This window comes from Hermetia illucens, chromosome 3, assembly GCF_905115235.1.
Source record: "Hermetia illucens chromosome 3, iHerIll2.2.curated.20191125, whole genome shotgun sequence".
NCBI lineage: Eukaryota > Metazoa > Arthropoda > Insecta > Diptera > Stratiomyidae > Hermetia > Hermetia illucens.
Genome location: NC_051851.1, coordinates 152233546 through 152521903, shown reverse-complemented (window position 1 = coordinate 152521903; position 288358 = coordinate 152233546). Strand labels below are relative to the sequence as shown.

General features: G+C 43.5%; 8 protein-coding genes across 18 annotated transcripts; 3 read left to right on the top strand and 5 right to left on the bottom strand.

Annotated features, from left to right (window-relative positions):
- Positions 1–2285: 2285 nt before the first annotated feature.
- LOC119651906 lies at positions 2286–3216 on the bottom strand. Its single transcript, XM_038055733.1, has 3 exons — positions 2985–3216; positions 2913–2929; positions 2286–2838 (listed from the first exon to the last, which is right to left on the bottom strand). Exons 2-3 carry the CDS (start codon positions 2919–2921, stop codon positions 2473–2475), a joined length of 375 nt encoding a protein of 124 aa, XP_037911661.1. The 5' UTR covers positions 2922–2929; positions 2985–3216; the 3' UTR covers positions 2286–2472.
- An 11164-nt stretch (positions 3217–14380) lies between these two features.
- On the bottom strand, positions 14381–40856 carry LOC119652903 (facilitated trehalose transporter Tret1-like). Its single transcript, XM_038057279.1, has 9 exons — positions 40436–40856; positions 30797–30991; positions 30559–30733; positions 30304–30491; positions 30015–30247; positions 29745–29962; positions 29350–29682; positions 23824–23957; positions 14381–23750 (listed from the first exon to the last, which is right to left on the bottom strand). The coding sequence occupies exons 1-9, from the start codon at positions 40484–40486 to the stop codon at positions 23601–23603; spliced, it is 1677 nt and encodes a 558-aa protein (XP_037913207.1). The 5' UTR covers positions 40487–40856; the 3' UTR covers positions 14381–23600.
- An 8246-nt stretch (positions 40857–49102) lies between these two features.
- LOC119652593 (drosulfakinins) lies at positions 49103–49706 on the top strand. The gene is made up of 2 exons (XM_038056818.1): positions 49103–49125; positions 49186–49706. The coding sequence occupies exon 2, from the start codon at positions 49204–49206 to the stop codon at positions 49555–49557; it is 354 nt and encodes a 117-aa protein (XP_037912746.1). The 5' UTR covers positions 49103–49125; positions 49186–49203; the 3' UTR covers positions 49558–49706.
- A 10776-nt stretch (positions 49707–60482) lies between these two features.
- LOC119653264 (piezo-type mechanosensitive ion channel component) lies at positions 60483–172147 on the bottom strand. 9 transcript variants are annotated; one of them, XM_038057876.1, is made up of 44 exons: positions 171454–172146; positions 154310–154389; positions 146024–146119; positions 145785–145959; positions 145494–145717; positions 145303–145429; positions 145117–145236; positions 135746–135914; positions 129049–129099; positions 128662–128850; positions 128402–128599; positions 120092–120296; positions 119675–120020; positions 119200–119605; positions 118963–119139; positions 118605–118901; positions 118351–118552; positions 118015–118291; positions 117707–117892; positions 117312–117641; positions 113357–113514; positions 112485–112672; positions 112276–112419; positions 112027–112218; positions 106862–107108; positions 87850–87986; positions 83655–83733; positions 83458–83588; positions 83302–83387; positions 83054–83188; positions 82528–82569; positions 76563–76701; positions 76219–76490; positions 63581–63709; positions 63061–63213; positions 62854–62998; positions 62413–62786; positions 61982–62356; positions 61741–61922; positions 61485–61684; positions 61372–61426; positions 61102–61303; positions 60902–61043; positions 60483–60829 (listed from the first exon to the last, which is right to left on the bottom strand). In XM_038057876.1, exons 2-44 carry the CDS (start codon positions 154371–154373, stop codon positions 60671–60673), a joined length of 7905 nt encoding a protein of 2634 aa, XP_037913804.1. In that variant the 5' UTR covers positions 154374–154389; positions 171454–172146; the 3' UTR covers positions 60483–60670. The 9 variants fall into 9 exon arrangements, with proteins under 9 accessions (XP_037913804.1, XP_037913806.1, XP_037913805.1 ...); XM_038057878.1 differs by having other exon boundaries at positions 106862–107099; XM_038057877.1 differs by lacking the exon at positions 171454–172146 and adding an exon at positions 161139–161253.
- On the top strand, positions 69598–70588 carry LOC119653266 (23 kDa integral membrane protein-like). Its single transcript, XM_038057885.1, has one exon. The coding sequence runs from the start codon at positions 69763–69765 to the stop codon at positions 70501–70503; it is 741 nt and encodes a 246-aa protein (XP_037913813.1). The 5' UTR covers positions 69598–69762; the 3' UTR covers positions 70504–70588.
- A 5646-nt stretch (positions 172148–177793) lies between the features above and the next one.
- LOC119650584 (NPC intracellular cholesterol transporter 1) lies at positions 177794–246038 on the top strand. 3 transcript variants are annotated; one of them, XM_038053416.1, is made up of 15 exons: positions 177795–178190; positions 204823–204996; positions 205069–205225; positions 205296–205372; positions 205476–205694; positions 205759–205951; positions 214064–214189; positions 214452–214631; positions 214698–214849; positions 219807–219933; positions 219996–220162; positions 220222–221617; positions 221707–222576; positions 230449–230525; positions 244452–244592. In XM_038053416.1, exons 1-15 carry the CDS (start codon positions 178101–178103, stop codon positions 244455–244457), a joined length of 4011 nt encoding a protein of 1336 aa, XP_037909344.1. In that variant the 5' UTR covers positions 177795–178100; the 3' UTR covers positions 244458–244592. The 3 variants fall into 3 exon arrangements, with proteins under 3 accessions (XP_037909345.1, XP_037909344.1, XP_037909343.1); XM_038053415.1 differs by lacking the exon at positions 230449–230525 and having other exon boundaries at positions 244452–246038; XM_038053417.1 differs by lacking the exons at positions 214064–214189; positions 230449–230525 and having other exon boundaries at positions 177794–178190; positions 244452–246038.
- A 12795-nt stretch (positions 246039–258833) lies between these two features.
- LOC119651690 lies at positions 258834–259622 on the bottom strand. The gene is made up of 2 exons (XM_038055398.1): positions 259534–259622; positions 258834–259466 (listed from the first exon to the last, which is right to left on the bottom strand). The coding sequence occupies exons 1-2, from the start codon at positions 259583–259585 to the stop codon at positions 258880–258882; spliced, it is 639 nt and encodes a 212-aa protein (XP_037911326.1). The 5' UTR covers positions 259586–259622; the 3' UTR covers positions 258834–258879.
- A 5642-nt stretch (positions 259623–265264) lies between these two features.
- LOC119652180 lies at positions 265265–265970 on the bottom strand. The gene is made up of 2 exons (XM_038056124.1): positions 265919–265970; positions 265265–265851 (listed from the first exon to the last, which is right to left on the bottom strand). The coding sequence occupies exons 1-2, from the start codon at positions 265968–265970 to the stop codon at positions 265265–265267; spliced, it is 639 nt and encodes a 212-aa protein (XP_037912052.1).
- Between the last annotated feature and the right edge of the window lie 22388 nt (positions 265971–288358).

Below are 288358 nucleotides of genomic sequence, written 5' to 3'. Positions count from 1 at the left end.
AAGTATTCAGAGTTCGCATACTAAAAATCAAGCTCCCCATTGGCCACGCAGCCGTCGGTGTATGCTGTTCCACCTTGGCTTATGGTCCCATTAGCACCTTCTCCAATGCAGGGAGGACGATTCCCGGGCTGTTGCTTCGGTCCATCCCCCCGCCAGATCTACTTGCCCCTAACACATGACCAGCAGACAAGCAGATCCTCATCAGTTAAATGAACCTACACCCTGCACCCAGCACGACTTTACACACTCTTGGTGCGTCTGAAGATGGTGAGGACTTGCAGAATTATGCAACTTTAACATGAAGCGTAATCGGTCCAGACCGCCTCTACCCAAACTCTCTTCTTTAAGCATTCTCATATTACTTGTTTCATAGCTTGCCTCTTCCCTTTCCAATCGATCCTGCCGCCCCTTTCCCCATTCTGTTGCATCCCGCAGGGCTCTCTTCTGGGCTGTTTCTTGTTTTTATTCTTGATCAACGACCTTCACCCCCTCCTTATTTTAAGTGGTTTCCCTCTATATCTTCGCCTATGACTGTGCCTCACTTCAATCTGACCTAGACACATTGTTTCACTGGTGCTCTTCAAGTGGTTTAACGCTAAACGTGAGAACGTGTCACTCTATCACTACTCGCTCAAATCCTCAGCCATTTCCTTTTCCTACTCTATTGGCGGATATTCATTCATATCAGAACTACACTCGAGACCTCGGAGTCACTTTCGACAATAGGCTCCGCTTTAAAACGCATTGCCTCGAATTCACCAATCGGGGTGTAAAATTATCTATCGTTATACTTCGTTCCTACTCTGCTTTTGACTCCACTCATCGCTCCTTAACTCTTTTCAACTCCCTCGCGATAAGTACCCTCAAGTAGTGCTCCTTGATCTAGTCACCCTTCTATAACTGTGATTGTTTTGCCCTTAAAAATGTACAACGTAAATTCACCCGTTTCCTCTTCTTCTGTCCTCGTGTGGACTAACCCTCCCTCCCGACACCACTTTCTGAATCTCCCCGTCTTACAACAATGTAGAACCTATCTAAACTTTTGCTTTTTTTTCAAACTTTCCTCGGTGCTGAAAGACTACTCCTCCTCTAACGACATCACCTCCCGTATTACGCCTTATAACACCCACAACGCAAAATTGCACTTCGCAAAGCTCGGAATCTATTTGCATCCCCTGATTCCAAGACTTCGTCGCAGTCCCTTACACTTCCCTCCTTTCAATACTTTTAAGCATCGGTTAATGTTCTTGCTTTCCCCTTCTTTTGACGGTAATAAGTAACTCGATTTTATTCAGTTTATTTTTCGTTAATAAATAAATAAATAAAACACTGAGCTCATCGATGGAGAACCTGAGTCTAAACTCAGATTCTCGACTTATTCAACAGCGGACAATTTCAAATGGGACCTAGTCCGAGAGATCCCATGCCACTTCTGTCAGCTCTCCTATTCCCGACTTCCAGTCGGTGCACCTGCTGAAGGCAAAGTCTTACTCAAGAGGTAAGCACCTGCTCCCGTGCAGAAAAGCAGCCCTGGGCAAACAACCTTCTGGCAAAACAATGCCTTCACCAAACCGACTCCGAGTAAATTACCCTCGAACCGCCTCCGGGTGGTCAAAGGGTAGTATAGGTCGCAAGGCGAAACGTGGATTGGTACCCACGATGGAGCATAAAACCTGGGAAATGCCTGCTGAACCAACACCAACAGCTCTACTACCAAACCCTATCTCCACCTCCACGTGGTGACCGCTGGGAGCTCTTTCTTAACGAAAAGCTGCAGACGGAGAAGGATTAAGGCGAGTCTCCCGCGCATAAAAAGAGGCAAATTGTACCAACTGGTCCTCCAGGTTGAGTGTTGGGGGTGGACAGCCTTACATGGAAAGTGCGGTCCCTGTGAAGAAGGATATCTTCTACGAGGCAGTAGAACCAACCCTCGAAGCCTGTTCCAGATATGATATCAAAATCATACTTGGGGACTTGAACAGCCAAGTAGGTAAGACGAGGCAGACCCTGCCTAAGATGGAGCGATGGCGTAGGCCAGGACGCCAAACAGCTTTTAGGGATATCGAATTGGTGGACCTCGACACAAAACCGGGATGTCTGGAGTTCCTTATTAAGGCAGGCGTGGACCGGATACCGGTTGTTGCGCCGTTGATGATGATATCAGCAACCAGTTTCGAAGTGACCCATGAGCACACACCTGGGACCTCTTGAGACTATTCAACCTCCTAAGTTGGGCTGACCAAAACATGCGAAGAGAAATGAGAGAACCTAATTGAAAAGCAATCATTCCTAAAAACCTTTATTTGTAACGGATTTCCATTCTAACTTTAGAGAATAAAACCAAATTGTTGCAGTAAATTAGCCAAAGATCCTTTGCATAACTTATTTACCCAGAAGTTTACCAACGGCGATGCAAATGCATGGAGTAGTTAAGATTCCTGCAATACCTAATAAGTCCTTGTCACGGTCTACCTATGCACATTCAGTTATAGGAACATAGGGACAAAGTTCGATCCGAGGTCCAAAGGGTCCAGCAGGATAATAGGTAGTTCGATATGGAATAGTAAAGGGTTCGCTGTCCGTATACTCATTATCATTATCTCCTTTCCTATCCCTTCGAGTTGAACCTCTGCCACTACGTCTTCCACTTCTATCAGTTGGGCCTTCGCATCGTTCTCTCAGTGATCTGTCACGGCCACTGCAAACGCTTCTACTTGAGTAGACGTTGAAGCTCGTCGGGCATGAACCCGGACGACGGTCATATGAATATGACATCTGTCTTAGCCTATTTCCACATTCGTCCTGAAGTCCATTTCTCATGCAGGGATTGCAATATTGCTACAAAAGAAGCGTATTGAATTGGTATCACTTAAACTAGTTTTGGACGAAAACTTTCGAATTAGTCTGCTTACCTGATACATCCTTAAGCCTGCAAAAAAAATATTTTCAATCAGTATTTGCCATAAAAAAAACCTTTTCCTTACCGTATAGTCGCCAAGAACAGTTTACTTAACTAGGGGTATTTTTTTGGATTTTTTTTATTTCTTATTTTTTTTCAGGATTTTTACGGGCTTGGGTTATTTTTCAGATTTAGAAATTTAAAACAGAAGATTTCATTGTTTTTGGATGACCGAAACGGAATTTCTATGGGAGGGGAATTTTCTTAAAACTTACTGAACTAATTAAAACTTTAGAATGAGCCTTGAATGCCAAATTTCACAAAAAGGAAACTTCTGTTCATAAATAGATACATCCCAAGCCTACTGCGAAGCAATGCAACGTTTCAAAGTGGAATAGGAAAGTGTTCCAAAATCGATTTTGACAGTTAAGAAAATAAAAATAATCGAACCCTGAATTGTCATCTCGTAACAAGGATCTCAAGGACTTTTGGATCATCCTATCGAACCAGATGACACGACTTCATGACTGCAAATCCTTTAATGCGAATAATTTCCTTTCCGTCTGCCATTATCCTGGGGGGTACCAGTGCTTGCTTCGCAATAAGGATCCCCAGATCTCAATACAAAAGCTTCCATAAAGATATGACCTTCCTTCCTTCCCTTTTCCTACACCGTTGTTCAGCGTTAAGACATTTCAGAAAGGCTGTTTCTACTTCAGATGAGCCAAGCAAATAACTTCGACTCGCTCTACATATTTCTACAAGCAAGCATCATTGGCCTGCCTGTCCTACCTGTTGGGTAATTTTAGTCATAATCACATAAAAAACGGCAGCCGAAATCCCAAAATGCGGACCCTTTTTCTTAAACCGAACAATGATACCCCGATCGAGGACTGTCAAGAAGATCGCATTCTGTAAAGTAGCGCGGACCATTGTACGGACGAAAGCAGTCGTGTTCTGCCTCAAAGTAACCTCTACCCTTAAACTAAGGCTGCCCTGTAAACGAGGAACCAGTAGAAAAAGCGATCAAATGAAGCTACCCAGATATTACCAATATCAAGAAAAGAGGCACATCGGTCAAGTCCAAGGGACAGAATCTAGCCTTAACCAGCTTTATCAAGAAAGCGCCGAGATTTCTCAATCTGTAGGATACGGAAAGGGGCGGGTTCTGACTCGGTGATTCAATAGCAAGGATATTGCAAAAGTATGCAAAAGGCTTAACAGGAGCAGTATATATATATTACATACGTGGATCTAAAACGAAAACGAAGGAAGAATGTTACGTGATCTACAAAGACCATAGTATCTGGAAAGAAGACGTAGCTCACATTCTTGATTCGAAGTAATACCAGGTATTTTAAGGACCGCTGAAACAATTTCAATGCATAGTAGCATGATCCACGTCCTGGAAGCAAATATTCATAGGAGTGACATTGCAAACGAAACGCTGATTTGCTGCTTCTCAGTGAAAGTACCAAGTATCTACCCATTACGGTATCCCACTACGTTTGGCACTGCTGCTACCTGGTATTCAGATACCCTAAATTTGGACCACAGGCTCTGGGCTGGAAAATAATTTCCTCAAGGATCATTGTGGAATAACCTTTTCTAGCTTTCACCTCATATGGAATAGGCTTATGCTGGCATTTTGGAAAAAGCTTCCCACTTTACGGAATGAGATCCAAAATACGAAACGGAGAGCCTCAGTTTTTTTTTTGTGCATACAGGGAGGGTTGAAAATCTTAAAAAGACACATCTGTTCCAACTTAGCCGCGCAAGAGTCTGAGATAGAGCGGGCAACTGTGAGATTCACATCCAATAAAAACATTCCGCGATCCCTCTAGTCCAAGGCTCGCCGGAACCCCATGTAGGTTTTCCTTTATAAGGTGAGTTTATCTTTAAGCACTCGTGCTTCTTGTTCTTTAAGCTTTCCTCCTCCTTGCTTTTTAAAATAACTTGTTGTGTATTTTTACAACCGTAAGCCAGAATCTCCTAAACTATACTCAACCGGCTTGCGCTTGATTCAAGTTCCTTTTCTCCTGGACAGTGACAGTGAAATATTACATGCTCTGCATCCTCTGGTTCGGACATTTCGGCAATCCATCCAGCCCAAAGCGGTGGAAATGAACACTATATCAACCACCATGTCCCTAGAGGAACTGAGCAATGTGGTAGTTGGTTTCTTCGGGGGAAGGAGGAAATGAGCCTGTGCGTCCGCCAGCCCTTCGAAGCCTCGTCTCATCTGCGTTGCTAGAGATCATGCAACTTTGGCTTTGCCGCATTTCTCTGTTCTGTGTGCCCCTCCATACGTCTTGTATGATATTCCACATTTGTTTAATTCATCAGAATATCGACAAGAGTCATGCCCGCCTTGTTTCATCTAAAGTATTTCCAAAAGCGCTGCAAACCCTCAGAAACCTCAGCCGGAAAACTTAATTTTCCTGTTTCCTTCTCTGAGAGTTTCCTAGCACGCCACTCACATAGGCAATGCATACAGCAGAATGGACCGCCCCATTCCGTCTAAAAGCAATCTCTTACAGTGTTTCCGCTCACCGATATTTGCCACTAGAAGCCTCTTGAGATGCGTACCCTAAGTGCTCCTTAAAACTCAATTTACCCATCAATCATCACCCGCAAGTACCTAATAGCTGGCTTAGAGACGACCATATATCCACCGAATACCACCATAACCGTGTTTTTCTTTCAGCCACCAAGGTCAACTGTCTTCGTCGCGTGAATCCCCACATTCTCTACAACAACTACAGCAAAGTTATTGGTAGAACCGATAATCGGAATCTCCTCTAAAGCGGGAAACACAAGCATTTCATTATACAGCAGGGGACCCAGCACTGAGCCCTGCTGTGGCGATGTACTCTTTCCTTTATCAGGGAGTTCGCTTCAAGAGGTAATTCTTGACCACACTCGCCAAATACCCAGGGATACCGATGCATCTAATACGGAATTGAATACCTTTTCAGCATCCAGCGCCAACACAGTACAACCGCCACCAAATTTCATTGCACCATTTGCAAGGCTGACCACCGTACTCAATGCATCCACCGTAAGGTGGTGAGTCGAAACCCATATTGGCGCTCCGACAGGCCATTGCCGCTTTCAACGATGAGAATCAATCTGTGGTAGCTGACTCTTTCCATCATCTCAGCCCCCCCCCCCTCCCTCTCCACTGCTTATTGGGTTTTGCAAACAAGTTCTTTTTCTACTGAACAAGGAACCTTTCCTCTGCTAGGCACGCCTAGGTATTGCCGATATGGTCTAACCTAATCTTCACTGACAACTTCAAAGCTCTACTTACGATGCTATTCAAACTCGGGACCTTGTAGTCGCCGATCCTACCACATATTTCCCAGAGCTCGTGCTTGGTAATTGTAGGTATAACGCACTCATTAGCCTAGACGACCCTTTTCCTCCGCTATTTTCGTGATGAGAAAACAAATTGGTAACATTTTCTTTAAGAAGGCGCTGACAGCGCAGCGTTTTCATTACCATTCTCTCAACCCCATCCCAAGGCTTTATATCGGTATCTTTGCACAATCATTTGAACTAGTTCCTTTTGCTGTTACGAGTCGGAGTTTTCTGTGCGTTTCCCCCTGATCGTCGCCAATGGGTTTTCCCATAGGTCTGCGGTAAAGTCTAGTTGCCTGAAACGATGCAGCGCCCTAATTTTCAATTTCTTTATTCCGCCAGTAGTTGAGTTGCTTATTGGAGAGCAATCGGCGTCTGGGCACAGCAGCATCGCATGCTGTCGAAACCCATTGAGTGATCTTGGTGATTTTTCTATAGTTGCACCATTTATACCAGACGCGAGCACCATAGAAAACGCGTCCCTGTCGAAAACCGCGGTAACCCATGCGGGAGTCTATGTAAACTCTTTGCGGAGCTCGCCATTGATCTCCATGCAGATCACTTAGTGGCCACTGTGAGAATAGTACTCACTATCTTACCAAACAACACTACTAGCTAAAGCGGAACTCACTTATGTCATGCCCACTATAAACCTCAGACCCCTACTCCGAAAAGTATATGAGTTTCAGCCAAAAGACTTCCTCTCACATTTGTTGTCTGGCAGGTACATTCAAGAGCCCACGCAATAAAATCCAATGTTATGATTTTCGGCTAACATCCTCTTGCTCCCAAAACCACACCCCTCATCATTTGCTCATACTCGTCAAGTTTTGAACTGATTAGAGCACAACAGTCGTGCCCCACGATTTCTTGGAAGGCTTGTTCTCCGAAAGGCCAAAGCGATGCTTAGCTCATTCCCCTCCCCCTCGTGTTCTTATGTGGCTCACTAATTATGGCCACATGGACACCTTTCACACGGATGATTTTTGAGAGTAGGTCCTTCGGCGATTAGCAGTAGTTGAGGTTGCTTTGTAGCAACCTTGTCAGCGATTTGCGTTAAGGGTTCTCCTATATTCCAATACTGAGACAACGTGCTGAAGGCCCACACCCTTCTTCCCTTTGCATTGCTTGGTACATGCATTGCTTGATACATGCCTACGTAAATTTGCCGTAGCGTTTTTGTCGCTGACCTTTCAAGTTATATAAGGTTAAACTTCTTTTCCAAAGCCTCGAAAATCGCTCGCTGGACTTCATCTTGCAAACTATAAAAATATCTGGCTTACTAGCCCTTATTTCGTTTTCTTGGCCTTAAGGTTTTCCATGTTTTGCTCAAGAACTTATTTTGCGTTATATTCTTGGATCTCTTCAGCTACGACATACGATCTCCTCTCTGGGACCGTCTAAGTGGCTAACATTACCTCCCAAATTGGTGAGTTCTGAGTCTGCCTTTATTTTCCTGACAATGTCAGCGTATGACCCTTCGCTTCGTTTGAAGATGATAACAATTTCCGCTTACTTTGATGGACGAATTCATTGACTTGGGAGAACTCTTTAAGCTGTTGAGGATACACTGACTTCCTTATCATCGTAAAAACCGATCGGCATCCTAGGCAACCAAGGAATCCTTGCGTAGGTGATTTGGTGTGCGACTCGATAGTTTGTTGTCCAGACATCCATATCCTCCTTGTGGGATCCACTCAATCACTTCGGAATTGCGGTTGTGTGAGTTTGAACGGCAGCTCCAGCCGACCTCCTCATCTAGTCCACCTTCTTGGAAGTTGAGCCCGTTTTCTTTGTTTGTTCCTTCAACCGATCATTTAACCTTTTCCGGGATTTCTTCTCTTACGAGTGAGCGCCACTTGTGTTGCCTGGCTCATTTCTCTTTGACTTTTATCTTCTGATGTATACTCCGGCATTCCTTGATAAATTCGTAGAGCTCCAAGATGTAATTACCCAGTGCCATAAAGGCAGCTCCCGATTGATCGCTTCGTCTTACGTTACTCGGGTAGTTACCATCATAGTTTCCTCCTTTCCGTGCTCTGCTATAGTCTCTCAATTAGCAGTTGCTTCTTGAATCGCGAGGATTTATGCCCATAAAGGTGGGAATCTACAAAAGATCGACCTTCATCAGAACGAGTCTCTCAATGGAATAATTACTACCCCCTCCTGTATAATTGTAGCATTTGATGTCACACTAGCCAAGGTTACCACTACTGAACCCCCGCGGTTATTCGATATCGATGACAGGACTCGCCTTGCACAAACAAATAACAGTCGGTACTGGGAGTCCGAAGTTCCACACCATGAATTTATCCCTCCTCTTCTTCTCTATGTTCGGTTTTAGTTCTCTACGCCCATAATACATCCACCGAGCGTTCCCTTATCCACACGATGAGAGATTTGGCAAGAACGCAGAAAGGGAGAGAGAGCTTACACCTCAGAGTCCTTGAGTGGATCCTTGAGCCGATCTTCGAAGTGTCTGGAACATGGCCACCAGGCCAGAGGTACTGCAAAAATTGGACGCTATTGTTGAACGTGATTTTTGACGCCAAGTTTTTAATCCCAGCATGCCCTGAAAGTTACTGCAGGATTACACAGCCCATAATCACCGGTAAGGGTAAAGAAATTGAAAGAAGCGTTTTGATCAAAAATGTCCAACCGGATAGTGTCCCCAACAAGGTACTGAAGGCATACACCTGACTTGCTACTGAACGTGTTCGCAACGCATTTTGGGCAGCGGATATCAGGTTAACATGCTTTAGACATTTGAAAATCGTTTTCACGTCCCCAACTTTTGTGGATAATAAATGAGTACTCTACAGGCTTTGAAGGGGGGAGGCAACCATGCGCAGCGCGGTCGATCAAATGAGCACAGCATACAACGGAAAGAAGACGAGGCAGACCCTGCCTGAGATGGAGCGATGGCGTAGGTCAGGACGCAAGACAGCTTTTAGGGATATCGCATAGATGAACCTCGGCGCAAAACCGGGATGTCTGGAGTTCCTTATTAAGGCAGGCCTAGACCGGATACCGGTTGTTGCGCTGTTGATGATGATACACCGGAAATATTAGTGCATCGGGTCAATAGATGGATGACTCAGCAAAGTTTGCTACCAACTCTTGAGAAAACTGGAAGTATTTGTCCTGATTAAAAAGAGATTATGGCCGAGTCGAAGCCGACGTTGAAACACCTCTGCACCTTCCACCATATTGTGAACAATGCGAAAAACGAAGCCGCTTGAATGTTCGCCATTAACCGACTAATAGCTGATGTTAGAAGTCTCGTGTCCAGTAATCACGATCTTTACCGCAAAGGGACGCTTGACGATGGTTGCCATATTCTCCTCTTCACCGACGTTTCCTTCCTGGAAAGGATCGGGTACTTCAGGACATTTTAGTTGAGGCCACGCTGCAATGCGAAAGCATGTGGTCCCAGATAATATATTTCGCTGAAGGCATTCAGAACACAAATATCATAAAATGATGTTGAATAGAAAAGCTGACAGAGCAACTGAAGCTTACTGAACCAGGCTTACTGTACCCCAAATTATGTAGATTCACCTCCAGGTTAGTATCCTAAGAAAAACAGAGAAGGCAAAATCTGTAGTCGGCTTCTTTCAAAAAGTTGAATGCTTATCCCAGAAAGGGGTGTTTGTTTCCGATTCGTCATCAAGTGAATACGGATCCAGGATCCTTTTTTATCTTGAAATTAGAACAAAGAAGTGTGTTAGACCGTCGCTTGACACCAGGAGTGCTATTTTGATGATCGGACGGTAGATACACTAAGTAACCCGACTAAAAAGATCGATGAGCACTGAGCTGCTATCCAAAATGTTCTTTTTCGGGTGCTCCAACGGGGCGACATAAAATGTAGCTGACCACGGAATCGCAGAAGGATTGATGAACCCAAGGAATTTAAGCTTGACCACTGCGAATGATGGTCTCCCCGTATAGTTATTCAGCATTGCACCTGCAGTTACCACAGATTTCCTGATTCCACTCGTACGGAAATCTTGAGGATCCGAAACCTTTTCAATGAGGGAAAGATTCCAACGAAGGGTCCGTCACCGATAGTATTCCCTCCTATTATCGATGGCATTCTGCATACTGTCCTGTCCATAAGACGTTGAGGAGTCTAAGGGACCATGGCATCTTTCATAAAACACTCGCTGATCTCATCTGTTTGCCATGGACATTGATCAAATGAACCTGAATTTGGAAAGGATGCAAGTAGGGTCAGACTGAAGATGAACACCAACAAAGCCAAACTCCTCAGTTTGACGGGTCATCTCCTTCTGCCAATCTGCATTAATGGACAAAGCAACGAAGGCGTCGATCAATTTGTATATCTAGGAAGCGTGGTTTCCGCTGACGGTAGCACCAAACTGGATGGTGCCTATCTGAACTAGATCCGCTTTCACCGCTATTTGAAAAATCTGCAAATGCAGTTATCTCAAAATCAAATTGGGACTGTTCCGTACTAGTGTTCTTTCAGTGTTGCTATATGCGAGTAGGACGTGTTACTCAAAACCTCCAAGTCTTAGTCAACACTTGTCTACGTTGTTCTCATTGAAGTGCTTTGGCCTAATGTTACTTCAAATAAAGAACTTGGTAGTCGCGCAGGCCTTTCACCTATGGACGGTGTGATCGGATGTGGTAGTGGATTGGCGGGCGGAGGGGCGACAATTCCATTTCTGCGGTGCAGTGGAGCCCATTCTCCGAAGAGAGAGGGAGGGGGGAGGAATGGGTCGCCACAAGAGCATTTGGCGCTGAACAGTTGAAAACAAGTGCGGCCTCCTCGGGAAATCTCGGCGGGAGTTAAAAGGCATTTGGCGAACCAAATTGACGAGTGACATTCTTTTGCCGAATGTAATCATGTTAGATATCAAATGAAAGGTTCCGATTAGTACTTTCCAAAGCAGCTCTTAGCTCTTGCATAAGTAGCAAAGGGGGGAGTGCAGGAGATAAAAAGTTGCCACTTTTTTTCAAGGATAGATATGACACAATGCAGGAGATGCGGAGTGGAAGGTCATATCAGCAAGGACTGCGGAGCTGACCCAAATTGTCTACTGTGCAAAGGAAAGGAGGGTGTGGACCATCGGTACATTGCGGGCAGCAGCAGGTGCCCGGACTACAAGAGAGCCCTTAGCACAAATCGCAGATGAGGTTGATACAAATCAACCTCAACCACTGCGAGGCGGCGCAAGATTTACTCGCGCAAACCATCCGCGAGAAAAACAACATAAGTGAACCATACCGAAACCGCGGTGGTAGCGTTTGGGTGAAAGACCAAACGGGCCAAGCAGCGTTGTGGACTTGTGGAGAACAAGACTTCCAGGAAATAATGGAGCACCCGGAGGAGGGCTTCATCAGAGCGAAGGTGACGGTCATCCACATCTACAGCTGCTATGCTCCACCCAGCGCTACACCCGTCGAGTATGAGCGGATGCTTGCTGCTCTTATTTTGGATGCAAGAGGGCGTTGGCCGATCATAATAGGAGGCGATTTCAATGCGTGGGCTCTTGAATGGGGCAGATAACTAATGTCAGGAGACGTGTTCTCCTCGAAGCATTCGCAGAGCTGGACGTGGTACTGCGAATGTTGGGTCTTCGTACACTTTCCAGGGAAGGGGCCTGGGGTCTATAGTGGACCTGACATACGTGAGTGCCACTTTAGCCAGTAGAATCGCTTGGCATGTCAGTGAGGACTATACTCACAGCGACCACCAGGCAATCTGCATAGAGATCAAGGGCGGATCGAGCTCGAAAAAGAGTTTTCGCAGAATGCCGGGTGGTATGCTTGGGACACGTTTTCCGCGGTGCTCAAATTCGACATATCCCTGAATGGTACGGCTGGAGAGAAACCCGGTGGCAGCGGTCGAGACGAGGCACACAAGCAATTGCATGGCCGCCTAAAGGAAGCCATTCGGAGGAGCAAAAAGAACAGCTTCAAACAGCTGTGCGACCATGCCGACATAAACCCTTGGGGCGAGGCTTACAGAGTGGTGATGAAAAGGCTGCGGAAATCACCTCAGATGACCTGTCCGCGCCTCCTGAAACAGATTGTTCCCACTCTGTTCCCTCACCACGAAAATAGGGGAAGGCAAATTTTTGTCCAACTAAATGACGCCATAATACCGCCTGTAACTGTGGAGGAGCTGCGGGAAATATGTGGTAGGTTCGGTGACAACAAGGCCCCAGGTTTGGATGGCATCCCCAACGGAGCTTTGAAACTGGCAGTGAAGACTAGGCCCGACCTTTTCGCCAACACCTTCGAGGCGTGCCTAAAAGAAGGAATATTCCTAGTGGGAAAAGCAAAAGTTGATGTTGCTTCCGAAGCCTGGCAAGCCACCTGGAAACCCAGCGTCGTATCGTCCTATCTGCCTGTTGGATACAATGGGCAAGATGATGGAGAGAGTCATCTACAACAGACTCCTGCCCATCGTCGAAGCTAGCAATGGTTTGTCAGAACGCCAGTTTGGTTTCCGACGCGCCCACTCCACGGTGGACGCAATTGGCATGGTGGTAAACCTGGCACAAGGTGCACTGATTTCTGGCGGCTACTGTGCCGTGGTGGCGTTGGATGTCAAAAACGCATTCAACTCGGTCAACTGGAATAGAATTAAAGGGGCGTTGACTGACATAGGTGTCCCCGAATACTTAGCGAATTTGGTGGAAAACTACCTCTCAGAGAGGACTCTCTGGTATGGGACGGATGAGGGCCCCAAAGAGTACATTGTCACAGCCGGGCTACCACAGGGATCGGTACTTGGTCCCCTGTTGTGGAATATCACGTATAATGGGGTGCTTGCTCTTCCCGTCCCAGAGGGGACTACGATTGTCGGCTTTGCTGATGACCTAGCTTTGGTTGTTGCAGCAAAACACCCAGAAGATGTGGTGGTTTACGCAACGGAAACAGTGAGAGCGGTAAAGTCCTGGCTAGAAAAGGCCGGGCTGACCTTGGCGTACGCAAAAACGGAAGCGGTCTTAAAAACGAAACCCAGGAAAAATAACACTGTAAAAGTGGAGGTCGGTGGACATACGGTCGTACCAAAGCCGGCTATCAAATACCTGGGGGTATAATTGACACCAAATTAAGTTTTAGGCAACACATAGAGTATGCATGCCAAAAAGCAGCCAGTGCCATCACGGCACTTGCAAAAATGTTGCCAAATATTGGTGGATCGAAACATTCCCGGAGATTGGTGCTAGCCGAAGTGGTGCGCTCCATCCTGCTCTACTCGTCGCCTGTGTGGACAGAGGCGCTTGCAAACTCTCAGAGACGGAAGCAGATGAACTCGGTTTACCGGCGGATGGCTTTGAGGGTTTGCAGTGCTTTTAGAACCACATCAGATGAGGCAGTATTGGTGATGGCAGGCATGATCCCGGTTGACATTCTGGCCAAAGAAATGAGTGTCCTGTACAATGCAAGACATATGGAGGGGCATGCCCAGCGTAGAAATGCAGCAAGGTCAGAGTCGCTTGATCTCTGGCAACGCAGATGGGACGAGTCTACGAAAGGTCGGTGGACGCACAGTCTCATTCCCAACATTAGGGTGTGGCTTGAGCGAAAACATGGGGAGACCAACTACCACATTACCCAGTTCCTCACGGGACAGGGTGGTTGCTACAGGCAGCATCTGCACCGCTTTGGGTTGGATGATTTTCCGAACTGTCCCAGATGCGATGGCATACCGGAGGATCCAGAGCATATGATGTTTCACTGCCCACGATTTGCGATGGAGACAAGGAGCTTAAACCAGGTGCTGGGCAGGAGCGGGACCCCCATCTGCGTCTCCCCTTTCGATTTCTCCTTTGAGGTAGGGGAGGATATTACTATCTAAGTGACTATCTTTCCATTTGGACTGCTTTCATTAAAGTCGTTTCTTTATTTAGCTTTCAACTATTGTTTACCTGTCTGTCTGTCTTTCCGCAGTAGGCAGGTCACATCATCCGAATGGGCAAGGGGAAATAATTATGGTGACAAAAAAGGACCTGGTAGATCCTATTTCAGATGGAGCGACCAAGGACACCAGATAGGATGTTTTGCTCATAAATAGAGGACTTTAATCGACTTTCCTGTGTACAAACAACTAAATAAAGAAGACAATGATTACACAATGGTCAAAGCATATACATATGTATATATATTTTCTATTTGATGAGGAACACTATGGAATAGTTCGAAAATTAGTTATAATAATCTGATTACAAATATTATTGTCTGTTATTGTCGTTATTTGCATGTTTGTTCGTTACAATATATAATTTCCTATTTGTTTTTCCTCTTTTCAATTTAAAATTACATTTTAGTTTGATTTTCCTTTTTTTTGCAAAAATAGAATCATTTACTCATCTTCGATATTGATTTTTCTATCTTTTATCTTTTTTTTTTTTAATTTGTTCAATCAAACGATTATTGTCATAAAGGAAAGGCCTTTTTTAATCGATTTAGATTCTGACTATATAAAGTCGGCTTACTAAAATTCTAATAAACTCTACTTGGCGTGGAAATTGCGAAGCATTTTACAAATTTTCTTAAGTTATTTTTATAATAGATATCATAAGATTTAATTCTGTTTATTTTCATTTATCATTGATTCCATTATTTTAGTTTTAACGCTCTAGATTTTAACCAATCTATATTTTATTGTTCGGTTTATTTTGAGTAAAATGTGCACTATAAAAGGAATTTCTGATTTATAAACGTTCTTTTATTAGAAAAAAATGTTTACTTTAAAATTTTCAAACCTTTTTTCACATGTGGTGATATTTTATCGTGATATGAGACTCATGGAGCATTGTGATGTGTTAGAATTTTTTTACCATAAATTTAATCATTTGTTTACCCCTTAGTTTGATGGTCGGATAAAGTGAAATGAAGAAATTCAAATATTCAAGATAATCTAATTATTTGCACCAACAAAAATAGCCTAGAAAATGCGAAGGAAAGCGGATTCTTTTGAAACATAATCTTCGCTTTTCATAGAGAACGATAAGGTACCTAAAAATTACGCGTCGAAACAGCCTCTCTATGTCAAAAGAACTTACATAGAAGACGGGAGGTCTTACCCAAATTTAACTTAGATACCATAGCGGTACAAAATTATCTTTTCCACAATTGGCTCGTCGACCCGACTAGCCTGTATCTATAAATCAAATTCCTTTCATAAAATCCTACTCCTGGTCTATAGATCTCTAATTAAAGTCACGATTGACCAAACATACCTAAAGCTCTTCTGGAAGACAAAAAGGGAATTTCAAAGCAACTGGAGGTCCTTGAGAGGAGCTATAGGAAAGAACCTCTTGGAAATCTAAGGAATACCTGGGCAAGAAGCTGTAAAAATTGGAAGCTCTGAAGGCCATATTCAGGCCGAATCGGAAGCTATCCGGTCTTCTCAAAGCAGGGGGGCCATACTTTAGACTGGAAGTGGAAACCAAGTTTGGTGCGAGTAATGCAACGATAAAGGACGATCAAGCAAACTCTCGACACAAAATGGAAGTGGAGAATGTAAGAGGTATTTCTACCGATATTCCTCTAGGCAATGCCAATAATAATGGAAAAATATAAGAGAATCGTTAGAATTCACAAACGGAACCTTCAAGATTTCTGGTGATTCCGGATTCCAGGTTTCTTCGACACCTGCAGGTCACTTGATGGTCCTAATGAATGATTCAAAGCCTGGGACGATCAGTCCTGAATCTGCACAGGGGCCCATCTGAAATGGCTTCGGCCATGAAGCCTCACCAGCGGTTATCTGGTACCATAAGAACCGGGATAGTCATCTGTTGTGGTTACGTCCACATGGCGTGCAGAGGTTTTCAAGCTTCGAAGTTGCGCTTACAATTCAATTGCCGTACTCCTTAGTTCGGTAGAGGGCGTAGATAAGTTGGCATCCGTACACAGCGACACTCTGATGGTGGTTTCAAAAATCAATCCATATCTTAAGAAGACGGCGGAATTAAGCCTAAACAGCGGGAACTCACGTTAGGCTATGCGGATCTTCTGCGATAGGCCGATGCCATATCGTTCGGAATGTTCAGATAGAAGGCAAAGATCATCAGTCGCCCAATACGGTTCATTTCTGAGGTAGTCTGTAATATTGGCATACCTACGGTAATTGATAAGCCGAAGTTTATTGAAAAAGAGTACGTGAAATGGTTTAGCTTCAAGATCAGCTCACTTGATCTGCTCTTTCAATGCTTCAGATGTCTGGGTTTTCACCATTGGATGGTTGATTAAGATGCCAAAGATAATGTCTGCGCCCGTTGCTCGCAGAGTGGTCATATGGTGTTCTTCTGCAGCAATGAGATGTACTGCTGGACGTTTGTATTTCGATAGCCCCAGGTCAGTCATATGTTCTGGTCGATGTTGTGCCCTATTTACGCCCCGAGGATGGTTAATGGATTAATACCCACCACTAAATGCCATGTCGCTCAGACTGGGGTAGTTGAATTCCGCTTGAATAACTGCGTGATGGATGCACACCTAGATTCCACCAGTGTTTCGAGTCGCAGTTATAATCGAGGCGTATATGTCTCAATCGCAGAGCCATTCGCAGGTTTTAAGTAAAAATGTCCTGTCCGCCAACAGACCACTTAAAAAAGTATATCTTGTATCTGAATGTGGTACACTATTCATCGACACAGCAAGATTGACCAGTGCACATCTTGCCACCGTGCTATACGGAAGGGAATAGTATTGTCTGAAACGCTAGTGAAGCAAGATTTATTCCTCTTTAATGTCCCATCAAATGTTTACACGTACATTTGAGAACTCCAGGGGTGTCAGTGATGTCATCTTATAAGAAGCTGTTGAGGCAGGCGAAAGAAAAAGTCTCAAGGCCTTTCGTCAGTGATGACCCTTCGGAAAGGGTCTGCCAGATATACAAAGTAGAACAAAGTGGCAACATTGCCGCTATTAAGGTGAGTGAAGAGCCTATGCCTTGCTGGGTGAACTGTTTTCAAGATCCAACTCTGTAGTGTCTCTAGGCAATCGCATTCCTCTACAGTGTTGTAAGATCGAGAAGAGCATAACGAGGTTCAGGTCTCGGAAGTCATCTGATTGGAATAGGATGGCTGACAAGATATACAAAAGCATCTGGTGGGCCATCGCATCTTACTTTCAGTGTCTGTATAAGTGTTAACTACGGAAGGATTATTTCCTGACAAGTTGTTGTACTCCTGGAGTCACGAGTGAAGGACAAAATTAATCCTTGATCTCTCTTCACTCGTCCTTTGGTAGGATCCTGGAAAGGATTATGATTACATGAAAACACCCTACCATCGGAAAGGCAGTACGGCTTCCGAACTGGCTGTGTTGTCAAAACTTTATCGCAGTTCCATTTATATGGAACATAATGATGGACGAACTGTTACGTGAGCTACTTCAGTGGTTAAATGTGCAACACACATGCGAATAATCTCTTCAGTCTTGTTGAGAAGAACAGCCGAGTTGAGCTGGAGCAGCAGATTGTCAAAATTGCTGTCAGGATCTGTGTGGCGTACTTAGGAGTCGCAATCGCGGGATATGCACACTTGTACGTGCACTTTATCGAGTTCAGGACGCATTTAACTAAATTCGGGTCTGTGTCGTACGTACTCGAGGAGGGCGATCAGACTTGAATCTGCAAGTGGCTCATCTGAAATGACCCTTGCCACGGAGCCGCTTGGATCCTTATGGAAGTTTCATTGTGGTTGTGGTTGTCCCCATTATCTCCTTAATAGCAGCAAAACTGTTAAATATTTCTCGCATCAACTGGTATGAACATTGATCCTGTACTCAGTATAGGTGAGTACCATTGCGCCAGTCACTGCGGGGCTCTGATTTTGGTCTCCAAATCGATCCACATCCGAAGAGGACCGTGCCATTATGCCCACTTGCGAGGCACTCACGTTAAACCCCCATGATCTTTATGTCAGCCCTAATAAAGTGAAGGAAGCAATCAAATGAATGAAATCGGAGAAAGCAACAGGACCTAACAACATCACATCTGAGGTCTCCAAAGCGAAGAGCTGGCACCCATCAGTGTGACCCGGTGGGTTCTTTAATCAAGTTATTAAGGAGTGTAGAACACCTAATTAGCTAGAAAGCAACATCATCTCAATATAGAAAAAGAACGATCCGGTTACTGTCCCATTCCATGAAGATATTTTAACGAACTCTTGACAACATCCTTGAAACAACAGCGATTCGAACTGGGTTTCTCAAGAACTACGGAACTACTAATGTGATATGCGCTGCGCGGTTACACATACAGAAACACCGTGAGAAGCGTCGTCCTCTTTCCATTGCATTTCTGGATCAAAGTAAGGCAATCGGCCGTGTGCCTCAAAAATTCATCTGGTGTTTTCTGCGCAACACAAAGTTCCAGAGAAACTTCCACAACAGGCATTGTTTGTACGGCATTAACGATTATCTCTATTTGTTCCTCTCTGGTGCGTAGGCCAAAATAGTTATGGGAAGGATACTCAGAAAATGAAACCAACATGGAAAAAAAGGGAAAGAGGAAACTTACGACGCAGGAGCTGGGAACCCCAGAACGGGCGGCTTCTGGGAGTGACCAAGCGGAAATATCGATGGCCGAATATCCCTCGACCGCATTGTCTTGTTGTGTATAACCTAGCCCCCTTGACATCTGATGCTACTGGTGATTTACAGTTGGACGCAGACGTGTTCAAACGAAGCAAGAGCTTACTAAGGACACCAGCCAGAGGGGGTTCTCAAAAATCGAGAAATCGACCCGTCAAAGAAAATCACCTCAATTCTTTGCCCCCTACCTAAGATGGCAAAAAATAAAAAGCGTAGTAAAAGCTACGCGTGAAGGTGTGTTCAAAAGGAGTAATCCGAACGACACCTATAGAAAGCGAAGCCCTGACCCGCAGCAATTTCCTTTCATGCAGCTTGGAAGAAAAATCGTTTAGACAGGTCCAAAAACATTAGATCTGTATTCACTTAAAGGATCTCGACGAAGTAACATCCAGAGGAGAAATTTGTACTGCATTGAAGAGCAATTTAAGCTAGAGGAACTGGGTAAAGAATACATTGTGCGTCTGAGAAAAGCCTTTGGTAGTACTTGGACGGCCACAACGCGACTACCAGTATACGCAGCGCAGAAACTGCTTTTGCCGGAAAAGTTCAGATCGGATGGGTTGTCTGACGGCTGGGAGAGCAGATTTCACTAAAGAGGTGCTTCAAGTCCCTTATGTTTGGACACGGCCCGAAGGCGGCCGTAATCGGTCCGGTCAATGCAGAAGATGCGGGGAGAAAATCCATTACCAAAGAGTGGAATAGGAACCTCTATGACTATTCTGCAAAGGAGCAGAGAAATCAGGATTTACTTGAGCAGAATGTCAATGATTCTCACATGGAAATTCTTCATAAGTGGACCAGACTAAAACCATCACATAGGCTTATGGCTTACAGATTCGACTGATGGGGCGGGGATGTAAGCTTGCGGTCACCAAGCCTTGTGTAGGCAAAAATGAGCGTCTTACACTATCTGAGACATGCTAGACAACCTTATTTACGACGCGTGACAAGTGATTGCCGGTGATTTTAATGCATTGCGAATGGGAAAGTAGATAGAATGATGCAAAAAAACGAAGTCCATTAGAAACCTTTTGCCTAGTTAAATATAACTTTAGTCAACGAAGGTAAAAACCCCCTTTGAAAAGGAGGATGTGGCTCAATCGTATACGCTTGTCAGTCCTGCACTGGTGCGTGGTATGTCGTGGGCGTCAACAGAATTGTGATGGGATGATTCAGAGCCCGCAGGTAACATGTCCTACCCTCTTACTTAAATTCAAAATCAACAAGGGGCTTTTGCCCAGTAAGGGAGGGGTCCTAACACCTTTGAGAGATTTCTGAATATGACGCCAATTTCTGAACTAACCACAGACGAGTTATGGGAGATATGCAATAGAATAGGAAACGACAAAGCTCCGGGGAAAAGGAGTAAGGCCCTTGAGCTCGCCGTGAACTCCAGAGCGGATATGCTCGCTGAGTTGTTCGAAATGAGCATATTTGAAGGGATATTTCCTGTACCATGGAAACCGCAGAAACTGGTATTGCTACCTAAGGCTGGTAAACCTCCTAGTGAGCCATTCTACCGTTAATCCATATGTCTTCTAGACACTGTGGGCAAAATTCTGGAGCGGGTAATCTGCAATAGATTGCTCCTGGTTGGTGAGAGACAAGGAAGCCCGTCAGATTGGGAGTATGGGTTCATTAAAAGCCATCAGAAAGCCATCGATGCCATCAAGTTGGTTACTGGATTGGACGAACATGCGATTCACCGAAAGGGTAGTATCAGCAAATATTGCGTAGTATTGCCGATAGCTATTTACGAAAACGGACGCTCTAGTATGAAACCGATGACGAACTGCAGGAGTACGTTGTCCCTACGGGTGTCCCATAGGGTCCCGTACTGGACCCACTACTGTAGAAAGTCATGTACAACGATGTACTTTTCTTTCGGTTCCGGAGGAATTGATGGTGGTGGGTTACTGCGACGCCATGGCAGTGGCACTGGTTGGTGGGATTACCAGTGCTGCGGATGTGGGACCAGAAGAACTTGAAATTTTTGTAAGCCAATGCCGTCTCGACCCTGGCCATATGCTTCTTCCTGTACACCATTGTCAGTGTCTTTACTGAAGTTCGTAAAGCTTTAAAGTGACCGAAATGAGCATGGCTTCCTGAAGACTTATATTTTACCCTTGCTTAGGGTTTAGCGTGCCAAACGGAGCTTTCTCAGTTGCCAACCAGAATAGGTAAGAGCGCAGGGACCTTAGGATAAATGGACATAACGAGAAACTATATTAGCATTGGTAAAAAATCAGTCAAGTACTTGATCGTATATCAAACGAATGAGGATGAGATCTTAGTTGATTGTCACCAGGTTGAACTTAGCAAGATTGTGCATAATATGGGAATTGATACCAGTGATTTATAAAGGAACGTAGATGAAAGAAGGGTGTAAGGATATATTGGAGAGTGGTGGAAAGCCGAGCGCGTTAGGCCAGGTGGAAATAGACAGATTAAACTCACCAGAAAGAATGAAGGAAAGAGAATGGGAAACCACAGCTAGAATTTCCGATGACCTGCTGAAAAATTCCTCAGGCAGGTTAGAGGTATGCATAGGAAGTAACAAATGGACTTAATTGTGTGAAGTATATAGGGCAATGCAATCTTAAAGTGACAGGAGGTAGGGAAAGTACCCAAATCCAAAGGGAGTGTAGCCTTCTCAATACTCTTAATTTTATTGTCTTAGCCAGGTGACAGAAGTGGAAATGATGCGGGACGGGTATGCCAGGGTAGTTAGATTGAAACACAAAAGCCTCCTTCAAACACCTCACACATTTTGATATAAAAATGTTCAGCTAATAAATGACCCAGGACGGGACCATAGAAATTTCCTCCAGGGCTGTTGCAAGAGAGTGCAGTTCCCAACAAGGGTAAAAGCGTAGAGACCCGTAGGAGGAAGGGAAGTAACAAAGGAAGTAAGTTAGCTGGGATAGTACGAAGGCAATCGAGGCGTATCTTCTTTCTGATATCTGATATACTATTTCAGATGTACTGTTGCTCGTCACTAGAAGTTGATTTGATGAAACCTCCAGGCAACAATGGGTAGATTGGGTGTAATCGTCGAGATCGTAGAAAAACAGGAAACTAATAGGTGCCCTCTTTGGTGAGCTTCATCTATGAGAGAGGTTGCGGAGGTGTGGAGGTTTTGATCCTGGTGTAGTCGGAAATGTCATCGTGGCTTTGGTGGTGAAGCGAGGTTCCCTTTAAGTGTGAATTAGAGTGTTTTCTTTCAAAATTTTGACAGCTATTCAGACAAACTCTAGTTAGAATATTCTATCAACAGTTTTGCTGTTTTACTCAAAGACAATCCCAGGAAAGGTTACTGCAAAGAAAGAAGTTCACTCAATTAAGGCTTAGAAGAGAGTTCCTAGAGCACATTGGAAAGGTTACGTAGATTGAAGTAGGCATTGGTTGCTGATACTCCAGCACAAAATCTGACCCTATGGTCACTTTGTCAAACCATGCCTCTGCAATTGATCGTCATACAATAAACGAATCTGTGATGGTGCAAATAAGTTCGTTAGTTACATGTTTATAGATACATCTAATTTAAGCTTCAAGCTTCTACAAAAACAGAATCATAAGCCAAATTTACAAACTTTCAATCCCGGCCATGATATAAGCCAGGCTCTAACTGAGATATATGAGATAAATACTCGCATCTAAGTTTTTCTTATTTTCAAAATTATATTCGCATATGTTTTTTCTGTCCTAGACATAAGATAAATTCATCAGTAAATTGTGACTTCTTGACAAACCGAATCGTGACACATCACAGTAGTTTTGATATTTGCGTAATCTACCGAAAACTGCTAAGCTAGCGACTACGGCAACTTTCAAAATTTTCAAATAACCCAAAGGAAAGGAACACGCATTAAAACTTACAGCAACTTCCATAACGCGAAAAATACCTTCGAAGTTAGAACCTCCGTAATTGACTTCATAGAACGTGAAAAGGAAAAGCACTACTTCCTTGAATTCCTAAAAGACATTCCACACGGATATAATATTATTATCTTTTTACTCGCGGAAAATAAGCTACAGCACTTGCTTTATCTAAAACGTTATATCCAAAAAATTGTTTGTTCTGCTATCAACCCTCTACCTAAAAAAGGATCCTACCTTAAACTTTCTAGAGTTTCTAAGTTGAAGCTTTAGTTACGCGCTTGAGACAAATTTGCTTGTGGAAATCCAGGTTGGCTGGAGCTATTTTCAGTAGTTTCGGTTATTATGCCTACAGGACATGTTATTGTCATATTGGAGTTTCATTTGCATACATAAATGGATATGAAATTGCATTCTAAAAACTATTCGTTTACATATTGTTCAGCGATTCCTTATGGTTTCGCCAAAGCCAGTCGCCACCGAGCGAAGACTCTATTTAAAACCTTTGATTTTTGAATGGTTTGTCCTTTTGTAAATGTTGGTCGTTTGGGAACAAATAACAAAAAAGTTACTCACGATATGTATATAATACACAGGCATAAAAACGGGGAAATAACTACGAAATGATCTGTAAGGATCGACATGTTCTACCAACACTTCTGGAACTTCCTATTGAGCCCCAGTTCCCATAACCATCCCTTGAAGCACAAAATGAACCAATTTGATTTTATTAATTTCCATACCCTCCTAGATATGTGGTATGTATGCTTCCTAACTGCGCCTTAGGCAACTACTCCTTCCCAAAAATTTGTTATAATTTAAAAATAAGGATTCGCTACACCAAATATTCTACATAGTTACTTGTGCCTCAGCGTTTTATATGATACGGAAACGATGTGGAATCCATCTCGTCCAAATGTCGGCCCTTCGTCTCTGGGACGACAATTACAATGAAGAGTAGGCCAGTACATGAGATGCTAGCATACAACCAGAAGGCACCATGCAATCCAAGCAATTCCTGAAAGGGAAACGAGCATTAATAATAAAGGACACTATGGCAACTGGATAGAGTGCAGGGAATGCATACTTACCTGAAAATCAACGAATGTCTTCACGCCTAAGAAAGCACAGAAATATCCAAAAGTTGCAGTTATTGCGCTCCCTAGTCCTCGGTATTCGAGAGGAAAAATTTCTCCAATTAGTAAGGATGATATTGGCGAGATCCCTTTAATATAGACAAAAAAGAAATTTATTCATATTTCAACTAGCAAATTCCTAGAAAGCAAATATGACCAATAATAATGACTATTTCTAATCTGAATTGACGATCATGAATCACAACACCAAAGCTACCCCAAAAATCACCGCACAGGTCCACCAGTACTTATGATAAATGTAGCTCCATTGGGGTGTGCCGTTGACATCCGCTTTATACCTTTGTCCTAGCCCGGCAAGGAAATATGGGATGGGCCACCAGTTCTCCCCATACTTGATGGGTTGGGATCGCACCACGTTCTTAATCGGCGAAAAGATCAAGTGGAAAAAATGGAAGCTCGACCGGAAATTTGAAACAAGTATGCTGGAATCAAAGAGGAAAAATTCACGAGGGATCACATTTTGGCGACACGTAATTTAAACCCTTCTTTTACTAATCACTGCCACCATAATATATTCTATCAAATTAAATCCGTTAGTACTACATTTCGTCCCCCCTTCGGACACCAGCTGAGGCACAGATTTTGGAGACCTCATCTAATTTATGTTCCTCCACGGAGAAATCTGTGGAAGACAGGCTCTCCACTTCAGTGGAAAACCTACACCCGGTGTCTACGGCGCGGTCAGACAAAGAGGGTAGTTCAGCAACTCTCTTAATGAGAGGAACTGGAAATTTGACCACGGCGGTCAGTCGGTGACACTGTTACCTAACTCTTCTAAAATACGGAGGAGGAAGGCTCGGCAGAAGCCTTCAGCCTCAAAAGAGATGGAACTACAGTCTTGCCTGTCAAAACCTTCTTTTCCGCCTATACCCGGAAAAACGGAAGAAAGGGAAGCTGATAATGTCGACGCAACTGGTAATGCCGGTGTGTAAATATAGATCCATGCAGCCCGGACTCCGTGAACCTGGGAGGGCTTCTAGCCGACGACAATGGCACTGCGAAAAAAGGCGAAGTTTCTTGGGAATGAGGACATGGTCGTTGCTACACCACCAAGTGTGTCGATATCCAGAGAAATCGGACGCAAGAATGCGGAACTTTCGGTGGAAAGTCAGGACAAGCTGGTAACCCCAGTGAGATCCATACTGAACCCAGCAGACTCTTCAGTTAGCGGCGATTTTCATATTAGACTGCACTTATATTATAGCTACAAACATAAGAGTTAGCCAAATCAACCTGCAGCATGCCAAAGCTTCTTCCTATATACTGGCGGCAAAACTGGCAAAGTTGCAGGGCTGTCCTTAGGTATTTCTGGTTCAAGAGCCGTGGGTTCGTTTTAACAGAATCTGTGATACTGGATCAGTCAAGGGGACCGGGATCTTCTACGATGAAAGATCCTCGAGACCGAGGGCCTGCGTTCTGATGTCAAAATTGTTAGAAGCAACCATGCTGAGATAACTCTGTTCCCAGGACCTTGTTGCAGATATCTTACAATACCACGTCAATGGTAAGAGGGGAAACATTATAGTAGCCTCTGCCTACTTACCCTACTAAGGGATCTGGTAGTGTATGCACAATTAAGTGGCCTTGAACTTTTAATAGGTTGTGATGCGAATGCTCAACATATTTGTTGGTGTTGTTGTTGATGACTCCTACGTTCGTGGGGCCAAGAAGAAGTGAAGTAATTGACCTAACAATCTGCACTTCAAAGTTGGTAGAGTTGATTACACACTGGCGAGTGCTAGACGAGGTCTCACTGTCAGATCACCGATGCCTAGAATTCAATCTGACTGTTGCAGGCGAACAGTCTGCAGTACAAAAACGGAACTCTTGGAAAACGGATTGGGTAAAGTTCAATGAACTTCTTGGCAATGAAGTACAATTCCCTAGGCGGCTAAGGACTCCTTTGGCACTAGAAGATGAATCGAAAACTCTGAACTGCACACTTTTAGAGTTTTATGAAGAGGCTTGTCCTATTTCCCGAGGCCAAAGCGGAAAAACGTTTCCTTGGTGGAACTGGGAACTGCAAAAACTCAGGAAATCAACCAGGCGACTTCTGAACCGTGCTTGCAAAGGTAATAAGAACGAAGAATGGTTAAATTTCAGGAACTCACAGCGTGAATATAAGAGGCTCGTTAGGTATTCCTTTAGATCGTACTGTGAGGAACTGGAAGACGAAAGAGAGACTTCAAGGCTGTGCAGAGTCCTCAAAAGGGATGAGTCGGCCAAGTTACACTCTTTTAGGGTTCAGTACAGACCCTCCTGGAAGTACACCACCCGGGAGAATGGGTGAGAGAAGTGGCAGGGGCAGAGTTGGCGGGAGAGCAAGGAGAAATGGGACACTGTGAAAGTGGTTGTCACCCATGAAAAGGTGGGAGCTGCCATGCTGTCCTTTGAAGATTTCAAAGAACCTGGCATGGATGGCATTTATCCGGCAATGCTAAAGGAGGGTATAGAACACGTAGAACGACCTCTAAGAATTATGTTTCGAAGATGTCTTGCTCTGGGCTACGTGCCTTCCTCTAGGCAAAAGGTTAAGGTAGTCTTCATACTGAAACTTGGGAAAGATGACTATTCTAATCCAAAGAACTTCAGGCAGAGCAGCTTGACTTCATTCTTGCTGAAAGGTTTGGAGAGACTGGTGGAGCATCACATTCGTGGAAATGCACTTAGATCGCACCCACTTAATGAAAACCAATATGCCTACCAGCGTGGAAAGTCCTGTGAGTCTGCTCTTCATTCTTTGGTCACAAAGATAGAGGATGCAACCTTGAATGGTGAGTACGCGATGGGAGTGTTCATGGACATTGAAGGGGCTTTTGACTGTGCGTCTTTTCAAAAACTTTGTGATGCCGCCAGAGGGCAGCATGGTGTTGATGATGCTTTAATTAAGTGGATCCATGCTATGTTGACGCAGAGATTGCTGTGCGCTGAGGTGGGTGTCGATCGCTATCTGACTGCAGAAGCAACGAAGGGCTGCCCCCAAAGAGGTGTGCTTTCGCCACTTCTGTGGAGTATGCTGATCGACTCACTACTATTCAAACTGCAAAATTTGCCAATACACATTCAAGCTTATGCTAATGACGTGGCTGATTGTTTGCAGCTGATCGGGATCTTGGAACGGTGTGAGGAATATACAACGTGCCGTTGATTTGATAGACAGTTGGTGCCTCAAACATGGTCTTTCAGTTAATCCAAATAAAACCACAATGATATTATTCACAAAAAGGAGAAAACTGGATCGACTTTGCCTCCCTGAGATGAGGGGAGGAGATATCTGAGAGTCACTCTAGATCTGAGAGTCACTCTAGATAAAAAAAACTTCTTTGGAACAAACATGTAGAGGTAAAGATGAAACAAACTCTCACAGCTTATGGGTTGTGAAGACGGACTTTTGTCTCGACTTAGGGACTCAGGCCCCATGTGGTAATATGGATAAACGTTGCCATCATTAGGCCGATGTTCGTATATGCATCCGTAGTGTGATGGGTTAAGGTGAGACAAAAAGGTTTTTACCGTAAACCAGCCGCACTGCAAAGAACTGTATGTCTGGGTATCACTGGTGCCATGAGCACGACATCCGGCGCAGCTCTTAATGCATTACTCAATTTGTAGCCCCTGGATATATTTATTTAAAGCACTACAATAAAAGCAGCTCATAGACTAATTCGATTAGATCTATAGGGAAACAACGGATGTGGGGGGCACAGAGCATTGGAAGATTCTCGTGTCCCCATACATCTGCTAGGTAGCAGATATGAAGTTACCCTGAAGCGTAGGGAGAACTGGGAAGACCCAGAGGAATGTGTGGCGGGATATACCGATTTTTTCTACACCGATGGCTCAAAAACAGAAGATGGTTCTGGAGCCGGAGTCTACCTCTCGAATAAAGACGAAAAGTGGGCTTTCCCTTTGGGACAATATGGAACGGTTTTTCAAGCTGAAGTTTATGCGATCCAAGGGCGGCAAACTGGGTGATTGACGAACGGTTGAAGAGCAGGCGCATCGCAATCTGCAGGGATACCCAAACTGCATTGAGGGCGTTGAGTAGTTCTTTGATCACCTCGCTCAGGAATGCAAAAACCGTTTGAACTCTATCTCTAGATTTAATACGGAGGAACTACTCTGGGTACGTGGTCACTGTGGCGTAGAGGGAAATGAAATCACGGATGCTTTAGCGAAAGAGAGGTCCATCTCCCCTATGCCGGGACCGGAACCAGCAATTGGAGTATCAGTAGCATTGACTAAGTCTGTTTTCAAAAACTGGGAACAAGCTTCCACAATGACCAATGACAGAGCCTAAATGCTGCTCGACACACCAAACTTTCCTGCCAGAACCGAACATGCACACAACAGTTTATCCTGTCGAAAAACAGGAGGACTTGCAGGTGTGTTGTGGGCATTCTAACAGGCCATAATTCACTAGTTGGGCATATGTTCAGAATAGGAATTACTCAAGATGATACGTGTCCCTCCTGTAATGAGGAAGCGGAATGCACGGAGCAATCCCAATGTGAATGCCCCGCCTAAGGACGCATCAGGCATTAGATCTTTGGTGCCGATGTTCTTCAGTTGCGACGGGTAGCGTCACATCCACTAAGGGAAATCCTGCGAAACGTTAACGAATCCGGAATATTCCGTTAGACGGTACCCACCCCCACACACACACTACATGTCTTTCTTCCTTAAGTTCAGATATGTTCTTCATGTTAACGTTACATTTTTTACTCTCTCTGGTCGGCGGACGTGACTCGACTCTGTTGTTGACACAAACTCATTCCTGACATTTTTTTCGCCCCAGTCTCATGTGAGTCCGTCAACTGTTTCTGCGGCCATTGAATGCTTTCAGCCTCGACAAGGACACCCACTTGAGTCCGTCTCGGGCGTCTAGTTTGAACGAATGCTCACTTCGTTCCAGAACTTTAAAGGGGCCCTCTTATGCTGGTTGGTTCGGCTTCCGAGGGGCATCCACCCTGATGAGGACCTGGTCACACGTCTTGAGATTTTCTGGACGGTGGAATCGGCCGGATCTTCGAAATCGCGTCCTTAAGCAGACGCAGCATTCCCGAGTCGTTTAATCCTTCTCTGATGTCCAGAACAAAATCGGCGAGGATAAGTAAGTTCACAGAATTATACTAAGATACATAACACATTACCATTTTGACGATAAGGTGACAAAACTGATCTAACATCTCATTTAATGGAATAACCGATTTATTACGGATATTTACGTTCTCCCGTCCCTTCTTCTTAGCCAGGAGCCTATAGTCCTTCAGTGTACCACTGTTACCACTTAACAACAGGTTCATGTACATATACCCTAAACAAAAGGCAGAATGCATGAAAACGATGCCCGCACTTTCAGCGCATGATTGGGGTCTGACAGAATCGGCTCAAGAAACGAAGTTGCTAAATTTCTTTTAATGGGAAAACAACTTAATCATAACTTACTTAATTACTTACCTAAAGAAAAAGCTATGGTGAACACAAGGACACATAACAATGGTATCCAATCAGCATTCCCCACTAATAATTCCGGTTCGTAGCCACTAAAAGTCGATGGCCTAGAGGTTTGCTCATAGTAAATGTATGAACCGAAACTTGCTAGTGCCAATGACATAAAGACGCTACTAGTTATCAACAACGGAATACGACCAACAATGTCAATCAAGAGTCCTGATAGCATTGAGGCTAACAGTTGGACGACAGCTACAGCGATGGCTCCTCCATGAGGATTCATTCCGTCGAATGTTTGACGGAATATTTTTACAGCATAAAATCCAAATGAATTTGCTCCTGAAAAAGAGGCACAAGAAAACTTTTTAGAAAGGATACCCTCGTAATATTGGCTTCCTTACCTGTAAATCTTTGAAAAATCATAAGACCGCAAGTTACCATTAATGCTTTAGTAAGGCGAACATTTTTGAATGGGTCCTGAATATATTTGAGCACTGAATCCACAGTAGTTGATGAATCCAAGTAGAGCTGGTTCCCTCTGAACGTGGATATATTCGATTTCATAATTGCTAGATCACGTCCTAAATTGACGTTAGGTCCTCGCAGCCAATAAAGTGAACTGAAAAAGGATAATCATAACCCAAGATTCTATCTAACATCAGTCAACTCACCGGAATGCTTCTTCATCCTTCATCTTGAGTAGTAGAAAACTTGGTGTTTCTGGTATATGCATTATTGTAAAAAATAATAGAATTGGTGCTACGGCTACTAGTAAAGCTAATTGTCTCCAGTTTAGATATACTCCTAGCGAGAAGGAAATCAAAATTCCAAGGTGTCCAGCTATTTTTTGTATAGCACTTAGAAACCCTCTAACGTCAGGTGAGGAAATCTCACTAACATAAACCTGAAACGGAAATAATTTAGGACGAAAAGATTGACTTAGAGTTAAAATTGACAAACCTGCGTAACCATCGATATAATTGAGCAGCAAAATCCAGCTAAGAAAGCGGTTATAAACATGGTCTCAACTGATTTCGCAAAAACTGTTAGCATCCATGATAAGGAAAATGGTAACGAGGTCAACGTTAAAACCCGCTTGCGTCCGTACCTCATGGCTATACCACCTACTAGTCCACCGAAAAGTGCTCCTAAATCATGAAATGAGATGAAAACATAAAATGCCACCCTCCCTCGACCTGTATAATTTAAGCTTACCTAACAAGGATAAACTCGCAATCCAGCTAGCCTGCTGATCAGAAACTGTGAAATTTGTAAGGTTTCCTTTATGCCTATTTTGTAGATCCTGAAGATTTGCAATGGCTGGACTAGCATAACCTTTCCCTAAACCAGCAGCAAGGGGCCCTAGCGAGACAGCGATTGCTGCAAGGACCTTCAATGGAAAGTTATTTCCGATGAAAGGGAGGTTTTCTACATTCGTTGAATGGTGACTTACCTGTGCACCTCGTCCTGGCTTTATTGGCAAACTGTTATTGTTGTGCTCAATTATGTCGGTGCTAATAAGGGGCTGAGTCGTGGTACGCTTGTCAAGCTTTATATCCTTAAATACGCTTAAATTTTTCTTAGGCAAATATTCACAGTTGTGATGAATGCAGGCCGTAGTAGGTTCCGTTCCAAAAATATCATTGACCTGAAATTGAAGAAAGGCTCGGTTATTGATCGGTAAAGGATAAAGATAGTATTAGGAGTATGGGCCTAGATTTTAAATCATATTGCTCCATAAGGAATAGTACCCTATTTCCTTCATTACTGAAGAGGACAGAACCTTATTTATAGTGCTCATACTTTTCTCCATCCGAGAGCCAGGAAGAGGAGGGGAAACTAAACGAAGAAGACGGGAAAACCGCAAAAGTTCTCTTCTGAATTCCTGAAACTTTAAAGTTTTGTCATTTGACCGACCCACTCAGATTCGTGTAATTTTGGACCCTATAGTGCGACGACCCAGGATGTTGTATATAAGTTTCCCTATTGAAACACTCGAGCTTCGAAAACTAAAGAGTTCGAAACTGAGAGGCTTGAAAAATTGTAAGTTCCGGCTTATTTATTGCATCACCAAAAATTCTCAGCACGCGTGAATAGATATTTTCCCAGCAGTCCTTCCTTATAAATTCAAACAATTTAACAATCTTCACCAATCAATTCGGTAAAACAAGCCTGACCTTTCGGAGTCCGGCGATAATATTGGTATAGAAAGCTTATCCGCAGCTCCGTGACTAAATACCAAAGAGCCCAAACCACGACATCACATCAGCGAGGAGCTGTTACTCCAAAAGAACGCCCTGAATATAAACGTGGGAGTTGAACAGTACCGCGCGCCCAATCAAGTTCGTATCCATTGTGTGCCCATAGAATAGTTTGCGGAATCAAAACGGAGTATCCCTGATACCTGGCCATCTCAATATGCAAACTCGATCATACGATGCTAACGAGAAGTATATTGACCCCTTACTAGAGCAAATGAAGTAGATACCAGTTAACATAAATGGAACTAAGGAACTCAATCCCGCTCGCAAACAGGGACTTTAATTGAAGCCTCGCTTACGATACGGGGAGTGACGCTCCGAGGTGCCCAAGTAGGTAGTTTTGATCCCGTAACTGGCAGTATACCTGCCTCGTAGGTAATAGCCTTGAGAAAGCTTCTCGGTGAAGAGCGAACCGCGAATGATCAGTACACGTCAGGACACACTTCGAGTCCCCGGAGTCGTCGATGGGGTAATGTGAACCTAGCTCTACCAAGGTGGCCAGATAGTGTGCATTGAACCGGTATTAGTAGACCGCGTTGCCCCGAGCGAGCGCTGATTCGTCCGTGAGTTCCGAAATCAGCTAAGCGTGGGTCAGGCCTCAGGGAACTGGGATAGGAACTGTGTCCCGAAAGGTACACCCGCTCCTGACTATTACAGCCCTTGCACACGATGCGTTGGTAAACCATCAGCGCCATTAAAGTGTGGCTGGAGATGGTTCAGCTTGACCTTGCGGAACAAAAGACGGAGACGGTCTTCATTATCAACCATTAGAAAAGGAATACTCTACCCTATTATATGCGGCACCGATCCGGGAGGAAGTACTAGTGTGTGAGAACAATCCGAGGAGGGTAAACATGACTTACTAGTTAGTGTCATTAAAGGTGTGCAGCGCCTTCAGGACAGTCTCAAACGAGGCAGCGTGTCTTTTTCCGGAAGTGATTGCGATGGGCATTTTGTCATAAGAAAAGCAGGATGAATCTACCTGAGAGTGATCCAGACTTCGGTATTCTGGATGGACGGCAAGGCGAGAGTCACTGAAAAAGTGGCCCTGTATTCAGGAGTGGATTTTGCGACGAAAAGGCGCCTCTAACTACCACATGACGCAATTCCTGTCAGGGCATGGTGGCTACAGGAAGTATCTGTACCGAGCCACCCTTTTGCCCTGAATGTGGTTGCACAACCTATGATCCGGAGCATGTCAAGAATACTGTTCACAATTTTGCTCCAAGAGGAGGAGACTGAAAGAGTTTCTCAACATCAGCATTGGCCCACAGTAAACCGTCGGGAAAATACTGAAGTCGGAGAAAAACTGGTGCACGGCGAATTCCGCAATCAACAGGATATAGTAGTAGGGCGCGAAAGCGGAAGGTTTGGTCGCTGAAAAATTCCGCGGGGAAGGATGAAGGAGAAAGTGAGGATGGTCTTAGTGGGTGAACCTGCAACCTGGCGCGTCGGGAGGTGTCTTTGTAAGATTTCCAAATTCATCCATAAACAAAAAAATTCGAACGGACAGTAAAGTCTTAAAAATTGATAGCTATCCCGAAGTCGAACAAGCCACCAGACGAGTCTTCGTCGTATAGGTCAATATACCTCTTAAATGCTGTCCTCAAACTTTTCGAGCGAGTAATCTATAATAGATGGTGGCAAGGGAAGGCGGTCTATCAGGGAGGCAGTTTGGATTCCGGAAAGCGAAATCAACGATCGCTTCGGCAAATTTGGTGAGAAATCTGGCTGAATTGACTATTGACTTCGACGTAAAAAACGTCTTCAACTCGGCGACTTTGTAGAAAATCATTGAGGCACTTGCCAGTCTGGGTACCCAGATATATCTTATAATTATTGCTCTCAAGTTTCTGACTAAAAGGCGGCTCTGTTGCGACTCAAATGAGAGGCTCTGGTGCAACTCAATTGAGAGGTTAGTTTCTGAAATGTGCACAACGCTCCTTCACAACGATAGCAAGGGTTCCCAGAAAGCTAGCTTTCTCCAACTTGAGCGGGAATTCTAACCATATAAGCTGGGCATTCTGGGTCTAAGCGAAGTAAGATGGTGGAACTCTGGAGAGTACCCCTCTCCCTCTTACAGCAATGAGCTTTTGGGTGTCGGGTTGCTTCAGACGGTTACCGGAAGGGAGGCGGTTTCTGACAGACTTCTAACTAAATCTGAATGCCAAGGCGGAATCTGACAACACCGTGTCCGGACATGCGATGGTTCCCAGATTTCTGCAACTTCCAACGGGCTCGTCATTGGTGGCACATTGTGCGAGCATAGAACCTGCCATAACGTCGGTTGGATATCAACTGACTGACGCCGATCAGCAATAGATCTAGAAGTTGTCTCATGGATCTGCGTAACAAAAGAGGCGGTAACATCGGCCTCAAAAGAGATTACCATCTGATCATCGTTTACTATGTTTGGATGTTGCGCACGCCACTTCTCGCGGGGTTGGGAAGCTGCAACCCCCACAACTTTACCATCGACTGCTTATATGGCCCAGCTGTCGCTCGACAGTGGGAAAGCTACCTTGCTGATTGGACGGCAGATATACTGAGTAACTCGCTGAGACTATCGATGAACGGCTTCAAAAATGTTTTTTTCTCGAGTGCTACACAGGTCGTCGGTCGAATCGACGAATAGAAGAAGTTGATTTCTCTACTGATCAGTACGGGTGATAGCGGGCGTTAAGCGCTCGAACTCTGATAACGAGCGAAATCTCGAAAAGTTCAGCGTAGCGAACGACGCGATAAGAAATAATTTGCTATTGCGCTGGGCAGGGAACCGGAGGATGCCGCACATCGCAACAATTTCAGAAATGTATACCCCATCACGAAAGAGTTTGTATGTCACAAATCTTTTGATGGTCCTGTGAAGGACGTCAACAGTCGATTCCAAAGAGGGGGACACGTTTCGAGTGTGACAGTTGCAGGGGCATCTGGGTGCTGCCTGCCGTCGCAAAAAAAAATATGTAGTTAAAATAATCCTAGAAAGCATCAAAGAATATCTCGAAAGTTTGGTCGACAGAGGGCAGGCTGGTTTCCGTTGCTGATCATCTTCCATTCACCAAATTAACGCCCCACGGATCATTTTGGAGCTTTACACGGAGTTTAGATTTTCGCTGGACTTGCTCTTCATCGAATTTGAGAAAGCTTTTGACAGCATTAACAAGGAGTGTATCTGGAGTGCTCTACATAGAAGGAACGTTCCGGAAAAAACTACTAGCTATTGTCAGAGCAACATATGATGGAAAAGTTACGTCCTACACCGAGGTAAAATCTCGGAGGATTTTGAGATACAAAGCGGAGTCCGCCAGAATTGCATCCTGACACCGATTTTTTTTTCTTCTTGTTATCGGTGACGTTCGTCCTGCTGTCCAGAGGAGGTGGAGGAATTCAGTGGTCCGTGACATCTTTCCTCGAGCACCTCGACTACATTGGTGACATCTGTTCGCTCTCTCATCGGGTCCTCGCCCTTGGACAAATTGCTCTGGATTTGGAAAGAGGCAAATAAAGTTGGACTGAAGATAAACACTGAGAAAACCAAAGTTCTTAGTCTGAAGGATCATCACACTCTTCTGGTATGCATTAATGGACAGAGCATCGAAGGCGTCGATCAATTTATTAAGCGGTTTCTACCGACAATGGCACCAAATTGGATGTTGCCCGACACATTAAGAGCGCTAGATCCGCTTTCGCTGCCGCGGTAACGTTCTTTCTGTGTTGCTATATGGGAGTAGCACATGGAAAGTGTCCACTATTACCCGAAAGCTTCAAACTTTCCTAAATACTTGTCTACGACGTCTCATCGGGGTACGCTGGCCTAACACTATCTCAAACGAAGAACACACGTACGCACTGTGATCGGAAGACGGAAGTGAATATGTCACAACATGCAATGGAATCCACTCTCCCAGGATGGTCGACGAGTGAGTCGCCCCAAGGGCACTTGACGCAGAACACTTTGAGCATCTCAGCAAGTCGAGCGGGGTCGAGGCATCATCGTAAGTTTGGTTGACGTGCTACACCACTCCAAGGGGTGAATTCATTTCTAGAGTAGTTATTACAGCGTTATTGTACGCAGTGCATGTATGGGCAATCGTGCTAGGTAAAATCAACAATAGAAGAAAAATAACAATGGCGTATCAAGTTAGTGTCCTTAAAAGTCCCTCATCAAACGACATCTGACAACGATTCTTACATAATAACAGGGATAAAGCCTATCGATATCTTGGCGACTGAAACCCTACGGATTCACGAACCAACTTATAGAACTAGTCAACCTAACGCGGTTCGACAACAGTTGGCAAGGAACCTATCACTGTTAGAATGACAGAAGCGATGAGACTAGAGCAATAAAGGACGCTGGACTCATTGGTTGATACCGAACGTCGAGACCTGGATTAAACGAAGACATTGTAATGTAGGCTATGACTTGACCGAACTTTTAGCGGGCATGGCATGGTGGCTATCGAGGATCACCGATTTAGTCTTGATGATCTACGGAACTGACCGAGATGTGAGTACGTAACGGAGGATGTGGAGCATGTACTCTTCCATTGCCAAAAGTGGTCGGTAGTCAATATCTACTTATCAGCGGAAAGCATCGAGAAAAATATGTTGAGTTCGATCGAGGTGTGGAGAACAGTGGAAGAAGCAATGAAGAATGTTCACGAAATACCAAGGCAGGAGGGGTTTAGAAGGAAGAAAGACAGGGAGATAATCATCAAATACTGATGAAGCCTCCCGACGTAATACCATAAGGTAGTCCCACGGGGAGACTGGAAGAAGGAAGTGGTTTTAGAGGTTAAAAATTCACATAGCCGTCTGAAAGAACTACCATATATAACAACGGAATACCGGAAGCAGGCCACTTCGGATATAAATGTTTTGTGTTCATATTGTGTGTGAAATTTCCTATGAACGTTTTTCCATTCGTACATAGCTAAAAATTCTAAATATTCCTGGATATATCCAACTCCACCATTAATATGAGTCCACTTTACATGACGATAACGTTATACGCATCTTAGATTCCGGTAAATTTACGTGAAATACATTTTGAGGCCTAGATTTTGGATAGATGCACTATTGGGAAATTTTTAAGTTATTGGATAGGTTCTGAGAGCGAGACCTAATACATCGCCTGAATACAACACTGCATGTAATCCATAGTTGATGCCCCCATAGAGGACCATTGGGAGGTGAACCGAAAATAGCTAACAACACACATAGGGTAGATACCATTTGGCGCATGGGGAGACGGCCAATCATACGGTCATGAGTGCATCTGAAAATTCCTTGGCAAACATCAGGTGGCTCGAAAAAACATATTTCGCCGTAATCACCAAAAGAAAAGAATGGTCGATAAATGGCCAGGAGCCTTTTGGAATTTCAGACTTAATAATCTTCACTGCCGGGTCAGTCATGGAAAATGGATCGAGCGCAGGGCTGTTTTCGGGAAAGCCGATTATAGAACTGGCCCGACCATATTCCAGGCGGATATATATGCCATTTTATTGGCAACAGAAGAAAGTTTGGCGCAAAAATGGAGGGACACCATTCTGTTCCGACAGTCGGGCAGAATTATGAGCCTAAAAAGCAACGACATATTAAGGCAGTTGGTGTGGAGTTGTCATCAGGTGCTGCTGAAACTTGGCCGACTGAACGAAACATTCCAGATGTGGATCCCAGGGCACTCAAACATCGCTAATAATGAAGAAACTGACTGACTAGTTCGCCAAGGTTCTAGAAAAAATCAGAGTACCCGTCGAGCTTGGCGCCTATGTGCCTCCCCTTGACGAACGGTATCCACGACTTGCATGACAGCATCAACTGGGGATCTCCCTGCTCTAAAACCGAACTGCCGGGGGAATAATTTTCTAACAACGCATATCACTTAAACCAAGTTACTTCAAATGCGCTTTTCCAGCAGTGTGAAGCATCCAAACTGGGCGATATGAAGAGCGCAACTCAGGGTCGCCTTTCCTTTTGCTGATCAGTGCAAGCCTCGCCTCTTTCCAACGAGAAAGGACAATGCCCTGTTTCAGACAAGCGTTAAATGCGGCGAGCAGTAGGTCTGGCCGATATTGGAACACTAGTTTGTATACCTATCCTGGCGCCTTCCTGTTTTTGATAGAGAGAACTGCCTGCTCCAACTCTTTTATAGAGAAAAGTGGGCAGCCCTCAGCGCTCTCCGCACCGATGTTGTCATTCAGGCGGGTACGCAGCGAATAGTGTCCATACAATGCGGCCCATCTGACTCTGACGCGAAGATTACGTCTGAAATGCTTCCTTCGCAACCTGGACACCGGAACTTTGGGGTGGGTCCAGTGTTTAAACTACAAGCCCTATTCTGGTCGCTATTTCGAGAATTCATTCCTCCCTGGAGTTTGGGTGAGGCATGCCCCATTCAAGTGCTCTAATATTGAAGTCACCCCCGACCAGGATTCGTCTCTCTGTAGCTAAGATAGCGTCCTCCAGAACATCAAGCGTCCCTCGAAAGTCGGCATCGTTTCATTCGGTATTAGATAGATACTGAGGAAACTTATCCCAAAACACCGAGTCCCGACAAAGCCGGTCCCTCGGCCTTAGGCAAGAACCCTAAGGTGCGAATCATGTTGGCCGCGTCCTTGCTCTTTCCAGTTCTGACCTGGAGACTGGACACCGCCCTGAGCTCGCAGTGTGGGCAAAGTTCTCATCGGACTTGCCAGGGTCCCTGCATAGGACGCAACACTCCATTTCGTGATGCAGGTGTTCGCTTCCGGACATTGCTTACCTCCGGAAATTCCTGTTTGATGGTCTCTTCTACCTCGTTATTTTCCGTAAGGCGGTCAAGGTTTCGGGTTTCCAGATAGCATGTTGGTTTTAGACTAGAAACCAAAGCTTTATCTCAGAAGCCCTTTGACTACTCCACAGAGCGTACCTTTATTTGTTGTTCTCAGGCCTAATTAGATTGAAACACTTCTGCTCCGCAACGAGCAACGCATTTTCGTGCTGCATATAAACGCAGCCAGCTCACTCTACCTTTCCACTATCACCTCGTTTGTTTTGTTTTTGTTCGCCATTTAAGTGTCAGGAATGCGTATACCCTCGGGGAAAAAGCCCCTACCCCAATTCCCTGAGGCCTGACCTACCATTAGGGGATCCCGACAACTTTTTCGAGGCTACTACCTAGGAGCTAGGTATTATGCCAGCTGGGAGGTCAGAACTAGGAAAAGGAGGTGGTTTTACTGAGTAAGAGTCTCACATAACTGCATGGCAGGAGCCAGCAGTAGATTTCGAACCTTCCACTTTCCAACGCTGAAAAAAAAAACAGGCAGACAGATGGACAGAGACACATTGAATCGATTCTAATAAGGTTTTGTTTCACACAAACCCTCAAAAGGTGTCACCTTTTACTCTCTTTATTTATGCCAATACTCTACTACTGAAGGAACTTTTCAGTTCATATCCTTTTAACTTTCTTTTATTTGATATTCGATTAATCACTTCCTTCATAACCACTCATGATGGCCCTTCGAAGCCCACCGGAAATTAGGAAAGTAATGGCACCAATCAGATGCAAATGCGGCCCAAGTTCAGGGAACAATCAGATTTTAACTCCATCATGAACGAACGACAATGATTCATTGCTTTTGATGTATCAAACATCCCTAAGCACTCCCTAAAGGGTTACAAATCAAACCCCCAATCTCAGTTAAAACACAACCATTTATATCTTTGAATCTTTGTTCAAAAAAGTTCAAAAACTTTTTTATCTAAAATTCTAAATGTGTCCTGTTTCGTGCCACAGGACTCATTGGCCTAATTCCATTTATCCAAACTTTTGCCATTAAAACATTTTCTAAAAGGCCTCGGTCACCCCTTCTGCATGTCCATGGTGGTTTCCGAATTATTTGACACACACTTTAACAATAATTCATCGAACTTTCGTCCTGTTCAATTGTAAATCGAAGCGTTAGATATATGTAGGTAACCCAAGCATGGTGGCATACCATTTTTCAAACGTGACATGCGGGACAATGAAGCTTAAAATGTTTGAGAGAATTTCCTGCTCAATTTTGTTTAATAGGCAGTTTTTGTTCATCAAATTTTAGGACAATTTATATTGGAACCTTCCAAAGGATACGCGTTTTATGCGGGCTCTTGGGTCTTACTCGGATTTAACAGGGAAAAGATTGCTCGGCGCTCATTTAAAGGAGCAAAATATGATGGCAATTTATGTTCTGACGGAAGAGGAGATGAGATGGTTGAAAGTTCCTGTAACTTCGCTGGAATTTTAATTCTAAGCCGCTAAGTTGTTTGAAAGGTTTACCCCATTCAGATGCTCATCACGCCCGCTAGGGAGCTGTATTGTGAACCCCAGGTGCCACATTAACCGCAAACGCGGAAATGAGTTTGTGCTCAGAACGAAACATCCTGGACTCCATAAATAAGCCCAATTATCTCCGGGTCAACCTCAACTATGTTGCCCTAGGTGCTCTAATCCTTGAACTGAAAGGGATATCTGCAGTAGTTTGAACTTTTTCCAGCGAGACTGGATTCTCTTCACTTATCACTTAGACCATGTGCTTAGAGGAGAAAAGGTCAATTAAGGATCTCATATTTGAATGGGAGTTTAAGCCACTTTTTCCAGCTTTATTCAGAAAAGAAGGAAACAATAATAAAAGTGAAAACGTAAACTTGCTCGTAATTTACGCCAACTCCTTACCCACCACATACACCCAAAAAATCACTGTCAACATGCGAGTAATATATCCAACCGAGAGACGATTTTGTTTACAAACTTCTCCTCAGGACTTTTAAGGATATGTGGGTCTAGGTCTAGGTCTACTCACCATGATTTGGCTCTTGTAGGATTCCTTCTCAAAGCTCTCCTTAAAATGCATCGTCAATATTTGTACAATTAAAACATCCTTTTTCGAAAAAAGACCACAACCAACGGAATCACTTAACTCTGCACTAATCGATATCGCTCCCGTCTCAGGACTCTCGGAACCGACCGATACGGGAAGAACCAAATTTCAAATTATCCAATTATTAATTTTATTCTGTTGCTATTTTCATATTCTGCCAGTTGATGTGTTGAACTCAACAAAAAAAACCAAAACACCCGGTTTACACGGCAAGAGTGGTGTGCATGTGATGTGAGTGGAAGAGAACGATTTTTTGAACCTTCAGAAAAAAACAAATAAAACCGGAGAAGCAAGGACGATTACTTCCTTCCGACACCCATTGCAACTGGAAAGTTTATATAAATTTTGCCTCGAGTTGCCTGACAGCTCTCCGCAATGAAGCAGGGAAATGCCATTGGTAACGGGTGACAGGGCGCATGACTCGTTCGTCCTGGTACGGGTGCCAGGCTCCTTTTCCTTACATGTCCTCTGCATCCAACATACATAGAAGTGGCGTGAAATGGAGAGGAATCTATGCATGTACGTGCTCACGGGTGAAGGTAGTATCTGTAGTGGGTCAAATTCATTTGGCAATAGGAATTATTGCTACTTGAACTGTACCGTTCGGATGGAGTTTAGGAAATTGGTCCGGTAATTATGTTTAGGCTCGACGTCACGTTCAGGGGGCACTATTAAACTTGAGATGCTTCCTCGTATCGACCAGCACTTGGATGGTTTTCAAAGATGAAAAAAGGAAGTTGAACATTCAGAGGAAGATTGTGATTATTTCAAAACAATTTTCGAAATGGTTTATCCTGGAAAAAGGTTTCAGCACTATCGGATGATTGATTGATATGTAGTAGGAAAGCCCCTAGATGGAAAACGCTTGTACAGTCCCTATTGTTATGACCCTACGAAAAATCAGGAGCAGACCTAATAGTAGCGAGCTATGTTGAAGGCGAAAACCACACAGTAAGCACCTTTATTATCACTTTCTGGTAAACCCCATCAACAAGAGCAAACTAAAAGAAAACCTGCGAACAGATTAGCAACCTAACAAAAATTTTCCCAGTCAGAAGCAATTGAATTAATCACAAGTGAATTGTAGTTGCCCCTTGGGGGTGTAACGCCTCAACCACACCTATAAGCCATCGTTTGCGGTTACCTCAAATGCCCCAACGGCATCCCTCTTTCTCCACGGTTCTGCGCCAAATGTCCTTGGGACGACCCACCCGTCGGCCATATCACGAGAGTAAATGACGATGCATGGCGTATTCCGCAATGCAGTGGCCACCCCTTCTTAATGTGTGATCTATCCATTAGCACCTCCGCCTTCCGATCAGGGTACATACGAGTATCAGGCCTATGCGCACACTAAGTTCTTCGTTTGTCAGATTCAAGCCAGCGTAGGGTAGGTAGGTATTAGTGGCCGTTCCGACAAGCCCAATTAGCGCTGTGGTACGGCGTTTTGATGCCACAAACTCCTAAGACCGTCACTACTGTTAAGAGGGCGGGGAGGCAGAGTCTAGCCGGGTCAGATCTTCAGAGCTAGCCTGTAGCATTCACGAAGGAAAGCAGCTCTCCCACCATGCAGCTAGAAACCTCTCTGAGGTCTCCAAAGAATGGTTTACGCAGTGTCCGCAGCCTGATTCTAGCCAGAGCTGGGCAATCGCTGAGAAAGTGCATGAGGGTTTTCTTTCCTTCTCCGCAGCTTCGCCAATGCGAATTGTAGGGTATGCCAAGCCTGGTGGCGTGAAGACCGCCGTAATCTTCAATGCATTCAAGGAGCTGTCTGTCACAGGAGCTCTCGTGATCGGGCTATGTTATTAGCGGGCCAAATTCTCCTTGACTTGGCACAGCTCGTAAACCTCGCCATGACTCCACACCTGACAGCCGCCCAGGCGGTTCGGCGTGTCTCTACACTGCTCCACCAGCATGGAAGATGTCGTCGCTGAGTATAACGCCTTGATGGTCGCTTGGCTATCGGTCAAAATGGCTGTGTTACGCTTGACAGACTTCCAATATCGCAAGTACTTCCGCTTGGAATACACTGGCGTAACCTGGGCGATCATACGACTTCTATACACTGTGTGTATTCAAGAAAACCCCCGCGCCGACTGCACAGACCATTTTTAATCCATTGGTAAAAAATACTGAGTCATAACCTTACAACATGCCACCCGTCTTCCGTTTTGGTTGGGTTTTTGCTGAGTTTGCATCTTCCGGCCCACAGGCACACCTTTTGCAACGTTCCTTCCATAATGTCGCTCATAATGGACGGAAACATCCCTGATGTTAATATCACCAAGTCGTCGGCATACACCACCGCGTTCACCCCGCTGTTGTCCAATGTTCGTAAAGTTTCGTCCATTACTATTAACCAGAGCACCGGAGAGATGGCGCCACCCCAGACGTGCCTCTGTTTACAGCTCTGGTCAACTGGTTGGTTCTCATACATATTGTTGAAAGCTCCCTCTATATCCAAGAAGGCAGCTAGGGTATACTGCTAGTACTACAATGACCGCTCAACCGTGCCAATTACCTCGTAGTCGGCTGTTTCTGCGGATTTTTCTTTGAGGTACGCATGCTGGGACTTAGGGAAAGCCGTTCTCTCCATTATCGTCGTTAAGTGGATATCCAGGAGGGGTTCTAGGGTCTTCAGCACGAAGAGATCAGGCTGATTGTTTAAAAGTCTTTCGCGGACTCAAGACCGCGCCTGTCCGCTTTCGGTATGAAAACCACTCGTGCGCGTTCCAGGGCTCTGGTACGTATCCTAAAAAGATGCAGCTCCGGTAAATCTTAACAAGCCACGGCACAACCCTTCCCTACTGCTTCTGCAGCATAACCGGCATTATGCCATCTGTGCCTGGAGATTTATATGCGGAGAAGCTTGTATGGGGGGGGGGGAGGGGGTTTGTTCTTAATGGCTTGACCAAACTTTCTCCAGTCGATCCTCCTGGCGTCTCTGAAAGGTTTGGAGACCTCTGCGGCGAGATCTAGGCTGGAAAATATCCAACTGTGATTAGAGAAGGATCTCTAGCCAGACACTCTCCAGTCCTCCACCCTAGGAATCACATTGCCGGTTATTGGGGCGATATCAAGGGCCTCCTTACAACCGTTACGGTTCTCCGAGCTGGGGAAACAGAAGGTTGGTGCACTACTACTGTTACACACTGATAGGTTTGAAGTAATAATAAAAGCAAAGAATGACTCACCTTTCTCGTTGATTTCCGAGTTGCCCCAAAGCGTATGCCCTGCATTGGTATCACAGTCTATCAACAGGTTGGTCTTCTTTGTGGGTGGTTGTTGTAGTTCTTCTGACGGAGCCGATCGATCGTGAGTCATGTACCAAGAAATTATATACATTCTCTGCCCTTGCTTGCTCCACGACTAGGCCACTGGAACTCATGTCCGGGCACAGACAACCGTGCAAAATCTTCTTCGCGAGGATATATGCTCTAGGTCTGTCCTGATTAGCGTCTCCAGTGCTACGGAATAAATTAAAATATTTGCTTTGGAGCCCTTTGATGCTTCAGTCATCTTCGACATAGACCTCCAGTATTAGTGTCTTCCTCTAGGAGGAAGACAGATTAGTCGAGACGCACTTCGAGTGCTACAGATTTATCTACATTACCCTCAGCACGATCTGCTTGCGTGCGGGGTTCGTTAGTTCCCGTCGGACCGTCGATCCTCGTCTTCTCCAACAGCTCATTGACGGCGTCGATTGGATCTAGGTCGTCGTCCGGTTTTGCAGAACGGAACAGTTTTTCCTTTGGATTCCTGACTCCGAACCGCGCTTGATAGTCGATCTTTTCCAGTGTCTCCAGGCACTCTTTGTTTATAGGGAGTAGAAAACGTTGGCTGTTTGTCTGGTTGGATGCCAACAGCTCGTCTTCCGATGATTCGCCTGGCATCATCCCCTCTTCTTCTATCGTCACCAGTACAGGAAGAACGATCCTCGGGTTATTACTTCGGTCCATTCCGCCGACAGATCTACTTGCCCCTAACACATGACCAGCAGACAAGCAGATCCTCGTCAGTTAGATGAGCCTACTACCAGCCCGGACCTACACACCCTTGGCCCGTCCGAAGACAATTTCCAGCGGCGACGACGAGGAGGTCGTGTAAAGACTTGCCGAATTATCCAACTTTAACCTGAAGCATAATCAGACCAGGCCACCAAGCCAGCATACTCCTGTGATTAACGCAAACAGGTCTTCACGAAGGCTTCGAACCATAGCACCACTGTGTTGAAAACAACAACAGGGTCCTCCGGAAACGAGGCGGCAGACGGACTAGCGATTCTCAGCTTGGAAATGACTGCCGTCGAGCTGGACATAAGGAGTACCAACCATAGTACCCCTACTCCAAAACCGTCGACGATGGAAGTCTACAAGGAACGAAGGAAGCGAACAATGGCTTTCACGGAAAACCAGTGAAGAAGGTTTGCTAGAATCCTGCTCAAGAACCAGTACCAGAAGACCATTTATATTCTGAACAAAATTGCGAAGAATAGGGAGGCTGATATTGTCGACTAGTGGGATGAAAAAGACCTCGTACTAGGCGATTAAATAGGAATACAAAAATAAACCCCTAGAAAACCAGCAAAAGGCGAAAATCAATCCCAAGATTAGGTCAAACAAAAAAGCAAATGAAACAGAATGTGCTAGAGCTCGGACGCCAAGCAACCTCTGTAAGCAGCGAGACAGCAGCGGCCGGCCGACGAGGTACGCAATACAAGACCCTTTAGCGACGTGACCAGCAGCCACACCGGTGGAGCTGACGGTAATTCCGCTGACAACAAACTTCTCAGTTTGTTTCATGGCTAAGTTCCATTGCATCTGGTTACTACGAATCCGCATGGTTAAGGGCTAGTTCGTCCAATCCTTTCGTCTTTAAAACCCAAGGATACCTAGGTGGTAACCAAGGAGAGGGCAGAGGGGGAGGTGAATAGCCAAGCTCTCTTACCCCGAATAAATGGAGAGTGTGTTCTGTTCCGGAGCGTTCCGGGCGGCGACCTAGATCCGATCTATGAGCTGTTGGAAGAGATGACAATCGTCGGTCTGGTAAATAAAAATCGTCGGTCCGATAAATCTGCAGCAATTAAGGCGGTACTTAGCAAACCTGCCGATCTTCCTCCTAAAAAAAAGCATTAACGTCACAGTAATACAGGAGCCCTAGATCGGAGGAGACCGAAGTATCTAGCACCTCCATAGTAAATGTTCCAATTTGTTACACAGCACAAGGGAGAGACCTAGAGCATGTACCCTTTTCTCCGCCGGGATCTGAGTTCTAGCGACCTGACCGTGATCAAACTGGAAAAGGCAGGAAAGGGGAGCGTTTACATCTTCTTGGCCTATATGGCTCACAACCGATTAGCTCCCCTAAAAGGACTACAACATTTAACAACCACCATCACAGCAAAAAAGGCTAACCTGTCGATAGGCTGCTACGCCAGTCCAAGGTATACCTTGGTGGAAATGGACTCACTAGGGGGATAGTGGAGCTAGAGCTAACCTTTGTTGTGGTGTATGTGTGTGTGTGTGTGTATGGTGGGGGAGAAGCTACAGCTTCTGAGCACTCAGGCCGTGTTGGCCCATTGTACTCGCATCCCCCGTCTAACGGAATATTCCGGATTCGTTAACGTATCGCAGGATTTCCGTTAGTGGATGTGATGCTACTCGTCGCAATTGGAGGACATCGGCACCAAAGATCTGATGCCTGATGCGTCCATAGGCGGGGCATTCACATAGGAAATGCTCCGTGGATTCCGCTTCCTCATTACAGGAGGGACACGTATCATCTTCGGTAATTCCTATTCTGAACATATAGCTAGTGAATTATGGCCTGTCAGAATGCCCACAATACACCTGCAAATCCGTCTGTTTTTCGACAGGATAAACTTTGCGGTACGTATGTTCGGTTCTGGCAGGAAAAGTTTGGTGTGTCGAGCAGCATTTAGGCTCTGCCACCTGTCATTATGAGAAACTTGTTCCCAGTTTTTGAAAACAGATTTAGCCAATGCTACTGATACTACAATTGCTGGCTCCGGTCCCGGTATAGGGAAGATTGACCCCTCTTTCGCTAAAGCGTCCGAGATTTCATTTCCCTCTATGCCACAGTAACCAGGTACCCAGAGTAGTTCCACTGTATTGAATCTAGACATAGAGTTCAAACGGTTTCTGCATTCCTGAACGATTTTCGAGGTGATCAAAGGACTGCTCAACGCCCTCAGCGCAGCTTGACTGTCACTGCAGATTGCGATGCGCCTGCCCTTCAATCGCTCGTCAATCACCCAGTTTGCCACCCTTAGGATCGCATAAACTTCGGCTTGAAAAACCGTTGCATATTGTCCCAAAGGAAAAGTCCACTTTTCGTTTTTATTCGAGAGGTAGACTCCGGCTCCAGAACCCTCTTCTGTTTTTGAGCCATCGGTGTAGAAGACTTCCGTATATCCCGCCACGCATTCCTCTGGGTCTTCCCAGTCCTCTCTACGCTTCAGAGTAACTTTATATCTGCTACCAAACTGATGTATGGGGACACGAGAATCGAAAGGCATTGTAAGAACTGGATTCAGTCCTCCAAGTAACTCTTCCAATGCTCTGTGCCCCCCACATCCGTTGTTTTCCCATAGATCTAATCGAATTAGCCTATGAGCTGCTTTCATTGCAGCGCTTTGAACAAATATATCCAGCGGCTGCAAATTGAGTAGTGCATTCAGAGCTGCGCCGGATGTCGTGCTCATGGCACCAGTGATACCCAGACAAACAGTTCTTTGCAGTGCGGCTAGTTTACGGTGAAAACCTTTTTGTCTCACCTTAACCCACCACACTACGGATGCATATACAAACATCGGCCTAATGATGGCAACGTATATCCACATTACCACATGAGGCCTGAATCCCCATGTCGAGGCAAAGGTCCGTCTGCACAGCCCATAAGCTGTGAGAGCTCGTTTCATCTTTACCTCTACATGTTTGTTCCAAAGAAGTTTTTTATCTAGAGTGACTCCCAGATATTTCACTTCTTCGGAGAGTTGAAGGGTAGCACCCCTCATCTCAGGGAGACAAAGTCCATCCAGTTTTCTCCTTTTTGTGTTTTTATTTGGATTAACTGAAGAGACCATGTCTAAGGCACAGCTGTCTATCAAATCAACGGCACGTTGCATATTCCTACACACCGTTCCAAGATCCCGTACAACAGCAAGTACAGCCACGTCATCAGCACAAGCTTGAGCGTGTATTGGCAAATTTTGCAGTTCACATAGCAGTGAGTCGGTCAGCATACTCCACAGAAGTGACGAAAGCACACCTCCTTGGGGGCAGCCCTTCGTTGCTTCCGTAGTCAGGTAGCGATGGACCCCTACCTCAGCGCACAGCATTCTTTGCGTTAGCATAGCATGGATCCACTTAATTAAAGCATCATCAACACCATCGCTCTGGCGGCATCACAAAGTTTTTGAAAAGGCGCACAGTCAAAAGCCCCTTCAATGTCCACGAACACCCCCATCGCGTACTCACCATTCAAAGTTGCATCCTCTATCTTTGTGACCAAAGAATGAAGAGCAGACTCACAGGACTTTCCACGTTGGTAAGCATGTTGGTTTTCACTAAGTGGGTGTGACCTAAGTGCGTTTCCACGAATGTGACGCTCCACCAGTCTCTCCAAACCTTTCAGCAAGAATGAAGTCAAGCTGATCTGTCTGAAGTTCTTTGGATTAAAATAGTCATCTTTCCCAGGTTTCGGTATGAAGACTACCTTAACCTGTTGCCAAGAAGAAGGCACGTAGCCCAGAGCAAGACATCCTCGAAAAATATTTCTTAGAGGTCGTTCTAAATGCTCCATACCCTCCTTTAGCATTGCCGGATAGATGCCATCCATGCCAGGTGCTTTGAAATGTTCAAAGGACAGTATGGCAGCTTTGTTGTGGTACTTTCAATTATCAAACTACCTTTTACATAGGCTCCAGAAGTATTGAATATCGTAAATATTGGCATCTTTCGGAAGTGTAAATGTTCAAGAACAAATAGCAGAGGTATTGGGAGAGGGGTTGAGATATTCTAATCACTAAAAGAATGGGAATCGTTGATGCTATTTCTTTGGATTTTATTTCAAACTTCCTATTTCAAAGCAACTTCAAGTAAATTCCATTTATTACATTAAAACACAGGAACAGTTCGAGCTAAAATTTGTAGAGAAACAACAATCAACAAAGGATACCCAACAGGATTCTCTCTGATTATGATAATAACAATTACCACAAAAAGATGCGAAGATTGCGATTCAAAAGGTGAATCCGGTTAATAATTTCAAATCAAAAGATTAAAAATTGAATTGTCTTGTTCAATATTTTTCAGGCACGCACAGCGCTTCCTACTCCTCCATCATCGACAAATCCGTGGAGCTTCCTTTGAAAATATTTTCATCTTTACGTGCCAATCAATTATAATATTCCTTATTACGTCCTACCGTAGGTAGTGCGCTCCTAATTGAATATTGTCTGACGGGCAAACATCGGATGAATACATAATCCTGTCTAGGAAGAAACTAGTGGAATCCTGCCCGTATATAAAAAGGGATATGAAGACGGACTCTTCCATTGTGTTCACGAATTTCCTCCGAGGCTTGTGATAGTAAGTATCCTTTTCCAAGTCCATTGCTAATAGTTTCTTTACTAACCCTTAAATTTTAAGTTCCAGAAACCTGCAGACATGAATAACTTGGCTATCTCCCTCACCGTTCTCTTCTGCCTGATCTGTGCTTCGCTATGCGTTCTAGTCGCTTCCGAAAAGTCCGAGACAAATGGCAAAATGTTCCAGCAACCCCACAGAGCTAATGGCGCAAAACGGAATGTTCGCTTCATCTACGGATTCGACCCCAAAGCGATCCAGCTGGCTCGCTTCAGAGCAGACCCCATATTCGAAGAAGATGATTCCTTTGAGCGACTGAAGGGACTCGAAAGGACAGCTGAGTACAGGTTGCAGGACAAAAGAGCCGGCGAGGATCAATTCGACGACTACGGTCACATGCGGTTTGGGAGAAGCTTCAGTGGAAGTTCTGTGTAATTGACTTTGGTACGATGATGAGACGTGCTCGATGGGTAAAACTGAACTTATGCTGATAATCCAATTAATAAAATCAAATTTTATTGTAAAGTTTCTGTGTTTTGTGATAAGTACCCTTATGTGACAGTAACTTATTAAAAGATGCAATGGCGACGTAATACGATTGCAATACGAGTTTCATTTTTCATATTAGTTTTTTAGGAAAATTAGGATCCAATGTTAATGGTAATTCCTAAGAACTATCAGGTCGGAGAGCAGGCAGCTCATCGATCTCTTGATGGTTTAATTCTAACGTACAAAATTCAAAAAAGGATATAATCTCTCCCTGAAAACCAGGACAATATTTTCCACTATCGATCTAAGACCGTCGCCCCCTTTTGTGTTTCCTCGTTCCTTTCAATTTTTCCACTTTTGGGAACCAAACTCAGTAGTTCCTAGGATCAAACGACTCCCCAAGATCCATAAACCAGGCAAGGAAATGGGGGAATTCGTTTCAATAGAAATGCCTCCGCGCATCAAATTGCCAAACGGTTAGTGAAGGAATTCCAGAAAGTGGAAAAAGTTATAGACTGGATCGGTCTAGAGTTCGGGTTAGTTCTCCAAGGCTCTTCACTTGATTGGGAAAACCGAAGAAAACGAAGTCTTAGTGTTTTTCGGTCTGCAAGGAGGAAGCATGCAGGTAATTTGGGAATGGGATGAAATGGGATGGACTGGGAAATTTGTGTTCACCAGGATACACTTTCAACCAGGTCATATACTGCATGACGGAAGACACTGTAGAGTGGCCTAGGACCATAGTTCCTAAATTGCCAGGCTGGGAAGGAACACAACTGTCAGTATGTGGATGATGGGGGATGATATACCAGGAGCACACATGGTGACAGTTTTTCTCCCGGAAGCCGCAACAATAGAGACGCAAGCTCTCATGGACCTCCTAATCGTTCAGAATGAGGATCTCCGTACGCGGTAATTGAGAGTCTCCAGAAACAAGTTGGAGGGCAAGAAGAAACTCCTCACAAACGGGGTAGAATATGCCATATCAACTATCGATGTGGCAACATACTTCTGCACGTGCACAGAAAAACGCCGAAGAAAGGCAGCTCGGGTAAAAAGCTACCGAGATCCTCGAAGAAGTCTCACAAGCCATAGAGAGGGAAAGAACTGGATCACTCAGTGAAGTAGACCTACTACCCAGTGAAAAACAGGAGCTAGACGACCTAGACCCAGATCTTCTAGGGCTCAGGGTGGACAGCGATGCGCAGGAAAGCGCCATGTTGGAGGAGGACGGCGTTACTCCGACAGTGGAGAAGAGCCCCAAAGAATAACGAAGCCAATGGCCAGCACTAAGATAACCCAGATAAACCTTCACAATGAGAAAGGTGCATCCGCGGTAGTTTCCAGGGCAAGTTCCAAGGAGAATATTGAAATAGTGCTGGTTCAGGAGCCCTGGGTGTACCGGGGGCAGATTCACGGTTTACAAGGAGGAAGCATACAGGTAATTTGGGAGTCCTCCTGTGTTTGCATAGTTCTTAAACGTAATTTAAAATATATATGTTTCTTTCAGAGTTCCTGACCGGGAACCTTGTGGCTATCCAAGTTTCATTGGAAGCCGGGAGGAACACTCGAGAGGCAGTTGTGGCATCGGGATACATCCCAGGAGACGAAATCCGGGCTCCACCGGAGCAAGTCGCTAAAGTAGTGAAGTACTGTGAGAAGAGGGGGTACCACTTCTCCTCGGCTGCGATGTCAAAGCCCATCACGAAGTCTTGGGAAGCAGAGACACCAATCGAAGAGGTGAGTACCTTCTTGAATTTATTCTTAGCAATAAGTTAGAAATATCTAACTTAGGGAACACTCCAACATTTGTGACTAGCACTAGACAGGAGGTACTAGACATAACTCTAGGAAATACTATAGTGAGCGGAATGGTCAGGAATTGGATGATCCCTCAATGTCGGATGATCCCTCAATGTCTGATAACAGAATAATCAGATTCAACATTAAGTGTAACTTCGAAATAAAAAGAATAATAAGAAATCCCAGGAGAATGGGTTGGAAATCGTACGCAACGCACTTGAGCAACAACATTGCCCATTTTGAAGGGGGCAGTGACATCAGGAGCGAACTGGAACAGTGGTGGACAACCTCAATGCAGTCGTCATTGAAGCTTATGAGGCCAGCTGTCCGACTAACACAGTTATCAAGGGATGTACCATGGTGGAACAGAAACCTGCCCAGAATGAGAACAGAGGCACCAAAAGTCTTCAACCGGGCAAAACAAACTGGGGACTGGCAGAGGTACAAAAATGCACTGACTGCGTATAGCAACGCGATCAGGGAAACAAAACGGAACAGCTTCAGGGAATTCTGTGAAGGGATGGAACAAATCACAGAAGCAACCAGGCTATACAAGGCTGTAGCCAAAAACGGGGAAATATCCTCTGTCTGTTTGAAGAAGGAAGATGGGACATTTACCGAGAATGAGGAGGACAGGGTATACCTGCTTTCAGAAATCATACCCCACAGTGGCAGGCGACAATACTCTGCCTGACACCCCAACAACGAATAAAAGAAGAAGAAAGGAGAAGTGGAAACAGCAAAAGGAGTTTGCTCAGAAGCTAGGCTAAGGTGGGCAGTGGGAACTTTTAAACCACTGAAATCACCTAAAGGAGATGATATTTTCCCAGCACTAATCCAGAGAGGCCTAGGAATCATCTTAGAGTCTCTTCTGAGGGTGGTAAGGGAGAGCATAGTACTGGGATTTATAACAAGGGCATGGAGATGAGCAAAAGTGGTCTTTATTCCGAAAGCAGAGGATCCTTTTCACCCAAAATCTTTCCAACCAATTTGCCTAACATCCTTCGTACTCAAAACGGAGAAGAAGGTCATAGACAACTATATTAGAACTAACGTTCCAAAGCGTAAGCCCCTACATCACTGTCAAAAAGCTTACCGAGCAAGATGCAACCTTGATCACCTGAGAGCCATAAGGTTACATGACATGAAGGTGAAACGAGAAACAGAGGTCAAATATTAGGGAATTACGCTAGACCAAAAATTACTCAGGAAGGCACATGTCGGAAACACTTGTCTGAAAGCCACGAGGGCTCTGATGCCTTGTAGGTTCATAGCAGGAAAAAAATGGGGTTGTAGTCCAAAGATACTACTTTGGATATATACTGCAATAGTAAGGCCAATGATTACCTATGGAGCGGAAAGAACTGAGCTCAGCACACAAGCCAGGGAATTACACAAACTCCAAAGACTGGCTTGCGTGTGTATCACTGGGGCAATGAGGACATGCCCAACGGCATCCCTGGAGGTCCTTCTAGGATTAATCCCTCTCCATCTGCACATGAAAATGCAGGCAAGGAGGGCAATATTCAGGAGGCCTAAACCAAAGGAAGATTGATATTGTTTCTAGGCGGTATCCCAAATTATTGATTCCAAGGGATAACATGGCAACGGGGTTTCACTTTGATAAGAAGTTTGAAACACGCTGAAGTAACAAGGTAAATTGGCAGAGCGTGGCTGGGACATAACTGATTCATGACTGGCGGATCCCTCACAACAGAGGGAGCGGGTGTCGGTGTCATTGGTCCAATGAAAATGTATCTGGAGCCAATGGGCCACTAGCATATTCTAGGCGGAAATATACGCCATAGACAGATGTGTCTCTTTCAATTTCCATAGGAGCTACAGGGGGCAGAACATTGCTATTCTCACTCTAAACTGGTTTGGGGATGCCTTGAGAGACTGAATACGCTCGGCTCGTCCAACAAGGTCTGGATAGTCTGGGTTCCAGGCCATGCTGGGTTGGAAAGCAAAGACACAGCGGACAAACTAACCAAGTAGCGAGCAGGGACGCCTTTACACGGGCCAGAACCCTTCTGTGGAATCAGAAACAATTTCATGACTATGGCATTAAAAAATGAAGAGGAACGGTTGAGGGAATTATACTGGGCGGGTGTACCAGGAATGGAGCAGTCCAGGGTGCTTAATGGGGGGATACGAACCCAAGCACGCAGAGGTCTGTTTAAACTTTACAAAGAAGAACCTCCGAATCCTAGGGGGAATACTCAGTAGTCACTACCAACTAAATTATCACCTAGGGAAGCTAGGAATATCTATCGACACTGCCTGCAGATTTTATGCGGAGTGTGATGAAACCTCTATACACGTCCTGGGACAGAGTCTGGCACTTGCACAAAGTACGTCGAGGCGTCTGGGAGAACAATTAATATCAGATGCAAAGTTGAAAGATCTATAAGTAGGGAATATATTAAAGTTCCTGACGGTTATTGGCTTGCTTGAGATACTATGATTAATAAATACACTATAACCAGCAAAAGGGGCACAATAGTTCTTTAAGGACGCAGTGCGACTTTCCCTTAACAGAATAATAATAGTGTCTTTCGACGTCAATTGTTTTTTTCCCGAGTATCCCGGTTAAAGAAGCAACCCTTCTGGAGGAAGATAGGCTTCATCAACAACATTACGACCCACAACGGAAAGGTAAGGTAAAGCAATGTATGAAGCTAGTCAAAATCTAAGTGGAGGAAAAGAACTTTACTTTTATGGGAAAATAGCTCCGATAGGAAAACCCCTTTCTCCGTTCATTAGCAAAATCTTCATGACCAACCTAGAAACGAAGTTAGCTTCGGCCTTTCTGGTGCCAAAGTATTGTAAGAGTTATGTAAGTGATATCTGCGCTATCATCAAAGTCGCCTCTTTCAACCACGTGCTCCACCGGATGCTAACTCTTGCCATTTCCTCGAATAACGTGGTAAAAAAGACGAAGCAGATCGGAACATCAGCAGATTGATCAGCAACCGAAGGGATGCTTCAACGGCAAATGCTTACCAAGCTGAATCCAAATCAACAGTCCAAATCTAGAATAGCTTTGGAATTCAACGAAATTCCCCTTTTCGTTGAAGTGAAAACTGGGGAAACATGGTTGGACGTTGTCGTCAGCAGCAGGAATAACCAGATGAAAACCCTTCTAGGATCGACCAAAAATCCAATAGATCAAATGGCCAAGTTCGAGATATCATCGGGCAAACCAAAAGGAATGTGAAAACACGACTTGGAGAACACCTGAAGAAGACAGAGTTAAAAGAAAAAAGATTGGAGGCAACAAAACATATCGTCGTAAATAACCACATGGTTTCCAGGGAGAGGCCTATGAGTTGGGGCTTAAGAATACACTTAAAGTCTTCCCCATTTACCGTAACAGGTGATTAAAAGGGATAGAAATTTTTGTGCTGCAAATTTTGAAAGTTTATTGCTATCGAAACGTCAACAACGCCTCGGATAGGGACTGACGCCATGGTTATCGACCTGGTCCCCAGAATGCTTGCTTTTTCCAACTTGAATGGGAATTCCAGCGATATAAGCTGGACATTTTGAGTCTAAGCGAAGTAATATGATTGGACTCGGCAGAGTACTCCTCTCCCTTTCGCCGCGCTTACGACAATGTGCTCTTACACTCTGGAAAGCCAAGTGGGAGCACACGCGAATCTGGTGTCGGGTTGCTTCTGACGGCTACCACAACACGGTTTCTGACAGACTTCTAACTGCAAGATTCCGGTGTACAATGTCACACAACGGAGACTTCCAATATATTGGAGAAGGATGCTTTCTATAAGCAATGAAACGCAGTTCAGGGGAGCCTTCCTAAAGGTGACATTGCGATCGTGATGGGTGATCTGAATGCTCAGGAGAACTCGACCACAGAGCATCCATAAGGTCAGTTGGGTTTCAACTGACCAACACCGTACATCAGATCGACCACTTCGCGATCTGTAGTAGATTTAGGAGTTGTCTCCTGGATGTGTTTAACAAAAGAGGCACTGACATCGGCCTCTTAAGGGATCACTTACATTCGCTGCGTGTTTCGTCCGCCACTTCGCGCAGGGTTGGAGAACAAGGACCCCCTAAGTTCAACATCGACGACTTGTATGACCCAGTTGTCGCGCGACAGTAAAGAGAATTACCTTGCTGATCGAACGACAGATATACTGAGTAACCCGCCTGAAAATATCGATGCTCTTTTTTCGGCGTGATAAGATCAGGCTAACTACGGAATCCCGGAAGCCGATCGATGAACGGAAAGGGTTAAAGTCTCTACTGACCGCTGCGAGTGATAACGGGCGTGACGTACTCGAACTCAGATACCGACTGAAATCCCGAGAAGTTCAGCACAGGCTATGCCATTACAAGAGAGAATTTGCAAATGCGCTGGTCGGAAGAACACTTGACCATGGCTCTTCACCACACCACATCCGGTGAGGTTCCGCCTCTTATGGATGAAATGGCTAGTCACCGTAATATGCAGATACGGACTATTCCTCGAAGCAGAAGAGAAGCACACGGTGTAAAACCGCTGGACTTGATGGTCTTCCCACCGAGTTGTTTATCACTGCACCTGCAGTTTCTCCAGATCTACTACTGGAAATCTTGAGAATCCGAGATCTTCCCCAGAAAGTAAAAGAGGGAGATAATCGTCAAATCACAAAAGACCCGTTTTGAGTGTAACAATTGGAGGGAACGCATAAAAAAAAACAATCGGCAGACTGCAGTTTGGTTTCCGCTCTGGATCCTCCTGCATTGACCACATTAACACCCTGTGAATCATTTTGGAATAATGCGCTTTCGATAGGGTGAACAGGCAAGTGAAGTGCTCTACCAAGGAAAGGCATGATGGCGCAAAATGCTACGTACTGCACCGAGGTAAAATCTCGGAGAATGTTGAGGTCCATACTGTAGTCAGCTAGAGATGCATCCTGTCACTAATATTATTTGTTCTTGTTATTGATTCATGCTGACTTGTACGGAGGGCGCGGAGGAATTCAATGGACGATGACATCTTCCCTCAAACACCTCGACTACGCTGATGTCATCTGTTTGCTCTCTCACCGATAAGCAAAGTTGGACTGAAAATAAAGGTTCTTAGTCTGACGGGTCATCGCACTCTTCCTATCTGCATTAATGGGCACAGGCATCGAAGGCGTCGATCATCACTGAACCGCCTCTAGATCCGCTTTCGCTGCCCTGTCTAAAATCTGGAAATGCAGTTATCTCAACAAAAAGATCAAATTGATACTGTTCTGTGTTAGTGCCCTTTCTGTGTTACTATATGAGAGCAGCATATGACAAGTGAATTCCACTGTTACCGTGGCGCAGCGGGAATGCTGCGTCTGCTTAAGGACGCGGTTTCGAAGATGCGGCCGACTTCACCGTCCCGACACCCGACATCGGAGGTCAACACCCCTAGGGATCTCGAAACATGTAACCAGGTCCTCATCAAGGTGGACGCCCCTCGGAGGCCGCTGCAACCAGCATACGAGGGCCCCTTTAGAGTGCTTAATCGAAACGTGCACTCATTCAAGCTCGTATGCTGCAACCAGCATACGAGGGCCCCTTTAGAGTGCTTAATCGAAACGTGCACTCATTCAAGCTTGACGTTCGGGGCGGGCGAACAGTAGAGAAGGTAGAATGAGGTGAAGGACATTTCAGGTAACGGCGGACGATTGCACGCAGGTGCACTAATCGCGCTATACCCCACCGAGGGATGAATGGCAACCATATATATTCCAGGGAGAATGCAAAGTTGGTGAAACAGGCAGAAATACAAAGAAGTTAAACTTGGCTGAAAATCTGGACATTTATAGAACACCGAAAGATAAAATTCTCAATAGGGAACAAGGCAAGGGTTACTCTTAGCTCTTCAAATTCATCAGAAGGCGCAATAGGGACCCCAATACCAGGTTGAATATCATATGCCGAGGGGTGCGTGTCCAGCCTCAGGAAACTTACGGTTCTGTTTGAACTATTCTCAAAACAAAAGCACCAGCAAATCTGCGAGGCTCAATAAAATTCGGTCCAAGAATCATAGAAGCCCAGCCTTTTTTAAAATGTCGAAAGGCTCCCGGTTAAAATCTTCTGGTGAAACCCTCTAGCTATTGATTCAGACGCACTTTCCCACCAGGGAGGACTGTGTGTCGAAGCTTTACTTGAAGGGTATGCAGCTTCAGTCGTGTGAGACTATTAAATCGTTAATTAGTAGCTTGTGGAGATTTGCCGGAACTATATCTCTTTGGGATGCGAACCATATTCTTGGGGACGTGCGCGCGTGGTTTTCATACTAAAAGAGAGCAGACGTGGCCACGAACCACGAAAGAGTTTCGGCCAATCAAACTCACTTCTTTCGGGTGGAAGATCCTGAAGCGACTACCTTAAAAGTAAATGCACAGAGAAGACTCTCCACAAGATAATTGGCAGGGTTGTACTGAACAGCCTGGGCAGCACGCTCAAAGTCGTTAGTGAAATCCGCTACAGGGTGAAACCTAAAGACAGCGGAGCAGAAGTGTCTTCCATACGGAAAAGAAAGGGTGGCGGTGTCCTCGTCGAACTGGTCCCGAAGACGACTACCAAGAAGCGGTAAAGGAGTTATTGGGGGAGAAGGCACTTGTTTCTAGTCTAGAACCTATGTGCTTTCTACAAATCCAAGATCTTAGCTAACTCACAGAAAAGGTCGAAGTAGAGAAGGTCATAAAACGTAAATGTCCAGAGGTAACCAATCCCCGGATAGGTATCACCTCTGTAAATGCTCGAATCGAAAAACTCGCCGTGGTGAAAGTCCCCGAACAATCTGCGAGGAAACTCCTTAACAGCGGGAAAATAAAAAATGGGTGGGTAGTATGCAGGATACGAATGCGAATAGTCCCCATCATGTACTATAGATGCCTGAACTATAGACACACGTCAGCAACTTGCAAGAGAGCCGACAGGAGGACAGCATGCCAGAGATGCGGTCACGTAGGTCACCAAGCGAAGACCTGCAATGAAAGCGAAAGTTGCGTTCCCTGCAAGGATCGTGACGCATTTGGTGACAGCGTCGCACACCCTGCGAGCTCGGGACGGTGTCCAAATTTTAGGGCGGAACTAGAAAGGGCAAGGGCACGAATCGCATGATCCACATTATACAAATTAACATGCACCGAAGTGCAACCGCTCACCAGTTACTAGCACAATTCACTGCAGAGGTAAAGCTGATCTAGCAATACCGAAACAGGGACCCGGCTTCATGGCAGATCGACTTATCAGGTGCCACTGCTATCTGGGTTCAAGACGACATTCTACTTCGTGTATTTGAGTAAGGTCGAGAAAATGTATAGGGATAAAATTTTTTAGCGTTTACGCCGAATGAAAAGATGCCGGACTTCCGGCGTCAGCTTAATGCTGTGGAGGACGCCGTTTGAGGCACGGAGGGGCGGTGATTTTAATGCTAGGGCCCTTGTATGGGGCATGCTTCGACCAGACACCAGAGGGAAACGGATTATGGCAATGGCGGCAAGAACCGGACTCGTAGTTTTAAACACCGGATCCACGCCAACGTGTCGGTACCCATACTGTGAAGGAAGCGTCGGAATTCTTAGCATCATCGGCGAACGGGTCGCGACTCTTGGAAGGCTTCTTGGCAAGTGATCAGCAGTACATCGCATTCGTTGGGTTGGTTGACACTACTTGCCGGTGTGCACCAACCGGCGTTCCCACTGAACATCGGGAAATTCGTCGAAGCTCTTGGAACAGGCAGAGTCGCGCTGAAGTGCGACTGGGAGTGGTAGCGTTACAACTGACACTGTCGTAAATTCAGTGCTGAACTTGATAACGGCAGTATGTGAGGATTCCATGCCCTGGAGGGGACCCAGTTGTGACAAGCTTTCTATGTACTGGTGGACGGCAGAAATTGTCGACCTACGAAGGGAGTGTCATAAGCTCCGCCGTTTGGCACAACGTTTACACGCCAACGAGGAGATATACGCCATAAAGGCAGAGTATAGATCAGCAAAAAGGAAACTCCGCAGCGCTATAAATAAAAGCAAAGCTCACGGCTAGCAGAACCTAGTCAACGAAATGAATGAGGACCCGTGGGGACTTGGCTATAAGTTTGGCCCACGGAAAATAGAGGCTCTGCGGAAGCCCTGCATACTAAGATAAGGTACCAGATGAACCGCATTGTACGGGCATTATTCCCCAGACATCCTGCACGGGTTGATATCAATAGCTCGAAGAAGCTGGTCTCACTATGAAAAATAAGAAAGCGCCCGGTCCTGAAGGTATCCCAGCGGAAATTTACAAATTGGTGTTCCGCCAACGGCCAAACTTATTGCTTGAGGCGTTCAACGCTTGCTTGAATGAGCACATTTTTCCTTGTCGCTGGAAGGTGGCCAGACTCACGCTTCAGCAAGGGAAAAGGAGACCCGGAGCTGCCGTTTGCATACCGTCCGCTGTGTATATGCTTGGCACGTCCGGGAAAGTGCTCGAAAAATTCATCAAGATTAGAGTCGCTGAAGCGATCCGCGCTGCCGAGGACTTACCCCCAAGGCAGTTCGGATTCAGAACAGGGAGATCCATAGTGGATGCTGTTATGGAGCTCGTAGTTGCGGTTCATCGAGCCGAGACACATAGCCGCCGATCTCAACGAATAGTACTCCTCATAATGCTTGATGTCAGAAATGCCTTCAATTCCGTAAGATGGAGAGGAAATCAAAACAGCAGCGGACAGAGCTGCAGCTGGAGTATCGGCCTTGAGTTGCCTTCCCTGGTTTGAAGACTCCCAAAGCCGGTAGGGCTAGCCCCAAGTAATGTGTCAAGCGATTCCAGGCTAGTCCTCCGATGAGAGAGGCATTTAGTCGCTAGCCCGACAGCGTACTGTTGCGGGAGTCCAGCACTCTGTCCGTAAACGCACATTTGAGATCACGAATCGGACTGCAATATCGTCGGGCTTTATACTACTCTCCTCCTCTGACTCCTTCCAAACCAAACTCTCTTCAATAGTCCCCACAACCTTGCAAGAGGTCCTTAGCAGTTGTCCAGCAAGAACATGAACTTCTCAGATCTTTTGAATGAAAACCGTCAGAATTAAGTTATTTTTTTTCATATCTTTATTTTACGACGTTTAAAAATATAAAAAATTCTTTTTATGACAACATTAAAAATGTATACATACATTTAATGACATGTTATTAAATTACGATTGTAAATCATATTTTTCTATTATATTTTTTTTTTCGCTGAGATTCATTTCATTTTTGGAAGTAATCAATAATTAGTCTGATTTTCGCTTGGCACTACCGCTTGCCGTATCATCTGTTTCATTGTCCTCTTTGGGTCTGGTCCACTTTATCATAGTCTCAGGCGAACGATATAGGAATAGTAACTTCGCATAAAGATCTTCTTCCAGAGCGAATTCCCTTGCTTCCCGGACCTGTGAAATAATTGCAAACATAGTCATTGGGATAAGTATGAGTTTTACCCTAAAAACGCTTGAAGTACTGACCAGATAGACATCCAAGCAAAGCTGTAGCACACGATCGACGTAAGGCAATTCCTCGAATATGACGCGGCGACTGGAGCCCGCGAAGAACGAACGCAGGATACGAGAGCCTACTAAAACCACTGTAGTGTACATACCGATTATTCTGGAAAGATGGTTGTTGATTAGTTTAATTAAACGGGGCTCGAAATTTGGGTACCTACCCTCCCGCTGTGAGCATTGTTAGGATTGAGGGGAACATTTTATCGCTAAATGTGTAGATAACGATTTTTGTGTCACAATTAGCTAAAGGAAGTTTCGATAGAACGTTTTCGTAGAACGGATCCTGGCAGAATTCATTAACCTGCCACCATGACTGATCCGATGCGGCATCTTTATAAAAACGAATGGTCAGGTCACGGTACTCTGCAGAAGAAAAAAAAGCAGAATTTGTGTTTCAGCACTTTGTTATCTTCAACAGGAAAATAATGTACCCAAATTGACTGGTAGGAGCTGTGTCACAGGCTTAATCTTTCCACCGCTTTTGACCTAGAAAAAATATTATTGGAACCTGAACCTTCCAAATATTAATAAAAAAAAAAAAAACCTTCAAAAACTTGGGTAACAATGCCGCCAACTTCACTTCAACATCTGTACTTTTCCCTTGTAACATTTCCACAAGACCAGCTCGACCCGGATGCTCGGCAGTTAATTCAAAGACGGTTTCCTCGGAAATCGTCGCTGGGCTATCTTTGTTGAACAACTTCCGAGAAAGTGTATATCGGAATCGACACGTCAGTGTTCGATCTGGAAATAAAGAAATCATTGAAACCATAGACCAATGGGTTTCTAATTGTTCATACTTTTCTCTAAATCTTCAAGGAATCTCTCCTTGTCGGGAGGTGATATGCTCCAGAGAGAGGCAGAGCTTGTTCCTAACACCAAAGCGGCTACATCGTTGTAATCGTAGTCCGACAAAAACGTTGTAGCCTCTTTGCTTCTAACATAGGCCGCCTGGAAGTTCTCCTTCATTGATTGATCAAAACTGTTGAATAAAGGCAAGAAATATATTTTTGGACCAAATATTGATATAGCAAGCCCTACATGTGAATACTACTGTCCTGTGCGCCCATCTCATAAACTGGCTCGTACGGTCCGATTCGCAGTGACAAGGAAACGTCATAAGGCACATTCGAAATACCTACAGCGCTATTTAATGCAAAGATCACAAAAGGTCCCCAAATGAGAAATGATACGACGAATATAAGAGTACCGCCCATCATAGCTTTAGTGAGTATTGGCTTCTTAATTCCTCGCTCCACCGGCAGGTCAGATTCCATTTGTCGTGCGCACTTCATGAGATATATTTCCGTGAAAATATCTTCCATTTTCAACCAATCAAAGAGGGTCATTGTCGTATCAGTACAGACCCAATCCAGGAGCGTTCTCAATTCATAGAGAAGCGGAATCAACATGTAACTGAAATTAGAATGAACATAAATCACTCGTCCCTTAAATAAAAATTATTCTATTACATCCTGAATGCAAGCATATTCATAATGGAGTATCCTTTGGTGAAGAAATTGCCAGATAAGCGAGTCGGGTAGCCACAGCGAAGCTGGTACGACGACAAAATGAAATACACGCATTTCACCAGATAGAAAATAACTGTCGGGACTTGCGAATTAAATACGCGTCCTTGCAAGCTGGGAATGATGAAAAACATCCACGCATGAACTCCTAAAACTAAGAACAAATGGAACCCAAGTCGATTCTTTATCGCTTTCCGTAAATATAGGGCTCGATCGACGATAATTAGAACGAATTGCATAATCAGCATAATTAAGAATGATATAGGCACACGATTTTCATCTAGATATGTTGAAAGTCCTCCGTCGGCTCGTTGATTCTAAATAGAAATAATTCAGCTCCATTATCATCTAACTAAAAGGAAGATCCCCAGCAATTCTACTTACATCAAACGCGGAGAATCCAAAAAGCAAAACGAAAAAGTTGATAAAGTCGCAGAAGAACATGTACGCATACACGTCCGTCGGGAGCCTGGCTTTGTACAACAAATCTTGCAAGAATGTGACGATCGGAGAACAGTACTTAGCGCTCCTGCAATAAAAACAAAAATTTCGACTCCAAACTGAACAACATTCCCTTCCAAATCAACATACGTGACTTTGATGATTTCCGGCAGATAATTTCCAGGCTCCTCAATGAAGTTTGAAACGTGGACGCATACCTCTCCCTCGGCAATCTGCTCTCCTGGATTTTGGCGAGCAATTATCAGAGTATTTTCGTCCTTTGTGATGACAGCAATATCTTTCCTATAATTAGAACAATAACCGGTATTATTTGAAAGTCCTTTGACGGTGGATCCTGATGGTACGGAGAAGATATTAGTTACCCTCCCGAACGTATAAAAATCGTTCGCCCAATACTCAAATTTGGTTCTCTTTCGAAAGTTTGTAAAATTATTTCTTGAGTTGTGAAATATTTTGGTCTTGCTTTTGTTCGCCATTTATTGAATACCAGTTTCTCTGCATATTTAATAATATTTTAGCAAGGTTTCACTTTTAGCAAAAATTGGAGGTCATACCAGTGATCATGTTCTTAAATCTTGACAATCTCTTCTTCCTTGATGGTGAGTTATTAATTTTAGAAGGACCGAAACTTAAACGTAGAAATACTTACACTTCTTGAGATGATACTCCGTCCAATTCATCAGTCTTTGGTGGTTCGTCGAGTAGGATGTAGGCGCCATCATCAACAGTATCAGACTTATACTCTGATTTCCATAGTCCTTGTGACTTCAGAAGGAACCTGTGTGGACAAACAAATGATAAGTTCTCAACAGTATGGAATGCTGAAGCAAATTCTCCATTTAACAAATAAAAACAATTGAAAGCTCTCAAATACTTTGTCCTGGCGAATGTTGATTAATCCTCAGAGGTAGGACTATTGTACAGTGAGCCAATTGAGGAATGGAACAGGAAGTCAAGGAATAGTAAAATCTCAAGCTATGATGTGCCTATTGTGCCGAGCGATAAGTGGTCACAGACGTCAAGAGGCAGCCTCTATGAAGGATCTGCGCCCAATGGTGGACAAAAGCGGTAACAATTCGAACCCTTTAGCCCCCCAGCTCGACCGGCAACGTCTAATTCCTTGTATCAGGACATTACGAACCGCTTAAGAGAGCAATCACTATCACTCTCCTCTTAAACGTAGAAAGGTGTATAGCTCATTTTCGTGGTCCCTTAAAAAGCTCTCTTTCTTTCTCTCTAAGAATCTAATAGGACTCTTAACGAGGCGCCATCTGCTTAACAACCGTGATGGTGGTCTCGGCTATATGGAGCTAACGCGGAATGGGAAGGAGGCCCTGCATTTCATATTCTGCTGCCAAACCTGATCAGGCCTACGATGAAAAGATTCTTCAATCAAGAATGTGCATACTCTCCTACTTTAGAAAGCGTTCTTAGATTCTCAAAAGTCAACGAACGCCACAGGAGGCAGTTGGGTAGGCGATTTCAGGGGAAATGCGATGAGAACTTCCGAACAAACTGGGGCTCCTCCCAATCTCTGAATCTCACCTATCCTAAGAGCTGATAGTCCCGAAGTTTTCCTAAAACATATGCTTTGATTTACGATTTGGCAAACGATTCCGAATAGGCTGCTCATCAGTTGACAGTGGTTTAATGGACCACGACATTTTTCCTCAAAAACTATGCTTAGGCTTAAACATTTACTTTCTTTCTGATTGAGTCGTGGACCTGGGTCAAATGGCTTTGGATCTGGAAAAGTGGCAAGCAGAGTAGAAATGAAAATAAACATCAACGAAACCAAAGTTCTCTCTCAAATTAATGGGAAGAAAATCGAGGACATTGGCTAAGTTGTATGTATATCTAGCAAGCCTTATTCGACGGTAATGACTTTGATATTGCTCGGCGTATTAACAGCGCTAAATTCGTCTTTACTGACAATGCCACTATCTCAACGCTAAGCGTCAAACAGTGGAGTGGAGGATACGGAGTTTAGTTAACTGAAAGCCAATCTGCCTCGCTCTGTTGGTTAATATGTGGCTCTCCATTTCTTTCTGTTGGTTGATATGCGGCTCTCCAGCAGCCAAGCCTTTCTTCTTTTTTTTCGGATGCGAAAATCATCAAAGGACACTGGTACAGATCTTCCAGCGTTTGAGATTTTTACACACTAAAACCACCCCCTAACTCCTGCCCTCTTCCCCCCGGGACCACCGCAAAGTATTATGTCGCGAGGTGGACATGGCTCTAGCCTCTCCACTCTTCACCCATCACCCTCCTCCTCTGCCTCTCTCAACTTACACTGGGTCCTTCCCACATGGTGGATATTTACGATATCCGCGTGAGATCATAGTTTATCTCACCAAGCGTTCTCTGCTTCCACATGTTTATAAAATTAAAAGGAGGACGAAGACGGTTGCAATTTCTTGCCGGCTTTAGTTGTGAGCAGGATACAGGTGTATTGTATATTTAGTATCGCCCTTGCTAGGACCATGATACCATTGGACGACTTAATGCAAATATGTTGTAAATACTGCTTGAAATTTAGCCTCTGCATCTATCATCACTCCAAGGTATTTTATGCCTAGTTTTGAAGTGATGATATGCTTCACCATTCTGATACTAGCAACGGTTTCCTTACGCTGCCTCGTTATAAGCTTTTTCCACGAGTGCGAGGCTTGCATTTTTCACCCACTTCTTTATAACCGTATCAAAGCTTTCCACCTGTTAAGTAGCTGTTGATAAGCGCAGTTAAGCAACTGAATACACAAATTGCCACCAAAGACCCTCTTATAAGGTTCTAACTAGCCGAGTTGAATGCATTTTGCACCTCAAGGGTAATCACTACGCAATACTTGCTAGTGCCACACTTTCCTTACATCGCTTTTCAGCTAAGCCAGCGATCATTTTGATTGCATCGATGGTTGATCTGGCCGTACGGAAGCAAAATCGTCGGTCTGATAAGCCTCCCAGATCCTCTACAGTCGGAAGCAATCTGTTGTAGATTATTCCCTCCAGGATTTTCGTCATAGTGTCCAATAGACATATAGGTCTGTAGGAAGATGGTTCACCAGGAGGCTTACCAGATTTAGACAAGAATACTTACCCTTTGTCTCTTCCGTATCTCAGGAAAGATCCCATTTATCAAGCATGCTTCAAACGACTCTACAAATATGTCTGGTCTCGACTTTTAATCTCCCCATTACAACTGTGGATGTAGGGTTTACTGACGTTCCAGGACAAACCGCGACCTAGTGAATTGATTAACAAAGGAACCCCCAAAACCGAACCGGACCCTCCTTCCTAGTAAGTATTAACTTGACTATCGTTAGCCGATATGATATCTAATTACGCGAAAGCCTTCAAAAGACAACGCTCTCTTGCATTCGTCATTGATCTTTCCGTTCTGTGCGAGGTGATCTTACTATTAACAAAACCCTACGACTCTTCCCTAATCCAGGGCGTTATACCAACTATGGTCATTGGATAGTTTATAGTCAGAGATAACTGACCGTAACAAAAAGCGCCTCGCTGATACCTAGTACCCCCAGTGAGAAGTTTGACCCTACTGTGCTGCGAAGTTTTACGACGTGAAGGATCTCCGAACTCCCATACTCGGGGGGTCAAATGAGTACGCCTATTGAAAAAATTAAAAAAAAAAACTAATAAGCATGCGAGACCCAGCACCGCACACAAATTGGTACATCCCCACAATACTGAGAACCAGGTAACTACGCCCAAGAACGAAAAAGTTAGGAAGTCAAGCAGTGGAGGCCCGGCCAACATTGGCCTACAACGAAAACCGCAAACATAAAGGTCCTTGCTCAAAAGGCAGGAACCAGCAAAAGTGCGTCTGAGCTTAGTATATCAAACGTCGAGAAGGAGAAAGGCCTCGGTGGCGCAGGTATCAGCGCTATCTGAAACTAGAAGAGGCCCTTAAAAAAGCTCATAACAGACCTGTACCTTCAGCAAGGGTGCCAAGGAAGAGAGTAGCAGCGGAAATCTGCCCACGAGGGGGAATGCTCCCGAGAAACCCAAATACGAACCCAAGAGGGATGGAATAACGAATACGCCAGGGGTGAATTTAGAAGTCAGGAGACCCACTGTTAACTATGATGATCCGGCAAGGGGATTCGACTGGCCATACTGCCAAAATGCTCATTCATGAAGAGCAGGAAATCATCGAAAACCTCGTTGTTATACAAGTGACGGAGAAGCTTCTGCGCCTCCGCATTACTCAGAGCATAGATATGCGATTAAACTGTTCACGATCGGAGTAGACCCTAGAGGTTAGTAAATGCCGTAACTGCCTCAAGAATTACAGATTAGTAGCATACCTGTGCATGTACATAGGGAAGAGCCAAGGAAAAATACTTCCGAGGACACATCGGATGGAAAGCCTGACAGGATCCCCCAAGGGATTGCAGAAGCCATAGGAGTTGAAAAAACAGAAGGAGGGACGTGAAGCTACTCCTCACACAACAGGAGAAGTTTGACGATTTAGACCTAGACCTGGACCTCCTACGGGGTAAGGTGGAAAACGATACACAAGGAAATACCATGTGGAAGAAAAAGGATGACACTCCGATATTAGAGAAGAGCTCCAAGCAACCAACACTAAGATAGCCCAAGGTAAACCTCCACCTTGCAAAAGCTGTATCTGCATTAATTGAAAAGGGAATTTACAAGAATAACATTGCAAGGAGAAAGCATGCAAGTAACTTGGCATTCATCTTGAGAAATACCAAGAGCTCGAATTATTCTTAAACGGAATTTAAAATACAATATATACGTCTTTTCTAGAATTTCTGACTGGATGGAATCCACACACGGTTGTTGGCAGCCAACAGAGCCTATTTCAGCTTACAACTGTCCCGCTCGAAACGTCCCACCATAGGGTCAAAGCTCTTACTGTACAAGACTATGGGCTTGCCAGTCCTGGGTTGGGTTCTTAGCAAAAAAACTGCAAACTCTTAGCCGCGTTCGAGAGAAGAATACTCCAAAGAAGTTTTGGCTCCTTATATGATGCTAGACGATCCTGTAGCCTACATAACGACGAAATCTTAGTAGCGATACCATGACGGTCAAATTGTGGATAAAATCCGGCTCAACAGGTTGCGGTGTACGGGTTACCTAATCCGTATGGATGAGGATGATCCAGCCCGAAAAGTCTATAAGGGCAATATCTATGGTAGGAGGAATACGAGGCAAACCGTCGTGATCGTGATCGCTACTGTTATTTAAAAGCTCCAAACGTTCATTAATTTATGTCTATGTCGTTTCATTCGTATATTTTGGGCTAAGATAATAACCCGGGGACCCGGGGACGTGTTGATCAGAAATGTGTTATGTCCACAACTTCGTAGCATCTGCATCATTTCATTAACATTGTCCTGTCTCGAGCTAACGAATGCAGCATATTTCTTTTTTTCCTACTTAGTTTCCTTCAATACTTCAATTACCGTCCCCTCAATTTCCTATTTTTCATCCCAACATTCCCTTATTATAAAATATGAATTTCAAAATTATCATTTTTACTTTCTCTTTGGCAATTTTACCAACAAACCCTCTCACCCTTTAACGACCCCAAGACCCTTACATAAACCTGATCATCCTACATTTTATTAACTGAATTTCTCATAAGCTCGTCACAGGAAAGCGAATGAGGTGATACGAATGTTGGGAAGAGGACACTACAAGTGACAGTGGATAGATTACACATTGAAGAAAGAGAAGCAGCTCCATTGCGAATTAGATCACGCAATGAGATCCACTATCCAAGAATTGCAAAAGTTAGCCCAGCAGGAAAGGAGTGACAAAATGAAGATAAGACCGGAGGTGATCATCACCTTCAAATGAAGAAAGGTGAAAGCAAATTCATAACTCACCAATTTGGGAGAAGGTCAAGAACTCTAAGGACATAACAGATTCTTGAAGCAGATTGAAGGCAGAAGTACCTGCGAACTTGCTCCAACGGTGAGCGGTAGGAACAAGAAGGCTACACACAAGAGATTCGTCTCCCGGTACATTGCTTCAATTTGTATGATGAAAGAGAAGTATTGCACATGTTGGCAAATACACAAAATAAAACCATCTCGGACAGACTAATACATGAACCACAAGGGCCAGGGACCAATAATGGTTCCTACCACGCGAAGACACAATCACATTCCGTGCCCCTAAAAACTTCATTTGCTCCTCCTGTGTGAAGTCATTTTGGCATTCATGCTACACATCTTTTGGATGCTCTGTAAGTCAGAATTTGACGAAACTAAGCACTGAATCGAGTCCTCGAAGTGCTATACAAGTGAAGACCATTCAACTCAGATCTTTCAAGAAGAAATTGGGATATCAAATAATGCGAGCCGAAAAAAAATCAGAAGGGAGAGCCCCAGACTACTCACTGAAATGAGAAGCAGAACACAATGTGTGAGAACAAAAGACTGGATGAAAAAATGCCTTTGCTAGAATCAGTTGAATGCATGGAGCCGAATTAGTTTCCTATATTTTAAATATTGAAAAAAAAATACAAAAAACATTAACTTATCCTCTCAATATATCTTTTTCCTATCCGAAAAATTATAAACAATATGTCCCCACTACTAGCCCCTTTCCACCCCTATTCCTGCTCGAATTGTGACAACATTGTCATAGTCTCCTCAAAGTTCGCCATGTTTCACCACGAAAAAATCAATTTGTCAAACGACATATCAACTATAGAATGTAATTTTTTAAAACTTGTGACTCAAAGTATTTTTTAATTAAATTCCTTTTCGTGTTTATAACACTCGTTTGATTTTATTCGGAATAAATTTTTAGTATTAATCCGCACTGAAGAGCATGGCGTCACCAAGCAGAGTAATCTACCGGATATTTCTAATATACAACGTCCTATGGGGATTGATAGGAATAATGCTGATAGCCTACGGAGGGGATAATATCTTCCGCATGAACTATTATTTCGATGCCTCCTATTTTCGGATAACATCCATTACTTCTATCATTCTAGGCATATCTGTTCTCACTTTATCGGTTATAGGATACGTGTCCTGCTTCAACGAGCAAGCTGGACTAACCATAGCGTACATAATAATCATCTCGACTAAAATAATAATTCAAATTGTATCCGCTATATTGATCTATGTCCGAGTAGACTTTTATGGCGGACAAGCTCGCGACTTCATTTCCAAAGTCTGGGAGAGTTCGCAATTTTCGTCCAAATATGCAGCGTATCTAAATTCAATTCAGTTAAATTTAAAATGCTGCGGATTCACAGGACCTGATGATTGGGGTATAAATCTACCGCCAAGTTGCTGCGACAGAGAGTACTTTGCTTGCCTTATGGAGAATTCCTACAGGATAGGATGCGGCCAGAAATTTATAGATTTTAAAAAAGAGTTAACTTTTGCCGCAATCGCAATTTTCGTAACAGTGTCGGCAATAGAAATTGTTGGTTTAGTAATTGCGGTCGTGTATCTGTGGGTGATTAGGCATAGGCCAGTGGAGGAGCAAACAAGAAATCAAGTGACTGTGATAGACCATGTTTTTGAAAAAGCAGACTTCGATATGACGGGAAACTAATAGAGGACTGAAATTGGTTGACTTAAATTTAAAGGCAATATCGGTAAAGTGGAATGAGTGTTTGTAATCTTAAAACTACTGTTTCGACTATCCAAATATACGAAGTAGAAAAGTCTGAACTAACTTTTCATTTGAAGAAATCTTTTAACAAATATTTTTTTTAGCCTTCTTGAGCTAGCTTAAAGTCGTAGTGAGAGTATCAAACTCTACTCGATTTTTCATATACAAACCCATCAATTTTATTTTCGGTGAGAGCCAATAGATAATGGAAAGTTTAAAACGTAACGTAATGATTAAAAGAAGCCCCAAATATTCAAGAAAAGACGTCATTGCGATTGTGCTAGTTAAGAGTAAAGTGAAGTGTGCGGCACATAACCGACGTACATTTAAAAATAAATTTCAATGCCAATAAATTATCCCTCTTGGTCCCAAATATACTTGTTAAATATCCTCCTCCCGCCTGATCCTGCCACCACAGACCACATCTCACCTGACCCCAGAAACTTTCGACCCTTATCCTCAACCTTCAACACTAACAAAAATAGCGCAAATCCTCCACAAGACTAGTCTCCAAAAGACAGAACAACGGCGCAACAACCGATTTTCAGTCTAGGCCTGCCTTAGTATAGAACTCCTAACAACCCGAGTTCGCACCGAGATCCATCAATTTGATATTCAATTATTGCAAACAGCAAATAGAGCTGTGCTCCCACTCAAGCACCTACTCCCCAAAAGCTAATACAACGAAGTACATTCGAATTTGAAACACGTGGTCATAGTTTGAAACAAAAACGGCAATTTCCTGAACGATGTACACATCCTCCGGAAATTGAAATTGAATAAGAGAGGGAGTGAAAATTTCCTTCAAAAGCACTCATGAAACGAGCAATTTCTTCACGTATCGTCCAACTCCTAGCGCGGAAGTCTTGAAGTCTTCATTCCCCTTGATTCCTACATGATCTAAACGGTCCGGAACTAAGTGAAAGGATTGTGACTGATCTTCCGATTCTCACAGCTAAGAGAATTTCGTGATATAAACCGGAAAAAACTTCAGCGCCATCCTAACGAGGACTGTAAAAAAAACCTTTTTACGAGAAACCATCCCCTCCAAAGTCAAATTAGAATAATGTGTCAACTATGCACAGACTGTGCCAAATTAGAGCACACGAAGAAACGGTCCAAATCCCCCCAACGATGCCTTCAATGCGGCTCAACTCCACCCTGTAACCAAAAACGCTATGCAACCCTGTGCGTCCTCTGCAATAACAATGACCACGCCGGTTTCCGCGGCGATTACGCTAAAAAACAGCCGAAAAAGACATTATTAAAATAATGACCCGCACCAGCACAACCAGAAAAGAGTCGAGTTCTACTTTCCCACAACAGTTAGTTCGTTAATGACGAAATCCACTTTCCAGAGATCGAACAAAAAAGTAAAATTTCACAACCCAACCATCTTAGCTAACGATGTCTTAACTAAAAACTTCACCTATTCACAAGTCACAAAAATTAACGTGGCCTCATCCAAAACCTCTGGACTCACCGAACAAAAATAACCAAAGTGCCGCTACCAAAGCTGGTCCATCCTTCGTTACCATAAAAACAAGAGACAACAAAGCGGTACAGACGAAAACATCCTGAAAAAACTATTTAGTATTCCCAATTGTGCAGCCTATGATGTCGTCTTCGCAGTGGACACCGTCAAGGAAAATCACTTTAGAAGGATCAGGAACACCAACAAAGAGACGAAGATAATTAAAGAGCTCAGAGAAAGGCCCATTTTCTACATTAGATAAAGGGGACGCACTAGTTATTTTCGATAAAAAGGACTACGAAAACCTGATGAAGGGAGAGATGGAGAATGGACCGTACAAAAGACTCAGGACCAACCCTCGTAAAACAGGTGGACCGAATTGTTAGGAAATGAAAGCCTCAAACCCAGTGCTTCCTAGAATTAAAAGGACTCCTTAAGACCCATGAAACAAACAAGGAGATGACGGAAATCGATTCAACTGAAGTGTCTCTCACGTATCAGATTGCCAAATGGTTAGTGAAGGATTTCCAGAATATGGAGGTGAGTTCTCCAAAGCTCTTCAATTGATTGAGGAAATCGAAGAAGACGAACCCTTACTGTCTTTCGGCGCCAAGGCTTTTTTCCGAGTAGCCGGATCAAAGAGCCGACCGTTCTAGTAGGGGACTGGCTTTTTCAACATAAGTGTGAAGGTGTGAGTATTATAACCAGTTAACAGAAGCCCCAATGCCCGTTCATCAACGAAATCTTCATGGCCAACCTAGGAACGAAATTAGCTTCGGCCGATCGGATTCCAAAATTTTGAAAGCGGTATGTGGACGATATCTACGCTATTATAAAGAAAAACAACTTCCTTAATAAACCGTACCCTACTATCGAGTTCACCCTAGAGATGGAAAAGGAAGGTCAATCACCTTGCTGGAAACTGTTTTCCTGGAGGAAGCAAAAGAAATTAGACCTGCAAATCTACGGGAAACCGACAAACATCAACAAGTTATCTCCAAAACTTCGAACCATGTTCATCAGCACAAAGTCGCCTCTTTCAACCACATGATTCACCGGATGCTAGCGCTTCCGATTTCCTCGGAGGAAGTGATGAAAGGACGAACCATATTTTTGAGGGCGCTAGACTAAATTGGTACCCCGACCACACCATCAGCAGCTTGATCAACAAACGAAAGACGACGATCCAACGGCAAGCGATCACCAAGCTCACTCCGGATCAATAGTCCAGAGGAAAAATAGCTTCCGAATTCACAGGAATTTCCTTTTCGTTGAAATGAAAACTGAGGAGATATGTTTTAGACGTCGTCTTTAGCAGCAGGAACAACCAACTGAAAACTCTTTTAGGATCGACCAAAGATCCAATGGATCAAATGGCCAAATCCGCTAATTATAATATTAGATATGAAGGTTTAATTAGCACCGCAATACCTAAGAGAGCAAGTATAAATAGAAGGATTCTGGATTTCTTTCCTCATTAAAACTGAAGGTCTGAGGAAAAATAAATTAATAAACGGAAACGATTTGAATATTTTATTTACAGTTACATAACTTTACTTACACGCTATAAATACAGGTTGAAGAAAATGGCCTAACTTAATGTTCAAAGTTTCAGTAGGAATTTCGGAATCTACCTTCCACAACACAATTTTTTCAGGAAACTTTCACCCTTGTAACCAATACCCTCTCAGCTTCAAATTACCATATAATTTTTAAAAATCAAGATGGCACCTTTTATGCTCTGTCTAATAATGCGATGACCGGTCAGACTGAGAATCTTGATTTTGTTGGGGTTTACCTTCAGTCCAAATCAAAGCCGTTTGGCCAAGGTTCATGAGCCGAAGAGAAAGCAAGCAGATATTATCAGCGTAGTCAACGGGGGTGGCGAATACAATGGGCCAACACGGCCTGACTGCTCAGAAGCTGTAGCTTCTCCCCCATCATACACACGCACATACATCAGCGTAGTCAAGATGTTTGAGGAGAAATGTCATGGCCCTTTGAACTCCTCCCCGTTCTTTGGACAAGACAGCAGCACGAGGAGCTTCATTGATAACAAGAAGAAATTACTCCCTAATCCTAGTAAACATCTACAGTCCGTTACGGACTAAAAATGATCAACTCAGGCGACTTTACATATTTTGCACCGCCATACTCGGGTAATTATCGCTGACGATTTGTTGGGACAACCCAAACACCACCCAAAAATACGTGTGCCGACATACACGGCAATAGGATATGAAATCCGCATTTAATTCCGCTCTCAAAAAAGCTTCATTCAAACGAACTTTCAACAACTACAAAGCCAAATATTGTTGGAATGGCCCGCTAGTTGCCCTTTACAATCAAAAAATCATTGCCCTTAGACAATACCGACAACTCCGATCCTACCCAAACTTCCTTGCCGTAGAATCCATGTGGAAAGCCCTGGCCATGAGCTGGCCAGTAACCACCGAAATACTAAATAAAACCTAAGTCAAAGATTTATGGGACCTGGCCCACGTCATTAAGAAGAAAATTCAACCTCTAACATCCATAAAAACTGGAATTCTCAACTTTCTTAACTACCTAAAAACAAAATAAACGTATCTACCTTTTCTCTACTACTTATCTCTCACCTGCCAACCCAACCCCATAAACATGAATGCGCGGACCACCACACTAAAGAAACAGCAAAAAAAATCCGCTCTTAGCACGAACAAAATAACCTACAAAATGATCTCCTACACTGATCTTCTTCTTCTTCAACATTTGTCCTATTCTGAAGCGGGATCGACTCGTCTCGATCGATTGTGCGGTCATGTACCTAATCTGGATGAGCTCGAGAGGGTCTCAAATTACTATCTAGCACCAACGTTGTTTTGGGGGGCCTATTGGTGGTTCTCCATTGACTGTGATGTTCAGACCAATCTTGATTAGTGAGTTTTGATCAGTATGAACTATATGTCCATACCATCGAAGACACCTCTCTCGCGATTTCTCTACGATTGGTGCAACTATATATTGATCGCGGAAATCCCCTTTTCTGAGGTGGTCATGGCGTATTATGCCCCTAGTCCAACGCAACATAATTCTCTTCACTACTGGGAGACACCATTCATTGTCTTTTATAGTCATCCAACATTTAGAACCATAGAGCGCGACAGGGCGAACGACAGTCTAGTAAATTTTAGATTTGAAACGTTCGTTGATACGTCCGTCACAAAGGACGTCTGAGGAGGAACGCCACTTTATCTAAGTTGAACGGATGCGTGAAGCAATTACTTAACGTTGATGACCCAAATCGCTCATATCTGGGCAGGTCAATGCCACTTTGGTAGTGCCGGTTATCAAGGTTTTATTTAGTTTTAGACTCATACATTGATCCCATACAAAAACCAAACTGCTAGGTATGCTAAACTCTTGTTGAACTCAAAACTGCATTCCAGATGAATGGAAGAAAACCGAAATTTTTTCAATTTTAAAACAAGGGAAACCCAGAAAAGACGCTCCAACTTCAGACCCGTCGCACTGCTAAACACCTTCCATCAATATAAGACTCACTACTAATATTATATCAGCCACCTTCTTAGACAATAAATCCCACACACTTTTTCAACAACTTACATAGTAAGCACTACAGAGCAGTTTGAATCTACCAACAATATTTCTATCGTCATTTGTCACAGACGTCTCCAGAGCTTTTAATCTTAGTACGAAATTGGGCCTTAATGAAGTCTCCTCTAGTTTCTAAAAACTATACAACGACCGTAACCTTGACCAGCAAAAAGGCGTCACCATTTCCGCATACTTAGTAGATCAAAAATATCCTCTGAATTTCAAAACCCATTCTTAATCTTCCCCCACGTCGTCCAGCGCTAGCTGTCGAATTCGCTCTACAACAACGTCAGTGCTTTACTTTTTAAATCACTTATCAAATCTAAGATATATCACAGCGAAAGAAACTGATTCCCCCATCTCCGGAAAATGTCTTTATTCACAGTAAAGTCCAACTTAGATTTAGAGATCTCATTGACCAAGTACAAATGCCCTCTCATCCCACAAAACCTAAAAGCCTAACAGTCAGCACGCCTCCCCCCTTCCTAGTACAGAAACCCCATACTTAAGAAATTCTACACTTGTAATATGAGTTATCTGATGAGGATATCATCATTTAAGATTAAAAAAACTAAAATACTTACCGATGGAAGAACAGCATCAACAGCAAAATCAAATCATATCCAGAAGTCCCATCAACAAACTGAATACCAATTATTTTAGCTGTCGTTAGAGAATCTGTCGCTTGATTGAACCAAATCATTTTGAATCGGAACACGCACTTGATAAGTACAACGGTTTGAGTATATGCAATCAGTGTAATCCAAAAAGTTTTTGTTGGGCGTGGAATTGACAAGGTTCCCCATAGGAAAATCATCAATGGAATCGTTAACGACAACAAGCTCGCTGCAGCCACCTGGGAGAAAATTGGAGGAAAAAGAAATATTTATTATTGAATATGACTTGAAGCGAAGATATAACTACTCACTTGGTTAATTAACGCCGCCATGTAGCACAATAGGTCGGTATTTGATAGAATTGCATACCAGATTGCTATCAGAAGTTCGATAAATATGTTGTGATCTCGCGACGTGAAGTCCTCATCGTAGTCGCTAATATCTTCGACCCTGTAATGAAATGAAATATGATTCGTTAAAGTGTACTTGTAAGCAAAAAGATGTTGGATTATTTCTTTTAGATTAAGGCTCACGGCATTGCACTCTGCCGTTAATTTATAAATAGAAGAGATGGATGGAAAGGCAAAACGACAGGACATCATACTTAGTACCACAATTCTCAACGGCTGAGCGCCCCACCAAATGGAGGACGCAATAATCTGGATAAAATGGAGAACATTGTCCGTTCGTAAGGAGTAACCATTGTAACTTGAATGCGCACCGAAAATTTAATTTTCCAAGATTACGCGATTAATCAAGCAAGTTTGAATTTGATTGGTACGAAGGCATTTCTGACATGAAACGTTACGAGAAGCGAGTTCAAGATCAATGCTAAGTGCTTCTGCTCGACGAATAGTATCCACTATGGATCTCCTTGCTCTAAAACTGGACTCTCTTGGAGTTTGTATATTTTCGCGCATTTGCACGAGCCCTACCACCTTCAAAATACAAATAAAAATCCCCCCTTCAGGTAAGCATTAAATGCGCCGAGCAGTAGATCCTACCGATGGTGAAACACCAGTTAAAATATCTCTGCCTCTAAACCTCCTCTTCCTTATTTTTCATAGAGATCTTTCATAGTGAAAAGTCGACAATCCCTGCGCCTTAGACGCTTTTGTCATCAACCTAAATAGGATCACTACGGTATAATGTCTATATAATCCGGTCCATCTGTTCGGCATTAAGGGAACAGAGTTTCCGCATAGCCTTGATTTTTCGGGTTTATAACCGAGTCCCCACGGATCCCCATTAACCTCGTTGGCTTGCCCCAGCTAGCAGCAAGCTTTGCCTTTTGTTTATCGCACAGCAGAGTTGCCTTTTAGCTGATCTATACCCTGCACGCTGTGCTAGACGGTACAAGTTATGACACTTCCACCGCCGGCCGACAATTTCGCAGTCCACCAAGGCTTGCTATCGTCGGGTGTCTTCCAGGACATGAAAACTCCGCAGGCTGCGATTGCCAGATTCATAACAGAATCTACGAGAGTACTAGCTTCAGCGCCATCACGTTCGGAAGTATCCTCCTGTGCGTCTTACTCTGATCGAAGAACTTCAGCAAATCTCCTAATGTTCACTTTCGCGACATTTCAGATATAGGGAGAGGCCAATGCACGCCACGAGAAAGCGTCGATCATTTCGGACGCCGGGAAGTCTTCCGTCACCTATAACCGACAACATCTCTAATTCCAACGCGAAAGTTCAGCTTCGCAAGACATATTTTATGGCTGAAACATCAACGACTATTACTTAACACAAAAGCGTTTCGTGCACCTTATCAACAAACAGAATCAAGGTACCACAACTATTTTCTAGCTGATGAGATAACGCTACTCAACGCCCTCAGGGCAGCCTGGCTATCGCTACAGATTGCGATACCCCTGCCCTTCAACTGCTCCCCAATTACCCAGGTTGCTGTCCTTAGGATCGCATACACTTCAGACTGAAAGACCGTTGCATATTGTCCGGTGTTGTTTTTGAAACATCAATGTAGACCTCAGTATATTCTGCCACACATTCTTCTGGTTCATCTCAGTTTTTTTTTACGTTTCAGGATAATTTCATATCTTCTACCAAACAGATGTATTGGGATTCAAGAATGAGAAGACTTTGTGAAAACGTAATTGGGTTCTCCCAATCACTCTTCCAATGATCTGTGCCTCTTACGTCCATTGTTTCCCCATAGATCTCATCGAATTAGTCTATGAGCTGCTCTTATTGCAGTGTTTTGAATAAATAAATCTAATGGCTACCAATTGAGTAATGCACTCAAAGTTACCCGGGATTTCGAGCTCATGGCATTGATAATACTCAGGCACACTGTTTCAGTTTCCTCCTTTTTGTAAATAATAATATTTGTGGGTTGTCAATCAAATCAACGGCGCGTAGTGTTTTTCTACACACCGTTCCGAGATTTCGACCAGAAGCTAGCACAGCCACGTCATCCGCATAAGCTTGAGCGTATATCCGCAGATTTTGTAATTCGTATAGTAGTGGGTCCATCAACATACTCTACAGAAATGGCAATAACACACCTCCTTGGAGGCAGCCTTCCGTCGCTTCCATTGTCAGGTAGCAATCAATATCCACTTCAGCAGATAGCAATTTCTGCGTTAGTATAGCATAGATCCACTTAATTAAAATTTCATCAACACCATGCTCTCTGGTGGTATCACAGCGTTTTTCATGTCCCAGTTCCCTCCGGAACACTTTCGTTTTGAAATATTTGCAAAAACCGCCAATTCCCTCCTTCCCACTTGTTTTTCCGGGAGATATACTTGTAAGGTGTGTACAGATTCCTGTCTGCAGTCTCCAACTTGGCCGACTCATCTCACTCTACTTTGCCTTCCAGTTCCTCACACTATGTTATAAAGGATTCTCGCTCCGAACGTTGTACGATCCTCTTATATTTACACTCTGAGTTCCGCAAGTTTACTCAGGTTGAATTTTTATTGCTTTTACAAGCACGATTTGTTTGATTGATTTCCTGAGCCTTTATAGTTCCCAGTTCCATCAGAGAACCGTTTTACCGCGTTTGCTTCGGGTAATAGGACAAGCTTCTTCAAAGCAAAATAAAAGTGTGCGATTCAGAGTTTCCATTCGATCTTCTATCGCGAAAGAAGTCCCTAGTAGCCCACGGAACTGCACGTTGTTACCAAGAAGTTCATTGAAATTTGTCCAATCCGTTTGCCTGGGATTCCGTATTTATATTACAATCTGTTCACCTGCGATATTCAGACTATATTCTAAGTAACGATGACTTGACAGTGAGGCCTCGTACCCGCCAGTTTGTAATCAACTCTAACAACTTTGAAGTGAAGATTGTTAAGCCAATTACTTCACTTCTTTTTTCCCCCTGAGCGTAGAGGCGCACCTAACGTTCGCGATCATCACACCAGCTGAAGCGATAAAACCAAATATAATAGCTTCTCTCCTCTAGGATTGCATTTGATACTCCCCTAATAAATATGCCGACGGCTCCCATCACATCCTATTAGTGGTTCAAGGCCACTTGATTCTTGTGTCGGTAATCATAGGGTAAGTAAACAGAGCCAACTATGACGTTTCTTCTCTTGCCATTAACCGGGTATTGTCAAATGACCGCAACTAGTTCCTGGGAACAGAATTGTCTCAACATGGTTGCCTCTAACAATTTTGACATCAGGATGCAAGCCCTCGTTCTCGAGGATGTCCCATCAAACAAGACCATATTCCCCTTTACTGATCCAATAGCATAACTGTTAAGACGAACCTATGGTTCTTGCACCAGAAATATAAAGGACAATCCTGCAACTTTACCTGCCTTGCTGCCAGTAAATAGGAGGGGTGCAAGTTATTTTGACTAACCTTCATATTTGTAGACATAAATGTAGTCTATTGTGAAAATCGCCCCTAACTGAAGAGCCTGCTGGGAGGTGAAGGGGTAAGCACAACATCTTACCGCCCCTTGTTGCACCATAGATTCATCGAGTGTTTCCCGCAATACTCACACGTGACTGCTCAGTGAATCACAGACTAGTACCACTCCACTTGTAGCGACACAATCCCAGCTATCATCATGGAACGTTTTCGACTTGAGGTCATCGCGCAAACTGATGACCATGAGTCGATAGGGACAGAGGCAACAACATCACGCCACACTGCTGGCAATAGTTTCAGTACTCGCTGAAGTAGTCTCCTCCACCATCCGGCTGAAATTTCCGTTGCGATTCCAGACGAATTTTAAATAGCACGTATAACATTTTTGGAGATAGATGCTTCGCATAGACCAGATATTCCCAGGCCCTATGCATCTCCAGCAACTCCGAAAATCCAACCTCAAATCAATGATCAAATTGCATCTTGACTGTGTGCTAAAATGCCGCTACTGCAACTACAATCGCTTGTACATTGAGGTGTAGTTGTGGCTGCCAGGTTGCACGATCAGAAGATCCTTTGGCAGCTGTTGATTTGATTGACCTAAGAAATCCACCATGGAAAACTCGAGAGGGTTTACAGGAATTATGGCATCCTCAGTGAGTAGAAATTCTGGACACACTAAAACAGAAACTTTCTGTGGTATAGAGTCGACGATATGGCGAAAGTCACTCCAGACGTGGTCAGAATGCAACGTATGGGAGCAACGAGCGGAGTTTTTTTTTAAATCACTCAACGAATCCGAAAAGAGCGACCAGACGGTGCAATTTTTGATGACAGAAGCAAAATGGTATTAGGGATAAATTTGGGAATTTCCCAGCAAGTTTGCTTTGTGGATTACCACCGAAAACACCCGCCATGCGAGGTCACCGAAGAGAAGTTCGACGAGCCAGAAACAGCTCGAAAAACTTGAGAGGGCTTAGTCTGGATCGCGTGCAGAATGTCTGATGTAAAAGGTCTAACAGTATACATGGTTGGGTGGCATAAGGCATAAATCAGGCCGTTAGTCGCCCTGAAGAACCATCTTTATTCATTGCGAAAATATCCCAAAGTGCTCCTAAAAAGGACACGGTGCAGGACGCCGCGGACACAAGACCGATTACTTGCTTACTCAAACTTTACAAATTCATAACGTCTATTATTAATGGAATGCGCACCTCGAGACCAACAACATTGTATCCCAGGAGTCAAAGGCCTACCAATTTGGATGAAGGGGCTGCAAAGAGAAATTCATGATCGACTCAATAGTTGTACGACAGGCAACCAGAGGCCAAGACTTTTGACAGCGTCCCGCATACCTGACTGTCGTAAGCCCAACGATTAGCCAGATGTGTGAGCATACCACTTTGTCAGTGCATTCATCTGAGGGTAATAATATCTCAAAGTCTATCCACATACGGAGATGCATTTTCCAGGGGGATTCGTTGAGTCCCTTTTGGTCTGTTCGGCATTGAGCACTTTTTCATGGCTACCGAATGATGCTTTAGGGCATGGTTTTGCAATCAACTATGCCCTAGGTGCTAAATGCGAGCTACACACTTGATGTACTTAGATAATATCAAGTTGTATGTTGGTACTGATAACTACCTTAGAACTAAGTTGCGAATAGTAGACATGTTTAGCGGTGATATTTTCATGGAATTTCGTTTAGATAAAAGTCGAATCCAAGTCATCACAAAGATCATCACGAGCCGCATGCTAGACATAGCATTGGTGACCTCCACGCGCAAGCTATGACCGAGACAGACTACTACAAATACCTAGGGATCCTGCAAGGAACCCATGCTCGAAGTGATGATGTGAGCGATGATCTGCAGTCCGAATTACTGCGAAGTGTGAAGCTATTACTGGAGAAGAATAAAATAATGACTGACTTATGCATCTACAATATTGCCGTAGATGAAGACCAATCACAGGGGTGTGATTCCCATTGCAGCGCAATATCACCACAAGTCGACTCGGTACCTACTTATTTTTACAGCAAAGAGCAGGCGAGTTCCTTGCATGCAGCAAACTGTGGGTTGAGTCCACTTAACTTGAAGGATCGATCTTTCAATCCCCTGAGTAGGATAAGGTCAGACCAAGAGATTTTACGTGTGCTATTCAAGACGGCACAGTTACCCCCCGGGCGTATAAATAGCTAATAACGAGCGGATGGAGAACGATTAGTAGAAAATCTGTGATTCGCCGTTAGAGACGTTAGACCATCTCATTTCTGGCTGCACTGTTATGACGCCGGTGCGATACACGAACAGTAAGTGGTTTACACTCCATATGAAAGTGCATACACTGGGCTTTCGAATTTCTTTTTCATTTTTTTCGAAATTCAAGTTTTGAAATTAAAGATTGAAATTCATTACTCACCGTCTACCAGTGGGAAGATCATCTTCCGAGCCTTTCTCTTTCCTGAAAATAGAACAGACAAGAACGTAAGAGAGTCGTCAACAGCAGGATCGCCTACACAATTTCAGATCGGACTACGTAATTTTACAAACGAGATCATTTTCTAACATCGAATACATAACTCACATATAAAGTTGTTACGCTATTTCAATTAATATTATTTACATTTGATCACTTTGTAAGCATTCATAGTAAACTTTACTATGCGATCTAATTTGTTAGTAAATTACACGTTTCTAAACGCAATTGTTAATAAAACAACATAAAAAATTGGATGCCAAAGTCGGTATCCTGGTGGTCCTTAAAGCAGGCTATACAAATCTGTAAACCGTCTAGATCTTCAATAGAATAATTAACTATTTTACGTTATTTTTTAAATTCGTAAAACTTCGATACACACATCATTTAATTTCTGAATTCATCATAAATAAAAACTAAATATAAAATAATATTTGCGTAATTTAGTTCCAATATTTTGCCAATTTACCTAGGTGTAATCGCCGAAAGATCAACCTGACTACCTAAGCTGTCATCTGAATCATTATCATGTTCTACAGTTTTGGATGGGTCATGTAAGTGTGGTTGTGATGTGGAAGGTGCTTGTGTAGAAGGCTCTCCATCGCTAAAGAATGCAAATGAATATAATATAAAGAAAGAAAAAAACAAGCAAATTCCAAAAAAGTAAATTACACAAAAATATACAACAACTAAACTAAATTGTCTAACACAACTCACTTGCCCTCCATCTTTTTTACGTATTTGAATGGTGTCCATATATTACCCGTTCCTGTTCGTGCTCCGAGACCAAAACCTTTCGATTCCTGAAAATTGTTGGCATTGAATCACATCTCTCTCTCGCATCTGAACCTAAATTGTCAAAAGAATGTTTACCTTCAAAACTTTCTTTTCCTTTTCTAGGATTCTCATGACGTAGCGATAATTCCTGGATGTTCGATTCAACTTGATTACTATTGCGACGAGTATGCTATCAATGACTTTTCGCACTAGACCTTTCTCTTGGGCTGCAATTGAAAGTATTTTGTAAATTATAGTCAAATCTCAAAATATAAATAACGAATGAGTTTTACATTTCTCTTCCTCTTGTTCAGATACGTCCTTAGCGCTCGATTCTATTGGTGCTTCCTCCGGGGGAGTGCTTTCCTCTCCCTATGAAATGCGAACAAACATATTAGTGTTGTATTAGTTATTTTAATTCAATTTATTTTATATTTTCCGATTTCTGCTTCTCTTTCCATTTATTTTTTCAGCTTTGAGGATTCAATATTTAATTTTAAAATTCATTCGTGAAGTGGAATGATGTCCTATCAAGCAAGTGCCCTTCACAAAGCAAATATCTAATCCGAACACTCACTAATCGCGTTTGCCTTGGTGACGGTACTCCTAAGCTTGTTAGTTTCTTTAATTCTTCTAGTTTTCTTGCTTTATCGTTAAGTCGCTTTTGATCTTTCATTCGTTTCAATTCGTATTCTTTAAAAACCTAATCGAATTGAAAATTAGGTTTTATCTCAATCAATTTAGGAAGAATATATTCAAATATTGAATAAAACCTTGCTACTGGATGGCCATGTTAAATAGTTATAATGAAGCTAATGCTCCTAAACCAAGGAAACTGTATACAGGAGAAGAATATTCAATGGCAAAGGGTCACGAAGTGAAATTGTGTATCTTTGGCATAAGGACGAGTTAGCTAACTGGCCCGTGACTCATGTACAAAACTACATAATTTAATAATAAATCTACAATGTTTTTATCTTCCCTCGCATCCCGGAGGCAAACAGCGAGGAGAGGAACTTCAACTTCAATATCTGGAGCATTTTGAACCGACTTCGGTCGGCAGTCAGCCCGGACGGACAAGCAGAGCAAAAAAAAATTCTTTTTCAAGATTTATTTTGAAAACCGACATTAGTCGCACAAATAGCATATATTCCTATATTTTCTCCTTTTCTCCAGAGGTGAAAATCACATCCCCAGGACAAGAAAATTGCAGACAGCAGCAGCAGCAGAAGCCGAAAAACAAGATGTCCGCCAAGAGGGCAAAGACCGGCGGCTCCTCTGACGAAGAGGGGTGCCCGAGCCCCAGAGACAAGACTCGAGCAGACTTGCTCGAAATCATCAGTATACTGAAAGGGCAGATTGCTAAACTCCGAGCAGTGCTCAGGGCGGAAAGAGAAAAACAGCAAGAAAAGGAAAACCTGCAACAGCAAATGGAGCGAACCGGACAACCGATTGAACTGGACGACATCGCGGGATGTACATCTGCTTTCGCCGAAGCCGTAATAGTAGAAGCCAGCAACAACGAAGCCGCAACATCGGAGGAATAGGATCAGTTTAACTTCGTCACAAGGCGAAAGCCGAGAAAAATTAAAGTTAATGCAAAAAATGTAAAGATTACTGCAAGCACTCCGCAGGCATTATTTGAGTAGTAATATCACCCCAACCCCGCCCAGAAACCCAAAAAAGCTTAAAATACCGGTAATTACCGGATACTCGGATACCCTTAAGGCAAAAGGGATAAAAACAACATTTAAGAATACGAGGACGGATAAGAGAAAGCATCCGGAACTAAAAATCAGATCAGTAGCCAACTTCCTGACCAAACAGGATAAAGCTTCCAATTAAGTCTCAATCGGAACTTTTCATAGTGACCTTCGAGCCCTTCCAAGAGCTCAACGATGCCTTCAAAGTGAAATACATACTACACCAGAAGGTTAGGTTAGAAAAAATAAGGCCGTTGGAGCAGATCCAATGTTTCAACTGTCAAAATTTTGGGCATATAGCTCAAACCCACGCCCCACAATGGAGGTGCCGCTTTGCTGTAACTGCGGCAAAGTCGGACATCCCGCCAGCTACCGCGGTTGCCCGGCATACAAAGATATGCTGACACGAAAAGAGGCTGCCAAAACCCGCAGAACTAAAGAGGCACAGCAGACCAAACAGGCAGTAGCACAACTGACGCAAAGTTTGGTCAAACCAGGCATATCTTACGCCCAAGCCACGAAAAACTCGCTGCCCCGGGTGTCTCCTGCACCTCCACCTCCAACAATACCGTCTCTCCCAAACCAATCTGCTGCGTTCTGTCAATTGGTTGGAGCTCATGCTTCAGTCACCACAAACGAGCAACGGCAATTCTCCTCCATCAAACTCATCCTTAGTCTATCGAGTTAAATATTGTTACTTTTAACTGTGTTTTTCAACTCTCTGAAAGCAGACATTTATTGCGTTTCGCAAACTTATCTTAAAAGCATGCATAACGTGAACTTCACCGGATATAATACCATCCGGGACGACGGCGCCGACCTTTTAATCAAAAAAGATTACGAATTCGCGGAAGTTGCATATTGTCTAAAATTATGACGAACGCAAAGTAATATCTCTTGCAACAAAATCGTCGACAAGTGTCGTTTTCAAAATACCACACAGGAACTCTTTTAGAAGAATACTTCGCATCACAGACTACCTTTTACGTTATATAACACAATATAGAAGACAACGTCAGCAACAATTTACACCAAACTTAGTACTAAACCAAGAAGAGAGATAGCATGCCTTCATCATCATCAACGACGCAACAACCGGTATCCGATCTAGGCTTGCCTTAATAAGGAACTCCAAACACCTGGTTTTGCGTCGAGGTCCACCAATTCAACAGCATGCCTTACGATGTATTATCAAGGCCACACAATGGGAGGACTTCAACGAGGAGATTTATCACTTACGTACGCACCCGCACCTTCATTCTTCCAATGCGTTAAATCATCTTACTTCATTTCTGGATGCACACGGCGTTTTAAAATTTGGAGGCCGGCTGAAAACAGCAGCATTATCCTTTGATGCAAACACCCTACGGTGCTCCCATCTTCAGATGGTATAACCAAATTGATATTGGAAGACAATCACAAAAGTCATGCGCACATAGGCCCCCAAGGTCTCCTCGCAATAACAAGGCAAACCTTTTGGCACATTGAAAAGATGTATCGTCAGATTGAAAGACAAGACCCTGCCAAAATCAGTTGTGCATAAATGTATTAAATGCGCAAGAGTCAATCCCAGACTGCTTACTTAATAAATGGGTAATCTACCTGCACCAAGAATGCAATCAACACAGTCATTCATAAATACTGAAGTCGACTCTGGCGGTCCAGTTTATTACCACTTCGACATCGGGGAAAACAACCTCAAAAAACGTACATTGCAATGTTCTGTTGTTTTGCATCAAAGACAATGCACTTGGAGCTTGCCTCCAATTTGACAACCGTTGGCGCAAAATAACATCATTGCACAATGCAGCGGAAAAAGTAATGACTTCCAGTTCATACCACCAAGAACACCGCATTTCGGAGGGCTCTGGGGAGCTGCAGTTAAAAATGCTAAAGGTATGCTGAAACTACAAAACCACCTTGATTCATAAAATGCTAGAAACGGTTCTAGTTGCAATTTAAGCGATTCTTAATTCGAGACCTTTGACGTCACTACCCTCAAATCCAAACGATCTAGAAATTTTAACACCAGGTCATTTCCTCATTGAAGAATCGCTAGTGGTGCAAGTAGATTCGGACGGACAACCAAGGAAGACGGGTTTAACAACAGATTGGCGTAAATGAAACAATTGGCGTCAATTAAACAAAATCAAACAAGAATTCTGGCAGCGCTGGTCCAATGAGTTTTTGCACCTTCTAGAACACCGCTATGGCTGGAAAAAAGCAATGCTAAAAATTCCGATCGACACAATTGCCATCATTAAGGATGGTGTTTGGCTCCACTCCCCATAGAAGTTGCATCGCCCACAAGTACTGACTCGAACATGGAACGCGAACATCAGAAGGACATGCCACCCATCAAGAAGGCAAGGCTCCTGAATTTGACTCCAGCATACATCGAAGGATCCTGGGCAATGCCACATACCCGCAGCCAAATGTTCGCAACCACGTGGGTACACATCAATGCACTGCATTACTTACATGGAACTAATACCAGCCATGCGCAGAATTTTGTTTCCGCAATTACCGTCGCGGTTGAAGATGCGCAATGATTTTTCTCTATAATAAAATTTCGAACAATGCGCTGTGAGTTTAATCTCCTGTATACAGTCTTCTTATCCTAAAGACTACATAAGCCTTAAAACACTTTTGTCCCCTAAGCAGGTGAACGTAGACTAACTCGAAAATATCAACCAAAAATCAACATTTAACAAAAGAACTGTATAACAAATAAACAGAAGTTTGGAACTTATAAGAGATAAATATGTCAGTTCAATAACATTACCTCCATGAAAGTCTTACGCTTGGGCTTCTTTTCAGCAACCTCCTGTGTTGCCAAATAATCGTCATCTTCATCATCGATTTCCAATTCGATCTGCTCGTCCAAATCATCGAACATGTAATAATCTCCGGCACGAGTAGCTGGAAAAATTCATAATTAATTCATATTTCACACTTCATTGGAACCATTGACCCAGCAGTTACGCTTAAAACCAACAGATAAAAGTACAAATACACACACAAATAACATAAAAGGTGCAACACATACATTGTTAGACACAAAAATATTACATACATTTTGTGCTAAAACTAATTCTTTAGACTGTTTCGTAACATCTGTCTTAACTCTTCCCATGCTACAATAAGGACAAGGACAAATTACCCAGACATATACATACTGTAGGACATTTACCACCAACGTTAGAAAAGATATTTTATTATTTAGACCACATTTATGGAATCTACATATGAGGATAAGATTATAGAGTGGTTTGTTAATACATTCATTTTTAAAGGGATTCTCATGATATTCCATGTCCATACCCATGAACCTTGAAGCGATGACAAACAGCGCACCATCCATTACCATCGTTTTTAGGACTTTCTTTAACATAAACTTAACGTCATTAGTAAAGCGGTAGGAAATATTTCGAGCTCCCAAAGTAACATGTTAGTGAGATAGGATTGCAACGCATCCCACTTACATTTTCCCTGGAGATTACGACGACCTTTGGAGGATTCTAGAGAAGCTTCACTTCCTAAATGAGAAAATTTTGCATATATCATGTCGATTAGTAAATAGTTACAAGCGCATTATTATTTACCCTTGCACCCTTACATCAAAGCAATATATGATATTTCAATAGCACCTTAAATCTGAACCTTAAAACTTAACCTATCTCGCATTAAAGGACAAACTGGAAAGGTCCTGAGGGGATTCAAAATTGATTGGCAAGCACATCCAGTGCGCGTTGAATATTTTCAGGAAAGCTTTATAGAAATGAAAATCTTCCCCGCCAAAAGGTGGCAGATACTGGCCCTTGTAAAACGTAAAAACTGCAGCAACTCCACCACGTATCAAAAACTGTTCGCACCTCCTTATTTTGGCAGTTGTTCAAAACTTCAGTAGCAAATGAGGAAAGAGGATACTGCTCGCCACAAATAAAACATCACAACACCTCCTCAAATGATACCTCTTGTATAGTTTGCAATCGGGGAACACTATCTGTTTTCAAAAGAACCCCGGTAATACCTGATCCTCTCAAAGAATAAACCTGACCTATCGCTATCGCATGACAAAACAACAAAAATAACAGCAAAGAAGCGGGATCCTATGCCGCGTCAGCTGTAGAAACATCTTTACAATAGTGACAACCAGGTTAAAACACCTAAGAAGGGAAAATCGCGAAGACCGCAATCAGCAAAAATCCATAACCAGAAGATAGGTACCAGGAAGAGAGAAGAAAGAAAACAGGCCTCAGTCGCGTAGGTACCAATTGACATCTCCACTATCAGAACGAAGGCCTGGCACGGGAACAGGCCTTCAAGAATTTCCATGATAGACCTAACCGTTTAACGATTGAACCAGAGAAGGATGAAGAGACAGCAATGAACAGTCCATAAGTCCGAACCCAAGAAGGATGCGACCTCAACCCTTCATTCGTCATTCTACTCAAATCATTTTTGGAGAAATGCTCATGAAGAGCAGGAAACAATCGAGAATTCCGTCTTCGGACAAATGAATAAGGTATTGAGCACCCAGCTCGTGTTCAGTGGCATACACTTTCGTGCAGGTTTGATATTAGCAAACTTAGCAAAAGAGGACGCAGCAGAATAGCTACGGACCGCAGTTCCTGAATTACCAAGCTAGAAGCGAATAAAGCGTCGGCATGTGGCGCACACATTTTGATAGTCTACCTTACCAAAACCACAACGAAGGAGACAGACTAGCTCCTGAACCCCATAGTCGCCAGAGCAGAGGCAAGCTTCTCATGAATGGGGTTAACAACTTTCTTTGGACGCTATTTAAAGCAAGTGCCGAATCGATTATAAATTGGATAATATCCCGGTGAACGTCCACTAGGAGAAATCATTATGTGAAAAATCGAACGAGATACCTGAAAGAATCATGGATGCCGAAAGAACAGGAGCGAATAAGATAGCTAAGGAGAAGAGGTTACACAATCTGGAGCTGTACCTCCTAAGGCTCAGAACAGACAGCGTGTCATGATAGTCTGACACAGAAAAGAGCCCAGGTATACGTCTATCATTCAAAAGGTGTATGTGCAGTAATTGCAAGGACAATTTCCAGTGGATCACGATAGAAATATTGCTGCCTCAAAAGCCCTAAGTGTACCCAAAACAGATTCGTGATCTGCCAGATACAATTATATAAGTAATTTGGGAACACTCTTGTGGACAACTAACAGCTTGTATCATTCGTAGATTCAAAGATATATACGTTTTTCAGGGTTTCTGACCATGGACTGCCATCCAAGTTCGATTGGATGTCGACAAAAACTCTCGTGAGACAGTTGTGAAATTGGGCTATTACCCCGAGGACGATGCCCGGATCCCAACGGAAGGTACTGCAAAAGGAAGGCGCTACCACCTCGTCTCAGTGGCGATGCCACGATACTCAGTGAAATCTGGGGAAGCAGCAACAGCAGCAACCAAAGAGGTAAATTTATCCTTATCATTAGGTTAGAAATATACAATGCAGAAAACGCGCCAACATTTGTGACTAGCAGTAAATAAGAGGTTCTACGCATAACTCTAGGGAATACTCCTCTAAATAGGCTAGTCAACGACTGAAGAGTTGAATTGAATAATAAGATTTCATAGATAGATAGATAGAATGGTAAAGATGTAAACGGACTGCCCAGACAGTCTGCGTCCCGCTGGCGACTGTCAGGAGCGGAATCTACTCGTACTACTTCACAGCCGGAAACTTCAGATGGCGAAGTCGAAGGCACGGATTTAGTGCGGATATAACAAGACCCGATCGCAGAGCTCTTGTGCCAGACGGGTGCAAACACAAACAGGATTACAACGGGGCAACGACCTATAAAGGACCAGGCCCCCAGAATCGGCATACCCTACAATTTGCATTTCCGGATCTGCGGAGAGAAAAGAAAAAACCCTCAGGCAGTTCCTTTACGATTACCCCGCCCCAGGCTGGGGACACTAGGTAGGCAGTTTGGATAGATGGGGAGGGGCCCCCGGGCCCGGATTTTCTTCGGAGGCCCAGAATAGAAATTCGAATAAAAAAAGGATAATATGGGGCCTGGCATAATTTTCACTACAGACCCGTGTCATTTTCACCCTTGGGCCTATCTTTTCGCATAAGTTTCAGACGAATTACCTCTGTACGGCCCTGTGCGGGAGTGAACAACATCCAGTGCTAAAGGGAAGCAGGACCTCTTGTTTCTACGGTACACAGAATGCTGATTTGTAATATATGCCCTCCGGAAGATATATATTTTTAAGAATGGCAATTTGATTCTGTCACTTTGGTGTACTAACCATCTAATAGAAGTGGCTTTCAGGCTAATACGAGATTAGACAATTAAGTAATGAGACTGATTTTATTGCAGTGCTTGTGATAAACCTGCAACCTTCATATTCCTTTCCCCTTCCCCGGCATCCTTCCCCTCTCTATTGATATATTCACCATCGCTCTAGCTTGTTTAGTTCGCCTGCTGTGTCGTGTTGAGTAGATGTCTGTTGGTAGTGCTCGTCACGAAAGTGGAGAAACGAAATCTAGATCGTCGCGATAAAATTTTACGGCAGATTGGGCAAAACAGCTTCGGAAACGTACGCTAAAATTGTAAAAGTGCATAGTGATACTGCTCTTAGTCGTGCCCAGGTGTTTCGATGGCATAAAGAGTCTAAGGAGGGGCGTGAAAGAGGAGGCGCGGAGTGGGAGACCAGTCGAGCTGCGGATTGACACGAATGCGCAGCGTGTGCGCGCCCTAATCCGTGAATATCGGCGTTTAGTAGTTCGAATGTTGGTCTAAGTTTAAGATACGATTAACTTGCAAACGTCGAACCATGCTCCGGAAGATGGCTTCGTCTGAGCTCGTTACGCTGGATTAATATTAACGTTCACATCACATAGGGTGAGCCTATGAGTGTTTTTCGGGATAGACTTAGAAGCATGGAAAACTTCATCAATAACGGGAAGTATCGGTGACAAGATATAATCCTATCAAACTCCGCTTTCCACTTCAATTTCCCTTCAGATTTTACTTTGCTGGAGCACGCGATAGTGTAGATCCCAGGGCGAAACGTGGATTGGTACACATGATGGAGCATAAAACTTAAGAAACCAATATAAACAGCTCTACTACCAAATCTATCTACACCTCGACGTGGTGATCGCTGAGATTTCATTCTTAATGAAAAAGTACAGACAGAGACGGATGCGCCTTAAAAACGAGGCAAATTGTATCAGCTAGTCCTGGTTGATTATTGCTGACAACCCTACACGAAAAAAAAGTTACGGAGCTACAAAAGGACTGGATTTGGGTATTTTCTCATGGAACCTCCAATCCGTGTATAGAAAAGGAGCTGCTAATCAGCTAGCCGATACCCTATCTCGGTAAAATGCAAATGTCACATCATTATAAAAGATTCGCTGGGTAGAGGCCGGTTTCCTGAAGAAGAGCCACCACACTACATATTATAGTCGCCATCCGATAAATCATGTGCTCGGAGTGGGTTTCCTAGTCAACCAAAAAATGAAACCTTCTATTATCGGCTTTGAAAAGATAAGCGAACAACTATGCACTCTGCGTTTACGGGGAAAATTAAAAACCTTATTAACGTTCACGCTGCTACAATGGCGACTTGAAAGTCGGAGAAGGATACCTTATACGAGGCATCAAAACGGACCCTCAAAGCCTGCCTCAGGTAGCATATCAAAATCATACTTGGGGGATTTCAATAGCCAAGTAGGGGCGGGATCCGTCATATTCAAGCGATACCTTGACTCCCCATAGCTGACATAACATCAATGATAATGGGCTGCGGATTATGCAATTAGCATTGTCACACAAAATAGTTGTTGGAAGTACCTAGTTTACGCGGAAAGCGGTCTACAAATACACGTTCATCTCTCTAGACGGAACCACTTTTAACCTAAGTGTGCTAATCGACCGCCACAACCTCACGAGCCTTGATTAATGTCAGAACATATAGCGATGTCAATACAGACTCAGATCACTATCTCGTTGGCATGGTGCTCCTAGCTTGAATAACAATACCCCCTCGAATTCCCTCTGACGATCAGATGCTAGTGAGTTATCCATAAGAGAGTCATCTGTAACACTTATAGGGGGAAATGGATAACCGCAATCAATAGAGGTCTTGGAAATGAATCATCGATAATCTTCACAACCACTTGAAGAAAGTTATCATGTGTATTGCCACAAAGATCCTTGGTCCCAGTCGTAAAAATAGTCGGAGCGACTGATTCGACGATGAATGTACGCTAGCAACGGAACGGAAAAATACTGCATAGCGGGCAATCCTGCACTCTCCAAGAACGCACGACTTCGTCGAATGGAAAAGTGACTTAACAGACAGAAAGCAAGCCTGGAGAATCGACAAGTCTGGGAGCTCGCGAAGTACAGGAAGCAATCGCACTAAGCGCGGAAGTATTATCAACAAGTCAACAAGGTGAAGCCTTATACACCGCGATGCTTGTCCTGTCGAGATACAGTGCAAAATCTTATTTCCGACTGTATGGATATATTGAAGCGATGGAGGAGGATGGGAACCGATGGAATTACAGCCAAACTGGTTAAATATGTAGGGGACCAACTACACAAAGGGGTTCATCAACTGATGGTTAAGGTGTGGGAAAGCGAATTGATAATACTTACTGGGCTCACCCTGACCAATGTGCGAAGCCAAATAAAATTAGAAGGATCCCTCTCGAGACCATTTGACATCAACAACAGTCTAAGACAAAGGGATGCCCCATTATGTATCCAATTTAACCTGGCCCTGGGAAAAGTCTTCCGCGATGCTAATGTAAATGCTAGAGGCATCATCCTCTTCAAGACCACACAATTATTAATAGCTGCCAACGAAGCCTATTTCAACTTCAACTGTTCCGCTTGAACCGTGTCACCATAGGGTCAAAGTTCTTACTGTACAAGCCAAAGATCTTGTCACCCTGCATCTATTTCTTGAAAGCTTGGATTTTCAGTAAGAAAAATTGCCAACTCTTAGCCGAATTCGAGGGAAAAATCTTTGGAAGAATTTTTCGCCCCCTACAGGAGGATGGACGATTTCGTAGTGTATCTAACAACGGAAATTATGAGCGATACCACAGCCGGCTGGTCAGCTTTTAGGGATATCGAATTAATAGGACTCGGTGTAAAACCGGTATGTCTGGAGTTCCTTACTAAGGCAGATCTAGAACGAATACGGGTTATTACGCTGTTCATGAGTAGTCCGTATCCGCAAGATACAATGTAGTTTACTGGATGTAAAATGATTTAAAATCCCACTTCAACTGCCCATAATCATAATTGGAAATTCTATTATTAACGTCCCTCACAGGATAATCGAAAGGATTAGGACCAGCTGCAAGTTCTTTCGTGCCATGCGGTAATTTCTGCTTCCTTCAGCACTATGCCGCGGTAACCGTCACCCCCACAGGAAGCCATCATTACAGCTTTCAGCTCCTTAAGTTCATCGATCCGTCTACACTTTTCCACTGTCAACCGTATCCCATCCGCACAAATAAAGACACTTTTGATGTGTTATTATGTCACTTTCGTAGTAAGAAAATCTTCCCGCTACTAATTGACAATCGGAGCGTACAGATCAGAATATAACTAATAAATCTACCACTGGTCGTAACATAGTCAATCTAATTGTCGATCATTCGAAACCCAACTGACCTTGTCGCAGGTCCTGTGCTCGAACAGTGTGTCTTGGATGACGAGGCTGCAAAAGTTGCAGAAATCCATAAATCTTTGACGGTTGTTGCTGCAGTTACCAGGTGCGTGCCTTCTCATCACACATCTGAGTAAAATGTTGTCAGAGCCAATCTTAGCATTCAGATCACCCAACACGACCGCAACTTCGAAAAGCATGTCCTGAACTCCGTGTAATTCTTGAGTGAAAAGATACTACTATACTACTTGGTGCATAGTACTGCACAACGGTGGTGCTCCTTAACTTGGACCGGAATCTGGCAGTTGAGGTCCTGTCAAAAACCAGCTCTCAGGTCTTGAAAGCCCCTAACACCGAATTCGTGTTGGTTTCTATAATGGTAGAAAGCATAGCAAGAGGGAGAGAAGTACTCCCTAGAATCCCATCACCTCACTACACACAGACCCAGAATGCTCAGCATATTTCGTCGGACTTCTCGCTCAAGTTGGAGGAAGCGAAGAAAAAAGACCCGAAACCAATCGTTAACCATAAAGTCAGTCCCTATCCGGGGGGCTGTTAACACTTCGATGGCAGCAAGTTTCGAAATTGGCAGGTCGCTCGCTGGGCCACAAGTTTACATCCCTTTTAATCGCCTCTTACGACAATAGGGAAGAAGTTCAATATTTCCATCACAATAAAAGACGCTTGGAATTGAAATCTTGTAGTTGCCACTTTTGAAGGTTCATTCTGCTTAGGATTTGAAAACGCCTAGGAAAAAAACCAAAGATTCCGTGCCTCTAAAAAGTACTCCAGTTGGAGGAGAGAGGAATGAATTGTTTCAGTTGTCCTGGATGTCCGAAGGATATGATTGCATGCAACTTTTGCTCTTTTTCCGATAAAAAGTGAAAAACTAGATCATTGAGGCAGCGCTTGCTTGCTTTCTATAAGCGTGACTTGGTTTCGATAATGAAAGTTGTTGGAAATACTTGGATTTGGATTATGATAGTAAGTCATGCATCCATAGCTAAGGCATGCATCCATAACTAATGCCATTTTCTTATTCACGATTAAAGATAAATAAACATTGCTTTGTTATGAATGCATTGAGTAACCAAAATTATCGTATGAAAACTGGCGTATCTGACGCATGAAGAATTCCATCCAACCGGACCTACAAATTTTTAACTACATCCCTCCAATGATAATATGGATAATTCAGAGTGTTACCAAATTTTTCCAATATCTATAATGAGCTAACTTCTAATTCTGATAATATAAATGAGCCCAATTTTTCCATTCAATTGAGCGCTTATGGTACTTCGTTCGCAAATTGACCAATGGAATGAAAATAATAAAATTATTCTCCCAGATGGTCCCAAACAGTCTAAACAATTAACAATAGAACAAATTGTGCCATCACTATGTAACACGCAATAATTATGTTTTAATTTTTATTTAATTTTAAATTTATAACAAAAAATAACCAAACGCTCCTAAAATGTAATCTAAAATACTTAAGGGGGTCGTCTGGTTTCGGGTTGCTAACTGCCAGATATTTCACTTCTTCGGAGAGTTATGGGTTTTATTCCTTATCCCTGGAAGGCAAAAACCATTACCTTTTCTCCCTTTTGTAAATAATACTATTGTGAGTGAAGAGCAGACTCAAAGGACATTCCACGCTGGGAAACATATGGGTTTTCATTTAGTGCGTGCGATATTAATGCCTTCTCACGAATGTGGCACTCAACTAGTTTCTCCAGACATTTCAGCGGATTTGTCTCTTTAAAAAAGTTCTTTAAATTTGAATAGTTTTCTATCCCAGGCTTCGGTATCAATACTACCTTAACCTTTGGCCAAGAAGTAGGCACGTAACCCAGAGCGATACATCCAAGAAAAATATTTCTTAGAAATTGCTCGAAATGCTCTATAACCTCCTTTCGCAGCGCTGGATAGATGGTGATTGAACTATTCAAAGGATTTTATAGTAGCTTTCACCTTTTCATTGGTGACAACTGCTTCTCGCGGGGTCCCAATTCACGTTGCACACTTTGGTGTTCAAAAGTTTGCAGAAACCGCGAATGCTCTCCCTCATACTTTTAGCACCTGTTCGCTCGGATGGTGTACCTCCAAGAAAGTCTGTACAGACTCATCTCTAGAATTCGGGTAAGTTCCATTGGATTTTCTAAGAGAGTCCAACTTGCCCGACTCATACCTTTTAAGGACTCTACACAGCCTAGAAGTCTATCTTTCGCCTTCTTGTTCCTCGCACCGTATTCTAAAGGAATCTCGCTTCGAACGTTTTACGATCCTCTTATATTCACGCTGTGAATTCCGGAACTTTAACCAGACTCACTCTTATTGCTTTTGGAAGCGCAATTCAAAGTTGTCTGGTTGATTTCCTGAGTCGTTACAAATTTCAATTCCGTTTTACCACTTTGACCTCAATAATAGGACAAACGCCCGGATAGCACTCTAAAAATGTGCGATTCAGAGTTCTCAATTGATCCTCTGTCGCCAAAGGCGTCCTTAGTAGTCTGGAGAGCTGCACTTTGTTGCCAAGAAGATCATTAAACTTTGTCGAACCCATTCTCCTAGGAACCCGTCTTTGTATTCGCCTCCAATATATATGCTTGCCATTTATCGTTTGGCGGTGTATAACGCGTCAATCATACCTATGCGCCATCGTACACTTCAGCTACCTCCATGACTTCCCGAGATGCCTGCACTCCTTCTTTACTGTTCTGCATCAGGTGCCCTTGGACAATCTACTAGTCGGCCATCTAAGGAGAGTGGATTCCACTGTATCACGTAGCCATCAATGGGGGGCCGCGAGCTCGCTCACGGTCTGCCACACGAAAAGGGCGTTCGGGTAGCAGGTCGGCAAGACAGCCTGCGGACCAGGGTATTTGCTGGTATCATCGTAACTTCGGAGATAAAGCGACAAGATGTACGCTACCTTGCAAATTCGCGCCTACCACAAAAAACTAGGTCCGCGGGGGGTCTTGGCGACGGCCACCCAGAGCGCAGCGCCACGTCGCCTAACTATTTTCGACCCCCTCAGCAGGCGCAACTACCTCGTCGACACGGGTGCGGAGGTTTCGGTTCTTCCCGTACCCCAGCATCATCGACTATATCCACAACCCCTCAAACTGGCGGCAGCAAATTCATCCCGCATCAATACATACGGGTACAGGCAAGTGGACGTGAGTCTTGGCTTGCGTAGGACGTTTCCGTGGCGTTTCATCCTGGCGGATGTCAGCTTCCCCATATTAGGCGCAGACTTCTTGTGTCACTATGGGTTGCTGGTGGACTTGCAAAATAAGTCCCTTATAGACCCCACAACCAAACTAAATTCGTCGGGCCAAATGGTATCTCACGCTGACAATAACCTTTCCGTTCTTTTGGAAGACATCTCCGACTCTCGTGTTCGGACACTCCTCCAAAAGTTCAGCCACATAACTACCGAGTGTAGTCTCTCGAAACCAGTAAAGCACAATGTGCAGCACCACATAAATACTACTGGTTCCCCGATTTTCTCAAAGGTGCGTCCTCTACCACCCCAGAAACTGGCTATTGCGCGGAAAGAATTTGAACAACTTGTTCAACAGGGTATCTGCAGGCCCTCAAACAGCTGTTGGTCTTCCCCTTTACATATGGTCCCTAAGCCAAATGGCGAATGGCGTCCCTGTGGGGATTACAGAAGGCTAAACGCACAGACTGTTCCTGACCGATATCCAATTCCACTCATCCACGACTTTGCGCATCACCTCGCGAATTGCCGCATCTTTTCGACCTTGGACTTAGCCAAGGCATACCACCAAATCCCAGTAGCTCCTGAAGACATTCCAAAGACGGCAATATGCACACCCTTTGGACTCTTCGAGTTCACCCGAATGACTTTCGGATTGTGCAATGCGGCGCAAACCTTTCAAAGGTTCATTCACTCAGTCCTGCGAAACCTCGATTTCTGTTTCGTCTATTTGGATGATGTTTTGGTCGCTTCTTCTACTGAGTCTGAGCACTTAGCCCATCTCGAGTGCATTTTTCAACGTCTCCTTGAGGCCGGTTTAGTCTTAAACGTTGAGAAGTGCAAATTCCTTCAAAAACAGGTGAGATTCCTCGGCCACTCCATTTCCTCTGAAGGAATACAGCCCGACCCAGACAAGGTGCAAGCAATAACAAGCTTCCCGCGTCCAAAAACAGTGAGGGAGTTGAGGAGGTTCTTGGGCATGCTAAACTTTTACCGTCGTTTCCTGCCCAAGGCCGCCCATCACCAGTCCGTTTTGAACGCGTACTTGTCTGGCCCCAAAACAAAAGACACACGAGAGATTGTGTGGTCTGAAGAGGCTGTCTGCGCGTTCAATAAATCCAGACAGCAACTGGCTGATGCTACACTTTTGGCATTTCCTCATCAAGATGCACCCCTAGCCGTTTTTGTTGATGCCTCTGACATCGCAGTAGGTGCTGCCCTTCACCAAAAGGTGGACCAAGTTTGGCAGCCGTTGAGCTTCTTCTCGAAGCAGTTGAATCCCGCTCAACGGAACTACAGCACCTACGATCGCGAACTGCTCGCCGCATACCTGTCCATCAAATACTTCCGTTTCTCCCTAGAAGGCAGGCCGTTCACAGTGTTCACGGACCATAAGCCTCTCACGTTCGCTTTGAAACAGAAGCCCGACAAAGCGTCCCCTCGTCAGCTTCGACACCTGAGCTTCATAAGCCAGTTCACGTCAGACATCCAGCACGTGTCCGGGAAGGACAACATTGTTGCTGACGCTTTGTCTCGTGTCTCCGAAGTTAACATCCCCGCCTCACTCGATTTCTCGGCTATTGCCAAGGCGCAAGTGGATGACGCAGCACTTCAGAGCCTCAAGTCCAACCCCAAATACAAATTTCGGGAGTTGCCCATCTTCGGCTCAAACCTCTTGCTCTGCTGCGAAGACTCGGAAAAGGGACCTCGGCCATACATTCCGGCCACATTTCGCAAGGAAGTGTTCCACGCAGTTCACGACTTGGCGCACCCCGGCATCAGGACAACAAACCGGTTAGTCACCGGAAAATACTTCTGGCCCTCCATGAACAAGGATATCAATTCCTGGGCCAGAGAGTGCATCGCATGCCAGAAGTGTAAAGTCTCCAGGCATGTAAAGAAAGAAGTGGGCTCATTCCCCCGCACTACCAAGCGTTTCCACACAATACACCTCGACATAATAGGGCCTTTGCGAGACTCGCACGGTTACAAGTATTGCCTCACAATCATCGACAGGTTCACGCGGTGGCCTGAGGCAATACCTCTGAAGGACATTACGGCGCAATCTTGTGCCGAAGCCCTCTGCCGAGAGTGGATACCTCGCTTTGGCGTCCCTGCAGTGATCATCACTGACCAGGGAATGCAATTTGAGTCCACCCTTTTCTCCGAGTTAGGCAAACTCCTGGGTTTTAAACGCCAGCGGACCACTGCATACCACCCGCAGTCCAATGGGATGCTAGAACGTTGGCACCGGACGCTGAAAGCCGCCATTATGGCACGCGACGACCCGTCCTGGACTCAAGTCTTGCCTCTCGTCCTACTCGGCCTTCGTACAACCCGCCGAGAGGAATTTGCTGCCAGCCCCGCGGAGCTGGTTTACGGGGAGAACCCAAGACTCCCAAGCGATCCGGTCTTCGACAAGAGATCGGGTCTCACGGAGTCGGGGTTGGTGCGTCTGCTGAGGGACAATCTCCGTCGCATCAAAGCGCCACCACCCACTCGACACTCGTCCATACCTGCTTGTTCGCCCAAGGAACTGGACACATGCACGCACGTGCTGATCAGGACGGATGCCGTCCGGAAGCCGCTGCAGCCTCCATATGAGGGCCCGTACCGCGTTCTCGAGCGGGGAGAACATTTCTTCCAGCTCGAGATCGGTGGTCACAAAAAGGCGGTCTCTTTGTCCAGGCTGAAACCCGTGTGCGCCCCGAAGCAACGTCGTGTCCGCTTTGTGGATTAACGGCGAACGAAGTTCGGGGATCCGTCGCCGAAACCCCCTAGGTTTCGTCTGGGGGCGGAGTGATGTGGCGCGGCAGGATCTGCAGCATTCGAAATTTATTTCGGATGTTGCGGATGCGGACGGGTAGATGGCGCTGAACGTGGAAACTCTCCACTCACGCGTTTTCAGAACGCACCGGGGAAGTGGAGAGCCAGCGGTAAAAAAGTGCCGTTGGTTGGGACAGTAAGGACCGCATGGAAATAAGTCGGTCTCTTCTGTTCCCAACCGCGACACGGAACACTTCGTTTGTTCTTGCTTCTTAAATACTAAAATATAAAAGGCTCCATCGGTCAGTCTCCTAGAAGTGCGGGAAAAGTCTATTACTAAAGTTGTTCGTTATTTTCTTATACCGTTTTTGATATTAAGACTGAATGTACAGAGACTGAATTGGAAGTGTTATTTCATTGATTTGATATTATATCTAGTCATAAATATGTTGACATTTAAAATTTTCATTTACTAAAGCATTGCCGTCCATCCTTAATATGTGCGTACGAGTGCCAGTCCTGTGTCCCAAGTTCTTCGTTTGGAATAGTATCAGGCCAGCGTACTGCGACGAAAAGGCCCAGAAAGGTGTTAACGAAGGCGTGAAGCCTTCTAGTGGTAGCAGAGGTCACCAAGTGCTATTCCCATTCAGAAGCACGGAAAGAACACTAGCACAGAACAGTCTCAACTTGATCTTGGTATTGACATAATCGGATTTCCAGATTTTAGACAAAGCAGCGAAAGCGAATTTAGTGCTATTAATGCGTTAGACAACATCCAGTTCGGTGCCACCGTCCACAGATATATAAATTAATCAACGCCTTCGATGATCTGCCCGTTAATGCAGGAAGAGTACGATGACCCGTCAGACTAGCAACCTTGTTTTTTCTTGTGTTTATCTTCAATCTAACAACACTTGCCTCTCATTCCAAATGCAGTACCATTTGTCCAAGGTCTATGGTCCGACGAGAAAGAAAACGGATGACATCAGCGTAGTCGAAGTGTTTGACGAAAGATGTCATAATCCATTGAACTCCCACATGTCCTCCGGACAAGGCAGCATGAAAAACGTCACCGATAACAAGAGGAAGAATAATACCGGTAACAAGATGCAACCTTGACACACTTCGCCTTGGACTTTCCTCTGAGCTTTTACCTCAATGCAGCATGTCACATTTTGCGCCATCATATATCGCTCTGATAATAGCTATCAGTTTTTCTACAATGCTCTTCCTGCGTATTGCACGCTGTCGAAAGCTTTCTCGAAATCGATGAAGAAAAAGTGAAGCGAAGATCTAAACTTCTCGCATGGTTCCAAAATGATCCTTAGTGTGCCGATATAGTCAATGCAAGAGGATCCGCAGCGGAAACTAGCTTCTTCTCTATCCATCAACATTTCGAGATGTTCTTTGATGCGTTCCAGGATTATTTTAGCTTTTATCTTAACAACGGCAGGGTAGCACAGATACCCGCCCTAATTGACACACTCAAAACAGGGCTTTGGATTCTTAACAATCATTCCCTTTATCCACTTTATGGGAAAGAAACTGCAGGTGCAGCAATGAGATGAATAGCTCTGCAACGTGACCGTTAACCCTGCGGCTTTACTCCACCCTCTTCTACTTGAAGGAACAGTCTGTATCCGTAAATTACGTTGAGTAGCCATTTCATCAACAAGACTTCAGCTGCTAGTCATCGTGGATGAAGAGTCAACCGTGAACGTCCTTCACAGAACGAAAAAAAAATATTTGCGATGACAGGATAGTTCATTCGTTAGAGGGTATACAAATCATTGCGTTCTGAAACTTTCGGCTTCCTGACTAGCGCAATGACGAATTCCTTTCTGTCATGGTGCACACTACGCTGAACTTTTCAGGATTTTGCACGGTCCCGGATTTTAAGTGGGTCGCAATCTCGCCATCACTCGCAACCGTCAATACAGTCTTCAAAATTTGGTGCTCATCGATCCGCATCCACAATTCCACAATCAGCCAAATCACGCCTTTTCGAGACATGACTGACGATTTGCGTACCACCCGAGAAAATTGTACTTTTGATGGCGGTCCAATGCACATCCATTATTCAGTATAACCGCCCAATCATGAAGAGAGCTCTCCCAATGTCGAACGACAGTTGGATCAAACAAAGGATTGATCTTGAACTTGGTGGTCGTTGCTCTCCAAACCTGCGAGAAGTGGCGAACGCAACACACAGGCGAGCCTAAGCGACCCTCAGATGGTGATCCCTTTTGCGGCTGATATGTTACGCGGATCCAGATTCCCTATATCTACTGCTGATCGCAAAGTGGTCAATCTGATTACTCGTGCGGTGTCAGTCAGTTGAAAGCTAACTGACCTTATGGCAGGCTCTGTGCTCGTACAATGTGCCACCATTGACGAATCGGTAAAAGCTGCAGAAATCCATGAATTCTTAACCATTATCGTCAGGTTTGCCAAGATCGTATTTCCCCACCACATGCCTGAGGAAGCTGTTGTCAAAGCCCACCTTGCTCGTAGAAAGCATCCTTCTCCAATATATCGGGGAAGGCGTTAGAGCACTGCAGTGTACAACTGCGATACTCCATAACCTGGACGGGAATCTTGTAGTCAAAAATTTGTCAGAAACCGACTCCCAAGTCAAGAAAGCGCGCCTTGCAGTAGTTGTTAGAAAGAACCCAACAGCGGATTCCCGTCTGCTACCACTCTGCTTTTCAAAGTACAAAAGCACATTGTCATAAGTGTGGCAAGAGACATGTACTTTCCAGAGTCCCATGATCTTACATCGCATAGGCTCAGAATGTCCAGCTTATATCTTTCGGATTCGCGCTGGAATTAGACAAAGTGCGCAATCTGAGGACCCTCAATACCATTGTTCGCAATCCAGAAACTAATAATAATTCGTTTTCGATAGCCAATAGTCGTAGCCGTGAGATCAATCCCTATTCGAGGCATTGTTGACGTTCCGCTAGCAGTCAAGTTTCAAAGGTTTCAGGTGGCTAGCCCACAAATTTCTACCCCTTTTAGTCACCATTTACAAGCAGGGAGAACTTTGAGTATATTCTTGAGTCCCAACTCAGAGGGAGTAGGGGCGCACCCTATGTCAGCGGTCATCAGACCAACTAAAGTGATCAAATCGAACAGCCTTTCCCCTTTAGGATTGCATTCGCTACTGGTTCAACACTGAGGGTTTGCATCTTATCTTATTGAGAGTTCAACGCCACTTGATTCTGCACACACTACCAGATCCCTTTGTACTTGTGTCAGTAGAAGACACAAAGAAACGAAGCATAAATAAGCAGAGGAACTTATGACGTTTCTCCTCTTACATTAAACGGGTAATGTAAAATGACCGCAACTAGATCCTGGGTACAGAATTGTCTCAACATGGTTGCCTCTAACAAATCTGATATCAGGACGCAGGCTCTCGATCTCCACGATCTTTCATCGAAGAAAGTCCGAGCCTCGTTTACTGATCCAATACCATAAATTTTGTTAAAACGAACTACCAAAAATATATAAGGGCAGTCCTGAAATTTTGCTAGCCTTCCTGCCAGTAGATAGGCAGAAGCTTTGGATTGCTGTAGATTAATTTGACAAACCTTCATGTTCGTTTACGGAAGTGTAGTCTAATGTGGAAACCGCCGCTAACTGTTGAGTTTACTGCATCCAGTGTAGATCTCACCGAAGTTACCAACTTGCCCTCACCTTGCGCCGAATGTTTCGCTTTCTTGCGTTCGATTTTTCTGGATATTGCCACACTTGGTGGTATAGCAACGACCATGTCCTCATTCACGACAAGCTTCCCCTTCTTTCGCAGTTCCTACCACTGTTGTCGGCTGAGAGCATTCCCAAGTTCGCGGTGTCCGGGAAGCATGAATCCGTTTTTACGTGGCCGTATTAGAGCAGATCCGTCTACATTACCAACTTCACTTTCTTCTTCTTCTCCTGGTAGAGTCGGATGAGAAAGTTCTGACAGGCAACATTTAGTCTATAGTCCTCTCTGCTCTGCGATTGAAGTTTTCTTCTGCCGAATCTTCCTCTCCCGTTTTTCTCTCATTAAGGGAGGGGTTTTACTCTCCTTTCTGGTTGACCGCGCCATAGTCGCTAGGTGCAGGCTTTCCAATGAAGTGGAGAGTATGTCTTCCAGAGATTTGTCCGTGGGAGGCCTAGTGAGGAACAAATTTTTGTGTAATTTTAACAGTCCTTGGAAAAACATAGCCAGCGTAACACTAATTGAAAACATATTTCATTTTTTTGTCAAATGACCAAGAGTGTCAAACTCGCGACACTTTTGCAGTGACCAGGTCAAGAACGCCCCAAGGTCGTGAGAGAAGTTATTATTAATTTTTAGGAACAAATTCTTTAAAGAAGAAGCATAACGTCAGCCCGCCATCCTCGTTGCGTCGAGTTCGTCATGGACGTTTGTGTTCGTCTTTGTGGTGCCCTGTTATTGTAGGCTTATCACTTGAACATGACTAAATGTGACGATAATGAAACTGAAGCACAACTTCAGTTAAGGTTGTGTGAGTGGGCGTATAATCCCCACAAATAGGCTTGAATTTCCAGCTCGAAATTAGACGACCCCCTTAATACATTTCAAGAGAACAATTGAGTACAAATAGGCAAACTACTGTTACATAGTGAGTCAAGTGAGTGGAGTAGGACCTCAATATCTATACCTAAATTGCTACTAAAAAATCTAGCTACTTTTCAAATAAAAATTAGCAACATTTCCTTTTGGTCTTGAATAAATTAATCACTAATACCAAAGCGTAAAAATATTTTAGGAATCATGAAAACCTTGTTGTCAGCCTGACTGCTCTAGTTTTCCTTCATCAAATTATAGAAACAAACTTAAAGCCAAGCAACGGAAACTTAGAATCTCTCAAACAAGTTTCCCATGATTCCCCAGTTGCCAGTTCTTTTTTTTTTAAGGAAAATATGCGTTAACAAATTAACAAAACCCGAAAAGCAAAGAAATTTTGATCTATAAAAGCAATTAAAATGTTATTACCATCCGCATGAGTTTTGGGTGGAGTTCTACTGTATGAGGGTTTGTCTCCAGTGAAAATCTCTACAAAAATAAGAAATTTGGAATACAAAAATCAAATAATTATCTAAACTAAATTGATTGGATCAAAGTGTGCTTATACATTTATTTTATAAATTTCAATATGTATATTTTCCAATTTTCTGTTAATTTATTTCTACAATATAAGTCGGATCTTAGGGGGTGAAAGCAACTATGGTAGCAGAGGGATAAATAAATGTTTATAGCGATATTCCAATTGTTTTAGCAACAAAATGGGACAGTAGCTAATCATTTAAATAACGTTCAGTTGACCAATTTAGATATTAAGGACAGCACCCAAGATCTAATCTAATATCTATCTAAAGGATTAAATCACTATAAATCACTTTAACTCTTGATTCACAATCAAAAGTTAAGCGAAATTAACTCCGCTGTAGTATCAAACAAATAAAACCTAACCAAGGACGTAGCGAATATGCAAGGGAGCTAGATTTTATAGTCTTATATTTCGCCACCCAATTCACGAACAATTCACGAGTTTAAAGCCTATCCCTTGACTTCCATATTAAAATTAAACGACTATTCAAAAGATGGACTTGCAGGGATTATTTGAATGAAAAACTGGCTTCCGAAGTCATAGTCAATTGGAACGTTAAGAAGCTTATGTACATCCTTTTTGTACAAGAAATACCATTGCATATTCCAATCGAAACTGAGCCCTACCATCGATTAGGCAATAATTTTTTTAAAAATAAAATACAGACCGTGATCACATCAAAAGCTCTAACATTTACTACTTATCATTTAATAGACATAGTATCGTCCACCTATTTTATAATAACTTGTGGTGCAACACGTTTATCCACGGTGCTTCTATCATTTCGTCATGTTGGCCCTGGTACCAACATTCCGAAAGCAGTAGGAGTGAAGACAATGTGCAATTCTATCACATGACCATGTGATACTATCAAAATAGTGTCCGAGACGAGTTCTAAATAAAAATCGTATCAAAAAAGTACATCAATGTATTATTTACAAAGTATACAATTTCAGTTTCAATATTTAATCTATTTATTTTACATTCTGGATGATAAACAGGATGCCTTCTGCTCAATTGTAACGACTCCCAATAGAAGTGATTTCCGACGGGACCGAAATCGTAGGTCTCCCCTCTTAGCGGTCTTTTTATGATATTGTCACCAGGACTCCAAGATAAATTTCGATTTCGTCTCTTACTCAAATCAAATGATCTGTCTCGCATGATAATATGACTTCGGGTACTTTGTTTTCGTCGTCTTAGTTGAACTGCTGATGATTCCTGAAATTCCTAGGATATTTATCAGTGTAGATTAGAAGGAAAGATAATTTTTGATACAATCACAAAAGTTACAGTGCCGTCAAATGTATGTAGATGCTGAAACAAAATATATTCCCCAAGTTGATAAGAGAGGATAGTATCTGTCTCACGGGGGTTCGCAGATCCGACACTAAAACCCTCAATGACTACCTGGGTAATGAAAGCTGATTCAAGCATCAGGAGATATGCGGACATGGACACGCTTATGCGCAGGCCAGGTAGGTGGGAAGTAAACGCGCACCCATGGATAAAAATTGGCTATGAGAAGCACACCCAGAAATCAAACCAAATATGCTGGAAAGGAACTTGGAGAGTCGCTGGACTGACCTAACTATCGATGCTGTAAAAGACAATCGTGGTAGGTAGCAAACTATTATACATAAATGAACTCTGTGAGTACATTAAGGAGAGGGGGAATATCGACCAAAATGTCAGGGCTCTGATACGTGGCATTAAATTCTATATTGGGGCGGAGAAGGAGAAAACGCCCAAGCGAGTTCCAAGAAAAGTGATATATCTTACGCCGATATTCTTCGGAAAGTCAAAGCCGATTCGAAATTGACAGACCTGGGCGGCAGTGTAAGCTGTATCAGACCTCCGCGAAAGGAGGATCTGATGCTGGAACTAAACAAATCTAGCGAGAAGACTTAGCTTGGACAATCTAGAGTTACCTCTTGGAGAGACTCCTTTGATTCGACACGAAGAACGGGCCAAAAGAATATATTGTTACAGCTAGTATCCCCCTATCGAGCATAAAATACTACGCAGTGTTTGGCCTTCGCGTGTCAAAGGAGGCAATGTTGATTGGCTTTGCAGACGACCTGGCGACGGTACTAGTTGTGAAACACCCACAGTGAATATTTCCGCGGTCAGGTGGAAAAGGTGCTGGGGAAGCAAGCAGACGCGAAAGCTCGAAAGCAACGGATAGTAATCGAGTGCAAAAAACCTAGAAACGGGGTGACATCACGAGAGGATATCTGTGCTGCACTAAGGATTAATTGAAACTTAGCGAAATAGAAGAAAGTGCCATCAAAAGAATGAAGAAGGCATATGGAGGTACACAGACCACTGTTATTAGCTTGCTGGTGCAATCAGGGATTAAACTGATTCCCGCGGGCAAGGTAAGAATAGGTTGGGTCGTGTGCCGACTTAGGGAACAAGTATCTCTCAAGAGATGCTTCAGATGCCTCGATTTCGGTCACTTTGCAGCAGCATGTACTAGTGAGCACGATAGGTCGAGAAGGTGCAGGAAGTGCGGACAAAAGGGCAACCTTATCAAAGACTGCACGGGAAATCCACGATACATGTTGTGCAAAAGGAAATAAGGGAGTCGACAACCGACACATTGTAGGTGGTGGTAGGTGCCCGGCATATAGGAGGGAGCTGAGTTATGACGCTAAATGAGGATGTTACCAATCAACCTCAACTATTGCAAAGCAAATCCAGAATTGCTCTCGCAAACCATTCGAGAGCCAAATGTGAATGTGACGGTAATATGTGAACCCTACCGAAATTACGTTAGTGCTACGTGGATGAAAGACTCATCGAGAAATGCGGCGATATATACATGTGGACGGCAAGCCATTCAAGAAACAATAGCATTCCCTGGTGCCGGCTTTGTACGGGCGAAAGTCAACGGCCATATCTACAGCTATTATGCTTCTCCTAGTACAACATAAGTGCAGTATAAGGAGATGGTAGACACCTTGGCATTGGACGCTAAAGACCACAGCCCGGAAATTATTGCCGACGAATTCAGCGCGTGCGCTTTAGACTGTGGAAATCGAGTGACGAACACCAGGGGCCAAATCCTGCTTCAAACCTTCGTGGAACTGGACATCGTACTAGCCAACGTTGAATGAATGCCCACCTTCCGATGCAGAGGACTAGGCTCAATTGTTAGTCTGACTTAGCTCAGTACCTCGTTGGCGGGAGGGATGGTTTATCGGATGAGTGAACACTACACCCCCAGTGACCACCAGGTCATCTTTCTCGAGATCAGGAACGGCAAAGATGACAATCAAATGAGCACCAAAAGCGGAAAAACCAAGATAGCTGGGTGATCCGCTATAGCTTTCGAGGAAGAGACATTTCTGGCGGCTTTAGAAGGAGGTTATAACCCGAAGGCAACAGCCCTGGAAAAAGTGAGACAGTTATATCAATGGATAACTGAGGCATGCAACTTTACAATACCGCGACGAAAGTTCCATCACAGTAGGAAACCAAACTAATGGTGGAACCAAGAAATCTCGCTTTTCAGATCCTCGTGTCTTCGAGTCAAGAGGCTTTGTCAACGAACAAGAGGGAAAGCAGAACATCGACAATCGAGAGAAAAAATACTGCGATATTAGAGTTATCCTTAAGAAGGTCATACAGGAAGGTAAGCGAAATTGCTACAAGCAGCTACGCCTTGAAGCAAATACGAACCCGTAAGAAGCTGCTTACAAGGTTGTAATGAACAAGATTCGTAGGCAAATATCGCCCCAAGCGACGTACCCACGATTCTTGTTCAGGATAAACGCAATTCTTTCCCTGAACAGGAAGAAAATGGACCACAACCGACGGTTAAACAGGACCTCATCTCAACCCCCGGGGTGACCGAGGAAGAACTATGGCTGCTAAAATCAGGAAGGAGTGTTTCCGGCCCAGTGGAAGAGGCAGAGGTTGGTTCTGCTACCGGAGCCCCAAAAACCACCTGAGACACCATGTTCATATCGTCCTGTCCGTCTTTTAGAAACTATAGGGAAGATAGTTGGTGATCGGAGTGGCAGTATGAGTTTCGCAGAGCGCGGTCCACGGTCAATGCCATTGCAACGGTCGTAAACCTGGCCTAGGAGGCATCGGTCTCCGATAAGTGCTACGCGGTAGTGACGCTGGATGTTAGGAATGCCTATAACTCGGCCAAGTGCGATTGGATTAAGGGCACCCTCGCTAAATTGGGTGTCCCTGGTTACTTAGCTCGGATAATCGAGACTTACCTCATGGAGAGACTCCTTTGGTTCGAGATGGATGATGAACGAAAAGAATATATTGTGACAGCTGGTGTTCCCTATGGAACATAATATATGACGGAGTGCATGGCCTTCGTGCGTTAAAGAAAGCAACGTTGATTGGTTTAGCAGACGACCTGGCGGCGGTAGTAGTTATGAAACATCCACAGGACCTGGAACTGTATGGAAGGGAAACAATTCATGCAATCAAAGCATAGCTCCGAATGGTGAAACTGAACCTGGCGGACGATAAGATTCGTGATTGAAAGAGTGAAGTTAAACGACGGCCTCATCAGAGTTATTGGACCCTATAATCTCGTCGAGATGTTGAGGTCGGAACCAAATTGTAGCTTGGTGATCACAGTCTTGGCTGCAGGAATTGGATCGAACCGGGAAGGCGCGTCGGACGCGTAACCTAATCGATAGATGTAAACTAGAGTAATTCTTTATGGTGGCCGCGTGGGGATATGGGCGGAGAAGTGGGGTGGTTTTAGTGGATAATACTTCAATTGGACTATTGAGGAAGATAGAACGCCATCTGACTAGCAAAAAAGTACTATAGTTCCAAAATGAAAAAAGAAAGGTAGTCCACCAGAATATTTAAATTACCGTCCAACCCGGTAGCTATCCCACATCATCAAGATTTTTGAACGCATTCTTGACAACCGTATTCGCAACATCGTTTAAATAATCGAGAATCAAGCCGGGTTTGTCAAGAACTGCGGAACTACTGGCACAATACACGCTGCACGGTTACTTACGGGGAAACTCTATGGGAATTGACATTGACACTGTATTTCTGGATCTAGAGAAAACGTTTGACCTTATCTGGTATGCTCTGCGACAACACCCAATACCAAAAAAGCTCGTACGCTGGGTTTAATAGCTCTACCAGGATCTGAAAAGTCAAGTTCGAAGTGTACCGGCATATCAAAACTGCTTCGTGTTTCTGACTGTGTTCATTAGGGAAGCGCCCTTTCACCACTCCTCTTTGTTCTTTTTATGGACACTGTCCCCTCTGTCACACGAGATATCCAGCGTCCAGCGCCTATTATCCTGCTTTATGCAGTTGCACCGATCGTGGAAAAATTGCGAGAGAGGCGTCTTCGATGGTATGGTCTCCTAATTCGAGGTGACGAGAATTCACTTACAAAATTGGTTTGAACATCGAAGTGTCATTGATAAACGAACAAAAACCGTCCGGAACAGCGGTGACTTAATACGCCGGATGGGAATTTGAAAGCCTCGCGACTGCATCCAGGTCAGACAAATGACAGAACAAAATTGTGCAACCGATCACGACGAACCGACCCTGCTTGTGAGGCTAAGGATGAAGAGCAGCCTTGGGAATATAAATTATCACTTCACGTAGTTTTTAAACGAACATCACACATGATGTCACTATTTATATCATTTTGGACATAGCGACCCCACCTTTTACCATGAATGTCTAATTAAATACGGAGAGTAGATGCTTCACTTTTCAAGTATCCCATTTGTTGATGAAAGGCGACAGCGAAATGTAGTAAGTGACACCATAAGCTGCATTCGAAAAGTTAAAATGCCTACGAAGTTTAGAAAGGTTAGAAATCCCATTGAACACGTAAGCTGGTAGGAAACAAACACAAGGGAGCTATAGTGTGGTGGGCGAAGGAATTTGTGCGAATTGTCAAGGAATGTTTGGAGAAACGAACCAACGGTCCATAAGACAGAGCTAGTGCCTGCTGATTGCGACAGAAGAAGGGGATCGTCAAAACAAAAGAATGAGAATATCTGATCTAACCAGAACCCTCAATTATTATCAAAATCACTGATTCTAAACGCATCCATTGGATAAACAAATTCACATTTGACGGCACTGTAAATAAAATAAAATTGCGTTGCAACAAATCTTATACTTTTCCTTCCTCTACTAATTTTTCTTTATCATCCTGAGGTTCAATAGCGTCGTCCCATGAAACGGCATTAACACTGGATTGACGACGATGCTTTCTAGACTGATTAGGATCTAGCTGATCCACATTTTCATCAGCAGTGAAAACAGGATCATCAATGGTATCACTGCGCTCTATCCGAATTTCAGGTGAACCCTTCGACGAAAAGATTCGTTAGTCATGGCAAAACTTCTTGAATAAACATATACGAACTGGCTGAGACAAATAAATCGACGAGGACTCTTCAAATGTTGGAATTTTCAAGTCATACGATTGTGCGGATCCAAGAGAGACTTTTCGATGTTCCAGAAAACCCTCCGATGAAAATGTCATTGCAGCCGATGTTGGTGTTGGAACCTATTCACAATTTGATTTGTAGTCTCAGTAGAACTTGGGATGGAATATGTATTTTGAATTTCTACCTGTGTGGGCAGAAGGGACGGCGCACTAGAAATATTGGACTTAATTGTTGAATAGTTGGACGGCACTTCTAGTGGTGCTCTGACTTGGACGTTCTCATTGTAGTCCTCGTCATCTTCATCATCGTCATCAATGGGTGTATGATAACCCGATCCTTGGCAAGATGATAGATTGCTTAAAGTTTCACCTTCTGCTCCATTTGGATCGGGATTTTTTGAAGCGACGAGGCAGTGCCAATTTTTGGTACGGCGGAGATAAATTTTGATAAAATTGTTAGTCAAAACATGTAACGATACTTACTGTTTCTCTCAGCACTTTAGCAAAATAACCGAAAACACACATTTGAATAACAGAACACAAATAACGAAATTTGCGGAAAATCTTGTCGCGAAAACATCTTAAGCCCGATTAGGATCACCCTCAAAATTTAATTATTACTTCATTGATTCTACCATTCTAAATCAAAAACTCTGGACTTGCTTTAATCCAAATTCCGATCGAAACGGGAATGTTACGTTTTTTCCGATTCAAAATCTGTCCAACATATCTTATCTGAACTCATAATAAATATACTCATAAAATTACATGCTATTGACAAATAAATAATTACAAAGTTTCTTTGAACTTAAACAACTTCTTCCACAAAAACATAATATTTTTGTTAGCTTTCTTTTTAGTTACTGACTCTAAATATTGTCATTCGAAACATTTACCTCTGGACTTATAACACTCACAACCTGTTCGAATACATTCTTAAATTCAAGATGTTCCATCAAGCTTATTATTCACGGATAATAGAGGCTTCATTCTCCCCACTTTCTCTCCCTGATTATTTATAACAAATAAATAAAAGAGAATAAAAGTCAAGACTTACCTGAGGCATGCGTTCTTTCACCAGAATGTCGCAGCATTTTCTCCTGTTTAGATCGTATTTTTTCCATTTTTTTCTTGATCTTGCGAAGTACATTTCGTTCGTGTTTTTTCTTATGCTCGATTTGCTTTTCACGTAAATCTTCAATTATCTCAGCACCTCTGAAAAGTAAAATAAAATCAAGAAATGTACACAGAAAAAACAAAATTCACATATATAAGGCAAATAGACCTGCACTAGCCTCCTGACAGTGGCCGCTGGAAATCGGCTTCGGACGGGAAAAGATTGAGTAGGCCAATCCAACTAACAAGGATCTGTTCTGAATTCCAAGCGGAAGCAACAACCCAGGAATTGTCCTCCCTCCACTGCAAAACTGCTAACAGGACCCCAAGCCAAAATGAAATAGCATATGCTGAGGGCTGCGTGGCCAATGGGGAGGCTGGTCCTTAGTATGAGACCTCTGAATACCTTGGGCACTTTCAGCTTCAAACAAGACCCTCACCCTGATGGTAGGCCTAGCCAAGGACACCTTTTTCGGACTACTCATGGGACCAAGATATGAACTCAATTAAAAAAAACTGGCGATAGAAGAAGAGGTGGTAATGCGAGGCACATCGAAGGACGAGCCGACAGCAAAAATGCCGCTCTAGAAACCACGAATTTTTTCACAACCAGAGTTTTGCCCACCAAGAGGAATTCAAGTTTTTTTCATTTGACTGCGTGAACGCTTAGAAGTTCCCCCTTCGCTGTTCTCACCATTGTGGAGCCAAACCCTTCGCCAGCCTTTAAGCCCCTTCGTTGCCAGTAATGCTTGAGAACCCTGGCACTCACGACAATAGTTTTCGTTCAATCGACCAGCAGCAACTGGTGGTAACTCTCAACTTCCGTCTTGCCGTATCACTAAGGGGGCGTAATTGAATGCACCTCCGACGTACATTAATGTACCCAGGCGTATTCCTTTTCGGATGTCGTTTAGTACAAAGCTGGATCGAGGGTCGTCAGAATACTCGTTTTCTCCAAATCGCGCGAGAATTCCAACGAGATAAGCTGGACATTCTGGAGCTAAGCGAAGTAAGATAGTGGCACATGGTAATGTGCTTTTGCACCCTAGAAAGTCAAGGGGTAGTAGACGTGAACCCAATGTCGGATTTTTCCTAACGGCTAACGCAACGAGATGGGGCAGCGTAGACAGCTTTTAAGAATATCGAATTGGTAGGCCTCGACGCAAAGTCCGGTTGTCTAGAGTTCCTTAACAAGGCAGGCCTAGACCGGATAGCGGCTGTTGTACCGTTGATGAAAATCATGATGATGAGTAGATTTAAGAGCTATCTTCTGGAGGTGCGTAACGAGGAAGCCGCTGTCATCGACCTCGAAAGGGATCATCGTCTAATGGTGGTTGCTTTCGTTTATGTGTTGCGTCTGCCACTTCTCGCAGCATTTTTGAACTACGACCCCCCAAATTCAACGTTGACGGCATATATGATCCAACTGACGCTCGAAAATGAGAGAGCTATCTTCCTGACAGGAAAGCAAATACACTGAATAACTCGGCTGATAATACCACTGAGCATTGAGCCGCCATCACATATCCTCTTTTCCCCAATGCTACGCATGTTGTCGACCTCATCCCAAAAGGAGTCTCGCAAGATCTGATTGACTGCGAAAACATGGAAGAATGTGAAATCCCAGGAAGTTTAACGTAGTGTGCGTCGTGACAGACGGACGTTAACAGTCGACTAGCTGAAGAGGTGGAAGGAACACTTTACCACCATTCTAAATCGTATCACCTATTGTGAAAGAAATGGTTAGGCAACGTAACATGCAGATGCGGACTGTTCCTCCAAACAGAAAAGAAATAATCTCGCATCAATGTATGGAGTAAAGCCGTTAATAGATAAAATAACCCTGAAACGCATCAAAGAACATCTCGACAGTTCGATCGACAGAAAGATGGTTAATCCCCACTGGATCCTCTTGCATTAACCACATCAACACCTTACGGATCACTTTAGAAAAGTGTGCGGAGTTTAAGTCTGCTTTAACAGATCTTCATCGATTTCGAGAAGGCTTTCCATAGCGTGATCAGGAAGGGTGTGTAGTATCTAGCGCATTCTATGCAAGACGGACCTTCAGCTATTCGCGCAAAATTTCACTTGTTGCACTAAGGTAATTCTTGGAGGAATTTGAGGTCTAAAACGGAGTCCGTTAGGGTTGCATCTTGTCACCAATATTATTTCTTCTTGTTAGCGGTGAAGTATTGCATGATGTTTTGTCCCAAGGACGTGGAGGAGTTCAGTGGAGGCAAAAAGAGTCAGACTGAAGATAAAAAACAACAAACCTGAAGTTCTCAATCTCATGGGTAATTGCACCCTCGTTAATCGATTTGGATAGGAAGCGGGGTTTATGCCGTCGGTGGCATTGAACTGAATATCGCCCAACGCATTCTGAAATATGGAAATGCAGTTATCTCAACCACAAGATCAAGCGATACCGTTTTGTGTTAATGAACGCATATTTGCGACGTATCATCGGAATACGGTAGCTTAATATAATTTCAAACGCAGAACTTGGTTCGCACACAGTGGCAGTGGATAGGTCACACATTAAGGAAGGCGATAATCCAATTGCTACGTCATGCAATGGAACCCACTCTCCCAAGATGGCCGACGAGTGGGTTTCTACAAGTTTAAGTGTGATTAACACGGCAGCCAGGGGTAAATGACAACCATATATTAATTGCCAACTGAGGAGATCAGAGTTTTTCCTTTACACTCACATTATCTAACGATACTAATCCTCCTCCTAGCAGTCAAAGGGTAGTAGGACGAAACGTGGATTGATACGATGGAGCGTAACACCTGGAAACGCCCAACAGTTCTACTATCAAACCCGACTCTGGAAATGGGTTTGTTTGACTCCTGCCTCCTGGAGCACTCTATCGACTGGGAATTCTTAGATGTGCAGAGCATCCATATTTGGTCTAAGTATTGGTACTGACTGAGCGGTCCAAGGGTAGTATAAGTCCCAGGGCGAAACGTGGATTAGTACCCACGATGGAACATAAAAAGCTGAACCAACACCAACAGCTCTACTACTAAACCCTATCTCCACCTCCACCTGGTGACCGCTGGGAACTCTTTCTCAACGAAAAGCTGCAGACGGAGAAGGATGAAAGCGAGTCTCCCGCGCCAAAAAAAACGGGACAAATTGTACCTACTGGCTCTCCAGGTAGGACTGACAACCCGACACGGAAAATCGAAGTTATAAAGCCACAGAAGGAGCCTCGGACAGGATGGATTTTAAAAGGACGAACCCGGCAAGGAAAACGGAAGAACGATTTGCGAATTTTCTCATAGAACGTGCGTTCTCTATACAGACCGAATGCTGCTGAGCAGCTGGTCGATACCTTGCCCCAATATAAAGCTGATGTAACAGCATTAGAAGAGATGCACTGGACAGAGATCGGTTACATGGAGAAAAGTCACTACATCATATATTATAGCGGCCATCCAGTGAACCACGTGCTCGGAGTAGGATTCATAGTCAGCTAAAAAATAAAGCCTGCTGTTATCGACTCTAAGTTGGAGTTCCTTATTAAGGCAGGCCTAGACCGGATACCGATTGTTGGACCGTTGATGATGATCAATATTATTTCTAATGAGGAACTTGTTCGGCGCACAGTGGCAGTGGATAGGTCACATTAAGGAGCGCGACATGCCAATTGCTTCGACATGCAATGGAACTCACTCTCCCAAGGCGGCCGATGAATGTATTGCCCAAGGGTAAGTGTGATTGACGCGCCACCAAGGGGTAAATGACAACCTTATGTATATTGCCAACTGAGGAGATCAGATTTTTTTCTTTACACTCACATTATCTAACGAGACTAATACTGCCTTATAACTTACTTCTAAATCTACAATGATCAAACAAACAAACAGTATTGCAAACAACTTACCTTGACGCCAATGTTGTGCTCGCTTTCGTATCATTAATTATATGATGGAAGTAGTAACTCTTGAATATACGCAACTGCATTATGAGGAAAGTGAAACAAACGGCGTCCCACGTCAAGCCCGTATCATCCAAAATCTCCTGACACTCATGCATGGGAGTTTTCATGCCACCCATAGTTTCCGCAATAGTGTCATGTATACAGGACACTCCAAATAAATGTACAAACCAGCATGCGTGCTGTTCCAGCGTATTCAAGAACAGACAACCAGCAATTTGCATTATAGTTTTTATGCTGATAACAATGACATTGTATCCCATCAGAACATACCACCTGTAAGAAGACCAAGAATAGTTAAATACACAAATGCGTTAAAGCCGAGTAAGATCATAAATTACCATTTCAGGATGCTTCTGACCGGCCTTAAGTAGAAGTCAGTGCCTTGCCACAGGAAAATAAACGAACCGATCAAGTATCCAATCGAAAATATGCTTATTGTATTGGTTCCGGCTAAGAAGACCACCGCCAAGGTGACCCAGAAACAACCATTTAGAACTGCAATTTTTAGAATGTCCAACCAATTTCTGAAATCGAGAATATGAAATTCGTCAGTGGTTTGAGCAAAAAACAAATTGAATTCGGAAGAGGAGAGCCTTCCTCAAGGAAGAGAGCTAGATAGGGTAATCGTTTAGTCAGTCTCACTTACCTGACGTTGGAAATGAAATCAGGCACTGGATTATCCAACGGCGTTACATCTAAGTTGTCGATATCGTTCACAATGGACTTGTTCGTTCCCGCCGGATATTCTATGTTTGAATCAATGAATTTCTTTTCTAAGGTAAATACCCGTTGCTGACGATATATGAACATTAAAAGGATAAAGTCGAACATCAGCTTGGTAGTTTGTTTATGCAAATGAGGTCCAGGCACCATGGCCCAGGACTGTAAGCCATTCAAATAAGGTGAATTATACCAAGGCCACTCTGTCGAAAAGAAAAATCATGTTCAGATGAATTAATACAGCAGAAGATTTCCAACTCACCCATACACAATCCAGGTGGTAAACCGACAAATAACACATATTCTAATATAATAACAATTGCCACAAAGAATTGGAACGACGGCCACAGTTTGGCGGACGAAGATCGTCTTAATTTAAACAAAATGCACAACCACATTACATAGAGTATAGCAAGTATATCCTGCCGGTAACTTATAACAGATACTAATGCAATTAAGGAAATCTGAAATGTAATATTTTAGATACTGTGCTAGTGTGAGAGCTGAAATAGTAACCTCAAACCCGAACTTGTAGTAACCATAGTTCAAAAGGAACTTGAACAGGCCAACAAGATCTGCCTCTGCATCCATTCGTTTAACACCTTCAAACATAACTGGTGGACTCTTATTTTCCAAGCCAAGCCAGCTCCTTCGATATCCTTGTCGGAAAATCACCACAGCATGCAGAGTGACAACAATCATGTATATAATATAGCCTTTAACGAGCGTCGCCAATCCGATTGATTCGGTGATTTTGGACAGGCCAAACCATTCGGCGTTGTTGATATAGATGAGCGACACCGTTGAGTTCTCCTGCGGGAGTGGTCAACGCATTTTCAAATTGCTCTAAACTAAATCATGAAATCATACTTACATCGCATATTGCATCATAATTCTTATGGTTTATATAATCTACTTGATAAATCATTTTAGCTAACAACAAGATCGACATTTGCACGGATATCACACGACTTATAAATATTTGTACTTTCATTCGTGACACAACAGCTATGACTGCAAGGAAAGCGAAACCGATATGAAGAACACACACCTAGAAAACGAGAAGGTGTATTAAAAAGGACCTCCAAATACTAACAACAACAAATCTCACATTAGCTAAGCAACACCAAAACGCAACCACCATTATAACTTTCATTAAATGCAACTCTGCGAAAATCCAAACATATTCCAATATTTGTTTGCCCGCAGCACGGGTTGTAGTAACTATTTGTTCAATACGGCGACGAGAAATCCGTCTAAACAGGGAGTACTTCTGTGGGTCACCATTTTCTTTGTCTAGACCGTCACTGGGCGATTCATCTTGCTTGGATTCTTCTCCAGCCTCTTCTCTTGTATTCGGGAGGACTTCTTCGACCTCTTGCTTTATCAATGACTCGAGGAACTTCGCATGGAAGTAGTGAACTTGTAGGACTGTCATAACTACGATTAGCGTAGGATTGAATAAATGCAGGAATAAGTCTTTCGTTTTATACTTTTCCAACCCTATGTCTTTTTGTCTGGAATAAATGATACAAAAGAGGTAAACCTTCATCCCTTTCAAATGGCGGTTGAAAGTTGATACTTACAATGTGTCACTGATTCCTATATACTTCTCCCAATATGTATTAAACTGGTCAAATTGGTAGGTGTAAATAAGAATCAGAATTGTCATAGCGTACACAATAAGCACGAGCCAGTACCCGTACATGATTTTCGTCCACGAGCGCCATGACAACTGGAAGGCCAAAACGAAGAATAGAAACAATGCCATGTAGCAAATACGGAACCCGGTCATTCGGTGGCCAGTTATGCCGCACAAAAATATGACGAAAACTAGCAACCAAATCCATAATTTAACTAGAAGTGATTTAAAAACTTCTCCGACTTTATCTATGAAACGTGTTTTTCGTTCGGCAGTTTCGGACGATAGACCTGTTGAATATATTTTCAGGTTAAGTTGACTCTCGGGACTTGCGGAAACTACAATGAAATGGGAAACTTACCTGCTGTCGCTGCTCCTACAGATAACTGTAACGGCGCTACAATATTAGCTAAAGTTGCAGAGCGTCTTTTCTCTAACTGCTCCCTGAATAATTGACGCATTGTACTCCAAAACATGAGGATGAAGAATGTTTTCAACATTAATGGAGCACAAGGATATTTCGCCGGCTTTACGAAACCAATTTGACGCAGGTTCACAGCTTGTACCTTGGAAGATGCAAAGAAAAGTAATGGTGTTAGCTTTTGCGTTATTTGTTAACAAAGAAACATACGCAATTTTGTTTCCCACAATGACTCTTCTTTACAGAATAGTAGAGATAAAGGTGTGAACATCTACTTGATACACAGAACGCCAGTGTCCATGTACTTCGGAAAAAACATAGAATTAAGTCACATTCAACTCACTTTGTGGACGATATTCAATTTGGACCAGAGTTGAGTGATGTCCTCGTCTGACATCTCCAGGGCATCAGTACCATGAACGCGGAACAGACTTGATAGTGAACTTGAAACCTTGGAACTTCAACGCCCATCGTGCAAGGCATTGCTTTGGCTCATCAGCCATTAGAGACAAGCATCAGTGACCACTTCAAATTCATGTCCCTCCACGTAAGCCCTGAACTTGTTAATAGCCTGCACGGCAGCCAAGCACTCCTTTTCCGTCACTGTGTAATTGCGTTGCGCAGCGCTAAATTTCTGCGACATAAAAGCAATAGGGACCTCGTCACCTTCAGATGTTACTTGGACGTGAACCTATGCCGTCTTTGCTCGCGTCGTAATGTATAGAAAACGGTTTGAAGTCTGCATTATGCAGCACCGAAGCGGAAGTAAGCGCCGTCTTCAGTTGATGAAATGCTTTGAGCTCATAATCGGTCAATTCCAGCCGCTGACCCTTACGTAGCATATTCGTTAAAGAAGTTGTAACAGCTACGTAGTCGCGGATGAACCTACGGTACCAACCGCAGACACAAGAAACGACGCAATTGTCTCACTGATTTCGGTAGCGGAAACTCCACAATAGCCTTTATTTTGTCAGGATCCGACTGAACTACTCCATGAACGATGATATACCCCAAATATTTCACTTCCTTCCGTGCGAAATGGCTCTTTTCCACATTGATAGTCAAACACGCGCTCTTCAGATGAGTCGCAACGTCTCAGACACGACCAAAAACTTATCCAGATAAACGAACACTTGATTCCTCAGATGGGCTGGAATCTCCTTGTTTATTAACTCACACAATGTCTGTGGAGCATTGCACAATCCGAATGGCATTGTTCGGAAGTAATACAACGTCTATCTGGGAAGATGAAGGAGGTCTTATCCCTTCACGCCCCATCGAGCAATATCTGCAATAAGGCGCCCTTAAGTTCAATACCAGAAATGTATTGAGCTTTAGGCAACCAACTCAAGATCATCAATGAGAGGCATGGGATAAACACTCTTTACCGTGCAGAGATTAACTTTATACACACACACTTTACATAGAAGGAAACATGGATACCGTAGCTTGCAGCTAAAGCTCATGCACGGGCAACAGGTGTCATCGCTCATCTCAAAAGCTCTCGAACCCTGCGAACACGGAATACTGTTTGTTAGAAAAAGGTCAGGTGCTCAATTAAAAGCGCGAACAAAATCAATTCCCAAATTCATATTTTGACTAAGACTGGGGCTGATCCAGACCTCCAGGTTAACTGTAGATCCCCTAAACGTAACCGTAGCAGAAACCTTTCCTAGCCAGTTCAGCGGAGATACAACCAAGCCCAGTACACCCTTACCCAAAAGAGTGATGTTCGCATAGATCGTAAGTCTCCCTTAGGCTTGTCCGCTAACATTACCGACGAAAGAAATTGATGTGCCCTCTTTCATGCAGTCCGCGTACGCGGAGAATGGAACGCTTAAGCGTTTTGGTGTCATACAGCTCCGAGATGCCCGTGATTCGCTCTCGAGCTTCCTGATATCTCCGCAGCCGAATATGACACGGGAGCTAGTGTCTAGGTACGGGTTCATATGTCTCCTCCCCAAGCAAATTCAGCGAAGTGATCGATAGCGTAACGAGTGCATTAGAATTTATTGAATGTTTATTTAAATTGCCAATTATGCTTGTTGACGAATTTGAGTTGGGTGTTGCGGTTAATTATATAAAGTTATCGTGAGAAGACACTATGAACTTGACAGATTCAGATGGACTACAAACGGTAAATGCGACCCGGGAATCATCGCATTGCAAAGGAACTATGCTTGATGATACAGTAGGCCGTAGAGATGACAAATCGGTGAATTAGTTGCCTCAGCCTCTCCTATGTTCTGAGACAGCCACCAACCTGAAGATCGGAACACATTGGTGGTAATGCATTTTTGTGTTTCACACGCATTGCAATCAGGTTTATAAGTGTCAGGCGCATCCGTAGAAAAAAAACCCTTCGGCGCGCTCGACACAAGTCCCAGAGATGGCCAGGCTCACGGCAATTCCAGTCCAAAGGAACTTGTATTATTTGTCGAGAGGGGATGAGGGGCATTTTTACGTCAGCGAGGATGGTAAATCCGCTGAAGGCGCTGAAAAGATGGCTGTGGCTCCCTTCCAATCTTATGTCGAGCGGCCATTTGAACTATGGGAATTTTGCGCACAACTCCGGCCGGTTTCGCCTCGACCTCCTCATCCTCCTGTAAACACCCAAAAAATCAACAAAACGCGCCAATGAACTTTAATTTTAATATGTTGGGACAATAACTTGAGCTAATTCCTCGGTAAACATTCAAAAGGTGCAGCTCCTGAGTTTCGGATGGGCAAGTGAATGGACAAGGCCTCTTCTTTCTACAGCCTCCACACAGGCACCTTTGCAATAATTTCAGCCGGCTATGCAAAGTAATCCGCTGAAGAGCCCCGTTTTGAACGTCAAGCTCGAACTTACAAGAGGATGTTCACCTAGTGAACAAAATCTTCCAAAGTTCATTTAGGCATCAGAGTATTCGCAAAGAGAAGGAAGCTCTGATCCTAATACTAACAAGCCCGGGGGTGTAAACCCCAAAAGATAGCGGAAATGTCACCTTTCGCGCCTCACATTGGTCGCAAACTCTCTATGGCAAGGAAAGTCATCCAATGTGCCCTAGTTACTCCCAATGTCAACAACTCAAAGACTTTCGTCTTTGAGCATATAATGCTGGCTGAAAGCTGCCGACTCTCTGAGTGTTCCTCATAACTCCTGCCACTCATATCTGTCTCCATGTCCGCACCAGAAATCGCTTCCATCACAGTTTTGATCGTGTCCTCTTCAACCTGCCTGGCATACTCTTTAAGCCACACCTAACTCTCATTAAGCTGCACTTGAATTCAACGATCAAATCATACATCTCAACTCCCATGTTATTCACAACTGTACTAAGTTCAACTTTCGAAAGGCCAATTACGAACACCTGAACTCAATCCTGGAGTCTTTCAACTGGGCTTCCATCGTTAATATTTCAAGGTGCGGCTAAGCCCTCGGTACATTTTATATGATTCTGTCTGATCTGCTTTCTTGTTGCATCCCTTCTTCCTCTCTGAAAATCGCATCGAGATCATGTACTTCGCAATCACACCTGGTATCTACCGCATTATATTATATATTTACCCCTTCTCATTGACAATCTGGATGTCAATGTTGAACACCATCTCTTCTCTAATTAATATATTTCCCTTCTTCTCTCAATCACTTTTAACAAGGCCCTAGAAGAGTGTTATTTTCCTAGCCTCTGGAAAGAAGCCCTTTAATCTTCATATACAAAAGCGACCATCATTCTCTCGCTGAAATTTAACAGCCTATTTCGCTCTTTTCCTCCTCTTCCAAAAACTTTTAGAAGATGTGGCTGGTTGTCCGACCACTTTAGCTAAATGTCTGAATGCTCAGTAAAAAGTGCACGTTGTCGACACACATGACACGGAAATTACATGTTACTTCTGTTCAAACTCGCTTCTCTGAACATTCTCCTGATACTTATAACATGACTCAACTCCTATATTTCTACCTCATCCTGCAGAATTTTTTTCGGAAGTCGGATATCCTGCTTTCTTCCCCCGCAAGGATCCATTTTAAGACCCCTATCGATTTTACTCTTCATCAATAACCTTGACGTCGATGATCTATTATCCATTATCCATCACTTCTCTTATGACATTCGCTGAAGAGGGAAAAATAGCGAAGGAGGCAGAGTTCACTGGAACTTCATTCGAAAGGAACTCGCACTTTTCGTTAAATATATTTCAAAGTTCTTCAACTATAAACCAATTTAAATTTAGTGTTCCTCACTAATATTACAAAGGAAAAACGACCTCCTGGCCGTCCACGCTCCTTTCTGCCTGCGCTCACTGCTCGTTTTGGCAATGATAGCGATCTGAAGAAGATATTCAGCATCATTCCACCGCCTGCGAAAATCAAGGGGTTTGGTGGGAAAATTTCTGGCATGGTTTTCCAGCCGCATAGACTGAATAACAGGCGTCAAAACGTGAGTTTGCCCCTTGAAAGAAAGGTTTCAGTCTGTCTAGGCTTATCCCTGAACGAATGCTCTCCACCTTATAGGGGCTCTCGTATGGTGACTGCAGCCACCTCCGGATGACAGCACTCCTCACCAGGACGTGAGCGCAGACTTCGAGCTTCCTAGCAGCGTTGACCCCTGGCTGCGCGCGTGGTGAGATGGCAGAGAGGGATTCAATTTGGTAACAGCCTCCAGAGCAAGTGCAACAATCCAGTCTCAGATCGGCTCTTTTGTCGAGGACCAGGTCGCCGGGAAGTCGCAGATTCTCCCCGTACATCAGATCAACATCGACGGCAGTAAAAGCTTCACGAACGGCTGTACGCAGGGCAAGCAAAACAAAACGCAAGACCTGCGACCAGGACGAGTGTCATCATAGCGGCTTTTAGGATCTTATGCAAATGTTCCAGTAGCCCATTGAACTGCGGATAATAGGCAATTATCCAATGACATTTGAAACCGAAGAGTTTCCCAAATTCCACGAAGAGAGTAGATTCGAACTACATTCCTTGGTCTGTGATTATTACGACTGGAACATCAAAGCACAGAATCCAATCTGAACACAGTGCCTGTGCACATGACTGTGCTATAATGTCCTTCCAAAAAATTGTTTCAGGTCACCACACAAAACGATCAATGATCATAAGACAATACTTATAGTCGTGTAACTTTCGTAAAGGGCATATAATGTGGAGACGTACGGTGGGGAAATGCTTTGTTGACCTAGGGAATACACCTACTTCCTAATTAGCATGATTAGTGGCCCTACACTTCTGACATGCGACGCACCCTCTGGCCCAAGAACTAATGTCCTTGTTCATAAACGCCGAGAAATATTTTTTAGCGACTAGCGACTAAGCTCAGAGTGAAACGATTTCCCAACCTCCGTCAATCAACCAGAGCAGTGATAACACAAACTCTATAGGAGCCCGACATAGGGAAACTAACCATATCCAGCAAAAAACTTTTGATGTCAAAGGTCAAAGAGAGCGAGGAAGTGAGAGGTGAACTTATTCAAGCGCCGGATAGTTCCAGAGAGTATTTTAGACGATTAAACGCAAGAATGTCTTAAGATTTTCAGGAAAGCAGTAATCTAACTAGAAATCCACGGCCATCTAAACTGCTAGCACTCTGACTCTGACAACCATCAAGGCTAGCAACACGTGGTCAATTTGATTTAAAATTGTCCCGTATTCAGAGCCTCATGCATGTTTGTAGATCGTTCTCTGCGCAAACCAGCTATTTTTCCACCATCTTTATTGGGTTAGAGAAAGAGAAATTTCATATTTTGCCAAAAAAAATGGCGACACTTAAACATATCTTGTGTTGTACTTATCACATCGGGTCATACTATACGGCGACTTGAAGACGATAATCTTTGCTACAAGTGTCTCTTTGACAGTGTTGTGATCGTACGTTTTAGTATCAAGTTATAGCACGTCAAAGATCCACCAAGCAAGAAATTCATCATATTTTACGTTTTTACTACCTGAGAGGTAGAAATGTAACGAAGGCGGCCGGAAAAATTAGTGAAGTTTATGGGTCCGATACTGTAACGATTCGCACAGCACAGCGTTGGTTTGATCGATTTCGTTCTGTAGTGGATGCCGAAGATACACCCCGTACTGCTAGGCCAGTCGTCATAGAAACCGACAAAATCGTCGAAATCATCCAAGTAGACCGACATGTGAGCATTCGCTCGATTGGCCAGGAACTGGTTATAGACCATAAAATCGTTTGGAACCATTTGCAGAAGATTGGATTCCAAAAAAAAAGCTGGATGTTTGGGTGCCACACGAATTGACGGAAAAAAATCTCTTGGACCGAATCAACGCCTGCGATGCACTACTGAAACGGAACGAATTCGACCCATTTTTGAAACGGATGGTGACTGGTGATGAAAAGTGGATCACGTACGAAAATCTCAAGCGAAAAAGATCGTGAAACCATCGCCAATCAAGGATTGACGGCCAGGAAAGTTTTGCTGTTTGTTTGGTGGGATTGGAAGGGAGTCATCCACTATGAGCTACTGGTGCTCAGAGGTGGCGGCGAGGAAGATGGGGCGGCAACCCCATCTGCCAAACCAAAACCAAGTGGCCGAGGAGAACCTCCATAGTAGTGGCACCGGGAGACGCTGTAATCACTTTGGTTTGCCGGCCGTGATTCAGTAGGCGAATGCTCCAAAGGCCTAATCAGGGCGATCAGACCCGAGTCTGTACGGGGACTCATCTGAAGTGGCAAATTGGTCACGAAACCTTACCAGGGGTATACTGGTACCATGGGAACCGGGAAAGCCCCTGGACTCACATACTTCGGGTGAACTCCTGTTGTATGTGAGGACAGCTCGGTTATTTGCGGTTGGCCCCCTAGTGGGAGTTTCATGGTGGTTGTGGTTATGCTCAAGCGAGAAGAGGTCTTCGGGCCTCGACGTGGTGTTGCGTATCAACACGGGTGCCGTACTCCATAGTTCGGTAGAGATTTAGGTAATTCTTGCATCCAGTATGAATGCTAAGCCATGCACTTGGTATAGACTGGTACCGTTGTTGCTTGTCTCAGCGGGGCTCTGATTGTGGTCACAAAATCAATCTGTGTCTGAAGAGGACCGTAGGATTAAGTCCCACGACAGGTGCCTACGTAAAACATCATGGGCTTCACTATGAGCTACTCAACTATGGGAATGGTATTGTGTTCCACCAGGACGCTCGGCCTCACACATCTTTGATAACTCGCCAGAAGCTACGGGAGCTTGGATGGGATGTCCTATCGCACCCACCGTATAGTCCGTACCTGGCACCAAGTGATTACCATCTATTCCAGTCCATACAAAACGCTCTTGGTGCTACTAAGTTGGCCTCAAAAGAGGCTTGCGAAAACTGGCTGTCTGAGTTTTTTTATAAGGCGGAGATAATGAAGTTGCCTTCTAAATGGCAACAAGCTTGCGAACAATATTTGACTTGCGCATATTTGACTTTAATCGGAGAATTCTAAGTATGTTAAATAAAGCGTCAAATTTCGATCACAAATACGGCATTTCTTTTTCCCCAACCTACCAATATATGATGTTGTGGCTCTCCTCTCCGATTTCTATCCAGCACATCTCTTGTAATGCTATAACATCACCCTTATATTGGGACAGAACGTCGAGTAGCTGCTTGGCAGCTTCTTTTCTATAGAGGGTTCACACGTTCAATGACAAAATACGCAAATAGTCCGTTTTCGTTGCCGGGTCCGACGTTTCAAAATCTAGTCCGAAGATCCTTTCGTGGCTCCATAACTTTGGGTTTCCGTGTAGGGTTATCAGCCCTACTCAACCCCCAACCAGTTGGTACAATTTGTTTTGTTTATCATTAAGAAAGAACCCCCAGCGGTCAAAAATGTGGAGGTGAATATAGAGAGTTGATTTCAATTCACAATTTTCGCGATGGTTTGCGAAGTACTTAAGATGTATTTGAAGGCTTTTCTGCTAGGGTTGATAGCACCAAGAAGACATTCATAATCTGTGCAATGTCGCAGCCCGCATAAACGACTACTCCTAGGTCTCACATGTGGAAAATACTGTAGTGAAGGGTGAATAGTAGGAACATACGCCGAAATATTTAACCTTAGCCTCATTATGGCCCATTCGAGCCAAGTAGAGCATTCGGGGTAGTCTTAACAAAGATCAGAACATTTATATATAATATAGCAGGACAAGTTACAGTCACTTTGAATCCGCTTGCTTCAAGCACATTTCCACGTGCATTTCAATGCCTCGAAAATAACACTGAATAATTGGAAAATACTCCTTTAGAGAAAAACTTACCTCAACCGAAGATGGTAACTCTTCATCAGTCAAATCCATTCCATAGATATATTGCGCAATAAGTAGTAGCTCCGCATAGAAAACTATAAACGGTGAAGACCTGAGCATTGTTTTCCTTTGATTTGGTATCATCCACAGAGCGTTCGCCCATATTAACAACACAAAGGTCAACCAACTATGATACACTATGCTCCATACCTAGAAAAGCATAATAGATAAATTACTATCAATCCCATATTTCGGCGATATTGTCGACTTACCATCATTATTATGCTTGTAAAAATATAACTATTGATGTATAAAAAGTTTCCGCAGCTTTGTAGACCTAGGATCACTTCATCCAGGACGGTAGGACGTACTTCAGCTTCTGTGGTTTCATCCGACATCGAACCCATTGCAATGTTCTCTGTTTTCGGAGTTTTCTTGCTGCGCGTGCTTCGGCGTACCAACTAGAAGGATATGTGTGGTTAGTGGAATTTCCATTCAGGAAATGGATAGTCAAATGACAAAACAAAAAGCTAAACTGTACAGATACATAGGGGCCTCTAATTGTAGGTGTTAAGATACTATAGAATGTTACTGATCTCTTCTCTTATTTGGACAACACATTAATAAGCATGTAATATTATATATATGTAGTTACGTACAGGCGTATTTTCAGTAGGAATTTCAGTAGTACTTTCATCTTGCGTAAATTCCTAAAATAACCAAGAAAATAAGAAGCGAGAACCAAACGAAAATAAAAGTGTAAAGTCCATTGCACTCTAGAAATAATAAGAATTTAAAATAAGAGAATACAAAATAAATGACAAAATGGTAAATGATATTTAGGGTGTGGAGCAGTGAAACGTCTAGTGTCAAGTTTAAGAGAGAATTTAGAATAGAATTAAGCCCATTTGGTTTTCGTTTATTAATCAGCATTGGTTAATCGAGAAAGATGGAATAGACGTTTCACTGCACACATATGACAAGTGCTCAGTGATCCATTTCAGTGAACCTTTCGTGATAATGGAAACTTTCAAAATTTCCCATAAATGAGCATGAAAAATAATCAAATCAAAGTAATTGAACTGTATTAGGTTTATGATCAAAGTAAATATAAAAAATATGTTGAAATTAGGTAGAATGGAATTCGCAACCCAAACATATCCATTTGGGATGATATCCGCCCATTTATCCTAAATGGCATCTACTGTGCTTCCTTGAATGTACATTTATGTATAATACACCTGAATATTTATCAATAATAATCAAAGCCACGCAGTTTTAATGTACATGAAAATTGGATAGTAAGTCCATATTAACACCACATTTGTTAGAAACACCCTTACTAGGAACGTGTTTTTGTAGTACAGGAGCACCTACGAAGCATTATTAACTATTTTGAATTCAGTTAAATTTTAAATTAAATTCAGTTAAATTTTTAGAGAAATAAATTATGACAGGAATATATGAACATTAAATCTACAAGTATATAATCAGGAGTTCATAATTCACAATTACATGATAAGTCATACCTAAAGACGCTATCGAAAACATCACTTACTCTACTATGACAATCTCCCCCTTAGTCAATAGACACATGAAAAGAGTGAAGTTAAGGCAAACTTGCCATAAATAACTGATCCTTGTTCGAGATTACCCGCAAGTTAGCATCAAAAGAGCGAATTTGAACCCTAAGAGAACCACAACTCATGTATACGAAGAAAAGAAACTCCCAAAAGTAAGGTAAGAACACGAACAATGTGAGAAACCCTAAGTTCCTAGTTCAGCAGATCAAACTAAAAAGTTATTAGGTTGTTGCATATGAAATGACCGATTTGGCAATCAAGTAAAGTTAGTTGCGATTTTGCTGTATCAAACCACTACCAGTTGGCGCTGTTGGTGTCGGATAATGAAGTATAAATACTCCTACATTTAATTAAGGAGTCATTTCAGTTTTGCTAGTCGAATCCGACACACGTCAGTCTGTGAGAGACATTGCAGAGAAACTGGGCGTACACTACTCGACAGTTTCCCGACACTTGCAACAACTTGGAAATGTGTGCATAGAATAGTGACATGTGATGAAAAGTGGATATTATACGCCAATCGTCACCGATCAGCACAATGGCTAGATGCTGATGAGCCACCGAAGCATATGTCGAAAACGAGCCTCCATCTGGAGAAGTTAATGGTGACTGTTGTCTACAGCTGGAGTTATCCACTATTCTTTCTTGGCACCTGGAGAAACGATAAATGCACACAAATACTGTGCCAAACCCGAGGAAATGCACCAAAATTTGAGTATTCAACGGCCGAGATTAGTCAACAGAGATGATGTGATACTCCTGCACGACAATGCACGACCTCATGAATCCAGAACAGCGGTTCAAAAGTTAAACGAATTGCAGTATGAGACTCTGCCTCATCCACCATATTCACCGAACCTTTCGCCAACCGACTACCACTTTTTTAAGCATTTGGGTCATTTTTTGGCGGAGAAACAATTGAGGAACAAAGAGGTTGTCAAAATTGCCTTCGACGAATTTATCAACACCCGACAGTTGAACTTCTACGAAACTGGCATACATGCTCTTGAATCTCGCTGGGAGAAGTGTTTTGAATCGGCTGGCACCTATTTTCATTCAATAAATAAATTTTTGTAAGCTTTACAGTCGTTTCAAATTTTAGTACCAAAACGGCCATTTCATTTGCAACAACATAATAGCTTCAAGAAAAACAAAGATCTGGGGATGAAAAATCGGCAAAAAACCTGCATAGTTTCGGGCTAGCGATCGAGAACCTCAGCAATATCAGCAGAACTCAACCAAAACAGATTTCTACATTATCGAACAACTAAACACTCGTAACGAACAGGGATCACGGAAATCACACAAGAGGCCAACATCACTGGACTTGAAGAATGGTTTTCAAGATAATTTTGAACTGCTTACAAAAATGTCGCAGGGCGACTGGATCAATCAATAGACAAAAAAATCAATATATTGCTATCGATGATCGGGGACAGGGCAAAGTAGTATCCCCCTAATTGAAGCAGAGAAGACAATAACACGTAAAGTAGTCGGGGTCGTAAAAAACTGATCGATTTCTGAAAAAAAAGCTTCTATATCACATCAAATCAGGGACTGACCCCTATCTGAAGACACCTCAATGAAAGTAGTACACAATGAGGTATTGAACATTTGCAGGGTTGAAAAGGATCTCAATGGAAGGAAATAAAAACACAGTTAAATTTTCGATTTACGGAAGTAAAGGACCCTGATCTTGGCTAATGCTTCGATGTGAACGTCAAGCTGATGGTCATCGGAAAACCCACAATTACACCCAACCCAGGGCAAACTCAAGTGCTCCAGACAACAAAATTGAGTTGATGATCCTATAAAGCGCACGACAACCAATTTATTCACGTTTTACTCAATGTCAACGTTTTTCTCATTACTCTTTAAGAAAGCATTCCACCGTTTCAAATTCCTTAAGCACTGCTTCAAGGTGCTGATTTCTGCGGCGGCAAAGAATATCAAAAAAGAAAGGAGAAAAATCGTCAAACACTACAACGTGTAATATATTAACTAGGTTATATGAGGTAGATCCCAATTGAACCCCAGTTATCCAAACAGGTAGACCCGCCACGATTTGAACTTTCAGAAGATATTGGCACTCAAAATCTTGAATCTACGCAGAAGGGACAACTTTGACTCATTATAACTTTGTGAGTAATATTTCTATTTGGATTTCTACCAAACTTACGGTACGATCATGCCCTACTTTTTTGGTTTTGTCTTACACAAAACATAAACAAGTCAAATTCAGAAGCTCGGCTTAGAGATTTTCACTTCATTATCACTTTTTGCGGCACTAACATTGTAATATAATAGCGCTATAAGTTGGGGCTTCAAAATACACTCAAAGATTGAAATTTGTGGATTAGCAGCCTGCAAATTTTGACAATGTATCGAAATGTGAATAAAGCCTCGGATAGGTACTGACATCACGCCGAAAACCTTAGGCTGCCGAAAACGAACTATGATTGGTTTCTGGAATGTGCGGTAGCGAAAGTCCTCAGAATGCTTGCTTTTTCCAACTTGAAAGCGAATTCCGACGATAAAAGCTGAACATTTTGGGCCTATCCGAAGTAATATAGCGGTACACCTTGAGAGTACTCCTCTCCCTCTTGCCACACTAATGACAATGTGCTTTTATACTCCGGAGAGCCAAGTGGTAGCAGACGCCGATCCGGTATCGGGTTGCTTCCGACGGTTACCGCTAGACGGCGCTCTCTTCACCTAGGAGCCGGTTTCTGACAGGCTTCTAACTGCGAGATACTGGTCGAGGTTAAAAAGCATCACATTTATACGAAGCTATGCACCAAAGGAGATTTCCGATATCATGGAGAAGGATGCTTTCTACGAGCAATTACACTCAGTTCATGGTAGGCTTCTACTGTGATCATGATGGATGATCTAAATGGCAAGGTGGACTCTGACCATGTTCGGACATGTAATTGGAAAACATGGTCTTGCGACCGTAACGTTAATGCTAGGAGACTCGTGGATTTCTGTAGTTTCCATCGCCTCGTCATTGGTGGCACACTTTTCGAGAACAGAGCCATAAGGTGAGTTGGGTTTCAACTGACCGACACCATACGAGCAATCAGATCAACTACTTCGCGATCAGCAGTACATTTAGAAGTTGTCTCCTGGATGTGCGTAACAAGAGAGGCGCTGACATCGGCCTCGAAATGGATCACCATCTGATGGTCTTTTACTTTCACTTCTGTGTTATGTCCGCCACTTTTCGCTAGGGAGCCTCGCCCCAATTTCAGCATCGACTGCTTGTATGATACAACTGTCGCTCGACAGTTTCAGACCTACCTTGCTGAATCGGACGCAGATATATATGAAGTAACCCACCTGAGAATATCGATGAGCATTAGGTTGCCATCAAAAGTGCTCCTTTTTCAGGGACCACGCAGCTCGTCGTTCACGTTCCGAAGGGGATCCGAGGAGATCCGGCTGACTACGGAATTGTGGAAGCGGATCGATGAACGGAACTTCTATTAAGCACCACGAGGGCTGGCGTGACGCTTTCGAACTCCAATATTAAGCGAGATCCCGGGAAGTTCAGCATAGTGTTCGCCGCGACAAGAGAGAATTTGCTGTTACCCTGGTCAGGGTAAGAGTTGTAAAGAACACTTCACCATGGTTCTTAACCGTATCACATTTGGAGGGGTTCATCCTCTTGCGGTTATGGACTGTTTCTCCAAGCAGAAGAGAAATCATTTAGGGCATCAATGCACTCAAACGAAGTCAAGACGCCCGGCTTGACGGTTCGTTCGGTCGAATTCTCATACACGATAACGACCAACTAAAGCGACGGAAAGAACACTTCACCACGGTTCTTAACCGTATCACATCGAATGAAGTTCCTGATCTTGTGGATGAAATGGCAAGTCACCGTAGCATGCAGATACGGACTGTTCCTCCAAGCAAAAGAGCAACCATTTCGGTCATCAATGCACTCACGCGAAGTAAAGCCACAGAGTTATTTATCGCTGCACCTGCAGTTATTGATGCAGGTCTGCAACTTCCCCTTGTACGAAAATCAGACACTTTTTCCAGGCAGTGGCATAAAAGAATTATCGTTAAAATTCCAAAGAAGAGCACCTGCATTGAATGTAATATTTGTGTGACAAGGATATTCGCGTGCTCCGTGTCGTAGCGAAGATAATAGCTAGAATAAGTCTAGAATATATTGAAAGCCAACCCCCAAAAGCGCTTGGGACAGTTTGCATAGGAAATGAGTGGCAAATTCATGGTGAAGAAGAAGTCTCACCCATAATATAACTACAAAAACTACACTGAGGTGGTCACCTACAGCGTATGGACCACATGAGAATTCCCCAAAGGATATTCAGGGGGAATATTACCAAGAGGCCAGTCGAGAAACCAAAGAAAAGATGTAATCGATATCAATGATGAAATAACATTAGGTGTAAGAAATTGAAGGATACGGCCACAGGACTAAAACAGTTGGAGGCATATATCAAAGGAAGCCCAGATTACGCTGATTTTGTTTGCTTCTCCTTATTATTTGCTATTAGGTAATGTTATTAATATCTTCAAAGTACACGGAAAGAAACTAATTAAAGAACAAACAATGATTGTATCCTATTGTCCTGCAAGTTTTTAAATAATTAGTAACAATTACAAAAAGAATAAAATTAAATGACACATAAATTGAAAATTAAGTTGCAAATGTTTCTACTTATATACTACTACGCCATGTATTTGATTCACTACATTACAAGTTTTAATCTAAATCTATTTTCTGTGATGAGTAGCGCTTTGTACTATTTCGCCGACTGATCATCATGTCATCACTTCACAGAGTGGATTCCTAAACAACAAAACGCTAATGTCTTCTATCTATACATGGATTATACAGAGAGTCGCCCAGCACCTCTCCTTCAAGAAATGTGTCTTATCTTTAAGCAACATATACAGCCTTAGCTAGTTAGGAGGTAGGATTAGTTCCAAGCTTTCCACCAGGAGAAGTTATTTTAGGAAATTTCCAAAAATGTATTCACTTAATCTGTAATTTCGGCGTATTTATATACAGAAAAAAAGAGCAATATTTAGGAATTCATTCGAAATTTTACACGGCACCTGAGTTAACTGCCTACTTCTCTCCTTATTAGGCTTCTGGGCGTGACCGCCGCGAGTAAGCTCTCGACCTATTTTCTTAGCCTTTTCTGTATGAACAAAAGCGTATATACTTTTAGATGGAAGTGCCTGCGTATTTATTTCCCGTGAAGATAGCGCAGCAAGGAAAAACAAAGTGAAATCTTTTAATATTACGACAATTATATTCTCTCTTTGCAGCAGAAGGAAGGCTGCACTCTCGAATTCCTTTTCTAGATATAATTAACATAATATAATGTGGTAACGTATAATATTTCTACAAAGAAAAAAGTAATTCAACTCCTACATGGGGAATACTAATTCTAGGAGTACATATTATGCTTGAATAGAAGTTTATCTAATAAATACGTTGTCCTGAAATGTGTCAATGTACGGACTCCCAAACGGAAAACAATAGTTTAGTTTGTAAAATTCATTCAAGATCATAAAATGCAAAGTGAATTACTCTTTAAAATCAACAAAAAACAAAACAATCTTCACCCAACGACATTCCTCCATTTAATTTTTTTATTAATATCATATTCAACTGGAACAACCTTAAGATTTTTGTTAGTAAAAATGGTTAATTGAAGTAATAAATCAATTATGTTAGAAAGTAAAACTATCAACAACAAATTAAATTTGAAAACAACCAACTCACCGTCTTCGAAACAGGACTTTTGCACGTCAACGCCAGAATATAGTAGCATAGCAAGATTGCAATGGGATTCAGATACGAATCGAAATAGACTGAGTCGTTGAAGGAAATCACACGTATGTCGTCTCCTTTCGTACAAGAAGAAATAAATAAAGGCTCAAGACCAGACAATCTGTAATAAGAATAAATTGCATTATAAAAAAATTCAACCAATACAATTTTATAGAGACTAAATTACTTGTTTTCTCTGAATACATTCCTTGGGAATCTCTAATATCTTTTCCCTGATTTATAAGAAATCTAGAACTAGTTGTGAAAACGGGCAGTGAAAGGGCAAAAGTGGCAAAATGTGGCAAACTTCTTGCTCAGAAAATATCCAAATTAAAATTACAAATAGATAGAATAACGTTATGCAAAGTATAAGGATAAAATTCATGTCACTTTTTAACGTTTTGTGTAAAACAAAACCCTATTAAAATCGGTTTACTGTCTGTCTGTATTCTTTTGATTGAGGAGTTCACCGTACGCTAGTTTCCCGCCGACTTCAACATTTCCACGACGATGTTCTGTGGGTTTAGGTTGGTTTTCAGGGAGCCTTCCAGGCTCCTCCTCCCTGAGAAAAATCATGGACAGTGGAACATAACATGCTCCGGGTCCTCAGGTGTGCAACCACATTCAGGATAAATGAGAGAATCATCCAGCCTAAATTGGTGTAGGTAGTTCCTGTAACCTGTAACCATGTCCTGACAGGAATTGCGTCAAATGGTAGTTAATTTATGTCGTCGCTGGAACCACTCCTCAATAGAGAGAATCAAAGTGTGGGTCCAGCGACCCCTCTGCGAGTCATCCCACCGTTGCTACCACTTCGCCAGTGACTTTCGCCTTGCCGCCTTTCGGTATTCTGCATCCTTTTCAGGAGGATTCATTTTCCTTCTCTCGTACAGGCAGCCTGTCTCATTTGCCAGAATGTCTATCGGGATAATTCCCGCAATAATACACGCAGCCTCGCCTGATATTGTTCTGAAGGCGCTGCACACCCTTAGCGCCACTAAGCGGTAAGTCATATTTACCCTTCTCCGATGACTCTCACACGCTAGTGCTTCCTCCCAAACTGGTGCCGCGTATAATAGTGTGGAGCGAACCACTCCGGCCACAAGTAATCTGCGACTGTATTTTGGGCCTTCATCTTAGGCATCATCCGCGCTAATGGTATGCAAATATTTGCCGCTTTCTCACAGGCATAGTCCAGGTGTCCCTTGAAATTGATTTAAGCGTCAATCATCACCCCTAGGTATTTAATAATCGGTTTCGAAGTGATGACGTAACCATCAACACGAATATTACCCTACAGTTGGTAATCAAGACCGCCTCTGTCTTTTGTTCCGGAAGGTCAAGCTGAACCATCTCCAGCTACGCTTTTATGGCGCTAATGGTTTCGTTAACGTACACTTCAACGTCTTCGGGTTGTTTCGCGACGACAACCACATCTGCGAAACTGATTATCGTGGTCTCCTTTGGCACAGGAAAGACAAGGACCCCATTGTACATAACGTTCCACAGGAGAGGACCCAACACTGAGCCCTATGGTACTCCTGCGGTGACGGTGTTGCTTGGATCCCTCATCCGTGTCGTGCCAAAGTGTCCTCTCCTAAAGGTAACTATCGAGGAGCTTAGTCAAATAACTAGGAACACCCGTTTTAGCCAGTGAGCTTTTTATCCATTCCCAACTAGCGAAATTGAAAGCATTTTTGATGTCCAAAGTGACCACGGCACAACATTTTTTAGACGACATTGCGTTTCGAGCCAGCTTCAAAACAACGTCTACGGCGCCGATCGTTGAGTGGGCTTGTCGAAATCCAAATTGTCGCTCCGATAGTACCTCCTTATATTCAATGATAGGGACCAGTATGTTGTAGATGACCCTTTCGAGCATTTTTCCTGCCGTGTCGATGAGGCAAATCGGTCGGTATGATAATGGGTGTTCTGGATGCTTATTCAGCTTCGGGAGCAGAACTAGTTTTTGCCTCTTCCACCGGTTGGGGAAAACTCCTTCTACCATGCATGTTTCAAAAACGCTGATAAACCAGCCAGGTCTGGTCTTAACAGCGAATTTAAGAGCTGTATTAGGATTGTCTGTCTGTCTATCTGTTCGTCACACGCATTTTTCTCGGAGACTGTAGCAGCGACTGATACAAAATTTGATGGAAAGGTGGGAACTTTGAACGCTCACGCATACTTCAAGTTTGAGGAGAGCTCCCCATACATGCAAAAGGGGGATGTAAATTTTTTTTCACCAAATATAGTCGTGAAAGGTCTCGGTTAGGACTTTCCGAAGCTGGTCTTAATTTTGACATTTGTTGGAAAGGGGGGAGTTCCGGGGGCCGAAACTGCTCAACCGAAAAATCAGAAAAAAATGAAGAGGCTGTCACTATATGGTGCCTAGGCCCCGAAATACCTTTCATACCGATATCCCTTCAAATAAAGTTAATAATAGTATATTACTATAATTTTTAGTAATTGGCTGCAGACCCCCCTTAAGTTCATCCTAGCACCACGAAATTTTGCAGCAATGTAGGGGGTATTATATAGAGCTTGATACTCTGGTGGAAATCGCGCTATTACTAACAAAGTTATAATAGGTCAAAGTTGTCACTTCTTTGGAAATTTACGATTTTGAATGTCAATATCCCCCGAAAGTGCATATTCTCATATAATATATGCGTGTATTACGTGTTACGTACTAATGGGACAAATTCACATTCAAATGTCTTTATAAAAGGAATACACAAAACCTTTCATACCTGAAGCGTCTAGCTTCCGGTTTCTCCACTTGTTTTTTTTTTTATTTTCTTAATGAAGAGTCTTTCAAGAATATTTTGTGAAAAATTAAGATGTGTCGGAGCAAAACTCAGGAGGATGGTAGACTGTGGTTCGAATGGCAAAAAACTGCAGTTGCTAATGTATTGAATTCATTCAAACGCAGTGTATGGTACTTTTCCCAAAGATGTTTTGCATGACATCAAGCCTATCTATGAATATCTGAGCAAAGATGCCCTCCTAGAGCGATGTGTGGTAGGTTTTACGCAACAATGAGAGTTCGAACCAACTTATTTGAAAGCTCTCACCATAGCACTAGAGTGGAACCTTTATCATCGTTGAGATTGCAACTTATGTGGTAGCCTGCGTCTGCAATGAAGGCTCTTTACTTTATCAACCTGCATGCAAGGCATGAGAATTAGTAGTGGACCAACCGCCCAGGAATGGACGTGATAAGCCGACCGGGGGCAAGAGCTGGAAAACAGACTAAAGAATGCAGGATTCGTCGTGGACAGGAGCAAAAAGGCGGTTTAGGCATCATGGATGATAGCAACATCCTCTATGGACCTAACATCAATGATTCAATGTGAGCTAAGCCGATAAAACTATGAAAGCGAAAGAAAGTTTTATACCAAATTTATTAGTGTTCAAAACTTCAGAGCGTTTTGTCCACAGCTCAAGTTTTCAAAGTTGGTGCCCCTCATAACTAAAAATTCTTGCACCGATTCTTTTATAATTTTGAACACTATTTCTATACATAATTTAGAAGATAATGCTGGAGAGCTTTTTAAAATTTGTTAATTTTTTTAAATATATTCACAGGACTAGCAGCCAACTATTCGTGAACGACTGTACGGAGGCCAAGCAGAACGAAAGGCAAGACCTGCGACCAGGGCGGCTCATCGCGCGCCATAATGGCTCCCTTTAGCGTCCGATGCCAATGGTCTTGCATCCCACTGAACTGCGGATGGCTCTCTTAGCTGGCTAGCAAAATTCCTCCACCGGGCGAAACTCTTCCTTACGAAAATATATGGCTAAGGTCCCTTTTCGAAAAGCTCCTACAGACAAAGCAAGATGAGCCGTAGATAGGGAACTCTTTAGATTTGATTTGAAGTCCGACTACAGGCTCGGAAGAACTGCCTCATTCTTCTAGGCCACAGCGATTGCCGAAGGGACAACTGCGGCTGGGTAGTTGGTCCCGGAAATCTATTATGATGAGAGTATGGCGTTACATCACTTTAACACCAATACGGTCATGAAGAGTGTCAACCAACCAAACTCCCCTGACAAGTTTACCAGTCGTGAACACCGACTGCGCGAGATAACGTTTTGAATTGGATGACCCATGCTAGAGCTAACCCGAATGATAGCTGCTCGACGAGATGAGGGCCGGGCTTCTTGATTCACAAATATTATCTTCCTGTCGGGACACAAAGATTTTCTCGTGTGCCTTGACGCAATACTCAAACACCTGAACCCACGCGAGGTAAGCTACTCTAGAAGAAACGTGAAGTCTCGAGGCCGGTTGATACCACTGAAAATTTCTTTCCCAAGCCTAACGTGATTGGAGACAAATTCAACAAGAACAAACGCGCATCAACAGAAAGAATTATCCCCGAGTTCGCTCAACCACACATCGAGTGGCTCCCGTCCTTCTTTCTTCATGGAGAGCCCGATAACATGGTGATCCTGCGGCAACCCACCCTAATCTAATTGTTCGGCCCCTACCACTTTAAATGTAATGGGGAACCGTTAACACTCAGGAGGACGGGCATTTCCTGGGAGAGAGTTAAAGAGAAAAAGACCTCAGTTCAAAACATAATAATTATTGAGTTATTATTTAAGCTTTTCTCTTTTTGTTTTATATATATATATATATATATGTAGCTTGCAAACGTCCTTTATTCTCTTACAGCTAGTAGTAGAGTAGTGATTTTTGTTGCCACTTAACTCTATACGACCCTAACATCGCTTAATTCAAATCAGGTCGTTAATTTTATTTTGATATTATTGCACCTTATCGAGATTTTAATCGCTAGTTTAGCTTAGATTAGTGGGAGATCCGCAGCTGCAGGCACTCAGGCCAATTGTTAGGTCGACTGAACTGTCCCCTAAAATCACATATTCACCGGCCCCTGCCTACGACGTTCACCAAATTTTGCGAATCTGACAACACCTCCTACACGCAGAGAGTGTACAGATTCTTCATTGAAGAAAACCTTACCGAGGTGTCTTCACCTCAGACCTGAAGAGGCCGAGCAACTGTATATGAAGTGCAGAGCCATTTCTTCCTCCTCCTCTTGGCTGCATACCACCACGCCCATTTTCCCCATATCGTAATTTAAGGAGCAATGTCCCGTTAAAGATCCCACTACGGTTGTCATGTCCCACTTCTTAACGGACAAAAAATAGCGCTCTAGCAGCCCCAGGTTTCTCCACGAAGATTTTCGTTTGCCGGAAGGAATTCGAATTTCTTCATTCAGCTTGCGAGAATCCTTGTCATTTTTGCTTCAAAGTAGACTTGACAGTGGATGGACGGATGCCCAATGCTGGCTCTGGCGCCACTATTAGGGATCCGGGCCCTTGACTATTCGAATGGGGTAACCCCACCATATTTGCCGCAAACATTCTTCTGCAGCCAATAAAATAGCATATATTTCAACCGTGTTCGGTATCTGTAGCCAGAGACATGGACGACCACTCCAGAAACTTTTACACAGTTGTAGCAAGCAACAGAAATTATTGAGAGTGATTCGTATGTCTTCTTGGGTTTGGGGTGACTTCTGGCGAAACGCCACTTCGAATTCAGTAATTGGGAATTTGCAATTTTTTTCTTTGGTTGAATCCTAGTAGTTACACAAGTCTTCTTTTAATTTTAAAATCACTTTTTAACGGCGAAAATCGATTACAAATTGTGCAAATTTAAACAACTGTACAAACACCCAAGAAAGAGTCGAGCTCGTCCAAACGCTGCTCTGATGTCATGTTAGCATGACAAATCCAAATAGAAAAAATTATTCAACAAAGTGAGTTAAAATTAGTTTAAATAAGCAAATTATGCGAATCGAAACAATTTACATTCTTCGTTTGTTCTGCTTTTTCATCCTCCACGATTACGATGAAGTAATCACTATGAAACTGGGGTTGAAGGCGCGATCTAGGAACTGATCAACTACATTTGTTTCAATAATAAGAAAAATCTGAAGTTTGCTAACACCGATCACCAATCCAAACACCAAAACTAGATATGCGTTGTGATCATAGTAAAAATTGTTGGGGGACGATTGACGTGCTGAAGAAAGGGAACTTGCATCGCCAAGACCGCCACTTGGGGGTTGGAAGAAAGACTTACTTGACAGAAAGACAGATCAACTCTGCTTGCGCAATTTCAGTAGTGTGCAGTGCTTATGGCAGTTAAGTGGGGAACATCGAATTACAAGATGGTTACGACTTGTTTGTGGCAAATACAGTCACGGTCTCATGCGCACCACAGGGTCAACGTAATTCTTAAATTAAGAACTAGAAGAGGCCATCAAGCGCGAATGTTCAAAGGTATCCAATGCACCGATTAATACTAATCCGCGCAAATTCTTCAGGCCAAAAACTCGGAAGTTGCCGAGCAATACGTAAGAAAACCAAAATTAGTTAGGTAATATGTAGGATACGAATTCGGGCACCAAGTGTTACAGATGTTTATGTTACGGGCCCACGTCTGCAACCTGCCGTGAATCTCACAAGAAGGTCGCAGACTCGGCCAAGTGGGGCATAAGGCGAAATTTTTTGTTCAGAATGCTGGGAGTCCTGAGTCCTGAGTGCAATCTTGCACTCATCAATGAACAGTATCGGAACAGGAACCCACCTTCATGGCACCCCCGCTTATCAGGTGCCGCTGCCAGCTGGGTTCGGGACTGCACCCGCCCTAGGGCTCTTGGCCAAAGCCGAAGGGAGGGGTTTTGCCTGGATTGGAGAGGTAATGTTTTTCAGTACATAACACCGAATAAGATGATGCCGAATTTCCGACGCAGGCTTGATGTTCCGGAGGATCCTATCATGGGAGAGAGGGATGAATACTGGGCGGAAGTGATTTCAATGCCAAGGCACTTAAATGAGATATGTTTCACGTAGAGTCCAGAGAGAAACGGATTCTCAAAATGGCGGCGAGGACAGGGGTTGTGGTTTCAAACACTGGATCCACCGCAACTTTTGGGCGACCAAACTGGGAGCGAAGAATTCACGACATTACCTTCGCGTCGAAATGACCGGTGTCGTTGGTGGACGAGTGGTGAGCTCTGGATGACTCCCTTCGGTGTGCACCAGCCCGGCGCTCATCCTACGCGTCGAACGTCGCGAAGGAGATTCGTGGAACCACTGAACTGGGGGAGCCGTGGTAAAGAATACTCCGGTGGCGCTGCAGCTGGCTCTGTCGTTAGTTCAGTTATTAACCTGCCTGCGAAGCTTCCATGTCCAGGAGGGCATCAAGGCGTGGAAATTCGTCTACGTAGTGGTACCAATCTCGACGCTGGAGCTGGAGTTCCGGCCTTAAGTCAGCTAATGGCAACTGTAGGATGCATCTAGACGACGTCTTCTAATGAGCGCGACGCAGTCTGTTCTGATTTACGGCACATGTACAACGCTTGCAAATTGTCTCAGAACCGGTCGTGATGGCGAACGCCGGGGTAATTCCCGTTGCCGTTCTTGATAAAAGAGTAGAAGTACAAGGGAGAAGACTCAAGGAAACTATTTGCTCAACAGCCACTAAATGAGTGGCAACAGCTTTTTAGCAACGTAGGTCCGCGGCTGAATCAATAGCATAATGAGATTGTTTACTTCCTTACCCAGCTTCTAAGCGAGAGTATAGGTTTTCAGTCTCTCCTTCATGATACCATTTGCTAACTATGCATTTTGCACGGGGGTTGTGAGCGACGCGAATCACACCGCTGGCAGACGTAGCGTTATTGCGCATTACAGTCGAGTTCTTATTGTTACGAAGAGTATAGAGATGGAGGGGACGAATGGATGGTTAATTCGTTGAATTAACAGTTTTCTTCCTCCTCTCCTCTTGCTTTGATGAAAGGGATTTTCTCAGATCATTCCAGCCGATCAGATTTTAAGAATAATTCTATCAAGCGGTCATTATTGAGCTGTCTTATTTGTTTCCTTGCTTTTTGCAATCCTGGCTAGGACACAATCGTGATTTTGATTGTTTTAGGATACAGCGACTAATCTGCGGAGTTGACAATCTGCCCACCTTCATAAACTCAGAAAATAAGATACAGCCACCACCGCTGATTCTTCCACCTTGCTATTCTACATCTATTCCCCTTTATTTTCATTATACTCATTTCAGCAGTACTATTTAACGAACTTTAATCAGTTTCGCATACATTCCATTCGCATTGCTCAGCCCTTCCGAACGTTAAACAATATCTTTTACTTTACTGTGGTAAATTAATGCATACGAGAGTAGACAATTAAGTAATGAGGGTGATTCCATAAAAACCGTATATTTAAAAATTATTCTACAACTCTGCCATCCCCTTCAAAGTAGTCCCCTTGGGCAGCTATACAGCGATTCCAGCGCGTTTCACTCTTCGTAACATTTCTGGAACGCTTCGACTGGAATGTCCGCGAGTACCCTCATCACGGCTGCTTGGATGTTCGTAATTGACTCAAAATGGATTCCTTTGACCACCGATCTTGTTCTAGGGAACAACAAAAGTCACAGCGTGGCATATCAAAAAATATAATAATCAACGTTTTCACCTTCGACTTGCTCATGCGAGCTTTTTTCGGGCGTGCGAAGATAACTATTGTGAGCTTTGGTGTTTGGTTTCCGGGTCGTATTGGAAAAACCAGCTCTCATCGCCTGTAATAACTCGATCAAGCAACGTGGGATCGTTTTCCACTTGTTCCAAACAGTCTGCGACGTCTGCATCTTCGCGCACAACTTTTTCATCCCGAAATCGCCTGTAAAAATTTGTCTGACTGTTTCACGGTTCATACCCAGTTCCGAGGCCAACATTTGAACTGCTAAACGCCGATGTTCACGGATTAGGGCGCGCACACGCTCCGCATTCGCGTCAGTCCGCACCTCGACTGGTCTCCCACTCCGCGTTTCGTCTTCCACGCCTTCACGCCCCTCCTTAAACTCTTTATGCAATTGAAACACCTGGGTACGACTAAGAGCACTATCACCATGCAGTTTTACAATTTTAGCCTACGTTTCCGAAGCTGTTTCGCCCAATCTGACACCAAATTTTATCGCGACGCGTCGCTCTAGATTTATTTTTTTCACTTTCGTGATGAGCACCACCAACACACGTCAGCTCAACACGACACAACAGGCGACCTAAACAAGCTAGAGCGATGGTGAATATACCAATGGAGAGGGGGAGGATGCTGAGGAAGGGGAAGGGAATTTGAAGGTTGCAAGTTTACCACAAGCGCGGTAATAAAATAAGTCTTTTTACTTCATTTTCTAACCTCGTATTCAATCCACTTTTCAATACAAAGGATCTCTTGACTATTGAAATACTGAAAATCCTAGAAAAACTTACCTTGCAGGCAAACTAGAATTTGCTAGGAACTGCTGAGGCCAAGGTGTTTGATAAGTAAATATTGCAATTGAATGTGCTACGATGATAACCAAAAGAATTTGCAAAACAATCCGGAAAGCGCTGAAATACAAAAGATATCAATATTTAGAAGAAAAGATACTTCTCTGAATGTGAGTCGATCCTTACCGACCAAAGCTTTTATAACAAGCCCAATATGTGCCACCTCCAAGAAAAATTAAAAAATACAATCCTCCTGGGACAGATGGACGCAGAACAGCAGCTAAGAATATCGCTGCCAAGGAAATATAAGGACCTGAAACATAAAAACAAGAGTGAGCACGAGCCTCAAATTGACGAAACAAAAAATTAACACTCACCTATTAATTGTAACTTTTCTATGACACTCGAGGCAATAGTATCCTCTTTGTTAGCTCGCAATTGCCGGAAGCCCTCTTCAACGTTACCATCGCGAACCACAACATCGGTTACTTCTTCCTCTTCGTTCGTATCTACCACTATTTTCTTTAGTATGACATATAAAATGACGGACGCAGCAAAGGCCAAGACTTCAGGTACGACCCATTCAGCTATTGCCAATGGTCTGTTTGGAAGAAAGTTTCATTGAAACTGGGTTCCGTGAAAGAGGTTAATTCTGCATCGTTACTTACTGTAAATTCATTAAGTGTATAAATCCGATGTGCCTTAGCAAAATTTCTAAAAATGAACATTTTCCAATAATATTTTCAAATCCTAACACTAATACAGCTATTTGCAGTCCTATATGTAATAATATAAGGAGTGATGTTAATGCTATCCATACTATGAAATATGCACCCACAGATCCTGAAATGGAGGGCAAGAGGGTAATATTTTTTTCAATAGTGACGGGTTCAGAAAGGTAACCTACCTCTGATATTTTTTGGCGTTGCGACAGGAATAAATGGTGATATAAAAAACATGAGTAGATATACAAAAGAAATTCCAGTTGGCCGCATAAAAGCACCTGTAAATAAAGGAATAGGAAATTAATGCAAATGCAAACAAAGTGTTTCTGTAAAAATGCACAAAGATTTTTTGGGCAAACACGGAACATTCTAGAAACTACACTCCGAAAATGTGCAATCCGTCCAAAAGTTAAACAATTCTTTCGCAATAATAGTTAACTACCTAATAACACTAGGTAACACAGCTCTTTGGAGGACAATAGCAAAACAAAATGATATCCATGCCACAAAACCGCGGATAATAGTGTCAACTGGCTCTCCTAAACCTCCTCGATGAAAGGTCAAGATGGTCATAATGAATCCTTTCGACTCGTCCTATGACTCTCGCTTTGACGAACTTCTGATCCAATTTGGCGTGTCGTCCCCACGTACTCAAGGAGGGCGATCAGATCCTAGTCTGCAATGGGACTCATCTGAAGTGGCCCCTGGTACGAAGCGCACCGAAAGTTATCTGGTACCATGGGGACTGAGATGGCCCTGAGAGCACATGTTCCAGAAGAATTCCTGGGGGATATGTTCTCGGTCCAGTTAATTGCGGTCTCCTTATGGGAGTTTCTTGATGGTTGTGGTTACAGCCATACTATATCACAAGCAGAATTCGTTCTGGGCTATAATGACCAAATGCGATTGGCGGTGGTCAAAGGACCATCCTACGAGACCCGAAACCACCAAGAGGGGAAAGCTATCCCAAAAAACCTAAAAAGATGGCGAAATTGACCGTGAAAGTCCACCCGCCAATATTAAAAGTCCATCGAAGTGCTTAATCGACACACGCTTGCTCGCCTCTGTGCTAGCCAGGCTCGGGAATGTGTGGACAGGGGATCTTCTGACCACTTGGATCCTTCATGTGTCACTGTGCAGAAATTCACATGTCCTTTGCGATGCGTAGGTCCGCACCGAATCTTAAAAAATAAACAAAAAGGGGATTCAGGCGAGTCTATCGAATGATCAACACGCAAGCTAAACCTGAAAATAAAAATAAGTGCCGCGCCCACGCAACGGAAGGGACACGTGAATTTTTGCACGAGGGATCGAAGTGCTCAAACAACCTAACCACATTCAAATTTTAGGTTTCACGCCTTTTTCCCCACAAGCAAGTGTTTCTATGCCTCATTTTCCCTTCCCACCTTATAGAGTTTCCTGTCCTATCCTTGGTAGTATACCACAAGAGCTGATCGTTTCTTGTGATTGTCTTTGAAACTTAGCGTCTCTTAGGTGATTGCCTTGAAGAAGTCTCTGTATCTACGGGCCTTTGCGGCTAAATGTTGAAAGGTATTGCCGTCCGAGCATCTGAGGAAAATTTGTCTCTACCTTTGAGTGAATAATCAATCAATGAAAAATTGGATATTCTTTCTTCTTCATTGGGATAAAGTGGCAGGTGAGATGAACCTTTGATGTAATATGGAGGCAGTCGGTTAAAAGCTGTGACGTTCCGTCCTCATTGCTTCATCCTCACTTTATTTTCTGATTCCAAACGCAGACGAATTCTTGCGATCCTTTTAATTCGACTTAGTTTACCTAATACTCTACTACAAGGGATTGAAGTGCTCGAAGGACCCCTTCCCACATTCCCGAGCCTGGCTAGCACAGAAGGGTGTAAATACGTGTCAACCGTACACTTCGATGGAGCTTCAATATTTGCGCGCGGACGTTTGCTTTCGTCAGCTTTCTAGGTTTTTGGGATAGCTCGCCCCTTTAAGTCGTCTTCGGCCATGATGGTCTTTTAACCACCACGAATCGCATTTTGTCATTACCGGGCTCAAGCGCTTTACAACTCGGACACAATACCCCTTCATTGCGGCAAAGGTTTTAGATAGCAACCACTGGTATGCATGATGAACCTGCTCTCAGTAAAAACCAATACTGTTGGGGCTTCGATTATAATAATAATAATCGTTGGTACAACAATCCATATTGGATCAGGGCCTTGAAGTGTGTTCGAGCACTTCATTCAAGACCGTAACGGTACACTAAGAGGCAATGTGGTCAGCATTGCGCTCGCCCGAGATTATTACCCTGATTTGACTCAGGTACTCATTCACAGCTGAGTCGACTGGTATCCGACGTCAAATCACGATACAAATTCCACTACCGCCAGCGAGATTTGAACCGCGACCTTCCGTACGACAGCCTTTTGCTCTAACCACTCAGCTATCCGGATTCGATTGTGGTCTCCAAATGAACCTGTGTCCGAAGAGGATCATGGGATTATGCCTACCCGTCAGCTACTCACGTTAAACTTTCAGGACCTTGCTGTATGATGTCAGGATCAATATAAATACCCCGTTCACCGATATTTCGCCTCAAATATTCAACCTTCTTGCAGATTTGCTCTTCCATATGTTCAATGTGAAGACTTAAGAACAGCAAGTGCTGGTCAAAAAAACTAACATTTAAAGATGTGCCCTAAGGATAGCAAGTTTATCCTGAAAACTTCCAAGCCCACATCGTCAAAGATGTTCAGCTGTCTTATGTACTCTCATGGGTGACCATGTTTTTCCAAAAGACGACATGGGGCATTTGCCTGCAGGGAGGATAATAATGTGTTGGATGCCATACTGATCCAGAAGATCGTTGAAAACTACAGACTAAATTGCAACGCATTGTCAGACGTCATCGACAGCGGGATTCCGAGGATTTCAAGTTCATTATTCTCTTTATAAAGCGTTCTGTCAAGACGTTCGCGGTAAACTGCCTGGTCGGCTCCACGATTGAATACTTGAAGAGAGAATCGAGAAAAAATATTGCACCAATGTTTCCGTCCTGTGACCTAAAATATAAGACAATCATACCAATATAAAAGGAATGAAACACAATGCCGGAAGGCGCAGCGCTGGGTTGGGAGCTTGCACACTTCACAATAACGCATGGTAAATCTATCGCATAAATGCAGATCAGCAAGTTTGTTGGAATTATCCCTAATAGGCTTGATCAACTCCAAATATTCCGCAGATTGAAGATGTGGTGAATCGATATTCAGATGTACGGTGGTTCCGTTTCACCTCAAAGCATTTACCACCGCTAGCGAGTACATGCAAAACTGAATCCGGTACAAGATGCTGCGAGCCTTTCCTATGTGTTATAATGAACGAGAATCCCAGAGACTGCCCAGTCTATCATGAAGATCTGACTGGTCCATCAACGACTAGAGCGAAACGTGGTCAATTACCATTTCGAATGTGTGTATTACGCTCAACATTTACGAAACTGATTCCACCGCTGCTAAGCATACCCGCTCAGTAGTTTTGCTGAGCCTAAGTAACAACATATACACTATAGGAACTTCTCTCTTCTCTCTTTTGCATCAGTGTCGCATCATAATGTATGCGTTAAGACTTGGGCAAATAGGAACTCTGCAAGACTGAAGTCGAAGGGAGACTCATTTTCAGGGCGTCAAAGGCCAAGAGAGCTCAAACCAACAAAACTTACGCCTCTTCTAATTTTTTAAATAACAACATGATCATGTTTGAATTTTCAAACCTATCCTGTGAAGGATACAGAGTTCCCCTTAAAAAAATGCGGCATTCAAGACCGTAACGGGACACTGGAGGAGGTAATGTGGTCAGCATTTCGCTCGAGATTATTACCCTGATTAGACTCAGATACTCATTCACAGCTAAGTCGACTAGTATCCGACATCCAATCAGGATAATAAATCGCTCTTCCACTAGTAAGATTTGAACCGCGATCTTCCGCTACGACAACCCAGCGCTCTAATCACGTGAGACATCCAGACACATTCATGTTAAAACTTTACAGTTTAATTTTAACCTCATCCCTACAGTGGTAAAGGAGAGTTTGAAAGGAGATTCGAAAGGTTCCCTCTCAAATCCCATTGGCGATTTTGATGTTATCATGGTAAAGTTTGGTTTACCAGGTCCACCCTGGAGAGAAAAGAGGAGGATATGTAGAGGGAAGAAAAAAGTCCTGCCTTTCCGCTTCTGCCACCAAACCATAACGGTGATTACTCGTTACAGCACCACGAAAAGGGTCTTTTCCGTATTATAAATAAGCTTATGGGAGGTTAATTATTGTCCTGATGTGCAAGGGGACTACCGAATTTCAAGCCGATTAAAGCTTGGTAGGTGATGTATGTAATAATATCACTTTAAAGTATCACTTCAAAGTATGACATTACAACATTATCGCATAACGAAACATTATCGCATAACGAAACATCATCGCATTACCAAGCATCACCGCGTTACCAAGCACCACCGTATTATCAAGCATCACCGCATTACCAAGCGCCACCACATTACCTAGCATCATCGCATTACCAAGCATCGTCCCATCACCTAGAATCATCGCATTACCAAGCATCGTCCCATTACCTAAATTCATCACATTACCAAGCATCTCATTACCCAACATCATCCAATTACCAAGCATCATCGCTTTACAAAAGTGATGTTGTAATATAGCATCACCTATATTACAAGTCGCGGCGGCAGCTGTCGATGACGACGCCGAGTATCGGGCTGGCTTTAAACGTGCTTTATGTTGGCTCCGGGCTGACTTTTGGACTGGTTTCCGACTGACTTTTTGACAAGTTTCGGGTTGGCTTCAGGTTTGCTTTAGGTTGGCGTCGGGCTGATTTGTGGAATGTTTTCGAACTGGCTTTGCGTTTGCTTTAAGTTGGCTTTGAGTTGTTTTGGGCTAACTTTTGAACTGTTTTCAAGTTCGCTTTGGCCTTGCTTTAGGCTGGCTTAGGGTTGGCTTTTGGATTAGAATAAGTGCCGGCTGCTATATGGCGTTGGGCTACGTAATATTTCCTAGTACAAGCGTCTGAGACGACTATTGAGTGCTAACATTAACTATCAATTAAAATAATAAAACTTGTTGTTTCTTTTTCGTTGGTGTGGGTATTTATTCTTGCAAATACCGATATTTCGGGAACCACTTGTTCCCTTCATCAGTGCAACAAACAAAGGTTTGCACTGATGAAGGGAACAAGTGGTTCCCGAAATATCGGTATTTGCAAGAATAAATACCCACACCAACGAAAAAGAAACAACAAGTTTTATTATTTTAATTAATTAATCGTTGGAAACACCGCATAATTTCACTTTGATTAACTATCAGTTGCCAATCTGTTCCAGCGGACAGTTTTGATGTGAAAAGATGATAGGCAAACTTTAGCTATGCCAAGCAAAGATAACATCTAAGTAAAGTATTGCTCGTTTGCAGAAATTAAGATTCCCTGGTTTTTGAATGTGAAACTATTGTACTCCTCTTGCACGTACTCTATACTCTATAATATCACCTTTTTTAAAAGTGATACGATATCATATTACCTACATTACCTACTAAGGCAATGTTTAGCGCAGCTCTAATGTCAATAGGAGTAACCGTTTTTTATACAAGTGCGTGCGACAGCCAGACAAATAGTAGACCGATTTTGATAAGGTTTTCTTTTCAACAAAATCTCAAAAATGAGGAAATTTATGAACGATATTACAACCATCTAGTCATGTATGAAGTCCTGCTTACCTAATCCGTATGGGTGAAGATAATCCAGTTTATAAGGGCAATATCTTTGTTAGAAAAAGAAGACGTGGCAGACCCTACTTCAAATGATGTGCCAAACGATTTTAAGAATATCGAATTAGTGGCCCAGACTGAGTTACTCCTCGTCAGAGAGAGAATCGCGAGGATTCAATCTTATTGGAACGGCTAAAGAAAACTACCTCAAGATTTATTTCACCCGTCACTGTATCCTGACGAAAAAAGAACTTGTCATCTCAGATAAAGTCTAAAAAACCCCTAAATCCGGAGACTTGTGGAAGGCAATTACCTAGGCAACAATAAGCCGCAAGACGAATAAAACAAAAGACAAACTCTTGAGATCTGCTACCACAGAAGTGGATAGGAAACTTTAGTCTATAAGATGAGATGAGGAAATGGGGCTTAGGAACACTTGCGGCCCGAGAGGACTATCTTCCAGAAATTTATCGTGATGAAACGTTGCGAACATATGGCACATTGGGCGTCATTTGCAATGAGAAGTAGACGTGCTAAAATATGCCAGGCAGTAAGGAAAACAAAAATGTTGTTTGACTATGACTCACAGACCTTTACGCTTTTCTTCATAATCATCGACCGTGTAACAGTCCTAATCGAGTCTTGGCCTCCACCCGCGGCATCCTCCAATCATCTTGATCTTGCAACTACCTCCTCCTATTCGCAAAATCCACAATCGACCCAATTACGTTCTCCCATCTTTTCCTCTGCTCTCAATTGGGCGTTTTCCTTGCATTTGGCACTTCATTCGCTTTTACCCTTGACATGGCTGGTACATTGTACAATAGCTTAATGAATTCTAACTAACGCGGTCACCAGGCTTCTTCAACCCTAATAGGGCCCAATATTCCCCGCAATACTTCACATCGAAAACACTGCATTTTCAGAAGTTTGTTTTAGAATCGAATTTGAGTGAAACATGATAAAATCCAACAGAGCCTTCTACTCGGTCCTGTCGGTTTTCAAACCCAGCTGCATACACAGGAAAGCGAAGCTACGACTATACAAAACGATAATAAGACCTGGACCCTAACACAAAAAACTCCCGAAAAACTGCTCAATACCCTCGAGAGGAGGACCCTGGGGAAAATAATAGGAACTAAACGAAAGAACGACCAATTGAAATCTCCAAATTAATCAAACTTCGAAAGTTGCAATGGGTTGGATTGACGACACTCGGATACCTAAAAAGATAAAAAGATATTCGAAGAGAAAGCAGAAGTACGAAGACCAGTAGGAACGCCTCGAAAGCGATGGGCAGATTTTCTTGACGAAAACAACGGATCTTTGTTCGGATTTCGAAATTGAAGGACACAAGCGACGAATCGAGATAGTTGGAGGAAGAAAATCCTGAAACTCAAGGCCCGAATTGGGCTGCAGAGCCTCGACCACGACGAGTAATGGAAGTCACTATCAAATTCGTTGAAGATATTTTGGGCTAATTTTAACAGCGGACTCTCCCGAGCTATCCGTTTCTATATACATTAATCTTGGATTAATGTCCAGTTCCTCGAAGCTTCTTTTCAATCGTGGTTGGTCCCTTGATCCCTTCAATTGTATTTCTCCTGTTCACTCTTTGCGGAGTGTAGGACATCCACGCAGTCCTTTTTTTGTTGCCTCCCCCCCTTCCAGTTCTATGATTCAATTTCATTATCAACATACTCACAGCTATTCAGGTGATAGGTTCATAGCAGGAACAACGAATGCAAACATCTATGCAAACTAGGATTCGTACCCAGGGAACGAGATTGAGAGAGAGAGAGAGGCAGGGTTTTTTACTCTTTTGATCACCACGCTCTTAAATTGAAGGGATGTTTACTTTCGAGTTGTGCTTGATAGGGAAGAGCACTGAAAGTAGGAAACCTAAATATTTGGCTGCCCTTAAGAAACAGATGCCCTACATTTTAAGATAGTAAAAATTACGTAACATATCCTTCAGTCTCATCTTTTGGCAATTTATTATAGGTTTCCAAGTTCTATTATGTTTTTTAAAAGTCAAAGTTTTCAAATTCAGTACCAGCGTTTTTGATAGCTCCAGGCTCATAAGAAGAGGTACTTTCTACAGTAGACTGGCCTTTTGATCTTGCGGGGACCAGTGATAGGATCGACGCTGTCTGGTCCTTGAAAAATTGGAGCTTGGTTCATACCATGACTGTAATTACACTAGTTATTCATTCTTTATGAATTGCCTTCAATAATGACAATTTGATTCTAAATTTGGAACATATTCGCCTACATATTGTTCTGACTAACATTGCAAACCACAAGGAAACATGCCTCGCAACTCTGCAATCATACTCCAAGAAAAATTAAAACTTTTGAACTCTCAGACATAAGTCAATTAGTTTATCAACAATATTTGATTAAGCCGCAAGACAGTGATAGTGCCAGCAATTATGAATGCCGTCGGAGATGCACTGATTCACTATGAGAAATGTTTTGTAATCCGCATGAAACCATGCTATGGAAAGGTCAATGTTCAAATAAATGACTTGTCGAGTTCGAGGCGGAATGTATAATTCAATTGGACAATTCCCTGCTCATGAGATAGTGGACATGATCAAGACGCTTCACACCGACCGACAAATTGAATAAAGAATGGGTTATCACATTAGACTTCATTTAATTTTTTGAAATTCCAAAGCAAACTGTGGAAAGATACTCACATGCAACTATTATGCTAGGCCATAGGATCCTTTGCAACAACATGCAACCAATGAAGTTTGCCATGTTGCAAAGTTAATATCTGAAAAGAAAGAAGAAAAAAATCTATGTTAAGACAATCTTCAAATATATTAGATACACAAATTTGAAAGAAGTATCTATTTTGCATAAACATAATCATCATACAGACGCAGATACATTCTTATTTTTAGAATGACGCATTTCATGTGGCCTACCACATCCCAAAGCTAGAGATCATCAATATTCAGAGATTATAAAACTACTTTTATCTACACAAAGCCTAAAATCGAAAGATTCGTTGAATTTGGTAAGGTGAAGAAAAGATTTCAGCATCTTGGAAGCGCAGATGAGAAATGTATTAAACGCTTCATCTTGTTTTAATGTGAATATCCGATTGAATCTTTATTGAGATTCCAAAAAAAAATTGGTCTGCTCGATTCCAGTAAAAAATTGAGTACTCAATCATTTAACGGACGTCGGTTTTCAGCGAGAAAATCAGGTGAAGTGAATTTCCTCCAAAAATTCCCTCCAAGCTCGTTCGAATATTTACACTTGCAAGTTTATAAACAAAGATTTTGATTACTTTCGGAGTGAAAAATATTTTCTTCAATATTCGAGGAAAGTATAATGAAAACCAGAGGAACAACAAGGCGTTAAACGGAAACCTAGATACGAAAATTTTTATATGAAGTCGTATAATGACATGGATTATTGGTATTGGAGATCCGCTGCTACACGATTAGTCTCCCAATATTTTGACAACAGTCAACTATGTCACAATGACACTAGAGCGTGGTGTAAAGCGTCACAGCTCCCTCGACGATTACCTACCTTGTCGTGATGAGGGAGCTCAGTAAGGAAGATCCTCTAAGAAACGGGAGGTGACACCTGAAGCCAAGAGGTAATCAAAACCCCAAGCCAAGGTGTGACTACCATGCCGAGGGCTGAATGGTCACAAGGGTTAAGATGTGGCCATAAAAGGTGAACTCTGGGTACCAGGCGACCCCCAGTTTCAACTAGCGTTGTCTCGGCAAAAAGCGGCTCCGCCAAGATCGACCTACTTTCCCCAATAAAACTGAGGCCATGGCAACCAATTAAGAAAAAACAAAAAAAACATAAACCTGCTAAGTAAGCACAATTAAACCTCGATCGTGACGACCCAACCCCGAGTGAAGAGGCAACCCTAAGCTCATCGATGAAGAACCTGAGTCTAGACTCAGATTCTCCACTTACTCAGGTGGGAACCAATCCAATTGGGACCCAGTCCTTAACGTGCGAGTTGAAGCAGGCCCCTTCTGTCAGCACTCCTGACCCCAGGCCCAATCGGCGCCACCTGCTGAGGCTAAAGTCTTGCTCATGGGTAAGCACCTGTCCACGGACAGCAAACAGCCTCCGGGCAAACCGCCTCCGGGCAACGCACAAGCCAAGAGCTGTGCCAAAGTTGAGGGGAAAGGAGCGTTCGGGGCACCTGCGGCAGCGATCCTCGAACGATCCTAACTCTTCGACACAAAAGGTAGCAAAGAGAACTCGTCCGACAACGGCTAGGACTTCAATTGCAGCCAAGGCTATCGACACCGATGGATGGGTCCTGTATGACGACTTTAATCCATCCAGTTACAATACTGAGCAGTGCGAAAAGCTTAGAAGGAAACTCCTCCTAGCTGTAACACTGCATCCCCGCAAAGCATTAAGCTTTGCTTTGAGTCGCTAGGTGTATACCGTAAAATATTACGGCTAAACTTTGCCGAGGAAGATACGAACGAGTGGCTCAGGCAGTACTGCTCCTCCCTCAACGATATGTAGGAGGGTGCGCCACTAACCTTGAAAAGGGTCTCTGAGCTTCCATTGTTCAAAAAGTGCTTCTCTTCCAGAAGAAGGGCGGAATGGTGCTGGGGTCCTGGAACAACTTGGTGTGCAGAACAACCTCAACAATTCCACCTGGTTGCTGCTAGGCAGCAAAACAGGAGAGAGAGCCGATAGGCCAGGAAATTTTTCAACTATCGGCGTTCCCGAACCCAGTGTTAAGAAAATTTGGGAAAAATCACGTTACAAGTGTCGGCTCCTAAAACCATTGAAGGGGACGTGCAGCCCTCGACATCTTCATCTGAAACGTAGATGAGGTGCCACATTTCCCGAATAAATTTGCAACATTGTAAAGCGGCGACTGCACTTATCAGTCGTCGGATCAATAGCTGCAAGACATTTATGTACCTCATACAAAAACCGTGGGTTGTTGTTGGGGTAGTCAGGGGCCTACACGTCCAACATGTTGACCTGCTGTATGCCAATGGAAGCGATCGACCCCGCTCCTGCATGGTAGTCTCAAAAGGCTTCCAGGCTAATTTGATTGACGATCTATGTGGTGGTGACACCCATATCGGCTAAGCTAATCATAAAAAATCAACAGGCAGATACAGTGCTCTGCATATTTCCCCTATGACGCAGAAGACGTTCCCAGCGGAAGATTCATCAGAGCTATCCAATATGCCAAAAGTAGAGGCATGGGAGTAATAGCAGGATGTGATGTCAACGCTCACCACATATGCTGGGGAAATTTCAACATCAATGCAAGAGGATCGAGACTACCGGAGTATCTAGTAGGAACCGATTTGCAGATCCTTAATTTGGATAATGAACCCACTTTCTTCAACATGGTCAGGCGAGAGGCCATCGGCATCACGGTGGCATCTCCTGACATCGCGACTCTGATCGGAGAGTGGAGAGTATCAAACGATATTACACTCTCGGATCACAGACGCATTGATTTCATAATGGGCATGGATCCACCTGCTCCCACTCCATTTCGGAATCCGCGGAAGACAGATTGGGTGATGTATAAAGTAGAATTGAGCGCCCGAGTCACGATCCCTGGGAAGCGCATCAAATCCATTGCTGGAATTGAGAAGACAACCACATCACAACTAGCATGAGAGAGGCTTTCGAAGAAAGCTGTCCACTCAAGATGCCAAACAAGGGCAAAATACCATGGTGGAACTTGGATTTGGGAAAACAGAGGAGAATGACAAGGATGCTCCTCGATCGTACTCTGAAGAGTGATTCAGGCACTAGCTGGAATCGCTATAAAGAGGCACAGAAGGCTCTAAAGAAGAGCATAAGATCGGCTAAACAATCATCATGGAAACGCTTTTGCGAAGAGACTAACTCTCTTGAGGCAACCTCAAAGCTGAGGCGGATTCTAGTTAAAGAATGTAGCCAGAAGCTGAGTTATTTACGTTTACAGAACGAGAAGTACACAAAAAGCGATGAAGAAACAGCAAACCATTTGTTTGAAGTGCACTTCCCAGGCAGCATGCAAAATCTAACCTCGGGGCCAACAGGTGCATACAGCCCTCAACCGAGAGACTGGAATCTGGCATGCAAATTAGTATCACTGGAGCGAGTAAAATGGCCATCTAACGAGTTCCATAGATACAAGTCTGCAAGTCCGGATGGCATCATTCCTGCGCTAGTAATAGAGGGAATGAATGCCCTGGGTCTACATATTCGTGCATACGCATACGTTTATATTCCAATTAAATGGCGTGATGTGAAGGTGTTATTCAGGGAAACCCTACGCAGACGCAAAAAGCTTTCGACCGATCAGTCTAACGTCCTTTCTACTGAAAGGGCTAGAAAGACTAATAGATCGGTTCATAAGGGATACACACATTCCTAAGTGGCCACTTCACCATAGGCAACACGCGTGCCAGAAAGGCAAATCCACGGAGACAGCACTCCATGAACTTACGGCAAAAATTGAAAAGACGATGTTCGAAAACGAATACGCCTTAGGCGTATTCATGGACATCGAAGGTGTCTTCAATTATGCCTCATTCGCGGCAATTTGTGATGCGGCAAGACAGCATGGCATCGAACCGCTGCTAATCAGTTGGATCCTTCACATGCTAGAATGGAGAAAAATCCAGATATCGGTCGGCCTGAAGGCTATTGAAGCAGAATGTATCAGGGGCTGCTCACAGGGAGGGGTTCTTTCTCCACTGATCTGGGTGCCGGGGCACTCCAACATCGCTGGTAATGAGGAGGCTTACAGACTGGCTCGCCGAGGGTCTGCATCCACAATGGTGGGGCCAGAACCAGCTTTTTTAATCCGACCATCTACTATCAAGTCTACTCTCGAATGGAGAAATTTAGACTCTTGCCGGCAGGCGAAAATCCTTGTGAAAGAGCCTAGGGACACTAGAGCCGCATTTTTGTTGTCCCTTAAGAAGTGGGACATGAGAACCCTAGTAGGGCTTATAACGGGACACTGCTCCTTAAACTACCACATGGAAAAGATTGAGGTAGTGGTTTCGGCTATGTGCAGCCAATATGAGGAGGAGGAGGAGGAGACGGCCCTGAACTTTTTATGCAGCTGCCCGGCATCCTAAGATCTCAGACGAAGACACCTTGGCAAGGTTTCCTTCAATGAAGAATCTGTACACTCTCTGCCTCTGGAGAATGTTCTCAGATTCGCTAAAGCATGCGAACACCGTAGGCGGGAAGCCACTGAATAGGCGATTTACGGAGATAGTACAATGGGCCTAACAAGGGCCTGAGTGCTCGGAGCTGTAGCTCCCCTCAGTAAACTAAACTAAATAACTAACTACTCCAAGTGGTTAATCAACTTATGCTCAAAGTATGGTACAGCGAATCAACACCGACGACTGGCAAAGAGGCATTATTTGTCTCATACATAAGAAGGGGGATAACACGGAGTGCAGCAATTATAGAGGTATTACGTTGGTGAGTACCATGTATAGAATATTCTCCTCTATCTTGCTAGGCCTGATAGCTCCATACGCTCAGAACATCATTGACCCATACCAAAGAGGCTTCACTCCAGGCACATCAGCAACAGATCAGATTTTCTCTCTACGACAAGCGAAACTGTTGGAATATGGACATCAGTTGCTCCATCTTTTCATCAACTTTAAAGCCGTCTATGATAGTATAGCCAAGGTAAAACTGTACGCGGCTGTGAGAGAATTCGGTATCCCGATGAAACTAATAAGACTGACTAGGCTGACCCTGACCAATGTGCGAGGCCAGATAAAAGCAGCGGGATCACTCTCAAGACCATTCGACATCAACAACGGTTTAAGACAAGGGAATGCCCAATCATGCGTCCTCTTCAACCTAGCCCTCGAGAAAGTGATCCGTGATGCTGATGCAAATGCGAGAGGCCCCATCCTCTTCAAATCCACCCACCTACTGGCCTATCCTGACGATATCGACATCATGGAAAGAACAACCCGAGATGTACAGTCTAACTTCACCCAGACCGAGCAGGCGGCGATCGGCGCGACATCTTGGGCTGCACATCAATGAAGGCAAGACGAAGTAAATGGTGGCAACGACAGCGCCAAAAACCAAAAGAACGAACAACATCGAATCGCACTGGTAAAACGAAAACAATGAAGATAGGAGACTACAACTTTGAGACCGTCCAAAATTTCTCTTATCTAGGGTCAAAAATCACAACCGATAACAGCTACGGTGATGAAATCCGCGCGTTTCTGTGCAGCCGACAGAGCGTATTTCAGCTTACAAAAACTGTTTCGTTCAAAATGTCTCACCATAAGGTCAAGGGTCTTACTGTACAAGACAATGATCTTGCCAGTCCTTAGGTATTCCTAGGAGACTTGGGTTCTTAGCAAAAAAACTGCGAACTCTTGGCCACGTTCGAGAGAAGAATCCTCCGGAGAATTTTTGGCCCCCTACACGAGGATGGACGATTCCGTAGCCTACATAACGACGAAATCTATGAACGAGACCACGACCGTCTACTTGTGGATAAAATCCGGCTCAACAGGTTACGGTGGACGGGTCATTTAATCCGTATGGATAAGGATGATCCAGCCCGGAAAGTCTATAAGGGCAATATCTATGATAGAAAAAGAAGACGAGGGTGACCCTGCCTGAGATGGAGAGATGGTATAGGTCAGGTCACTAGACAGCTTTTAGGGATATCGAATTGGTGGACCTCGGCCCAAAACCGGGGTGTCCGGAGTTCCTTATTAAGGCAGACCTAGACCGGATACCGGTTGTTGCGCCGTTGATGATGATGATGAACCCTTACATAGAGACAATGCGCCGTTACATAGAGAAAACCCCGCCTAAAAATAATGGTACTTCAACTGGGCAAATATTTTGCCATGTAGCTTACTCAACAAATTTGTCGCCCATTTTTTTTTTTTGCATCCACGACACGTGTCCAAAAATGACTAGTTCAGTTTAAAAGATAAGCAATTTTTCTGAAAGGGTATCCACAATTTACCAGAGATATGGCTGGCGATGATTGCTACTTTGAATGAAATGAAATCTTGCCGTAACCATAGTGTAACTATTCAAATGCTTTTTTCTTATTACACGCCCTCCTGCAACTATCTCAGGAAGTTATGAATTGTTTTGGCATTCACCACTTCAAAACGGCCAGTTTTCTAACCCATTTTGAAGAAAAAAATGTTACTTTAGATACTTTGAAATCATATCAGGTGATTGAGTGACACCTTTTGAACTTAGGCCTCGGGTTCGATTCCTGGTGAAGATTATAAATGTTTGTGGTCACACTGTACGCGATAAATATTGTCTGCAATAATGACAACGCCTGGCCACACATAGCCTTAATGATCCATCAGAAATTGTCAAAACTTGGTTATGAAGTTTGGATGCAGCTCCAGACATCCCAGCCCTTGACTAACATTTGCTGAGGTTTTCCCAGAGGTCTCCCAATGTCAGGTCGGTCAGGATAAAAGAATAAGAGTCTAAACAGGCTGCGATATCCTATTATATGAGATGTAGCTTACTTACATTTTCAATGATGGTCGATCCAAGGAAAAAGCTCCAAAAATCTTAACTCAATCCGATAAGACTATCGCACTCCGAAAATCACCACTAATATAGATGACCTTAATACAATCAGTTTCTTATGCACTTCTGATGTACAAACTCAACGCTATAAACATTCCAATTCAAATAGTCGGAAATTGTGAAAGTCCATGGCTCAAAAGTGGCATGCGCACGCTTTTGATAAGAAATATCAAATATTCCGGCACGAAATGTTGTAATAATATTTAAAAATAAATTTATTTACTTAAGATCCAGAAGTACGAAGCGTTTGTTTCAAGGGATGTCTGTTTGCGCATATTAGGTGCGAACACATCCACAATTGTTTATCACTCCCCTGCAAACTTTGGTAACCTACTTCAACCACGCTAATTGCGTTATCATAGTGTGAGAATTAAACGAACCATCAATAAGAAGCAAGCACACAACCTAACCGAAAAGAGTGATTTACAAATTAAACAGCGAAAATGAGTCAAGAAAACGAGCGGGGTCGGTGCTGGTAATGAGTTATTTGAACCCATCCATTCCCCAAAACAGTTGTTTACTCTATTTAGCTGGCAAGAAACTCGCTTGTTCGCCGTACAACAGGCGCATCTTTTCACTGAAGATTACTCCAATTACGGCCCAGTCGACCCCATTCTACTCAAGTGAATTCCGCTGCATTTCAAAATATCTGAACATTTTTCACATTGAACTTTTAATTCCTTAATCCAATAAACAAGTTTTATAGGCGTTGATTCATCTATGCAAGCTCATCAACCAAATATAGATTTAAAAGCAACAGATACAGCTTGTCCAAGGTGGGGGAGACTAGAAGGAAAGCCTCTTGAAAATGAATGCGGATGATGTCACTTGCACTTCCGACGCAGTGAATCAACACAATCGACACCGAAATACTGAATTTCATCTAAGATTCATTCCTGAAGAAGATAACGTGCCTTATCGTCTATCGTGGACTTATGTAGTCATCTAAATTCAGGAGTGTGGGAAGAAGTTTGAAATGCACAATGAACAATGGTTAGTTTAGCGTTCAGCTTTGGAGTCCGTAAAATACATGACTAAGTTTTATCAAAAATGTCGCCGTAGATACAGTTTATGACTTGGGATAGAAGCAAAAAAAGCCTTTTTTTCAACCACGCTTGGACTTACATACTTTGATATGTACTTAAATTTAAGCTCCGAATCGGAATATTTACTTTCAGCTATCGATGAGTGCAACTCCTATAAAAAACGACAATCGAGGCCAAATTTAATACTTATCAACGCAGCCAGTTAGAAAATGATTTTGGCATAGATATTTTTGATTAGATACACCTACAAGAATGAGGTCAGGATTTTTATAAGAGAGAAATTCCGAAGACCAAAAAAATATTTTATAATCTTCTTTTAAAATGATGTATATGTCCATTTGCGACGATGGGTCCGTTTTCATCAAACAACCCATAAGACCCCTCAAGGGTCAGCTACGACTCTTAACGGGACATTCAGGATACGGGAAGTCAGGGAATGGTGCCTCTGAGCTATCCGACCAAGTAGTCCTAACTCCCCAGTTGACATTATACCTGTATGACCCGCAAGTGACTGCATGACACATACGATCGCACTGGCAGTCGCCGGAACCGTCGACAATTTTCCACCGCCAACGATGAAATGATGTGAGCCTGGCTCTATCAAGCAGTAGTCGGTAGTTTCCCTTCGGGAAATGGTATTAGTAAACCACTTGCCACGAGCAAACACTAATGCTTCCTTGAGTTCCGAGGTCAGCTAAGCATAGGATAGGTCTCAGGGAACTAATTAGGGGTCGAAGGTATATCCGTTCTTGACAATTCCAAGCCACCCTTATGCACATGATATAGGTTACCATAATCATAGCATGTCAACCAAATACAATAGATATCGGTTTCCTAGCAATGTTCTTCGACTGCCTCCACAATTTGCTCACAGAAGGGTCAGCAACCCTGTTACACCGAATCAGCACCCCGCACCCAAGGAGAACTTCCATGGGAGACATCAAGAAACACTTCGCTTCGTCTTCACATTGACTTCTTTTTCGTGATGCAGAAGTCGAATACTTCAGGGCCTTGGGCGACCAAACTCGAATGTGCAGGGGGCTCATCTGAAGTAGCTTCGGCCACGAAGCCTCACCAAAGGCTATCTGGTACCATTGAAAACGGGATAGCCCTCGGAGTTCCTACGTCTCAGGAGAATTGCTGGGGAAAGTGTTCTCGGCCCAGTTGTTTGACAAAGCTCTTCGGGACTCAAGCGTGGAGTTCCACTGTACATGTACACGGGTGCCATACGCATTAGTTTAATAGAAGCTTTAAATACGTCTTGCATCCACCAGCATGAATACTGAGTACCGCTGGGCATGTCACAGCTGGGCTCTAATTGTGGTCGCAAAATCAATCAGTGTCTGAAGAAAACCGCGAAGTTAGGCCGACACGGCAAGTACTCTCGTAAAACCACCAGGAAGTAATTGCACCCTCCTACGCCACTTAGTTCTAAGGCATCCAACTCGTCATCATCTTGGGGTATAACCCGCAATGGAGTTGTTGCCCTTCCATAATGTGTGGCCTATCTACTGCCACTTCATAATCATAACTTCATAATCAAGTAATGATAGGGGAGTCAACATATCGTTCTCAGAGCATCAACATGTTGCTCTGCAAGAGCCCAGTCTCTTATCTATCAAGACCGTTAGTACGGGAGTAGAAGGCAGTAGCAAAGAGCAACTCACAAAAGGGGAATGCTCCTAAGAAATCGAAGCCCGAATTTAAAAACGTGGAAACCTGAGGTAGATCAGGGGCGAAGACAGGGATTCAAAGCTATACTACCGGGGTCAGGAATATCCGACTGACCTTCCAGAGTGATAGAATATCTTACCAAAGCCACAACGATGGAGACAGAGAAGCTTCCGAACCTCGTAGTCAGTCAAAATGATGGTCTCCACATACGTCTGTGGAGAATTTTCAATGCGAACGGTAAAGACAAATTCCTCAACACCAGGATGGATCACTAATCGCTAGAGGCAGTTAAAACCCACAAATCCCATACAACTTACATATTTAGTAATATCACTGGACGTGCATAAGGATTAACGGTATTTTTTACGACCGATCCCCATGAAACAGTCACAATCACTGTCAGTGGCAGTGAGCTGCCCAGTACTGACCGATTTAAATATCTCGGGTCAACGCTATCAGCCAATGGAGAACTGCGTTATGAAATTACTTCACGCATTAGCGCGACCTGGATGAAGTGGCGTTCAACAACTAGCGTTCTTTGTGATCGACTTATGAATGAACGTCTCAAATCTAAAATTCACTGGAATGTCGTCGCCCTATTACCCTCTATGGTTCTGAATGTTGCCCGACAATGAACGGTGTCTTGCGGTAATGGAGACGAAGATATTGGACTAGTGGCATAACACACCTTTATCGCATTCGAAATGAGAACATCCGCAATTGACATCGGGTTGTACCGATCGTGGAAAAATTGTGAAACAGGCGTCTTCGATGGTGGGGTAACCGAAAAAGGGTACTTCGGAGAGCACATCGATAGATCGATAGAATATTTACCGAGATCCTTGAAAAAATCGTGAAGACTATAGAGGCCAAAAGGGTAGGAGCGAATAAAGTGGTAAACCTCGACCATCTGGACATGGACCTCCTGAAGCTAAGGCGATTGCAAGTCACAGACAAGCGCCCTGTTAGAAGAGGAGAACAGTACGCTAACACTGGATGGAACCAGTGGCTGGGTCCAAGATAGCCAAGTAAGCCTACAACATGCAAGGATGGCGTTGGCTAAAGAACTCTGGGACTATCGTGGACAGAGAACAAGTGTTCAGGAAATTTCAAACTCCTTTCGTGAAAAACCAAGACCTTGCAGCATTCTCAAATCAAAATTAATATATATTGTATATGCATTTCAAAGGTAAGGACCTGAAGACCCCTCGTGACTATCTCCGTTTTTGGATGGTGACAGCTTGGGAATAGTGTCAAGTGTCAGGGAAATAAAGTGGCCAAGAAATCTCACCTGTGTTTGGAGAAACTGCATTTATCAAGGTTTAGGACTAAAGGAGACATTGAAAAGTGCACTAGAGATGGGCTAAATGCTCAAAAAAAAGTTTGCGCCGCATTGCACAACCCGAAAGCCATCCGCGTGAACTCGAAGAAATGGTGTGCATATTGCCGTCTTTGGAATGTCTTCTGGAGCTACAAGAATTTGATGATCCATCTTGGTTAAATCCAAGGTCGAAAAGATGCAGCCGTTTGCAAGATGATGCGTAAAGTCGTGGTTGAGTGGAATCGGATATAGGTCAGGAACAGTCTGTGCGTTTAGCCTTCTGTAATCCTCACAGGGGCGCCATTTGCCATTGCATTACGCACCATATGGAGTGGGGAATACCAACAGCTGTCCGAAGGTCTGCAGATACCCTGTTGGATAAGTTGCTCAGCTTCTGGGTGGTAGAGGAGGCACCTTTAAGAAGATAGGGGAACCAGTGGTGTTAATGTGGTGCTGCACACTGTGCTTCACTGGTTTAGAGAGGCTACATTCGGTAGTAATTTGGCTAAACTTCTGGAGGAATGCCCGAACACGAGAATCAGTAATATCCTCCAAAAGTACGAAATGGTTGTTGTTTGGGTGAGATAAGATTTTGCCTGACGAATTAAGGTTGGTTGTGGAGTGTACAAGGGACCTGTTCTGCAAGTCCACCAGCAACCCAAAGTGACACAAGAAGTCTGCGCCTAAAATATGGAAGCTGACATCCACCAGGATGAATCGCCAGGGGAACGTCCTACGCAAGCCAAGACTCACGTCCACTTGCCTGTAACCGTAGGTGTTAATGCACGAGGAATTTGCCGCCGCAAGTTTCAAAGATTGTGGGAATAGCCGCCGGTGCCGGGGCACGGGAAGAACCGAAAGCTCCGCACCAATACCAACAAGATAACTGCGCCTGCTGACAGGATCATAAATTGTTAGGCGACGTGGCGCTGCGTTCTGGGTGGCCGTCGCCAGGACCCCCGGCGGACCTAGTTTTTTGTAGTAGGCGCGAATTTACATGGGAGCGTACATCTGGTAGCTTTTTCGCCGAATCTACAATGGTATCAACAAATGCTTGAGTCCGTAGGCTGTCCTGACGACCTGCTACCCGATTGCCCTTTTCGGGTGGTAGACCACGAGTAAGTTCGCGACCTGCTGCCCATACGCTGACGCGCGATTTCGTACTTCAGTTCGCTTTTTTTTCTGAAGGCTACTGAAAGGCTGCTAACGTAGGACGCGCGTGCACCTCATGCACCTTATCAGTTGCACCAACCAACGCCCCCAAAGAACCGGAGACGCACGCGAGGTCCGCCTGGATGCTCTCCGGAAGTCGTCGAAGCCAGAGCAACTTCAGCAAGTCGTCGTGGATTTCCTCCCACCCAATTGCCTCATTTCGCGAAGCAATTGTCTGGGAGTTCGATCGCCCAATGTCAAACCTGCCAGCAAGTGATCCAGCTTAGCTGACTCAATAACTGACAGGCGCTTAATTAGCTCCATTTTGAGTACATTGTAGGAGGCCGTTTTGACAATGTCTGCCACAAGAAGGATAGTTTCCTCATCCAAACCTACAATGGCGTGGTTAAATTTGGTCGCGCCCGCTGTGATTCCGGACATCTGGAATTGAACCACAGCTCCGGGTTCCTTCGCCAAAACGGAGGAACGCGCACAGCGAGGGCGGTCATTTGAGGGTCCGATGGACCTGCCGGAGAAGGATGAAGGCGAGTCTCCCGCGCCTAAAAACGGGCCAAATTGTACCAACTGGTCCTCCAGGTTGGGGGTTGGGTAGGGCTGACAACCCTACACGGAAAACAACCGTTACGAAGCCACAACAGGAGCCTCGGATAGGACGGATATTAAAACGACGGACCCGGCAACGACAAAGGAACAACGATTTGCGCATTTTCTCATGGAACGTGCGCTCCCTGTACAGAGATGAAGCTGATAAGCAGCTAGCCGATACCCTGTCCCAATATAGGGCTGATGTAACAGCGTTGCAAGAGATGCGATGGACAGGGACCGGTTTCCTGGAGAAGAGCCACTACACCATATATTATAGCGGCCATCCAGTAAACCATGTGCTCGGAGTAGGTTTTTTAGTCAGCCAAAAAATGAAACCTGCTGTTATCGGCTTTGAAAGTATAAGCGAACGGCTATGCACTCTGCGCTTGCGAGGCAAGTTTAGAAATATAAGCCTCATAAACGTTCACGCCCCTACAGAGGAGACTGCAGAGTCGGAGAAGGATACCTTCTACGAGGCAGTAGAAAGAACCCTCGAAGCCTGTCCCAGATATGATATCAAAATCATACTTGGGGATTTTAACAGCCAAGTAGGGAAGGAGCCCGTATTCAGGCGATACGTTGGCTCCCATAGCTTACACGAAAAAACAAATGATAACGGACTGCGGACTATTCAATTAGCAGGGTCACACGAAATGGTTGTTGGAAGTACCTGGTTTGCGCGGAAAGCGGTCCACAAACATACGTGGGCCTCTCCAGACGGGACCACTTTCAACCAAATTGACCACGTGTTGATCGAACGCCGCCACCTCTCAGCCTTGATGAATGTCAGAACATATAGGGGGGCCAATATAGACTCGGATCACTATCTCGTTGGCATGGTGCTCCGAGCTCGAATAACAATGCCACCTAGAATCCCCTCTGACAATCAGGTGAGAGTGAACACTGAAGCCATCCACAACACAACCCTCCGCGACACCTATAAGAGGGAAATGGATGCCGCAATAACCGCAGTCAATAGAGGACCTGGAGATGAAGCATCAACTAATGATCTTCACAACCACCTGAAGAACGTTATCATGGATACGGCCACAAATATACTTGGCCCCAGCCGCAAAAGGAGTCGGAACGGCTGGTTTGACGATGAATGTAAGCTAGCAACGGAACGGAAGAATGCCGCATACCGAGTAATGTTGCATTCTCAAAGAACGCGAGCACGCGCAGAGACTTATCACGAACTCCGTCGAGCGGAGAAGCGACTTCACAGACGGAAAAAGGAAGCCTGGGAGAACCAACAAGTCTGTGAACTAGAAAAGTACAGGGAGCAACCGCACCAGGCGCGGAAGTTTTACCAACAAGTCAGCAGGATGAAGCCTTATACACCTCGATGCTCATCCTGCCGAGAAAAAGAGGGAAATCTGATTTCCGACAGAATGGGCATATTAGAGCGATGGGTTGAGTACTTTGATGAGCTACTGAACAATCAAAACATCGGCGAGTTGGAGGTCCCGCCAACTGAAGACGACGGACAAATACTGCCACCACCAAGTTTAGGAGAAACAGTCCTTGCAATTCATCGGCTAAAAAATCATAAGTCGCCAGGAGCCGATGGAATTACAGCCGAATTGGTTAAATATGGAGGCGACCAGTTACACCAAGTGGTTCATCAACTTGTGCTCAAGGTATGGGACAGCGAATCAATGCCTGACGATTGGCAGCGAGGCATAATCTGTCTCATACATTAAAAGGGAGATATCACACAGTGCAGCAATTATAGAGGTATCACGTTGCTGAGTACCATCTACCATCTATCTTATTCTCCACTATCTTGCTAGGCCGGATAGCCCCATACGCCCAGAACATCATTGGCCCATACCAAAGAGGCTTCACTCCAGGCAAATCAGCAACAGATCAGATTTTCTCTCTGCGGCAGGCGATGGAAAAACTGTTGGAATATGGACAACAGTTGCACCATCTGTTCATCGACTTTAAAGCCGTCTATGATAGCATAGCCAGGGTAAAACTGTACACGGCCATGAGGGAATTCGGTATCCCGACGAAATTAATAAGACTGACTAGGCTGACCCTGACCAATGTGCGAGGCCAGATAAAAGCAGCAGGATCACTCTCAAGACCATTCGACATCAACAACGGTCTACGACAAGGGGATGCGCTATCATGCGTCCTCTTTAACCTGGCCCTCGAGAAGGTGATCCGTGATGCTGAGGTGAATGCAAGAGGTACGATCCTCTTCAAGTCCACCCAACTACTGGCCTATGCTGACGATATCGACATCATGGGAAGAACCACCCGAGACGTTCAAACTGCCTTCATCCAGATCGAGCAGGCGGCGCGAGATCTTGGGCTGCACATCAATGAAGGCAAGACAAAATACATGGTGGCAACGTCAGCACCGAAGACGAATCAACCAACAACATCAAACCGCACTGGTCAAACACAAGCACGAACAAGAATAAGGATAGGGGAATACAACTTTGAGACCGTTGACAATTTCTCCTATCTAGGGTCGAAAATCACAACCGATAACAACTACGATGATGAAATCCGCGCACGGTTGTTGTCAGCCAACAGAGCCTATTTCAGCTTACAAAGACTGTTCCGCTCGAAACGTCTCACCATAGGGTCAAAGCTCTTACTGTACAAGACTATGATCTTGCCAGTCCTCATGTATTCCTCGGAAACTTGGGTTCTTAGCAAGAAAAATTGCGAACTCTTGGCCGCGTTCGAGAGAAGAATCCTCCGAAGAATTTTTGGCCCCCTACATGAGGATGGACGATTCCGTAGCCTACACAATGACGAAATCTATGAGCGATACCATGACCGTCCGGTTGTGGGTAAAATCCGGCTCAATAGGTTACGGTGGGCGAGTCACTTAATCCGTATGTATGAAGATGATCCAGCCCGGCAAATCTATAAGGGCAATATCTATGGTAGAAAAAGAAGATGAGGCACACCCTGCCTGAGATGGAGCGATGGCGTAGGTCAGGACACCAGACAGTTTTTAGGGATATCGAATTGGTGACCTCGGCGCAAAACCGGGTTCCTTATTAAGGCAGGCCTAGACCGGATACCGGTTGTTGCGCCGTTGATGATGATGATGATGATGGACCTGCCGGGCCTTTGTTGTCCAGAGTCATGACAATAGCTAAGTTAAAGCGAGATGAGTCGAGGACGCGGCTGTACCGAATTTGAATAGACCATACATTGAGAGTTGCAAACTGTTATCGGCCCATACCTACGATTTTGGCCACTCTTTGGGAAGCCCACCCAGCAGGTGGCCTATCGTTTCCTTATTGCTTTCCGCACTTTGTAAATATGGAATGACAAGGGCCAGTGATATGAGATTTGATTGGGTTGGACAGTCCGATTGGGTTATCTGCATCTAGAGACAGAATAAGACATGCTAGCAGTTGGACGGCTTCTGCCTCGACCCACAGTAGCCATTCAATGTAAATATTCACTCCTACATTTTCTGGATTTTGATTCTAACCGCATTTTAGAAATGATAGCAATCGAGCAAATGATTCCTCATTATGAAGTCACTGTGGAACTATCTCATTACATTACAACTCTGCATCAGACTCTAAGCAATTCCGTTTTCTGGGAAAATAACGACCACGGCCTGCAAGCGCAGGTGATTGCATTATTAGCGTTCTGGGCGGAAGGTTCTTGAAATATTCGAAACATGACCGGATGTAAGACTACCAATTAAGCCAGTGCGAACGGTTCAAAATACACCAAAGAGCCGAACTCACTCCACATTCAAACCGAGAAATGCGTTCGGAATCGTAAATGTATCTTTAATGACTTGAAACCTCTGATCGCGCTTAATTACTTGGAATAATTTTGATTTCGAGCCTTGACCGGAATATGTAGATAACCAACGGTCATGGAAAGCAGTGGCTGCCTATGCGGAAAGTGGGAGGAAAGTTCTAGTGAAGACCCGTCCACCTGTGGAGGAAGCTGCACAAAAGTCGAGGGTTTCTCTCATTTCCGGCCGACGCTGGGGCTCACGGCTGCCGCTACTCAAAACAATAATCGCATAACAACCCGCGAACCATTGAAAGTGAAATTATTCACTCCAAGCAGGGGCGCGGCGCATTCTTGCTCCCCTTCCCCAAGCAGTTCGCATCGCGCCAACGTCTAGACACCGCTGGCGGAGGTGACATCATCACATGTGGACTATCTCCAAGTCGTAACGGATCGATGGTGGCTGCGCCGCGAATTGAAGCATCTCCGCTTGCGGGAAACCTGCTTGTTGGCGCTCCACCACGTGCTAGCCTCTTGGCATCCAAACAGTTGGGAGTGATAGCAGGAATCCGCCTCGAATATTTCGGGAGCATGACGTAATCAACTGCCGAAAATTCCGAGGAGGATGCAGAAAAATTCGACAGTGGCCGCGACGGCAGCCATGCGTAAATCCGGAAGTGTGGACGCGGGCCTTTGTTGTGGCCGAGGGTACGCAGCTGGTACTCACCTTCAGGAACGCAAAAATCCAAATCTCACCCACAAAACTTATGGAAGTTCGGCTCGAGAACTCTGCATTCCGCCGCACTAGGAGAAGTCTCACATTCCGCGCGGCCACCGGCACAATCCACTGAATATGGAAATTATTCGTTCATTGATAAAACCAAAACACACTCGAATGCACTCCCGACACCCACGAAATCACCAGGAACATCCACAGAACTTCGTCGCTCGCACCGACTGGACTCCCGCCACGTCCTGAATCGCGGGGACAACACTCACTCGGGTCACAGACGGCACCTTCTTCCTATTTGCTCCGTTTAACCCGCGCGGTCGACTCACAACCGTGTCCTTTTCCTTTCTACTCACTACAGGCGGCAGCGCGACTGGCAACTGGGTCGTGGTCGTCGATCAAATTCTAAATCGATACCGACCGCGATAATCCACTACTAACCCGCTACGGACACTCAACACTTGACACATCGACGAGGACGACGGCGGGGCTCGGCGAGCGGCAGCGGCCAAACAGCAACATTCAAACACCAAAACGAAAACATTTTCACTCAGCACCCTCGGCAAATGTTTACCTGACTTCGTTACACTCGGCCAACACGGCGGAGCAGCGAGAACGGCAGGCACAAGTTACAAACCGACGAGATGGGAAAAAAGTCGGTTGTGGACAAATGTCAGAGAAATGTCAGCGTGGTGTTGCCAGTTTGCGAGGAAGAGAAGGGAAACGTCATGCTTGGTTGGATTCTGTGGGATGTGATGAGTTGCAGGAAGAATTTTGGGATGGTGGATGGCTGTAAGGGAGGGCTCCAATCGGAACTTGAAATTTAAATTATTTTTGTAAGCTGTGTTATGGGTAGGTGCTAAGTTATATTTCATTTACACGAGAAATTTGTGCTGATTAGAGACTTAATTGCACTTTTATAAAAATTAAGGTACATGAAGCTCTAAAAAGAAATTTATTTTTGATGCCAAGCATTATGAAGGGTTGGTTTGGGTCAGAATTAATACGTAGCGTGAGCATTACAATTTTAATAACCATGCGTCACAAGATGGAAGATTGGCGCGTGTTCTGTATAAAAATTTGATATAAGGAGAATGTTTTGAGCTCTGGAGTTCTTATTGCTCCCTAACCCGCTGCCGGGAAGCGTCAGCCCTCCCATGTTTATTTAGGATTTCCCCATTATATTGGAAGTGGCATTTAGCGAATAATTAGGTTGGGGTGGCCCGCCGCGTGATTAAATCTCTGTACCCTGACAGAGGGATATTATGTGGGAACTAAGAATCATGCCAGCAACGCCTAAGTCTTCACTCGGAACCAAGGCTATCGAAGCCAATGGATGGGTCTTGTATGACGACGTCAATCCATCCCGTGACGATACCAATCAGTGTAAACAGCTTAGGGGGGAACTTCTCCTAGCTGTATGGACTGCACTCTCGAAAGACATTAAGCTTCGCTTTGACTCAGTGGGTGTATACGAGCGTGTGGCTTAGCCAATACTGCTCCTCCCTTAACAATGTATGTGAGGGTGCGCGACTAACCCTGAATAGTGTCTCCAGAAGAGGATCGTAATAGCTCTGAAGGTCGGAAACAGCTTGGTGTTCAGATTAACCTCAACCCCACCACCCAGATGATGTTAGATAGCAAAGAACGTGAAGGAGCCGATAGGTCGGGAACTTTCCTTACTATCGGGCTAGCTGAACCGGATATTAACAAGATTCGCGAACAAGCGGGCTTCCGGCTCTACTACGGACTTGGAACCATCACATTACAAGTTTCGGATCTTAAAACCTTTAAAGGGGACGCGCAGTCCGCGGTATCTTCATCTGAAGCTCAGATAAGGTGCCATACTCCTTCTGGGGAAGAACTGGAACTTACAACATTCTGGCTTGTTGTATGCCTATAGAAGTGATAGGCCCGCTCCTGCATGGTGACTTCAAAAGGCCTCCAAGTTATCTTGATCAACAACCTACTATATGTGATGGCGACACTACAACGGACAAACTGAGCATAAAAGATCAAGAGGGAGATAAGGAAATTCTTTGTTACGTTGAGGGCGTTTGTCGTTTGAAATGAGCGAGTTTGTGTTAAGTATAAGCACCTTCATTTTGATTATCTAGCAACTTGAAGAAGAATTGTAAGTACGCTTCGGGTTTCTCTCCAGGGGGAGACAAAGATAGTGGTGATAGAAGTCAGAAATGGTGGCATACAGGGTGGAGAACTACATGTTGAAAAGGGAACTTCCATGAAAAAGCTCCTGAGGATGGAAGAGTGTAGGGGTGAAGGGGAGCAGTGGATTTCGGGTATTACTCACCCCCTGGCAAGTACAAACTAAAAAGAAGGCAAGGGCGGGGGGAGGAGTTGGGTAATCTGACTGGAATTTAGCAGAAGGCTTCCTGCAAAGTTACTAGCTGGAAAGAGTCTATCTAAGGGGAGAAGGGACGAGTAGAAAGGAGAGTTGTCTTTGGTGCTCTCCCTGCGTTGAATTGATTTCACCCTACGGGGGACATTTAGAGACATTGACGGAGTGACACAGCTGACGAGAGTTTACGGCCTTCTTGTTTTGAGCAATCTAGCAAAGGCATTTCCTAGAGGCATGTGGGTCCTCGCATTTAATACATCTGGGATTGTTGCCGCAATTTTCAGATACGTGGCCAAACCGTTGGCAGCAATGAGTGGCGTGCCCTTTTCTGGATTTTTCCTAGCTGATCCGCAGATGAAGAAAGGTTTTTAGTTTGTAGACTTTGGTAGCAACTGCTTCGGAATTGAGAGTCACATGAAAGAGGCTTTGGGTGACATTGTTGGGCCGTGGCCACGGGGTGGAGAGGCGCAAAATGCGAATCGGCGTAACTTTGAATGAATTTCTGATTTCCACTGCTACGTCATCAGTGCTAGATTCGTAAGGGGAGATTCCTCTAAGTATGAGGGAGGCAGGAAGTTGTGTGGTCTCCAGAAACCGTCCAAGCGTTTGAAATTCCCAAGCAATTGCTGGTAGACGCGGCACTTTTGGCACTCGCAACAGGAAGCACCCCAGGCCGTGTTTGTCCATGCCTCAGGCATCGCAGTAGGCGCTAGTCTTCGCTAGAGGGTGAAAAACTGGCAACCGTTGATTTTTTTTCAAAACTCCCCTCGCCAACTTCTGCACTTAGCTTACATCAGCCAGTTCAGATCACGTTCAATATGTGTCCGATAAAGACAACCTGGTCGCTGACGCTTTGTCCCGGATTTCCGAGATCAACATCCCCGGTGCAGCCGATTTTTCGGCAATTGCTGTTGCCCAGAAAGATGTCGAAGTTCTTCATAGCGTGCAGTCGTGCTCCAAATACAAATTCAAGGAGTTCCCCATTTTCGGCTCACACCGACCTTAATTTATTGTGAGATTTCTGAAAAGTGACCTAGGTCATATATTCCTGTCACTTTTCGTAAGGAAGTGTTTCGGTTAATGCAAGAATTTGCGCACACCGACTTTCGGGTAACGAACTGGCTAGTCCCCAGCAAATATTTTTGGCCATTCATGAACGAAGAAACTCTTGGGCCAGAGAGTACATCGCATGTCAAAAGTATATAGTCACTAAGCATCCTAGGAAAGAAGTAGGTGTATCTTCTAAATCGACAAAGCGCTTCCACACCATATACCTCGCACGTGGGGAGCACGCGTTCAGTCTGGATGTCGTTGGCAAGTCCAAGACAATCTCCTTGGACACGCTGAAGTCTTTCTTCCAAGAGGCATACAGCACTGGAAGGAAGCGGTTCGTCCGTCAATCGGCCGCGGCCGAGTAGCCCCACCATGGTTTCAGCTGGGGTAGAGTGCAGTGGCGGAGGGATACCAAGCACTCGCCTCCCAGCTCTGTTTGGGTCAAATGATGCGCGCCCTCCGGACGCGGTATCAACTAAGCTAATGTGTGGTGTGCCCGTTGGATGCGCCATCGGCTGGAAAGACTGCGGGCGGCCACAAGGCCGGGGATAAAAAAGCAGAACTCGGCAGTCATCTGGAATCTGTCAACAGGAACAAAGCGGCAGTTTATATTTTTAATATTTCGTTCTTTCTCTTTCAGGAATTAGGTGATTCCCACTCCCTCATTCTTGATGGTGTAGGAGCGGCCTTCTAATTTAGGTTAGTGATTTCGAATTTAACGTCTAGGTTCCTAATAACTAGACTCAATGCCCTGGTAGTCAAACCGTACAAAAAGATTAGCGGGAGGAAACGGATTTTATTACTATTGTTATCGTCTGCGGTTTGGTCGATTCAGCTGAATTCGATGTTCCGGGGCGTGCGCAGGCAGCTTGGAACCCGTGTTCATTATCTGGCAATAGTTGATATCGATTTTTGCTTGCCAGTGCAGCGGTGCCGGATTGCCGGATGTCGTTTGTTAACTTTTGTAAACCAACTTATCTGAGGCTAGTCAGAATTCGTCGTGGAGTCCGTGGATAGATTTAGTCCACATAGCTGGCGAGCTGTGGGTCCCCTGGAAAAGAGCTCCGGTCACCACCAATAATGGTAAGATGATAGGAGCACAATAATCGGTGTTTTCGTGATTAGCGATGTTCTTGGGTACGTCCTGTCCATGAAGAAGCCAGCAAACACCATTGCTGGCTTCTTTTTACTCAGAAGCTTAACGGCCCTCGTGTAAAAGTGGGCGTCACACTCGCGGCGTTGTTCCGATTTCACTATGATTTGAAATAAAACACGCAGTCTAAATATCCGAGTGCCTCTTAGTTACCTTTAAATCAGCTTGTTTATGAAATCCAGCTATATGGCCCTCGTTTGGATTCCGATTCTTCCCGTCATTCACAACCGAACTTGTAAGCCTGGTGATAGCCTCCGTCTAATGTGTCGTGGTCTTCGTTGTTGGGCAATAAGGTCAAGCCATATGTCGACCTTATGGTCTGCAGATCGCGGAACCGCTCCTCGACTACAACTACATTCGACACGGAACCATGGCTTGGTTGAACTTCTGGTACCTGCAGAAGGGAGCCTTTTCACCACCAGGGCTTTAGTTTTTATTTCGGCTCCATCATCCAATTGAAGTGTGAGATAAAAAAGCGATGAGACTTTCCCAGCTGAAACATTGCCTATCCCCCCAAAACTCGTTATTGCCTGTTGGTCTTTCTCTTGTTTAACCGAAGTTTCTATCCTCGGTAATATAGCAGCTCTGGCTTCCCTAATCGATCAGAGAGCGTACCAAAATTGCCTACCTGTACTTTCCTTCTAGTTTCACAATACCCATGGGACTCGTGCACAGTTGAATTTTTCGCATGATGAACCGCGCTTCCTGCAAATCCTTTACACGGATGCTTAACTGACAGATGTTTTCCATTGCATATTTCGCATCGGGGTTCTTGTGTTTATATATCGGAGTAGCTTCTCCTTTTCGTCACTTTCGGCGAGTTGAGGGTATTGAAAATGATATGTTTCCTCATGGACAAGAACCACTTGACCCATTTTTTCATTTTCTTCACCCGAATTGGCGAGAAGAGTAATCTTCTTTTGATTTCCTTCTTATTGCTGGAATTTTTTGATTTAGCTGTTCAATTCAATACATTCCAACCAAGAGACATGACCACATATCTATTCTCCAGAAATTGATCGATTTCGTTTACAGTGTCGGGCATTTTTATGTTTCATGACGATAAGTCAAATTCCCTTCAGGTCGCCATATCCATCTTCCTGGTTAAGGTGAACGAAATGAATGGAACGCCTTCGTCAGAATTGAACTTTGCTTTCTGTAAGTTTTAGACCATAGATCGCATCATATCCAGTGCTTTTCCCAGCGTTTTTAAGTTCTTCGGAACGATTTGAGGGAGGTCAATTAACGCCTTCCTTGTCTATTAAAGCCCTTCTTTATTAAGGACCGGTGATCCCCACTAAATGAAGGGATATCTGGGACTGGTGGACTTGGACTTGGTCTTGGACGGTATCCTCGATTCTAGAAAGGGAGATTCTCCGGGTGGGCGTGAGTAAGGCCCACTACATAGTTGAATCGATGCCAATCGTCATTGTAGGTAAGTTCGCTTTGGCCGTTTGGATTCCGACTCCGCCCATTACCTTCAATTGAAAAATGAAATTTGGCAACAACACAAGAGTATTTTCTAAGCAGAGACGCCATATCTCGGCCGCAAGCGAACTCTCTTCGAAAATCAATTTTATTTTAAAAATTCAAAGAAAACGGTCAAATTCAAAAGCTTAAATGACGTCATGTGCCAACATCTGTATCCTCATTTAAAATGGACTCATTGTCACACCAGACAGCAATCGCAACCCACTGTAATCCCCACATATCTGGCACCTCCACCCCAGCTGTCGGCCTTCGACAGCCTTCTCGGATGTCTTCCGTCAATCGGCAATACAGTGCGTCGCTGACTGCGCTTGTGTCCAGTTGAAATTCGTTGATTGTCGCTCGCTGGATGCGGACTTGGACGGGAGGAAAGTGCGAAAAGTGTTTTCTAGACAAAATCCGTGCGGAGTGTGCAAATGGAGGACTGAAAACGTCGCTTCACCTCTGACTTCGACTCGCAACCGTGTCTGGCATCGAATCAAAGTGCGTTGTGCTGGTGGCGTCGCGTGAAAACCCATCGAAATCGCGGAGATTGTGCGCTGCGTCGTGTGCCCGGTTGTGCTGTGGGAACGTTTCGGTGCGAGAAAAAAAATGTCGGCCGACACAGTGTTGTGGACTTGGGCGAGGATGCACCTGTGCTGCGTGGCCATGCTGGCTGTCCTAGGATTTAATCAAGTTAGCGTAAGTGTCGGCCGAGTGCGGCCAGTCCTGGTTACCCAACTTCCTGGCGACGGCCGCCCGTAGGCAGGCCTCACGCCCTGCGCCCGCATGCCACTGGGCTGTCACGGCCGTCGCTGACTCACTTATTAGCAACTCGTCATATTTTTCCAGAACGCGGACGGCGGAATGTAATGGAATCTGTGCACGCTCGCCCGCTGCTAATTGATCCATTGAACCGACAATAAATATTCGGCGCTTTGTGCCGTTCGACTCTGCGACGGCACTGGGCCCATTGTCCGGCTGCGTGTGGCCGCACGAATTCCCACTTAAATGCAATTGTGCCTGCGCCATGGAGTCCGAAGTGCACGGGAGCGATTTTCACTGCTTGCGGCTCCGGGCACGCCTTGTGCGACCAAAGGCACTCCAGCGGGCTCGTCCCGTCTCAAGATTTACCGCCGCTGCCTGAAATTGGAGTTGACATTTCCGCTCGAATGGCCACGGCGACTCCTGGCATTTCCCATGCATTTGATAAGCGAAATTCGGCAGAAAGCAGTGTGTGAGCAGCGCGGCCAATGTCAACACAGCCGCCGATGATGTAAACGACTCAAAACAAGATTCCAGTCAGCTGCTCCTCGCCCCGGGCTCCTGGCGGACTTGTGCGCCTCCCCCAGGGCCGAGAGTGTGAGGACAACTTGCGCCAGCCATGCAACAAAGAAGCATTTTCTTATCTCCGACGTTGACGTTGTTGCACTGCCAGTCGCGCAGTTTTGGGGTCAGACGAGCTCCTAATCAGGAGCAGGTTATCTGGCCGCCAACTGGAGCGATTGTCTTGGGACCGTAGCTCCGCGAATTAGACGCAAAAACTCCCATCAATCTGTTGCTCGCCAATTTGGCAGCGAAAATCGATGGAGCGTAGACTGATTGCGTATGCACATTGGCGGCGAGCACTTGGCTCCGAGTTGTGTTGTGCTAGGGCAAATTCGATTACGGAAGCACGCGAAGGACCTTGGACGGGCTCGTCGGCTATGTCGGAGCGAATGTCGCATCGCCTAATGCGGATGCAATTCAGAATTTGATTATCGGCGGACGCTTTGGGATTGGAACCCAATTGCGAATTGCTAATTGTCAATTTGCTTGCGTAGGGGAGCGTGGACGGACTAGAATTTGGTGTTGTGACCGTTTCGATCTACATCCGAGGTGTGCGGCTCATTCGTTATGCAAGACAGGAGGAACGGCTCCACACGCAATGCCCAAATTATTTAGAGGTGGACTGGGCTCAAATCTATTAGTTTGACGCAGCTTTTTCGTGCTCTGCTGGGAACAGAGGGTCAACAATCCGTTCGCCGCACCCAACCGAGTCGGAGGAATGTCCTGGTGTGGACTCATCAATCGAAGGCTTTCGAAGGATTGACTGCTGCTGCCTCCGCGTGCCTCCAGCTTCAGCTCTCAATCTATTTTGAGCCCCAGCTACCCACTTACATCAAAGCTCGAATGGAAATTCATTAAAAAATCAAACTACGCCAGCTCCAGCCTCGACCTTGGTTCAAAATAGAGAAACGTCGGAGCCAAATGAATAAATACGCACTTTCGAGTGAGGTCAACGATGTTTCAAGAACTCATCTTGATGGCTCTGCTCGCATGGAAAGTATCTACGAAATCTGAATACCAAACCCCCAATATCCTCTGGAATTTTACTCCAAAATTGTAAATAAACGAAGCGAGTTACGCGTTTCTTCTTCTATGATTGACGCTTTCAGTACATCATCCACATCTTCACGATTAGATAAGGAAAAAGGTGCGAATTTTCGCAGTTTCGTTGATGCGAGTTAAAAGATTTTTAGTGACGAATTCGTGACTCAACAATTTGCCGGTTTTTACACAACTTCGCGCTCAGATGATCCCGTCAGGGGTCTGGCTCTCATCTCCTACGCTATCTTTCAGAAGGACATCGTATTGGAAGCAACCTCTCAGCTCCTTTCTTATCAAGAATAATTGATTTCCATTGGAATACTTGGACAGAACCATCTTTGCAAAGTATCTCATTAGCTTCTTAGATTGTTAAAGGAAAGCATTGAACTTATCCGAATATAGTCCTCCTTCACTTCCCTTATTTCAGCCCAGAAAGTGGTAGATTCCTGCCGTTTTGCCATCTAACATGTCCAAATTGTTTGAATTATGTTTAGATCCTGCTGCCTCCACCCTTCTCGAAGTTCAGCTTTGTTAGGTGGAAGAACGTTAATTTCTATCTATTTTGAGTCGCTGTCTGCCCACATGCATCGAAATTCCAATGAAAACTCATTAAAAAGTTTAAATACACTAACCTCGGCCTAATCCAGTAGAAAGTGGATGACATAAGAGTGCTGCAGTATCGGGGACAAGTGAATGATTGAATAGATTTTGAATGAGGTCAATGATTTGCCCTTTAAAGAGAGACTGTCATGCATTTCATGGAATTACAGCCTTTGAATTCATTTTAGGGTTATAAGGACCTTTTCCATTTAATTTTTAGACGAAACTCGTCAATTGTTTTGGGATGTATTTGCAAACAAGTTTTGGCTCGACCTGAAGTGTGTTTGGCAACCCGCCAAAGCTGCCGAGCCACCTGCCTAAGGTGGTCCTTCGTTAGTACTCATCAGTCAGCAGTACCAAAACAAGGACCCAGTTGCCTGTCACCCTGACATATCAGGTACCGCTACCATCTGGGTTCGGGGCAGCACCCTCCTTAAGATTTTTACCCAAAGCCGAGGGGACGGCTTTGTCTGGATTCGGTGTTCAGGGATAACGTTTTTTAGTGTTTATCTTACTCCGAATGAGACGATGCCGGACTTTCGACGCAGGTTTGATGCTTTGGAGGACGCTATCTTAGGCACAGATGGGCGAATCCTGGTCAGAGGTGACTTCAATGCTAGGGCACTTGAATGGGGCATGCCTCACACAGACTCCAGAGGGAAACGAATTCTGGAAATGGCGGCGAAAACAGGGCTTGTAGTTCTAAACACTATATCCACCCGAACGTTCCGGCGCGCGTGCTTCGAGTAAAACTTTCCAGATGTAACCTTCGCGTCAGAATCACTGGTGTCGCTGGTAGACGGGTGGCGAGTTCTGGAAGACTTCTCGGCAAGCAACCATCAATACATTGCCTTCGAAGTGGTGGATACGGTGTGCGCCACTCCGACGCACTTCCTGTGCATGGAATGTTTGTCGAAACTCTTGGAGCAGGTGGAGCCGCGCTGGAGGGTACTCCCGGGCGCGTAAATTCAGTTATGAACCTGATAACGATGGCCTGTGGAGCCTCCATGCCCGGGAGGGCATCGAGACGTGGCAAACCTTCTATGTATTGGATGTGGATAGTGGAAATCGCAGAGCTCCGGAAGGAGTGCCACAGGCTCTGTCGCTTAACACAACATCTAAGCGACCGGGACTAGCCATGTACCATAATGACGGAGTACAAATCAGCCAAAAGGAGACACCGCAGTGCAATAAAGAGGAACAAAGCTCGCTGCTGGCAGGATCTGGTCGGCGAGGGGACCGGGGCCGGTTACAAACTGGTAAGCCGAAAAATCGGGGCTCTGCGGGAACCCTGTTTACTTAAGGCCGAGCAGGTGAACCCCATTGTAAGAGCACTATTTCCCGCGTACCTCGTATGGGATGATGAGGTCGGCGCGGAGTGCGCGGAGGACTGCCCCCTTTTCTCTATAAAAGATTTGGAACAGGCAGCCCTCTATGAAAAGCAAGAAGGCACCAGGACCCGATGGTATTCCAGCAGAGGTATACAAACTGGTATTCTAACACCGCCCAGACCTAATGCTCGGCCCATACAACGCTTGCCTGAAAGGGGGCACTTTCCCTGCTCGATGGAAGGTGCCGGAGCTTGCGCTGGACCGCAAAGGGAAAGGCAACCCCGAATTGCCGTCTTCAAATCGCCCACTATGTATGCTTGACACTCCTGGAAAAGTGCTCGAAAAGCGCATCAAAAGTAGACTCGCTGAAGCGATACGCGCTGTTGGAGATTTATCTCCCCGGCAATTTAGTTTTAGAGCAGTTAGATCCACAGTTGATGCTGTCATCCGCGTTGTGGATGCTGTTCCACGAGCGGAGGCACATAGACGCCGAACTCGACGGGTGGTGCTCCTCATAGCGCTTGACGTTAGAAATGCCTTTAATTCCGTAAGATGGAAAGACATTCTAGGCACACTAGACAATACTTTCCACGTGCTGAACTATCTCTCACGGATATTGAGGGACTATCTGAGGAACTTCTCTCTGCTCTATGAAACACTACTGGGTCACAGGAGGACGGACTTCACGCCGGAGTAGCACAGGATCCACCCCTGGAACGCTACCTATGATAGTCTAGTCGGTGATGCAGATGATGTCGCGGCGGTTGTTGCTGGATGCATTGTCGAACAGGCGCAAAGCAGACTCGGCATATTGATGCGACGGGTAAGCGGATAGATGACATTGTTTCAACCTTACACTGGAAAAAACTGAAGTGACTAAAAAGGGAATTCGGACCCTGCGTCCCATATCGTTTGGCGAGTCGATAATCGAGTCAAAACCAGCGGTAAAATACCTCGGGCTAACTCTTGACTCAAAGGTGAGCCTTTTTGAGCAAATCAAAGCAGCAGGGAACAAGGCTGCAGCTGGAGTTTCGGTATTACGTAGACTAATGGCAAATATTGGAGGTCCTACGTCTCCCGATGAGTTCAAGACAGTCTGTCCTGCTCTACGGCGCATAGGTATAAGATGACGCTCTTGACAAGGAGGTATATGTAACCTCGTCGCGCAAGTACAGAGACGGGGAATTTTGCGGGTGGGTCCCCTCCCGTTGGTGAAAGGAATTCCCTGATTTGAAGGCTCCGCAAAGGGGGAGAGTTCGAATTAATGTGGCAAACGGTTCCAACCTGGCTCTTTGACGATGGGGAGGTGTTTAGTTGGTAGTCCGACGACGTACCGTTACGGGAGTCCAACACTCTGTGCGTAAATGCAATCACCTTCCCCCCCCCCCCCCCCATGCTGCAGCACACCCCAAGAACCGAGTGCCGGTGCCATAGTATGGTTGGGACCAGCAAGCAACTCCCAGACAGGGGTTCCAAGGCCCAAAAAACCCCTGGCGTCAGCTAGATTCAGATGCACTGGAAACTAAAAGCTTCAATTCCAGATCCTCAACGCCTTTAATGAAACCGCAACTAAAGGAAAAAAGTTGGTCCGATTGATCTTTCTTCGGCCACACTTCAGTCGATTCTGGCTGAGTCTCAGCTAGTTGCCTCAGCGATGTCTAAGCTCATGAGCCCTGCATCCTCCGAACAGATGGATCGGTCCTTTTCGCTTCAAACTTGTACTCTTCCGCAGTCGCGTCACGGTCAAGCCCTTTGCTCTCCATTGAAATCGATACAATTGCACCCCTTCTAAATCACGTCATCAACAACCCACCTTCAATTAGGATCGACCCTATATAATCCGTCGTTTTCAAGGGCGTGTTGCCCTGTCCTAGTCGACAGGGCCTACTACCGGTAGAGTTTATGGGTACAATTGAAGACCTTAAACTTGTCAATATTAGTAAAGTTGAGCGTAATGATTATGAACGTGTCGAAGTCGTCTTCAACATCGCCCAGGAGGCCAATCATTTAATGACTTCACCTGAAATTTCACCAAAAGGCCTAAAATCTTCCCGCACATAACTGCTCGGTTTTCGAAATAGGAGGACGCGATCGATGGATCGGAATTCTTGAATGGGGATCCTGAAGGCCCGAAATGGATTGTAGAGGCTCGACGACGACGATTCACCAATTGATAGGGCATAGTGCTTAAAAAACGCCTGCGCCCCTTCGTTCACAGTTTGCATCAAGCCAGCGTACCCCGATGATACGTCGCAGATAACATTTTGTATCATCAAATGCCACTCTAATAACTGTCAGTTCCCTTGGAATGTCCCTGCTATGCAGGACACTTCAAAAACACTCCGTGTCGGCGCTGTCGAAAGTCTCCTCGAAATCGATGAAGAACAAGTGAGCTGGAGATTTAGACTTCGCATACTGTGCCGAAATGATTCGTAGGGTGTTGATGTGGCCAATGCAGGAGGATTCGGAGCAGAAACCAGTCTACTCATCCGAAGTGTTCTTTGGTCTGTTCCATGATTATTTTATCCACAAGAGGCCGATGTCATATGATTAAGAATCGTGGTGAAGCCTTCTTCCCACTTTTTCAGATGCTCCTTATGGTGAATCAGGAGTTGAACGTTAACGTCCCTCATATGACCATTGAAAGATTTCCGACCACATGCAAGGTTTTTTGTAATGCAGTATAAGGTTCTGAAATTAGTGTTATCTGCGGCAGCGTCCAGTACGCTGACTGCACGGTATCAGTTCGAGCGCGTCATGATTGACATCGCTCGCAACGGTCAATCATTGATGTCCACGGATCCGTTCTTGAGACGTCCCCTCTGGACGTGGTCGACGACCTGCTAGTTCTCGACAAAAGAGTATTTTTGATGACGTTCCAATACTCACCGATATTTTCAGGCGGGTTATACAGGGTATCTGCCGTCCAATCAGCAAGACAGCTATTCCATTGTCGGGCGACCTGAATTATACAAGCGGTTGATCTTAAACCCTGCAAGAAGTACCGGGCGCAACACGTAAGCGAAAACAAGTCATTGTTATAAGGAATTCTTTTCGAAGTCCATGCTAGCGCTTCTCTTGTTACGCTCATCCACGAGACAACTCCTAGTCCGTTTGCGATAGGCAAAGGCTTTTGGTGTACGGTCACTCCTTATCCGAGACATTGTTGGCGTTTCGGTGTCAGTAAAGTTCCACAATTTCCAGGTTGTTAGCCCAAAAATGTCTAGCCCTTTTAGTCGTTTTTACGAACTCCCAACTCGAGCAAATGTGCAGGAATGGCTGCCTTATTATCACAAATTTGGAATATATGCTGCATGCTTAGTATATACGTATATTCCAAGCGTGATGCGAAGGTGATATCTATTCCCAAACTAAGGAAACACATCTACACGGTCGTAAAAGGCTTCGGACCGATCGTTGAAACTTCCTTTCTACAAAAAGGATTGAAAAACCTCACTTCACCAGCTTGCGGCAAAAATTGAAAAGGCGATATCCGAAAAGGAATACGTATTGAGCACATTCGTGTACGTCGCGGCGATTAGTGGCATGACAATATGGCAGTTGGTGTGGAGGTGCCACCAGTTGCTGCTGAAATTTGATATGGGTACCAGGGTGCTCGACCATCACTGACAATGAGGCAGCTGGCAGACTGGCTCCACAATGGTGAGACCAGAACCAGTATGTGGTGTTAGGGCATCCACTGGTAAGTCTGGTCTCAAGGGTGAATTTGCAAGGGTTCACGTAACTGAATAAAGAAATTTGAGTTCTTGCCGGCAAGCAAACATCTTTGTGAAAAAAACCGGGGCCTCTAGGACGGCATTTTCGCTATCCCGTAAGAAAGGAGAGGGGACATGAAAACCCTAATAGGGCTTTTATCAGGACACTCATCATCATCAACGGCGCAACCACCGGTATCCGGTCTAGGCCTGCCTTAATAAGGAAGTCCAGACATCCCGGTTTTGCACCGAGGTCCATCATTTCGATATTCCTAAAAGCTGTCTGGCGCCAGGACACTGCCTGATCTCAAACTACCACATGGCTATATGTAACTAATCTGGCGAAGAGAAGGAGCGGAGCTACACGGAATCAGACATTAGATGGAAGAGAATTCTCTTCAGCGAAGAATTTGCACATTCTATGTCCCTGGGAGACGTTTTCAGATTCACGAAAGTGATGAACATAGAAAACACTACAATGGATCTCACAAAAGGTTAGTGTGCTTGGAGTAGCGGCTCACCTCATTGACCCAACCTGGTAAAGAGTGTGGGATATCTGCTGGACCTTTTCACAAGGCCTGGTGACGGACGACCAAAAAACCAAATATCCCCAAGTTTGTCAGGAACTGTTTGATCGTTCAAAAGGAGATAAAAACTTACTTAGGGCAAGTGATGAATTATGGGGTTGGAGTTATGACATTGAAATGAAAGTCCAACCGTCACAGTAAGACGTCCCCAAGCCCCAAAGAAGTTCGTCAGGTTCGAAATTGATCCGGAAGAAAATTGGACTTTCCAACAAATGAAAATATCGTCGGAATCAGTCAGGACGACTGAGGTTTGGTCCAGGGCAGAAGCAACTCATTAGATGGTGGATCATCTCTGCCTTTTGAAGTCATGACGAGGGTAACCTGTGAGTCCAATTAATAAAAGTTTAGAATGCCTTGCAAAAGTGCAACTACCTTAGAACAAGTAACAAAGGACGCTCCTGTGTTTACATGCCCTTAAGTGAAATGATCGGAAACAAGAATTCCAATACCTAAATCGGCAATATTTCTATTAGCATTCATGCTTTAAAGGTAACTCCGACAACAGATTCGCCCCGAAACGTTACGCAGAATTGCTTAAGAATTATGTTAATAATTTGGCAGTGCTTGGACCTCGTTTAAATAAAATTCCAGGAACCAACACTTCAATGATAATCGTGACCACCAAGGGGTTTTCAGCACCCATGGTCTGCAAAAAATTGTGATTTGACTAACATTGGACTCCTTCGTTCTCATTGATATTCTGGTGCTTGTTTGAATAATTCAGGGACCAGTGCCCGCTACTTCTGTCCTGAAAATTCAACATGGAATTTTCCTTTGATTTTACTGGTAGATTGAAATTCAGATCAAGGCCAGATAGTTTAAATTCAAATTGTAGCAAAGATACTGTCAGATACAGGAGCCATACATTGCTTTACCGACTATGTCTATTGTACAGGTCCGTCTTGTATAATTGATTCGAATCTGTGAATATCTGGTGGAGTTATGACCTAGGGCGTTGACGGTCTCTGTATTGTCGCACCCCTCCTGGATTTGATTACTTCAATAAAGAATAAGTGAAGCCCCTAGCACCTTTGTAGTCTTCACGTGCCTTGTTTATTTAACATGTTCCATCAATAAGAGGAATTCAATCTTTGTTTTGAAACTATTCCGAATCTAGTAACCAAATCGCAAACGAAAAGTATTTATTATTTGGAAAAAAATGCAGATTGCGTCAATTCTGTTTAAAAATGCTTGACGAACTTAATGAGACGGAAACCAGCTTACGTGGTTTCACTATTATTCAGCATTTTCAACCATCGTAAAAGCATAATGTCTTGCTTTTGCGGCTAGAGATGATATAAAAAGATAAACTCAAAACAAACTCTGAGTGTGCGATAGTTGTAAAGTGGAAATTGTTGTACAAATTGAGGGGTAAAGTCGAAATGCAGCCCAGAAAGAGAGTTCGGGTGATAAAGAAGCTAAAAGATGGTTGGAAGTATCAGAGGTCAATTTACTACGAGGAAAGATCCTACAATCTTAATTTAAAAATTGTATCTAGTAATAAAATATATTTTAAGTAGATACGAAATTATTCAAAGTTTATCGTGCTTAACTGCTGATGATTATGTAAGACTTGTATCACTTGCATGGTTGCTTCGGGCTCGAATTTCGATAAAACAAAGAAATGGAAATTGTTATATCTGAGCGTAAACTCGGCGCGGGGAGACGAAAATATTATTGAAATCAGTTCAAAACCATTCGGGGCCATTTTCTTTCAGACACAGACAGCCTCTTACAAAGCTTTCCACACAACTGTTATTGTATTATTTGTTTTCTTATATGCCCCAGAGAAATGTGGAAGCAATGCATATTCTCTTTCTTATATCATTTTGCAAAGCTTGAGTAAGACCCCTATTAAATGTCAATGAAAAAAGTGTTTCAAATATTTTCTTATCTTTTAATAAAACGTGAATTCCATGAATTTAGATTCTACATTCCTCAAACTATCAGTGATTCATTTTGGAGCGATCAAAATACTAATGACTCACACAAACGTAGTTAAACTTGGCTGAAATATTATTTTTATTTTCAAAATTGGCCAGTGATTAACTTCCATTTCCCCTTCCTTATCAGTTGTAGAGAGAAACTATACAGTCCATTTAGAAACAATCAACGTAATCTATCTGGAACAAGTTAGAATTTAATGCTAGATTTATTTCGTATAAAAGGGAATTACAGAAGTCACGGTGAACTATCATGATAGGATCAAAATTTTGTTATATCTGGAGGTCATATTATCTAACATAGGATGGACGTGTCATCTCATTGGCGGATAATTACGCTAGACCAAAAACTACAGTGTAAGGCGCACGTCGGAGACATATGTAGGAAAGTTACAAGAGCTTTGATGATTTTCAGGTCTACGGTAGGGAAAAAATGGCAGACAGAATCTAACTCGGCCCAACGGCCAGGGAATTCACAAACTTCAAAGACTGGTTTGTGTTTTTTTTAAGGAGGTGGAAATCTTCAAAAGACTCTGGCCTGGGCACGCCAGAGTGTGGGATTTTTACCCACTAAAACCGCCCCACCTATGCGAGTGCCAGCCCAGTATTCTCTAACCAAGCCTTAACAACACTGATTGCTTCGCTTAAGTACAACTGAGCATCCTCGAGATGCTTTACGGCCACAACCAGTGCTATATCGTCGGCGTAACCCATCGGCGCCTTCTCCGGAACCGGAAGGTTAAGTACATCATTATATATGATGTTCCACAGTAGTGGGCCCAGTACAGAGCCCTGTGGGGTTCCAATTGGCCGAGTTGAATGCATTCCTCACATCCGGGATCACCACCATACAATATTTGCTGGTACAACCCCTTCCGTGAATTGCATTTTTGGCCAAGCCAGTAACCATTTTGAAAAGCCCCCTTGGCTTTCAACGACTGGGAGTAATCTATTATAAATAACCCGCTTTAACATTTTCCCCATAGTGTCTAGAAGGCATATGGGTCTATAGGAAGACGGCTCTCCTGGAGGTTTGCCAGCCTTAGGCAAAAGCACCAGCTTTTGCCGCTTCCATGGCGCAGGAAAGATACCCTTGGACCATGCAGGTTTCGAACATATTCTTTTTCATTTGACGACAAGTTTGAAGGATTTATTCGGTATGCCGTCAAGACCCGGGGGAAATAACCCCTTGATTATCATCAACAAGAGCATAGGGCACGTGATCAGCGGGGATGATGGACCTCTGGATCATCCTGTCACGATTTTATAGGCGCTACCCCACGGATTTATGTCCGCTTTCAAACAGAGCTCCGTAAAACATTCCCTCTTACTCCTCTCGATGGCAAGCTTGAGGTTCTTTCGAGCTTTTCTATAGGCATACTCCTTTTGCCCTTGATCGATCCTACCTATTGCCCCGTTCGTCTGGCTCTGTGGGAAATCAATCGAAGGCTGGCAAGTTTACTATTCCACCAATAATAGGGTTTTCTAGTGGGGAATGAGCATCTCCTAAGCATGGACGCGTCACATGCTTTAGAGATGCTTTGTGTAACATGGAGACCTCTATCCGTGGAGGTGCCTGCTTTTCTAGACAGGTCTAACCACACCTTGATGAATGTTTGCTCATTCATCGCTATTGCAGACCATCCTGGTTTTCCTTTGGATTTCGGTGCGGGTCTCCTGCCTTGTGGCTCCGTCCTTAGTTCAAAGGTGATTGACTGGTGGTCGCTGTACGTGAAGTCCTCGCTAACTTGCCACGATATGTCATGTGCCAGCGCATGACTGTCAAAAGTCAGATCTAGAATTGAACCAGATCCCCCTTTCCAATAAGTGTCTACGTCATCTTCGTTGGCCAGAACTGCATTCAATTGGGCGAATGCTTCTAATAATTACCGCCTCCTAGCGTTAGTTTCTTTGCTGCCCCACTTGATAGCCCACGCATTAAAGTCACCGGCTATCACCTTTGGACCTCGTCTCCTTGCGTCGTGAAAAAGATCGTCTAATAGGTCTTCAAACTCTGGCAGTGTGAAGGTCGGTGGGGCATAGCCGCCTGACCCATGCTATGTTGTATGGCTTGACGACCGCACGCCGTCGAATCTGTGACCCATACACCACTGTAAATATTTCTGAACGATTCGCTAATGATAGCAATTTCCATCGAGGATTCGTAAATGATCTGCGCAAGCAAATCTTGTGCGACCCTGCAATGATTAAGGTTTATTTGTATTAACCTCATTTTTTCACTGTAGTTAACGTCTTCCTAAATTCCGGGCATTTACCACTTCCGGCAATATGCCGATTGTCCCGTCTCTCCGTTCCTTCGCACAAAATGCATTTGGGGTCTCTATTGCACTCCTTCACAATATGTCCTTTCTTCCCACACCTTCGACATCGATCAATGCCGCTAGTGCATGCCTTTGCGAAGTATCCAAACATTAGGCATTTGGAGCACCTATTCAAAGAGATCTGCTCCCTTAGTCGGCAAACAACCCATCCAATCTGGACCTTCTCCACGGCCCACAACTTCTGCGCTGACTCCACTGGCAGTCGCATTGTGGCCGTTTGAGTACCGCCATAAGCTTTTCTTAGGCTCTCGATAGATTCTTCGCTGAATTCCTCCAGCTTGAATTGTTGCTTCAAGGCAGTGCAGATCTCTTCTCTGGATGTTACCTCATCGAGATCCTTGCACTGTATTGTATGTCTGACTAGGACTATGAGAACATGTTCAACGGAATCCCTGAAGGTCCCTTTGGGGTTCACTTCTCTTCATCTTCACATACAGACGCAAGGAGGGGAAGGAAAGCCTACCAGCAGTATCAGGTCTTCAGGCTGAAACTGGAAAGAGCTAGCACGCGGCTAACATGATCGGCATCGTATAAATTAATATGCAACGGAGTGCAAGTGCTCATGAATTACTATCTGAAAGATTGCTCTCTGCTCTATGAGACGCTGAAGAAACGGAGGAGGATGAAAATTACATAGGGGGTAGCACAGGGATCCATCCTAATCCCAGATTTCTGGAAAACTTTCTACGTTAAGATTCGTCTTGCTAGAAAATTCACTGGTAGTTGTTGACAGACGGGACTGTTGAACAAGCGCAAGCGTGGAATATTGATGTGATGGTTAAGCGGAGGAATGACCAGTCACGTTTCCAGCCTTGCACCGGAAAAAAACCGAAGTAACCATCAGAACCAAAAAGAGAATTTCGAACGTGCGTACCATGGCGATCTTCGAGTTGAGTCAAAACCAATGAATAAGTACCTTGAATTCACGGTCGACGCAAAGATGACTAAATCAAAGCAATAGCGGACGGGGCTGTAGCAGAAATTTTGGCATTAATTCGGGTAATGTCAAACGGTGGGCCCCTACCTTTAGCAGGAGACGTCGTTTTATGAGTGCTCTACGGCGCGGGGTATCGATTGATCCTCTTGTCAAGGAGGTGTATCATAAGCGCCTTGCGCAAGTACAGAGCTTTGCGGTTGGCGTCTGCCTACTGCACTGTCTCTTTGCTAAGAAACCTAAAACAATCTAAAAACACAAGGGGGGTGACTCAAAGAAGGTGGTTGTTCGTGAAAAACGTAGCATATACTGAATGAGTGACAATTCTCTTGGCAGTTCGTGATTGAACCGAAAGCATTATGAGATTGATTTTCTCCTTGTTCTTTCATAGGGCATGGATGTTTTCAATTATATCTGTATAATATTGGGAAGACAGGATGTGTATTATGCAATGGGACGATGGTCGACGTTGACCAGCTCTTTATTTTTTCTTGTCAAAAGTGGAATGAGATTCGTCAGGGAATTCTCGAAAACAGAGGGGAACCCTCTTCGGGAACATTGTCAGAGGCGCTGGTTCTTTGAACTAACAATTCTCTTACTTCTCTGCCCTCCTTTTTGGTGAAAGGAATTCTACGACTTAAAGGTTCCTGAAGGCTGGAGAGCGGGAAGGCTAGTCTGAAGTAATCTGTCAAACGGTTCTAGGCTAGTTTTTTAATGATGGGGAATAATTCAGTTGATCTTCCGACGACGTACCTTGCGGCTAGTGCGTAAACCTATTACAACCCCTATAGAAAGTTACGCCTAAATTAACTTCCAAGGGAAATTTTGTGTTCCTAACCAACAATCAGGCGGCTATCAAGCTGCTTAGGTCCAATCAGGTGAACTCTAGATTGGTATGGTAACACATCAATAAACTGTCTGAATATTCTGGTTTTCAGGCAATATTGAGCGCTATAATGGATCAGAACCCTTTTGTGGAATTGAGAAAGGGCTCATGATCATCACAATAAGGAACGAAGAGAAGCTGTTGATGCAACAACAATGTGCCAGTACAGGTGGTTTGCCTGCTTCTTGCTGTAAAAATAAGGCCGCAGCGAGCCACCGTAGTGGTGATGGTATACCGTACGCCAACAACGAGGCGGGTTTATTCGTCTCGTAGAGTTTTCCAGATCAGTTTCCGAATTGCAAGGGTCCTGACTCTGCTCCAGTTGATGGCCGACTGGACCAATTGGAAAGGAATTTTCGTCTACTTTTCTTTATTCATGAACCTCTCTTTTTGACCTCAGATCGGTTTATGGCTTGGCAAACCTCAAAATAGTGGCATTGCGGGTGCCTTGACTCAGCCTGCTCAGAATGAAGTTTCTAAGGTTGATTTGAGTTAGCTTAGCAATGGCCTGTTTCAATAAGTTGCGCTGACGTTCCAAACTAATTTTCCATAGTGGACCTCTTCCGTCACTTAAACCAATAACATGAAAGCAGACCTTCTGACCGTGCAATTTGACACTCATACTGTAACTCATAAGTGACTGCAGTTACAGGAGCTACATATCACCACACAGTTTAGACGCAATCTAATTGTTTGCGAAGGAAACTCCAAGAATGTCGACGTGTACTACGGAAGGCAATGTGGAAAATAATATCCGTCCATCAGACAATTACAGGGTTTGAAAAGGCTACACATATCAGGAGTCTGCACGGAGAAAGCTGTTTCTATGAAAAGAGGGATAGTGTGAATTTGCGCTGTACAGCTTCAAGAGCGAGGCAGTCACAGTTTCAGAAGAGACACCCAGCAAGCAGGATTGAAGGAATGTAGGATAAAACCAGATATTTTGAAAGGGCGATTGATGATGTCGACAAAGTAGGAATTGAAATGAAGCTTATCATCTAAGGATACACCTAGATTTTGGTAAGCCCACAAGCTCGCATGTGATAGGAGTTGTCCATCAAGAGTAGTTGGGGAGAATTTAAGTCAGTTGCACATCGAAGGACATCTGCTGATGTTAATATTTGGTATCCGCTTATTCACCGAGCATCAACCCACCAGAGTATTTAGGTTAGATTGCAAGAGAGCACAGTCCAGCGGAGGTCCCCGGCAGCTGAAGAGGAAAGAGGGAATAATAACAAATAGGAATACTACGGGGTCTAGTATTGGGACTCCAGAGAAAAAAGAGGAGGAACAGGACGAGTAACCATGAAACCAAATTGAAGAAATACACAGACGACTACGGTTTCTTTGAAAACATAGGTAATTCATTAGACGCTGTCTCTCCCTGTGTTCCTAGGAAGAGCGTGACCAAAGTGGTTATCAAATGTTATTCTCTCCCTTATATCAATCCCCAAACACTCCATGATTGGAGCTAAAGCCGCCTAAGTCGGCCGAAACTGAAATAATGTTGGTTTGGAATTGAGGACGCCAAAGTTGGAGAGAAATTTTTCCCCGTTGTTCTGGTCCATGGAAACACGGCTGTCTCAATTCCAAATAAAACGTAGCTTCAAAGCTTAGGCCAGAAATACTAGGTGGTTTTTCGTGTGAATATAATTCGCATCTATCACGATTTGCGGATTAATATAATGGAGCTAACAGCGTCTGGTGAGCGATTTCTGTCCTGGACGAAACCGTAAAGGAACCCACGGACCCAATTTCTATCCAACTGTTCCGTTGTGGATGGCAGACTCAGGGCTTCCTCAATTCCAAACAAAAATTCTGCAGAAATGGTTAGAAAGGTAGCAGGCGAATCATGCTATGCTTGGGGAGGGGAAGCTGAGCAGACAGAATTTGGACTGGAATATTTTATTTTTGATCAAAGGATTTAGAGAAGTCGATATAAATGAAGTTTACCTCCTATCGTGTGTTAAGACATTTAGCAAGGAAGTTGGAGACGAAGATTTTGGAACAAGAAGGAAATAGGGAGATAAGGCGGTAGTTCACAGCTGGAGTAGAGTCTCCACTTTTTGAAAAGATGTAATAAGGACCTCTTTAGAATTGTGAGGAAAATATCATTCTTCGAGGCTTTTGTAAAAAAAAATGCATAAAGGGAGAGAGATGTATTATTTCCAGTTAGCTAGGTGGAGGTTAAGAAGCTATCGGAACAAGATCTGATATTGTTGTCGAGTTAATGAACGAGGAAGAGCTCAACTAAGAAAGGAGTTCGGACAGGAGCGATGAACGAATCAGAACAGTTTGAATCTAGAAGTTGAATAAAGGGTGCAGCGTGCAAGGCGGTAAAAATGGAAGAACCGAATAGGTCTTGGGATTGTTTTTTTGGAAATTAATATTTGAGTCAGCAAAGCTGTGAAAAGCGGAGAAAAATTGAATAGGGTTACGAAAATGACGAGCGTGGGGCCCAAAAGGTTTGAAATCAGCGCGAGCTCGAGCCACCTCAATGCTCATCAAGTATCGCTTATGCTCATCAAGTATCGATTATTTCAATCATTGAATTCACAGAAGAGGAACCCACAGCCTTGAAATGAGGAAGGCCAATTACATTTTTACAAGACAGAAACTTCTTCCGTAGCTCATGTTTCACCCGAATTTTATGGATCTTCTTTGGTGAACCAATTGTTGAAGAAGAAGGAACATAACTGGGGAGGAGATCGGAAAGGATGTGTCGAGAGTTTGGTCGCACTTTAAGTTAGATCATATGCGGTGCCAGTTGATTGATGCCAAAGCTAACCTATTAAAATCGAAATTAGCTGATTTTTGAGCAAGGTAGAATTTGAATCGGCAAAACTTCGCTTCGAATTCAAGGACTGGATAGTGAGCGTTGATTTTGAGATCTGGGGATGAACAGGCAAATATGGAGAGATAACGCTCAAATAGATTGAAAAGAAAGTGATCGAGGGGGCATTCAAACGCGTTTTTGGTGGAGATTCGTAAAGGAAGAGAGGGTTGGGGAAGAAATTGGCAAACGAAGATGATTAGATCAGTTGCGAAAAAGAGGTTCGAACTGATGGATCTCAGCGCAAAACCGGAATGACTGGAGTTCCTTACTAAGATAGGCCTAGACCGGATATTGGCTGTTGCGTCGTTGATGATGATGATCAAGAGGTTCAAATCTCCGCAGAGGAAGAAAGGGAAAGAAGTGACGAGTGGATGTTTGAATGCTTTTAGAACTCCACTGCCGATGGACGTATATGACCCAGCGAAAAATGGGGTACTTTCAGGGAGCTTGGAAGTTTTATATTTGGTCGTCAAGTCAGGTTCTTGAAATACCGATGAATTTGTTGTTGAGTTAGCGCGGGCTGCCCTAAGACTTACCTACGAATTGGTGTACGTGTTAGGCTTGATGAACGCACCTTCCGGCTGGGAAGACGGATTGGCGAATTAGTCAAATCCTTAAGGACAAGTTACTTTAAACGAAGCTATCATACGTTGGATTTTGCTCTCATTTGTAAGCTTAACACATGAGAGTGATGAAGAAAGCCAATTTTGTTCTTGATGTTATCCAATTACTCGTCCGATGGAGTAGTGCCTGAAGGCAAAGAGAGCAAATGGTGCGACAGGAGGAAGTAATTGGATTGAGTTTAGCGGCGGGAACTGGTGCTTCGACGACGGCAGAATCGATGTCAGAGGGTTGCCCTGCTATGCTACCCTTCGTGGTCTGTTGAGGAGACTATGAATTTTGCCCGCACGAGAAGTAGACAAGATTAGAGACTTTTTCGGAATAGCTTCATCGACCGACTGTGCTATCGGCTAGGCAGGAAACTGGGAAGTGAAGCCAATGAGAAACCTGCAAGACTACAAAGTTCAAGCACTTTCTTTACCTATCCCCTGAGACGCTGCGGTAACCTAGGGGCTTTCAAATTGAAGCTATCTTTCTTTCGCTCTTCTTTTCAGAGAGAAATTAAGCATCTTTCCTTTGAGATGAAGTATCTGACATCCGAATGGTATTCCTAGATAAATATGTGTAAATCTGAAGTAAAGACAATGCTGTCTGGCTTTTTCGAACTGAACGGTGCACTCCACTCCAGGAGTTTTCCTCAGGACTGCCCATCGACACTGTCTATTATTTGAATGTTCTCGAAAAGACAAAGGGCATTCACTCGTGAAGGTAGATTGCCGCTACCAGAGGGCTCCATCTTCATAATTCTTCCAGCTAGAATTTCTGACGAAGCATTGCTTGGTACCACTGTGTCAACCTCTTGTAGCGCCGATTTTGCGCCGGAAGTTAGATAAGCATTTTATCTACTGATATGAATAAGATTGACTGATATTTCCAACGTCGAATCATATTGGTGACCTGAGTCGGTGTCTACATCAATCCTTTGTTTTTCCCTACATTAATTATGCCCATTATCTACACCTTTTTGTGAAGAATTTAATATTTTTTCGGAATTGTCACGTGTTTATATGTTAATACTATGGAAAATGTGTTAAACGAAACTTTGAAGCACTCACAATCTATTATCGAACATTAACATGAAATTTAATTTACCCTAATTGGGTCGTTTGCCCCTTCAGCTAATAATTTTTAATCGAACAATTGACAAAGTCATACAGAGAATTCGTCACTTGCTCAATGAACTTTGGTGTTCTTTTGACTTTCCATTAAATCATGAACTTTGATTTGCCATTTCAAATCTATTAACAGATTCTATTGACTCAAAGTGCCTACTTTACCATTGAACTCAGCATGTGGGTGGCTTTCAATATTAAGGCCGTTATTGTCATCGAGTTTGCCACAATCAAACTTTATCGTATGATTTCGTCTTATCAAACTTGCCCAGTGAAAACAAAATTCAAAAGAGGATTTACCTTTTCGTTAATTTTTTGACATTTCTTTTCATCGGAATTCTTTATTGCTTTTGATCTGACAAAAATCGTTTATCATTTCCTACAATGAATGCCTTTTTTTTCTCGGTTTATTACTCAGTTTACGTTCCTAACATAGATAAAGGATTACGCTGTTGACTATGATAAGTCGAATTGTATTTGATCGTGATAAGTAATTTCAGGTGTATATGATATTTATCTATCAAAAATTTTAACATTTTAATCTAATCAGAAGATTGTCTTGAATGCATCATCAGCAGGTGTTTTATCTGGCAATGAATCGCTCCAGTCTCTCTTCAGATATGACTAATAATTAAGCTCATTATTATGTGTTCCATTACTTAGTCATGCGTAACCATCGAAAAACAGGTAAACATTTTTTAAAGTGGGATCACTCAATCTTAACAATTGGTGTTTACGTGGTCTCTGCACACTTGGGATTTTAAAATTGGAGACCTTTGCGATTATCCAATTATCCGATTATCCGATAATGTTTTTGGGGAAAATGACAGTAAATAATCGCTACAACTTTGATGTCATGAACATATTTCAATTTCAAAATATAAAATCAACAAATTTTGCTAAGTCGGATATATCTAATCCAAAGTTCTTGCGTAGTCGAGTCATTAATGTCTGCAGACTGCAAGAATGACTTAGCACCTCATACTCGTAATGGAAACTTTCACAGATATTCATACGTGAACTGAAGATAAAATTTATGACTTTATTTCTTTACTTGAACTAAATCAATTGGTGATAGGATTATATACAAACTAAATATAGTGTATTATCCCACTTGCTTTGATGACTTAGAAGTCCTTTATACGTCCCTCAAATTTGGCAGTGTCTTTAAGAAGAACTTACTGGCATCATTGTAGATGAAATCTCTCCATTCGCCGATTATGTTGTACGTCCAAATTTAGACTCTTAAACGTTTATTTGCAAAAAACAATTCATTTCGCAAGTACTGTATATCAAGGACCAGTTTTCCCAATCCTACAATAAACAACGGTAGTCGACACGATCCCTTCAATTCTGCAGCCACTGAAAGTCTCTTCCGACGTACAACTCCTTTCTACTCTTCGGCCGCTGAGGCATTCCTCTCTGCTTTCTACTTCGTTCCATGTCTGCTGCCCAAGCAAAAGTTGGGGTTAACACTTCTTCCGAGCGCTAAACTTACCGTACCTGCACGCTCAACACGACCCCAGTGGGACTTCAAATGTTAGTGTCAATCCAAATGAATCTTCAAATCAAGCTCCTTCCAATATCTATATTTTATTAATGGGCACAATCGACAGCCGATGATACTAGCTCCACGCAGCAACATAGATCACCTTATTGATGTCGAACGTCCAACGTGCCACCAGTGATAGTTGTGGTGAACTGCAGCTATCATCATCCTATTTTCTCCACCGGCCTGCTGCTGCAAGTCGTCTCATCCCCTAAACAATGTTTCGAATCCAGGATGACTTTTTCCGATATATTTCGTGGACGACATTCTCAACTACATCAGGGGCGAAATCTGCTTATCTCCGGTGCACCTTTCGTGTGAGAAGCTAGCAAAATATAGCACTCCCCGCTATGTAATAGTTTCGACGACGTCGCCCAATTCTCCTTTTGGCCGCAGAAGGCCTGTTTTGCCATCTAACATAAGCGAATCATTCACTAGTTTTAAGCTGTTTTATCAAAATGTTTGAGGATTAAGAACCAATCTGTTCCGTTTTAACCTATCTGCCCTGTCTTATCAGTAGCATATTATTTGAATTTTTGAAACCTGGCTGGAGCTCCACAAAAGCTACTTGATCTTTCGCTGTGACAGATCGTGCAGCTTTGGGTGGTACTGTAGGCGGAGGCCTCATAATCGCTGTCTCCCTTCCGTGGCGAACCCACCTTTTCCTCGCACTCTTCTCATTACGACTGTATTGCCCTGCACAATTCTCTAGCCAACTCAAGTCCATTTTTCATTCCCTCTCTACGAGGAATTCTGCGACAAATTACCGGATAGTCTAACCGTGGTTTCCCCTTTCTCGCCCCTTCGTTGTTTGTGGTGACTTAAACTTCCAATACTCATGTGGTCTAACGTTCTAAGCTCTCTACCACTCCCCAGTAACTCCTTGCACCCTTATCTTCCCTTGTGTACCTTTATGAAGACCTGCGCCGATCTTCAGTTGAATCTTATCAGAAATCACATAAATCGCACTCTTGATTTTCTCCTCCCCAAATGGCCTTTGTGTTGTTTTTCCTAATTTTTAGATGCTTCAGCTTACATCGCTCGTGATGTTCAATATCTTGCTTTTGAATTCGATACGCAATGATTCGTATCAATTTCCATTCTGTGTGCAAACCTGCTGTGTTCAACTCTCGAAAGACAACTTCGAAGGGTTAAATTCTCGTCCTCATTTCTTTAACTTATGACGAAGCCCTCGATTACTTTTGTACTCTTCTCAATAATCTGTTTCCTTGCTACGTTCCACCCTCTGTTGCGTCCCTGCGGTCTTTCTCCATCTAGTTCATCAATAAGATTCATAAGAATCTCACTTCCGGAAGTCATGTTGATTTCACAAATTCTACGAGCTTCAGTAACGTCACTCACATCTAAGTTAAGTGTCGAGGCCGCATTGGCTTACAGAAATTTTAAGCCCTTTTAATCTTACGTCGGCCTTCTTCCATTCATCAAATATGCAAGCTCCTCTGTTCATTCGCCGCAATTATCGTGCGACATATTTTATACACAATTACTTTTCCTCAATGTATAACTCTTCTTCATTTTTCATCTTTATGCATGTCACGCGCCTTATTCCTTCTTTGATCGACTACCGCATTGGTAACCTCAACGCCAATGGTAGACTCGGCCCTGCCAGCCTTCTTAATCCCTTTTTGCTAAAAACCAAACAATTTGTTTGCCTCTTTCTCTGATTACTGTTAGTGGAAGGCTGCCAGTAACCTCATACGGCCGAATCTCGCTACTTTCCCTAATGTCAAAGATTTTTAAGAACTTGCTGCTAAAAGGCCTCAATAAAATCAATAGAGAGCGCTATCTTATTCCTAATCATCAATTTGGCTTTAGGAACAAACATTCAATGATGGGCCAGGCGTATCGTATCAACAATGCCAGTGGAAGGGCTTTTGAGAAAAAAAAATTGCAATGCTGCCTTTTTGGTAATAAAGTTTGGCACAAAGATCTTGGATTCAAACGGCTCAAAGACTTATCTTTTCCTTTTCACTTCTTAGTGGAGTATAGGACATTGACGCAGTCGTATTGTGCTTTAGTTTCGTTATCTTCACACTTAACGCTATGCAAGTGATAAGCTCACAGCAGCGAGACAAAGACAGAAATCTATGACGACTGGGATTCGGACCCAGTGCAGTGGGATTGAGAGACTGACGCTCTACTCTCAAAACCATCGCGCCGACTTACAGGTGTTCCTTAAGGAAGTGTTTTTGGTCCGACGCTTTGCCTTTTGTTTATCAGAAATGTATGTAACGTAAGATGAAAATGCTATAATTGCTACATTTGCGGAATGAGTACTCAGTAACCGTTAGGCAATTAAATTTTTGGAGAAAATTTAGGTTGTTCCAAAAAGTTGAGCGCCAAGGCCTTTTAATGTCCAAACCGTCTTGTAAAATGGAACGAATTGATTCGCGAAACACAGAATTTTCGCGGGTTTCTTTCCCAAACAGGATTTTTTAAATTTCTGTTTGGGATATGAGGATCCCTGAGTCCACTTTCGACATTATGGCGGACGGACCAATTGATGGGAAAAAAACAAAACAAAAATTTTGGAATTTCTTCAGTTTGGGCGATATAGCCGCCTCTGTCAGTTTTGAAGTGAACTTGTCTAGTGTCCGTAATCGGGCTCTAACTAGAGCTAGGTAATCGCAAAGAAGTGCCTCCCTCCTCTTCGTAGCGTCGATAATACGAATTGTTGGGTTTGCCGAGTCTGCCTATAGGTTAGTACCCCGTGCGATCGAAAGCTGATGCGATCGAGTTTTGTTATAAACAGGCCAAGTTAGCGGGTGCTAAGTAGTGCAAGTAGATTGCAGCCGACAGAGAGCCGTCCGCTCATTCCCCTTTATATTCCTATATTCGAGAACTCAGAGGAGGGTGAATTTAAGCGTGTCGCCCAGACTTTTCGGCGCATTCAGCGAATTTCTGCACTGACTCAGCCTGGAGAATGTCGCCATTGAGTACAAAGCTTTAATGGCGGTTAGGTTGTCGGTCAAAATGGCTTTGCTACGCTTGGGGCTCGGGTCATGCTCCAGCCATCGACATGCTTTCAGAATGGCTTGGAATACGCTTACGAATCCTGGGAGATCGCACAAATCAGCTACGCTATGTGTATCCGAGGAAACTCGCGCACCAACTTCACCGACCATCTTTAATCTGTTAGTAAAGAATAGTGTCACAACTTAGCAACATAACTAGCCGATCTTCTTCCACTCTGCCCTGGCTGGAAGGTCGGCAACAAAGTATCTTGCGAAGCTTGGCTTGCGTGTGGCGTAGTCCGTAGAAGTCCTAGTCCTAGAGTTCGTGTAGGATGTTACAGATTGTTAGGTTTTAGAGCTTCACCGTCCAATACTCGCGTCGTCTGATAGGACTGGACTCTAAGACGTATTTAACGTGTAGATCTAAGAGGAGGTGTAGGAGTATATTGAAATATTGTCGGGAACAACTGCAGATTCCTGGTAGCATCTGCACATGCAGTTCTTTGAATCAAATTAAGCTTCGTTCTATTATACTTTTTGCCCAGCACCTGCCACCACAGATTAGAACCTTACTTTAGGATGGGACGCACCACGGCTACATACATCCAAAGAATCATCCTAGGTCGGAAATTCAATTTCCCTACAAAGGTCCTCTTGCAGAGGTAAAAGGCTATACAGGCCTTCTTAACCCTCAGTTCTACGTTCAATCTCCAATTTAACTTAGGATCCAGGATCATACGTAGATACTTCACATTGGAGAAAAGAATCAATCCTTTTTCATTTAGCCGGAGGAGATGAAATTCAGGTACCCTTGTCATGGTTGTGAATAGCATCAACTTCGTTTTGGTTGGGTTTATGCCGAGCCCGTATCATGCGATTCACAGGCGCACCTTTCCTAACGTTCCTTCCATGATGTCATTGATAATGCAGGCAAATATACCTGATCTTCACTCCACTCTTGTCCAAAATCCGTAAAATGTCGTGCCTCTCTTCACAGCTTTGGTCAACAGACTATTTCCTAGACCGGATTGGATTATCCTAGTTCTTAGCACAGATACCCCTCCAATCCGATTATAGTTAAGACTTTTTGATGGCATTGATACTAACGGTGTTAGATGCTCGAGTATATTACTTGTACTGTAGCGACCGCTCAACTGTGTTATTTCCTTGAGAAGGGCAGTTTCTGTGGATTCGTCTTTGAGGTAGACGTTCTCCTTATAACATCCTTAAGGCGGTCTTCTACCGTCAAGCGTAAATTTGTTTGCTGCGTCATTGACCCTACGGTCGGAACGGTCGATGCGTTTCTGGCCTCATGACTTGCAAAATGGGCTAAAATCCTTCGTTGAATATTATTACAGCTAAGTGGGTGGCAATTTCAACCACCCGTTTGTCCGAGTGCAAATATTTTGGAGCCAAAATCCAAATACAGCTTTTAAGGAATTCGTTGCTGTTTTGAGTGTGTGCACCCAAGCAGCTTTCTAATAAATTATCAGAAGACAAATTCTCGTATGTCGATTTCATCAACTGTACAATCTGGGATTGATGGGGATTCTGCCATGTTGAAAACTTGTGAAGATCCCTTGGATCTCGGCCTGACGTCACTTGATAAACGGAGTGGTCACATGCCACTAAGCGTTCGAAAAGACCGCGGGTATTCATATTCTCCCTCCGAAATACTCATGATTTGCTGGAACTACGACGGTAAGTGGATGTCCAGGACGCACTCTAAGGTCTTCAATAAGAAAGAAGTGAAGCTGATTGGTCGATGTCCTTCGCAAATTCTTGGCCACACCTGCCTGTCTGTCTCCGAATTTTGGCAATCTCTCTACGCAGACTTCTTAAATGATCAAACCATGCTATTTTTTTGTCAGAATATGAGTGTCGTCGTCATTTTTTTCTTAAGGCGTTTTAGCACAAAAAGGCTGCATTGATCTTTTGTATGTTGTGGGATCTGCCATATACTTATACTTGAATCCATCAAAGGTTCAGTTTGAGAGGATCACAACAAAATTACTTTTAATGGAGTAGGAACCGTAACTCCAGCACTCAGGCCTTCAGTAGATCTAGTGCGCTATCATATTCTACTTAGAAAATCACAAACATCCATGACTATGGTTGGGATTCGAGGAGAGATCACTGACGGCTTAGCCACTTCGACCATCTTCCTATTCATTTCTATTTCTGATGTCGAATTTTCAAGGGCTTGTTATGTAAGATATTATCTTCCATACGATTTTTGACAATTTTGCTGGGGATGTCAAAGTCTCCCCCCGTTTTGGGTGCGGTTAAGGTCATTGCTATGTAAGTCGGTATGTCTAATCTAAATTTAACCCCCATTCACTAGGAGGTGAAACGGAAAGCAGCCAATGACGCATATAGACTCGATACGATTGGAACGTGGGAAGGCGGTCAATCACACGGTCATGCGTCTATCTGGATTCCTTGACAAACATCCGGTAGCTCTGATGCCGACCGATCATGTAGTTTCCAGATTCGTCTTTCAAAAGACGTACACTGTCGTAATCACCGAACGAGAAGAATGGTCGACAAATGGCTATGAGTTTTTTCAGATTACAGACTTAATAATCTTCAAAGACGGGTCAGTCATGGAGGGCGAATGGGGTGCAAGGATGTTCTCGGGGAATCCGATTATAGAATTGGCCCGACCCCTAAGAAAAATGACGACCATATTCCAGGCGGATATATATGCCATTTCATTGGCAGCAGAAAAATGTCTGCGACAAAAATGGATGGGGCAACGACATAGCAAGCCAATTGGTATGGAGTTGCTATCAAGTGCTGCTGAAATTTGACCGGCTGAACGAAACCTCCCTGATGTGGGTGCCAGAATCAGCTTTTGGAATCTGGCCATCCACTGTCAAGTCTACTCTGAAGGGTGAAATTGCAAGGATTCACGCAGCTGAGTGGAGAAATTTGGACTCTTGCCGACAGGCGAAAATCCTTGTGAAAGAGCCTAGGGTCACTAGAGCGGCATTTTTGTTGTCCTCTAAGAAGTGGGACATGAAAACCCTAGTAGGGCTTTTAACGGGACAATGCTCCTTAAACTATCATATGGAAAAGTTTGGGGTGGTGGTTTCGGTCATGTGCAGTCAATGTGAGGAGAAGGAGAAGACGGCCCTGTATTTTTCATGCTGCTGCCCGGTCTCCTCAGATTTCAGACGAAGACACCTTGGCAAGGTTTTCTTCATTGAAAAATTTGCACACTCTCTGCCTCTGGAGAATGTTCTCAGATTCGCTAAAGCATGCAAACGCCGTAGGCAGGACGCCATTGATTAGGCGATTTACGGGAGTAGTACAATGGGCCTAAAAATGGCCTGAGTGCTCCCCCCAGTAAACTAAACTAACTGAATTCGGTATATCCCTTCTAGTGGACACCTATTGTTTCGTATCACAAAGGTCAATCATTTCTAATCTCTCGTGTGGTAGTCATTGTTAACTAGAAAGTTTTCAATAATTTATCTTCTTTAAAATTAAACTAATTTATCTCTGTTTTGTTCTTTTTTTCTTACAGGCCCAAGATCAATGCGTTTGGTATGGCGTCTGTAATCAGGACGCAACACAAAATAAACAATATTGTCCATATGATGGCCCACCTAAACCGACTACTGACAAAATGAAGGAGTTACTTCGTTTGCGATGTCCGCATCTTTTAAATGAGACACATTTATGTTGCGACGAACAAATGGTTTGTATTTGAAGCCCCCCAATGTCTTCCCGAAAATAACTAAGTAATTTTTTCTATCTTTATTCCTTTCAGCTTGCAATTCTTAACGATAATGTGAGGCTTGCAGCAAATTTTCTTGATCGTTGTCCTTCGTGCATGGCCAATCTTGTGGCGCATATGTGCGAATTTACTTGTAATAGAAATCAAAAATCTTTTATGCAAATTATAGATACAAACGTGAACAAAAATAGTGAGTAAAACATTAAAGTTGGGAGAGGATGCTGATGTGTTAATTGTTATCGATTAATTTGTTTTTTCAGACGTCACATATATAACAGAAGTTGATCTTCACATAAAGGAGGATTATTTTAATAACACATTCCAATCATGCTCGCAGGTAGGCTTACGGTTTTTAGCTTTTCAATTTTGAATACTCCGTTGCAGGATTTAAGATTTTTTATGTCAAATTAAACGACTTCCTTCCACTTTATCCTCCCAAGGTACAAGTTCCTTCGACAGGTCGTTTGGCATTGGATATGATGTGTGGAATTTACGGAGCATCAAAATGCAGTCCCATGAGATGGTTCCAGTTTATGGGCGATGCCAGGGACAATCCTTACGTTCCATTCCAAATCAACTATCGAGCGGAAGGGGACAATACGACAACAGAATTTACACCGCTTGATCCGAAAACATATGGTTGCAGTGAAGCCTTGAATGTAAGACGCACATTATTCAAAGTACGTCAGAAAAAAATTGAAATGTTTTCCTTTGTCAATACAGCCCAGCACACCAGCATGCTCGTGTGTTGATTGTGAAGCGTCCTGTCCTAAACCTCCACCAGAACCACCGATTCCTCAACCATTTCGTATTGGAAATTTTGATGCAATCTCAGTTATCATGTTGATCGTTTTCCTAGTTGGATCGTTGTTGTTCTTGATGGGCGTATGCCTCTTCCCGTCGAGAAAAATCGAAGGTAAGTTCATGTTTGTGTTGTCAAAACTTAATGAAGTAGTAAAATGAAATTGGATCTAACTTTTTGGTTGCGTATATACATGTGGGGTGTTCATTTGATGACTTTATTTCTTTAAACATGGGGGCTGGAATATATCGCCATTTTATTTCAACTAATTACGGATTTGAGGGCCATTTCGGTTGTTTATTTACTGATTAATTTCTAAGAAATATCACACAAAGTCGCAATTTACTGCTCGATAACATAATTTTGAGAGGTGGAAAGGTATCGGTGGGCTTCTACCTAATCATAACCCCATAAAGATCAAATGTTCTCCTTAGGAAGCATCCGTCAATAGTGATGAAGTCCTTACGTTTCGGTTCTTTTTGATTCTTGACATCATTTGAAAGCCCCTCTGATTAGCTGGTAGTGCACATTTATTTCGTTCGAGTTGGCCCCATCCATTAGAATTCATGATTTCTAGTCTAGGTCTTAGTTGTTAACGATTTGTGTCTGAAACGACATGCATGCTCCTAACATCCCGAATTTAATTCGCATGTTTTTGTTGGGGTCAAGGTTTTGTTTGTATCTGGCCAACGTGAATGTTTTTATTACAAAAAGTGTGGTAAGCAGTCATCGACAGTTGCCAGATATGTTTATAATTAAAACTGATTCTCTGACAGTCGCTGATTTAAGCTTAAACCCCCCCAATCGATGATAAGAGCTCATGTGCAACACGTGAGCAAGACTTGATATTCATAACTGGAATATTTTTTTAACAATAAATTGTTGCCTGAAATAGTAGAGCTGATGGAAATAACGATTATTTCGACGAAAATGAAGTGAATGGCGAAGCAAGAATCAGATCGCGGACCTATCAGTTGAAATGAGGGGAGTTCAGTGACCAGCGAAAACAAGCAAACAGTAGTGGAAGCGGAATGAGTAAATTGATTTAGCAATTATCTGAACGAATTGACATCGAAATTTGAGTAATGACATTACATGTTTTCTCGTAATTGTAGTACACAATATTCAGGGAAACTGCATACTTTGTAGCGACCAATAGGTGCCTATTGACAATTGAGTATTTTCTGGAATGATTGCAGGTAATATCAAATGTCCATTACTTCTAAGAAAACATTATGATTATTATATGGACAGATGCCATATGATACCAACTCTTCATTGATTTTCTTCAGCTTAAAGAACATTTCCCACAGTCATCAGAGATAAGTTTCAAGTTGGATTGGGCTGAGTTGAGTATAACATTCATTTTCTATTCAAAAGCTGTACTGATACTCTCCTAATTCTGTGCGGACAAATGACTGATAAGACTCATTGTCCCTCAAACAATATCATAACGTTGAGAACTGTAGAAGAAGTTGATGAAATATTATATATATCCATGACCTCTTAGCTAATTTTTGGAGTAGGAGTCCAGCTCAAATCCCTACAGCCTACCACCTGGTAGTCCTGCTCAGTAACGATTTAAGCTACGACCCCAGCCCATCAAAATATAAGTGCTTGATCCAAGGCTGGAAGAGGTGCAGTGATATTTAAGCACTACAAGAAATTCGGTGCTAAAAGCTGCGACATACAACGCGATCGCGGCAAAAATGGCTATAAACTTCTCTATTTTGGTAGCCCACGCATGTGATATGGGCTCGGCGTTACCACCACAGGGGATTTCCGTGATGGCATTAAAGAAGTCGAGCGATTTTATGCCCGGCTGTTGAAGCCCACTGTTATATCAGCCGATCTCACGATTCACTTCTTCATCGCATACGCACCACAGACAGGTCAGTCCGATGCCGAGAAAAATACCTTCTGGCAATTTCTCGATACGGAGGCCTGTAACGTGCCTACTGATGATTATATCGTCATTGGTGGTCATCTTAATGGATACAGGCGTGAAAAGGCAGACGGCGACAGGTTCCATGAGAAAAACGATTTGGAGTACGCAATGAGGGTGGCGAGCGTATAGTCGATTTAAGGAACACTCATGACCATGTATTTGTCAATACATTGTTGATGAAACAATTGTCTCATTTTATAGTAAAAACAACAAAACGCAAATCGACTATATAAGAGACAGGCAGGGCTCATGTTCCTCTTTCCACCACTTTCCAAAGTGGTACGGTGTACGTTGAAGCTCTCTGATAATTCAAAAATCGCTAATTTATCTTCCTCCTCCAATGTCAATAATAATTTCTCACTTTGAAAGCCAGGAAAAGTCAAAAACTTATACACAAGATGGCAAGAGTATGCAAAACTACACTAGACCTTGCTATCCTCTCCAATCAAAGAACCGCTCGCTCCCTATACCCCAACCTAGTGTGTTCTTACATTATACGCCCTATCTAATTTAGGCGTCCTTCCAATGGTTTGAAACAGGCAGACATCCTATTTCTGGAGTTCTTGAAGGTCTAAGTTTCGGTGTACCTTCGTCTGCTTCATGGATCGTCGAAACTTGGTCTAGTATACGGCACTACATCGAAGAATCGCTGAAAAACGCTGTGTAAGTCTGCTGTTGATACGTTTGATGAGACTGGCTTAATCTCGATCGATTTAAGCGGCGCTTAGCCAAATAGTATTCACACTAGCTCCGTTTCCTGTCCGACAATATCCGTGAATGTTGCCGCATACAGAATTAAGCCAATGCTTGCTCTCACGTTAAATGTAATAGTCAGAATTTATTTTTCCGGTTTGAGCTCTACCACCAAACTCTATCTCCACCTCGACGTAGTGATCGCTGGGAGTTCTTTCCTAATGAAAAATTGCATACAGAGAAGGATGAAAGCAAGTCTCCCGCCCCTAAAGACGGGACAAATTTTACCAACTGGTCCTCCAGGCTGGGGGTTAGGTAAGATTGACAATCTTACACAGAAAACCAAAGTTACGGAGCCTTGAACTGGATGGATTTTATAATAACGGACCCGGCAACGAAAACGAACGATCGATGTGCACACTTTCTTATGAAATGTGCGTTTTTTTCCCAGAAAATTTATCTGCCAAGTAGTTAGCCAATACCAATATAATGCTGATTTCAGGTCGTAGGCGTCGAAGTGCAGTGGAAAAATGAGGTTAATAAATAAATAAACCTCAACCATTGCAGGGTTGCACAAGATTTGCTTGCGCAGACCACTTACGAATCTGCAATGTAGATTGCTATCATTATTGAACCGTACAGAAATCTTGACGGTGGTGTATGGGTCACAAATTCGACTGGCGGAGCGGCAGTATGAACGTGCGGTCGTCAAGCCACACAACATAGCATGGATCAGGTGGCTTTGTGTGGGCACAAATAAGCGGTATATTTATATACAGCTCCAAAGCCCCACCGAGCCTCCCACTGCCTGAGTTTGAAGACCTGTCAGACGATCTTGTTCACGACGCAAGGGGATGAGGTCCAAAGGTGATAGCCGGTGATTTTAATGCGTGGGCTATCGAGTGAGGCAGCAAAGAGACGAACGCGGTGCTTATTAGAAGCATTTGCCCATTTGGATGCCAACGAAGGCGATGTAAACACTTATTGGAAAGGGGGAACTGGTTCAATTATAGATCCTGCCAAGTAAGCGAAGACTTCACGTACAACGACCACCAGGCAATCACCTTTGAACTAAGGCCGAAATCCAAAAGAACACCAGGATGATCTGCAAAAGCGATGAATGAGCAAACATTCATGGAGATGTGAGCAGGCACCTCCACGGATAGAGTACTCCATGTCACACAGAGCATCTCTAAAGCATGTGTTGCGTCGATGGTTAGGAGATGCTCATTCCTCACTGGAAGACCCAACTATTGGTGGAATAGTGAACTTGCCAGTCTTCGGTCGATTTGCCACAGAGCCAGACGAACCGCTCAGAGGGCAATAGGTAGGATCGACCAAGGGAAAAAAAGGAGCATGCCTATAGAAAAGTCCGCAAGAACCTCAAGCTCGCCATCCAGCGGAGTAAGAGGGAATGTTTTAAGGAGCTCTGTTTGAAAGCGGACATAGATCCGTGGGGTAACGCCTATAAAATCGTGACAGGACGATTCGTGCAGTCGAATAGGCGACAACAAAGCCCCGGATCTTGACGGCATACCGAATAAATCCCTCAAACTTGCCGTCAAATGTAGAAAGGATATGTTCGAAACGTGCATGTCCGAGGTTATCTTTCCTGCACCATGGAAGCGGTAGAAGCTGGTGCTGCTGACTAAGGCTGGCAAACCTGCAATGGAACCGTCCTCCTATATACGCATATGTCTTCTAGACACTATGGGGAAAATGTTGAAGTGGGTTATTTATAATACATTACTCCCTATCCTCGAGAGCCAAGGGGGCCTTTCAGATAGGCAGTATGGGTTCCGTAAAGCTAAATCAACCACTGATGCCATCAAAATGGTTATTGGTTTGGCCGAAAATGCAATTCACGGAGGGGGTTTTACCAGCAAATATTGTGTGGTGGTAACCCTAAATGTGAGGAGTGCATTCAACTCGGCCAGTTGGAACGCGCAAGTCTCTGGCCACTTACCTCGCCGCTATTATCGATAGTTACTCGAAAGAGTGGACACTCTGGTATAATACCGATGATAGACCCAAGGAGCATGTTGTCTCCGCGGGTGTCCCACAGGGCTCTGTACTGGACCCACTACTGCGGAACAACATGTATGATGATGTACTTAACGTTCCGGTTCCGGAGGAGGCCACTGTGGTGGGTTAAGCCGATGATATAGCACTGGTTGTGGTCGCAAAGCATCTTGAGGATGCTGAGTTGTAATCAAGCGAAGCAATCAGTGTTGTGAAGGCTTGGTTAGAGAGTGCTGGACTGGCACTCGCGAAGGAAAAGACGGAAGCGGTCCTCATCACTAAGCGTCGCAAAAAAAGTACGCATGCATTAGAATCGGGAATCGTATCATCACACATCCAAGCTGGCCATCAAATACTTGGGAGTGATGATAGACGGAAAACTCAATTTTAAGCAGCACATAGAGCATACTTGTAAAAAAAGCATCCACCACGAGTATGGCTCTCGCAAGCGCACGTATTCTTCCAATGTGCACATCTATCTATGTTGTATATTTCCGCCTGGAATATGCTGGTGTGCTTACTTTTTGGTACGTTTTCTTTGAACCAACGACCCCGGCGCCTGCTCCCACTGTTACGAGGGATCTGTCAGTGTACCAGGTAATCATCATCATCAATGGCGCAACAACCTGTATCCGGTCTAGGCTTGCCTTAATAAGGAACTCCAGACAGGTAATCAGCTGCTAGTTGAAATCTTAGGTCATTGACACGCTTTCCCAGTGTGCCCTTGTTTTAAACTTCTTATCGAAATGAAATTTCGTCATGTTATCCCTTGATATCAGTAATTCGGGATACTACCTAGAAAGGATATCAATCTTCCTTCGATTTAGGCAGATCCAAGCCTCGCTCCTTCCCTGTTTCTGTAAGTGAAGATAGAGAGGATTCAACCCCAGAAGGATATCTTCGGATATCATTGGGCATGCCTTCATTATCTCACTGTGCTGAGTTCCGTTCTGTCTGGCCAGGTTACCGCGGTAATCTTAGGACTTGCTATAGCAGTGTATGTCCAGTGCAGCATTTTCGGGGTGAACTCTCATTTTTTACCTTCTAAGGACTTGCAAGTCATCAGAGCCCTTGTAGATTTTCGACATATATTCTCAGCATTTGTCTTCCAGAGTAGTTTTTCGTTTGTTGTGACTCCCTAAATATTTGACCTCTGTTACTCGTTTCACCTTTACGCCATCTAATCTAATGGCTTTCAGGTGATCAAGCTTGCACTTCATAGTGGATGGTACTACATTGACCTCGGGTCGATTTATGTGCAGCCTCCTGCACGGAGTGCATAGTACAAGTCATTCTCAGGGAGATTTGTCTGTTCTGTTGTTTCTGAATTTTCTTGCGGAGATAATAAAAAGTGTGGTAATTTTTTGGTGACTGATCGTTTTTGACGATGTAGATCAACTCACGTCTGCAATTGTTCGCTCTTTTTTTACCCAATAAGCATATGAGTATCTCATTGATTGAAAAGTTAGTCTATTCCTAAAGTTGTACCATTTTTTTTTTCAAAAACAATGAAGAGGGATAGCTTTCAGTGGAGGCGAAGTTAAACTGCGGAGTTTCACAACCCTACGTGAACCATATGCGAAATCATTGTTATGGCTTCAAATGTACAAGTTGGAGGTCTATGTCAAAGTACACGCACTTTCGTTGTCCTAGAAGTGAGAAAAGCTACAAAAATGCTATTGTAAACATTGTTTCCGTCGCTAGTAAAGCGTCTTTTCCTTCCCAAATACTAGTATTTTGGGAACAACTTGTTCCCTCCTGCAGCGATATCTTGTACTGAAGGGAACAAGTTGTTTTCGAAATGCTAGTTTTTGCGTAATGAAGGTTCAGAGAATTTAGTGAGAGTATCTCCCGTGTGGACATTATCCTGTAGTCCTCCTCCTCCTCCTCCTTCGGACACGGACTAACCACAATCAAAACCCCGCCGTGACTGGCACCGCGGTACTGGATTATACTGAGTGGAGGCTCAGCATTCATACCAGTGGATGTATGGCCTATCTAAGACCTCTGGCGCAACTAAGGGGTCCCTCGCCCAGGTTGTATAGCGCAAATCCACCCTTGAACCCACAATAAGCCCTCGTGATATGGGCTCAACCACAACCCCCATGAAACTCCCACAAGGGGGCCAACCGAAAACAGCCGGGCCGAGAACACATCCTCCAGAGATTCTCCTAGAACATATGTTTTTAAAGGGCCATCTCGGTTCTATGGTACCAAATAATCTCCGGTGGAGCTACGTAACAAGGAAAAAGTCAGATAAGTACGAGGGGAGGCTTGATTGGAATCATTCCGGTACGGGCAACCAAATTGAAAGCTTTCAACCAGCCAACTAACGCTCTGTACAGTACTTACGCAATAAAAAAAACAACTTACTAGCGACGGAAATGGTGTTTACAATTGTATTTACTTTTTTCGTTGGAGCCCTGGAAATACACATTACAGACTATAAAAAGGAAAGCAGCATTCCTTCAGTAAGATGGCATTTGACAAATGATTAAAACGAAAATTCAGAGAGTGAACTAACGCTCTATTCAATTAGATAAATATTACTCATACAGTAAACGGTGGCACAAATAGGGCTTCAATTGCGCGTCTCTTAAAGATTAATGCGTGCGTTTTTATGTTTTCTTCAAAATGAGTAACTCAAGTATTCTGAGTAACATCCTCTAGTGATTCAATAATCAATAGGATCGCTCCCCAAATGCACACATAATGAACACATTCATTACTACAGTCCAAAAACATATGAAAGTCAATTATTATTATACATAAAACACGCAATATCATTTTCCATGAAATCAAATAATCAAATTCATCGATTTTCAATTAGGAGACATCATTTTTGTAAACAGCACATTGACACCTAAAGAGCCGACATTCAAATATTCAAGGATAACAGACATATCCATACGTTTGAATAATGGAAGTCACATTGCACTCATTTTTTAGGGGCACAGTTTTTATAAAAGATGGATCAATCATGCTATTGAAATTATTCTTTTTGATTTGTTGGGTATAAAGCAGGATGAAATAAGGGACCCATAAAGTGTTTTGGAGTTTGAAGCAATGTTTTTCGAGGATGATGGTTTTAGGGTAAATATCTTGCAATTGTGCCTCGTGGATCAGAAAGACTAGTAAAAAGGAGAACTAACTCCGCCAACTGTGCCTCTTTATAAAAAGGTTGCGTATCTGTGGAATCACCAGAAAAGATGTACAACTTTGTTCGCAGCCCCAAATCCAAGCAAAATGCATTTGATTTTGAGTATCCTCTAACGTGACTGAATTGTAATATATTTTGACGGTTTCAGATTTTGTCGTTTTGAAAAGATTTTTTGCCAGGTCTTCTGTGCTATAGAGGAACATTCGTGATATTTTTTGCATCTGAATCGATTCCAGTCCCAAAAAAGACTCAAATTAAACATTTCACCCCCAACATTCTTCCCTAAATACACAATTGAAATTTCCAAACTGATTATCATATTTTTCTTAACCAAAATTTTATGTTTAAAAACGGTTGTGGTTATATTTTTTTTATTTTTAATTTATCTTTTGCGTTGGTATAGCCTTGATGGTGGATGAGGAAGACAGCCATTTAAATTCAAGTATTGGACGGAGATTGGCCGGGGAACATTCAAACAGCGATATAACTGCTGATCGTGAAGATTCACCACTGCAGTCTAAAAGATCTAGTATGTTTTGAGTAAATTAGGTTTAGAAATTAGCTTAGTTCTTTGTTGTTTAATACAGTAACCTTGGTTTGTTTTTTGCTTGTGGATGTTTAATTGTTTTGTCGTTGCTTTTCCATGTTCTTCAGTTATAACTCATTGCTCCTATCTACGATGTAGATATTAATCAAACTAACAAACGCTCATTTTTACTGTATTCAACTAAATGTCGACAAAATTGTTTTGATATACTTTTCAACTGATTTGAATTTTCAATCTTGCACAGGTTTCTCTTGGGAAGGTGACACAGATGTGAATACAGTTCGCGCTGAAGGTTCGGGTGGAGCTCAAAACGAAATCGGCTATTTCGAACGACTTGGAGCCGAAACTGAAACATTTTTAGAAAATATGTTTACAGTCTGGGGCACATTCTTTGCGAATCACGCTTGGTTTACATTACTGACAGGTAATTTCAGAAATCCAAATCTTCCCATAAGTTGCTCTAGCCAGGAAAATATTTGTTTCTTTTCAGGGGTCATTTTCGTCGTTGCACTTGGATGTGGCATTAAGCTGCTGTATATCACCACCGATCCTGTCGAGTTGTGGGCATCACCAACATCTAGATCTCGTATCGAAAGGGAATATTTCGATTCAAATTTTGAACCATTTTATCGAATTGAACAGGTGAGTAAACAAATATAAATTAGAGTAAAGTGAATACAACAAAAAATTGGAAAACTTGGGGTTGGGTAGTCGGCTCGATTTGAGCAGTTGCGCCATTTTGCTCCGCCATGAGCCTGAACTGGATAGAGTCGAGAGGCTCGAAGTGAATTCTCGTTGCCGCGAATTACATGTCAGAGACGCCTCTCTCGCATGCTCGATACAACCCCATATCGATTGCGGATATCCTCATGTCGGATGTGATAACAGCGTGTTGCTCCATTCGTCTAATGTAGCATCTTTGTCTCCATTACTGCGAGGTACCGTTATCCTTTATAGTCGACCAACACCCAGAACCAGGGTGACATGGCGGACGGCACTAAAGATTTAGGATTTGAGATGTTCGTTGACAGCTGTTGCGGTGGGCGGGTCACTCCGTATCGATGAAAACCATCCAGCCCGAAAAGTCTATAAGGGCAATATCTATAGTAGAAAAAGAAGACGAGGTAGACCCTGTCTGAAATGAAGCGATGGCATAGGTCAGGACGCCGGACAGCTTTTAGGGATATCGAATTGGTGGATCTCTACCTAAAACCGGGATATCTGGAGTTCCTTGTTAAGGCAGGCTTAGATGCGCCGTTGATGATGATGAGTGGTCCATGAGCAGACAGACGAAGCAATTAATAGGTCAGTTGAACTGTGATGTTATCGTGCCACGGGATAACTCAGGCGATTCCACCTGGCCTGCATACCTAACTAGTGCACGTAATTTTCACAACAGACTACAATGTTTTCGGGATTGAGGGATCCTTTAACCAACAGTATGTCCACAAGCCGACTTTGAAACAATTTTAGCCGCTGTTGGAGTTAGGTCAGTACTGCGGTCGCTATAAAATGTAGCAAAGTTCTTGTCAGAAGTGAAGCCAGGGAAAGCAACTAGGAATGCCTAAACAGTCAGGTCGGAGACAAGTTCGAGATGGGGCTTTATTCACCAGATAGACGAAAGGTATCAGAAAGCCTTTCCGTTCATCTTCGGACGGAGCTTTGATTCAGAACTATCCTGTGTAGTCAACATCGGTTAACGGTCGAGCTGACTTTGAGCAAACAGCAGATAGTGGAGCCGTTTGTTGTTTTAACTTGCACTTCACTTGCTTCAGTACTGATTGCACGCAGACTGGACTTTCTCGAAGCGCAGACAAGAATAATATCTTCAGCGTTGATGAATGGGACAAGACATTGAACTGGGCTACTAGTTGGCAATAAACGTTGAACGAAGAGAGTCTGGTAATCCTCGAATAAGGCTTACTGCTGCAGCATGAAAAGTAATAATCAACGACGCAGATTGGTCTTGCAAGCTGTGAGAAAAGTGCAACGACATGATTCAGTTGTTGATGAAGCGTCAATTTTTCCAACGAGGTCAGAGGGCAGATATGCTAGTGATCTAGTCCAACGAAATGACTCATTGATGCTTTCCAAGCAGATGTGGTTAGTCGTTCTCGTTGAGAATTAGTTTAAGTCCATTTCAACTAACGCTGATGACTTTGAGAGGGGCTAATTTTTACTGAGTAGCGGCCATTAATGATCATCGGTTTGTTCGTTCGCTGATGTAGAGAAAAGCGACCCAGGCTCTTGCGGATGTTGATGGACTCCTTGGTACCGAACCAGCATGGTTTTTTGAGGATCTATAGTTCATATCAAGAAGATTTATAAATTCATCAGGCTGCAATGGCTCCTAGCGAGCCCACAGTTTCAATAAAGCCAGACAGGCTTAATAATAGGTCGTTCGTTTGCCTCTGAATGCTTTCAATTTCGATTACGACCGACGATTATAGGATAATTTATATAATTTCCAAGGCTTATAGGATAATTTATATAATTTCCAAGGCTTACGTCTGCTGAACCACACATTAACATTTTTTTCTAAGTCGGAGGCATTGTGACAGACATTTGTGGCAAATTTCGTATCAAAGTATTCATTACTTTCTGTTTTACGCTTGGTTTTGACAGTCGCTAAAAGTGGATTCGGCGATTTTTGCACTGTCTAATTATATTGAGCAAAGAAGTTAAGTATTAAATTTTGTCTGAGGAATAAAATTTTGGGTGCAGAAACGTTGAGGATGATAAAGAACGTTTTTCGCAAAGGAACCTTTACAAGTGGTATAAACAGTTCAAAGAAGGCACTGAAAGCGTTGCGAATGACATTCAAATCGAAGAATTTGTGCTTGTCAATCGAATGAGTATTAGAAATGTTGCTGATGTTGTTGGTGTTTGGAAAGGATCTGTCAATACTACTTGGAAAAATATGTTAAACCTAAAACGTGTAAAGCACCAAAACAATTCAATTTCTTTAAAAAAAGGTGTCGTATTAAGATATATGATGAGATGCTGCTGAAAGCCCTGAACATTTGCTGCAGTTTCGCTTTAAGTGAGTTGCGAAAATTTGATGACCTGGGAAAGGTTTCCATGTCGAAGTACCAACGATTCGAGTTCTAACTTCTGCAGGTAAATGGAGTAGATTTAGGATAACTTGAAGGGCCATGGCCAGCGTAGTTGCCATTGCATCACAAGTTTGCGGACCGTGCCGCAGCAACTCATCAGATGCTGGCTCACTTCTGTCGTGCGGAGCAACGAGAGTGAAAGGTGGCTATAGGTATTGTTAGCTATATTAATCAGACTTGGGTATGAGTTATGCGATCAGTAGAATTATATATGTTGAACGGATTGAATATCCATTTAACGTCCGCTTAAGTGACATTTCTCTTGCCATTCTCCTATGTTGTAACACATTCAAGTTCTGCCATGATGTTCTCCGCTTGAATTATTTTTCAAGTTCTGTCGGTGAATTTAAAGCGCAGGCATTTCGGGAAATGGTTCTATGCTTATAACGAAATCGATGTGTCCGTGGTCAATGATTATGATATTTCTGGATACCTACTAGTTGCTGACGAGAATCGGTATACCAAGGGATACCACCGTCATATCGATAGTTTCTCACTCGACGGCATTGTCGAAAGTAGGCTCATTGCCAGCGTGGAGGATCTGCAGTTCTATTTCTACTAGCTATGGTTTTCGAAATCCTCTTATGAATATTTTAGAACCGACAGCTTAGGGTGCTAGAATGGGGCACATTAGTGGCTTAGAACAATTGATCCGAGGACTGATTAGTCTAGTCGCCGCAAGTGTTGCAAATTTACTTATTAAAAATTAACTTATCTACTCTTTAGATAAAAGTGCCAGGACCATGCGTTCCCTTCACTGGTTTTGAGACTCGATACTTGTTGGGTAATGGTTGCAGCCCCATGGACCAGCTGGCGGTTCATTTGTTCTCGCAACTTCTTTTCATTAGTTTCGGGGAAAGTCAACAGTGAACAAAACTCTTGATCTGTCAGCTTTTTCTCTCAGTTGACTGCATTCAGTTAGCATCATTCTGCTCCTCCTCTGAGATCTGAAGAAAGCACTTGTTAAACGGTGGCGGCTTAGTAAGTCTCGCGTTAGGAACAGTACAGCCTTAGTCAATCGTTCATTCTCTCGTTGGCAATGTTTATTTTTTAGTTTTCCAGGCGTACATCTACCTTCATTAAGCAATATTTGTGCCCTGCGATAATGCAGACCCCACAGATAAGAGGAATTCCCTCCTAGGCTATTCGCTCATCACACAAGAGTCATCCATTAATAACATTGGTTGTAATGAGGGCTTAACCATTATCAACTGAACCTTCTTTGCTGCTGTTTGAGTTGGGTTTTTTGAAAGATCGTGGTGCAACTCAACGGTTGGGGTTAATTAGGTAGGTTTCAGTGACTCCTTCGATGAGCCCAATTAGCGCTGTGGTGCGCCATTTTGATGCAACACACTCTCAAGACTATAACTGCTGTGGTAAGAGCAAAGAGGCAGAGTTCAGTGGACCCAGATCTTCTGAGCCAGCTTATAGTATTCACGAAGAGAAGCAGCTTTTCCACCCTGTAACTAGAGATCTCTCTGAGGTCTTCAAAGAATGGTTAACCTAATGTTCGTAGCCTAGCTCTAGCTAGAGTTGGGCAGCCGCAGAGGAAGTGCCTGAAGGTTTCTCCCTATTCTTCGGAATTTCAGTTATGCGAACTGTAGGGTATGGTGAGTTTGGGGATATTATCTCCTATAGGCCAGTGCACCATATAGACCGCCTTAATCGTATCCGAATCTGCGCGTGCCTGGGCACAAGGGGTTTGCCCTTTGTCATCTGAGGTCCGCGAGTAGCGCGAGTAAATTCCACCCTCAACAGTCGCAAGCGGGACATAAACTGTGCTCACCGAAGGAATGCCAAGAACAGACCCCTGCCTGGTCAGTCAGTCCACATGCTCACTCCCCTCTATGTTCCTATGATCGGTAACTCAGAGGATTGAGTCGTTAATGACTGAGTATCAATTCGAATGATTCTCAATTGAGTCTACACTCTAAGTCTCCATCGATAAGCCCAGAGTTGCTCTTTACTCGGGATCCAAGTTTGTTTTATGATTTTTTAATTTTTGCCGGTTTTGTTCGAATTTTTATAATTGGTTGCTCCGGTATTAGTTTTACTGGACAAGTGCTGAAACAAGGTAAGCTAAAAGTGAGGGGCGCCTTGTATTCAGAGTTCATGGTTCGCGTCCAAATGTAAATCTATGAGATCACTCAGCCCTCAACACGGTAGTTTCACCGTTGTTTAGAGTTTAGTTGCCACTTAGATTCACGTCCCTCCTTGTTCTTCAGGTAATCGTCAACGGTGTGATGAACACTGATCGATAAACGAGGTTTTTTAGTAATTCGCTGTAATGTGGCTAGGAATGTGCTGCTTGAGTCAAGAATTGCCTCTAATGTGATATTCATCATTAGATTCTTCCAGCGTCAATTCAAACTCTTAAGATTGTTTAAGTTTCAGTCAAAAATTAAAATTTCGTGAATGTATTTGCTCTACAAGTGAAGTCTTCGTTCGGTGATTGAAACTGAATTCTCCTTCCTTCATTTCAGCTTATCATCAAAGCAGTTGACCTACCCGACGTACAACACAATACTTCGGATGGTGTTCTCACTTTCGGTCCCGTTTTTAACAGAGATTTCCTAATGGCAGTCTATGACCTACAAGAAGCTATCAAAGGTAAGATTTATTTGCTGAGTAACGATCAACTTTCTTCTTATAAAATGCATTCACCCAATCAGTGGTTGGAAAAAGCGATGGAATTGACCTTGGAGAGATATGCAACGCACCATTGAGATCTAATTTCCGTCCGGCATCAATTTCCGATTGTGTCATTCAATCTGTTTGGGGTTATTTCCAAGACAGTGTGGAAATATTTAATCAAACTGATGACATAGATGGTTTTGAGGTAAGCGCGTGGATTATGTCCCCTTCTTGCCAAACCCATAGCTTTGCTTCTTTTGATAGGTGAATTACCTCGATCATTTCGTGCAATGCTTTGGAAATGAATTCAACCCTGAATGTCTGGCACCATATGGCGGCCCAGTAGATCCTGCAATTGCACTTGGTGGCTTTTTGGCTCCTGGTGAACAATTATCATCGTCAGTGAACTATCGAAAGGCAAATGCTGTCATTTTAACTTTCCTCGTAAACAACCGTCACAATAAGACTCAACTGTCGAACACTCTCGAGTGGGAGAAGAAATATGTAGAATTCATGCAAAACTACACAAAATACAACATGAGCAAGAATATGGACATTGCCTTCACATCAGAACGTTCAATAGAGGACGAACTGAACAGAGAATCTCAATCAGACGTGTCGACAATTCTCGTGTCGTATTTGATTATGTTCGCGTACATTGCGATTTCACTGGGACACGTCGAACGCTTCAATAGAATATTTATCGATAGCAAAATAACACTTGGCTTAGGAGGAGTTATCATCGTGCTGGCTTCCGTAGTTTCTTCCGTGGGACTTTTTGGATACATCGGCCTGCCGGCAACTCTTATCATTGTTGAAGTCATTCCGTTCTTGGTGCTAGCCGTCGGTGTGGATAATATTTTCATATTGGTACAAACGCTGCAGAGAACTGAACGGAAACCCAACGAAACACATGCTGAACATGTTGGACGTGTGCTGGGTCGCGTTGGTCCTTCTATGCTTTTGACTTCCGTGAGTGAGAGCTGTTGCTTCTTCTTGGGTGGACTGTCCGACATGCCGGCTGTAAAAGCATTCGCATTGTACGCTGGAATGGCCTTGTTGATCGATTTTCTACTGCAAATTACATGCTTCATCAGCCTACTAGCTTTGGATAACAAGAGACAAGCGGAGAATCGTTTCGATATATTTTGTTTCATTCGTGGAAAGAAGACTGACGACGTGCAGACACAAGAGGGATTACTTTTTAAATTTTTCAAATCAATTTATGTGCCGTTCCTCATGAAAAATACAGTTCGTGTGACGGTAATGATAGTGTTCTTCGGATGGTTATGCTCTAGTATTGCGGTGGCCCCAAGAATAGACGTCGGATTGGATCAAGAGCTTTCAATGCCTGAAGATAGTTTTGTTTTGCATTACTTCAGATCCCTGAAGAATTACCTGAGCATTGGGCCGCCAGTTTACTTTGTTCTCAAGAAGGGAATGAATTTGTCTTCGACTCGCGAACAGAATTTGATATGTTCTGGTCGAAATTGTAACACGGACAGTCTTTCGATTCAAATTTATCTAGCAAGCAATCGCCCGAATACATCATACATTGCAAGACCGAGTTCAAGCTGGTTAGATGACTATTTCGATTGGAGCACTTCGGTTAGTTGCTGTAAATACTTCCCATCAAATGGAAGCTTCTGTCCACATCAAAGTGAGTATACGTTGAGTAATTTTAGCTATAAACAAAAGTCAGCACAGCTATAGCGAACACTAAACTAAATTTCACTTTGATAATTGCAGGTGGCAGCTGTGAACGGTGCAAAATTACAACAGACGGTTCAAGACCCGACGAGGCATCATTCAAACATTATCTACCATTCTTCTTACAAGACAATCCCGATGAGACATGCGCGAAAGCCGGGCATGCTGCATATGGGACCGCGGTTAACTATGACGAAGATCCGAGAACTCATGATGCATTTGTAAAGTCCTCGTATTTTATGACCTACCACACAATCCTCAAGACATCTGAAGATTACTACCAGGCCCTGAGATCCGCCCGAAAAATAGCCGCCAACATCACGCATACAATCCAATCAAATCTCGTGATGGGCGGTATGAAGCTTGAAGATGCAATGCAAGTAGAGGTGTTCCCCTATTCCGTCTTCTACGTTTTCTACGAACAGTATCTCACAATGTGGCCGGACACATTGCAAAGTATGGGAATCTCAGTGTTGGCGATATTTATTGTAACTTTCCTTCTCATGGGATTCGATATCCATTCCTCGTTAGTTGTAATCATTACGATAACCATGATCGTCATCAACATTGGAGGTCTCATGTACTATTGGGATATCTCCCTGAATGCTGTGTCCCTCGTGAACTTGGTCATGGCCGTGGGAATATCAGTTGAATTCTGTTCACATTTAGTGCACAGTTTCTCGGTATCTATTGAAACAACGCGAATAAAGAGAGCAGCGGACTCATTAGCAAGAATGGGAAGTTCCATATTTTCGGGAATTACATTGACAAAGTTCGCGGGAATATTGGTGCTAGCTTTTGCGAATAGTCAGATCTTTCAAGTGTTCTATTTTAGAATGTATTTGGGAATAGTGGTGTTCGGAGCAGCGCATGGCCTTATATTTTTACCTGTACTGTTGAGTTATATTGGTAAGTACTGAAAACAAGTTTTTTCGAATATTTTTACGTTTTATATTAAGCACTGGCGACTAATTGGGGACGATTTTTGAATTCATGCAGATTTGACATGCTGTGGCGTGAAGTATGTCTGTGAATTGATCGCCGGTGCTCGTTTGTACACGGGTTTCGGATTGCTTTTATTTAGAGTTACTTTTGTTATTTTATGATTGTATTTCCAATGTTTTAGCAAATTTTGTGGTGAGAAGAAATTGGATTTGTCCATGAAACGGATGTTTGGATGTTTATTCTGTAATCAACTTTGAAGCAATACTATTAGACTCCACCTTGAAATCTTAAAACTAAAGATAGGAATTCTATTTTAGGATCAAGTGTTCTCATTTAGGGTTTTATATTTTTAAAGACAATGATCAGATTATGCACAAATTTTCTTTATAAATAGCAAAAGTGAGCAAACAACTTCGTTTTTAAAGTAGAAAATTCAAAGAGAGGAGAGGACGATTAAATACAGGTCTATGTCGAGCATCAAGTATGCCTGTCAGTTAAAGCTGAACAGTCTGCAATTAACCGGCGATCGGAACGCATGTACGAATCGGCTGGCCTGTCAGTTTGGACTATTCAGGCGGCAGGTGATCGATTGAAAAACTATTCGGGCATCCTGCGTTGTGTGGGTTGAGGTGCTCAGCGAAAGTTTTCATTTTCATTGCTGAAAAACATTTTATAAATGCTCAAATACAAAAATATCGCAAATTTGTTTCTCAGCACCTTTCACGACCAAAGTTAAACTGATGGTGCCCTCCAGCTTGTCGATACGTGTATAGTGTCCTCAGTTCAAGAGTCGGTCGAATGGACTGTGGACTGTTTAGGCGCAACTGACAAGCCTGTTAATTGTGCATGGCCGCCTTTAGGTAGACTTATGGAGCGCGATTAAGTCGAGAAGTTTTCAGTGTTGTTGAAGGGGAAAGATATTGTGAATTCCTATTTGTTCAATGTATTTAATGCAATGAAGGTCCATTTTGAGTATATTTATCGAAAGTTAGCTCGATATCGGAAGTTCTCTGAGTTGTGAACAAGGAGAAAATAGAAAATCGACTTACCCATCTTAGATCCGCTTACGGATTACTTCAGGATAGCTCCCGTTTTAGCCTGCGTCTTTATAGTCTTCTTGACCTTCATTTACGGGTCATTTTGGGATAGTAATCTGTACTGTATCGCGTGGAGAGCAGAAGTGGAATTGTGAAAATTCCGTCTTGTGAACCACATGTCTACGGGTATCTAGCTCTGCCAAGTTCTTTGTTTGACGGTACCTAAAATAGACATGGCCATAAGTTCTATAAGTACTTTGAAAATTTATTACAACAAAACTAAAATAAATAGATACAAAGCTGAAATTATGTCAAAAGGTACAAAATAGTCTAAAAGCAAGCGTATACAGTGGTTATTCGAAATGATCGCCACGGCTCTTCACACAAAGCTTCAGACGCTTGAGTCACTCATCGATCAGTGCACGAACTGTTTCCAGCAGCATTTCAGGCGCGGCGTTCACTATACTGGCCTTCAAACTTGCCAAAATTGGAGCGACGACAACGACAGGCCCCCTCTTCAAGCTAATTTCACAGAGAATAATCCAATGAATTAAAGTCTGGGCTTCCGGAAGGTCCGTCTACCGACGCTATGAAATCTGGCAAGTTCACCGAGAATCAATTTGAATTTTCTTGGCCTTTTGGGCTGGCGCAGGATCCTGTTGAAAGCACCAATCATTACCTTCGAACAAACTTTCATTCAGAGGCTCAACTATGGTCCCTAATATCTGTTCTTACACCGCTGAGTGGGTCTTGATGCCGGTTTCACAAAACTGAATATTTGCCACGCCGTGGTAGGAAACTCCCCACCACATCATCACTGAAGGATGATGGTGCCTCCTTTGAACGCGTGGTGCTCGATCCTTGGCCTCATAACATGACCTTCCGTAGAACCGATCATTTTAGCAATTAAATTTTTCTTCGATAGAAAAGATTTTTTCATCCGAAAAAAAAAAGGACTTTGTAGTGGAATTTATGGCTATACTGTGTACAAATCTATCAACGTATTTGATGTTCTGCCTATTAATGCAGATGGAGAAGTGCTATGACCCGTCAGACTAAGATCCTTGGTTTTGGTGGTGTTCATTCAGTTCGACTTCACTTGCCTCCTCCAAATTCAGAACTACTTGGTCGAGGTCCATGACTCAGTGGGAGAACAAACAGATGTTTATCAGCGTAGTCGAGGTAAAAAAGTAGGGAAGATTTCATGGCCCATAGAATCCTTCTACCTCCCCCAAATAAACAGCATGGGAACGTCACCGATGATATAATGAAATAATATTACCAACGGGTTGGAGCCTTGACGGAATTCGCTTGAATTCAAAATTTTCCGGAAATTTTGAAATTTTACTTTGATGCAGCACGTGGTGTTTTGCACAATGTTACTCTGATAATAGCTATTAGTGTCTCCTGAATGCCTCACTTGCGTAGAATACGGAGATCTATACTCTACACCCTGGGTCAAAATGATCCGCAGGGTGTTGGTGTGGCTAGAGCAGCTGTCGATCAAGCCTTCGAAGTGTTCCTTGATACATTCCGGGATAATTTTAGATATTATCTTTATAACAAAGCAACGTGCAAGTACACAAATACCCCTAGAAATGTCATAATAATCATTGGTGCATTTTTTTCAAATTCTAACGATCGTCCTCTTCTCATTCTTTGAGAAAGGTCTTTGATTCCTAGGGTTTTCATATAAGTAGAAGTAACAACTCTGCTCAGAAACTGCAGGATGTACACGGAACGTTTCCCCGAGAAAACCGCCTAGGCTAGCAAATTTACTTCATTAGAGTGCATTGGAGGAACAGCCCATGACCGCATGTTACAGTGGCGGGCCGCATCATCTACAAAAGATGGAATTTCATCGAATATACGAGTGAGAACCGTGGTGAAGTGGGCCTTCCACCTCTTGGGCTGCTCCCCATTACGAAGGAGAAGGCGACTTTTGACGTTTTTGACTGACAGAGGGAGATTTGCTAACATCTGCCAGTTTTTTCGTGATGCGGTATACCGTTATTCCGTGACCAGCGCAATAATAAATTTCCTTTTGTCACAGGGTGCACTATGATTTTGCACAGTATCGAAGCTCATTATGTTCATCGATCCGCTTCCATGTTTCCACAGTCCCTTCAGGACATGGCCAATGATTTGAATAGCGCTTTAGAAAAGAGGATTTTTAATGGCAGCCTAGTGTTCATCAATATTCTCAGGCAGGCTTTTCAGGGTATCCGCCTTCTGATCCCCAAGATGGTGAATATAATTCCAATCAACTATGTGGAAGTGCAACAGCTCAATGAAGCAAGAAGGCGAAGAATACTTCCCAGAGATCTTTCAACTACACTTTAACCCAGAATGTCCAGCCTGTAACGCTGGAATTCTCTCTTAAGTTGGAAAAAGCTAGTATCCTGGTTACCTTGAATATCGTTGTCGAGATGCGCACGGACATTCCAAAAGCCAACTCATCTCCCAGTATGATAGCCAAAAGTTGTGTCGCTTTTGGCGACAAACTAGAAATTATTTGACTGAATTCTTAATGTCTATCTCAGGATAGCCACTATCTCCAAAGATTAATAGTGAATATTATTGTTGATTCCACCCACTCCCGGGTATTACAAAGCTATTCATATTATAGTGATTTGTCCGTCTTCTTTTTTCAAACGGGCTTGGGGTCGACGTTAGTGGAGTTAGTCATCAGCATTAATGACGCAATAACGGCTATCCCGTCTAGGTCTGCCTTATTCAAGAACTTCAGCCATTCCGGTTTTCCGCGGAATTCCACAAATTCTGTATTCCTACGCCTACGTTATTGCTCCATCTGTTGGAGAGTCTGCCCGCAACTTATTGAGTCGGATTTTATCCATAACTAGATGGTCCTGGAAGCACTCTATAAATTTCGTCACTATGTAGCCTGCGCAAATCGTCCACCCACCATTAGGGCTCCAAAAATTCTTCGGAAGATTCTCCTTTCGGCCGCGGCTAAATGTCTGCAATTTCTCTTCCAAAGAACCCAAGTCCCCAATGAATGCATGAGGATTGACAAGACCATTGTCTTGTACAGTAAGAGCTTTGACCCTACGGCGAACTCTATTTTTACTTTAAAACCCATGACATTTCTACTTTATCGCCAGCTTGACCTTTTTCATTATATTTGAATCCACCTCTATATAACTACGAGCGTTCATAATCTTCGGTGTTTGACCAGCACTCGAATCTATTGAGGGCAATAGGATTTGGTGTAGTTCGCGTTGGCTGAAAGCACTGTTTCAATCCTGAATAGTTCGAAGTCGCTGACAATAATTGTATTGGCCATCAGAAATTCTGTTTTCTTCAAATTGAATAGAAGGTATACTGCCTGGGGCAATCATTCCACGTTTGGGTGAGTTGTTTGGAATCAGGTTTACTACGGGGCGCTAGGAAATTATAAAGAGGTGCGTAGGGCCGCGAACGTGGTACATCACGCGTGGCAGTTTCAATGACAAAAGCAAGGAATTAAAATGGCAGAAAAGCACTTCCTTGATATCATCGACAGAAATACGGAGCAGTTTTGGTTTAACGAAGCAAACCTTTCCTCTGACATCATAGTGGATACGAGAGGAGTTTCTGTGCCACGTGGTCAAACGGTTAGTCGAGGGAATTAATCTAGATAGGTAACTATTATAAGTGACCGCCCCGCAAGCGCATTGCTGTGATCCCGTACGCGTTCGAACGTTATAAGAACTCGTGTTCGGGGTTTGCCATAGAAAGATTTTAATGGCCCAGGTAGTAAGCCTGCGGCACAGAACATGGTTCTAGAGCAAAGTCTACCTCTTCAATAAAAACGGGAATGGGCTTTTCCTGTCTGAGGGCGGCAGCCTGGTTGAGTGCGGAACGGTTACGGGGTAGACGCGTAGTAATCTGCAGTGATAATCAAGCTGCATTGAGCGCGTAAAGTAGCTCTTTGATCACCTCGAAATTCGTTCAGGAAGGTAGAAACCTTGTATTTCTAGATTCAATACGGTGGAACTGGTTACTGTAATGAAGAGGGAAATGAAATTTCGGATGCTTCAGCCAAAAAGGATTAAACATCCGCTTACCCGGATCGGAACCAGCAATCAGAGCATCAGTAGCATTTGCTAAGGATGATATCAAAACCTGGGAACAAGCTTCCCATAATGGCAGGCGGTAGAGCCTTATTGCTGCTGTACACATCAAACTGTTCCTGTCAGAATCAAACAAGCATACTGCAAAGTGTAAGCTGTTGAAAGGCAAGCAAATTTGCATAAGTATTGTGGGCATTCTGATTGGCCACAATTCATAACCATAACCTTATATTCGTAATGGGAGTTTTACAAGATGATTCCTGCCCATCCTATAATAAGGAAGCGGAATCTATGAACGCATCAGATATTAGATCCTTGGTTTCGTTAGGCGGGGGAGTTGGATGCAATGGGTCACTACGGTTTGAGTGCCTCTCTCTCCTTCCTCTCTTTGAGTATATTTCATTCCTCACAGCACCCTGCGAAGCATAAACTAGGATTAAGAAAGACAGACTTTTTTGTGGCACTTTATCTTCTTTAGCATCATCTAATCGTCCATAAAAGATCACAGGGTTGTGATGACGCGTACAATGGGCAAGCTTGTTCCTGCTTATGTTGACCATCGGCAGTAAGATAATGGGTTAGGTTAGCTGAGTCATACTTCTAGTGCTGTAGATTGATCTACACTATTCTCACCCTTACTTGCTTACGTAGTGGTGGACATCCTCGCTGAAATACCAATTTTCTTTTCCATATAACGTCCGATTAAGCGGCACAACGTTTCATAGTTGTCGTCTAGTTTCGAGGATAAAAATAATTTGACCAGAGCACTCCTGATCCCAGACGGTAGTTTGGGGGTTGCCTTTTTCAGTGCCTTCATCCACTCTCCATTAACGAGTAGTAGGAATAGTGGAATATTCTCTTGAGGACTTTCCTTGTCAGGGCAGTCTTTGGAGAAACAAATATAAGCAAACTCTCCTTGGAATCTCATAATATGGGACTGCACTGTCAACAAAGTACTTGATGAGTCCTTTAGAACCCTCTGGTGATAGTTTGCCAGTAGTGGAATTACTGTCCACTAGCACAACCTATAGGAGATACCTGGACACTACGCTGAGGGGCTTTGATGAATGTGCGCTGTTAGGCGACCATTGTCGCTTTATTATTGATTATAGCTCGGTTTTCGTATATACTCCTATCCCGACTACGCATCCCTCTCCACGTGAGATCGGTTATGTTTGGTTATATTAGGCTATGCGTTTTGCTGGTTTTCTGGGCATTTTGTTGTATTTACTGCCACTTAGTCTCGTCAGTTTCGTCCTAATCATGGACAGTGTGAGCTTTTTTTAATTTTGGCAATCTTTTCCAAAATAAAGATGGCTTTCTGGTATTGATTTTTGGGAAATGTCGATCCAGGTGGAGTAAAGCTAGTGTGGGACACCTGCGGCATAAGGGCAGGGAAATGGACAAGCGTTTCACTTTACCAAGGTTCTGCCGGGACTCCCAAAGTTAAGACCTCAATAATTGGGGAAGTTTGAAATTTTTATGAGACAGCCATTTGCGAAATTCGATTCTATGGTATACGAATGGGTCAATAACATAAGATCGAAGAAGACAGATACATGAAGTGACATGTAGGTATCCCTAGGTCAACGCACCACTGTGTTGCAGACAGAATTGTATTCAATAAATCTTTGCATTTAAGAAAGGAAGAAATACAAACGTGTTAAAAACAGTATACTCTTTGACAGCATTCATTTATTGCATCAACTCATATTAGGTCTAGGTTGGTATGGAAACGACGGCAAATTCTCATGGCCCTGATAACTGTAAACGAGATAACGCCGAAGTGGGTGACAGTATGAAAAGGTGTTGCTGACAATGAAAAAATAGATAGATTTACAGTAAAGGAATCTCAATCATCAATTACAATTGGTTGTTTTATTAACCCCTAAATGACATAGCCAGTAAATGAGTTGCTACAGTTTCAGGCCCATTGTGCCATTGGTTTTAGTTCAGGCTATCATGAGTAACTGCGTGTCATGAATTGCATAGGGTCCTTGATAAATCCGGATTAGTTAAAGGCAATTAGAATGATATCACGTATGCCATTGTCATGAGATTCATGGTGGATAATAACCGAATCGGATGGTAATTCAAAGATTTCGGTTGCTTGTCTTTTTCAAATTCAAAGGGAGGGTGATGTCTTTGCTAATCCAATGGTGCTATTAAATGGACATGGACATAGTAAAGAATTCGCATAAACATCTATAAACGCACCTCTCTTCCGGTTGGGAAGTGAAAATCATAAAGCATTCTTTTTATCCTGCTGTAATCGGAATTGAGATTTATAATGCGGATTAGGCTTTAGAGCTAGCTACCCATGAAGGAATGATTTTTTGAAAAAGTTTCGTTTCGATGTAACATTAACTCTAGATTACGTTGAACGGCTTATTCTTACTTGTTTTTGATATGTTTTCCTTATACTGTTATTTTTGGGCTTTATTGGTGTCATTACCTATCGTGTCCCGATTTCAGTTTTCTCATAAATACTTTGTTTGTTTAAAAACCATTGGCTCAGTATCTTCAATGTTATGATAATTGGCGTTCGTTAATATCGATTTCTTTTTCTATTCTCTTATTTTATTACTTTCTTCCGATATTGGCAATATCTTTTGTGTTTAACACTAACAACATTACAACAAAATGAAAATTAACCCAGTTGTTGTGTATGCTTTTCATTACTAAGCTAAATCTAAATCTCATCTTTTTTATTATTCCCCTAGGTGCTCCCATTAATAAGCTGAAAATGGAAAATGTTAAGCGTCAATCGCTGCAAGTGCAAGAAACATCACTTTCAACAGTAAGATCTCTTTAAATCTAGATAAAAAACAATTGTATGCTTTGTTTTAGAGTAAAATTTGTACATAGAACCACGTAACAAGTGTAGTCTGTAAGCGAACGATGTGTGTCCTTGCATGAGAGTAGAATGGGAGTGGGTTTTAATATATCACCATTAGCTTGAAAAGTTTTAGCAAAAATGGCAGTGGCAGACCGCAAACATTAACGTTTGCAAGTTTTATTACATTTTTAAAGCACTGTTTGCTTTGGATTAGCACGTGGATGGCAATGTACGGTCATGCCGATGCCTATCGTAAACTAGAAATTATATGGAGTAAGATTGATAAACATCTAAAGTGGTTGGAATGGGATTAACAGTTTTGCATGGTAAAAATGCTACCAATTCATAAAAAAAGAATATTGTAAATGTGATCACTTCGCGTGGAGAATTGTAAGCAATCAACGGTTCTGTTCTGTAATAGAGAAAATCCATTGAATTCATCTGCATTCAAGAACCAAAACCGCAGACTGGCAAATCTTTGCACTTCAATTATAATTCCGTTGTGTTTGCACTAAAATGTGTTTCCAGCTCCTGATTTTTCCGCAATTAAAGCTTCTAAGAAAATGTCGAAAGGGACTATAAACATCCTGGACTCGACACCGGGGTGAAACGGAGGGATTAATCACTGTAAATATTAAGATCTTTGTATCTGTGTAAATATTATTATATTTATTGTGTGTTTATTAATTTGACACGAATGCTTTCTGTATATTGTTACGTATTTGCTATTCGTACTTCTGCCGCTGTCACCACTTGTTACGATTTCCTTCACGTAACCCCTTCGCTGTCACCAATTGGTACGTTCTTAGCTATTCGTACTCGTCACTCGTTTGTTACTTTCTTTGCGTAGGCTCGTATCACTGGATTGCGTAGCACTGAACACAAAAACCCGTTCTATGACTTTAGTACAAGCGTTTATTTAAACACTTAATTATACAACCGTACTGTATAATTACTTATAGAACAATTGTTTAATTACTATTCGAGGCGTATTAATATTCGACGTGATCTGTTCCAACTCTAGAACCAGACTGACTTTGTGGGCGGATTTCCGGCCCTTTTATACTACGCGGAACATTCCAGAAAGGCATGTAAACACTTTACTAGAAAACTACTTTGCGACGGGATCTTTCTATCGGCATTAGAGTCATCTGTTTACAATTATCGTAATCAAATATTCGGCCTACTGTTATACAATTTTGGTGTCTTGGCTAATTGTCATAACTACGATTCACATTGACGTCACACATAATTTTCCAAAGTGATTTTCGTAACACTGCCCACCGCCTAAACTTGTTCGTCCCGAACAAGAATCAACGCTATCTGCCTGGTGTTCCGAATCGTGACCATTTCTACAGGTAATCTAATTCAATCTTCGTCCGGCATTTATCGACTTCGCCTAATTTAGTTAACGGCGTCATTAAAGTCCCTAATTTCCCCAACGAAGTCCTTCCAATTTCGATTGCGACTTTCGTGTATCCTCCTTCTTGGCTGTAGACTCTGAAACAATACTAGTTGGGCTCCTAACGATCAGCATCTCCCTTCAACTTCGTAACTTCGGCCTTTTTGCGAACTCATGTTAATCACATAATCTCATTCTGATCCAAAACATGTAGTCTCATAAAACTGCCATTCGTTCTGCGCTAAAGTTCCGGTGACATCCAAATTCTCATTGTTTACTTCTTTATAATGCTCCAAAACGATGTTCTGCGTCGTTACTCGTGATACAACCATCCACATTTGTACGACTTTGTGACCTTGATTTTCCGAAACCTTGAATTCACATCTACCCACTTGCAGGAGATTCTGCCGTCGTGTCGCATAAATCTTAGCGATGCCAAATTTTGACCACTAATTCAGTCCAATTTTGTCTTTGGTTTTGTTCCTCCAGATTAATTGCTTCCTTTTCTTTTACCACTTCTCCAGGGCGTTGCCATACTTGCTCCAAAGTGAGCTATTTCTCTGCTCCACGATACTCACTCGTGCATCCTCCTTACTTTTCATTTTTTTTTCTATCTGTCACCTCGCCTTCTTCACAGTAATTATCCCAAAACTCTTGCTCTTTCCGTATCCATTCATTCGTCCATACTGATCTCTTCCGCTTCTTGCGACGCTTCTTATAATTCCGTATTACGCACCTTCCTCTGCTCGAATCATGACATTCGCTTCTACAAATGCCCATAAGTGTTACGCTCATTAATTTTACAACTCGGTTAACCACTGCCTTCAAGTCACTAAGCGAGTTGTAAACTGTTGCTAGATTCCTTTCCGTCCAGCAAATGTCTGTTGCTGGCTTTGTCCTGACCGGTCTCAAGTTCTTCTTGTCAATCGCTTCTCGCCACTTCACACTTTCCGTCTGCCGACATATCACTTCTCGAATAGTCATCTCCTCCGGCTTTGCACTGCCCTGCCAGGTATGCTCATCCTGCTTACAAATTTCTTCCACCTGTTTCATACCTTCTCTCATGGCCTCTTTCTGCCATTTTACATCTTCACTCATGACCTCTCCATGGTCTACTACTTCTCGGCAGTTTCGCTCCTCCTCTTCAGTCACCTCTTGACTGATCACTTCTTGTGATTCTCGAATATCCTGACTGGACTGCAACTTGTCAGCTTCCTCTTGCCGGCTTTCAACTTCTTGCACTATCTCATCCATCGGCTTTGGAATCTCGTTGGCGTTCTTATGCTGTATCACTTCCTTCTGTATATTCACTTCCTGATTACTAACTTTTTGAAACACTAGCTTAACATTCTGACACACTACCGGTCGCTCTTTTCTTCCCTGAGGTTCTTCAGAGGAATCTCCCAATCGCTCTGCTATCTGTTCTACTACTTCTGGAGTAACTTCATACTGCGACTTTTCGTTCTTTCGGCACGCTACTTCCTGAGCGCTTTCCCTTTGTTCTTCGTTCACCTCCTTTTTATTGAATATTTCGTTCAACCATTGCTTTTCATTTCCTCCCTCATGCGATTCGGAGGAATTGGATCTTTTTCGAGTCTTCCGGCAATATCGAGCTATATGTCCTACCTTGTCACACTTAAAACATTTGCCTTTAAACCCTCGAGGCGCTGGTAATCCCAAAGCCTTCACTACACGACGAACTTTCATTTCGAATTCGTCATCTTCGCACTCCAGATTCCGCACCTTGTAGGCTGGTGGGCATACTACAGAGGCAGCTTCTAATACTAATGCATTCGAAACAGTCTCCATGAAAGTTTGTTTTGGCGAAATGATAGCCATTCGCTTCGTTTCAGGATCGCGAATGCCGTCTACAAATGTTTCAATTTTGCGTCGCTCGATGTAGTCTGCCGAGCAATCTACATAAGCCATATGCGCCAATCTTTCCACTTCTGCTGCAAAGTCTTGCAAAGTTTCACCAACTCTTTGAGATCTATTCTTCAACTCCATTCGGAAGACTAGCTTCCTATGTTCGCCTCCGTATTTTCGCTGAAGCGCTGTCATGACCGCTGTATAGTTATTTCGCTCGTTCTCCGGAATCGTCAGTAATACTTCTGCTGCAGCACCTTTGAGTGCTAATACTAACGCAGCAGCAGAATCGGCATCATTCCAGTGATTTTGGCCGGCCGCAGTTTCAAACTGCAGCTTGAAAATAGAGAACGGCGTGGTTCCATCATAGGGGGGAGCCCTGAACTTTATTACCGGATTGTACTTGGATACAACCGAACATCCACCCAGTTTAATTTCTTGTAGCTCTTGCTCCAACTTCACTATTTTTCCTGAATCGCATTCCAGGCTTACTTGTAGATCCTTAAATTTAATGTTCAAATCCTCGACTTTTAAATCGAGTTTTCCGGTGATCTCGTCATACTTGGTATCAAGGCTTCCCATATGCTGTTTGATCTCTTCGAAGTCTTCTTTCTGTCGTTTTGCAAACAATTCCATAGTTTCGTTCATTTTCACCATGCTCCCTTTTTGTTCTTTTGCTACTTCTATAAGTTCTCTTTGTTTTTCCTCTTGTCGTGCTTCCTTCTCCTCTTGTCGTTCTGTAAATTCTTCTAGTTGCTTTCTAGACTTTTCTTCTTGCTTTCTAGATTCTTCCTGTTGCCTTGTCATCTCTTCCATAAATTTCGCCAGCCTTTCGCCCTGTCGTGCTTCGTTCTCCTCTTGTCGTCGATACATAGTTTGCATTAGAGCTACTATGTCGTTGTTGTTCATCGTGGTCGTTCCAGCTGCTTCCTCACGACTCTCAACAGACGGCGTAGGCTCACACTGGAATTCACGCTCCTCGACATTAATACCTCGCGACTCCAAAGCTTCGCGAAGTCTTTTCTGCAGTTCTGCTTTAGTTCCCGTCGTGGGAAGCTCTAACGCTAACAGCTCCCTTTTCAGTTGCTCCACTTTCAAGCTCTCGAATTTTACCATCCTGGCTTACGCAATCCCACCGCTGTCACCAATTGTTACGTATTTGCTATTCGTACTTCTGCCGCTGTCACCACTTGTTACGATTTCCTTCACGTAACCCCTTCGCTGTCACCAATTGGTACGTTCTTAGCTATTCGTACTCGTCACTCGTTTGTTACTTTCTTTGCGTAGGCTCGTATCACTGGATTGCGTAGCACTGAACACAAAAACCCGTTCTATGACTTTAGTACAAGCGTTTATTTAAACACTTAATTATACAACCGTACTGTATAATTACTTATAGAACAATTGTTTAATTACTATTCGAGGCGTATTAATATTCGACGTGATCTGTTCCAACTCTAGAACCAGACTGACTTTGTGGGCGGATTTCCGGCCCTTTTATACTACGCGGAACATTCCAGAAAGGCATGTAAACACTTTACTAGAAAACTACTTTGCGACGGGATCTTTCTATCGGCATTAGAGTCATCTGTTTACAATTATCGTAATCAAATATTCGGCCTACTGTTATACAATTTTGGTGTCTTGGCTAATTGTCATAACTACGATTCACATTGACGTCACACATAATTTTCCAAAGTGATTTTCGTAACAATATATTGAGTGCAGTTAAATCTTGTAAATAATTAACTCTGTTTGTAAATTGACCTTTTCCGTTTATAGAATTGTATAGGTTTTTTTTTTAGAGGCGGAAAATTTTAAATTGAAATAAAACACAGGAAAATGTTTTTAATATCCATAAAATTATTTTTATTTGACACATAATTTTATGGCATTAATGTTTAAATATGATTTCCCACATGTGACCACCGTGATTACGGCATGGCATAATCTGGAAGTGTCCGGATAGCTGAGTGGTTAGAGCACAAGGCTGTCGTACGGAAGGTCGCAGTGGGATTTGAATCATGACTTGACGTCGGATGCCAGTCGACTCCGCTGTGAATGAGTACCTGAGTCAAAATCAGGGTAATAATCTCGGTCGAGGGCAATGCTGACCATATTGTCTCCTACAGTATACTGTAGTGTACCGTTACGGTCTTGAATGAAGTGCTCTAACACACTTCAAGGCCCTGATCCAATATGGATTATTGCGCCAACGATTATTATTATTATAATCTCGAGGTCCAATTTTCATAAACTTTTCGCAGTAAAGCAGGTTATATTTCGAAAGTTGGTGCTCAATTGTTTCTGCCTTGCAAACATAGGCATGCGACTTTTCTTATTTCCAGGGAAAATAAATACAAAAATGAGATGCTCAATTATCAGGTCCATTTCATGGAATTAATAACAATAATACATCTGGGGGGCGGCATACCACCTTATCAGTGCGTACATCTGGGAGCGCTAATACCTCACAGTCCGTATACGGAAGGGCATCTTCCAGGGGGATTCATTGAGTCCCCTTTAGTTTTGTATGGCGCTGAATCCCCTTTCATGGCTACTGAATGATCCTAGAGGGCATGGGTATGGCCTACGTGCTAAGTGCAAACTGACACACTTGATGTACTTAGACGACATCAAGCTGTATGCTGGTACTGACGACCATCATAGAAGTCTGCTGCGAATAATAGACTAGAATAAACAACATTGTTCACTCAACTTTTTGCAAGGTGGTTACCGTGTACATTTGATTCCGCAACTTGGAATGCATAGTGGCATTTTGTAGCTATTAGCTTGTAACTTTTTTTTATTAAAGACAAACCACAATGAGATGTCAACAATGTGTTATAATTACACATTCTTTACATACTTCACTAATAACAATGCATACTACTACAAAGTATTATTTATTATTCAATAAATATTCACAAAAGTTCGTGGGGGAGAAAAACATGAATGCAAATTGGCAGGGGCTTTAATGTTACTTAAATTGAATTTTTACAGACTCGAAGAAGTACAACTTCTAAAGTTCAACTTCTATTTATTCTAAAAAGGAGATTCGCCGCTATTAACGGGGGGAGAGTAGATTTCAGCCAAACGAGAAAAAAATACACATTACTCTTCGAACCGCAAGAATGAACGGACCGCAGCTTGGATGAGTGCGTTTTTGGTCGTCACATCGAAAGCTCCAAGCAGTGAAAATTCAATAACTTTTGGAGCAGCGTTCTTCGATCAAGTTTTGTGTGAAACTTAACAAAATTGCATTGAAAACTCATGCTATCATTTAAGAGGCTGCTACGCCGCGTCCAAGGGGTTCTGAACGGCACAAGCAGTTCAAATATGTCCACGAAGAGATTGAAAATTCAACGAGCTGAAGTGACTAAAATGTACAATTCATCTTGTGTTGAACTCGAAGTGACGCATTAGTGTGCAATGAATGGTTGATAAACTGAATTTAAGTAGAACCGTATACCGTCAGTCCATTAGGTAGAGGGGGAGTCCTTTAAGGAAGATTGAAACAGTCACCAAAATTGAATTCTCCATTAAGTTCAATCTCTTCATTATTCTCTAACTCAGACGTCCTGACAAACATAGGTTGATCCAAAAGTGATTAATTTGGTTTTGACTCAGATCTAAAACCTATATCTGATTGTTGTTGGCGTAGAGGCCTGTCCCCCACTTGAAAATAAGACGGCAATCCAACAGACGCTTGAGACAACATTGCAAGCAGAAAAATAACGTCCAAGCGAAGCTACAGTTTCCGATGCAGGTCGAGTTCAGCTGGAGATAGGCCACAAGCAATCATGTAATATTTTACCGTCAGAGTTGACAAGAGGGAGGTGACAAGCAGGGGGGGGGGGGTTTCTCGGGAGCCCAAAATAGAAATTTTAATAAAGAAGGGGAAAATAGGAGGGTCGTTGAATTTTCACTCCTGACCCGTTTGATTTTCACCCCGGACTCCGTTTTTTCGCATTGTTTTCACCCTGGGCTTTCTACGGCCCTGTAAGCCGCGAATTCTAGCTAACTTTGAGATTCGAGAATCTGAATCTTCAAACATGAGACAGTATTTCAAGATTTGGATGCTTCTTTCGGCTAGGGTTTGGGAAATTGTTTACTAGCGCAAATAACATTTACCTCTTCATTAAAATAATCGTCTGGGGGTTCACTAAAATAAGACAGAGAAACGATGCTTCCCGAAGTAGCGTGAAATATCTCGACTATTATATGTTATTTGTCGCTAACCACATTCACGCTCATGTTACCCTATCATTACGTTTTCTCGACCCAGCTGAAAAAATGTTATTCATTGCACAATATCATTAGCAACCATCCGCCGCCATGACAAGCTTATCCACAATCTTTCTGATCAGTGCGTTGAGGTACTTCCTGATCGAAATTGCGAGTCAAAGATATGAGTTGACGTAGATTTTGAACGTTTAGGTGGCAAAAAATCACACAGAGAATATTGGTGTCGAATAGGTTTATTTTAGTGTTAAGGTAATTGCACTTCCCGATTTGAAAGATAAAATCAAACATGAATTTAGTAAGTAATTAGTTTATGCGTCGAATGACAAGTATGCTTTCAATTTGCTTTGAATCACTGCAAAAAACGGGCGTGAAATGGTCTAATCGATTCTCAAAATGAGTTAATATGTGAAACATATAAAATTCAAAAAACCGATGCCGTTTTCACTTTACTAAATTTTATTTACCCCAAATTTGCATATTTCGGCGACTACTTGTCACCTTCTTCAGGGCTTGGGTTCGAATATGACAATGGATATGGCAAATCTGCAGTTATTTCATGAGGGCGAAAAAAATATTAACTGAACTTTTCTTTCCAGTTCCCTGGGTCAAGTGAGTAACTAGAGGTTTTGATATATTGTATGTTAGGTGGGGATGTAAAGAATACATGGTCTGTTCTGAAAGTAAGAGGACTCAGGACCTTTTCATCTTGAGTGCTTGCCCAAGAATGACGGGTCCGTGGACCATAGCCGTGGAAGTATGTTGCTTTCCAACTGGTCGGGTCCACCTTCAAGTAGATGGCGGACTTAGAATGCCTCGATTCTCAAACAAAAGGCTAATTTCGCCTCGGCCGACTTAGGCCTGAACTTTACATGTCGTGTTTTTGAATTGATATAAGGGAGCAAATGCCACCTTCCAGGGCAGAGGTGAGGCAGTGTCTGATGAGTTGCCTCTGCTCTGTACGAAACCGCAAGTCACCTAGTGGGACACATTTTTAAAAAAATATTCTTGAGAATTTTCAAAGTAGCAGTTTTTGTATGGCTCTCCCCTGAATATCGATTTTATTTTCGGGAATAGAAAAAAAGTCACTAGATTGTGCAAATTGGGCTCCTCATTCACTTGATTAAGAAGACCCTAACAGATCGCTTTTCGATCGGTCTTTTGCTCATCTGCTAGCGCTCGAGGCACCAATTTCGCGCACACTTTCCTCACGACATAAGTTTTCTGTCACGATCTCAAAAACACATTTTCGTTGGTGTTGCTTGTCGAAGGCGTCCGGAGCGGTCGTCATCTTCCACTCCTTCCTCTACCTCTCGAAACAGTTTATGCTACTCAAAAACACCCGATGTACCCATGGCAACATCGCCGTATACCTTCTTAATCATGTCGTGATTCTCTTTAGCTGTTTTACCAAACATTACGGAAAATTTGATCGCGTATCGTTGCTCCAGTGAATTCTCCATGATTCTCCGTGTCGACAAGGGTTCACAGTACAAGGGAGATTGGCTGTTAGTACCATCATGCCTGGGAAGAGGTGCACACATCTGCTAAGCAACACATTGTTATGGAATTTTTGCTGTAGGAGAGTATAAAGCTTGCCGAAATTTTACTTCGACTAACTGTCCAGTTAAAGAATCCAAAAAATGTTCCAATAGCCGCGAGCCAGTGCAAAATGGAACTCATACACATTAAGTGAGATGAATATTATTGTGATCCGTGAGATGATTGAAACTGATGCCTTACAAGTCACACTGGATTGTATAAGTCTGAATATTGTGTGGAAATGCTCGATCAAGCATTTCAAATGATTTAGGTTATCGAAAAGTATTGGCAAGATGGGTTCTTCGCCGCTTGACGGAAGATCAGAAAGCAAACCGTTTTTCTGCATATGAAAAACTTTTGAAACGATATCAAACAGAAAGGAATGACTTCTCGAGGCACACTATGTCACGGAGTCTAAGCAAATAAGCAGAGAATAGTGGAAACCTGGAGAAGCAGCACCGGAAAAGTTCCTGGAATTCTTTTTATATATCAGAGGCTTGGAAGAGAAGGTGAATCCCAAAAATGAGTTGTTGAGAAAACTTTTCAACGGTCGGGGCTTTGCTGCAACAGAGCTGACATAAGATTGCTAACAAACAGATTGTTCAATTATTCAAATAGAGTAGGGTACTAAGAAAAAACACATTTGTAAAAAGGTTGATGATCTGATTTACCTTTACTTTTCTACTTGCGAATTAGGTCCTGTCTCGAAACAAACCAAGTAGAGAACCTGACAAATAGATTCCACTTGGAACTGGGACTGAGTGACCAATTTTGCCGCTCGTGGTACCTATGTAGCTCACACAAAGGGAAATGCAAACTACATAGATAACATGGGCAAAATTAACCACCCAACAGTTTTCGCAAAATGCCCGAAAAAAAGACCCACGAAAAGAGTAGTCCGTGGGGCCGACCCTTAAGTGGATGGCGGGCTCAGGACCACTCATTCTCAAACAAAATTCTATTTTTCAACTTCGCTACGCTGTTTATCTAGTTTATTTGTATATTTTCATAAATGCTAAAATCTAACTCTAGACTAACACATTAGACAGTAAGTAGTTTTACTTTGGGTTGAATATTGCACTCTTACATAGTAGATTGGCATACGATGGTATTGCACTTGTGGTGAAATGATGTATGGTGAGCTATTAAGTTGAATATTGGCTGATTAATTACTCTATTTTGGATTTTCTACAGATTTTTTTTAAAGATTTTAGGGATAATTATCATCTTTGTTTTCATTTGTACATTTTCGGGAGTGAAAGGCCCCGAGGATCATCCTTCATCCGGTGCTTCTTCTGTCGCACTTGAAAGTTCGGCTTGAGTAGATGTCGACGATTTTCGACCAATCTCATTTTTGTTTCTTCTGCGTGACTAATGCCTCCTGCATTCTTACACAAGCTTGTTTTAGATTTATATCCTTTTTTGTGTAAAACAAAACCTTATTAAAATCGATTTACTGTCTGTCTGTCTGTCACGCGCACTTTTCTCCAAAACGGCTAAACCGATCCGAACGAAATGAATAGATGTGAACTATGAAATTCCACGCATACAGCGAGTGACATAAATTTAGGTGGAGATTAAAGAGGGGCTCCCCATACATGAAAAGGGGGAATGATGCAAATTGCAAAGTGCGCGAGTAAGGAGTCAAAATGTACACACTTGTTAGTGAGACAGGACTCATTTTCGGAAACTACCCAACACAAAAACCCGGAAAAAATCAGGATGGTGCGTTTAGATGAAATCTAGGCCTCAAAATATGTCCCATTCCGATATCTGCTCAAATAAACTTACTAAAAGTATGTTACCAACTTTTAGAAATTTACTGAAAACCCCCCTTAAGTTTGTCCTAGAAATACTAAATTTGAACCGCCATAGAATCTCGTGCATACACATGCCACATCTTATGGGAATCTGACTATTAGTGTCAAAGTTATAGCAGTTCAAACTTATCAATTTCCTGCGAGTTTACCGCATCCTAAGCCATACAAATAAGATGCTGACTGTCATAATTAACGAGAATAATTGACATTCGAATGAAATATTCATTCACGAAGAATCTACTTCTCCCTGGCCCTTTTTTGTATCTGTTAAATTCTTTGCATTTGCTAATAATATTAAACTCAGAATCTGACGCGTATTAGGTTGACAATTATCAATACAGGGCTTTCCATCAAATTATTTATTTAAATCGCTTTCTAAAAACTAGAAAGCAATGTAATTTTTAACTATGTGACATGGAGCTGTCATGCGCTCATCGCTCCTCACATCTTGTTTTTCTTCGGCCTTTGTCCCGTTCACAAGCAGGGTCGACTCATCGTGATCGGTTTCGCCATTTTAATCTATCAAATGCCTGATCTGGATGTAACTTCGAGGCTTTAAATGCACATCCAGTGTATCAAGTCACCGTTGTTTCGGCCGGCCTTTTGGTCACTTGCCATTGACTTCGATTGTCAGAGCAATCTTGGTAAGTGAATTCCCATTAATCTGAATTACGTGACGATACCATCGAAGACGCCTTCCTCGGAGTTTCTCCAGTATCAGTGCAACACCATATCGACCGCGGATATCCTCATTTCGGATGTAATCAAAACGTGTCACGCCACCAGTGCAGCATCTGCGTCTCCATTACCGCAAGACACCTTTCAATGTCTTTTATAGTCGGCCAACACTCAGACCTATAGAGAACGGCAGACGAACGACATTGCGGTAAATTTTAGATTTGAGACGTTCGCCGATACGTCTATCACAAAGAACACCAGTTGTGGAATGCCACTTCATCCAGGTCGCGTCCGCGTGAACTCGTAGAGGCCAAAGGTTGTGTATATTGCCGCCTTTGGAATGACTTCTGGAGCTACAGGGATTTGGTGATAAGTCTAGGCTAAATCCAAGTTCGAAAAGATGCGGCAGTTTGCGAGATGATGCGCAAAGTCGTGGATGAGTGGAATAGGATATCGGTCAGAAACAGTCTGTGCGTTTAGCCTTCTATAATCCCCACAGGGGCGCCATTCGCCGTTTGGCTTAGGGACCATAGGGAGTGGGGAAGACCAATAGCTGTTTGTAGGTCTGCAGATACCCTGTTGGATAAGTTGCTCGAATTCTTTCCGCGCAATAGCCAGCTTCTGGGGTGGTAGAGGACGCACCTTTGAGAAGATAGGGGAAACAGTGGTGGTAATGTGGTGCTGCACACTGTGCTTCACTGGTTTAGAGAGGCTACATTCGGTAGTAATGTGGCTGAACTTTTGGAGGAGTGCCCGAACACGAGAGTCAGTAATGTCCTCCAAAAGTACGGAAAGATTGTTGTTGGTGTGTGATGAGATTCTGCCTGACGAATTAAGATTAGTCGTGGGGTCTACAAGGGACCTGTTCTACAAGTCCACTAACAACCCATAGTGACACAAGGATTCTGCGCCTAAAATGGGGAAGCTGACATCCGCCAGGATGAATCGCTACGGGAACGTCCTACGCAAGCCAAGACTCACGTCCAGTTGCCTGTAACCGTACGTGTTAATGCGCGAGGTATTTACCGCCGCAAGTTTTAAAGGTTGCGAGAATAGCCGGTGATGCCGGGGTACGGGAGGAACTGAAACCTTCGCACCAGTATCAACCAAATAACTGCGTCTGTTGAGAGGGCCATAAATTGTTAGGCGACGTGACTCTGCGTTCTGGGTGGCCGCCGCCAGGGCCCCCCGCGGACCTAGTTTTTTGTGGTTGGCGCGAATTTACATGGTACAGCGTACATCTGGTAGCTTTTTCGCCGAATCTACGATGGTACCAACAAATGCTTGGGTCTGTAGGTTGTTCTGACGACCTGCTATCCGATCGCTCTTTTCGGGCGGGGTGTGATGAGATGCGGCATTTGTCTGTCGCATTAACAACATGCGAAATAGATTTCGAATGTTGTTAACCCTGCTGCGCTACAAGATCTTGAAAATGCCGTTTTTTCCCGTACACTGTTTTTTGTCTTTGACTGATTGTAACCGGGCCCTAAGTAGATCGTCTGCTGGACGATATGACCCCGAATCTACGTTTATGTAGCCGTCTTTTGATGTTCTGCGTCCGACCCGAGTAGGTTAATGTTATCCATTGCCTAGGTTCTGTGTTCACCTCCTGGAAGGGTGTTGAAAGTTGCTGTCTTGAGGCCTGACGTAGTTTCTTTTTGATCCTGTTTTCGATGAGGTTCCTGTTAAATTCGTTTTTAAGGTTTTGTGTAAAACAAAGCCTTATTAAAATCGATTCACTGTCTGTCTGTCTGTTACACGCACTTTCCTCCAAAATGGCTAAACCGATCCGAAAGAAATTTGGTAGACAGATGGGAACTATGAAATCCCACGCATACAGTGAGTGACATAAATTTAAGTGGAGTTTAAAGGGGGGCTCCCCATACATGCAACGCAGTGATTAAACAAAATTTCACTGGATATAGTCGTGTAGGGTATCAAATGAGAGGCCTCGATTAGTGCTTTCCGAAACTGACATTAGTTTTGGTGTGAATTGCAAGTGCTTGAGTAAGGAGTCAAAATGCCCGCACTTAAAGTGAGACAGTCATTTTCGGAATCTATCCAAGCCAAAAATCCGAGAAAAATCAGGGTGGTGCCCTTAGATGAAATCGAGGCCTCAAAATATTTCCCATTCCGATATCTGCTCAAATAAACTTACTAATAGTATATTACCAACTTTTACAAATTGACTGAAAGCTTTATAAAAACTGGGTAGTGAAGTTCGCACTACCTCATTTTTAAGCCTCAACATGTCACTTATTTACCAGCAGACACTTTTAATGACAAATACTTGAAATCAATTAACTCAAAAACATTTTCCTCTCTCATTTCCAGGCGTGATGGACCGTAAATCTCGAAAACGTAACCTCACCGGAACAAATAACATCCAGAACAACACATCGAATGACGACGACGTTCTTTCATATCAGGAAGCTCCTCTTCTGTCATCGCACCCAACCTACGGAACTATAAATAGCGACCCTTTTTAACTTGATTCATATAAATACATACATCTATAAACTCCGTCTGTACATGTATGAAAGTTTTATACTATTAAGTCTAAATCTAAAATGTAAATTATTTATTCATATACAAGTACGAATTAAGACCCATTTCTAGATAAGTACGAGATGCTGAAGGTGGAGAACTTGATGGTCTTTTTGTAAATTTAGAACCAAACTGAAAACTAACAAATTCAAACCAAAAAACCTAATTGATTTTGGGCGGGCCTTTTTCAAGATGAAAACCAAAAACAAAGAGTAAACGTAGATTTATAAAATGTATTAAGTAGCGTTTTGTACGAGCGAGTCAGTCCGGACCCGACCATTGTGCAAATGAGAAAACCCTGGAGAGCGCGATGTGAACTTCCTTAAGCACTTGCTTGAATTTGTCTTTAGTTTTCCTTACGTTAGAGTTGTAGGCGTTGTTTTAACACCTGGTTTGCCAGCGGGTGTTCAGTTGGTGTCTCTGGAAACTGCGTCGCCCACATTTTTATTTGCATTTTGTTTTCAACTAAGAAAATCTAAACTCTCATTGGCCTTCCGAACTGTATGGAGTAGTGTAGGTAATACATTAATAACAATGATGGAGGTGCGTAGGTGGTGCGCACCGGCAACATCAACATGTCACGTGTCTGTTTATATATCTAATAGCTCCGTTGTACGAAATATGATTATATTAACTCCAGTTATTTGCAATGTATTGGATATTTTTATAATACAATTTTGAGAAATGTGATATTAAAATAAAATATGAGGGTCTTAAATGATGTTTATACCTAGATAAAATGAATGTAAATGAAAACGAGCTAAATAAGTCGCCACTTTCGAAGGGAGTGCCGGCGATATGTGTGTTAGGCTAGGGAGAGATATAAAGTTGGTTAGATGATAATAAAAATGTTAAAACCTATAAAATATATATCTAGAACTACACTTGAGACTAGTTTATAACAAATTGGCGATAATTGAAAATAGGCAAGCGGAAAATAGATAATGAAAATGGAAACAGTATTTTTTTCGAATGTTAGAGAAATTATTATCATCAGTTATGGATGCAGGTACGGCTAAATTCCATTAATGTTTAAGTATTTTTGTGCTTTCGGTTTCTGCTGCATTGAGAATGGACGCAAATTGTACTGGGAATATTTTCACTTGATTAGCTTTGCATTAGAGAGAAAGGAAAAGAATATATTATATAGTTTGGAGTAGTGAGATAAGAATGATATGCAGTATTCTCTTTTTTTGTTGTTTTTATGCTTTCAAGTATATAAACCTATATGAAAAGCTTTTCTGGTTGGCACCGGGTCAATGTATACTACTACAGTAAACCAAAACAATTGTGTGACAAAGAAACACTATAATCTTAGGCACATAACCTTTATTGTGAACTGGTAAATATGGAATAAAAATCGTCTTTGGTATATGACTTGTTTTTTTGAATTGAATTCATGGCGTAGAATCGAATTAAAATAAAAAACATTTCCTGTGAAGTTTACGATACCGAATGAACGATTAGTGTCCTTCGACGTGGAAGCCTTGTTTCCAAGCATCCCGGTGAAGGAGGCGCAGTGCCTACTAAGTAGAAATCCCACACCCTTGGCGTTGAAAAGCGAAATACATTCAGAGGGAGGATCTACAAAGGAACCAGAGGGTTGGCAATGGGGAACCCCCTTTCACACTTTTTGAACGACGTATTTATGGACAAGATTGAGAATGAACTATATTCCAAACACCTGCTTCACCATTGTCCATGAAGACAAAATGGAGGAGGTGCTGGAAATCCTCAATAAGGTACATCGGAACCTTAGATTTACAATGGAGAACTACCGTTTTTTTAATTTAAGGATCGTTATAGAGGAGAAGGGGATCTCTTGATATCTACAGGAAACCCAGTGTATACAGACTAGACAAGGTTATATCAATACGATAATGTGTAGTGAAATTCAATTAACATCTTGTATCTCTGGAACTATTACGGTTAGAGGAAAGTTATCCAACAAGATTTGTAGGTAACATCTCAATCTATGAATAAAGTCCATACCTATGAAAATCGGTAGAAAAGTCTCAGAGATATTCAATTTCGAAAATCCAATTTGGTAAGATTGTTGGATTCAATTACGAATAACGGAACTTTTTAGTTTAGTTTACTGGGGAGAGCCGCAGCTCCGAGCACTCAGGCCCATTATACTATCCCTGTAAATCGCCTATTCAATGGCTTCCCGCCTACGGCTTCCGCAGGCTTTGGCGAATCTGAAAACATTCTCCAGAGGCAGAGAGTGTGCCGATTCTTCATTGAAGAAAACCTTACCAAGGTGTCTTCGTTTGAGATCTGAGGAGGCCGAGTAGCCGCTTATAAAGTATAGGGTCATCTCCTCCTCCTCCTCCGCATCATCGCATTGGCTGCACATAGCCGGAATCACCACCTCAAATATTTCCATATGGTATTTTAAGGAGCAGTGTCCTACTAGGGTTCTCATGTCCCACTTCTTAAGGGACAACAAAAATGCCGCTCTGGCGATCCCAGGTTCTTTCAAAAGGATTTTCACCTGCCGACAAGAGTTCAAATTTCTCCACTCGGCTGCGTGAATTCTAGCAATTCCACCCTTTAGAGTAGACTTGACAGTGGATGATCGGGCTCCAACAGCTGGTTCTGGCCCCACCATTGTGGATCCAGACCCGCGGTGCGCCAGTCTGTCAGCCCTCTCATTACTAGCGATGTTTGAGTGCCCCGGCACCCACATCAGGAATGTTTCGTTCAGTCGTCCAAGTATCAGCAGCACCTGATGACAATTCCACACCAACGGGCTTCATATATCGTTGCTGTTTAGTGCTGATAATGCCGCCTAATTGTCGGAACAGATTCGAATGGTGCGACTCCTCTATTTCTGTCGCAGACATTCTTCTGCTGCCACTGAAATGGCATATATTTCCGCCTGGAATATGGTCGTCATTTTTCCGAGGAGTTGGGCCTTTGCCCCATCCCCCCACCATGACATGAAGATGATTAAGTCTGTAATCTGACAACACTCATGGAAGACCATCCTTCTCTTTTGTTCATTACGACAGTGTATGTTCTTTCACAGGCGAATCTGGCAACCATATGATCGGCCGGCATCAGAGCTTCCGGATGTTTGCCACGGAATTTCCAGATAGACGCCTGACCGTATGATTGGCAGACACGCTCTAATGTTATTGAGTCTATAGGCGTCGTTGGCTGCTTTCCGTTTCACCTCCAAGTGAATGGGGGGTAAATTTAGGATAGCTTCAACTGCCGCAGTCGGCGTAGTACTCATTGCTCCAGTAATACTGGAGCTTCTTGTTGTTAGCAAAGTTCAGTCACGGCCACCAGACGATGCATGCATACATCAAAATGGGTTTTATTATGGATATATACATCCAATGTATCCGTTTTTGTCCCCAGGTCTTACCTATCGCATTCCTACAGCACCAGAGCAATCTGCAGGATTTCTGATATTGTTCTTGGATATGGTGCTTCCACATTAACTTCGAGTTGAAATGTCCTCCTAAATACTTGACTGTTTGTGTCAGCCGGATTTCCGCTCCTGCTAAGGTGGGTAGCGTATAGCTAGCCCACTTGATGTTCCTAGTGAACATAACTAGTCCAGTCTTCCTAACGTTCACTGTGAGTCCATTGGGGAGGCACCAACTGTGGATTTCATGCAGAGTTGTATTCAAGCGATCACACACTGTGTCCGCAAACTTGCCAGTAATTATTACGGCTACGTCGTCCACAAATGCTTGCGCGAAGAATTTTTTGTCCTCCAGGAGCCACAGCAGGGTATCCATTACCAAGAGCCATAACAGTGGAGAGAGAACTCTTCCCTGTGGGCAGCCCCTGAGACATCCTGCTTCAATAGACTGCTGACCGACCAATATGTAGAACTACTAGTCATTCTAGCCATTTTAGTAGAAAAGATGTTAGACTGATCGGTCGGAAGCTTTTTGCGTCTGTGTAGGTGGGTTTCCGTGGTTTGGGAATGAATAACCTTCACATCACGCCAGTTCTTCTTCTTCTTCTTTTTCTTCAGCCTTTGTCCCGTTCACGAGCGGGGTCGGCTCGTCGTGATCGGCTTCGCCATTTGGCTCTATCGAATGCCTGATCTGGGTGCAATCTCGAGGCTTTCAAATCCCCATCCAGCGTATCAAGCCACCGTTGCTTAGGTCTGCCTTTTGGTCGTTTACCATCGACTTCGATGTTCAGACCAATCTTTGCAAGTGAATTCTCGTTTGCACGAATTGCGTGACCATACCATCGAAGACGCCTCTCTCGCAACTTTTCCACGATCGGTGCAACCCCATAACGATCGCGAATATCCTCATTTCGGATGTGATCTAAACGTGTGACGCCACTAGTCCAACGTAGCATCTTCGTCTCCATTACCGCAAGACGCCGTTCATTGTCTTTTATGGTCGGCCAACACTCAGAACCATAGAGAGCGACTAGACGGACGACATTGCGGTAAATTTTAGATTTGAGACGTTCGTTGATACGTCGATCACAAAGGACCCCAGTTGTGGAACGCCACTTCATCCAGGTTGCGTTAATGCGTGAAGCAATTTTATAACGCAGCTTCCATTGGCTGATAGCGTTGACCCGAGGTATTTAAATCGCTCAGATCTGGGCAGATCACTGCCGCTGACAGTGATTGTGCCTGTTTCATGGGGATCGGTCGTCAAAAATTCAGTTTTGTTTAGATTCAATCTGAGACCGTGTTGCATGAGGCGATCATTCCATTTTTGAACAAGTTGCTCGAGATCATTTTTGCTATCAGATGCTAGGAAAACATCATCTGCATAAAGCAGTGTGTAGGGCGCTGGACGTTGGATATCCCGTGTAACGGTGTCCATAACAAGGACAAAGAGGAGTGGTGAGAGGGCACTTCTTTGATGAACTCCAACAGAGACACGAAGCGGTTTTGATACACCCGCCATACTTCGAACTTTACTTTTCGGATCGTGGTAGAGCAATTGAACCCAGCGCACGAGTTCTTCTGGCACCAAGTGTTGTCGTAAAGCATACCAGATGAGTTCGTGTGGTACACGGTCAAACGCTTTCTCTAGATCCAGAAAGGCAATGTAAAGAGGGCGATGCTTCTCACGGTGTTTCTCCATGAGTAACCGCGCAGCGTGTATTACGTCAGTACTTCCGCAGTTCTTGACAAATCCGGCTTGATTCACGGTTATTTCAACGATTTCGCGAATACGGTTGTCAAGAATGCGTTCAAAAATCTTCATGGTATGGGAAAGTAACCGGATCGGACGGTAATTTGAACATTCTGCTGGGCTACCTTTCTTTTTCCATATTGGAACAGTGGTACTTTCTTGCCAGTCAGATGGTGTTCTTCCTTCCTGAATAACCCGATTAAAGAATTCACTGAGCCACAGTGTTGGGTCCCAGCTCTTCGCTTTCCAGAGCTCAGATGCGATGTCGTCAGGTCCGGTTGCTTTCCCCGATTTCATTTGTTTTATTGCCTCCTCGACTTCAGTTGCCCTCTTCACGGGCTATAAGGAAACGAGTATTGATTTGTATTATTTAGAATAAAGTTCAAGTGGAGGAGTGGAAACTTACGGGCGGCGGAGCAAAGGGCGACAGCTGCCAAAATCAGAGCAATGACCTTCATGTTTGTTTGAATTCGCTTCACAAACTGAAACTGACTTGGAGTGGACCAAAACGCCACAATTTATAGTCCAAATAATATCTTATCAGTTGTTCATAAGTCTTTGCTTTGTGGAATAAAAACCAAATCTGCTGCATACCAATTGCAATATCACTACCTAATACCAGATTATACCCCTACCGAACCTTGAATCTACTTAGTCATCTATCAAATCAACGCGTAATTAATAAAAACTGATTTTCAAATTGCAGGGGGCAGAGTTTGTTTATTAAAGTTATGGAATTTTCAGGAAAAGATATTTACCGTACTTTGATGGACGTGTTAATCTCCCTTGGCTCAGAGGATCTTAAGGTAAAAAAGAGTTTTTTTTTTGACTGCTTCGTTTTTATAATAAGAAAAGCCTCTATAAATTAAAATGTTATAATAATTCATATCCGCAATATCAGCTTCGAAGTTGGCAAAAAATTATTTACATAAGATTCTTCAAGGCCATCTTACTTGGACTTTACGTGGACTTTATTTCGTATGAGAGTATTGTTCTAGAAATGAGCTGGTGGAACCTTAGTTATTAATATGAAGATTTGAGTATCAGCAGCTTTCCTACAATCAAATGGAGATGACCGAAACATCACCTTAGTAGGTGATGTGATATCACATCACTTATTGTGAAAAGTGATATTACAAACTAATATCACAAACATCCCTTGTCATTACGATAGCCATACAGGTAATGTTATATCACCGAAATCATATATGACATTCGGCAGCCGATATTACCAAATATTACTTATCCTTAGAGGGATACCGGCTGTGCATTTTCACATTTATAGTGTAAAATGTACAGCAGGGCCAAGTAAGGATGAAAGATTCCATTCCTGCGAGAGAAGAAATAAGTCTAGAGACCAAAAGTTGGAAATTCAATTTATTCTTTCATATATACTTTCATGCGGGTGATCCACCTTCTAAAATGTAATATTGCCGAATCATCCAATCAATCTTGGGCTCTGTGAGTTGGGATTTGAGAAATACTCAAAGTCTTTCCTGCTTATCGTACATGGCTACTGAAAGGGATAGAATTTTGTGGGCTAGCAACCTACAAATTTCGAACGTTTCCCAACAACGGTATCTAAGGTTCCCAGAATCCTCGCTTTCTTCTCGAGTGAGAATATATATATAAGCGGGACATTTTAAGCCCCATCGTAAAATGGTGGGACTCTGGAGAGTACGCCTTTTCCTCTTTCGGTAATGTGTTTTTGTACTCTGGAAAGCCAAATCGTAGCATCTGCTATAAGCTCAGTTGGGTTTCAACTGATCTACACCGTACGAGCAATCAGATTAACCACTTCGCGATCAGCTGTAGCTTAACAAGAGAGGCGCTGACATCAACCTCGAAACAGATAATCATATAGCATTGCGTCCGGCATTTCTCGCAGTGTTGGGAAGGTGTTCCAAGTTCAACATCGAGCATTTACATAATATAGCTCTCGCTCGAAAGTGAGAGATATATCTTGCTGATCGAATGGAAGATATTCTGAGTAAACCATGCCCCCCCCCCGTTCCGATGGCAGGCGTGACAGTTCAACGTAATGTACGTCATCTAAATGGCCATTTGTTATTGCGCTGGTAAGGCAAGCGGACGATACCGCAAAATGTAATGATTTCAGAGGTGTTTACTGCATCACCAAAGAACTTGCATGTGTTCGCGAATCCTTCGATGGTGTTGTGAGGAATGTTAGCGATCGAGTTCTCATCTACGACGACGAAGAGCTGAAGAGGTGGAAGGAGGGTTTACGGTGCTTAACCGTATCATATCAGTGAACTTTCACCTTTTGCGGATCAAATCGCTAGTCACCATCATCTCGGCCATCTATGCACTCAAATGGAGTAAAGCCGCTGGACTGGACGGTTTCCCCGCAGAGCTACTTATTGCTGCACCTGCAGTTACAACTTGTTGTTCCCACTCGTTTGGAAATCTTAAGAATCGGAGGCCCAGAGAGTGGAAGAAGCGGATGATTGCCAAGATTCTATAGAAGAGAACTCGCTTTGAGTGCAACAATTGGAGGGTTTTTACGTGCTCGCCGCCGTCGCAAAGATAAAAGCTAAAATAATCTAGGAATCTAGGAACTCACGCTGCCTCGCCTGATATTGTTCTGAAGGCGCTGCACACCCTTAGCGCCACTAAGCGGTAAGTCATATTCACTCTCCTACGATTACTCTCACATGCTAATGCTTTCTCCCAAACTGGTGCCGCGTATAGTAGTGTGGAGCGAACCACTGCGGCTACAAGTAATCTGCGACTGTACCTTGGACCTCCAATGTTAGGCATCATCCGCGCTAATGATACGCTGGTATTTGCCGCTTTCTCACAGGCATAGTCCAGATGTCCCCTGAAATTGATCTTAGCGTCAATCATCACCCCCAGGTATTTGATAACCGGCTTCGAAGTGATGACGTGACCACCAACGCGAATATTAATCGTATTCCTCTTCCTACGATTGGTAATCAAGACCGCCTCCGTCTTTTGTTCCGCAAGGTCAAGCTGAACCATCTCCAGCCACGCTTTTATGGCGCTAATGGTTTCGTTAGCGTACATTTCGACGTCTTCAGGTTCTTTCGCGACGACAACCACAGCTAGATCATCTGCGAAACCGATTATCGTGGCCTCCTTTGGCACGGGAAGGACAAGGACCCCATTGTACATGACGTTCCACAGGAGAGGACCCAACACTGAGCCCTGTGGTACTCCTGCGGTGACGGTGTACTGCTTGGATCCCTCATCCGTGTCGTACCACAGTGTCCTCTCCGAAAGGTAACTGTTAAGAAGCTTAGTCAAGTAACTAGGGACACCCGTGTTAGCCAGTGAACTTTTTATCCACTCCCAGCTTGCGGAATTGAACGCATTTTTGATGTCCAACGTCACTACGGCACAGCATTTTTTAGATGACATCGCGTCTCGAGCCAGCTTCAAAACGACGTCTACGGCGTCGATCGTTGAGTGGGCTTGACGAAATCCAAATTGTCGCTCCGATAGTCCATCCTTGTATTCAATGATAGGGAGCAGTCTGTTGTAGATTACCCTTTCGAGCATCTTTCCTGCCGTGTCGATAAGGCAAATCGGTCGGTATGATGAAGGGTGTCCTGGGTGTTTATTCGGCTTCGGGAGCAAAACTAGTTTTTGCCTCTTCCACCGATCGGGGAAAATTCCTTCTATCATGCATGTCTCAAACACGCTGATAAACCAGTCGGGTCTGGTCTTAACAGCGAGTTTAAGGGCTCTATTGGGAACAGCATCCAGACCGGGTGCTTTGTTATCACCAATTCTCCGGCAAATTTGCATAAGTTCCTCCTCAGTTACCGCAGGTATGGTGTAGACGTCGAGTGCTCGCTTGTGTTGTTTGCGCTCCCCTTTATCCGGGGGGAAGAGCGCCGTCACGATATCGAGCAGAAGATGCGGGCAGGTCAATTGTGGTGTTCGCCCTCTCATCTTCTTCATAACTATCCTGTACGCTGTTCCCCAGGGGCTTTGGTCTGCCTCTGTGCAAAGCTGCTTGAAGCATTCTCGCTTGCTGGTCCGTATAGCCTGCTTAAGCCTACCTCGAAGGTTCACATATGCTAGCCGTTTCTCGTCGAAGTCTGGTCTTGCTCTAGATCGTTGGCAGATCCTTCTAGCACGAAAACATGCATTCCGTAACACCGCGATCTCTTCATTCCACCAATAGTTTGAGCGCCTTTTTGCGAGAACTCGTCATAGCAGCGTCGCATGCTCTTGTTATGCGTCCCATCATTTGCTCTACCTTTTCCGTAGCCGCACCACCGGGACATTGGCCTCCCAATAGCATCTCTATGAATGCATCCTCCTCAAGCCCCTTCACGGACCAGCCACGGTTTCCAGCCTCACGGGGACACGCACCGACGCATGGCCCACACTCGATCTGGAGGAAAATCGCCTGGTGGTCGCTGTGAGTATAATGCTCACTGACAAACCATGTCATTCTCCTCGCCAATGTGGTACTCACATATGTCAGATCGACTATTGAGCCCGACCCCGTCCCACGAAAAGTGGAAACGTTTCCCGTGTTGGCAAGCACCAAATCTAGCTCCGCGAAAGCCTCGAGCAGGATACGGCCCCTGGTGTTCGTAGTGCGACTGCCCCAATCCACGGCCCACGCGTTGAAATCACCAGCTATGATCTTGGGGTTTCGACTTCTTGCATCCGAGACTAGCATACCTAGCATTCCTTCGAATTCTGTTATCGTCGCGCTTGGTGGAGCATAGCAACTATATATATAGATGCCAGCTATTTTTGCCCTGACGAATCCAACTTCTGGAAACTCCATCACTTCTTGAATGGCCTGATTTCCACACGCCCATATTGCCGCCTTGCCAGTTTCATCTGCAGTCCAGGCACCGCTCTTATTGTTGCGATAGGGCTCGCTGATTATGGCAGCTTCGATTCCCTTCTCATAGATGGTCTGCGAGAGAAGGTCTTGCGCTGCCTCGCAGTGGTTGAGGTTGATTTGTATCAACCTCATTTTTTTACTGCATTCAAGGCTCGCCTAAACACTGGGCATCTGCTGCTGCCTGCAACGTGCCGACAGTCGACGCCCTTTTTTTCCTTGCAGAGCATGCATTCAGGCTCAGCCTTGCATTCCCTGAACATATGGCCTTCTCCCCCACATTTTCTGCAACATTTTGACCTGTCACAGTCACCGGTGCATTTCGCCGCTATGTGGCCGAATTCCAGGCATCTAAAGCAGCGCTTAAGGGATACCTGCTCCCTGAGTCGGCAAACGACCCAACCTATTTTTACTTTCCCAGCCGCCAGCAGTTTGAACGCTGCTTCAGTTGGTAAGCTTATAGTTGCCGTTTGCGTGCCTCCGTACGCCTTCCTCAGTCCCCTGATTGCGGAATCTTGCAAGCCAAGTGGTCCGAACTGCTTTTCTAGGGCGTCACGGATATCCTCCTTGGTCGTAATTTCGTCAATGTCCTTGCATTCTATGACAAGCTCCTGCTTTCTGGCCCGAACTTGAGCTTCTTCTCCTAAGGACTTCTCCACCTTGCCGAGGAAATTTTCTGCCGTTTTGCCCGGAGACTTCTTCAGCTCCAGCATCAAGTCTCCTTTCTGGGAGCGTCTGATTCGGCTAACGTTTTCTCCAAGGTCCATCAGCTCAGGATCGGATTTGACCTTCCTAAGAATATCGGCGTAAGTCATATCCCCTTTTTTGGAGATGATGATTAATTCGGGCCGTAATCTTCTTTTCTGCGCCGTATTTTTCCTTCCACCAACCTTGGTCCATGCTTCCTTGGTCCCTTTTTGAGGCTTTGCCTCCCTTGGGTCAATTGGAGCCGGCGCCGCAGTTTCCACGATGTTGGTAACTTTGTTTCCCTTGCCTTTTGCCGGTGAGAGGCCTTTTTGCCTTTTAGCGTCCTGTGAGGATCCGAAAGAATCGTTCGCGCACTCTCTACTCCTCTTTTCAAGTTTACCGCCCTTTGGATGTTGAGGGGGTGTCACTTGTGTTGCCTGGGTGACGCTTGATTTCTTCGAGGCGTTTTTTTCTTCCTTGGCACCATTGTATAGTACCCGAATGGTACGGACCATGTTTTTGATGGCCTGGTGCACGTTGTGTTTGTCCTTAATAAATTCAGACAACTCTACTATTTTGCCTCCGAGTAGGGCAAACGATGATTCGTCCGGACTCTGACATAGCTCCTCCGCTTGGTTTTCGCATTGGGCGCTTACGTACTTATTAGCCTTCCGAATGCTTCTCTGATTTCCTTCCTTCATCAAGGTTGATTTCGGAGGAGATCGCGCTATCGTCGAGCTTCTCTTAAATGGATCAACCACTAAGTCCTGCGACATGTTTCGACCAGGTGTAGTTACCCCGCTATGGGCTAATAACTGACCAGTTTGTGCCCCATCTTTTCTTGGGTTTTGAACAGGCGTTCTCGGGAGTGATGTACTCCTTTTAAATGCCTCTTTCTCCAGGCTACTTGTAGTATTTGATGCAACGGTGGCCAAGTAATCCACCACCGAGGCACTGCAGTCGAGGGATATCGACGGCCGGGAGCCTGCTTGCCCACTCCCAAAAGCCGCCGGTACTGGGTTTCCGAAGCCCTGCACCGTAACTTTATTCTCCTTCTGTTCCTCCATGTTTGGTTTTATTTCTGGGTATCCTTCCCATAGCCAATTTTTATCCACGGGCGGGCGTTTACTTCCCTCCTACCCGGCCTGCGCATAAGCATGCCCATACACGCACACCTGCAAATGCGTATATATGCATATTCCTACGCATCCGCCGAGCATTCCCTTATCCGCACGAAGGGACGCGCCTGATGGGAGATTTGGCAACTCCGCACAGGTCTGTCTGTCTGTCTGTCTGTCTGTCTGTCACACCCGATTTATTCGGAAACGGCTGAACCGATTGTCACGAAAATTGGTAGGAGTATGTAATCTGCCGTTCCCTTTACATGCAGCAACTGACGCCATTTTGTGTTAAGTTTAAGGGGGGGCTCCCCATACATGTGAAAGGAGGGTGCAACATTTTTTTTCATAAAATGTGGCCATGTGGGGTATCAAATGAAAGGTCTCAATTAGTACTTTTCGAAACTGGTTCAATATTTGATATTGGGTGAAACATAGGAGAGTGAGGGCTCAAAATATGACCCCCAAAAAGTGTAACAGGTCTCGTTCTCAGAACCTATCCAACCGAAAAATCTGAAAAAAATCTCAATAGTGCATCTCTACGAAATCTAGGCCTCAAAATATATCCGGTTCCGATATCTGCACAAATAAAGTTAATAATAGTATATTTCCACATTTTAGAAATTTACCCGGCAACCCCCCTTATATTCATCCCAGAAGTACAAAATTTGGCATGCGTATAATAAAGAACATAATGCACAAGCTAGTCAAGTTTGAAGAAAATCCAACTATTATTGACAAAGTTATAGGGGGTAAAACTTTACCATTTTTTGTGAATTTCGGGCACTCTTCATGCATGACTGCATGACGTCATCATCACATATCAATTCGTCAATACCACAACCAAATGAGTTCTTATGAATGGGGTCCCAAAGAATTATTTTGTTTTAGTTTTTTAGTCATTTGTATATGAATATCAACTGTGTATGTAGGTATATAATATATGCGTGCTAATGAACTTTGTGGGTAGTGCCTATTCAGATAGATATAAGAAGTAAATCGGAAATATGGGTACGATCAATTTATATACGTGCATATATGTGTACGGTATTCGGAAATAGGCAGTTTGTTTGTTTAGGGTGAGCGTAATATCTATGGCTGTAATATGTACGTATGTCTCGTTGTTTGGAAAAATATGAAGCAATATGTTGTTGTACGGATAGAAAAATGTGCGTTGAAATTTCTTACATAAGATGAACACAAAACCTTTATACCCGAAGCGCGAGCTTCCGGTTAAATTTTTCGCATTTGCTAATAATATTAAACTCAGAGTGTGAAGCGTGTGAGGTTGACTATTATCAATACAGGGCTTTCCATCAAATCATCATCATCAACGGCGCAACAACCGGGATCCGGTCTAGGCCTGCTTTAATAAGGAACTCCAGACATCCCGGTTTTGCGCCGGGGTCTACCAATTCGATATCCTTAAAAGATATCGGCCTTAGATACGGCCCCTGGTGTTCGTAGTGCGACTGCCCCAATCCACGGCCCACGCGTTGAAATCACCAGCTATGATCTTGGGGTTTCGACTTCTTGCATCCGAGACTAGCATACCTAGCATTCCTTCGAATTCTGTTATCGTCGCGCTTGGTGGAGCATAGCAACTATATATATAGATGCCAGCTATTTTTGCCCTGACGAATCCAACTTCTGGAAACTCCATCACTTCTTGAATGGCCTGATTTCCACACGCCCATATTGCCGCCTTGCCAGTTTCATCTGCAGTCCAGGCACCGCTCTTATTGTTGCGATAGGGCTCGCTGATTATGGCAGCTTCGATTCCCTTCTCATAGATGGTCTGCGAGAGAAGGTCTTGCGCTGCCTCGCAGTGGTTGAGGTTGATTTGTATCAACCTCATTTTTTTACTGCATTCAAGGCTCGCCTAAACACTGGGCATCTGCTGCTGCCTGCAACGTGCCGACAGTCGACGCCCTTTTTTTCCTTGCAGAGCATGCATTCAGGCTCAGCCTTGCATTCCCTGAACATATGGCCTTCTCCCCCACATTTTCAGTCGATGTGATTCCGATCCATTTTTATCCAGAAAATAATAATAATACAGCAGCTCTTCCCGCAAATGACGTTTTACAGGCACAAAGCTTGACATTTTCAGCACGGTACGAGCACACGAAACGATAAAGAAATAAAGTCAACTGTGTTAAATAGCTGACATATAGACCCTTCGGATGCCATGTGCGAACGTTCATTTTCACAACCCTCATATAAATTAATACATTAAAAATAAAGTAAATAACAGAGAAGGTCGGGTTGGCAAAAAAAAATTCTAAATAAGTAAAGATAGTTCCTTTTAGCTAATTATAAGCTATAAATAAACCATGTTAAGATGTAGAAACCCTAAAACTACATTACACCGGAATGGTAATTCAAACAGAATTTATTTTGCTCAACTCTTTGAGTTACAATATTTAACGTTGGAAAATCTTGTTAATGAAGTCAATAATGCCATCAACATCAACTCCCAAACCACGCAGACGATCCTTCATGTCGACGTAAGCAACGTTGGCTTGAAGACGTTCAATCACGGCACCGAATTCATCAGAGTTGATCTTCTTGAAAGCCAATTGAAGGTAGTAGTCGGTGGCCAATTTCTCCTCAAGGAGGACTTCCAAGGCATCGAGTGGGATAAGAGCGATGATTTCATCCAACATTCCCGCCAATCCACCAGCACGGTAAGCACGGTCTGAACGGATTTCAGGGAATCCAAGGATACCGAGGACGAAGTTGATGTAGTAAGCAGCATCGAGGTACAATTCTTGGCAACAGAAGGCAATCAAACCGTCGAATTCAGGATCGTTCTTGATACTAAGAAGGATTCCGTGGAATTCTTCTCCTGACAGGTACTCCATTACCTGTTGGACTTCTGGATCAGAGGTGATGGCGGTCAAGAGGATTTCCAAGACTTGGTCAAGTGGAACCAAGTCGAGGAATTCTTCGAGGACAGGAACAAGACCACCACCATTTGGAGCGCGGCATCCTGGACCTTCCTCACGGGCTATAAGGAGACGAGTATTGATTTGTGTTATTTAGAATGAAGTTTAAGTGGAGGAGTGGAAACTTACGGGCGGCGGAGCAAAGGGCGACAGCTGCCAAAATCAGAGCAATGACCTTCATGTTTGTTTGAATTCGCTTCACAAACTGTAACTGACTTGAAGTGGACCAAAACGCCACAATTTATAGTAAAAATAATATCTTATCAGTTGTCCATAAATCTTAGCTTTTCCGAATAAAAAAACCAAATCTGCTGCATGCCAATTGCCATATCACTGCCTAATACCAGTTATACCCCTATCGAACATTAAATCCCTTTTATCATTCTATGCACGCTTAATAAATAATAATTTTCAAATTGCAGGGGGCAGAGTGCGTGTTTTGAAGTGACGGAATTTTGACAGAAAGATATTTACCATACTTTGATGGATGTGTTAATCTTCCTGGGATCAGAGGATCTTAAGGTGTTAAAGTATCTTTTTGATCGCTTCGTTCAAGAAAAGCCTAGAAAGTACATTGATTTTGATGACGCACCTATCAGATTGAATAGGACCGAACTTTCATTGAATATTGAAAAAATGTTCTTTTTAAGGTTTTTGTGTAAAACAAAATCTTACTAAAGTCGATTCAATGTCTGTGTGACTGTCCTCTGGGCTGGACACGTCAGTGTGTATGGTTTTTACCCAGTAAAACCACTCCGACTTCCCGTTGCCACTTGGAACCACCATTAGGTATTATATATGCCTCCATGACCTCCTCTGCTGTACAGATACTGACAATATCCTCCATGGCCGGTAAGAGGCTTCTGAAGACAGTTTATGTCTAAACTGCCACCGCATACAGCATGATGGAAACCCACCACCCTGGCTGTAAGCAATCTAGAAGTATACCGGGACCCTTCAACATTCGGCATTATTCTTGGTAGGAACATACTCGCGGTACTGCTTAAAATTATAGTTTGCATTTGCATTCATTCAAGTAACACATCGTTCAATAAGTCCCGGGACTAACTATGAAAACAACATTTTATCGGCAAAATTCTTTATTATTCATCAACATAATTTCCTTCAAATGTAATACAATCATTCCAACGCTTCTCTAACTTTTCAATGCCATGTTTGTAGAACTATTTGTCTTTTGACTCAAAATGAGCCTCAGTAGCAGCTCATTTGAGCCAAATCTTTTTCCCTGGAGTATCTTTTTGAGATCCGAAAAGAGCCAGCAGTCGCTGGGGGCCAGATCCGGCGAGTACGGATGATGAGGAAGTAGTTGGAAGCCTAATTCGTTGAATTTGGTCATCGTTTTGATTGACTTGTGGCACGGTGCGTTGTCTTGATGAAAGATGACTTTCTTCTTCTTCATGTGTGGGCGTTTTTTCGCTATTTGGGGCTTCAAACGATCCAATAACACCATGTAGTAGTCGCTATTGATGGTTTTTCCATTTTCGAGGTAGTCAATGAAAATTATACCATTCACATCGCAGAATACGGACGCCATCACTTTGCCGGACGACTGTTGTGTTTTTGGACGCTTCGGGCGGCTTTTACCGGTCGTACGCCATTCAGCTGACTGCCGACTTGACTCTGGAGTGAAATGGCGAATCCATGTTTCGTCTACTGTCACATATCGACGCAAAAAATCCTGTTTATTGCGAGTAAACAGTGCCAAACAGCTCTCCGAATCATTGATACGTTGTTGCTTTTGTTCCATTGTGAGCAATCGCGGCAGCCATTTGGAAAAAGCCTTTTTCATAGCCAATTTTTGGTGCAAAATAGTAAATGCACTACCAGTTGATATGTTCACCATCTTAGCTATCTCGCGCACTTTCATTTTGCGGTCACCCATCACGATTTTCAATACTTGCTTGGTGTTTTCGGGAGTTACTCCCTCATTTGGCCGACCCGAACGTTTCGCATCATTTGTATCAGCGCGACCGCGTTTCACGTCGAAAACCACCGACAAATGGTTGTTTTCGACGGACTAGAGTCCGGATAACGTTTTTCAAGCCATTGCTGAGCTTGAACAGTGTTTTTCCCCATTAAAAAAGAATGTTTTATCAACACACGAAACTTGTTTTGGTCCATTTTTTCACGATTGCAAAGGTAGCGTCAGTTCAACCACTATAGCTTTCTTGGTTATGTTTCGAATTACATCAAATTTTGACACATCTTATCTGAAGGTTGGTACTTCTGAACCTTGGCATATAAATGGCATTATTAGCGCCATTTCTAGGCTAGTCCCGGGACTTATTGAACGATGTGTTATTTGAAACTCAGCAGCTTCGAGATACTTAATGGCCACAGCCTGTGCAATGTCAACGGCGTATCCCACAACTGTAACCTTCTCTGGAACCGGAGAATTAAGAACATCATTGTACATGATGTTCTACAGTAGTGGGCCAGCTAATGAGTACACCTGCGGAGAAACCGTACTTCATGTTTCCATCATCGGTGTCATACCAGAGCGTGCGTTCTTGCAAGTAACTATCAACACTAGCAGCGAAATACGTGGGCACAATGGTCAATTCTTCTTCTTTTTCTTTAGCCTTTTTCCCGTTCACAAGGGGGGTCGGGTCTTCGTGATCGGTTGCACCATTTGGTTCAATCAAATGCCTGATCTGGGTGCAATCTCGAGGGTTTTAAATCCCCATCCACCGAATCAAGCCACAGTTGCTTTCGCCAGCCTTTTGGTCGCTTACCATCGACTTGGATGTTCAAACTAATCTTGGCGAGTGAATTCTCGTTAGCACGAATTACGTAACCATACCATCGAAAATGCCTCTCTCGCAATTTTTCCACGATTGGTGCTCTTTTATAGACCGTCAACACGCAGAACCATAGAGAGCGACAGAACATTGTGGTAAATTTTAGATTTGAGACGTTCATTGATACGTCAATCACAAAGAACACCAGTTGTGGAACGCCACTTCATCGAGGTTGCGTTAACGCCTAAAGTATTTTCTTAACGCAGATCGACGCTTCTCACGGTGTTTCTCTATGAGTAACCGCGCAGCTTGTATTGCGTCAGCAGTTTCGCAGTTTTTGACAAATCCGGCTTGATTCACGGTAATTTCAACGATTTTGCGAATACGGTTGTCAAAAATGCGTTCAGAAAGCTTCATTGGTAAGTAATCGGTTCGGACAACAATTTGAACATTCTGCTCCATATTGGAACTGTCGTACTTTCTTGTCAGTCAGATGGGGGTCCCAGCTCTTCGCTTTCCAGAGCTCAGATGCGATGTCGTCAGGTCCTGTTGCTTTCCCCAATTTCTTTCGTTTCGTTGCTGCCTCGACTTTAGTAGCGCTGACAGGTGGAACTGCTCCAAATGTCGGCAATGATTGTGGAAGTGGAGGATGAATAAATTCTTCAGTTGAAATCTACTCGAAATATTCTCTCTATCTATCCGTCGCGGCTCGACGGTTGGTAAGCAAAGTAGCGTTCTTGTCATTAACACAACAGAAGTGTTCGATATCCTGTGTGCGTTCGTTTCGGCTTTTGGCAAGTCGAAACAGATCTCTCTTGCCACCCGGAGTGTCCAGTTTATCGTAAAAAATTTTGTAGTGGAACGCTCGGATGACGGCGATCGCTTTCTTTGCTTCCCGATTGGCATTCTTATAAATTTGTCACTTGGCGAGCGCCTTATCGTCGAGAAAGTTGTTGTTGGGCGTTTGCTTTTATGGATCAACCATTGATGTGGCTTCATGGAACCCATACTGTCGATTTGATAGACCAGCTTGGTTCTCAACAACCGGGAGCACTCTATTATAGGTTACTTGCTCTAACATCTCTAGAAGAAATATGGGAGGATGGCACAGCTGCAGGTTTGCCAGTCTTAGATAGCAGTACCATCTTTTGCCGTTTTCATGCTACAGGATATATTCAGTCGAACATGCATGCTTCGAACAGCTCAGAGAACATGTCCGGTCTGGATTTCATGGGCAGCTTATCTGTGGAGTTGTCCGGCCTCTAGGTCGCCCCATAACAATTCTATAAGCGCTTCTCCATAGGTTTAGGTCCTCAGAGCAGCGCTGCTTAAAACGTTCCCACTTGCTCTGCTTAGTGGTGAATTTGAGGGTTTTGCGGGCTTCCTTATAGGCCCACTGTTTTTCAACTGATGTATACCATCCACCGCCATCTTAGCCGTCCAGTTGGCTCGGGGGCAAGTTGATCGAAGGCAGGGGTGTCCTCTATTCCACCAGCAGTTCGGTCTTCTATTGGAGAATGTGCATCTCCTAAGCGTGAATTGTTGTTACAAGCTAGTGCAGAACTCTTTTGTGGAGATCCTTCCACTGTATATAGATCCCCTTTCTAAGTCCTTCAGATTTTGTTGACATTTCCGCCTAGGTCTCTTAGGTCAAGGTTATTTTTGACCTTTTTTACTATCTCCGCATAAGATCGATTTCGCTTGCTGGTGATTACAACTGCATCTGGGCGAATTGGCACCTTCGGTTTTCTCTTCTTCTTTTCGATTTCTACCTTAGTCCATCCACGGTTTTTTGTTTTTCTGGAGCTTTGCTTTGCTAGCTGATGCTTCCACTTGCAGGTTTTCTCCTTCTGAACTTTTAGTTCCGATTGTTTTTCCTTTGAGGCGCCTGTTGATTCCCTAAAGGTTCCCCACTTTGTCTCGCACTTTTTTATTTGGACGGAGGTCGATGACCTTGTGCTTTGGTGTCACTTGGATAATGTTGGGGTTGTAAATTTCGACTTTTCTTTGGGTCTTCCTTCTTACCCCTGCGAACTATTATAAAGTACCCTGATGGCTTTCACCATGTTCTTAATGGCTTGGTGTACGTGGTGCTTATCCTTGATGAATTTGGACAGCTCAACTATTTTTGCCCCAAGCTACATCAAAAGCCGGTTCTTCCGAATCAGCAATCGGCTCGGTAAGTCGGATTACTTTTTTACAGGCTCCTTGACCTTTATTCTTTACTAAGTTCCTACGAATTTTCTCTTCTGCCGTTTTTGGCATTGGAGGAAAGTTTGAATTTGATCCGCTTCTTTTGAATGGGTCTATTTCCTGATTTTGGAGTACTTCTCAAGCAGATGCGGCGGGTGTTGGAATCGCCTTTTTTTGACCGGCGATCTCCTTTCAGCCCATCATTCTCTCCCTTTGTTGTTGGTATTCTTAGCAGATTTGTGCGACATTTTAATGCCTTTTAGTCCTGGATCAGCCATGAAGCTAAAATGGCTCTGCTCAACTTTCTAAACTGCTTCTGACATAAAAATCATCTCTATTTCAAAAAGGGGTAAACCTCAATAATCTGGATCCTTGAGAATCAATAAGGATCTATCTCTCAATGGCTTCCTGCATTACTGATTGCTTACTTCACATCTTCGTTGCCAGGGCAGAGGTGAGGCAGCGTCTGGTGAGTTGTCTCTGCCTTGAACAGAACTGTGACTCTATATTTCTCTACATATTTTTTTCCTAACATTCTATGCGTTTATTTGAATAGACATGGGGATGGGGGGTATTTGGGGGTCTAGATTTTGAATAAGGATATTTCATTGATTATTTTGTGTGATGATGTTTAACCCTTCTTTCCTCTTTTAGGTGCTTGATAAAAAGCCTTCCAATTTACAGAATGAAACCCTTTAATGGACTCATGGGATGTGAGTTTCAAAAGACCGAAACTAGGAGTGATAAAACAAGGTGAATATTTCATCTCAATGTATTGGTTAATATCCAGGACTCGGGGGAACATTGCAATTAACCTTTATGTTTCGCATGAGGTAACGAGTACATTACATCAGAATATTAAGTCAAACAGAATTTATTTTGCTCAACCCTTTGAGTTACAATATTTAACGTTGGAAAATCTTGTTAATGAAGTCAATAATGCCATCAACATCAACTCCCAAACCACGCAGACGATCCTTCATGTCGATGTAAGCAACGTTGGCTTGAAGACGTTCAATCACGGCACCGAATTCATCAGAGTTGATCTTCTTGAAAGCCAATTGAAGGTAGTAGTCGGTGGCCAATTTCTCCTCAAGGAGGACTTCCAAGGCATCGAATGGGATAAGAGCGATGATTTCATCCAACATGCCAGCCAATCCACCAGCACGGTAAGCACGGTCTGAACGGATTTCAGGGAATCCGAGGATACCGAGGACGAAGTTGATGTAGTAAGCAGCATCGAGGTACAATTCTTGGCAACAGAAGGCAATCAAACCGTCGAATTCAGGATCGTTCTTGATGCTAAGAAGGATTCCGTGGAATTCTTCTCCTGACAGGTACTCCATTACCTGTTGAACTTCTGGATCAGAGGTGATGGCGGTCAAGAGGATTTCCAAGATTTGGTGAAGTGGAACCAAATCGAGGAATTCTTCAAGGACTGGAACAAGACCACCACCATTTGGAGCACGGCAACCTGGACCCTCCTCACGGGCTATAAGGAGACGAGTATTGATTTGTGTTATTTAGAATGAAGTTCAAGTGGAGGAGTGGAAACTTACGGGCGGCGGAGCAAAGGGCAACAGCTGCCAAAATCAGAGCAATGACCTTCATGTTTGTCTGAATTCGCTTTACAAACTGTAACTGATTTGAAGTGGACCAAAACGCCACAATTTATAGTCCAAATAATATCTTATCAGTTGTTCATAAATCTTTGCTTTTCCGAGTACATCTATTGCATGCCAATTGCAATATCACTGCCAAATACCAGTTATACCCCTATCGAACCTTGAATCAATTTTATCAATTTATGAGCGATTAATAAATGATTTTCAAATTGCAGGGGGCAGGTGCATTGATGTGATGGAATTTTCAGATAAAGATATTTACCATACTTTGATGGACGTGGTAATCTCCCTAGGCTCAGAGGATCTTAAAGTGTGAAAGTGTCTTTTCTGACCGCTGTGTTTTCTAGAAAATCCCTACATAAATGAAAGTGCAATGATTTTGATGACGTGTCCATAAATTAATCAATGTTCGTTTTTTCTAAAGACTTAATTTCCTTTTATTAGGCTTTGCGTCGACGTCAACAAGCTGACCTTGAAGAGTCTTATGTAAATATTTCTTATGCCTAGTTCGAAGCGGATAGATATTCGTACATTTGTACTTTTCATAAATGTGTATTTAATTACTTACTAGGACCTAAGCTATTAACTTGAAGATGTGGGTATCAGCGGCTTTCGTGTAATCAAATCAAGGTGAGAGGAACATCACCATGGTAGGTGACGTGATATTATATCACTTGTGAGAGAAAAAGTAAAAAACTAATATCACAAATATCATCTTTCATTAAAGTAACCAAACATGTGATATTATATCAAAAACATTCACATATTCCCGAGTGTAATATGTGATGTTGGTGATATTATATCACATTTGAGTGATGTTTTGGGTTGTATTTTCACGTTCGTTGTGTAAAATTAATGTCAGCGGCAACTATGTATGAATAAAGAAAGAACCTTTCATATATGATGGCGAAAATCTTTTAAACGGATCATAGCAGTTCGATGAAAGGCACTTTAGCTCTCTCTACAGAAGCCTACACTCCTCCCCTACTACCCTGCGTCATCCCTTGCCTTTCCTCTTCTTACCCCTTCCTTGGTTGAGTTCCTCATTGGTAATCTTAAGGCCAATATCGAACCAGGCTCTGATGTAATTTCTAACCTCTTCCTTACTAACTGTAAAAAATACATGACCCTTTCGCAGCGTATAATCTTCAAGAAGAGTCTGGAAGAATGCTATTTTCTTCATCTTCGGGAAGAGGCCCTTTTTATTAAGGTTTTGTGTGAAACAAAACCTTATTAGAATGGTGACGGTGTCTGTCTGTCTGTCTGTCACACCCGATTTATTCGGAAACGGCTAGACCGATTGTCACGAAAATTGGTGAGAGTATGTAATCTGGTGATCCCTTTACATGCAGCAAGTGGCGCCATCTTGCGTTAAGTTTAAGGGGGGGCTCTCCGTACATGTGAATGGAGGGTGCAATTTTTTTTTTCACAGAATATAGCCAAGTAGGGTATCAAATGAAAGGTCTCAATTAGTACTTTTTGAATCTGGTTCAATATTTGATATTAGATGAAACATAGGGGAGTAAGGGTTGAAAATATGACCCACAAAAAGTGTAACAGGTCTCGTTCTCAGAACCTATCCAACCGAAAAATCTGGAAAAAATCACAGTGGTGCATCTCTACGAAATCTAGGCCTCAAAATATATCCGGTTCCGATATCTACACAAATAAAGTTAATAATAGTATATTTCCATATTTTAGAAATTTACCCGGCACCCCCCTTATGTTCATCCCAGAAGTACAAAATTTGGCATGCATGTAATGAAGAATATAACGCACAGTTTGGTCAAGTTTGAAGAAAATCCAACTATTATTAACAAAGTTATAGGAGGTGAAACTTTACAATTTTTTGTGAATTTCGTTCACTCTACAACCCGCATGACGTCATCATCACATATCAATTCGTCAATATCACAACGAAATGAGTTCTTACGAATTGGGTCGCAGACAATTATTTTGTTTTAGTTTTTTAGTTATTTGTCAATCAGAGATGTGTGTATGTAGGTATATAATATATGAGTGCTAATGAACTTTGCGGGTAGTGTTCAGTTAGATATATGACGTAAATCGGAAATATGGGTATGATAAATTTAGATACGTGCATATATGTGTACAGTAGGTAATAGGCAGTTTGTTTGTTTAGGGTGAGCGTGATATCTATGGCTCTAATATGTACGTATGTCTCGTAGTTTGGAAAAATATGAAGGATTATGTTGGATTTGTAGCTATATACGGACAGAGAAATGTGCGTCTCTTACATAAGATGAACACAAAACCTTTATACCCGAAGCGCGAGCTTCCGATATTCCGACTTGTTCCTATCATCAAATGCGGAGATCCGACTCTAGCTCTGAACTACCGTCCTATCTCTCTTCTTTCCTTTTGCTCCAAAATACTCGAGAGATACCTCAAGGACTGGTTGACCACGAACTTCAGTTACCTCATAGTGAATGAGCAGCGTGGCTTTGTAAAACATCTGTAACGATGCTGTTAAATCTTTATGGTATTTTTTCATGAACAGATAAGGCCACCTCGTCTAAGTTGTATGGGAAAGAGTTACGTTGGTTGTAAGACAGAATTAGTTTTCTATGGCCTTGTGCCCCTGTCCAAACCATCGAAATCTATAGCACGTTCTATGTCGCTTTACAATTTCTTGTGTCAACCAAAATATATACAAATTAATGGGTACCATTGTACAAGGACGTCTCCGTTGTCGGAAGGTTTTCAGAATATTGAAGGCCTTTCAATTGCCGTGTTGTTGGTTTCAAGAACTGATTCCTGGGAATAAGATCACCAAAATTTCTGAACACTGTTAATGTTTACAGTGATAAGTTTTCCCTTGGGACTCGTTTTGAAGTTTTGGGTGTCAAAAGAGTCTAGATATTAACCCATTGAGCATCTTCAGCATTAATGTCTGTCCTATGTAAGACTCATTCCTCCATATATGTAATTAATCTGTTCTTACAAATATGTTTGGACAGACAGAGTAAAGTTGCTGGATGGCAACGATCCTTGTTTATTTCCGAACAAAGTCGATTCACACGTTCCAGTTGGTAGCTCCGGATAAACACCAGTCAGTTTAGTAGCGGGCTAATGGAGGCGACAATGATGGCGCCAGGGCATGACATGGACTTACGAGTGACATCTCCTGGAAAAGACTTTCAGGCTAATATTGCGGCTGCTTTCGTTCAGATTACAATTTTGGCGGGGCTGTCCATACGATACCATTAAGTTAGCAATGCAGACTCAGTTGAAATGGATTCCTGGCTAGCGCTTGATTCCGGCACTGAATATAAACTCCCATAAGGATTTGTTTCAACCTACGCGTGATTTTCCTGCTCGAATAGACAATCGGGGGAATCATTTAAGGCTACCATCGCTCAGCGAAATATATCTCTATGGGCATTAAAAATGTCATAATTGTAATAGAGGAACTCCTGGACCTTATTATACACTAGCGAAGCTCCTGGAAAACCACAACAGTAACGCCGCTGTAGCAAAGCTAATGTCAACTACAGCGACAACATCAGCGCCAAAGAAAAGGGTTCAACAAACGATGGTTGGAGGCCCTTCTGATCAAGTCGAACAAAGAAAGATCTTTTACGGGAGTTCTTCGAGAAATTCGCAAACCAGAAAACGCTGCGATAGACTGATCGGCGAGCTAGAACCGGTATCCTTGCCGAAGACTAACAAGAAGAATACATGATGCGAAATAGTGCAGAACATTCATGAACTGATTGGTTTCCAGCCTAGAATCCATGTGCATCCTTGAAAAAACGGATCTGGACTCTATCTCGCGAACGAAGAAGAAACGAAGGAAGCGATGAAAGGGCTTACCAAGATTTGAGCAACCGCAAGACAGGAATTACATCTGTGAACTCTAGAGGGGAGTCAACTTCTTTATTGCGGAAAAATAAAGATCGGGTGGATCACCCACAAAGTTAAGTATTGTGACTACAGACACATAGGCGAAGTTTGCAAACGGTAGGACAGAAGCACTTTGTGTTACAAGTTTAGTGCATCCGGGCAAAAAGCAGAGACTTGCCCATCGGAAAATACTGTGTCGCAGTCTTCATAAAGTAGACGTCGTTCATCATTGGGTGGTGCCAGGTCTGATGGTGCATTGCAGAAAGTGAAAAGTCAAACAAACGATCTGGGGGGGGGGGGGGCAGATGGGCCAAGAAAAGAAGCAATACCGAGATAGGAGTTCACCATCATGCTATGCCGATATAGGTGGTACTGCTGCCATCCTTTTCTTGACGTGACTTTTGTTGAACAGTCGTTAGTGCTAGTGCTGGAACAATGAAGGGTACTGAAAGATTTGACGGGCAATGGTTACCGGTACAGTTCATTCGAAGTGACAAACGGCTTTTGACGGCTGGCAAGTATTTACCAGGTGTAATATCAGAAATACCGTCGTTGAAAAATTTGCCAAAGCTCTTTGAAAAGAGATATACGAGTCAGACAACGTGGATATGGACAGAATAACTGGGATTGAATCGTTAGTAAACTCCACAGTGAGCATTATCACCGAAGTACGCAATGTATCGGCGCTCAAAAGGAGACTCCTTCACGGCTGAAATTGCAAGTCTACGAAGGAATTGCCTAAAACTATGGTGGATTGCACGCGTATAAGAGGCAAAAATGGGGAAATCCTTAGCTCCGCACAATACAAGAGCGTGAAAAAAAACTTTGCCTCGAAATCGACAGTTAAAAAGCATACTGCTGGCAGGTTAGTAGCTTTAATAAGAATCCATATCTTCTCGATAACCCGGTTCCGTGGACGCAGTGAAGGTGAAAGAAATTGGACTGCTCTCTTTCCTGTCGACCTCATTAGAGCTGACGTTGTCTATGATAGCGAGAGTACTGAGGAAAGCCCACTCTTCACTGTAAAGGAATTGGAAGTGGCAGTCTTGTACATGAAAGAGAAAAAAAGCACCGAAATCGGATCATATTCCTCGCGAAGTGCTGAAAGTATGAGAGAAACTTGCTACTTAGTGCATTCAACGCATGTGTTTTTTCCTCCCACCGGAAGGGTGCCAGGCTCATGATGATAAGCAAAGACAAAGTCGACCCTTGGGTGCTGTCAGAGTATTGTCTGCCCATACTGGAAACAGCGGGAAAACTGCTTGAGAAGCTCATCAAGCTAATATTGACTGACGCAATCCGTGCTGCGGGGACGCTCAAGGCACTGGAAAATTTCTTTTGTATTCTAGACTACCTTTTGCGGATATTGAGGGACTAATAATTGAGGCGGCTGAAATTTCTATCCGTAGAATGCCCCATACGACAGTCTGCTACGACTCTAGATGCCTGATGAATCGCATCTGTTTGGATACGTAGATGATGTTGCGGCACTGGTGACCTGGCGCACAGTCGAACAAGCTCAGCAGACACTGATGCGGGTTTCGAAGTATAGCCTGGTATATACTGTAAGCGCCTAGTACAAGTACATTACCAAGCGGCTTTAAGAGTTATGTCCGCCTATCGTACCGTCTAGTAGCCCGCAGTAATGGTGATAGTAGGAGTTATTCCGATCGTTCTCTATATTGCAGAGCAGAGGTCTATGCACCTTGGAAAAGCTGATGGAAATAAGGAACCCGTCACTTGTGAAGAGAGAGCTCGCACTCTCAGCGTATGGCAGCGATCTTGAAGAAGAGGGGCAGATAAGAGGCACGTATCTCATCAAGGGCGTGTGGCCGTGATTCACTCGAGAGCATGGTGAGGTTTACTATTTTCTAGCCCAATTGCTCAGCCAACACCGAGAAGTCATTATTTCCCGACTGCTTTTATTGCAAGAATGCAGGGGATAATGCCTGTCACAACTGCTTCTTCTGCAGAAGATGGTAGCACCATTGCCTATCCACGGAAGGATGTTAAGTGCGTCCAGGCAACTGAACAAGGGAATCTACCGCAACTTTTAAAGTTTCCAAAAACGCATTGGAACAGGAAGCGCTGCTTGCACATCCAATATCTGACGTACTTTTGGTAATTTTCGGCGAAACATCTGACTTCACGATTGGAGCAGTCCTCCAACAACGGACACAACACTTAGTTGAGGCAAGAGGGAATTCAACATTTTTACGAATCACAAACCGTTAACCTTCGCCTTCTATAAAAAAACGAGTACTCACCACGTTAACTTCGTCATCTAGATTATATTGGGAAGTTTACCGGCTATATCTAGCACGTATCCAGTTACGACAACGCTGATGCGGACCCATTATCAAACGTTGATGAACCGCAATCAATTATCAATTACGCAAAGCTTGAACCATCTCAGTCCGCGGACGAAGAACTCAAAATGCTACAAGAGGGAAACACAGGGCTTCGACTAAAGCAATTCCAGATTTCGGGGGCCAGCTGCAGGCTACTGGTCTACTGGTGCCATTTGACCTTACCCATTCCGAAAAAAACTGCTTTCAGCAGGTAGTGTAAGCACCTATCCCACCCAGGAGTAAACGCTACCGTTAAACTAGTAATACAGAGGTATGTTCGGTCATCTGTCTAAGCCGATTGCAGGAATTGGACGCGTGGTTGGAATAATTGTTGGCGATCAAATGTGACTCGTCTTGTGACTGCACCAGTTGGGACCTTTGCGCCACCGTCGTCTAGACTCAACCATGTTCATCTGGATCGTATCGTTATGCCTTATTGTGAGGGACAACGCTACTGTCTGACCATAATAGACTGTTTCTCACGTTGGCCGGAAGTAGCACCAATCCCCCTCGATTGCAATCACAGTTACCAGAGCGTTCTTCGACACATGGATTCCCAGGTTCGGCATTCTACTTTATCAACAAGTTAAAACAGCGTTTTCAAATATTACGCTCAGTCAGGCATTTTGAAAGCGAATAAGAGGGGGATAGGTAGGAGGGACTGCAGGGTAGTTGAGGCATTCTGAACCCCGGAATGTGTGCTCTTACATTGACTAGGCCTGGCCTGAGACAATGTGTCAAACGCTTCCGGGTTTGTGTCATAGATGTAACTTGGGGGCGTTTTAGCCCGAAGTATTCCTGAGAGAGAAGTCCGGAATTTTGTGCATAAATTCATTTCACCTCCTCTTAGCTTAGATTGAAAGAACGTCGTAAATCCATTTGATGCAAGGTGAATTTTGAAAAGTGTTATTCTCCGACAACGAACTAAGCTAGGCCATTTCCAGACTAAGGAGTAGGCCTCGAAAAATCTGCGGTAACGCAAAGCAATCTAAAAAACTGCGCCAAACGAAAGACTATTGGTCAGATAGAATATCTATAAGTCATTAAAAATAGAGATATCTGCAAATACGATCCAATTCCACATAACTTTTTCGGGCCGTTTTGCGATACGATTAAAGATAATTTGTTAAAAAAACTATTATCATTATCATCATCAACGGCGCAACAACCGGTATCCCGTCTAGGCCTGCCATAATAAGGAGCTTCAGACATCCCGGTTTTGCGCCGAGGTCCACCAATTCGATATCCCTAAAATCTGTCTGGCGCCCTGACGTACACCATCGCTCAATCACAGACAGGGTCTGGCTCATCTTTTTTTTCTATCATAAATATTGCCCTTAAAAACCTTCCCAGGCTGGATCATCCTCATCCATACGGATTAAATGACCCGCCCACCGTAACTTATTGAGCCAGATTTTATCCATAACCGGACGGTCCTGGTACCGCTTATAGATTTCGTCGTTATGTAGGATACAGAATCGTTCATCTTCATGTAGAGGACCAAAAATTCTTCGAAGGATTCTTCTTTCGAAAGCGGCCAAGAGTTCGCAATTTTTCTTGCTAAAAACCCAAGTCTCCGAGGAATACATGAGGACTGGCAAGATCATTGTCTTATTCAGTAAGAGCGGAACAGTTTTTGTAAGCTGAAATAGGCTCTGTTGGCCGACAACAACCGTGCACGGATTCATCCGTAGCTGTTATCGGTTGTGATTTTCGATCCTAGATAGGAGAAATTATCAACGGTCTCAAAGTTGTAGTCTTCTATCTTTATTCTTCACGTTTGACCAGTGCAGTTTGATGTTGTTGGTTGGTTGGTTTTTGGTGCTGATTTTGTCACCATATATTTTGTCTTGCCTTCATTGATGTGCAGCCCAAGATCTCGCGCCAATCGCCGTCTGCTCGATTTGGATGATAGCAGTTTGTACGTCTCGGGTGGTTCTTCCCATGATGTTGATATCGTGAGCATAGGCCAGTAGTTGGGGGACTTAAAGAGGATCATACCCCTCCCATTTACCTTAGCATCACGGATCACTTTCTCGAGGACCAGGTTGAAGAGGACATTCCTTGTCGTACACCGTTGTTGATGGTGAATGGTCTCGAGAGTGATCCAGCTGGTTTTATCTGGCCTCGCACATTGGTCAGGGTTAGCCTTGTCGGCCTTATCAATTTAATCGGGCTACCGAATTCTCTCATGGCCGTGTATAGTTTTACCCTATGCTGTTATAGGCGGCTTTAAAGTCGATGAAAAGATGGTGAAACTGATGTGCATATTCCAACTGTTTTTCCATCGCTTGCCGCACAGAGAAAATCTGATCTGTTGGTGATTTGCCTGGAGCCTCTTTGCTATGAGCCAATGATGTTCTGGGCGTATGGGGCTATCCGGCCTAGCAAGATAGCGGAGAATATCTTATAGATGGTACTCAGCAACGTAATACATCTATAATTGCTGGAGGACCAGTTGGTGCAATTTGTCTCGTTTTTAGGTGCGGAAGACTCGCCTTCTTTCTTCTCCGTCTGATGCTTTTCGTTAAGAAAGAGCTCCCAGTGGTCACCACGTGGAGGTGGAGATGGGGTTTGGTAGTAGAGCTGTTCGTGTTGGTTCAGAAGGCGTTTCCTAGGTTTTATGCTTCATCGTGGGTACCGGATTGGTATGTTTCGCTCTGGGACCTATACTAACCTTTGACCAAATTGTGGTCGATAGATATTCACATTCTCCTTTCAATTGCTTGCTTGGCCGATAGATTCCCATATTGTCCATTCCAAATTGTTGGCCTTGATCATTACAGCCTAGGTAGCTAAAGGCTAAAGTATCTTAGTATAGTTAAGGCACTTATCTCATTGGAAGAGAAGAATTCAGCGTCCAATTTTGATTTGAAACTTTAAACTTTCAAAACTATTGATTCAAATGCAATCATGTAGACAGTATTCCCAGATGGATCTGGTACTGCCCCGACCTTACTCCTTACCTTTACTTCTCAGCTTCAATCTGGTTAAGGATCAAAATGAGGAACAAAACTGTTAGGAACTGCATGCGGACCCACAATAATAGGGAATGAATGCAAGTATTAGGGCGATTGCTTCGTGTATCTTCTTCCTGGACATCTATTGGGAGAAGTTGTCTGCGGACGAGGAAAAGGTCTTTTTTTCCATCACTTCATGCCGTCGAGGCCGAAAAGCAAAATGACTAAATGAGCGGTCAGAGCTGATTTCTACCTTCGCTAGTTTGTGCTTTAGTTCCTTGATCTATTCACTCACAAACGTTATGCTTCGTCAATCGCAACCTTGGCTTATTTAACGTTAACTGCTTCCAACAAATTTATATCATGATCAATCACTATAAATAGATTGATGTTCTGAAATAAATTAGAACAAGGAAGCCCCTAGTCGGAGGAGCAGGACATTATTTATAAAAACCATTTCACATTTCAATGAGAAATGTTCAGACCAGAAAAGACTTGGTGTGAAGCGGAAAATCATCATATGCCATAGTTAAAAGAATTAACAGAGCATTAATTCTGAAGGTTTCGGCCGACATCCCCGTGTTTGATTGTTTTGTGGGAAAGTGCGCGCCAGCCAAATGTAAATAATGTTCATCTATTCGGGGCATTTTCAGAGAATTGATCAAATTCCCTTCTTTCTGTCGCAGCTTTCTATCTCTCGGCCGAATTCATTAATTTACTTATTTTTCCTCATTTGTAATATAGCGAAATTCCTTTGTTATTCTACAATGAACAATAGGAAGTGGCTGCCAAGTAATTCTGGCAATAAAAACTTTCGAATAATTTAAATGTGCAAAATATTTCTCATAGTCCTGCAGCCATGAGACGATTGAAAGCAATTTTACGTGCTTTTATCATTGAATTTGAGAAATCTTGAAAGTTGCCGCGAATTTTACTATCGAGAATGATCAGATAAAGTGGTTTTTGGGAAATTCAATTTGATTTTATCTTACCGAGGCAGAAGAAGGTTTCATATTGTTGCAATTTCAATGATTTTCCCAAGAAGTAATGACTATTTTTGATGGATGACATGCACCTAAATTTATCTAGCACGACTCGTTTGTGTATTTCTGATTTGAACTGGGGGCATCCTTTCAGAAGCACAATTTTGGCAAACCTTTTGAATGGACTCCGAATAGTTACTGTTCCCAATAGCTCTGAACTATCCTATAGAGCGAATCCTTGCCCAGAAATAGTCGCGAAGGCCAAATAGTACCCCGGGTCATGCAGTGTTTCTGTGTGTATTTGTGGGGAGAAGCATAGCCTCTGAGCTCTTAAATCGTGGTAGTCCATTGTACTTGACTCCTCCAGCTAATATCCTGGATTCGTTTATAAATAGCCGGATTTCCACTAGTGGATGTGATGCTATCCGTTGCAACTGGAGCATATCAGCACCGAGCATCATCTGATGTCTGATGCGTCCCTAGGCGGGGCAATCACATAGAAAATGCTCCGTGGATTCCGGTTCCTCATTACAGGAGGGGCTCGTATCATCTTGTACAATTTCTATTCTGAACATATGTCCAGCTGAATTATGGCAGAATGCCCACAATATTTCTTCCTGCTTTTCCACAGGATAAACTTGGCGGTATGCATGTTAAGTTCTGACAGGAAGAGTTTGGTGTCATTATGGGAAGCTTGTTCCCAATTGACGAGGCAGTCTTACCCAGTGCTACTGATACCCCAATTGTTGGTTCCGGTCCGAGCATGGGGGAGATTGAACTCTCTTTTGCTCAGAGACAGACATCCGAGATTTCATTTCCCTCTATCGTACAATGATCAGCTACCCACGTCTCTCAGAGTTTGCAAGCGCCTCTGCCACTACAGGTGACAAATAAAGTAGGAGGCCGGCACCACTCCGGCTAGAAGTAACCTCCTAATATTTGCCAACATTTTTGCAAGGGCCGCGGTGATTCACATACTCCACAGTAGTAGTGACAGCACACCTCTTTGGAAACAGCCTTTCTTTGCTTCTGCTGTTAGATTGCGTCGACACCTACACCTACGACGCTCTGGCGGCATCGCAAGGTTTTTGGAAGGGCGCACAGTGAACGCCCCTTCAATGTTCACGAACACTCCTCCTCTATCTTTTCAAACAAAGAATGGAGAGCACATTCACAGGACTTTCCACGTTGGTTTTCATTTAATAGGTGCAGCCTAAGCGCCTTCCCACAAGTGTAGTACTCAACCATTCTCTTCGAACCTTGCAGCAAGAATGATGTCTGAAGTTCTTTGGATCTGAATAGCCATCTTTCCCAAGCTTCGGTATGAAGACTACCTTAACCTTCTTCCAAGAGGTAGGCACGTAGCCCAAAGCAAGACATTCTCGAAAAATATTTCTTCGAATTCGCTGTTCTATACCCCCCTTTAGCATTGCTGGATAGATGCCATCTTTGCCAGATGTTTTTAAGTGTTCAAAGAACAGTACGGCAGCTCTCACCTTTTCATTGATAATAACCTTTTTCGCAGTGCTTAAATTCACCTTGCAACGCTTACCTGTTGAAGGGGTTCCAGATATCGCCAATTCTCTAGCAGCCACTTCTATCGCTTGTTCCTCCGGGTGGTGTACTTTCGTAAGAAAGTCTGTATGGACTCAACTCTGGAGTTCGTGAAAGTTCCATCCGGTTTCAACGTAGTCCCACTTACCGATACATCTTTTAAGGAGTCTACACAGCCAGAACTTCTCCTCACAGAACGCTCTAAAGTAGTTTCGTTTCGAACACTTAACGAGGCTCTTATATTCACGCTGTGAGCCGGAAGTTTAACCAATCTTTATTGCTTATTGCTTTTGCAACCAAGTTTTCTGGTTGACTTCATAAGTTGTTACAGTTCGTGGTTCCACCAAAGAACAGTTTTTCCGCTGTTGCCTGGGAAATAGTACAAGCCTCTTCATAGCACTCTTAAAGTGTGCGAGTCAGAGTTTATAATTTCCAATTTTAAGAGTTAAAGAAGTCCTTAGTTGCCTAGGGAGCTGCACTTTTTTGCCAAAAAGTTCATTGAACTTTGCCCAAACCGTTTTCCTAGCATCCTGTCTTCCTTTTACATACTGTCCGCCCGCAATAGTCAGACTGAGTTCTAAGTATCAGTGGTCTGACAGTGAGACTTCGTCTAGCACCCGCCAGTGAAGTGCAGATTGTTAAGTCAATTACTTCACTTCTTCCGGGTCCCACGAAATTAAGGGCGCACCCTGAGATTACGTTTGCTACTCCCCCAATAAATATGTTGAGCGTTTGCACTGCAACCTATTAAGACTTTGAGACTATTTGATTCTGCATACGCTACCACATCCCTTAGTTCTTGCGTCTTTGGAGAACACAAAGAATCATAGGGTAAATAGGCAGAGGCGACTATGATGTTTTTCATCTCACCATCAATCTGGTATTTTAAGATGACCGCAACTAAGCCCTGGGAACAATCTTAACATCAGGATCATGATGCAGGAGAAGTTACTAGCAGATAGGATTTACCCTGTACTCCATTCGCCAGTGCGAGTCCGCATAAGATGGTTCCGCGCGCGAATATGCTGCAACTTGCTCTATCTTATGTGAGGTGAAGACCATTATTGTTCTTCACTTTCAAAATGGGGATAATGCTCTACAATTCCCTGATCTGACTGAATTTTAACCTATCGAGGCAAAAGTGGAGGACTATATGGTGACGGTCCCCAAGCACCTTAACATTCTTTTGATCCATTCCGAATACCAAGCTGAGGTATCCAACATCTGACATGTTCTACCCTGCCCAGCTGGGTTTTCACAATAGTGAAGCTGAGCCGGCCGCCAAAACTAAAAGCTCGGATTACCTGCTGGAGCCACTTTAAGGCAGCCTCATCTGTGCACTTATAATGGAGGAGCCTAGCGCGAAAATTTTGATTGTTGAATCTCGGCTTCTTTTTAGGCTCCAGCATTTTTTTACGCTTCTTGCGCGCATTACCGCTGATAGAGGAGTCTGGTGCACACAGTGTGGGTCTTTGTGGGGTTACCAGTTTGTCCCCACCTTCTGCCGAAGATTCCGGTTCTTTGCATTTAATTTTTCTGGACATTACGGCATTTAGCAGAGTAGCCACATCCATGTCCTCATTCCCAAGGTACTTCACCTTCTTCCGCAGTACCTTCTTCTGATGCCGGCTTAGAGCCTTCTCAGGGTCATGGTATCGATGCCGCTTCGCTCCATTTCCACATACCAGTAATGTCCACGTCACCAGCTTCTCTTTCTTTCGCTCATCCTGTTAAGGATGAAGAGGTAAGTTCTTACATGCAGGATTCAGCTCTCCTTAATGGCTGAAGTTCCCTTCTGCCGAGCCGTCCTCTTCCGTTTACGGGTAGATTTGGGCTATAGTACCGTGAATGGGTAGTCGGACTTTCAGTTTCTCTCAAGTTGAGAGTTGCCGTTCTTTCATTTATGGCTGGCTTCGCCGTAGGTACAAATTGCAAGTTTTCCATTGAGTCGGAAAGCATGCTTTCTACAGATTTCTCTGTAGGGGGGTATAATTTCGGTGAGACCTTTAAAATCCGGGTCTAGGCCGCGATCTGATTTCTCATGATCGCGGATGGATTCCAAGTCTGTGACTTTTTACCACTTGGAAAGTTAAAATCCTTAGTTTCATGTTTGGACACCCTTAGTGTAGTAGTAAACTACTACAGGCCCCACCGACGAAGCTGTGTCCGAGGAGGAGGCAATAGCAACATCGATTTCCTTTTCAGACACTATTTGTTCTAGTCGGTCCTGGGCAGCTTGGCAGTGGTTTAGATTCAGCTGGATGACTCTCATTTATGTAGGGTGCTTAAAATGATCCTGTAGGCTGTATATATGGTGTTACCTGTTATGTGGTTGCAATCACAATCTTTAAAGACAGTAAGGGTTCTTCGTACAATCCTTCGCCAAAAGATTTTTCCCTCCATATCTTCGACACAGAAGGGATTTATCGGTGGTGCTAATATGATCCTTCGCCAAATGTCCAAATCCGAGGCGTAGCCTGCACTCGACCCATCCGATATGGACTTTGGCTGGCGGACACTGTTTTTGTAGGTGATGTCACTGACATAGCTAGGGTTCCGCATACGCTCTCCTTAAGCTTTTAATATCCGTTTCCTGCACCTCCTTCAGTTTTGCTCCTTGACAGTGTCCTCGTCAAGATCTTTACCATCAATCATAACTTACGCGGACAGTCGCTTGCTCGCCGATTGAAGCTTCGATCTTCTTTTGTAGGTTGTCGTGGTCCTTCTTTTCTTTTATGATAGTTCGAACAGCAGCCCTCCTGCTTGTGTTCGCCTAATGCGCTTAACATTGTCGCTAAGTTCCTTTAGAATAGGATCTGCCTTAACCCTTCTTAAAACATCTGCATATGACATGCCATCTTCTGCTGGCGCTTCTTGGCGGTTTCATTCCTTAATCATTCTCCTTGTTTCGCCTCGCTTCTTCCTTGATTTAACCAGCGTCCAACTTGGATTAGGATCTTTCGTTTTTTTTGGACCTATTTGTGTAAAGTTGAATTGTCAGCGGGTTCTCTAACACGCTTTTGTATTTCGTGTCTTGATTGTCTCGGCTAGATCCTTTCTGTGGAGTAGCGTAGTTGGGGATGTTCGAGCTCCTCACTCTGCTGTCACCTCCTTTGGCAGTGTCAGATAGTCTTCGCTAAACTTTGTTATAAGAAGCTCAATCAGCTGTATAATTAGCAAACCCAGCCTGGTAAACTCATCCATTTTGGTTGAACTCACGCTAGTGTTGGTTAGGTAGTCGCATGTTGACCAGGCTATTTAATTTTCCTCGCGTCGGTTTCTCCTGTTGATTCATTTGTGGCATTAGCAACCTTACTACAACAGCTACTATTATCTTTCTTTGGTTTGATTCTCTGCCGGTTTTGGTGGTGATCTTGTTATCGTGCTTTTTTTGAATAGGTATTCCTGGTTAGCCATCGACGATGTCTCAATGAAACTGCGAATATAGGTGAAACCACTGGTTAAGAGCAAACATTTAAGCTCAGCTTAGTAAAGAGTCCTTATTTTTTAATGTTTTGTGTGAAAATTTATTCAATGCCCATCGGTGTGTGTGTTTGTCTGTCACACCCGATTTACTCGGAAACAGCTGAACCAATTGTCACGAAATTTGGTAAGAAGATGTGATCTATGAATCGCTTTACATATAGTGGCACCATTCGGGAGGCTCGAAACTTATCTTATTTCTGATATTGCGTGAAGAAAAAGGGGGTGAGGGCTCAAAACGTGTGCCCCGAAAAGTGAAGCAGGTCTCGTCCTCAGAACTTATCCAGCCGACAAAAAAATTGAAAAAATTCACGACGGTGCTCTATATGAAATCTAGGCCTCAAAATACTTCTCATCCGATATCTGCTCAAATCAAGTTAATAATAGCATATTAATAAATTTTAGAAATTTACCCGACAACCGCCCTTAATTTCATCCTAGAAGTACAAGACCACTCTCTGCAGCGTTTTTGATATACGTGAAAGAAATTGTCACTTTTCAGTCCTTCCCTTACCTTCTCCCTTTTACAACGAATGTCGAAAGTTAGGGTAGTTTTGGAAAACACTAATCAAAACCGTTCATTTGATACCCCCCGTGACTATATTTGGGGAAAAAAATTACTGCTCCCTTTTGCATATATTGAGATCCTGCCCCCTTTCCCAGGCTTTGGTATGAAGACTACCTTCACCTTCTGCCAAGAGAAAGGCACGTAGCCCAGAGCAAGACATCTTCGAAAAATATTTCTTAGAAGTTGCTCTAAGTGCTCTATACTCTCCTTTAGCATCACTGGGTAGATGCCATCCATACCAGGTGCTTTGAAATGTTCAAATGATAGTACAGCAGCTCTCGCTTTTTCAGTGGTAACAACCGCTCTGACAGGCAAGCCTGTAGCCTCTTCTCCTTTGCGGCTGAAGATTCCTTCTGCCGACCCTTTCTCCTCCGTATTTTAGAAGAATTAGATGACAGTGTCACCGACCGGCCGGCCGCAGTCAGCTTTCCAGGTGTACTATTCTTTTTGGTTGACCGCGCCGTAGACACCGGGTGTGGGTTTTCCACTGAAGTGGAGAGCCTGTCTTCCACAGATTTCTCCGTGGGAGAACATGAATTAGGTGAGACCTCCAAAATCCGTGCCTCGGCCACGACCTGATTCCTCAAAGTCGCGAGCGGATTCGCAGTCTGTGACTTCTTACCTCTTGCAGAGTGGAGAGAGCTTTTTTGGAAACTCTTAGTGTAGTAGTAAACTACCACAAGATCCCCCACCACGGCAAGGTGGTGTCCGAGGGGGAGTCTTTTTCTCTACTTGAAACTAGAAATTTGGACTCGATATTTGATCGTCTTATCTAGGGTGTTACTTATGACTTTAATTGAACACTAAATTACTAGCGCGTCTTTAATCTTTCTTCCTGGCAATGTTCATAAATTGAAATTATGCATGTATTCCAATTATTTAGAAATAACTGTGAAGGTCATCGAAGGTACTACAAAAAGTAAGTGAACATTTCTTGTCTACAGTTGTACAGCCTCAAATGCAGCGCTTTTCACACTTATTGAAAATCTATTTGAAATCGCCACTTCCTTGTAGATTATCTAAAAACTGTGCTCATTATATGCATCCAACTGCATATGTTGGTCTGCAGATATTACTTTTGGATTCCATCTAAAAGCGCGTTCGGCACTAGTGCAACCCAAGCGCGGCAGCCGGGGCTGTACGATAAAACGCCGATAAAAATAAATTTCAACAACCACTTGTGGAATTGGGTTCGAATTGTATTCGTATGTTTTGGCAAAGGTACAAGAATCACAAAAGCCAGCCGTCGGGGCTTCACACACCTCTATTTTTACGCACAAATTTATTTAGTGCAATGAGTCTTTTTTCCCTCTGGATGCCGGCACGTCGGGGGCTTATAATGGACAGGTAAACATCTTGAATATATTTTTTTTGACGGAAGCGTCCATTCAAATGAAGACATGGTTAATTGTGGTCCATCTTTCGCCAAAAGTGTTTATTCACACTATTCAACCTAATGACCGACTCAATATTTCTTCAGCTGAACAGCTCGAAGGTCCTTGAGTTGTCGATGGCCTGTGTATCTCGTTGAGGTGATAATTTATCGGGGATTTATTGATAATTATGGTTGTCTGAATGAAATATAAGAACATCTAAAGCTCGGCAGAGAGGATGAGGTGACTGAGGGTCTGGTACTCTGAGGAAGTTGAAGATATATTTAAGATGCAAGTATTCATCCATCAATATAAGCTGACAATGAACTTGTCCTTATTATTGGAAATAAACCACACACACTTCCAAAAATATAAAACTTCCCTTGGTGTTTTAAATAAGTGAATAGATATAGTATTTTGATTACAGTCAGATTCTAGATAGTGGATTAACTTAGTGTGGTTCCCTTTTGGCTTAAAAGGTAAAGACCAAGTTGGTAAGCCGCCGAAGAAATACCTCTGAGAACTACTGCTAATATCTCAACTTTTTGCTCCGATATTTTTACATGAATAGTGACAAGGTTTAAGGAGGAAGGATACTCAAGAAGGATTTCATCTGGTTGAAAAATAATGATTCCGTTCTGTTTCAAGCATAATTCATAATTAAATGAATATCCCAGGATTCGCTATGAGTATCCAAAGGGGGAAAATAACCCAATGTTCCTTTCGGGCATGGAATGATCCTTGTCAACAATATCATAGCTCGATCATATAAGACCACCACGGGAATGGAATGTGCCGAGGGAAACAATATTCATACCAATGGTAGCGCGGCCTCTTAAAGAAGGAAGTGAAGTAACGACATCTAAGTTCCAAGCTACAATGGGATTTGTGGGCCATTGGAGCCCGAAGAAACGTCAAAGGAAGTTAACTGCAAAAATGTATATTGAAGGAGTATTTTTCTAACCTCCAAAATCCCTAGACAGGTTCCCTCGCTAAAGATACTGCGGATAGGCTCATGTATCACATCTGAAATTACATTCTCTGGGTATCCTTTTATTGTTTGCGTAGGAACCCGGCAAATGTTAAACTCATTTCTAGGTTTCTTTTTTTATAAAAAAAAGGAACTGTAGTTCCAGCGCCCAGGCCTTTAATAGGCCCATTGTGCTACAGGTCTATCTCATTTAGACAATCGGAAACATCTATAATCGTGGCCGGGATTCGAACCCGGAGGACGACGTCGAGATCGCGAAACTGACACTCATGCCACCTCGATCACCGCACTGTCATTTTTACATGCTTCTGTCCGGACATTATGTGCTGCTTTATATGCTACAATAATCTAGGGGTTAAGGTGGACTCATTTCATGGGTAAAAAGCGCCAATTGACCTGTAGATTGCCGAGGTCCTTTTTTAACTATCTAATTCATAGGTAGCAAAACATTTCTTATTACAGTCAATACACGGGGAGAGATCTCGGCTTCTGCCTAACTCTGTATGGCAGGATCTTATCAATCTTTTATACCTCTGATATACTGGAGAAGGATGCTTTCTACAAGCAATTAAAAGCAGATTAGGGGAGACTTGACATTGTGAGGGCTCTAAATGCCAAGGTGGATCTGATCTCACCTTGCTCGGACAGTTGATGAGGAAACACCGTCTTGACTACCGTAGCGGTAATGGTGGGAGGTTCGTGAATTTCTGCAACTTAAACCGCCTTGTCATTGGTTGCACATTTTTCAAGTATAGAGTCTACCATAAGGTCAGTTGAGTTTCAATTGACCGACTGTACGAGCAATCAGATCGACCACTTCGCGACCATGACATCGGCTCCTAAAGGGATTACCATTGGACGTTCGGTTACGTGTTGCATCCCCCATCTCGCAGGGTTGGGCAGCTGCGATCCCCCAAGTTTAACATCAACCGCTGTATGACCCAGCCGTCACTCGATAGGGAGGGAGCTGTCTTATTGATCGGATGGTAGATATACTAAATGACCCCTCTGAGAATATCGATGAGCATGGGGCCGCCATCAAAAATGATTTTTTTTGGGCTGCTACACAGGTCAGGTCTCAAAGGGCATCATAAGATCTGGCTGACTGCAAAATCGTGGAAGCAGATCGATGAACGAAAGGAAGGGGTTGAAGGCTCTACTGAATGCTGCGAGTGATAGCGGGCGTGACGCGCTCGAACTCCGACACCGGGTAAAATTCCGAGAAGTTCAGCATAGTGTGCCCAGCGCTAATCGGAATTTGGCATTGTCCTAGTCAGCGAAGCGGAAGATGGCTCCTGCACCATGATTTCATTCTTTGGATGTCTTATGAAGGACGTTAACCGTCGACTTCTTATCCACGATGACGAGCAGTCGAAGGGATGAAAAGAACACTTCATCATAGTTTTTAATCATTTCACATTCAATGAATGTGGATGAAATAGCTAGTCACCGTAACATGCGGATACGGACTGTTCCTCCATGCAGACGAGAATTATTTCGGCCATCAATACACTCAAACAGAGTAAAGTCGCCGTGTTTTACGGTCCCTCCGCTCCCTCGCTGCAATTGCAGTCACTACAGGTCTGCTACTAGAAATCTTGGGAGTCCAAGACCCTTCCCAGAGAGTGGAAAAAGGGGAAGATTGTTAAGATTCCAAAGAAGGGAACCAGTTTTGAAGGTGGGGATTGGACGTGTATTTGCGTGCTCCCTGTCGCCGCAAAGATAAAATAATCCTGGAACGTCACACAAGCATCTAGAAAAATTTTATCGACAGAAAGTGTTTCGATAACACGCTTCATGCTGCCTTGTCCCGAAGATGTGAACCAATTTAATGGACGATGACATCTTTCGTCAAAGCCTGGTAATTTGTACGCACTGTGATCCGAAGGCGGAAGTATTAGTAAATAGGTCATTCATAAAGGAGGGGCGACAATTGCATTGCTGGCTATGCCATGCAGTAGAATGCACTTACCCAAGATTACCGACGGGTGGGTGGTCCAGAACAGTAAAGTATGAGTGAAGCGTATCTGCTCCCTTCCTGGTAGGCTCATCTGTTGTCTAATTGCCTTCAAAGTCAATACGGGCTGGATGTCGAACCCTATTTTACAAGAGCCTTCGTCCCTTAGTAACAGTTTGACTGTCAGTGACGATCGTTTTGGCCCTGTAATATCTTAAGAGGCACATTTCCGCCTGAAATATTCTTTTCGTCCGCTTTCGGAATGAAAACCATCCAAGGACTATAATGCCCTTTTTTATTGGGAAGGTGAAGTGAATTTGGTCACACATTGTCTCAGACAAGCTACCGGCTAATATATCTCGCTGCAGCGTCCAGCACTCTAACCCGGAACCGTTTGACACAGGCCTGGCCAATTTAGTATAGGAGCGAAACCCCGTGGAGTCAGGGAGGCTCTCTCTTTTTCGCCTTAAGTCTAACGGATTAACGGCTCTATGTGTCCTCACCCTGAAGGCTGACCTCAATTATGATATTCGGGGACGCAAAACACCCTTCCATCGAAAAGTCCGCTGAGTAACTAGGTTAGGTAATAGTCAACCTCACCGTGCTTTCGATTGAGCCACGGCCGCAAGTCTTTGATGAGACACGTGGTCCATCTACCCCCCGATTTTCTTTTCCAAGATTGTTGCCTTGCGAAGAGAATACGGACTCCCTCTTCTTCTTCACTAGACGGATTCCTTATTTCCCTCGGCTTTTAGAATAACTTTCGCTTGAGAGCATAGAGCGCGACCGGCGCATCCCCATTCCCAGTGTGCGGTGAACTTGCTCAACCGTACGCGCAGTAACCAGTGCCGCAGCATCGTTCGCCTATCCGACCAGATGCGATTTATCAGGCATCTCGGGTCGTAGAAAACGTATAAGGCGTTCCAGGTGTCGGAACCTAGGATAGATCCCTGAGTCACCCCGAAGTGATCTTCATTCTGCGTTATCCTTCCTGAGTATCGTAAAGCAGAGCACGACCTTTCAAAGAGTCCCTCAATATCCGTAATAGGTAGGCTGGAGTATGGAAACGATTTTGCAATGTCTTAAGCATGTAGCACTACCGCGTAGAATTGAAAGCGAGGAAGCAAGGAAAACCACCGGCCAACAGTGGCGACTGTACGCCTCAGCCAGCCTTGTCACTCGGACTACCTTCTCGATGACATCAATTATTGAGCGCCCCCTGCCGCACATATTGCGTCAATCAGTGTTGACTTGATGAGCTGCTCAAATAGCTTCCCGACTGTATCTAATATAATGATGGCGCCTCGGGGTCGCGTTTTTTCTTTCTTATAAGTACAAGTCTCCCAACCTTTCAGCGAGAGGGAAAACCACCCGCTGTCGAACACACAAATTTCAACACTTCGCTGGGAATACCATCCGGTCCTGATGCTTTTTTGTCCTTCATGGACAAGACTACCTCCTCTAGTTCCTTTACAGTGAACACTTCCTAATGGACAGTGTCAGCTCGGGTGAGGTGGATAGGAAAAGGGCCCTGCACAATTTCTTCCATCTTCACTGTTTCCATGGAACAGGGTAATCGGTAACCACCGAGCTTTTTGGTAATCAGCTTATGCCTGAGGTCTCATGACCCTCTGTTAACGTCATTGATTAGCTCCTGCCAGCAGCGTGCTTCTGCTTGCTGATTTCGTAGTGGACTTCCTTTTTCACTCTCATAATTCTGCGGATCTAAGCGTTACTTTGTCTTCGCCTCTTGTACGATGAGCAATCCGCCAAAGTGTGAGGCAGTTACTTCATAGTAAACATTACTCTGGGCTAGTCTCCGAACTCTCCCGCCTTGCGGAGCCTTAAAATCAGGGAATTCCTTTCACTAACGGGAGGGGAGAGGAGGAAGGGAATTGTCAGTTCAAGGAACCCCCTGCCATCCGGCTCCTTCACCGGTCGAGCTCTATCTTCTTAGCAACGAGAAGGACCCGAAGGTATTGGGCAACACGGCTCCACTTGTCAGCATTCTTCAGCACTCTTCAGCATTTCTTCGACACTGTTGTCTAGAGAGTGATCCCCTGTGTTTAAATAGAGCTGCTGACGAACCCCATCCCACCTTCCACAAGAAAAAAAAGTGTGATGGGCGTCGTCCACAACTCCATTGCAAAACACATAATCCGGAGATAGCGCGTTCCCAATTTTGTGCAGGTAAGACTAAAAATCTCCATGCCCACTTAAAAATTGGGTAAGGAAATCGTCAGTCTCACCATGCTTCTTATTCAGCCACGCACCTAAGTTGCCGATG

Coding starts and splice junctions, on each gene's coding strand:
- LOC119652903 (XM_038057279.1), bottom strand. CDS start 40,486: ATGCATTTTAAGGAGAGCTTTGAGAAGGAATCCTACAAGAGCCAAATC. Junction 30,992..40,435: donor CCTACAAGAGCCAAATCATG/GTGAGTAGACCT, acceptor CTTCAATTTCAG/GTCAATGATATTTTTGGAAC. Junction 30,734..30,796: donor AGCCAGGACGAGGTGCACAG/GTAAGTCACCAT, acceptor TTTCCATTGAAG/GTCCTTGCAGCAATCGCTGT.
- LOC119652593 (XM_038056818.1), top strand. CDS start 49,204: ATGAATAACTTGGCTATCTCCCTCACCGTTCTCTTCTGCCTGATCTGT.
- LOC119653266 (XM_038057885.1), top strand. CDS start 69,763: ATGGCGTCACCAAGCAGAGTAATCTACCGGATATTTCTAATATACAAC.
- LOC119653264 (XM_038057876.1), bottom strand. CDS start 154,373: ATGGCAAACTTCATTGGTTGCATGTTGTTGCAAAGGATCCTATGGCCT. Junction 145,718..145,784: donor ATACACTTAATGAATTTACA/GTAAGTAACGAT, acceptor TCTTCCAAACAG/ACCATTGGCAATAGCTGAAT. Junction 60,830..60,901: donor TTTGCTTGGATGTCTATCTG/GTCAGTACTTCA, acceptor ATTATTTCACAG/GTCCGGGAAGCAAGGGAATT.
- LOC119650584 (XM_038053415.1), top strand. CDS start 178,101: ATGTCGGCCGACACAGTGTTGTGGACTTGGGCGAGGATGCACCTGTGC. Junction 204,997..205,068: donor TATGTTGCGACGAACAAATG/GTTTGTATTTGA, acceptor TATTCCTTTCAG/CTTGCAATTCTTAACGATAA. Junction 214,190..214,451: donor ACTGCAGTCTAAAAGATCTA/GTATGTTTTGAG, acceptor AATCTTGCACAG/GTTTCTCTTGGGAAGGTGAC.
- LOC119651690 (XM_038055398.1), bottom strand. CDS start 259,585: ATGAAGGTCATTGCTCTGATTTTGGCAGCTGTCGCCCTTTGCTCCGCC. Junction 259,467..259,533: donor CGCCCTTTGCTCCGCCGCCC/GTAAGTTTCCAC, acceptor GTCTCCTTATAG/CCCGTGAGGAAGGTCCAGGA.
- LOC119652180 (XM_038056124.1), bottom strand. CDS start 265,970: ATGAAGGTCATTGCTCTGATTTTGGCAGCTGTTGCCCTTTGCTCCGCC. Junction 265,852..265,918: donor TGCCCTTTGCTCCGCCGCCC/GTAAGTTTCCAC, acceptor GTCTCCTTATAG/CCCGTGAGGAGGGTCCAGGT.